Consider the following 288,358-nt stretch of genomic DNA (forward strand, 5'->3'; position numbering starts at 1 on the left):
TCCATCTGACTTGCATTCTTCACACAGATTAACTGAAAAGTATTCATCACAGTCTCTCATTTCATTCACCAGTATATTAATTTGTCTCTAGGTGATGACTGTTTCCCCTTTTAAATCAACACAACTTAGGAAATCAACCAGAACTACTTCCAGCCAAAATCCATTTAGTGGTAGTTTTTCTCTAGTTATCTTATATAAAATTTCATATTAGAACAACAGCAGCAGCAGCAAAAAAAAAAAAAAGATTCTGAAATATTAAAAAGCTACAATTGTCTCTAGTGCATATTTCTTCTTATATCTTTTCCCTTTCTGTGTATTTTTTCTTTTGAAAAAGCAGTGTGAGTGCAGTGCCCTGGTTGTGCTTAACATTTTTTAGCACTTGCTCTAAACCTGCAGATCAAGCTCTTTTTGCCACTGTGTTTCCAACACAGGAGAAACAGGTAAAAAGCCTCTGCCACAGTTCTTATACGATACGGACTTGTGCTTGAGTGAACGCCAGAGGGCAGTACAGGCAAGCAAGTAAGAAATTATTGTTAGTCACACAGCGATAAGTAGGCACAAACTTCCTACCTTCCAAGACAAGGTTGGGGAACCTGGAACAGAACTCCTAAGATGTCTAAAGGAAGCATGTTCCAAAGAAAGAAAGAACGTTTGCAAAAGTTGTGCAGCAGAAAGATGCCAGCCGTTCATGAAAGGCTGTAGGCTGTTTCAGTTGGGTTCACAGAGGGGAGACTTTTGGAAATGAGATCTGGAAGGAGATTATGCAGGACGGTGCAAGCCATTATAAGGACTATGGATAAGAAAGCCACTGGGAGTTTTTCATGGAGGAGCTGATTTATAAAGAGGCAGCAGCCGGGAGACCAGTGAGGCTGGGATTGTAATTTTCGAGGATGGTTAATGTAATCCGTCTTGGGAAGTTGCTTAGTTCATGACTTTTATTTCAGGGAAGTTCATCAACAACTGTTTTGCAGTTCTTATTAATCCTATCAGCCTTCTTTAAGAATAAGATATGTTCCTAAATAATAATTACATAGTAATATAAAGAACATGACAAGTCCAGTAACAGAAGTGTCCAGAGAGGGTAAAAGTTAGGGACTGCAGCTAACTTGGCATAAGAGTCGGGACAAGCTTTTTTTTTTTTTTTACAACTGTTGTAAATGAGAGTAAACTTTAAAATTATATTTAAATTTTTGTTTTAAACACTTAAAAGTATTCGAAGGCAAAGTCTTATTTTTCTCACAAACAATTACGTACCTGTGTTAACTCAGCTGTCTGTTACTGTAACAAATACCTGAGATAATTGACTTCTGAAGAGAAAAGGTTTGTTTTCCAGAAGCTTTATTTAGTCTATCACTGGTTAGTTTCATTGCTTTGGAGTCTCTGGTGAAGTGACACACTGTTACTCAAGCAGTAACAATGGCTGGGGAAAGGTGACTCTGATCCTTGATGTTTCCAGTTGCCTGCGTGTCATGTCATTCAGGGAGCCATAGGGACACGATTTTCACTAGTGTTCACCCGTGTTCCTATAAACGATCTTTCAACCATACTCTGTAAGTAACACCTATATACTCTGTGTTTCACTAAGCTAGACTTCAGCAGAATTGTTTCTTTGGTTTGTCTCAACATCTTTTAAATTTCATAATAAAGATATAATTATCTACCAGCAAAGTAGCTTTCTACTGTTTTGAGACAGACAGTATACTTTACCAGTGAGTTTTACAATTGCTATATTTTCATGCAACTGTTGATGTCTCCTTCCCACGTAGGAATAGTGGTGGTAAATTCCCTTGGCATTTGTTTTTCTTAGCAGTCTCTTGATGTTCCATTGTTTTGAAAAACAGAAATTCTAATCATAGTATTGTGATTTGCTTTTCTCTTTCAAGATTTTGAATATATCTTTTCACTCCCTTCTGTTTTGTTAGATTGATACTAAATAAAATTATCTCATTGGCATGGCAATATGGAAATCCCTTGTATGCAACATTTTGTGTTTCTCCCTTTGCCTTTAAGCCTCTCTCTTTAATTGTGACAGTTTACATGTGATGTGTGTCAGTGTGGGTTTCTTCTGTCCTTTGAGCTTTCTAGATCTGGAGTTGCAGTCCCTTTCCCATTCTTGAGAGGTTTTCTGCCACTGTATTTTTTAATGTGCTTCCTGTCCCCATCAGAAGGGAGAAAAGAGGACCCTTCTGATACACTAATGACTCATATGCTACTCTTCCTGATGTTGTTTTGCATTGTCTCTAGCTTTTCCATTATTCTTTCTTTTTATTAATCATACTGGGTACTTTCCAAAGACCTACCTTATAGTTCAGTAATTCCTCTGTTTGATCTAGTCTAAAACTTACACCTTCTGTCAAAGTTTTCAGTTCAGTTACAATATTTCTCAGTTTTATGATTTCTATGTTTCCTTTTTAGCTAATTACCAACCTATAAAGCCATCTTCCTTGTCCATATCTGGTAATTTTTTTTACTGGAAACAAAGTATTGTAATTTCGACTCTTTTGGATGATATGTATCCTTTTCCTATAACTATCATCCAGCTTTGGTGATTAAGTTATTTGGGGGAAATGCCCTGCTTTTGCAATCCCTTAAATGACAGAGAAATTCCCAAGTTAAAGGTAATGAACCCTTTATAGTGACATAAGGGATTTTTAGTGCAGCTGGTGGGAATGGACAATGTTTCTGACCTTATAAAAGTGTTGAATACTGTTTTCCCAAATCTTCTGAGTTGTCATTCCTTTGGTCTTAAGGCTGTTTGCAGATTATGGGCACAGTTGCTTACTACAGTGCAAAATTCGTTAGGGGCTGTCTCTCTGCTCCCTTGTGATGTCCTCGTTTTGTGTAGGTCTTGTGTCTTTTGTAAATTACAGCTTAGTTTTCTATATTTCCCACAATGCCTTTTTAACTCTTGTATTTTGTTAATGTTTGTTAATGTTTCATATAAGCATGTAAATCTAATGCATATATGGATACATATGTCCTTGACAGCACATTAAGTTGCTAACAATATTACTTTGATTTTAATGCTAAAATGTATTATATAGTTGCATACTTTTATAACTTTCCTTCAATTTTTATAGAAAATGAAGCACAAACTTGTTTTACCCCAACTCATAATTATGAAATTCTTATCCAATTTTAGTCTGAGGCCTTTTTTTGTTTAATTGTATTTTTAATTATAAGGCATCATGAGTCATATTGGAATATCTAATGCTTTTCTCATGGCTTTGAAAAGATCATTAGTTCTTCTCTTTCTTACTCGATTACTTTAAACTTTTCAAGAATGACTATATACATTTTGGGAATAAAACATCTCCAATTTCTAGTCATATTTATACGACTAAAATTTGATTATCAGGTTTTAAAAAAACCTGTTTCTTCTCATGTGCTTTGAAGCTCTCCATTTGCCATTATAACAATTCTTCAATAGAATTGTTGCATGAGCATAGTCCTATGTGCACACTAGCCATTTATATTCACTGTCTACAGAAGACTTTTATAAACGTCTTCCACTACCATTTCCCAAGAGATTACGAAGATGGCTTCTTTAGATTTACCCACAGAATCATATCCTATGGGTGAATAAAACCTTGCCACTTATGTAGACTTAACATTGAAAGGTAGGTTAAAGGGATGATTTTGAAGAGGAAATAAAACATATTGAAATTAAACAATTTATATCTGAAGGGGGTACAGAATGGCCCTACTAATGATCAAAACGATGCTTCTGACAGGTGTCTTGACTTCAGCAGCAATACTCTTCAAGTTTCCCTAAAAAAGACTCTTTATGGGATTAAATTTCATTTAAGGTGAAACTCGAGAGTGTTGAGCTTTAAAGCATATTTTCTTGTCCTTTGGAAAGCAGTCTGAGGCTCTTCCTTTTCTAGTAAAAATGCCACATCATACATCACCAGACACCATATAAAATTTGTTGATACAAACAAGAAGTTAGTCAGGGCAAATCCTGTGAAACAAAACAGGTAGTATTTCTACTAGATTAGGAATGTACATTTAATAGTAAGTGTGCTTAAGTGTTTACTTCAGGATATTAAACTTTTATAGATCCACATTGGACAATCAGGGGAATGATTGGATTGGCACAGACTCTTTGAACCACAAAGTGTGCACCTTATTTATTATTTATATGGAAACTGTTCTAGTACAGCTCTGGTCTACAGTGCTATAAGAAATTCTAGAAGCATAAGAAGTCTGAACAGCCAGTATTTAACAAGCATCCCCCTAGGAAACATAGCGTTTAGGGATATCCTTTCAAGACAAAGAAAAGTATATCTAATTGGGGAGAGGTGATGGGAAGACACCTCTTGACAAGATCTTCTTTTATATTGCGTATTATCCATCTTTGAAAAGTTATTTGTGGGGTTTATGTTTCTTTTAATTTAATGGCAACATGACTAATGGACTGAACTCTTATTTATAGGCATTGGCACTTTGCATAGCTACTCTCAGATAATTCTCACAAAATATTCAGAAAATAAAATTAACTTTCATTTCAAAGACATGGAAGGAAAGCTTGGTCTCAGAGCCCTGGGCAACAGCAGTCACAGTCTCTTGAATCAAAACGTTTTTCTAAGCGTCTCAGCTGCTGTTACAACGTGAAGCTGATCTTTGACTTTATTTCCTTCATTTGTAAATAATCTGAGTGATTTCTGTCTTGTACCTATACTGATCCAATAGTACATTTGAAAATTTATATTAAAATCACATCGCATTGTTTAGAAAAATACTCTAAAAGATAATTCTAGGAGATGTAACACATTTTTTGGAGTAGAATTCTGTCTTGGGAATTAAAGTGCCACTGGATTGGCAGGCAAAAGTGGCTACACTTTTAGGGATTCCACTTTAATCTTTTTTCATGCTCAGTTTACTCTTTAATTAACCTACTGCTGTGAAAATTGGTGGACAAGATTCTGTGGGAAAAGAAGTGGGGAGTGATCTATAGATTTCCTTCCACAGTGTATGTAGCCCTACATCTAGCATAGACAGAAAACATTCATTCTCCTCAGGTGTAGACAGAAAGCATTCCCCAAGAGGACTTATTTTAATTTATAGATAAAATGCAATGATTGTCTTGCTTTGGTACAGCGAGCGGGACTGTACCATGTCTTTTCATCTGTAATACATTCATAGCAATAAAAAGATGAATCCTATTGGAGAAAATTCCTTACCAGAAAAATATCCAGTGCAATTACATGACACCAAGAAAGTAACTTTCCCTTCTTAGGTATGTGTTTTCTTATTCAAATGCCTGGAAGACTAAATGAGAGGATCTGCAAGATTCTGCAATGCATACATCAAGGTTTAGGTATACAGTAAGTCTATGTATTCTGACCCCATAATATCAGGCTTAATCATAGGACTTGCTTTAAACAATGATGGCCAGTGCCACTTGTAAGACCACACTGAAGAGTCTGGAACTGAAACTGAAGGATTATAAATTCTAACATACATTGTGATACACTTAGTATATTGTATTCTTTCCCTTCTAGAAACAGTTTCTTCATTTCCAGCAACATTATCTCCAGACCAGAATTTATTTTTTTAAAAAATGAATGTATTTGTTATAATGTACAAGCAGCTTTATATAATAAAATCAAACTGTAAATATTTACAAGATCATCATGCCATAAAAAAGTAATTTGTGAGTGAAATCCTATTAAAAGGATGAAACACAGGGCCCAACATTCAAGGAGTGAAATACCCAAGCCAGAGTAAACTCTCTTAATAACTTTCAAGTCTTATGACATTTTATACAATTTTCTGTGTGTGCGTGTGTGTGCGCACATGCATACCTGTGTGAATTTTACGTTTACTATGTGTGTACAGCTACTAGAGGAGGGCAGAAGACATCAGATCCCTTCGGCCTGGCGTTGCAAACATTTGTCAACTGCTTGATGTGTGTGCTAGGAACTAAACCCAGGTTTTGTGCAAGAGCAGTAAATGCTCTTAACTTCTGAGCCTTCTCTTCAGCCCCTCTTTTACTATGAACCTATATTTCCCTCAGGCCATGTCCTCACTGTGGAAGATTCCTTCCGTATCTCCTTATACTGTGAAGCTCGAGACACACTGATCTTTATAAATCTTGGTTTTCACTATGGGGAAAAAAAGAGATTTCTGGAGGTCCTGGTCCTACCTACTTCACATACCACTAAGAGATGACATAAAAAACAGAATGGCAGTGTAAAATATGGAGCAAAACTCCACTGAATTACTGAAAGTGCAGGCTGCATACATTTGTGTAAGCAAAAATCGGAAACTATTAACATGTGGTTTTACTTTTGTTCAGTGTAGGGAATGGGTTCCGTTTTCTTAATTTCTCTCTCTCAGGGCAATTAATCAATCCAGAATCTACATCTTGGGGCTGGAGAGATGGCTCAGTGGTTAAGAGCCCGGACTGCTCTTTCAGAGGTTCTGAGTTCAATTCCCAGCAACCGCATGTTTGATCACAAGCATCTGCAATGGGATCCGATGCCCTCTTCTGGTGTGTCTGAAGACAGCGACAGTGTACTCACATATGTAAAATAAATAATTCTTTAGAAAAATCTTCATCTTCAGAAACCTTCCTTAGTGAAAGAGGAATGACTTGCATAGTTCTTGTGAAAAAGTAGCTTAGTAAAACCAATAAACCAAGAGTGGCTTAAGATACTGCTTATATTATTGAGACATTAAAATTAACTTTAAGGAAGTCTTTTGGGAGTATTTTCAAAACTGTTTTCCTAAGACAGAAAGTAGATACAGCTATTAATTCTCCAGGATAACCCATTTGTGGAACCTTGTGATTCCAATTACTGGGAGCCTGTCCTGTGAATTTAGGATTTAGAGGAGAGAAGATTTCCTTCCCTTCCCAGGGAAACAGGAGTCTGAACCACTACAAGCCACTGCCCAGGGCTGAGACTTCTTTATCTGCAATTCCGTTTACCTTATTGAAGGACCATACCAAGATGAAGATAGTAAGGTGTCTGCCTCAAGGTGAAAACTTCAAGAGATTCTTAAAAATCTGGGTTAATAACGTTTTAATGCATTGTTGGCAAAGATTAAACTTAATGGAAAGAAGGCACAAGGGCCAGTGCTTAGGCATTAAACAAAACAAAAACCCTGTTAAAGACAGTCTTTGATTAGGACAACTCAGTCTCATCACCCTTGCCTACCAGCACCCTGACCCCTGAGCTTTCAGATAGTGTGTGTGAGCTTCCGTATGCATCCATCTATAGAGTGCTTTCTGGCCCATCATTTTTGAGATGAAACAGGGCAGAGTTTTCCCTAGATGCAACTCCCTGCAGTCGGTCACCAAGGTGATAACACCTGGCCTTTGCAAACAGCTGCCCTGGTATGGCAGTGGGGGGTCCACAAAATGAGTCAGGTGGTTCTCAAAGCCCAGAGCCTACACCCAGGTGAGAGAGGCAGCTGCATGTATGAGCTTGAGGAGAGCTACAAAGACTGTGGGCATAGGCTCCTATCTCCTCTCAGACTAGCATTTGATATCTGCCACCTTCGGGGTCTTAAGTTGGGAGAACCAGGGCTTAAACCTCTGGGACAGGAAGGGAGCCACATAGCCTGGAGCTGAGAGACTCTCGTCGCAAGGTGGCGTTCCCTACACACGCAGCGCGGGAACCGGAGTGTGTGTGTGTGCAGCTGGAGCAGAAGCTCTGGCTTCTGCGTGGCCAGAGGGGGGCTGGCAGCCCATGAGTTATGGGAGGAAAGCCGGCAAGCAGTGAGGACTGACAGAAGCCAGGCAGGACACTGGGGCCACCCAAGCGGCTGCTGCTCTCTTTAGATTTTCCGGGAGCCCAAAGTGATCATGGCCTGGGTCAAAGGAGCATTCCTGGATGTGTTGCTGCTTTTGCTGCTGCTGCTGTCTGCTCAGACCCTGCCCCTGGTAGCAGCGGGAGATTCACGTAAGTACAGCAAAATGCTTAAAACTTGCTCTAGGCTATCTGGAAAACTTCGCATTTAATTCCTGGTCTAATTTGGACCCAAATAGCAGAGCGTAGGTCTGGGGAAAATAAAGAACCTTTCAAATAAAACCCTATTCAGTTGCAACCTGAAAAACTAAAATTTATTTACAATAGACTTTCATCTTCTGTGAGGGTCTAAAATACATAATGTGTATTTGAATTTATTTATATCTCTGAATAACCATTAAGGGAGTGAATATTTCATAAAAACAGAAAGAACAGTGTTATTAGGAATTAATTGGCTAACACTATCATTTATTCCCTTTGAGGATTGAAACGATTTCCAGGAATTAAGTCCATGGGAGAAATGACTGGCAGGCATTACATCATCCTGCATCCGTTTATCTTCTACCAGTGTACAGTTTTGCAGACCATGGCAGCTTCAGGGTTAAGATGCTAATTAACTCTTAAACACTGCAGGGACAGAGCACCTATAGACCAGCCTAAATTTTATAGGCCAAATTTGGCACTCTGCTCAAATTGCTCAGGGAAAAAACCGTGTGGGTATTCCCTTCACAGAACAGTTTGTTTCTAATAGTAAAAATTATTGTTTAAAGACAAAACTTTGCTAGTCATTCTCTACATGCCAACATTTACATTTAAAAGTTTTGTCATTGAGTACTGTGTTTCTGGTTTGGCAAAAATCTAGTATGCTTTTATTTGTAGAATGGTCAGTATTCTAGTGGAATAATGATATTCCAGATATTCCAGAAAAAAACCCAATACTTTTACTTTTATCTTTCATGAAAATGTAAAAATATGCCTCAATTAAAATTCTACTGATTTAATTCAGCTATGAGTTTAGAATTTTAAAAATATATTCCTCCTTGAATTAAAAACAACTTTTTAAAAGTAAGTTTTTTTTTCTTTGACAGTCCCATGCATGCATTTAATGCACTGTGGCTCCTCTCCCCACAGAGACCTTACCTGATATCCTAACAATGACCCCACACCCCACCCACCCCTTTCCTATTGGCCCCTTTCCCAGATTCATCACTTTTGGTTTGTTTTTGCCACCCATTTAGTTTAACTAAGACCATCGCCACCTGATTGGAACTATTCATACTTTTCCTACTCTCAGAATTCACTCCTTTTAGACCAAATCTCATTGAATCAGCTAATAAAAACTAGTTGTCATATTTAAAAATACAGATCACTGAAGGGCAGGACCCCTTGGAGGCAGCCCTCAGGGTTCACCTCAACCTCCTTTTTGAAGTCTGCCATACTCCAGAGTTCATGCCCAGAATCCTCTAGCTGGGGTAATGCCCGCATATGATAGTACAGTCCCTGCATTAAACACCTATTCGCATGCCTTTCTCATTCAATGGTCTTATTAATTTACAAAATTTATCCCACCTTTGTATAAATTTCAAAAAAGTTAAAAGTTCAATTTTGTTTCATAGGAAGGCTTTGTTAATAAAACGCAATTAGAACCAAATTTTATGGGTTCTATGACACGACCTGTGAAGAAGAATGAAGTGTTCGTAAGGGGGAAAAGACCATAATAGTCAACTAGTAAAACACATAACGATAAAGTGCTAGACATCACTTCTACTATTTGATAAAGAGCTTCAAAAGCCTTGACTTGCTTGAGAAAAAGAGAACAGAGGCAAGGAGGCCCTAGCACCACCTTATCCGGTTTTGTTCCACAGTTGAGATTGCTTCTCACTTGCAGGGTTGGTCCTGCTGACAATACTTTGCTTAGAATCCACTGGAGGATTAATAAGTCAACAGAAGGGCTGGAGAGATGGCTCAGCGGTTAAGAGTACTGACTGCTCTTCCAGAGGTCCTGAGTTCAATTCCCAGCAACCACATGGTGGCTTACAACCATCTGTGATGAGATCCAATGCCTTTTTCTCATGTGTCTGAAGACAGCTATGGTGTACTCACATACATAGAAATAAATAAATCTTAGAAGGAGGAGGAAGAGGAGGAAGAGGAGGAGGAGGAGGAGGAGGAGGAGAGGAGGAGGAGAAGAAGAAGAAGAAGAAGAAGAAGAAGAAGAAGAAGAAGAAGAAGAAGAAGAAGAAGAAGAAGAAGAAGAAGAAGAAGAAGAAACCAACAGCTTCTGGGAAGGGTAGGAGGCATTTGAGATGGGCACTGGGTAAAACTGAAAACTTCAGTGCTAATGTGAGATTTTCCTTTTTGATTGACCAACTTTTAGTATTCCATATTCAATACGTATTTATCTATTCTAAATTATCTTTTAGACTGAATAATTCTTCCAGATTAAACTATATAATACACAAATGTGAGACCATCTTGAGTACCAGTAAAAGGGGGGAAAAAGCCAATAAAAGCATTTGTAAACCTTTTTCTGTGTAAACAGCATGACTTGTTCACACTGTATTCACCTAGCTTTCCAGAACCATCCACTAGGGCACTCCAGGGCTAACGACATGAAATGGAATCATGAGAAGAGTATGCAAACATTTCTCATTTTAAGGATTCTATGCACTTTATTTAAATGTTAGTTGAACTGACAATTAAGGGGAGGAAACTTAACTTTGGAAGATATTGCCTATAGAGAACTGGTCTTATCTTCAATCTGAAGAGTCCTTTTCTTTCTTTTCTTATTTGTTGTTGTTGTTGTTGTTGTTGTTGTTGTTGTTGTTTGATGCCTATTCTGAATTTTCTTGTGTCACACTCTATCTCTCTGAAGATGAAACACCTAGAGAAAACTTCATCCTTTGCACTTTATGAGAGTTCCCGATAAGAGAAAAATACTGTGTGAGTCACGCCCTTTTCTTCAGAAAGCAGATTTGTTTACGGAACTTGAAAGACAGGCTCTTAGTTAGAATTTTGTGTTTTATATGTGTGTTTCCCTTTATTCTTCATTCCTTCATTTGCTACTAGGGATTTGTAGTAAATCCTGGATCCATCTCTCCTTGCTGTGGCTATTTCTGTGCTGGTATCATTTCTCTCTTCATACCAGGACATCCTATTCAGTCGCTTCATACCTCAGAGTCAATGAAAGGTCACTTATTGCCCATAAATTATCTAAAGAACATAGAGAGAGAAATGAAAAGAATTCAGCTCTGCATGCCGAAGCTAAAATTGTATAACAAAACACTTGAGAGCACTGTACAGAGATGCTGAGTGGTAGAAAGTGTTGTAAGTCTTTTGAATGGTTTTGTGGCTTGAGACAGAGCAACTTTTCAGTGGTTTGGTTTAATCATTACTTAGCTAAACTAAATTGTTTCTTTTTTCCCCTAAATAGTTTTGTTTCTCAATATCATATGTCATTCTTGGAAAAGAAGGACAGACCAGCCACAGTACCCTGTTTAAAGAGAAACTCATTTATGACATGGTATGAGGATTCATGTCAGGAAAATTGCCCACTGTAGTATAGGAGTAATTATTTTAGTGGAGGCTTAAATTTTGACATTTTAATACTATCATTCTTAAAGTTATTTTGCTAATGACTAATAAACTTAGTTAATATTAAATGTTTGTCTTAGTTTTTTTCCTGCCATAGAAAAATGTTCAGACAAAATAAATTTAAGAGAGAAAGGGTGGGGTTTTTTTGCCTTCTAGTTCATGGATGTAATCTCTCTGTGATGGTTTGTATGTGCTTAGCCCAGGGAGTGACACTATTTGGAGGTATGGACTGATTGGAACAGGTGTGGCCTTGTTGGAATGGGTGTGTCACTGTTGGCATGGGCTTTAATACGCTAGTCCTAGCTGCCTTGAAATCAGTATTCTGCTAGCTGCCTTCAAATGAAGATGTAGAATTCTCAGCTCTGCCTGCACCATGCCTGCCTGGATGATGTCATGTTCCTGCCTTGGTGATAATTGACTGAACCTATGAACCTGTAATCCAGCCCCAATTGAATGTTGTCCTTATAAGAGTTGCCTTGGTCATGGTATCTGTTCTCAGCAGTAAAACCCTAAGACATCCTCATAGAGAAGAAATGAAGACAGCATGGTCCCAAAGCAGATGGTCCCATTATGACCACAATCAGGGAAAGAGAGCGATTAATGCTGGTGCTCAGTTCATTTTCTCCATTTTATACATTCCAAAATTCCTACTCAGGGAATGTTCCCACCTGCAGCAGTGATAGGAACATGAGGTGGTACCCCTGGTGGTGGCCTATGTAGTCAATTGTCAGAGGTAGAGTGAGGAAAGGCGTTCTGGACTGAAGGTGAAGAATGCATCAGAAAGGAGATGCTGGGCACGATGCCAGGTTAGAGACACTTCTTCTGTGAAGATGCTGTCAGGAGCTAACGAAACTGGAACTATAGCCAACGTGACTATGATGGTTGGTTGTGGTTCAGTATAATATCTTTGTTGTAGAACATGTTCACTGAAGTGTTCAGGAGTAATGGGTATATGGGAACAGTGTTTCTGCCTTCTGTGTGATTTGACATTGTTGAAAGTGTATGCTTCTTTGGTTAAAAACACGTAAGACTAAATGTAAAGGAATCATGATACAGCAGAATTACTTCAATATCATCAAATTCAACAAATCTGGTGCTAAAGAGATATCTCAGAGGTTATGAGGGTGTTCTGCTCTTATAAAGGACCTGAGTTTGGCACTCAGAATCCATATTGGGTGACCTAAAAACACTTTTAAATCCATCATTTCTAGCTTCCTTGTACGAGTGAGGCATGGTATTTGGAAACAGATTATAATATCATTGTCTTTCTGCCAAATTTGCTCTATCATTGTATAAAATGATTTCTTTTCCACTTGAAAAGTAAAGAAAGCATAAGATCATTTCTAAAATGATTTACTATATATGCTAACTATGATATGATAGCACACAAAAAGAATGTGTGAAAGACATTACTTATGACCATGGTCTAAACTGGATTTCAGTGGATGTACATTTCTAAAGAATGGAGGATTAACAGCTATAAAATTTCATGATAGAATGAATTTTCTGGTAATAAATGAGGAAGAATTTCCTAGAACAGGGCTAAAATGATTCTGTTTCTGTATTAATGTTCACCTTTATAATGACATGGAGAGTGATTGAATCTACCTAACAATTAACACTTTAAAATATTTTAATATGATAGGTATAGAATACAATATCACATGGAAAAGTAAACATTTATGTACTATTACAAAACTGTCTCTTTCCTGTGTGGATATGATTCTTGTGCTAATTTGAACTGTTTTGCACGTGGAAAATGTTTGCAGCTAATTAAGAGAGCCTTGGAGCTTCAGAAATTTTATAGCACAGCTTATTGCAAAGCCTAAGATTATTGCAAACACTGCTAAAACTTAGGAAAAGTTTTAGGTTTTCAACAGAAAAAGATGTTGTTTAGCTCTAAGAAAACTAACCAATTAACTTCCTTCTGTTCTCATTGTCTGTTAACAATTTTAGGAGCCTAAAATGATCTTGTAAAATTATGCTGAAACTATAAAAGCGCCACATAGATTTTCAGATAATACTAGCAACAATGTGATAGTGATTTGCTATTTTTTATGCATAAAAGTCAGCATAAGATACTAATTAATAAAACTCGGCCTCTTAAAATTTTATTTCAGTGTGATAATCAATATACTGAACAAACACCACTTTTTGTTTCCTACTGGAAATAAAATTTGTTAAAAAGACTGATTACGTGCATTGGTAAATCATTCTCTTGGGGTCTCTAAATGCTTTTTAAGTCTTTAAGGCACCATCTTTTCAAGGTGGTTTGCAGAACACACAGCAAAGGACATGTGGTACTTCTTGATGATTTAGAAAAACAAAAATTTTCCTCCGCTCAGGGCTCCTTTCTATCATTGCAACCCACTGTATGTAGCTGACATTAGCTACTTTGTGGGAGAGAAAACAAGAAAAGAGGGGAAAGGAAAAAGCTCCCTGAATAAAGTCAGGAATCTGAAAGGGGGTGACATTATCATCAGACTACTTACTGCTGATTAGGGTATTCGGGGCCTCAAGTTCCTTGGGGCAAGTTTGATCTTTACCGACAGGATGTCTAATTTTTTCTTGTTGTTTCTTCTTTGGGTGGGACTACTTTAACAGACCACCACTAAGTCACCTGAATGACACCAACCATCAACCATGCCTATCTGTACTCTAGCATTTATGTACCCTCTGAAAAGTTTCCAGAATTCCGAACATCTCATAATTGCAGAAACTACCCACAGCTGGCAAAACTACTCCTCTGATAGAGTATGAAGCAAATCACAGTCAACTGTGGACAAAAGCAGCCTCATATCCCCATACCGGGAATTAAAATGAAAACATATCCTTATAATGTTTCTGTATTTTTACAAAAGAATCCAGAATTCCCACCCTATCTGTGTGTACAGATGTCCATGCATGTCTATCTGCTATCCCCCGGGGATTTAGATGCAACAGAATTCATGTAGACAAACTGATGCCCATGGTGTTTGCTTTGCTGTGATAAATAAGGTCCTTTTCTTTTTGACCAGGAGTCCTTTACTGGTACTTAGAAAACTGACAGGCTAAGTGTTTAGCTTCTAATTAGGAAAAGTCAGCAGAGAATTTTTTTTTTACACACTTGACAACAGACTTGTCTGTGAAATGATCTGCTTTGTGGATATAATTATGACATGATATAGGAAATAGTGAGGAGCTATTGCCTATATAATATCAAACGATTTATGTAGTAAAGGACATTTGCTGTTTCAAGCATCACAGCTGATGCTATCCTGAGAAGAGGCAAGCAACTCTCCCATTCAATAGCAGGGCTGAGTCTACTGCCATACGTTTCATCCAATTTCCTTGCAGATAAAACCCTGCTATGAATTTTGCAGGTAAATGGGCGGAACTAAAAAAGATCATCCTGAGTGAAGTAACCCAGACCCAAAAGCACATGCGTGATTGAAGCCTAGCATAGCTGTCCTCTGAGAGGCTGTACCAGCAGTGGATTGAGACAGATGCAGATACTCACAACCAAGCATTGGCCTGAGGTCGGAGACCCCTATAGAGTTAGAGGAAGGATTTAAGGAACTGAGGGGGATGGCAACCAACAGCATCAACTAACCCAGACCCCTGGAAGCTCTCAGAGACTGAGCCACCAACCAAAGAGCATACCTGAGCTGGTCTGAAGCCCTGGCACATATGTAGCATAGAACTGTCTTGTTTGGTCTCAGTGGGAGAGGATGCATCTAATCCTGTAGGGACTTGATGCCCCAAAGAAGGGGGATGCCATGGGGTACCCTCTCAGAGGTGAAGGGGAGGAGGATGGGGGAAGAATTCTGTGAGGGGGAATCAGGAGGGGGGGCAACATTTTGGATGTAAATAAATAAAATAATTAATAAAAATGTTTAAGAAGGAAAATTAAAAAAAAAAACAAATCAGTCAATGTAATCCACCATATAAACGAACTGAAAGAAAGAAAACTAAAACACATAATTATCATGCCGGAAAAGCCTTTGACAAAATCCAACACTTCTTCATCACAAAACTTTTGTAAAGACCAGGGATTCAAGGGACATATCTAAACAAAATAAAGGCAATTTATAGTAAGCCCTTAGCTAACATCAAATTAAATTAAGAGAAACTCAAACCAGTTCTACCAAATCCAAAATAGTACAAAGCTATCCTTCATCCTTCTCTCTCTCTCTCTCTCTCTCTCTCTCTCTCTCTCTCTCTCTCTCTCTCTCTCTCCTCTGTCCCTAGTTAATATAGTACTTGAAGTTCTAGCTAGAGCAATAAGATGACTTAAGGAGATCAAGGAGATATAAATTGGAAGGGAAGAAGTCAAAGCATCACTATTTGCAGATGATATGTTAGTATACATATGCTTCAAGAATTCAAACACTGTTTGAAATGAAAGAGAGACAGACTGTAATTGCTGACACTCCCTTTTGTCTTCCCCAGAAATTTGTAGAATATCCACATTTTTCCACATGTCTTCTAAGCGTCTCAAACTTTCACATGTAAGTCCCAGGGATTTCCTGTTATGGTCTAGGGAATAAATCGCCATCATCTTTTTTCCTTACCTCAGAGCTACCAGTTACCACAGCAAGTTCCCTTCAGGAGGAACGTCATTTTTCATCTGTTCCTTCCCACCCGTTGCTTTATTGGCTCCCTGGGAATGAGAATGAGGTGTTTCTTCTATTTTTCAAGGCATCACTCATTTTGTGTGAAACATACTTCTACATTTTAGCGTGTGTACATGGATGAGTGTTGGGTCCTTAAATGTATTAAAGACTTTCTTGTCTCCAGTATTTAATTTGGAGGCTGTGGTGCCTGGCATTTACCATCACCAAAGTTTTCACTGAGACAGTGCCTACAGGTTCTTTGTTTTGGGAATCTGAAGACTAATTTTATAGACAGTGAAGGGTGAAGTTAAAAGAGGGCTTAAGTCAGGGAGAAAGCTTAAAGAAAGAGGATTACTGTAAAGAGAAATTAATTCTTCTTGGAAGGGTCTCAGGAGAGGGTTGTCATTTAGCTAAATGACTAGAATCTTTTTTTATGATTTATGGTAGAAAAAGTAGAAAGAACAAAAGAGTTTCTACTGACATTGATTAATTATTTGGGTATTTCATGGGCTAAGCCAGTGGGAATTCACATGCTTTTATGTGTATATCCTCCTGGTCCAAACAAGGAGCAGCCAGTGAGAGACTGGGGAGACTGGCCTTGTTTTCTTAGAGCCCTGTCCTTCCTCTTCTCTGGTTAGCTTGGCTATTTCATACTCAGCAGCTAGTCCTCTTACTTTTCTGTCTTAGTGTTCCTGACTTCATTTTAAGCCTAATGTACCTTTTAAACCTTGCATCTGTTTGCATCCTAATGGCTTCAGGGCAGAGCTGAATTTGAGCCCTAGAGTAACAAGTGTTGAGGAATAAAGAGCAGGGTGAACCCAGGCATTATAACATAATGTAGCCTTGATCCTTAACACACAGGCTCTTTGTTCCCTTAAATAGCAACTCTGAGACTTTTTATTTATTAATAATTGTGTGGCTATGAGCTTTGGCTTGTTCTCTGACTAGCTCATAACTCAATTACCCTTTTATTCTAACCTGAGTTCAGCTACATGGCTATTTTCTTCTCCTTGTCTTCTTATGTGTCTCCTCAGTATTCTGGGTGAATCTCCCTTATTGCTATTTCCCATAATTCTCTCTATTACTGTAGGATATCCCACCTCCTATATCCTGCCTTAGCTCATTGACCATTTTCCTGCCTTAGCTCATTGGTCATTAGCTTTTCATTGACAGGTGGAGCTTATAAGAGATTCTCTCTACAAGAATTGAGGAATAAATAGCATGGGTAGAAGCACTCTAACACAAGGTTTCAGTGACATTGGATGACTAGTGTTAATTGGCTTGGGCACTTGCATTCAGTAAATGGCAATTACGCCACTCTGATTAAAGAAGGGAGTTCATCTGGGAAATGCAGGATCCAACTGTAATGTAGTGGTGGCGAACAAGAACCAAACAGAGGAAGGAAATGAGGGCTGAGACATCACATTTAACCTTCAGAACACATTCAATAAAGGTTCATTTGAAATGTTTAAGACTCTTATTTGTGTGGTCTGTGCAATGCTGTATTTTAAAATGATTTCTACTATGGTGCTTTGTAAAGTGGTTTGGGGGAACGCTCAGTAATAAATAGAAGCTGTAAAAATTAGTTACCAAGGCTTAGGTAATCAAGAAAGAGGCAGCGCAAAGATAGTCAAGAGCCAGAGGTTGGGGAAGAAGGAGTGAAACACTATCTTCTGAACATGACAGGATTCCTGTACTCACAAACTCATAGCACCTGTGACTGCCTGTGTAAGACCTTCTTAAGAAAAAGTCAGCCAGTCAATCTTCCAACACAGAGAGATGGAGAAAGAGACTCAGGATCTCTATCCTTAGATGAAAAACTATTAGTAGTTGATGTCTATTGGGGGAGGGAAAGTAAGTATTCTTTAAGGGTTTGGTCCCTTGTCAATCAACTGCACTCCAGATGCATATAACAATTTTAACTCAGTGAGTTACAAAAAAATTAAAAGAGGACATAGGAGGGGGTGGAATGGACTTGGAAAGAATTACAGCAAAGAATGGGAATGAATATGGTCAAATTACATTATATACATCTGAGAAATTCTAAAGGAATTAATAAAATATTCTGTTAAAAATAATTAGTTACATAGTTAACCTAAAGACCTGGGTAGGATATTGGTGTAATCATGGTAAGACTACTGCTTATACAAGAGCAATAATTCTTGGTAATTCATGGGCTGAGGACAGAAAGCATGAGTTAAAGACGAAGGGCAGTGTATCCACTGGATGCCTTTCAAGTATTGGCAATGAACGCTTAGACAGGCTCGAAGAAGAAGGGGTGTCAAGCTCCTTGATTCACGAAAGCTGGAAGGCTATTAGATTATACCACCGGTATCTGGCTTTTTTCCTTTCACATTGGCTTCCTTCTCCAGTGACGCCAACACTAACTTCAGGCAGACTGCTTATTAGCTTAGAACCTGACTCTCTTCTTAGTTTTGTATTAACCAAAGTACAGATAGAAAACGTTTCCCACAGAGAAACAGTTCCAGCTCTTCTTCCAATTTGAAGCATGTAAACCTCACAAGCATGTCGGGGAGGGGGCTGAGGACCTACATAGATAGATATTTATAGATAAATATGATACATCTTAGATACCCTTTAACCAATTGTCTTACTTAGGGTTTTACTGCTGTGAGCAGAAACCATGGCCAAGGCAAGTCTTATAAAAGACAACATTTAATTGGTGCTGGCTTACAGGTTCAGAGGTTCAGTTCAGGATCATCATGGTAAGAACATAGCAGCATCCAGGCAGGCATGGTGCAGGAAGAGCCGAGAGTTCTACATCTTCATCTGAAGGCTGCTAGCAGAATACTCACTTCCAGGCAGCTAGGACAAGGGTATTAAAGCCGGAGCCCACGGTGACACACCTATTCCAACAAAGCCACACCTCCAAATAGTGCCATGCCTCGAGCCATGCATATACAGATCATCACACCAACAAAGCAATTTTTCCAAAAGCACAACATGAGCTAACGAAGATTATCTCAATACAAGAGTGATATGTAAGAGGTGCCTAGACTGAAAAGCAGGGCCACCCTAGGAAGATAGAGATACCAGACAAAAAGGAAAAACCTGTTAATCATAACAGCAAGTGTCCCCCAGAGACTGTACGTGTCCCTAGGTACTGCCTCTGCAGAGGTCTCCAGAGCAAGGCTTTCTAGCTTTCCACCAGACAGTGCCTTGGATGAGTCCTGGCCTGTGGATGGTGGGAAGTCTGATTTGAACACAGACTCTCTCATTTTGCTATAGGGTCACCCTATGCATACCTGAAAACCCCCACACATCACATTTAGTTTAAAGTAGTCTCATGTTACTGATATATTCATAAATCTTGTTGAGTCAGGAAGAACATGTAGACCATGAGGAAATTTTGATGCTAATGTATGGTGAATCTGATTTTTCTTTACATTAAGATAAAGATTAACTGTATACATTGGTTAAAGCTGACAGGGTTGTATCTGTTTTAAATAACAAATACTTCATTAGTAATTTCACTCTAAAGAATAATAGAACACAGATATTAAAAACTTAGAACACTGAAAGAGTGATGGTCACCCTGTTTACAAATGTGTGTTCACATGCATGAATGTGTGGTATATGTATGTGTTCATGTGTGTAGTGGGTTTTTTGGCAGCTATAACATCTTATTTTTTTGAGACAGGATTTCTCACTAACCTTGTAGCCCACAGATAGATCAGTACCCTTTTCCCATCAATCCACAGGTACAGTTCTGTTTCTGTTTCCTGAGCGCTGGGATTACAGGCATGTCTTGACACATCTGGCTTTTACATGGATGCTTAGGATATGAACTCGTGTCTTTCTCATACTTTTTCAGCAAGCCATTTACTGACTGAGCCATCTCTCCAGCGTGCACGCTACCTTTTAAAGCTATGATGCTCCTAAGCTGTAGCCTCTGGGTTAATAAAGTCTCGTGCTTTCCCCTGCAGACGATTGTGACGCTCCATTGGCTTCCTCTTTGCCCCAGTTATCCTTCAGCAGTTCCTCACAGCTGTCCAGCAGCCATGGCCCTGGCTTTGCGCGACTAAATCGAAGAGATGGTGAGTGTGATTCCTGCTTCATATTGATCCTTGGTGAATTCTTTTGGATTTCCATCTAATAAAATAAACATAATTAATTGACACTTCATAGAAGGAAATAAAATTCCAAATAAGCACATTTCTTCACACTAGAAAGTTTGAGGGTTAATTTGGCATGAGAAATTGATCCCTGTGGGTCCCCTGGTCTGGCTACTCCTCCTTTTGAAGAACCTCCATCCTGACTGCAAGCATTTGATCATTTTAATCTTTCAACACTTAAGTCTTTACTGAAGGTTTCAGCATCGCCAGTTCTTTTGCTTGTCTTAAGTTTGCTTTATTCTTTTTCTCCTACTTTAAATATACATTTCTTGTGTGTTTAACCTCCAGATTATTTAATTAATTTTATTTGAACAAGAAAGTTGGAATAGGAACTTTTAAAAACAAGTTATTATATTTTAACTACAATTGTCAGTTTCTCATCATGGATCGATTCGTTTCAGCCTACACCAAAAGGAATAAGCATATAATGTTTTATTCATACCCCATGGTAGACCTTGTAGTTGTATTTGTAAGCCCATCTCACAAGGAGTGTGTTTTCTTTTACATATGTTTAGATTCAAGTGTAGGAAATCAAATGTTAACTTGCTGTATGCTGTGGTCTGGATAAGTGTCCTCTAGGGACCCCTTTGTTAAAAAGGTTTATTACCAACCTATTGCACCATTGCATAAATTAAGGAGTAGGGCCTCACAGAAAAAAACGTTAAATAATGAAAGCATTGCTTAAATGTCTCTCACTACTTCCTGGCTACTATGAGATGAAGGATTTCCCCACCTGATAGTCTCATAATGAATTGTGTCTTTTCCATGACCAAAAAGCTAATTGGGCCAACCAACCATAGACTGAGATTTCTAAAGTGTGAGGTAACATAAGTTTTTTCTCTTCTTAAGTCAATTGTCTTATTATTGTGTTACAGTAGTAAAAGGATAACACACTGTATAAAAAGTGAACTTTGACATTGACAATGTACAATCCTGGCAAAAGTTAGTATGAAGATTATTTGAGTAAATCCCTTGAGCTCCCTATAGCCATAGCACTTCCTGATGTCAAATCAAATTTTGTATTAAAGTTCAGCTCAAGGCCGTGAGGATTCTCTATCACAGGGAATGTTTTTATTCTTATTCTTGTTCAAATTCTTGCTGCTTATACAACACTAAAGCATGATATCAATCTTAATAAAATTTACTTTCATGTAAATGAAGGAATAGGCCTACTTTACTACTTTTATTACTTTCGCTAGCCATCAACAAAGCTCATGACAGTTCATTGTTGTCATTTTTAATTGGTTTTGATATTGTTCCCTCTATTATGTTAACTTATCCTGTGATATTCAGCAAAAGATGTTCAATCTTGGAGTGATATATTGGAGGTTGTAGATTATCACTAGAGTTTAATTAACCATTATTAGATTTACAATGATCTTCAGAAGAATCACTGAACATTATTCTGATCATAAATAATAAAACCAATAAATAAATGTCCTTATGTCACAGTCGTGAAACCAGTTCTCCAGTGGAGCATACATATTGTAGAGTTTAGAATACCAGACTGAAAACATATAACCATCAGACTATGAGTTATATAGCCCCATATTCTGTCCCCATGTCGTGGAAGGTACCATGACAGCATCTGTGGCTGTTACTAAAACTCCAGGGTGAAGAATGAGAATGTTGACTTATGAATGAATTTTTGTTGGCACATTTTAAGGGACCAACATCTATACATTTTAAGTAACTTTCTTCATGCACCTTGGATACTAAGAAAGTAGTTTTTACTTTGTTAGATGAATACCATATAGGCCACACAAGTTAACATACCCATAAATTCATTTTACCTATTCTCTTTTTGTGCGGAAGACCCAATTTCTTCATCAAAAATTTCCTAAGTAATGAACAGAATTGAAAGCTGCTTTCTGTTAAGACCTGAATGTGAGCTATTCTCTACGTGTTCATGTGATTCAATATTTAGTCCCCGTCTGGTGACATTGTTTTGAGAAGTTGTAAAATTTCTGCATTCATAGCAGTTGTGTGTGAGGTGTTTATAGCCTAACTTTAGTACCTGCCAGGGCCATTACTTCATGCTCCATGGCAGAAAGGTGAGCAAAAAGTGCCTCTCACTCTCCAAGTGCCAACGTGGACAGAGCTACTCCATTGCCATGTCTTTTAAGCCATGAGTCTGTGGGGAAAAAGGTTTATCTTTCCTCCCTTAAGTTGTAGGTGTTTAATTGCCATGATTAGAAACACATCTGTTATACTTTCTACTTGTGAAAATGATCTTTGGATAGATTAGAAGGCAGTTATTTAAATGTCTTTTTCATGTTTTCATAGTTTAATATAACTTAAAATTTAATATTTTAGTAATAATAAGACACATGTCTTAGTTAAGATTTCTATTACTGCAACAAAACACCGTGACCAAAAAGCAAGTTGGGGGAAGAAGGGGTTTCTTTGGCTTACACTTCAGATCATAATCCATCATTGGAGGAAGTCAGGACGGGAATTAAAATAGGGCTGGAACTGAGAGGCAGGAACTGATGTAGAGACCATGGAGGGATGCTGCTTACTGGCTTGCTTTTCATGGTTTGTTTAGTCCACTTTTAAGTAGAATCCAGAACTACTAGCCGAGGGATGGCACATCCGCAGTATGCTGGGCCAGCCCCCACTGATCACTAATTGAAAAGATGCCTTACATCTGGATCTCATGGAGGAATTCCCTCAACTGATGCTCCTTCCTCTTTAATGACTCTGGCTTGTGTCAAGTTGACACGCAAAACCAGCTAGTATGTTGCATATCTTATTTCAAACCTTTATTGTTAGTATTGTCATTATCACGATCATGATCACCATTGTGTAATATGTGTGTGAGTATGGACACTTACATATAGTGACACTTACGTGGAGATCAGAGGACAACTTTGGGGTTTGTCTCTTTTTCCACCTTTTAATGAGTCCTAAGGATTGAGCATAGGTCAATGGGCTTATGAAATAAGCACCTTTACCATTTTGCCACCTAAAATGTGGATTATTTTAAAACAAATATTACACATACTTTCATTCTTTAAATTTACATTTAATTTATTTACATCTTTTTATTTTTTGAAACAGAGTCTTTCTATATAGTCCACACAAGCCAGGAACTTTTGATCCCCTTGTCTCTGTTTCCTTGGCGTTGGAATTACTGGCATGTAATACCATGACTAGCTTCATTTTCTTTTAAAAATGACACGTTTGGAAATCCTGATGGACTACATGACGATAATTCAATGCATGAATGTAAAACACACCATATGTAACAATTAAGCATTGTGCTTAGCATCTGTTTCCCTAAAATGATCGTTTGTTTATGTGGAGACCTTTCACACTTTTGGGATTCTTTTTGCTTTGTTGTTATCAAATATGTAATAATATTTTATAAACTGAAAGTGCACACTTAACACCAAAATAGGTGTCACTACTTTGAAAGAACCCAGAGTGACATTTATAGGAGAAGGTAAGATTTCAGGGCAGGAAACGATCATTCATGTGTGTAATTGGCAGACCCTTGAAGTGGCAGTCTGCTTTTTGAAGGTCTTTCTTCATGTGCAGGTGATGTTTGTGCCAAAAAAAAAAGAATTTTCTAGTCTAAAATTGTGTTCTTGAATTAAGAAAATTTGAAGACATTAATGAGAATGTTCAAAGTACAATAGCATCATATTACTTCCAGAGACACTAAATGCTTCTCAACCCCCTCCATTTCTCTCTCACACTCCATCGAAATAAAATTAAAAGATTCCAGTAAACTAAGAATAAACTAAGATACACAGAGTGGCAGATTAAAAACATTACATAGCATATATATATATATATATATGTATATATATGTATATATACACATATGTGTGTGTGTGTGTGTGTGTGTGTGTGTGTGTGTACCATGTACTAGGATCTGTTTTCTATCGCTAGAGTTGTAAAAGGAAAAAAAATCCCATTCTTAAACCTCAAGAGAAACCATTTTTAAAAATTATAGTGAAAGTTACTTTTGGTGGCTGTTTTATTATTGAAAACTGATCAAGTTCTCATTATGTTAGTATCTAACAATAATTTCAGATGTTCTCCAGGTAGCAGCACTATGCTCAAGGAAGGGCCAGGTCTTTGTAGAAAAGAAGATTAAGGGATTTTTCTTGATGATTGTTTTCTGTTGACCAAACTATTATATATAATTATTTAAAAGTTTGTCTTTAGATATTTGGTTATCTAATAGTTTTACTGAAAATTTTTTAGCTGTTTAAGAATTAAATTATTAATTCTTATGACAGTTATGTCAAAGTTGACATCAACTAACTACCAAAAGAAGATAAAGACAAATTCTTTGTGCTTAAAAGGAAATTTCAACATAGGATGCCAAACATTTGTTGAGCTCTGAAATCTTGCCCTGTTGGAAAGTACCAAGAAAGAACAGTGGGTGAGGTCTTGGTCCATGCCTAAGAATCAGTTCACGTTTCCCCGTTGACTTTCATGTAATCCCTTCCCTTTACAGACCTCCCCGATTTATTTTAATAGCTCTTCACAGGTATAATATTTTATTTGCTAAGATTGGATTACTTAATTCTACCTGTGGAGATATCAGCTGAAACTGAATAGGGAAGAATCCATTTATACACAGAAGCATGTGAAATTGCCGGTTACTCTGTCACAATGCTGTTATTTAATGTAACCAAGTAAGCATGCCATCTATCCAAGAAGTTGTACATTTATTAATTTTTTAAAAGGAGCTCTGGCAAAGTTTTATTAAAGGAGAACTTTCTTGTTTACCTCTCACCAGTCTGTTCTGGCGTGCTTCCAATAATGTCAGAATTACCTGGGTCACTGACAGCCAGTGTGCATACTCTAGTATTTTCCACACGCTGTGCCCAATTCAATGTTATTGCCACTGTAGTGATGGACACCAGTTTAAGCCAACAGGGCATAGTATTCTATTTCAGATTTCCTCAAAGCTGGGCAGTTGCTGGCGAGGATAACCTATTTCTCTTTGCCTTGTCTGATCATCTTCAGAGTCTGTTTGTACCCCAGCACGTACTTTCCATTTTTCTTTCATCTTTATTAACTTGAGTATTTCTTATTTACATTTCGATTGTTATTCCCCTTCCCGGTTTTCAGGCCAACATCCCCCTAGCCCCTCCCCCTCCCCTTCTCTCTGAGTGTTCCCCTCCCCATCCTCCCCCCATTACCACCCTCCCCCCAACAATCACGTTCACTGGGGGTTCAGTCTTGGCAGGACCCAGGGCTTCCCCTTCCACTGGTGCTCTTACTAGGATATTCATTGCTACCTATGAGGTTGGAGCCCAAGGTCAGTCCATGTATAGTCTTTGGGTAGTGGCTTAGTCCCAGGAAGCTCTGGTTGGTTGGCATTGTTGTTCATATGGGGTCTGGAACCCCTTCAAGCTCTTTCAGTCCTTTCTCTGATTCCTTCAACGGGGGTCCCGTTCTCAGTTCAGTGGTTTGCTGCTGGCATTCGCCTATGCATTTGCTGTATTCTGGGTGTGTCTCTCAGGAGATATCTACATCTGGTTCCTGTCAGCCTGCACTTCTTTGCTTCATCCATCTTATCTAATTGGGTGGCTGCTGGAGCCTAGAGTTGATCGACTCCAGGGACTTTTTCGTCTTCTTTGCAGCAACCACCTTCTTGCCTTAGGTGTGGGACAACCCCCAACCAAGATCAGACGCCAAGATGGCCGGGGCATATTTATTTATTTTATCTCTTGAAATTTAAGGACAGAATTGTGAATCAAGTTTGTGCCAAGTATAGAGGGTAGCAAGATACAATAAACCACCATTTACCTGGACAGGACGAGTGTCTCTCCCACCCATTTGCCTTTACCAGAAGTAATAAAGTGAAGTTCACATTTGAACATGATCTGATGATGGTTAGAAGCACAAAAGTAGTTAATAAATTATGACTAATACGAAGTAGTGATTTATTTTAGGAACCAGTTATCTAGATGTGGATAAGATAGTTTATGAGCAGTGCGTTTGAAAACGATTGTAGGTTTTAGTGGGTCCTAAATGACCTGCTGCCCAGCAAGTTAAAATCCATGTTTTACCTACCAAATCTCAACATAAAAACCCCAAATTTTCTATAGGGGGCATCTTAAACTATGGTCGCATATACGAGCTCCTGGAAACCCTGGATATCCTTACAGTGAAGGCCAGATCGGTGATAATTTATATCACCATATTTGAAAATCATTGTTATCCCTGTACATCTGAAATCAGGGCTACATCTTCTCATTTTTAGACATTCAAACTAGTAACTTTTAGATACTTTCTATGTTGCCTTCTTTGTATCTGTCTTTATCTGATAAAAACATAGTTAGCTCATCCTCCCTCTGGGGTCTCTGTGAGAAAACACAGCACTCAAAGAGCTATCCAGTAGTTATAATCTCCAGTCTCCTGGTCGTGTGCAGAGTATCCCCTAGGTATCCATGATGAAGGTGTACATGCCCTGTAGCAAATTGGTAGACAATGTAGGGACAACTAGGTAGGCTTTGGAAACTTTGTCAATTTATCTTACATCCATCCAACTATTCTGTCACAATAAAAAGCCCTGGATAGTTAAATACCAGCCCCCAAATGAAGTCTTGTTTGCAACTCAAGCATTGTAGAAGAAATAAAAGGACGGAAACTTGGGGCAGAAATTATTAATGCTAGAAAATATGAGTCATTTATACTTTTGTGAAATATTATTATTCACTGCATCAAACATAAGAGATAAAATCCTACCTTAGAATTTATAGCTGGTCAGCTCAGTAGCCTAGCCGTGTTGCAGGGAAATTTCATGGAAACACATTACAGTCTGAACCTTTAATATATCAGCACATTTGAAGAGAACTGGCCTGTCACAAATTTTAAGATGCTCAACACTGGTTTGCAATCACATACCTTTCATACTGCTGACTTGAAGGTAAAAGCAATTGTGTGGCCTATTTCTGCAAAACTAAAACCTAAAATAAATGAACAAAGCCTAAGGACAAGAAATAAGATTTTTATCAGGTTTGGAGAAAATGTGTTGATGGCTGGATAAAAGAATATAGGCATGCAAACCAAACAGTGAATTCTGACAACACCACATGCTCTGTTCCTTGTTTATATTTTTGTGTGTTGTATATATGTATGTCGTGTGTGTGTGTGTGTGTGTGTGTGTGTGTGTGTGTGTGTGTGTGCATGAACAGGTATACGGAGGCTAAAGTTTGCTATCTCTTGTCCTTTTTTTCTACGTGGAGAGGTTTAATGAGAGAGGAAGACAGAGGAGAGGAAAGCCCGGCCATGGGCACGTGGTAGGGAGGGGGAAGGGGGCAAGAACAGAGAACAATGAATAAAAGGGGATAAGAGGGGAGTAAGAGCACTATCTCTTGTCTTAATCTATCACTCTTCCCTCATTTTTGAAACTTAATCTTTTGCAGAACCTGGACTTTACTAGGAAGGCTACACTGGCTGGACACTGAGGCCCGGGGATCCTCCTGTGTCAGCTTCATCAGTACTGGGATTGCAGGCACAGACACAAACTACAATCCCTGATTTTTAAGTAAAGTGCTGGTGACTGAACTCCTATCTATATGCCTTCATGGCAAACATTTTATCTTACTGAGGCCCCTCCCTAACCTATATCCATTTTAAAGTAACTTTCATGGGACAATAAATGAGAAGTTTTGAAAATTAGCACATGGTTTGAAGCATATAATGTAGAAAAATTCAAATGATGTTCTAGCGTAAGGGTAATCTTTAATATTTTGAGTGACTGTATTCTATGCATTAGGAAAGTAACATCTTTATATGACAAATGCATGTAGCTCCAGGTCTAGTTTCTCCATCATCAGTAATTGACTTCCAGGACATAATTAATGGTGAAGTCATCATCACTGGTTTCATTATGATTGTTAATACGATGGTTCGTGTTTTGTTTAATTCTCAGATACACTCGGGTGAACTGGTTTCACCTTTTGTGTTAGCTCTGCCCTTGTGTGCTACAGTTATGTCTGTGTAACATCCATTTGTGAAAAACTTATGTCTTATTTTAGGCAGTTTCAACAGGAAGTAAACTTTATTTTGTGACTATGTTTAAGCTGGAATAGCCATTACGTGTATTGTTTTGTGTGCTGACTAGAGACATTATTTGTACTGTTCAGGCCCTCTCCTGGAGGTATTTTTTTTTTACCATATTCAGCTAAAGTTTACTTTACTATTATTCAGATTCCCTGCTTCTTATGCTGATTTTCATAAAGATAAGCCTTTTCAAGATAGGGAAAAGAAATTTCTTTGGGATAGTCTTTCAATCTCACCCTGCATTATTTTCTAACAATTGATAAGCTAGAGTAAACAGAAATTGATTTTAAGGGAAGAAAATATAAGATGCCTAAAAAATTTTCTCCCCTCACTTTTTCTATTTACTTTTATTTTGGAGACACTGTTTTTGGTGTGTCGTCGTCGTCGTCGTCGTCGTCGTCGTCGTCGTCGTCGTCGTCGTTGTTGTTGTTGTTGTTGTTGTTGTTGTTGCTGCTGCTGCTGCTGCTGCTGCTGCTGCTGCTGCTGTGTTTTAATGTCCTGAGAGCAGAAAGATGTTGCATCAACAGCCCTTCAGCTTCCGTCCTCAACTGTGCTTTTGGGTCCTCTTCAAATGAGGTTTTCTCTGGGCTGGAATTTCATTTTGTTTTAAATATTCAGTCTTATGGAAGGCACATCTTTACTCCTGTTAGAAGCTTGAAGTTAGAATACCTCTGACCCTGGACCTGCTGGGACATGCATTTTTTTATCTCACAGTGTCACTGTTTTAACATAAAGGAGCAGATGGCAATTTCTTAGAAACCACTAGTGGCCTTGGCTACCTATGACCAAGAAGGGTGTGTGCTTTTTGCCAATATAACAGAATATTGGAACTTGTAGAGAGAGGAGATTTACTTTGGCTCAGAATTCTAGAGCCATCCCTCCGTTCTCAATTGGCTCGCACCTGCTTCGGCGCTGTGGTGGCTTACCCGGATGGATCGCCTATTTGAGCAAAGCCACTCGCCTTATAACTAGGGAACACAATCAGGAAGGTGGAAGCCAGATCTCAGAATCCTTTTCCAGAAAACACCGGTGATGAGCTAATGAACTCCCATAATGCCTAGCTTCTCAGATGTCCCACCACCTTCCACTAGTACCACCCGAGGGACCAATTAAGATATACAGGCCTTTGCAGGACACTTACGAAAAACACAAGAAATGCATATTGGCCTAAAGAGAGAAAACACGTTGTCACTTGATCTTTTAAATCCTTTGAACATGCCACTTCAAACCCCACTAAGATCATGTATAAAGATCTTATCATGATACTTAAATGAGAAGCTTAAGAAGCCCACGTATATGAGTACATGTAGTGATGCATGCTTTTAATCTCAACTCTTAGCGGGCAGAGGCAGACAGATCTCTGAGTCTGAGGCTAGCCTGGCCTATACAGTGAATTCTAGGATAGTCAAGGCTATGCAGAGAAATGGTCTAAACAAACAAACAAACAAAATCCCATACCAAAATATAAGCAGAAATCTAAGAGTATCGAGAATATTATCTGGCATGAAACCTGTGTATGGATTAAAGGCCATACTTATCACGTAACACGGATTTTAATTGTGTGTGTGATTTAAATGTGTGATTTTAATTGTCACTGACTAGAAGAACATAGGAATCAGTTGAAGAATTTTAAAAAATACTTGCATAAAATGACTAGTATTGAAAATGAAGGATTAAAGCAGGAATTTTTTTTGTAAGATGAACTGCAGTACAAAAACGTCAGACTGCAGCAGTCATTCTGTGTGTCTCTGCAGACACGTCACATTGCCTTCCAGGAATGAAAGTGTACATTCCCTTAGCTGTACAAATAATTAACCCAGGAAAAAGGGAGCTGTGTTGGATCAACCCAACAACAAGGTGTAAATTTACACCTTTATTTAATAACGATAACAACATAATCAGTGGTTTTCCCACAACAAAAGAAAGCACATTTGGTGCTAATTTTGCACATACAAAACTGCATGTATTTTGGAGTCAGGCAGGGACCTCTTTGACATGACAAATCTGTATAGGACAGAATCCAGAGTCAGCAATGCAAATACTTTCTACTTCTTTGAAAATGAATGTATACAACACAGAAGAATTGCTCAGGGCTTAAACTTTTAAGCTCCAAGTATCAGACAACCGAGATGGCTCAGTGAGCAAAGGTGCCTGCTGCCAAGCCTTAAGTCCCAAGTTCTATCCCTGAGGCCTGGTGGAAGGAGAAAACTGACTTCTACAATTCATCTTTTGGCCTCCACATAAAGCCATGACCCGTGTGCTCTCACACACCCAGATACACACCACTCACACACACACACACACACACACACACACACACACACACACGCATAAATAAATGTAATTTAATTTTATAATCCAAGTATCGGTATGTTACAGTAGTACCTACACTCCATAGAGATTATAATATAATTTTTTCTGGAGGTGAAGTTTCTAATACATTCATACCTCTCTCCAGACATCTTAATCAGATGCCAAATTCTGAGTTTTCTTCTTTTCTTTTATTTTTATTGGACATTTTATTTATTTACATTTCTTTTTTTAATTTATTGGATATTTTCTTTATTTACATTTCAAATGTTATCCCTGGTCCTGGATCCCCCCCCCAAGAAACTCCCTATCCCATTCCCCTTCCCCATAATTCTATGAGGTTCTCACCCACCCATCAACCCACCTACACCCCCCCATATCCCCGCCCTGGCATTCTTCTACACTGGGGCATCAAGACTTCACAGGACCAAGGGCCTGTCCTCCCATTAATGCCCCAAAGCAATCCTTTGCTACATGTGCAGCTGGACCCATGGGTCCCCACATGTGTATTCTTGGTTGGTGGTTTAGGCCCTGGGAGCTCTGGGAGTTCGGGGTTATGATTGGTTGATATTGTTGTTCTTCGTATGTGGTTATAAACCCCTTCAGCTCCATCAGTCCTTTCTCTAATTCCTCCATTGGGGACCCTGCTCTCAGTCCAATGATTGGCTGAGAGCATCCACCTCTGTATTTGTCAGATTCTGGCAGAACCTCTCAGGAGACAGCTTGGTATCTGCAATAGTGTCTGGGTTTGGTGACTGTATATGGGATGGATCCCCAGGTGGGGTAGTCTCTGGAGGGCCTTTCCTCAGTCTCTGCACCACACTTTGTCTCTGTATTTCCTCCTGTGAGTATTTTGTTCCCCCTTTTAGAAGGGCTGAAGCATCCACATTTTGGTCTTCCTTCTTCTTGAGCTTCATGTGGTTTGAATTGTATCTTGGGTATTTCGAGCTTTTAGGCTAATATCCACTTATCAGTGAGTGCATACCCTGTGTGTTCTTTTGTGATTGGGTTACCTCACTCAGGATGATATTTTCTAGTTCCATCCATTTGCCTGCGAATTTCATGAAGTCATTGTTTTTGATAGCTGAGTAATATTCCATTGTGTGGATGTACCACATTTTCTGTATCCATTCCTCTGTTGAAGGACATCTGGGTTCTTTCCAGCTCCTGGCTATTATAAGTAAAGCTACTATGAACATAGTAGAGCATGTGTCTTTGTTGTATGTTGGAGCATCATTTGAGTATGTTCCCAGGAGAGGTATAGCTGGGTCCTCAGGTAGCACTATGTTCAATTTTCTGAGGAATCTCCAGACTGATTTCCAGAATGGTTGTACCAGTTTGCAATCCCACCAACAATGGAGGAGTGTCCCTCTTTCTCCACATTCTCGCCAGCATCTGTTGTCACCTGAAGTTTTCATCTTAGTCATTCTGACTGGTGTGAGGTAGAATCTCAGGGTTGTTTTGATTTGCATTTCCCTGATGACAAAGGAAGTCGAACATTTCTTTAGGTGCTTCTCAGCCATTCAGTATTCCTCAGTTGAGAATTCTTTGTTTAGCTCTGTACCCCATTTTTAATAGGGTTATTTGAGTCTCTGGAATCTACCTTCTCGGGTTCTTTGTATATATTGGAAATTAGCCCTCTATCAGATGTAGGATTGGTAAAGGTCTCTGCCCAATCTGTTGGTTGCCATTTTGTCCTATTGACAGTGTCCTATACTTTACAGAAGCTTTGCAATTTTATGAGGTCCCATTTGTTGATTGTTGATCTTAGAGTATAAGCCATTGGTGTCTTACCTTTCAAATAGCAGGTCACCACGTTACTTGACTGGGGTAATGTGGATACTAAGGCTCATGAAGTACATTATTTTTCTCAGCTACATGCCCCTTCCTAGAGGTTAAATACAGTGGGCCACTTGACTATGGGCTTAAACTCTCAGAATTGTGAGCCAAAACTTCTCTTTTTATATTATTAGTAATTATCTCATGTATTTTGTTATACTAGTGTGAAGAAGACTAAATGACCCAGAAACCAAGAAATCTCACCAGGGTTAGACTTTAGCACAAGTCTATGTCAGTTATAATTGTGACCAAATACATGGCCTGAAGCAACTTCAAGGAGAAAGGGCTTATTTTGTCTTAATGTTTGAAGGGATACAGTCTAATCATGGTGCTGAAGGTATGGTTGCAGGAGAGGAAAGCAGCTGGTCACCTTATAACCAAAATCAGGAAACAGAAACACCCATGAAGTTGGTCTAGGCTATAAAATATCCAGGCTTGCTTTTAGTGACTAACTTTCTTCAATGAAATTGCACACTTTAAGACTCCTCAACATTCCTAAGCACTAATATTGACTGAGAACCAAGTGTCCAAACACATGTGCCTATGGGGGACATTGAATATTTAAATAACAAGTTTCCTGAGAGCTCTGGTCTCATACTTGGTCTTCCCGTGTCATCGTATCTGAAACTTAAGCTCCACTTAAGTTCAGAAATGTAAGTGTCCATATGCAACTGTCTCTTACAGAGGAGGCAGCCTGCCCTTTGTCCATACCATATCCTGATGACTGTGTGGTTCACTGGAGCAGAATTGAACACAGTGAACAACTACAGGAAAGGATGACCACAAATATCCTGAGCTGGTCTGAGACCCTTTTTATGCCTGAGAGCTGAACCTCCCATTTAACAACTCCCTGGGTGATGAAAAATGAAATCATATATCCAACTCTGTGGTTGAAAATGTGAGATTCAAATTGATATCCTCAATAGTAGATATCCTTTGTCTTCAACAGTCTGCATGCTCACTTCTAAATCTTCTACTTTAGAATGTGTAGATGCTTCTGTTTTCTTAAAAACATGGAAATTCACTGCAAAATACTTGTGTCAAAAAGCTTCACATTAACAGTTAAGATGAGATTTCCCATTGTGTGAGATCCAAGGATGTCAGAGATATGGAACCAAACCCAGTTAGTTGGTCACATCCTCTTAAGATAAAATGCAACCAGATTTCAGATTTTATGTGTGGTATTTTGGTCAATTCAGTATTGATTGTCTGCTGAATGTAAAGCAACTGTGTGAGATTTTTGTAGCTCTCAAATATTTGGAATTACCTGGCAAAACTTCAATGCCCTCCTCAGGAGTCTTTGGTTATGACTTAGATTTTCCTCCTTTATTTTCTCCTTCATAGGTCTAAGGACTGATGTCCTTTGCTCTTTGTCACTGAATATGTTTGAGGAAATTTACACATACCAATTTCTCTATCATCACTGTGAGTTAATCATTGTCATCACTTACACATTTTATGATATATATGTATGCTGGTGCATATTCATATATGCATGTGTGCTTGCCCCCCTCCATGCGTGCCTGTGTGCGTGTGTGTGTGTGTGTGTGTGTGTGTGTGTGTGTGTGTGTTTGCACGTGTGCGTGTATGTTGAATCTAGAAGTCAACCTCTAGTGTTATTGTTCCTCAGTCAGGCTTCACCACCTGCTATTTTTTTGAGGGGGATGGCTAGGTTTCTCACTAGTCTGAGACTCTCCACGTGTCCAGACCGGCTGGACAGTTAGACCTTAAAAATCCACCTTTCTCCACTTTCACAGTGACCCAGTACTGGGATTACAAATATGTAGCCCCATGCCTGACTTTTTATGAGTTCTGGGAATCAGCTCAGATTCTTGTGCTTACAAGGCAAACACTTTATTGCATGAGCCATCTTCTTACCCTGGTTTACTTCTAAGATTAAAATTGTGACTATTCCCTCCAAATTTCTGAGATCCCTGACCTACACATATGCCAATCAGTCATGTTAGCAGTGACTATTAATCCTGTGCCTTTGTGTAATGATCTTCAACAACCAGGCTCTACCACTCTTGAACTATTTGAGTCCTTTGGGCCTTCATCAGTCTTTCTGCATCCACCTGATCTAGCATCATTAAACATTTTTAGAATCCTTCAGGAAGATTAACCCCCATTTTGTGGTCATAAAATCTTACATCATGTCCTTGATGAGACACATTCTATTTCCTAATAAACATTGTCAACAAAAATTTCACCATCTTTTAAAACAGGACCTAGAAAAATTCTGTTTTGAGACAGAAATATTTTTGGCTTGGAGGCTCATAAATTCTCATTTTTCTTATCTCTGTCTCTATACCCATCCTCAAACCTTGTAAGATTATTCTCAACTCTCTAATTATATAAAACCAGATCATAATCCATATTTGAGCTCCAAATTTGCAAGTCAACTAAAGATGACTACTTATCAATGTAAGCTAAACATGACAAACATTCCCCTCACCATCATACAAAAGAAAAAGAAAAAAACAAAACCCTTCTCTCATAGCACCACATGCCATCTAACTTACCTCATGATTTTGTAGTTTTTCCCCTTTGTCAAGTTCCAAATTTCTTGAAGGAAGGGAGTATTCTCACCACTAATGAGAAGGAATAAACTTAGAATCATAGGTCTCTACTTTTGTTTTATTTTGGTTTTTGTTTTGTTTTGTTTTGTTTTGTTTCAGTCTCTATTGGTTGTGTGACTTTGGATAAATTCCTCTATCTTCCCAAGACACTGATTCCACAAATATAAGATTTGTACCTTATATCTCTCAGGAGATAATTAAGCTGTGAGAAATAGGTTGTATGTGTATTAAATGAAGTAGTTCACTTAGCATATGGTGTGGTGCACACAAAACAGCAACATCTTTATTCACAAGAACCAAACAGACTGAAATGACCTAAATGTTTGTCTGTGGATAAATGGGTACACACGATGTGATCCATACATGGAGTAGCTGGAGGTTCTGACCATGCTAGAACCATGCTACAATGTAGAAGAACTTTAAAGGCATCATGCTTAGTAAGACAAACTAGATACAGAATAACACACTACTGGTGATTCCATTTATATGAAGTGTTCAGATTAGTCAGAGTCCAAGGACAGAGAATACATGAATAGTTGACAGCAGCTAGAATAGGTGGGGTTACTCATCAATGGGTACCAAGTTTGAGAAAACAAAAGAAACCCTAGAGATAAGTGGTAGTGATGGCTGAGCACTATGATGTGTTTAATGTAACTTAACTATGTCCTTAAATTTCTTATTTTGAGTGTATTTTAGAGCAATAAAACTCTGTGTGGTATGATCCTAAATAGCTAGTATTTAGCAAGTGCTTCAGAGACAAAAATAATTGAGAGTGCTAATATTGAGAGTAAAATCTACTAGATACATTACAAATCTGTTCCAGAACCTTACAACAGGGAAAGACTAACTAATATGCACTGGTGGGATTCAACCTAAGCCTTTGTTGTAGAAAACTCCAGCTTCAGCCATGAACCAATGCCTAACAATGTCAGGTGCTACCAAAGACATATTAAAGTCCTAAAGAAGCTTGACTATTAAGTTATGGCAACCAATGGTGTTCTTGTGATGTACAATTAGTTTTCATAACAGAATCCCCTTGTGGACTCATTTAAACTGACCATCACTCTGTTCGTACTGTGATACTGGTTGAAAAAAAAAAACCCAAAGGAAGAAACCCTAAGAATAACATGAACATGTTTCTCATATTATGTCTTATTGTGAAATTACTGTACTAGTGTCAAATTTTAGAAGTGAAATCGAATTTTTTGCATGTTAGTTAGTCTTGTAAGGCAAGTCAATAGGTTTTTATAATTGCTTCTGTAATTGCGAACCTAGAGAACTTGCTTAATTTGCTTCACTGAAAATTAAAGTATAATTTTACACCTAATACTTTTTAGAACATAACAGTTTGGATTGTTTCTTATAATGAATCTATGTTTTACATATATGCATACTTATCTTTTATGTGTATATACATATTTTATGTGTGTACATATTCATGCCTGTCTACACCTTTGGTGTGTATGTGTGTTTAAGGTGGGGTTGTACCCATATGTGAGCATAGGTATCAGAGGTAGATGTCTTACTTTATTGCTCTCCACCTTACATTTAGAGACCGGGATTCTAAATTAGTCTAGAATTTGCCTTTTGAGGTAGGCTAGATGGCCAGTGAGCCCTCAAGATTCTCCTTTCTGCACTACCACACTCAGCTTCTTACTTGGGTACTGGGAATCTTGACTAAGGTCTACATGCTTGTGCAACAGGGATTTTTACCACTGAGCTATCCCCTGTGTACATTTATATATATTAATATATTAATATATTATAGCTATTGTATAGGCTCAATTCCATTTGATGTCACATATACCATGGGAATTAAACTCCCTTCAGTTCAGATTGTGGAATATAAAATGGTGCTAATGGTAGTAGTGATCAGTATGGCAACTCTTTCCATATCATAGATTTTAGAAAATTTATTTTGATCTAGCATAAAAACTGCTCAAGTCAGAAACCTTTGATCATAGACATCACAAAGATGAAAATTAGAAAAATAATTTTTAAAGCTGTGCTCTATCTTATTATGAGATTTTTTTAAGAATTATTTTTTCTTCTCTTGTTTCTGGTGTATTTATATGTATATATGTTTGTCTGTGTGGATTTCTGTGCATGCATAAGCACATATGCTTACATGATGAGGCCAGAGGCCAGCACTGAGACTTTTCCTCAATTGTTTCCCACCTCATTTTGTTTTGTTTTTCAGACAGTATCTCACTATGTAGCCTTGGTTTGCCTGGCATTTGCTATGTAGATCAGGCTAATCTTGAACTCACAGAGATCCTCCTGCTTCTACCTCTCACACAAAGGGATTAAAGGAACTACACATAACACCTGGCACCACCTTTCCTTCCCCTCCACGGGGTTTCTCACTGTATTGGAGCTCACAGATTTAACTAAGATGAGTGGTCAACTAAGCCCCATCTCTGCCTCTCTACTGCTAAAATTACAAGTGTGCAGTTGGTGCCTGACTTTTTACATGTATGCTAGAGATATAAACTCAGTTTTTCTTGCTTATAGAATAAGCACTTTATTGACTGAGCCATCTCCCCAGCCCACTTCATATTATTCCTAAAATTATTTAGTTTTCACATTTGTATTTAGAATCAACAATGGTATGTACCAGAGTGTCCATAAAGAATTCCATGTGTCTCATCCATATTATAAAAAAGCTGTAGGCAGATATTCTATAATTAATTTAGATGAACTCATCTGTAATTTTTTTCTAAGGAAGAACAAGACATATATGGTTTAAGATATTATTACATATAAACATGAACTCATACATTGTTCAGACACTTAAAGAAATTAGGTAAGTTAATGTAAAATTCATTTTTTTCTTTTTCTTTTTTCGGAGCTGGGGACCGAACCCAGGGCCTTGTGCTTGTGTAAAATTCATTTTTAAAAAAGAGACTATAACAGGAAGAAAGCAAAGGTTGATGAGGTATGAGGAGAATAGATTAGATATGTAGAAGAGAGTCAAGGACAGCAGAGATGACCTGAAATCTAAGCATAAGGCCTATGAGACAGGGTTCCGGCCTCACTTCTGACCCACCTACTATTCTTCTAAGCCTTTTAGTCAGAGTCCTTCTGTTTTAGTCAGAGTCCTCCCTGAGCCTGATGAATGGTGAGCACTACAGAAACAGTAAGAATAGCACACAACAAAGTAAGAGGTTGTGGCTCTTGAAGGCCTTAGAAGTCAAACATATGACTTTGATACTCTCTTAATTTATGGGAACAACAGTTGAAATCTCAAGGTTCATGACTGGCACATGAGTATGTCAGTATTGCTGTTTTCTCTACTGATTCCATAAGCTTGTCTGCCTCTTCTTTCTGTAAAGAGCCACGAGGTTGAAAAGATAGTCCTAATGCTGCTTAATTTTGTCCATATGATTTTACAAAACTTATATAAAGTAATTGTACAGAAATAACTACATGTATGATGTATGTGTTGTCATCCAGTTGCAGAAAAAATGGCATGCTATGCATTCCTTGAAATTTGAGCTTCACCATTAAACCTACGTTTTTGATTATCAAGTTTACTTTGATAGTTCCTAGAAATGCAAATTACTAAGTGTTTTGAAAATCCAAAGGTTCTGAAGTCTGTGCTATATTCCAAAACATGAAAAGGAATAAAAATAGGAAGAAAGAGACATAGAGTGAGATGATAGATAGTAGATAGATGATAGATAGATAGATGATAGATAGATAGATAGATAGATAGATAGATAGATAGATAGATAGCGTTGGCTTTCACTTTTCATTCTTCTTGTCTCTTTAGGGAAACTATATGATTCATAGTTACTTAAATAAACACTTAAAAAGTGAAAATGAAGAATCTGGAACTAGTGAGGTGGCTCAGTTAGGGTAAAGACATTCTCTGCCAAGTTTGCCATCCTGAGTTTAGTTCCCAAGTGAGAGGAGAGAATACTGTGCAAGTAGAGGCCAGAGGACAACTGTCACATTTTGCCATGTATACACATGTGTTTGCATTCACACAGGACCCAAATTAAAAGGGTAAATATATAGTTTTAAAAAGTTAAAATGTTTAGGCACGGTGATGCAGCCCTTTAGTCCCAGCACTCAGGAGGCAGAGGCAAGCAGATCTCTATGAGTTTGATGGCAGTCTACATACTGTGTTCCAGGACTGCCAGGGCCACATACAGTTGAAATTATTTTATATTGTGTTAGTATTTAATAATTCTTTTATGAGCATTATTCTATCATACATTTGATTGTGAACATGTGTTGATTAGCTCAGTAGCATTTTACACAAGACTGCTTCCACTTCTGTTGTCACCTACTTTCCTCTGTCCCTGTGAAACAGAAGGACAGGAGTTGAGATGACATAGACACTCTTACCAGAAGCAATTTGACATTGGTTGGACTGATGCATGTATATATTTTGTACTCATTTTCTGTTTCCAGTAAGTGCTTCCATTATCTCTCATTTGTAGCCAGAAGTAATACTTTATTAATTACTCAGGAAAGCTCTGTATGCCAATAGCCATGAATTTCAAGAGGAAGAGTCTAGCCAGAGTCAGGTAGACAGATTAGAATGAAAGTCAGTATTGCTGTACAGGAATAAATTTCATCTATAAAAAAGGTAAGTCAGAAATGCATACATTACATTTCAAACACAAAGCAAGTGAAGACAAACTGGGTATTATTTCCTCCACATCCCAAACATCCAGGCACTTAACTTTGCTCCCTTAAAACTCTGACTAATTTTTTCTTTTTGACCAAGAAGCAGAAAAAAAAATACTGGCCTAATGCTATGGTAACTTAAAAACATTGTTCTGAATACTTATAATGGCTATTGGATATAAAAATTATTTCATGTTAGAAATTATAACTTCATGGCGGTAGAGAAAGCTCAGTGGCTAAGAGCACATACTACTTTGGTAGAGGACCCAAATTCAGTTTTCTGGCACTCATATCAGATAGCTTACAAAAGCCTGTAACTCCAGTTCCAGGGAGATCTGATGCCTTGAGACTCTCTAGACATCTGCACTCCAACGCACCTTCCCATATGCATACGTGTGTGTGTGTGTGTGTGTGGTGAGAGAGATAATGTTTAAAAAGAAATTATAACTCTTAGTAGAAACAGCATCATAGCTTGAAAACTGGAAAAATGATCCTTAAATGTTTTTTCTAGCATATGGTCATTCATTAACTATTAGAAATTGCTATCATTCTGCCCAGCCCAACATCCCCACATTCTCCTCATAGAAGACCTTCACTGCAATTTAACAAATGATAGTTTAATTATGTTATATACTTAAGAAAATGTAAATATTTTGAAGGAAGAGCAACTGAAGATTTTTAGTTGATTGAGCAGTTCATACATTCAAATGGTTAATTTAGGATCCAATGAAATTGTTATTTCTAAGTATTTCACCCCTGAGTTTCCTACTATATTGGGTGGCATTAAATAATAGAAGGGTAAAACTTATAAAATACAAACTTAACCAGTGGTATCAAAAAGCATAAAGTGGTTAATAAATTCCATAAACATGTCCTTGTATAGGGTAAGAAAATACAGAGGATCAGATTTTTGAGATAATATTTTGTAAATGTATGTAAATCAGTTATTTGCTTTCATTAATAAAATAGATATGATAAGGTCAAACTATTAGATGCTTTCAGTAGGGAAAGTAATGTGCATAAAAACATTTGTTAACATTCTTGGCAAATGATCTAAGATTTGTAGTTTCCATTTCCCTTCCTTCCCTTGCTTTAAATTGTGAAACACATGGAAGAATTCAATCATTTCCTTGGAGCTCTGAAGTTTAAAAGTAGAAAAAAATAGCAGGCAAAATATGACCATGTAGGGATAAAACAGTGGCAGAGCTTGGCATCCCCTTCACAGTCCCCAGCTCAGTCTTTAGTAAAATAAGAGCTCCTAAAAATTAACCTGTTCACCAAAAGACATAAAATGTGAGAGAAACCAATGGCTTCTCAATACAATCTCATTCAGAAATTGAAGTGTATATGAATGAAGGGGTATTATGAATCTTTTCTCTCTTTTTAATTTTAACTGTTTGCAGTGCTAGAAATCTAACTTACAGTTTCTCACAGGAAAAACCACCCATCCCATCCTCTTGGATGGTTCTATATGTCTGTTTGAATGAATGTATAATTACTTATGTTTATATCATGCTCAACACCATACTTCCTGATGCCACTTTTTCATCTCCTTTTTTGGCAAAAAAAGAAGATGCATATGGACCTGCATATGGACCACTGAACACACTGGTCCCCAGACATAACAGAAATGATTAATGAATCACCTATGTCGCATCAAGAACTTTTTACACTGTGGGAAGACCTGTACCACTGGGTGTTATATGTCACCTCGCCAACTGCAAAAACAACGCAGAACCCATTTATTTGCATGTAATTCTTCTGGCTATTGTTTTAATGAGAATCTATAAGTATCTTAAATTTAATATATATTTACATCTTATAGTTTGAATTCCTCTCCATATATATCTTCAGTCATTTCCTCATCTTATATTTCTTCTACTTTTTTTTGTTCCAAAAAGGAGCTGGTGGATGGACACCACTTGTGTCAAATAAGTATCAGTGGCTGCAGATTGACCTTGGAGAACGAATGGAGGTCACTGCTGTGGCTACCCAGGGGGGATACGGGAGTTCTGACTGGGTAACCAGCTACCTCCTGATGTTCAGTGATGGTGGAAGGAACTGGAAACAGTATCATCAAGAAGAAAGCATCTTGGTATGTTTGATAATAACCGTGATAATAATTTCTATATGTTGTTGCACACTGTCAATAAAGCAGTGTTTTCAGCTGATATGTAATCATTACACATATTCATGAAGAAAAGTGTGACATTTTGACCCATGTCTGAACTATGTAATAACTAAATTAGAATGTTGATCTAAAGATATTTGGGGGTAAGAGTTCAAAAGCACAAGTAACAAATGCAGAAGTAGACATACAAGATACTGTCAACCTAAAACAGTTCTGTTCAACATAGGAAACAAGGGACAGAGTGAAAAGATGACCCTTGGAATGAGGAAAGATACAAAGATACTTATAAACTATACATATGCCAAGAAACAAATTTTAAAAATTACTTTGAAAACATTTTCTAACTGAAATTAAGATTTTAAGAAAATGTTAAAAGTCAAGCAGTATTACAGAGCAATAGTGATAAAAACTGCATGGTATTGGTACAGAGACAGACAGATAGACCAATGGAATAGAATTGAAGACCCAGAAATGAACCCACACACCTATGGTCACTTGATTTTTGACAAAGGAGCCAAAACCATCCAATGGAAAAAAGATAGCATTTTCAGCAAATGGTGCTGGTTCAACTGGAGGGCAACATGTAGAAGAATGCAGATCGATCCATGCTTATCACCCTGTACAAAGCTTAAGTCCAAGTGGATCAAGGACCTCCACATCAAACCAGACACACTCAAACTAATAGAAGAAAAACTAGGGAAGCATCTGGAACACATGGGCACTGGAAAAAATTTCCTGAACAAAACACCAATGGCTTATGCTCTAAGATCAAGAATCGACAAATGGGATCTCATAAAACTGCAAAGCTTCTGTAAGGCAAAGGACACTGTGGTTAGGACAAAACGGCAACCAACAGATTGGGAAAAGATCTTTACCAATCCTATAACAGATAGAGGCCTTATATCCAAAATATACAAAGAACTCAAGAAGTTAGACCGCAGGGAAACAAATAACCCTATTAAAAAATGGGGTTCAGAGCTAAACAAAGAATTCACAGCTGAGGAATGCCGAATGGCTGAGAAACACCTAAAGAAATGTTCAACATCTTTAGTCATAAGGGAAATGCAAATCAAAACAACCCTGAGATTTCACCTCACACCAGTGAGAATGGCTAAGATCAAAAACTCAGGTGACAGCAGATGCTGGCGAGGATGTGGAGAAAGAGGAACACTCCTCCATTGTTGGTGGGATTGCAGACTGGTAAAACCATTCTGGAAATCAGTCTGGAGGTTCCTCAGAAAATTGGACATTGAACTGCCTGAGGATCCAGCCATACCTCTCTTGGGCATATACCCAAAAGATGCCTCAACATATAAAAGAGACACGTGCTCCACTTTGTTCATCGCAGCCTTATTTATAATAGCCAGAAACTGGAAAGAACCCAGATGCCCTTCAACAGAGGAATGGATACAGAAAATGTGGTACATCTACACAATGGAATATTACTCAGCTATCAAAAACAACGAGTTTATGAAATTCGTAGGCAAATGGTTGGAACTGGAAAATATCATCCTGAGTGAGCTAACCCACTCACAGAAAGACATACATGGTATGCACTCATTGATAAGTGGCTATTAGCCCAAATGCTTGAATTACCCTAGATCCCTAGAACAAACGAAACTCAAGACGGATGATCAAAATGTGAATGCTTCACTCCTTCTTTAAATGAGGAAAAAGAATACCCTTGGCAGGGAAGGGAGAGGCAAAGATTAAAACAGAGACTGAAGGAACACCCATTCAGAGCCTGCCCCACAGGTGGCCCATACATATACAGCCACCCAATTAGACAAGATGGATGAAGCAAAGAAGTGCAGACCGACAGGAGCCGGATGTAGATCGCTCCTGAGAGACACAGCCAGAATACAGCAAATACAGAGGCGAATGCCAGCAGCAAACCACTGAACTGAGAATAGGTCCCCCGTTGAAGGAATCAGAGAAAGAACTGGAAGAGCTTGAAGGGGCTCGAGACCCCAAAAGTACAACAATGTCAAGCAACCAGAGCTTCCAGGGACTAAGCCACTACCTAAAGACTATACATGGACTGACCCTGGACTGTGACCCCATAGGTAGCAATGAATATCCTAGTAAGAGCACCAGTGGAAGGGGAAGCCCTGGGTCCTGATAAGACTGAACCCCCAGTGAACTAGACTATGGGGGGAGGGCGGCAATGGGGGGAGGGTTGGGAGGGGAACACCCATAAGGAAGGGGAGGGGGGAGGGGGATGTTTGCCCGGAATCCGGGAAAGGGAATAACACTCGAAATGTATATAAGAAATACTCAAGTTAATAAAAAAAAAATCAAAAAAAAAATTGGGAGGGTGTAGGAAGAGAGGAGAAAGAAAGTACACCCAGAGCTACAGTTTAGTGGGAGGGTTTTTTATTGGGAAGATACACCATGATCACAGCAATGCTTATAAAGGAAAACGTTTAATTGGGGCTGGCTTACAGGTTCAGAGGTTCAGTCCATTATCATCATGGCAGGAAACATGGCTGCATGCAGGCAGACATGGTGTTGGAAAAGGAGCTGAGATCCTGATCTTGATCTGAAAGCAGTAAAAGGAGACCGACTTGAGCTCCTGAGACCTCAAAACCTGCCACCACAGTGACACACTTCCTTCAATAAGGACACACCTCCTAATAGTGCCACTCTCCCCGTGTCAATCAAAAACACATGAGTCTATGGGGATCATTCCTATTCAAACCACCACCACAGAGGGACCTCAGAGAATAGGGTCCAATCAAATTACTGATCTAGGGGCTTTTTAAAGTATCTATGGAAAAAAACTGGGTATTGTGGCTAGTTTTATGTCAACTTGACACAAGCTAAAGTCATCTAAGAGAAGGAAACCTCAACTGAGAATAGGCCTCCATAAGACTGGGTTCTAGGTAAGCCTGAAGGGCATTTTCTTAGTGATTGGGGCCACCCCTGGGCTAGTGGTCCTAGGTGCTATAAGAAAGGAGGCTGAGTAATCTGTGAGAAGCAAGCCAGTAAGCTGCACTCCTTCATGGCCTCTATATCAGCCCCCACCTCCAGGCTCCAGTCTTGTTTGGGTCTCTATCTTGATATCCTTCAATGATTAATTAAGTTGGAAGCACAAGGCAAATAAATAAATAAATCCTTCCCTCCCTAAAAAAAAAAAAAAAGAAAATGTTAAAAGGTCCTGATGATGTTATGCCCTTCAGTAGTATGGAAGTTTAACAATAATGTAAGCCACATATGGTTCCTTTACTTTTGTTAACAAAGCCATCATTGGCTCTGTGTTACTTTGCTTTAGTATACTAAATGCATTCTTTTCTAGATTATCTTTTAATCTCATTCTTCTAAAGGACACTTTAGGATTAAAGTGTTAGGATTGTTTATTAATGAACGATTTACGTGTGACAAGTTCAGGAAATGTGCTTTGGACTTGGAGGATGATGTGATCTTTACTAAGGGGCACATTGCATTGGAACTTTGTGGTCTACCATGATCTGTGATCTACTGATCTCAGCAAGATCAGTTAGAATATGCATAGTAGGGACATTAGTTCTGGTTTTGATCCTATGCTCAAGTCTCTTTAAATAATCACTTTTTGAAAGTTTGTGAATATTGTAAATGTGTTTAGTTTTTAACGATATATATATTAAATTGTGTTTGGAAATACTCAAAAGTGTTTTCAGTCTCACTTTACACTGATTGATGACATTGAGAATGTTGGGAACAATTTCCTTATAAGAGCGATGCTGCAAAAGATGGATCTTATAAACTCTGCACAGCATTGGTAACTTGAATTTTTTTCTTTCCTATCAAAGAAAGTATGAGTGATGGTGGAGTCATGAATGACTCTGTTGTCAGTTCCACAGTTCAATAGGAAGCCATCTGCCCTGCTGCCCAGTGACAACACCATTTGCTTTTATCCGTTGACTCTAGAAGGTTATATGCCTATGAGGAAATAATGAAAAGGGTAAGGTTCTTATTATTGAAGTGACAGGTATAACTCAGTCTCATCCCCTGTAAGAGTGTATCTCTCATCATTAGAATGATGACCTACATTTCTGATGCACCATCCTTGTGTGAGCACTTCTGGGTGGTTGGCAGTGTCTCTCGTCCATGCATCTTCACTCTGGGTCGAATAGCAGTCCTCGTAACCAGATGTATTGAATTCATAACTTTCAGTACATGGGATTTGTGACTTTTTATTGGGAAATTGGGGCTTTAAGTAGGTGATCAGTTAAAATGGGTCCAGTAGAGTTGGCCCTAATCCACCATTATTGGTGAGTACATTTGAACACACAGAAAGAAAATGACATAAAGATAGGTAAGGAGACTATCCTGTAAACAAGGAAATTGGGTATGAAGGAGCATCTGAGACATATCCTAGGATCATGATGAGAGTATTTAATAACATTCTACAAAACAAAGTACCAGGTTAGAAATATTGACGTGTCGACATGCCTCCCTCTCTTATGTTTATGTTTACTTGTTCTTCTATGAAAACTTTAAAATCCTATTAGGAAACAGATAACCCCTTCTTTCATTTTGAAATTTGCTACAGGCTGTAACTAGATATATTGGGGTAATTATCTAGTCCTGACACAGGTTCAAGTGGCTTCTCTGCATATTTACTCCACTTCTGTTTGGATGTTAATTAGACAAAACAATTAGCATATTAGTAGGTGATTTCATTCCACACCTTCACCATACCAAACCTGTCATTCCCAGGTTTCTTCCTCTCAGTAAATATCCCAGCATGCACCAGCCACTTGAGCTCAAACCCTTAGAATAGTCAATATCCATTCCTTTCTACTGACATTCTACCTGTCAGGATATCCACTCAACTTATCACCCTTCAGCAGATCCTGACGGACACATCTCCAAAGGCTATGTGGAATTTGACAGCCTTTTCATCAAATCTCCACCATAGCCCAGCAACCAACCCTTACCTAGAGTATTGCATGACTACAATAATTTGTATATAACACATAAAGATATAAGCTATAACAACAGAAACAAAAGGTAGAGGTGAGGGACTAGAAATGACAATGTTTATTTATTTATTTATTTATTTATTTATTTATTTGGTTCTTTTTTTCGGAGCTGGGGACCGAACCCGGGGCCTTGACAATGTTTATTATATGACTAAAATCAAGTCACTGTCAGTCTCAAAGTCCAGTTAAAACCGAAGAATGCTTCTATAAGTCTTTTAGTGGCCACAAAGTAGAACTGTACACTAGATATGCAAAGGATAAAAAGAAATAAATCAAAACTGAGTACTAGAGAAAAGATCCCCACCCCGAAGAGATCAGAAACAGAAGAGCAAAGGATCTAGAGAACAAACAGAAAGCCATTAAAATTACCACAGTAAATCCTTACCTATCAGTATTATCTCACATAAATTATGTAATCAAAAGACAACGAGTGGTTGAATAGATCTATAAAACTAAATACACGAATAACAACAACAAAACAACATGCTGCCTATAGGTGTTGTATAGCAATTTCCTAGAAGATTAAAACCTTCTATTTTGGAGAGAAGCTAAAGCTTAAGACACAGGTTATTAGAAAAGAGATGTTCTAAATGGGAGGTAAAAACATTCCATTCTTCAGAGAAGCTTTTAAACTCAGGAAGGAAACAACTAAAAGGTTTCAGTCAGTCCCTGAAACTGATCTGATATGGTAGAGCTCTCCCTCACCAAGCCTATATAAGCTGTAAAGACTGCCGAGCTGAAAACTTTAAAGGTGGGTTGGTGTCCCATCCCAAAGGGGATGGTAACCCCATAGGAAGACCAACAATGTCAACTAACCTGGACCCTTGGGAGCTCCCAGAGACTAAGCCACCAGCCAAAGAGCATACCCAGTCTGGTCCAAGGCCCGGGCACATATTTAGAGAGGACTGCTTTCTCTGGCCTCAGTGGGAAAGGATGCTCTTAGTCCTGTAGACTTGACACCTCAGGGAGAGGGCATACATGAGGGGGGAACCCTCTCAGAGAGGAAGTGGAGGGGGAATGAGGGGAAGAATTCTGCAAGGGGAGGTGGGGCAGGGGAACAATTGGCATGTGAATAAGTAAAATAATTAAAATTAATTAATTAATTTTTTAAAAGACTGCTCAGAGATGCTCTGAGGCAAGCTGAGCTGCCTAGACAAGGCGCAGATCAATTGAATTATCTGGAAAGGACTCTATAACCTGTTGAAGTATATTATGCAATGTTCTTCAGGTTTCTAGTTTCTGTGAACTGTCACTTCTCCTGGGGAAGGCTTTGGTGATATAGCTTTGGGTCATCTTGTTCCTCCCTGAGTAAACCAAATAAAAGTCATTGATTCAGTAAATTGGACTTGGAGTTTTCCTCACTTTGCTGTAGCTTAATTCCCTATCTGGAGTGAGTGCATGTTTGTTCACGTCTTCCGAGGAATAGTGTCACACAACACAACGAAGAGACTCACTTTGCCTTTAACTAAACAAATTGAAAGTGAAAACATAGGAGAACGATATTCCATGCAAATAGGAAACAACTGAGAGTAGGCTTAGCTGTATTTATATTGGAGAAAATGCTCTTGAAGTAAAACAACTGTTACAAGACAAAAAACAGCACCATTTTATGATGAAGAGACAATTCATCAAGAGCTTATAAAATATTATCAAAACATGAAGCCCTTAATACTAATAAACCAAAGGGAAGGGCAGTGAGACGCTAATGAATATTATGAGGCCCTTAACACCTCACTCTCAGCAGCAGAGATCTCATCCAGATAAATAAACAATGGAGGAAATCAAACATGAATCACATTTTCATTCCAGCGGATAGGGCTATTATAGAAAGAACATTTTGGGTAACAGCAGCAAAACATACAGTGTCACATAAACACAAAGAACACTCTCTAAAGTAGATTATATGTGTCACTGCGTAAAATAAGACAGTAAATTTAAGAAGTCTGAAATTCTGTCAAATATCTCTCTTGAAAGCAACCTACTTTAAAATTAATGCATGCCTTAACAACCAAGTGTCAAAGAAATATAGGGGAAATTTAAGTGTCTGAAAGATTAAAAAATGGCACACAGCATGCTTAAGTGTATGAATGGTATGCAGGTAAAGCAATTTTGAGAATTATGTTGAGAGAAAAACATATCTCAAAAGAGAGCCATTTCACACAACCTAACAGCACTCTTTGTGGATGCTTGCCATATCAATAAAAAGACCAGTGGAGGAGAAAAGCATATGCTGGTATACCAAGCACAAATGATCATATTTTAAAGAAAATAGTAAACGGAACTAGCCAATAAATAATATTGAGATAACTGGACAGCTGTCCAGGAAAAAAAAACAATGCTGGATGCTAATCTCATCCTATCAAAGTGCATTTCATATAGTTAAACATTCTAAAGTAAAATGTCCTCAGAAACAGCACTAGGTGATCTGCGAAGAATATTTATCAGATTGCACTGGGTAGGTAAATGTATGCAAAACACAAAACCCATATCACAGTGAGGTTGGTAATAAATTAGATTTGTTGAAACAAATGTCACCAGAAGGTAGCAGTCTAGGAAGAGGAATTCTTATATGTGTGACAGTTAATTTCCCAACCTATCATGCACCTTTTGTTCACTGAAAGACAATGATGAAAAACAGTGTGAAAAGGAGAAAATTTTCAGTGGATCCACATGAAGAAGGCTGCTTATAAGTGTATGAAATGCTATTCTATCCTGCTGACAAACTGAAGAAATGATATATTGCTCTACCAATCAAACTGGAACACACCAAAGCACTTCCAGATGGTCTGTTGCTAAGGACAGAACTTCAAGCTATACCAATATAAAATTACTTTCCCTGAGTCTTATAATTAGGTATTGTTTAAAGTATTTTACAAGAAAATAGAATATTCACTCACCTGTGATTCACCTATGATATCATGGGTACTATTACTTAGCACAGGGTTCGCGTTAAAATAAAACGGATTTAAGGAAAAGTTGCAAAATGTAACTGTGGAATCAACATGTCAAGAGTGCTTAGAGAAACCAGACAAGGTTCTTCTATGCTTTCTTTATATTTTTTTCCACTTAAATCCTCACAAAAATTGTATAAGACAGACACCGGTATTCTGCCCAGATAATTACAAGAAAGGTGAAAACAAACAAACAAACCAACCCACAACATAAAGCTTGGAAATGAACAAGTTTGTCTATTTCTCCCAGTTATAGAATGAGTTGGTGTCTGAGGGAATCTGGCATTACAGGTGATCGGGGTCTAAACCAGGTGTTTTCAAGTTCTTAGCATCCCACGCAGAAAATTGAAATAAGGGTTCACAGAGATTTGCAGAAGAAGAAAGCCGGTTTTATTTGAACTGAAGTACTGATTAGAGAGCAATACTCTGTCAATACTCAGCAGGCCTCAGTGGGAGAGGGTAGCCAAGAGGCTCTGGGTTACAGTCTGGGAAACACACATACTTTTTAAGACACAAGATCTCACTACTCATCCTTGGCTGTCCTAGAACTCATTACATAGACCAGGATAGGCTTGAATTCGCAGAGATCCATCTGCTCTGCATTAAAGGCATATATCACAGAACTGGCCTAAAACATTTTCTTTCTAGTATTAAAATATTGTTCCTTCTGGTGGTATGCACATGTAACCCTGGCATTCCAGAAAAGGAGGTAGAAAGCTTGAGGATTAGAGGCCAGAATGGGTACATGAGACCCTGTCCCAGAAAAAAAAATACATTTTATAAATGTCCTATGCAGTAAATGTTGGGCGCAGAAGGATAGCATCCTTTGGGAAACATTCTAGTGACAATCTATCACTTCTGGAGCTGTGGCATGAGAATAGAAGGTGGAACTCAGAGCATCACCACAGGCTTCAGAACTTCATCCATCAATCAAGAACAATGTAAAAAGAAATTAGTTTGGTCCTGCAATCTAAAACTGAAAATGTTTAGGATTTGAACTCTACCTCTTATTTTGTATTGTTTAATGTCTTTATTAGTTATTCAATTCGGACGGCTTGCCTTTCTTTCAGAGCCTGGAACTTTCTAAAACACCATGCCATTCTCTTTAAGAGAGAAAGAAAAAAAAAATCACTTAAGCAGTGGAAAGAGATCCCCGGGGAGCTATTGTATGCTACTCTGCAAAAGCTTCATTAGCCAAACTTGTGACTGAGAAGAAAGGTGAATTCACATTCAGGAAAGGCTTGTGCTTGTTTTGAAAGAAAGTTTTCGATGATTCCTGCAAAGTGTTCAAAAATTTAGCACAGAATTACTCTGGCCATATATTTCCTACACTTTCCTCCCAGAATAATAAAAACTAAAATGGTCAATAAATTTCCATCAACAGTGGTTTTCCACCCTTTATTCAGAATCACCTCCCTAATTAGTTACTTAAGGAAACCGATATGGAAAGAGCTTAGACGTCAGAGATGGCAGTTCCTGACTAAGCACCCTGCACTAGTACAATGAAATCTTATCATCACATTACCTTTCTGTATACAAATACTTGAATCCATATGCTGAATTTCTATATGGACTATTTCATACACACATTTCTTATATTTTTCAGTCAGAATCTTAGTCTCATGAGATTTTTCTCCATGTTAAATTATTCAAGATCTGAGACAAAATACATTATAAACTTTAGTTTTCTGGAAGGAAACTACTCGTGTGTGCTGTGGTCAGACTGGGGAAGTTCTAGGTACACCTGAATTTGTTCTCAGGAATCTAATCTGTTCTATTACTCACCCAGTCCTTTATGTGATACCTGCTGCAATCACGCTTGAAACTCTAGTTGCTAGGGTTACCATGGGGCCATATATTTTTTTTTTTGATTGCCTCTGAAAATCACATTCCGTTTTAATTGTGTACTTTAGTTCAGAAGTGGCAACAAACAAACAAACAAACAAATAAATAGAAAAATCTAATCAATTCCTTATTCATTGCTTTCTTCTTTCTACTCTGACTTTCAGACACAGAGAACATTCCCGAAATTTTTAGACAATCAACGCTTATCCCATGCTTAAGAGGAAATACTTATTTTCCCCCTCTGACTGTGGTTATTACAAACAGAGATTAACAGCTACTCTCTTTAGTGCTGTCAAGGTTGAGGTTCTACAGGCTATTAACATTCTCTTGTAAGAGGTCAGAAGCTCTTTTGACATTCCTGTCAAAAGGACTTTTAAACTCCTCTACCATGGGGCCATATTGTCAGTCAAGGAGTTCCTTCTTGCCTTACCTGCAGAGTTAGTGTGAGTATCACTCCTCTCCATTTTCTTCCCTTCTCTCACTCCATCTTGTTTCCTCCATTTTTGTCCTACTTCTTTCTCTCTGGTGCTGTTTACTTGCCAGAGTCTATGTGTTGTGGCACAGAAGTGTTTGAATCAGATATTCCAACTAATGAGTCAGAAGACAAAGGCCAGTGAGAAGCACCAATCTACCCACTACTGCTGCAGGCAAGCTATGTCCTTAATGGATTTCTGACGACTACTACTTCTCCTGTCAACTCAACACCCACTGGATGCTAGGAATGTCAAATCAAATAGGAAAGAGTTTTAGCCTCAATACACAGGTTAGTTAAATGAGAAGATACAGCAAGAATGGTGGCACGTGCCTTTAATCCCACTACTTGGGAAGCAGATCTCTGTGAGTTGAAGGCCAGCCTGGTCTACAAAGCAATTTCCAGGGCAGTCAGTACTACACAGAAAAACTCTGTCTTTCGGGGGGGGGGGGGGGGGGAGAGAGAGAGAGAGAGAGAGAGAGAGAGAGAGAGAGAGAGAGAGGTTGCATTTAGGTATGAATTCCATTGTCAGGTCAGCTGAGTTCAAACATTGGATCCAACTTGGTCTGGTTTTTTTACATCCTTAAATAGTGTAGATCTTACTAGACCACATAACTTTTAGGATCACTGTGAAAATGAAACAAAACGTATCTATAGACAGACTTGACATGTAAGTTATCGGTGATTTTGTTAGTTGATGACAGTAGACAGAGGCCTGATTATAATGGGTTTAGAAAAGAAAATGAGGTAATGAAAAAAACAAGGACACATTAAATAATGACACTTATTCTAGAAATCTTCAGGAATTATTTTTTTATTATTATTTTGACTCATAGCTCTGAAAGTTGGAGGGTCCAGTATCATGGCTCTGATATCTATCTATCTGTTCAGCTGCTGGTTGGGAACCACAAAACTCTTCTCATCAAAAATCAAGAGAACATATAGATGTGTAAAAAAAGAGGCAAGGAAAGAAAAACCACATGGCAACATTGTTTTATAACAGCCTACCCTGGGAGTAACTAATGAAATACCAGGATAGACATTTCTCTGTTAATGACCTTGTAAACTCTTTGACGCCTCATTTTTCAGTCCCACCACAATATCATTTAGATTTCAAAATTATTTCCAGGGGTGGGGTGTGAGGCAGCTTACAATTGAAGACAAGAAACAAGAAAGAGAATCATTATGTTCCTTTCTTCTGTCTTAGAGGCCCATGATGGTTGTGAGCGCTAATAAATTAGATAAAGAGTAAATGGGCTGAATTTGAAACATCTTGAACAATGGTGTCTGACACACGATGAATTTCTCAATTTTAATTGAGTATCAGGCACTCTGATGAAAATTTTAGGTGTATGATATTATTTACTCTTTTATAGTCTTACTTGGATAAAATTATTCAAGTCGTTCCACATAACTTGTCAGTAAGAGAATATGTACTAGAAATCTTGGCTGTCCAACTGGATGACTGTCACAGTCTCCATTTTCTTGACTACACTGGAGTATTCTTAGATAACATTGAGTCTCTTTTCTTTTTTTCTTTCTTTTCCCCTCTTCATTTATTCCCTCCCTCCCTTCCTTTCATTTTTCTTTTTTTCCTTATGAAAGAATGAGGGGCAGAGTATTTGGAAGAAATAATTGTAAGGGAGGAGGAAGATATGTTGCACAGGAGTGTAGAACACAAAAGCTGACAATAAAATCAGCAGACCTGTGGGATAAGGTTTTGCAGACTTGTCCAGGGCACGAGGAGACTGCCAGCCTCAGAGTTCTGAGGTGGTTTTGTTGCTATCTCAGCTCAGACCAAGTCCCTGTTCAGGGTTCCACATAGCAACACAGATCTCAGATCATCTGGTACCTCTGTGGAGTTTGTCTCCCTCAAGGAGAGAAAGCATAACTCGGGCAAGGTTATTCTCACCAACTCTGAAATTCATTAATCCATGTTGAGCAAAATGTGCCCCTGCTTCCTGTACAGATATGAATTTCACAATTAAGGATTAAAAAAAAAAAAACCTCCCTTTGGATGCCCTCCTATAAGAAGTGTGAGCCCAAGTGGCTGGTCCCAGATAAATACCCCCGAGTCTGAGAACTAAGAAGGAAAGGGAGAAAGAGTAGGGGGTTGTGGCAGGTGAGGACTGTGAGGGCGGAGTGGGACAGCCTTTCTTAAAAGATTGGAGAGAAGAGAGGGGCAAGCTGAAGTCTTCTACTTCACCATCTCTCACACTCAGTTTCCTCTACTTAGAATTTGTTTGACCATTTTAGAATTTTACTGTTTTTGGTTTGTTTTTCAACAGCATCTTGTTATGTAACCCAGGCTGGCCTGGAACACATGTTCCCTCTGCTTCAGCTTCCCAAATTCTAGGGTACAAATGTGAGCCGCCATACCCTAAATTTTTATTTTAAAGAAGTCTCCATTTTCAACTGTGTGTGAAGAAAAAAATTATTTTTTTCCAATAGAGTCACACTGAGTACACAAATCACACTTAAGGATGAGCTCCATTCCCATCAGTAGATGATCAACACAGAAAATTCAATAGCATTTTTTAGAAATTGTTTTGGTATCATATAGCCTTGTTTGGACATTTTTAACCTTACTCATCTTTTACTTGTATATTATGGTTTCCAATTTGGTATTTTTGTGGTGTGTGTGTGTGTGTGTGTGTGTGTGTGTGTGTGTGTGTTTCTCAAGATTTTACTTTGTTTTATTGTTGTTTGTTTTTTTTTATTTGCATCTCTATCTTCTAAAAAATATGGAAAGAAAAAAGACATGGAGTTGAATTGATGGGTAGGTGGAGAAGATGAAAGGAGGAGAAATGATGATCAGAATGTATTGTATGAAATACATTGATTTACAGTTGTTTTAAAAGTAAAACAAATGCCCCATTTAAACTGCTTTGGGGATTAAATTGCTCTGCTTTGCTTTCTGTCTTTACTCTTTATTTCAACTTTATTAATTCTGCTATGTTTCTCTTTTTTCATTTTCTTATTCTTGCTGGGTTTTGTTTGTTGTTTGTTTTCTTTTCATTTTGTTTTTGGTATGGGGAAGTTTCATCTTCTGCATTAACTCCAGTGATACAAGATGATATTGAGAAGCTTTGCTGTCCTTTACACATGTAGATACATTTTCGAAGTTAAAGTCACCTTCAAAGAAGTCCCACTCTGGATAGACCAAGAGAACCATTGTCTCAGGGGGGCTGCCTCTACACATTTAAGTAATCCTTTGACTGGCTCACTGTTGCATTAATGCTGACACCTCATAACTTGGATAAAATGTTACTCAGTATTTAAGGATATTGTAGAAACTTGCGTTTTTATTTTTTCAATCATCTGTTTCTCAACCCTCCCTCCCAAGTACTTATTACACAAATAACACAAGGAAGAGTAAATGAGTACATTGCTACCTCTTGTAACAAGCACTTTGAGAAACAGATAAAATGTTGGGAGAGGATTGCGATTAGATCTTAAAATGACTGTGACTATAAAAAGAAATGAACAGGAAACAAATGCTTGTTTGACCTGGGTAGGACAAAGAGACAACTTTTTTGAGCAAAAGGTGCCCAGTGATACAGGTACCCTAGCCACTTGGGAGGCTGAAATATGAGAAACACAAATTCAAGACTGGTGTGGGCTGCACAGCCAGTTCAAGGTTAGCCTGAACAAATCATTAGATTCCATATTAAAATATAAAGTAAAATGTAGCTAATGGTACACTTTAGTGATAGAGCGCCTGCTTCATGTATGCAAAAACTTGAGATTAACACTAGTTCTGTATAATGAAATAAAAGACAGGACAGAGTTATTCTAGAATATCAAGTGATTTACAACATAGTTGGAGTTGTGATATGTCCTGAACTCATTTAGATCTTCTGAACTACAACTCTTTTCCCTACAATGACCCCCAAACTGCCTTCTTCTGCTTTTAAGAGGATCACATATGGAGCATAATGAACCTTAAAGCTCAGCTTCTCAGGATAAGGGAAATCCCCAGCATCCATTGAAAGTTTATTCTAGACAAGTTCATGGACATTTTCAATGTATGTGCACATAGAGTGCTGCCTGGAGCTGAGGTTAGTGGATGATTAAAAAAAAAAAATGAAGGGCTGGAGGGATGGCTCAGTGGTTAAGAGCACTGACTGCTCTTCCAGAGGTCCTGAGTTCAAATCCCAGCAACCACATGGTGGCTCACAACCATCTGTAATGAGATCTGATGCCCTCTTCTGGTGTGTCTGAAAACAACTACAAGTGTACTTATATAATAAATAAATCTTTAAAAAAAAAAAATGAAACGTTTGCCAGTGCATTTAGTCGACTCCATGACTGCCTGGAAACCACAAAGTTTTAGAGTGGTTCTTCTGTTGAGTCTAACTTGGAAGTCAGGAATTGTAGCAAACAGATTACTGGGGCCCATGGGCTGCCATGGCACTGAGGATCTGAAAGACATAGCAACAGAAAAAGTCCAAGGCCACAAAGATAATGTTTAAAGACATTGCTCCCTAACCTGTGTTCAATTACGTTTTCAAATTATGAGATGAGGTGATAATGCCTTGTGAAAATTAAAATTCGTTAGATTGGTGCAGCCTGTGATTTAAAACCTTCTGTCATAGCTTCTTCACTTTTCATTTATGTTGATAGACATGAGTATCATTTCCTCACCCTGGCTGTTGTGAGCAATGCTGCTATAAACATGAGATGAAAAAAGACAGACCTTTAGAAACCAATTATTTTAGATATGTGTGAATACTCAAAGTGTGGGTTTGATTTTTGTTTTTTAATCACACAGTAGTTCTCTTTTTAATCTTCTAAGGAGCTGTTGTCTAGAACGTTACTGTCGTCATTTTCAAAATGGAGGCAAAGGGAACATCAACAGCACTGCTCAAGGAGAGGTATCAGTGTGCCTGTGGTAAAGACGTCTTCTCCAGAGCCTCTTATAATGAAGCCAGGTAGAAGGATGTCAGGAAAAGAATAAAAAAGAAAGACAATGTCTGTCTTTTTTTCTCTCAGATTTCATGCTAGCAAATTCTCTAAGGAGCTTCAGTGGAATTAAATACAGCAACTAGGTATTCCATTGCCAACTTCTAAGGAGTGACACCATTTCATAAGGCACATTTCACACCAATAAGGCACAGGGGTTTCCTTTCCTCCACTTCTTCGCCACACTTGACTTTTTAGGTATACAACTTCAGTTATACGAGATGAAAAAGCTCTAGAGAACTGCTGTACAACACTATGCTTATAGTTAACAATGTTGTATTGTGCACTTAAGATTTAAGTACTTAAGTTTATTTGTTAAGTATTCCAGTGACAATAAAAACAACCTGCTGCAAAACATACATATTTTCTTTTTTTTACTCTTGAAGGTTTTTATTTTTATTTATTTATTTATTTTTATTATTAACTTGAGTATTTCTTATATACATTTCGAGTGTTATTCCCTTTCCCGGTATCCAGGCAAACATCCACCTCCCCCCTCCCCTTCCTTATGGGCGTTTCCCTCCCCATCCTCCCCCCTTTGCTGCCCTCCCCCCAACAATCTAGTTCACTGGGGGTTCAGTCTTAGCAGGACCTAGGGCTCCCCCTTCCACTGGTACTCTTACTAGGATATTTATTGCTACATATGAGGTCAGAATCCAGGGTCAGTCCATGTTTAGTCTTTAGGTAGTGGCTTAGTCCCTGGAAGCTCTGGTTGCTTGGCATTGTTGTACCTATGGGGTCTCGAGCCCCTTCAAGCTCTTCCAGTTCTTTCTCTGATTCCTTCAACGGGGGTCCTATTCTCAATTCAGTGGTTTGCTGCTGGCATACGCCTCTGTGTTTGCTGTATTGTGGCTGTGTCTCTCGGGAGAGATCTATATCCAGCTCCTGTCTGCCTGCACTTCTTTGCTTCATCCATCTTGTCTAATTGGATGACTGTATATGCATGGGCCATATGTGGGGCAGGCTCTGAATGGGTGTTCCTTCTGTGTCTGTTTTAATCTTTGCCTCTCTATTCCCTGCCAAGGGTATTCTTATTCCCCTTTTAAAGAAGGAGTGAAGCATTCACATTTTGATCATCCGTCTTGAGTTTCATTTATTCTAGGCATCTAGGGTAATTCAAGCATTTGGGCTAATAACCACTAATCAATGAGTGCATACCATGTGTGTTTTTCTGTGATTGGGTTACCTCATTCAGGAGGATATTTTCCAGTTCCAACCATTTGCCTACGAATTTCATAAAGTCATTGTTTTTGATAGCTGAGTAATATTCCATTGTGTAGATGTACCACATTTTCTGTATCCATTCCTCTGTTGAAGGGCATCTGGGTTCTTTCCATTTTCTGGCTATTATAAATAAGGCTTCTATGAACATAGTGGAGCACGTGTCTTTTTTTATATGTTGGGGCATCTTTTGGGTATATGCTGAAGAGAGGTATAGCTGGATCCTCAGGCAGTTCAATGTCCAATTTTCTGAGGATCCTCCAGACTGATTTCCAGAATGGTTGTACCAGTCTACAATCCCACCAACAATGGAGGAGTGTTCCTCTTTCTCCACATCCTCGCCAGCATCTGCTGTCACCTGAGTTTTTGATCTTAGCCATTCTCACTGGTGTGAGGTGAAATCTCAGGGTTGTTTTGATTTGCATTTCCCTTATGACTAAAGAGGTTGAACATTTCTTTAGGTGTTTCTCAGCCATTCGGCCTTCCTCAGCTGTGAATTCTTTGTTTAGCTCTGAACCCCATTTTTTAATAGGGTTATTTGTCTCCCTGTGGTCTAACTTCTTGAGTTCTTTGTATATTTTGGATATAAGGCCTCTATCTGTTGTAGGATTGGTAAAGATCTTTTCCCAATCTGTTGGTTGCCGTTTTGTCCTAACCACAGTGTCCTTTGCCTTACAGAAGCTTTGCAGTTTTATGAGATCCCATTTGTCGATTCTTGATCTTAGAGCATAAGCCATTGGTGTTTTGTTCAGGAAATTTTTTCCAGTGCCCATGTGTTCCAGATGCCTCCCTAGTTTTTCTTCTATTAGTTTGAGTGTGTCTGATTTGATGTGGAGGTCCTTGATCCACTTGGACTTAAGCTTTGTACAGGGTGATAAGCATGGATCGATCTGCATTCTTCTGCATGTTGACCTCCAGTTGAACCAGCACCATTTGCTGAAAATGCTATCTTTTTTCCATTTCATGGTTTTGGCTCCTTTGTCAAAAATCAAGTGACCATAGGAGTGTGGGTTCATTTCTGGGTCTTCAATTCTGTTCCATTGGTCTATCTGTCTGTCTCTGTACCAATACCATGCAGTTTTTATCACTATTGCTCTGTAATACTGCTTGAGTTCAGGGATAGTGATTCCCCCTGAAGTCCTTTTATTGTTGAGGATAGCTTTAGCTATCCTGGGTTTTTTGTTATTCCAGATGAATTTGCAAATTGTTCTGTCTAACTCTTTGAAGAATTGGATTGGTATTTTGATGGGGATTGCATTGAATCTGTAGATCGCTTTTGGTAAAATGGCCATTATTACTATATTAATCCTGCCAATCCATGAGCATGGGAGATCTTTCCATCTTCTGAGGTCTTCTTCAATTTCTTTCTTCAGAGTCTTGAAGTTCTTCTTGTACAGATCTTTTACTTGCTTGGTTACAGTCACACCGAGGTACTTTATATTATTTGGGTCTATTATGAAGGGTGCCGTTTCCCTAATTTCTTTCTCGGCTTGCTTCTCTTTTGTGTAGAGGAAGGCTACTGATTTATTTGAGTTAATTTTATACCCAGCCACTTTGCTGTAGTTGAGAGATATTAAGGAATAGTGATTATTGCTTCCCGTTATATTCATATTTGGATGTGAGGTTATGTTTGTGTGCTTTCATTCTCTTTGTTTTGTTGCCAAGACGAATAGTTTCTTGCTTCTTCTAGGGTATAGCTTGCCTCCTTATGTTGGGCTTTACCATTTATTATCCTTTGTAGTGCTGGATTTGTAGAAAGATATTGTGTAAATTTGGTTTTGTCATGGAATATCTTGGTTTCTCCATCAATGTTAATTGAGAGTTTTGCAGGATACAGTAACCTGGGCTGGCATTTGTGTTCTCTTAGGGTCTGTATGACATCAGTCCAGGATCTTCTGGCCTTCATAATTTCTGGCGAGAAGTCTGGTGTGATTCTGATAGGTCTCCCTTTATATGTTACTTGACCTTTTTCCCTTACTGCTTTTAATATTCTTTCTTTATTTTGTGCGTTTGGTGTTTTGACTATTATGTGACGGGAGGTGTTTCTTTTCTGGTCCAATCTATTTGGAGTTCTGTAGGCTTCTTGTATGTCTATGGGTATCTCTTTTTTTAGGTTAGGGAAGTTTTCTTCTATGATTTTGTTGAAGATATTTACTGGTCCTTTGAGCTGGGAGTCTTCACTCTCTTCTATACCTATTATCCTTAGGTTTGATCTTCTCATTGAGTCCTGGATTTCCTGTATGTGTTGGACCAGTAGCTTTTTCCGCTTTACATTATCTTTGACAGTTGAGTCAATGATTTCTATGGAATCTTCTGCTCCTGAGATTCTCTCTTCCATCTCTTGTATTCTGTTGGTGAAGCTTGTATCTACAGCTCCTTGTCTCTTCTTATGGTTTTCTATATCCAGGGTTGTTTCCATGTGTTCTTTCTTGATTGCTTCTATTTCCATTTTTAATTCCTTCAACTGTTTGATTGTGTTTTCCTGGAATTCTTTCAGGGATTTTTGTGTCTCCTCTCTATGGGCTTCTACTTGTTTATTTATGTTTTCCTGGAATTCTTTCAGGGATTTTTGTGTCTCCTCTGTATGGGCTTCTACTTGTTTATTTATGTTTTCCTGGAATTCTTTCAGGCATTTTTGCGATTCTTTCAGGCATTTTTGCGATTCCTCTCTGTAGGCTTCTACTTGTTCTCTAAGGGAGTTCTTCACGTCTTTCTTGAAGTCCTCCAGCATCATGATCAAATATGATTTTGAAACTAGATCTTGCTTTTCTGGTGTGTTTGGATATTCCATGTTTGTTTTGATGGGAGAATTGGGCTCCGATGATGCCATGTAGTCTTGGTTTCTGTTGCTTGGGTTCCTGCGCTTGCCTCTCGCCATCAGATTATCTCTAGTGTTACTTTGTTCTGCTATTTCTGACAGTGGCTAGACTGTCCTATAAGCCTGTGTGTCAGGAGTGCTGTAGACCTGTTTTCCTCTCTTTCAGTCAGTTATGGGGACAGAGTGTTCTGCTTTCAGGCGTGTAGTTTTTCCTCTCTACAGGTCTTCAGCTGTTCCTGTGGGCCTGTGTCTTGAGTTCACCAGGCAGCTTTCTTGCAGCAGAGAAGTTGGTCTTACCTGTGTTCCCGAGGCTCAAGTTCGCTCATGGGGTGCTGCTCACGGGCTCTCTGCAGCGGCAGCAACCAGGAAGACCTGTGCTGCCCCTTCCAGGAGCTTCAGTGCACCAGGGTTCCAGATGGTCTTTGGCTTTTTCCTCTGGCGTCCGAGATGTGTGTGCAGAGAGCAGTCTCTTCTGCTTTCCCAGGCTTGACTGCCTCTCTGAAGGTTCAGCTCTCCCTCCCACGGGATTTGGGTGCAGAGAACTGTTTATCCGGTCTGTTTCCCTCAGGTTCCGGCGTTGTCTCAGGCAGGGGTCCTGCCGCTCCTGGGCCCTCCCCCATGGGAGCCCAGAGGCCTTATACAGTTTCCTCTTGGGCCAGGGATGTGGGCAGGGGTGAGCAGTGTTGGTGGTCTCTTCTGCTCTGCAGCCTCAGGAGTGCCCACCTGACCAGGCGGTTGGGTCTCTCTCTCACAGGGTCTGGGGGCAGAGAGCTGCTGCGGGCCAGGATCCGCGGGTGTGGGACTTCCGGTAAACACAGAACGTGCCCGGTCCTAGAGGAATTCTGCTTCCGTGTGTCCCAAGCTCACCAGGCAGCTTTCTTGCAGCAGAAAAGTTGGTCTTACCTGTGATCCCGAGGCTCAAGTTCGCTCGTGGGGTGCTGCCCACGGGCTCTCTGCAGCGGCAGCAACCAGGAAGACCTGTGCCGCCGTTTCCGGGAGCTTCAGTGCACCAGGGTTCCAGATGGTCTTTGGCTTTTTCCTCTGGCGTCCGAGATGTGTGTGCAGAGAGCAGTCTCTTCTGGTTTCCCAGGCTTGTCTGCCTCTCTGAAGGTTTAGCTCTCCCTCCCACGGGATTTGGGTGCAGAGAACTGTTTATCCGGTCTGTTTCCTTCAGGTTCAGGCGGTGTCTCAGGCAGGGGTCCTGCCGCTCCTGGGCCCTCCCCCACGGGAGCCCAGAGGCCTTATACAGTTTCCTCTTGGGGCAGGGATGTGGGCAGGGGTGAGCAGTGTTGGTGGTCTCTTCCCGCGTATCCAGTTTGTTAATCTATGTCTTTGTATTGGGGAGTTGAGGCCATTGATGTTGAGAGATATTAAGGAATAGTGATTATTGCTTCCTGTTATATTCATATTTGGATATGAGGTTATGTTTGTGTGCTTTTCTTCTCTTTGTTTTGTTGCCAAGACGATTAGTTTCTTGCTTCTTCTAGGGTATAGCTTGCCTCCTTATGTTGGGCTTTATCATTTATTATCCTTTGTAGTGCTGGATTTGTAGAAAGATATTGTGTAAATTTGGTTTTGTCATGGAATATCTTGGTTTCTCCATCTATGTTAGTTGAGAGTTTTGCAGGATACATTAACCTGGGCTGGCATTTGTGTTCTCTTAGGGTCTGTATGACATCTGTCCAGGATCTTCTGGCCTTCATATTTTCTGGCGAAAAGTCTGGTGTGATTCCGATAGGTCTGCCTTTATATGTTACTTGACCTTTTTCCCTTACTGCTTTTAATATTCTTTCTTTATTTTGTGCGTTTGGTGTTTTGACTATTATGTGACAGGAGGTGTTTCTTTTCTGGTCCAATCTATTTGGAGTTCTGTAGGCTTCTTGTATGCCTATGGGTATCTCTTTTTTTAGGTTAGGGAAGTTTTCTTCTATGATTTTGTTGAAGATCTTTACTGGTCCTTTGAGCTGGGAGTCTTCACTGTCTTCTATACCTATTATCCTTAGGTTTGATCTTCTCATTGAGTCCTGAATTTCCTGTATGTTTTGGACCAGTAGCTTTTTCTGCTTTACATTATCTTTGACAGTTGAGTCAATGATTTCTATGGAATCTTCTGCTCCTGAGATTCTCTCTTCCATCTCTTGTATTCTGTTGGTGAAGCTTGTATCTACAGCTCCTTGTCTCTTCTTTTGGTTTTCTATATCCAGGGTTGTTTCCATGTGTTCTTTCTTGATTGCTTCTATTTCCATTTTTAATTCCTTCAACTGTTTGATTGTTTTCCTGGAATTCTTTCAGGGATTTTTGCGATTCCTCTCTGTAGGCTTCTACTTGTTTATTAATGTTTTCCTGTGTTTCTCTAAGGGAGTTCTTCACATCTTTCTTGAAGTCCTCCAGCATCATGATCAAATATGATTTTGAAACTAGATCTTGCTTTTCTGGTGTGTTTGGATATTCCGTGTTTGTTTTGGTGGGAGAATTGGGCTCTGATGATGCCATGTAGTCCTGGTTACTGTTGCTTGGGTTCCTGTGCTTGCCTCTCGCCATCAGATTATCTCTAGTGTTACTTTGTTCTGCTATTTCTGACAGTGGCTAGACTGTCCTATAAGCCTGTGTGTCAGGAGTGCTGTAGACCTGTTTTCCTGTTTTCTTTCACCCAGTTATGGGGACAGAGTGTTCTGCTTTCAGGCGTGTAGTTTTTCCTCTCTACAGGTCTTCAGCTGTTCCTGTGGGCCTGTGTCTTGAGTTCACCAGGCAGGTCACTTGCAGCAGAAAAGTTGGTCTTACCTGTGGTCCCGAGGCTCAAGTTCGCTCATGGGGTGCTGCCTATGAGCTCTCTGCGGCGGCAGCAACCAGGAAGATCTGCGCCGCCGTTCCCGGGAGCTTCCGTGCACCAGGGTTCCAGATGGCGTTTGGTGTTTTCCTCTGGCGTCAGAGATGTGTGCAGAGTGCAGTCTCTTCTGGTTTCCCAGGCGTGTCTGCCTCTCTGAAGGTTTAGCTCTCTCTCCCATGGGATTTGGGTGCAGAGAACTGTTTATCCGGTAGATCCCTTCAGGTTCTGGCGGTGTCTCAGATGCAGTGGTCCTGCTGCTCTTGGGCCCTCCTCTATGGGCCATAATATTTTCTTAACTGATTAGAAAACTCAAAAATCTGCCTAAAGAAACCAAAAGGACAATTATGTATTTCACAACTTCATCTACATTTGCAGTGTTTATAGTTGAAGAAACTCATCATTGGTTTTACTGTTTTTATTTGGAGTCACTGCACAAGCAGCCATATAATTCTTAAGAAAAGCAGGCTCTTGCAGAAGTGTAGAGTAGACCAATTATATAAAACCACACATCACACTCCCAGTAGGCTCGACTTGTAAGGCATGGAACAGCAAGCACGACAGGAATGAAATTATAAATCAAAAGTGTCCTTTACATTACAGTGTGGTACATTTATTGTTTTAACTTGCCCAGGATTTTTTTTTTTGCTCAAGACTATTCTCTCAAACATATTTATAGGAAAGAATAATCTATTGAAAGCCTCACAGTTCTTAAAAACACTCCTCTCATGAAACGCTTGCCATTAATGTGCTTTCTGTTCCCACACTGAACTAGACCCCTACAAAAATGAGTCATTTAAAGTTTTCCTTGTCATTTACCTATTTATTTGTCTGCATATTTCTTCTATTTCACCTTGTTCAGTTGTTCTCAGGTGAAGAATAAACTTTATAAGGCCTCACCTGTTTACTAACTGTGTTCAAGTTAAATAATACCTTTCAGCATTCTGATTTTACAAATATTTTGATACAATTATTTAAAAAAAGACACTGATAACAATTCCTCCAAAGGTATATTTAAGCTTTAATAAGAGATACTATGAGCTTGGAAAGTCCTTCAGACTTCAGACTACAAGCATGATTATGGAGACATATGAAATACCAGATATGGGAAGGTGTATTTTTAAAGGTTATCATTTTAGCATACATCCAGTTATATTTTTTCATGTGTCGAATAGAAAGTTGATTTTGTTTTTTCTTATAGAACTTGGAAAAGCAGTTGTAAAATATGCTAGGCTAAAATGTATTCATTAGATACACCTTTTCTTTTTTTTTTTTTTTCCTTTTTTTTTTTATTAACTTGAGTATTTCTTATTTACATTTCGAGTGTTATTCCCTTTCCTGGTTTCCGGGCCAACATCCCCCTAATCCTTCCCCCTCCCCTTCGTTATGGGTGTTCCCCTCCCCATCCTCCCCCCATTACCACCCTCCCCCCAACAATCAGGTTCACTGGAGGTTCAATCTTAGCGGGACCCAGGGTTTCCCCTTACACTGGTGATCTTACTAGGATATTCAATCCTACCTATGAGGTCAGAGTCCAGGGTCAGTCCATGTATAGTCTTTAGGTAGTGGCTTAGTCCCTGGAAGCTCTGGTTGCTTGGCATGGTTGTTCATATGGGGTCTCGAGCCCCTTCAAGCTCTTCCAGTTCTTTCTCTGATTCCTTCAACGGGGGTCCCATTCTCAGTTCAGTGCTTTGCTGCTGGCATTCGCCTCCGATACATCTTTTCTGTTGTAAAGAATATCATAAAAATATATATACAGTGCTAAAATTCGTGTTACTATGCTTTGTGAAAAAATATGGGAAAATATCTCTGCTAAAATCATATAATTTTCTCCTGGAACCTCAAATCTCAAATCTATAAAATAATATAGAGGAGAAATAGTGAAATCCATCATTTTTATATAAGCTTCATAATCAATCTTGTGTTTCAATTGAATGCAGGTTGAGGTAGTCTTGGTTGTCATAACAACCTAAATGAGGGCCATATGTAAGCAAAAGCCTTAAGAAAGCTCCTGGAATGAACCCAAGGAACACAGTCTGTGCTGTTGCTACCACTAGGAGTGGTGATGATGGTGGTGATAGTGGTGGTAATGGAAGTAAATTAATTTAAATTCAGGAATATGCTCTATCTTCAAATCTCTCTAAACCTTGCAAAAATCCAGTTAGAGAAAAATATTACAATTATGAAAGCATTTTTAATTATCCCTTTATTATAGCAGCCTCTTGTTCTTCTGTGGACCTAAAGAAAAAACATATCGTATATTCTCATTGCTTGAATGAATGCTTAAAACATATCCCCATGTATAGGTAAGAAAAGTTACAGATTAGAAAATCTGTTATTAGGAACCAGAAACAGAGATAACCGAGTGTAGTCCTGTCCTTTATTTATCACGATGTTCATTTAAACCTCGTTTAGGAAACATCAAAACTGACAATTTGTTGGGAGCCTCCCAGCCTGGAGAGGTTTCCTGTGGGTTTAAAACCACAGGATGCTCTAGCTCTTTAACTATACGGAAATGCTAATGATAACTTCTAAAAAGTCCTTTAAAAACGTTCTTGCTCTTTCTGAAGGGAAAAAGCTGCTGGCTTAGGTGGTTGACACCTGTGGCCTAACAGTGGGGGGTTAAGTAATGTGGCCTGTGTTCTATTTCAGCGGGAACTGCTCTACTCTAACTTTTCAGCCTGCTAGTAGAAGTCACAAGAAGAAAAGGGGACACTTTGAAAAGTGACTTTAGAGTTTATTACTAAGTTGTAAAAGTTTCCTATGAAAGCTATCTAAGAAAAAAAAGGGGGGGGGGACAGAATGAATGAAAAGGAGAGATAAGGGAAAATTCTTCTGTTCTTTGTCTAGGAAACGTTCTGTCCAAAAAGTTCTCAGCTGAGTTCTGTCTTCACTCTTTGTCCTCAGCACTTACACATCTTTCAGAACACATGATCACATGGTAAAAAGTTCATCACAAGTGTACACAAATTCAAATCGTAAATCGAATAAAAGGTTTACAACAGTGAATGTTTACATGCATATCTATTAGAAGTAATTATCTGGATAAACATTCATCACCTGTAACAGCTCCACAGGTTCACTGAGAGTTAAAAATCATAACAAGTTACTAGTGAAGTTTTGTATAGATTAACTCAGTCAATATTTTATCTTCTGTTCTAGCACCTATAATAGTTAGTTCCCTTTTTATGACCTTTGGTTAATGGTTTTACAACCTCTTGGATTGTGTTCTGAATAGTTAGAAAGTCTGGTTACAATCTAGAAGCAATTAACTGGTACACATAGGAGATTGACAGAATTCTCATTGCAGTTGTGACTATCAGAAAAGACGTAATAACAGTCCCATTATAAGAGAGCTTAATAAATATCGATATAATTTTAGGAGTTCTTATAGGATCATTATTAAGAATTAAGTCATCCATTTGTCTATATAGCATCACTACAATACAGTACATCTTCATAGGTCTGCAGAGGTCTGCTTAAAAGGGGTGGGCTAAACCCTAATGATTGTCATATAAGTTTAATAATAACAGGAAATGCATATTAATAGCAGAAATCTTTTCCTAAAATGATTTCTTCCTGGGCCTTGCCTTCATCGTAGATATATAAATCTAAAGTAAAATCATTTCAGGAAGATTGCCTACTAGTTATTAGCTTGTTGGCTCCTGACATACTGCTCCCTTGGACTGAAAAGACAGCTTAGTCAGTAAAGTGCTTACCCTACAATTGTGAGACCTGAGTTTGATACTCAGAATAACGTGTTTAAAACATGTTTAAAAAACAAAAATCTTGAGCGTGTAGTGTACACTTGTAATACCAACGCAAGGGAAGTGGAGACAAGAAGACCCAGGAGCCAGATCATAGTGTGCTATGTGCATCATATTTATCATGCATGCACACGCAGACACACACACATCACATGCACACACACGTGTGTGTGCATATGCATACAGACACACGCATCTACACATATGTGCATACATACACACATGCACATGAATTGACAGCAGCCTGGTTTCTGGAAGCTTATAGAAGGAGGAAATCACACTGTGTACAACTAAAAGGACCTCAGTCAATCTTATCGTGAGGTGGTCAGGAATGTTTTCTGATGTTATACAGATCTGGGAGTGAACCTGATTTCTCATGGGCTGACAGTCGGGCTCTGAGTGGGCCAAACCGAAAGGGAGATTTTTGATTTGGAAACAAAGCCATAGAAGGAGCCCGCTCTGAGGAGTCCTTTTAAGCCTATTTGCTGATCTCCAAACTGAAAAGCACAGTAGCAGTTTCACAGGCTTACTGTGGTGTGAGGAACCAGCAGAAGACCTAAGGGAAGAAGTCATAAAATCCCTCAACTGGCCCCACTCCTAAAGTCTGGAATCTAAAGTCCCAGAATTCTGAATTTTATGCACTTTTTAAAGTACCAAAAACACACTCAAGAGTTTCATGTAAATGTTACCATCTAACTATTCTCAAACATAGGACAGAAACATTTTGAAGCAATCACATGACATAGCACAGGCACCTTCCATCATCTCAGGATTTTAAATATATGGTCGATGGCTATTCTCGGCTGTCAACTTCATTACATCTGGAATTAAATAAAACAAAAAAGGGCATATGTATGAAAGTTTTTGCTGAGTTTGAAGTGGGAAGATTGATTTCTAATCTGGATTTTGAAGGCAGGGAGTTACATCTTTCATCCAGTTCCTTTGAGCTGGGAAAAGCCAACTCTAGTCTGCTATTCCTGGTAGAAGCCAATACAGGTGGAAACTGTATTTCAGAATCCAACTGCAAAGACTGAAGTTACAGAACAGGAATTTAGTGTTGCAAAACTTACTAGAGAAATATTATGTATAATTCCATATAAAGATATGGAAGAAGGATGCTTTTGCTTTGTGCCTGCTTGTTCTCACCTTGCTAGCAAACACATGCCTTCATTGTTATTACAGCCTGTTTCTTTGGGATGCTGTCATATACTGAAGACTAGGTGAAGCATCCAGTCTCATAGACAGAACAACTGGATTCTTGGATAGGCGAACATTGTTGGACTAGCTGGACCATAGCCTGTGATCACTTCGTAAATACACTTTCTACATATACAGAGAAGTTAATTCCATAAGTTCTGTCACCAGAGAATACTGACTAATACAGGTGGAAACTATTCAGAAACAAACTGCAAAGGCTGAAATTACAGAAGCAGAATTCAGTGCTATGAAACTTAGCTTGAGAAAATATGATATATAATTCATGAGGTTCGTGTTTCTTAGTTTGCTATATGTTAATTATGAACAGAAAGTAGGTCACAAAGTAATTGAAATTGCTGTTTTGGTGTGGAGTATGGTATCACGTGGCTAAGAGTGTTTAATTTCCAGAAGGAGTACTGTTGTTAAATTGTTGAGGAAGCCAGGCCTTAACCTGTGGGCATTACAGGAATATTTAAGATATAGAATACGCAGAAGGTGTCCAAGGGTAGGAGAAAGACTTTGCAGTTCCACATGATTTGCTGTAAGAAGTGGGCAGATTTGTAATGTCTGTGTGGGTGGTGGGGAGAGGAAGGAAAGTGAGGAGGTAGAGAAAAGGGATAGTTTTTATTCATAGAGATAGATGACATAGATAACTGGTATAAATATGTAAGTAGGTAGATAGACTAGACTAATCACAGAGATAGATGTGCATGTGGGAGAGAAAAGAAGGAAGACATTAACTATGTATCATTTTTACACTTCTTTGCTTGTAGAGAACATGTCTATGTACGTTTGCATGTGTGTGTGTGTGTGTGTGTGTGTGTGAATGTATGTGAGTGCATGTGTACATGTGTGTACATTCATATAGGGGCCAGAACTTGATTCAGTCACTCTAAACTTTATTTATTGAGCAAGGGTCTCTTACTGAACCTTGAGCTCACTAATTGCTAGCCTAGCTTGCTAATGGGCTCCAGCGATATCTGTTCTTCAGTGCTGAAATTACAGACACATGCCACTGTAATTGTATCTTTCTTCCATTTTTGGGTGTGTTATAGCATGCAAGATTTTGTGCATACATGTTTGTATGTGTGTGGTCACACATGTATGTGTGTGCATGTAGAACCCCAAGGTTGGTGTTGTGAATTATTTAACACTCTTCCACATTATTCATTGAAGCAGGGTTCCTCAGTCAAAACCAAGGCTCACTGGTATGGCTAATCTTACAAGTCAGCTTCATCTAGAAATCCCCTGCCTTTACATTCCCAGACACACCAGGTGGACCACCACACTGCCCTGACACTTACATAGATTCTGAGTATGTGCACGCAGAAGAGAAAACATAACCCTCATATTTGCAAAGTTTTAACCCTCCGAACCATATCCCCACCCCTAATGTGTTTGTGTTAAAAGGGGTTGACTAATGACCTTATAAATAACACTTTCAGATTTGTCTTTCTCTATTCAAAATTAAACAATAAGAAGAAATGAGAAAATAAAGCTTCAGAATGCACATTTTTCATGCACCAAACAAAACAATAAAATATGACTCTCTACCCTCATAGAAGAAAATATCACATCAACATGATAGAAACTGGAGACCTCTGTTTAACATCCAGATCTTCTAGAGAGTCGACAGAATATCCTGGATGTTGTTGACTCCTTGGAGATGATGGTCAGTGCCCTGTAAGGTAGCTTGGTGGCGTTCGAATGAAGTGCTTACATGTGATGTCCCTCCTACAGACAAGGCTGCATGTCTGTTTTCACTTGGCTTCTTAGACATTTGCTTTTCTTTTCCCTCCACAGTATTGGATATTTTTGCATGCAGTAAGGATTCATTTAAGCTTTTATTGTTGATAATATGACTACTGTAATTTATATTATGGATTCATTTAAATGGCAAGAAAAGTATGTCTGTTTACCACTGAAACAGCTTCAAGACACAATTTTATGGAGACCAGTCATTTGATTTTCAGCGGATCACATATATTTCTAGGTAGATTGTACTTAGATTAATAGGTTTTTAAAGTGCAAAGTTGGCATTTTTGAGAAATACTAGGTACTATGTTAATGGCTAACAAACATCAGTGCCAATATTTCTCTTAGAAACTTAAGACTCATTAGGTCATTTTGATCTCTTCTACTAAAACGAAATAAATTAAAGCAATTTATTTAACTCATATTTATTTATTTGTTTATTTACTTATTCATTATTTGTTTGTTTATTTGTTCGTTTATAAAAGCTACATGGTCATGGAGAAAATTTCTGCTTTTTATTCTTTGCTTGTGACATTTGCCTTAGAACTGCAATTCTCACTAAACTTGAGATTTGAAAGAAACAAACAGAGACCCCGTGAGAGAGAGACCCAACCGCCTGGTCAGGTGGGCACTCCTGAGGCTGCAGAGCAGAAGAGACCACCAACACTGCCCACCCCTGCCCACATCCCTGGCCCAAGAGGAAACTGTATAAGGCCTCTGGGCTACCGTGGGGGAGGGCCCAGGAGCGGCAGGACCCCTGCCTGAGACACCGCCTGAACCTGAAGGAAACAGACCGGATAAACAGTTCTCTGCACCCAAATCCCGTGGGAGGGAGAGCTAAACCTTCAGAGAGGCAGACAAACCTGGGAAACCAGAAGAGACTGCTCTCTGCACACACATCTCGGATGCCAGAGGAAAACACCAAAGGCCATCTGGAACCCTGGTGCACTGAAGGGGCGGCGCATATCTTCCTGGTTGCTGCCACTGCAGAGACCCCGTGGGCAGCACCCCACGAGCGAACTTGAGCCTCGGGACCACAGGTAAGACCAACTTCTCTGCTGCAAGTGACCTGCCTGGTGAACTCAAGACACAGGCCCACAGGAACAGCTGAAGACCTGTAGAGAGGAAAAACTACACGCCTGAAAGCAGAACACTCTGTCCCCATAACTGACTGAAAGAGAGGAAAACAGGTCTACAGCACTCCTGACACACAGGCTTATAAGACAGTCTAGCCACTGTCAGAAATAGCAGAACAAAGTAACACTAGAGATAATCTGATGGCGAGAGGCAAGCGCAGGAACCCAAGCAACAGAAACCAAGACTACATGGCATCATCGGAGCCCAATTCTCCCACCAAAACAAACACGGAATATCCAAACACACCAGAAAAGCAAGATCTAGTTTCAAAATCATATTTGATCATGATGCTGGAGGACTTCAAGAAAGACGTGAAGAACTCCCTTAGGGAAACACAGGAAAACATTAATAAACAAGTAGAAGCCTACAGAGAGGAATCACAAAAATCCCTGAAAGAATTCCAGGAAAACAATCAAACAGTTGAAGGAATTAAAAATGGAAATAGAAGCAATCAAGAAAGAACACATGGAAACAACCCTGGATATAGAAAACCAAAAGAAGAGACAAGGAGCTGTAGATACAAGCTTCACCAACAGAATACAAAAGATGGAAGAGAGAATCTCAGGAGCAGAAGATTCCATAGAAATCATTGACTCAACTGTCAAAGATAATGTAAAGCGGAAAAAGCTACTGGTCCAACACATACAGGAAATCCAGGACTCAATGAGAAGATCAAACCTAAGGATAATAGGTATAGAAGAGAGTGAAGACTCCCAGCTCAAAGGACCAGTAAAGATCTTCAACAAAATCATAGAAGAAAACTTCCCTAACCTAAAAAAAGAGATACCCATACACATACAAGAAGCCTACAGAACTCCAAATAGATTGGACCAGAAAAGAAACACCTCCCGTCACATAATTGTCAAAACACCAAATGCACAAAATAAAGAAAGAATATTAAAAGCAGTAAGGGAAAAAGGTCAAGTAACATATAAAGGCAGACCTATCAGAATCACACCAGACTTCTTGCCAGAAACTATGAAGGCCAGAAGATCCTGGACAGATGTCATACAGACCCTAAGAGAACACAAATGCCAGCCCAGGTTACTGTATCCTGCAAAACTCTCAATTAACATTGATGGAGAAACCAAGATATTCCATGACAAAACCAAATTTACACAATATCTTTCTACAAATCCAGCACTACAAAGGATGATAAAGGGTAAAGCCCAACATAAGGAGGCAAGCTATACCCTAGAAGAAGCAAGAAACTAATCGTCTTGGCAACAAAACAAAGAGAATGAAAGCACACAAACATAACCTCACATCCAAATATGAATATAACGGGAAGCAATAATCACTATTCCTTAATATCTCTCAACATCAATGGCCTCAACTCCCCAATACAAAGACATAGATTAACAAACTGGATACGCAATGAGGACCCTGCATTCTGCTGCCTACAGGAAACACAACTCAGAGACAAAGACAGACAGTACCTCAGAGTGAAAGGCTGGAAAACAACTTTCCAAGCAAATGGTCAGAAGAAGCAAGCTGGAGTAGCCATTCTAATATCAAATAAAACCAATTTTCAACTAAAAGTCATCAAAAAAGATAAGGAAGGACGCTTCATATTCATCAAAGGAAAAATCCACCAAGATGAACTCTCAATCCTAAATATCTATGCCCCAAATACAAGGGCACCTACATACGTAAAAGAAACCTTACTAAAGCTCAAAACAAACATTGCACCTCACACAGTAATAGTGGGAGATTTCAACACCCCACTCTCATCAGTGGACAGATCATGGAAACAGAAATTAAACAGTGATGTCGACAGACTAAGAGAAGTCATGAGCCAAATGGACTTAACGGATATTTATAGAACATTCTATCCTAAAGCAAAAGGATATACCTTCTTCTCAGCTCCTCATGGTACTTTCTCCAAAATTGACCATATAATTGGTCAAAAAACGGGCCTCAACAGGTACAGAAAGATAGAAAAAATCCCATGCGTGCTATCGGACCACCATGGCCTAAAACTGGTCTTCAATAACAATAAGGGAAGAATGCCCACATATACGTGGAAATTGAACAATGCTCTACTCAATGATAACCTGGTCAAGGAAGAAATAAAGAAAGAAATTAAAGACTTGTTAGAATTTAATGAAAATGAAGGTACAACATACCCAAACTTATGGGACACAATGAAAGCTGTGCTAAGAGGAAAACTCATAGCGCTGAGTGCCTGCAGAAAGAAACAGGAAAGAACATATGTCAGCAGTTTGACAGCACACCCAAAAGCTCTAGAACAAAAAGAAGCAAATACACCAAGGAGGAGTAGAAGGCAGGAAATAATCAAACTCAGAGCTGAAATCAACCAAGTAGAAACAAAAAGGAACATAGAAAGAATCAACAGAACCAAAAGTTGGTTCTTTGAGAAAATCAACAAGATAGATAAACCCCTAGCCAGACTAACGAGAGGACACAGAGAGTGCGTCCAAATTAACAAAATCAGAAATGAAAAGGGAGACATAACTACAGATTCAGAGGAAATTCAAAAAATCATCAGATCTTACTATAAAAACCTATATTCAACAAAACTTGAAAATCTTCAGGAAATGGACAATTTCCTAGACAGATACCAGGTATCGAAGTTAAATCAGGAACAGATAAACCAGTTAAACAACCCCATAACTCCTAAGGAAATAGAAGCAGTCATTAAAGGTTTCCCAACCAAAAAGAGCCCAGGTTCAGATGGGTTTAGTGCAGAATTCTATCAAACCTTCATAGAAGACCTCATACCAATATTATCCAAACTATTCCACAAAATTGAAACAGATGGATCACTACCGAATACCTTCTAAGAAGCCACAATTACTCTTATACCTAAACCACACAAAGACCCAACAAAGAAAGAGAACTTCAGACCAATTTCCCTTATGAATATCGACGCAAAAATACTCAATAAAATTCTGGCAAACCAAATTCAAGAGCACATCAAAACAATCATCCACCATGATCAAGTAGGCTTCATCCCAGGCATGCAGGGATGGTTTAATATACGGAAAACCATCAACGTGATCCATTATATAAACAAACTGAAAGAACAAAACCACATGATCATTTCATTAGATGCTGAGAAAGCATTTGACAAAATTCAACACCCCTTCATGATAAAAGTCCTGGAAAGAATAGGAATTCAAGGCCCATACCTAAACATAGTAAAAGCCATATACAGCAAACCAGTTGCTAATATTAAACTAAATGGAGAGAAACTTGAAGCAATCCCACTAAAATCAGGGACTAGACAAGGCTGCCCACTCTCTCCCTACTTATTCAATATAGTTCTTGAAGTTCTATCCAGAGCAATCAGACAACAAAAGGAGATCAAGGGGATACAGATCGGAAAAGAAGAGGTCAAAATATCACTATTTGCAGATGATATGATAGTTTATTTAAGTGATCCCAAAAGTTCCACCAGAGAACTACTAAAGCTGATAAACAACTTCAGCAAAGTGGCTGGGTATAAAATTAACTCATAAATCAGTAGCCTTCCTCCATACAAAAGAGAAACCAGCCGAGAAAGAAATTAGGGAAACGACACCCTTCATAATAGACCCAAATAATATAAAGTACCTCGGTGTGACTTTAACCAAGCAAGTAAAAGATCTGTACAATAAGAACTACAAGACACTGAGGAAAGAAATTGAAGAAGACCTCAGAAGATGGAAAGATCTCCCATGCTCATGGATTGGCAGGATTAATATAGTAAAAATGGCCATTTTACCAAAAGCGATCTACAGATTCAATGCAATCCCCATCAAAATACCAATCCAATTCTTCAAAGAGTTAGACAGAACAATTTGCAAATTCATCTGGAATAACAAAAAACCCAGGATAGCTAAAGCTATCCTCAACAATAAAAGGACTTCAGGGGGAATCACTATCCCTGAACTCAAGCAGTATTACAGAGCAATAGTGATAAAAACTGCATGGTATTGGTACAGAGACAGACAGATAGACCAATGGAATAGAATTGAAGACCCAGAAATGAACCCACACACCTATGGTCACTTGATTTTTGACAAAGGAGCCAAAACCATGAAATGGAAAAAAGATAGCATTTTCAGCAAATGGTGCTGGTTCAACTGGAGGTCAACATGTAGAAGAATGCAGATCGATCCATGCTTATCACCCTGTACAAAGCTTAAGTCCAAGTGGATCAAGGACCTCCACATCAAATCAGACACACTCAAACTAATAGAAGAAAAACTAGGGAAGCATCTGGAACACATGGGCACTGAAAAAAATTTCCTGAACAAAACACCAATGGCTTACGCTCTAAGATCAAGAATCGACAAATGGGATCTCATAAAACGGCAAAGCTTCTGTAAGGCAAAGAACACTGTGGTTAGGACAAAACGGCAACCAACAGATTGGGAAAAGATCTTTACCAATCCTACAACAGATAGAGGCCTCATATCCAAAATAGACAAAGAACTCAAGAAGTTAGACCGCAGGGAAACAAATAACCCTATTAAAAAATGGGGTTCAGAGCTAAACAAAGAATTCACAGCTGAGGAATGCCGAATGGCTGAGAAACACCTAAAGAAATGTTCAACATCTTTAGTCATAAGGGAAATGCAAATCAAAACAACCCTGAGATTTCACCTCACACCAGTGAGAATGGCTAAGATCAAAAACTCAGGTGACAGCAGATGCTGGCGAGGATGTGGAGAAAGAGGAACACTCCTCCATTGTTGGTGGGATTGCAGACTGGTAAAACCATTCTGGAAATCAGTCTGGAGGTTCCTCAGAAAATTGGACATTGAACTGCCTGAGGATCCAGCTATACCTCTCTTGGGCATATACCCAAAAGATGCCTCAACATATAAAAGAGACACGTGCTCCACTATGTTCATCGCAGCCTTATTTATAATAGCCAGAAACTGGAAAGAACCCAGATGCCCTTCAACAGAGGAATGGATACAGAAAATGTGGTACATCTATACAATGGAATATTACTCAGCTATCAAAAACAACGAGTCTATGAAATTCGTAGGCAAATGGTTGGAACTGGAAAATATCATCCTGAGTGAGCTAACCCAATCACAGAAAGACATACATGGTATGCACTCATTGATAAGTGGCTATTAGCCCAAATGCTTGAATTACCCTAGATCCCTAGAACAAACGAAACTCAAGACGGATGATCAAAATGTGAATGCTTCACTCCTTCTTTAAATGAGGAAAAAGAATACCCTTGGCAGGGAAGGGAGAGGCAAAGATTAAAACAGAGACTGAAGGAACACCCATTCAACGCCTGCCCCACATGTGGTCCATACATATACAGCCACCCAATTAGACAAGATGGATGAAGCAAAGAAGTGCAGACCGACAGGAGCCAGATGTAGATATCTCCTGAGAGACACAGCCAGAATACAGCAAATACAGAGGCGAATGCCAGCAGCAAACCACTGAACTGAGAATAGGACCCCCGTTGAAGGAATCAGAGAAAGAACTGGAAGAGCTCGTAGGGGCTCGAGACCCCATATGTACAACAATGTCAAGCAACCAGAGCTTCCAGTGACTAAGCCACTACCTAAAGTCTATACATGGACTGACCCTGGACTCTGACCCCATAGGTAGCAATGAATATCCTAGTAAGAGCACCAGTGGAAGGGGAAGCCCTGGGTCCTGCTAAGACTGAACCCCCAGTGAACTAGACTATGGGGGGGAGGGCGGCAATGGGGGGAGGGTTGGGAGGGGAACACCCATAAGGAAGGGGAGGGGGGAGGGGGATGTTTGCCCGGAGACCGGGAAAGGGAATAACACTCGAAATGTATATAAGAAATACTCAAGTTAATAAAAAAAAAAAAACAAAAAACAAAAAACAAAAAAAAAAACAACAAAAAAAAAAAACAGTAACAGTAGCCCAGGTTTGGAAGTTCAAGGGCATGACTCTGTCCCAGTCCACTTCTGGAGGGGGCCTTCTTAACTGCATCCCATTGTAGAGGATAAGGGTGAGAGGGAGAGGCCACATCTGGAATAGGAAGTCATAGAAACTGAGGTCTTGTGGTCCCTCCCTTCCATGACCTACAGACATCCTACCATCACCCGCTGCTTAGAGGACTAAATTTCTCATATATGAACTTTTAGAGGGAAGGCTTAAACCACAATAAGGGCATGTGTAAAAGCTCTGATTTGAGAAGAAAAGCTTGAATAAATTAATTTTGATTTTTCTCTTATTAGGTTGTTTCTTAATATCAAAATGAACAACATTCATAAAAATTGGCTTAGGAAAGAATTATTATTTATTTAAGATTTAGTTGGTAAATGTATCTTCCTGATTAGGTTGCTACTGGATGCTCTGCAGTTGCTTATTTCAGCTAATTTAAAGTGATTTCACATAGATTATGGCTAAAACTGTTGCCGAGCAATGGATTACTTGCTCTAAGTGTTGTTCTTTTTAAACTATTTTTCCTTCTTCTCAAATATGATATCAGATCATAGGAATTTTAATGGTTAACAAAAATACTAGTATATTTTCATATGCACATATATTTTTATTTGCTTATTTTGTATATGTAGGTTAGGGTTCAAGCATGGTTAGGGTTCAAATGCCATGACATACATGTAGAGATCAAAGGACATCTGTTGGGTATTGAGTTTTTCTTTCAGCATTTATGTGGGACTTACAGATTGAACTTGGGTCATCAGACTTGATGGCAAACATCTTTATCTGCTGATCACCACATCAACTCCTTATTCCCATACTTTAAGCACATATCGTAAGTAAAATTGATAATCTCAAGCCCAAAATCATGCAGTTTAACTCTTAAAAGAGCTCTGTGTATGTGGGTGAGTGTGTGTGCGTGTGCCTGTGTGTGTGCCTCCTAGGAATGACATTAGAAAAATGTAAGCTGACTTATCAATAGTCTATCTCTAGTAACATGTTGATTGTAAGTCAAAAGTTAAATATACAGGAAACTCTCTTCCTTATTGCAGAGTCATATTTGGACTGGATGGAATAGATGCATATAATACTATAACAAAATCATATAGAACTTCATATTGCTTTTATTTCCATTAACTATATTTTATTGACCATTTGACTTTGGCTTTTTTCTTTCTTTTCTTAGTCCAAGACAGCTTATTTTTCCCCTATAATTACTTATCTTTCTTCTGTGTCATCAAAATGTGAAGTCTTGATGCTTAACTTTAATTTCATGGTCCATTTGATTTCCCCTAAAATGTCATAAGCATACGTTTATGTCTTTCAGAGTTGAGCCCTTTTCAAGTCTGAATAAATGAGTGCATACTCAAACACGTAATACTATAATAATTGATTAGATACATCCTAAATAATGTAGAGAATTAAGTAAACATTTAGAACTTTAAATTTTTAGGAAACAAAAAAAATTGTATGACTATTATTTTGGCTATCAGTCACTTCATTTTAGATAACCATGCCACTTTGCAGAGGTAAAATCTTTAACTTGGTTTTCACATAATCATTGCAAAATAAGTAAGTGAGCCTGTGAGGACCACAGGGGGGAATTTACCTGGTCCAGCCTTGCTGAGTGCTGTGTGACTCTGTTCCCAGTGAGGCAATAACAAAAGTCAACTCACTATAGACAGACATTGATGACAGACTAAGGCAAATGCATTACCAAAGTCCTTCTTGATAAACCAAGGGTTACTGACAGGAGGAGGAATGACTTGGAAACAGCTGAATCACCAAAAGACCACCCCTTGTGGGTGGGGGGTGCTAGAAACCCAGAGCTCACTGAACAACTTTCAGGCAGCTCACCAAGTTGTTCCGTGTCTATTCTCAGATAGTCTGAGAGAGTATCTCTTAGAAGTCCTTACAGTTTATATAAGTCAATTTTAGGTACTTACTGGTAATTCTGAGGGGTACACTTCTGAACCCTGAGGAGCCTTTCTTAGAATATGCTGAGTTTCAAAGACATTGCCTGCAGATGTAATACAGCAACTTGAAGGAAATTGCTATGCGGCAGGAACATGGGAAGATGAAACCAAGTACTAATTAATTGTTTGGGGCAGCCAGGAGTTCACATAGAAAATTTAGAAGAGCATAGCATCAGAACCATCCTAACAAAGAAATGTGCCAAGGAGGACTTTAGAGTAGGCACAATATAATAACTGACATCCATCTAATATCATCTACCTACATAATAAATCCAACATGTAATAACATTTAAGTAGAGCTGAATGTTCATTGACTACACACATACACACACATATATGTACATATATATATATATATGACACTTGTTTTGTGTAGTAATAAAATCAACTACTTCTGTACTTGAAGGTTTGTATGTTTTTGTAAGTATTGGTTTCTTTTTTCTATCAACAATTTGGTGATAAAAGTAGACATTCTTTTGTAGGATATTAATTTTTCATTGTATATAGTTATTATACATGTATATGCATACATATATGCATGTATATATGTATATATTCACATATAAATGTATATACATATAAATGTATATACATATAAATATTTAAATGTATATACATTTATACATGATTAGCTTAATTCACTTAATAGGATTTTCTCCAGGTGCAGAGGAAGGGAATTCTTTACTGAGTTCTTTTAAAGGATGAAATTGCTGTGTTGCTGCTGTTATGTGGGGGAGAGTGCATACATGTGAAAAAACATTAGAGAGAGAGAGAGAGAATGCAAGTCAGTGATGGACTGCTTCCCTAACATTCGTAATGCCCTGGATTTGATCCCCAGCACTGCATACAAAGCACACAAGAAAAAAGAGAATAATCCAAAATCTATGGCTACCATTTTTAGGTAAGAAGCCTAATTTGTTGACTAGATATCCCTTCATTTGTTTGGGGGTAGAAGTGTTGGATTTCCCAGGAAATTGTAAACCTCTCACTACAGATTTTGAGCTATAATTGAATAAAATATGTAATGTGGGCTCTAAGGACTCACTTTACTTTTTATTTGTGTGTGTGTGTGTGTGTGTGTGTGTGTGTGTGTGTTCTTGCATGTGCACATTGTATGCTGATGCACTTATTCATGTATGTGTACATGTGGAGGCCAGAAGTCAATGTTAAGTGCCTTCTGCAAATGGTTTTCCACCTTACTTTTTAAAACAGGGTTTCCTACTGAACCTGGAGATCAGCAACTGACTAGACAGACTGACCAGAAAATTCCAGATTCCTCCCATCTTCAACTCCTCAATGTTGGGGTTATAGATGCATGCTGCAATACCTGGGTTTAACATGAGTGCTAAGGATCCAAACTTAGCCTTTGTGCTTTCTTGGCAAGCACTTTACCCTCAAAGTCATTTCTCCAGCCCTTTCTATATTTTTTAGTGTTGACTGTATTAAGAAAATCTCAGATGTTGCCAGCAAACCTCTTAGAAGGACATTTTAACTCTGCCATGTTTGGAATGGGCATATCCATTTTGTATAGAGAAAGTTTCTTTTGAAGTACACAAATTGCTGTATGCATAGAGATTGTTAGATAAGATGGACCCAAAACACGGGGTTTATTTATATCACTAGGGTGAATGTTATTCAGGGAATAAACTGCCAAAGCAGATAAATTAAGTCAGTCTCTCTCCCTCTCTCTTTCCCGTCCCCTCCCTATTTCTTTTTTCTTTCTGTTCCCTCTACATATCTTTATCCCTGTTTGTTTCAATCCTGAGTCTACAAATAGGAAAGTAGTTGCCTCTTATCTAAATGATGCTCTATTGTAGAAAACCGTGTATGCTCTTTACTCTCCTAAGGATCATTGGACAACTGACAAACCACGGCATAAGCTATACAAATGTGTGAAACATATAGAGGCAACCCAATACAATTCAGAAAATTCCACATCTATTTTTCATGGGAATAGAGGAGAATGGGGCATATAATTTGTAAAGGTAGAATAAGTTTATGAAAATGTATTGAGCTTGGAGAAGCAGGAAACTGTTGAGGACAAAGTCCCTTGAGCCACAAAAGAGACGATGATAAATGATTCTCTCAAGTAAAATGAATATAAATGAAAGAAAGCACAGCTCTATATGATGAATGTCTGTCCTGATGTGTGAACAGGATTCCACCTCCTTTCCTATATCATGAGTTTAGTTAGTAAAAGATGAAGGAAAGACTAAAGAAATTATTTCTTGTTTTGTCTATGTAGACTTTAGACACATAAGGAAGCCACTTTTCCATGTACTTGAGGTTGTCAGTGGAAGAAGCAAGACAAAGGTAATGGATTCGTGTTCTGAGGCTGCTTTACATCCTTTTAATTTTCTTTAGATGAATTTGTTCAGCATGTCAAAATTTGCCAAATTTTGGGAATGCCACTTTCTGAGTTCCAGTACCTGGAAGTAAAATACCAACCTCATGAGACTCTTCTGATTCTGGGAGTGCCAGTCCTGAACAATTTCTATAGTCTTCTCCAAATGAAACACATAAGAACAAAGCTAAGGATCAAAATCAGCCTTTCTGAATTTAGTAAGAGATTATATGTAGATCAAGAGACTTTGTTGGATAATTATCCTAGTAACTTGGATGAGAGGTTCACAAAATAACACAGGGTTCTTTATTTTTTTCAATAGACAGTCATACATGGTGGCAGAAGGTGGGAAAGGCAATGACTGTTGAGTGGAATCTTTCCCCTTGGGTGATGTGCTCAGTTAATAAAATAGTATAAAAGGGGCCACATGATGACTTTGCTCACCAGAGAACATGGTGGTCTCAGGAAACCAGATATTAGCCTTCCCTGATAATGTAATGTGAGTCCAAGACAGAGTCCAATCGCTGGGAATTCTAACATATCAAGTCTGGTACTCGTTCCAAAGAAAACAAACAAAAGTTATGGAGAACAGAAAAGACAAGATTTTATTCAAATGCCCATTTGAGGAAGATGGGAATTAATCATTTCAACTTTGGGGTATGAATATGAGATTTGGGTGACTCGGGTTGTTTGTTTTTAAATATATAGAGAAACTCTTTATCTTAACATTTTTATTTTATGTAGATGAGCGCTTTCCTGGTATGTATGTCTCTGTACCATGTATGTGTCTGGTGCCCAGGGAAACCAGAAGAGAGTGTCAGGTCCCTGAGTTATGAAGAGTTTCAAGCTGTCATGTGAGTTCTGGGAAACAAGCCTAAATCTACTGGAACAGCAGCCAGTGCCCTTCACTACCATACCATGTCTACATCCTCAAGTGTTAGGTTTAACCAGGGGAGAAATGGAGGTGAAAGCAATCTTGATCAGTATGTTGTCTGGCTGAGTGTGATCACAGCTCCAACGCTTAAAGATCGTCCTGGATTAGCTCTGATCTTTCAAGGGTACTACTTAGCTCCTATTAAAGGATAGACCCTACTTGTGACTGATCTCATTGTGGAATAATCTATCCGTGAGGTCTAGCTCTTCTTAAGATCCAACACTAAAAGGTGTAGGACAATGACTGAGGACTTTCAGGTGAGTCTTCTGTCATTTGGAATAGAACGTTCTAAAAGCTGACAACAAATTACCATAGTTAGGTACTCTTATACCTAAAGTCTCGAAGAAGAAAAACATGTTTTCACCAGTATTTACACAATGGCTCTTGAGTACAGAATTAAACAAAGATCTTACTCAAGGAAAGCACATTTGGAAATGAAAGTTTAAAATGCCTGGCCTTTAATTTGCTTTTAGTTACTGACTCAGGGTTTTACTGCTGTGAACAGACACCATGATTAAGGCAGCTCTTATAAGGACAACATTTAACCTGGATACGGATAGCTGACAGGTTCAGAGGTTCAGTCCATTATCATCAAGGCAGGAACATGGCAGCAACCAAGCAGGCATAATACAAGAGGGGCTGAGAGTTCTGTATCTTTATCTGAAGGCTGTTAGCAGAATATTGGCTGCCAGGCAGCTATCATGAGGGTCTTAAAGCCCATACCCACAGTGACACACCTACTCCAACAGGGCCATACTTTCTAATAGTCCCACTCCCTGGGCTGAGCATATATAAACCATCACAGTTACCTTGTGAGGAGCCAGTGCTTTTCAGGAAAGCATTCCCTCAGTACCTGCTATAATGTTGAGTTATTTTCTGTGCATGGAAAAGCCAAGAGGGGCATCTGGTACAAATACTGAGATCTAGCTGCTTCTAGCAATGCTACCAGGTACGCTAAAGATCCTGTTGTTTTATATGTTATTCACTGAAGCATGTTTTAAATTTATTTCAGCCTAAGGGAAGACTAGAATATAGTTTTGGTTCCCTGCTGTTTTGTAGCGCTTTCTACTCTACTGCTGGGAATTTTGTTTTAGCTATTTTTCTCACTGACTTAATAAAATATATGACAAGAGAAACTTAGAGAAAGAAGTGTGTATTTTGGCTAGCACTTTGAGAGTGCAGCCCATCATGGTGGGAAAATTATGGTACAAGAGCTTGAGACAGCAATCATATTAAAACTATAGTCAGAAAGCAGACAGAGATGGAAATGGTTCTGTTCCATTTATTTTCTCCTTTTTGTTCAGCTGAAGACCTTGCCTCCACCTCAACTCAGCCCATGGAATGGTGCCACCCACAGTTATGGTGGGCCTTGTTACCTTGGGTCCTCTGTAGAGCAATATCACTCCAGCAGCCCTCTACTATCACCAGTAAACCTTGCATGTCAATTTCACAGGATCTGGTAGATAAATCTCTGGATGTATTTGTTAAGCAGTTCCCTATCCCTTACCCTCTTTCCCCCTCACTTATCTCCTTAAATCCCCCCCACACACAAAATATATCTTCAAAAAATGTTTGTTGTATTTTAGAAAAAGATAGAGAGAAGCCATGGATATGTTTGAGGGAGGCGCAGTAAGGTGTGGGGGAAGGGGGTGCCTCTATGGGCCCATGCTGAGGCATCCCTTCCTCTTGAGGTACAACAGTATAATATAGAGTAGAGTTTATTCAGAGCATGTAGAGGGGAGTTGAGAGAAAGGCAGAGAGAGAGAGAGAGAGAGAGAGAGAGAGAGAGAGAGAGAGAGAGGAGGCGAGTCATGAGCACATGGAGAGAGGAGGAGGAGGAGGAAAGAGGGTAAGGGATCAGGAACAAGAGAAGAGAACAAGAGCAAGAAAGTGAGGCAGGGGCAAGCAGCCCCTTTTATAGTGAGTCAGGCACACCTAACTGTTGCCAGGTAACTGTGGGGCAGAGACTAAATGCTAACAATTTTAGTACAAAATTTTTACCAGAAATTTTTAGTGGAAAAATTCTATGAAAAGGACAGTCTCTCAAGTCTTAATATCAGCACCCCAACTGGTAACATGTAACAACAATAAAAATCAAGAGCTACACATGAAGGGCACGTACTTTATTTGGAGGCAACAAAAAAGAAGAGAATTGTTTTCACAGAAAGTCAATATGCCACTATGCTACAGAACTAATATTTTTTGGGGGAAAAAAGAATGTCAGAAGATGCAAAGTGTGGTGTGGCTGAAACTTTATTACTACCTCCTCTAGGATTGTTTTTTTCTTCTCAGGAAATCATTGGCAAATGACAAAAACACCTAATGGGGATCCTCTGAGTTGGAAAGGGGAAACTCAGGAGACTGTTTCTTTCCTTGTCACAGTGTTTCCTGTCCCACTATTTTCTTTTTTGGTCAACCCAGTAGCTGTTATGTTTTGATTTCTTTCAGACCTTTGGGTTTTACAGTTGTACTTCTTAATAACCTTGCATTTGCCTGCTCTACATAATTCTTGACCAACCTTGCCTTTACCCATGAAGCAAGGCACTTGAGTTGGTAAATATGAGCCTTCTGGAAATAAAATGGGAAGAGGATGGTTTCAGGGTGTACATGCTCTCACTTTGATATAGTAAAGTTCTCATGATCTAACATTCTGGCCAGAAAGCCATTTTGCCCAGTGATCACTCATGTCAGCCCTGGGTTTTGCACTTGAAAGCATCTTCTCAAAAGTTAATAAAACAATAAATGAACAAAAAAGAAGAGGAAGATAACAAAATATTTAAGATGCAGAGTCACTCATGGGGGATCAAATAAACAATGCTAGTAAAAATATCAGCCCTATTGTTATAACTTACAAGAAAGAAAGTCTGTGGCTCCTTGCAAGCCAATATTTTTTTTCTGTAGCTTAAGTAAAAAGAATCTGTAATTTACAAAGGGGCTTGGTGGAATAAAGTATGATAAAGAAGGGACATACAGCATTTCATGTTTTCATATTACATATAAAAAGAAAGGAAAATTTAATGAGAAAGGAAGAGCTGCTTATAGACAGATGCAAGAACTTACAGAAATAAATGTGCTTAGTATTCTGTGGCAGCTGTAGTAGTCAGCTTTGCAGAAACTAGCTTTACAGTATGCCCTGTTTTCTTTCTTTAACTTTAAATGAAATATCAAGGGTTCTTTTTGCCTTTACCAGTGACAGCTTTTAGTTTAGTGGCAAGGATTCCAAGGGATTTAAAGATTCATCTCTTATATTCTCTAGATATTTATAAGAGAATACAAAGTAATTTTCCTCACCTTGAGGCTTCACACTAATTCAGTATGTAAATGATTTATTCATAGCTGCTGACACTTCAATGCTTATAAAGAAGAAAATTTAACTTACTAAAGTTTTCAGCTTCCCAAGGACATACAGCATCCCCAGATAATTTGGAATCTAATCAAACATAATTCAAATATTTGAAACATTTTTGATGGACCAATGAAAACAATTCCATCCTAGTCAGTTCTTCATAAATAAAATCCAACTACCATCAAAATCCAAGTTTATCAGTTAAAATGTGGCTTAAGATTTCGGTCGCTGTGTGATTGATAGATCTGTGTCTGTGTGTGCATGCATGCATGCGTGCATATGCACAGACAAGGAGTAGCGCATAATCATTATGTGCATGTGGAGGCTAGAAGAGAAAGGGCAAAGAGAGAGTGTAAAAGCCAGAGAGCTTGGAGGACACCAGAACAACTCCCTCCAACCTCCAAATCAACTGAGCAAAGATCGTATGAATTCACAGAGACTAAAATGGCAAGCACACTGTCTACATGGATCTGTACCAGGCACTTTGTGTATGTGTTATAGTTTTTTTATTAAACAATTTTTAAACTAATATTTATTTGTTTATATTCTAAATGCTGTGTTCAACTTATGTTTCCCAGGAGGTGTTCATCTTGTTTTATAAGACAGGAACTCTTAGTCTAAAAGTTGCCAAGTAGCCTAGGCTCACTGACTAGTAATCTCTCTAGTCTCCCCAGCTCTAAGAATACAAATATATGACAGCATTCCCTGCTTCTTTAAAAAATGAAATAAATTTAAGCTTAAACAACAATAACAACAACAACAGCAACAACAACAACAACAACAACAACAACAACAAACTCCACATTAAAGTTGAACAAGGCAAATCAACAAAAGGACAAAAGCCCAAAGAGAAGTCACAAGAATAAGACCCACTCATTCATACTCTCAGGATTCCCAATAAAAAGAAAAAGAAAAGACTAAACTAAAAGCTATTATACAACTTTAGAGAGAACCTCCACTAAAGTTGTTGGGGGACCCACACGTAGACTGAGCTGCACGTCTTCTATGTATGGGCCTCATTCCAGTCTGTGTATGTTTTTTGGTTGGTGGCACAGTCTATGAGAGCTTCCGTGGGTCCAGGTTAGTTGACTCTGTTGATTTTCCTGTGGGGTTTCCATCAGAGAGGGGAGGAGTTGGAATTCTGTGAGGCAGGTACCAGGATGGGGGACAGCGTTTGGGATGTAAATAAATAAATATTAATTTTAAAAGTATTTAATAAAAAGCTATAATACATACACAGAGTACCTGGTACAGACCCATGTAGACACTGTGCTTGCCATTTTAGTCCCTGTGAATTCATACGAACTTTGCTCAGTTGATTTGGAGGGTGGAGGGAGTTATTCTCCTGGTGTCCTCCATGCTCTCTGGCTTTTATACTCTCTCTTTGCCCTTTTTCTTCTGCAGTGTTCCCTGAGCACTGAAAGGATGGATTTTGGTGAATTTGATGGAGACATCCAATTTAGAGATGTGTGTTCCAAAGTATGCCCCCCTCTCTCTGTCTGAATCATGTCTACCTCTGAGTCGCTGTATTTATTCCCATTTGCTGCAGGAGGAAGATTCTCTGATGATGAATTAATAAGGCACTGACCTACGAGTATAGAAGAATATCATTAGGAGTCTATCATCTTGTTAGTTTTTATTGTAACAGTAATATTTGGTTTTACCCTAGGTCTCTGAGGTATCTAGTCTCTGGTTCTTGGTCACCCAAGCAGTGTTGGCTATAGATTCCATCTCTTGGAGTGAGTCTTAAGTCAAATCAGATATTGGTTGGTTACTTCCATAAGCTTTGTGCCACCATTGCCCTAACATATTTTGCAGATAGAACAGGTTATAGATCAGAGTTTTTGTGGCTGGCCTGGTGCTTACATTTCCTTTCTGGTCACATGCTTTCCCATGCCAAGAACACTAGACTACAGGGGTGAAGGCTCATGCAGGCATCAGTGTGACCCCTTCATGTTCATTATGTTATGTAGGTTGTCCTCAACAATGAGACCTCACTTTCATCTTGTAAAGAGTAACTGTTGGTATTTCCATGAGATCCCTTAATTGAATACAAACCTGTTCTTCTACTGGACACTTCATTTGATGATAAGAAGGTCAACTGAGACTCTGTTTCCCTCATAATTTGGAGACTTCATTAGAATCACCTTCATGTATTTTAGGAAGTTTTCACTGCAATAGGTTTCCATATCACTCCCCAAATGTCCTTCAATTCCAGCCATTTCTACCCACATTTCCTTCCTCACTTCTAACTCCTCCTCCCCACCCCAACTGATCCTCCCATTCTGTTTCTCCATGCAAGTCTTTTACTTGCTCAGTTAAAGTTATCCCAATGTGTTTTATATTATTTGAGGCTGTTGTGAAAGATGTTGTTTCCTTGATTTATCTCTTAGTACATTTGTCATTTGTATATAGGGGAGCTAATAACTTTTGTGAGTTAATTTTGTATACAACTTTGTTGAATGTGTTTATCAGCTATGGTAGAAGATTTAGGATCACTTATATATTCTATCTTATCATCTTCAAATAAAGATACTTTGACTTTTTCTTTTCTAATTTGTATCTCCATTGATCTCCTTCTGTTTTCTTATTGCTCTAGCTAAGATTTCAAGTACTATATTAAACAGTTATGGAGAGAGTGGAAAACCTTCCTTGTCTTCTTCCTGGTTTTTGTGGAATTGCTTTGAGTTTCTCTCCATTTAACTTGATGTTGTCCATGGACTTTCTGTAAATTGTCTTTATTATGTTTAGATGTGTCTTTTGTATACCTATATCTTTCCAGTACTTTTATCACAAAGAGTATTGGATTTTGCCAAAGGCATTTTCTATATCTTATGAGATGTGCATGTTTTTCCCTTTCATTTTGTTTATATGATGTGTTGCATCTATTGATTTTCATTTGTTGAAACATTCTGGCATCTTTGGAATGAAGCCTACTTCATCACAGTGGATGATCTTTTGGATGTGTGTTTTGGATTTCAAGTATTTTATTGAGTATTTTTGTATTTAAGTTCATAAGAGAAAATGGTCTGTAGTTCTCTTTCTTTGTTGGATCTTTATTTGGTTTGGGGATCAGGGTGACAGTCACATGCCCTCCTTCATGTTCATTTAAGGCTGGAACTCAAGCCCTCATGCTTGTGCAACAAGCACTTTCCTGACTGAGATATGTCTCCAACCCTTCACTAACTATTCCTAAAAGAATCTGCCTGGCTCAGATTCTTCAGAAAGTATAGGCAACATGTTTGCTTCAGTTAAAAAGAAACTGAAGGAGTCTTTCAAACCCTTCATGTCCTCTCAGCATTTCCTCATTTGTATTCAGAATTCCTAAATTGATAAATGACTCCTTTTTCTGTAGGAGGATAGAACAGCCACTAGTGATGGGCTTACTCAGAACTAATGCTTCTGTCATGGGCCTGTTGGTAACTTTTTGTGTTTTTGGGTTCCATTCTTCTGGAAAAGTCTTGCTGTTTATATGACATGACAGAGCTTCTGGCTAAAACACTCTGTTTTGGTTCCAAGACACTAAGGTTCCCATGCTAGTGCTGCTATCTCACAAAATCATAAGACACAAAATTTGCTAGTGCTCTATCTTACACTAACATGATTGAAGCTGGTGGAGACTTACGTGTCCAGATGATTTACAATCTATATTGTAATCACAGATGATGCTCAGATTTAGTCTGATTTACTTCATCTTCTTATTGCCAATGTTGACAGAATTGCTCACCAATACTGCTTACTTAAGAAGCAAACTTTTGCAGTCGATACTTTCCATAGAGATGGTGACCCTTTTCTTAGAACATCCTATGAATGACAATTATAAAAATGTGGGAGAATAAAATGCTTGTTCTCTTAGATTGTTTTAATGGTTCAATGAGAATGAAAAATATTGAGCAAGCATTTTTAAAATTACTGTAACAGTTGTTATCTCTATTCTAGACTCTCTGGGTCATAAACTGCCTTGCATAATAGCATACTAATCCTAATTATTTTAATGTACATATCTAATGTCCAGAGGAAAAAAATCGCATGGATCATCTACACACAGAAGTTTGTATGCAAAAGTATATGGATAAATTAAAGCTGATGGCCAATTACTGAGGAGTAAACACGCAACTACATTTTGCAATCAGAATAACAAAAATATCCAAAACACTGCTTGAATATAGACATCCCTAGTTAAATTCTTAATGTAGACAGCAACTTGAGATCATCAGGGATAAAAAATAAATTATTCCAGCTAAGTAAATTTGACAATGGCAAGTGGGAAATTACTGATAGACTAGATTGAAGTGAATTTATAGATGAAGTTGTAGTGAGTGGCTGTGACTCACCCAGCTAAAGAAAGCTAGATGCTGGCTCAAATGAGGACTGTGAGCTAAATGTAGTAGTTTAAAGACTGGCACTAATAATTGAACAAAGTATTTACCAGGCTTCCACTATCTGTTAAGTACTAATAAGCTCTATGAAATTTAAAACAAGGGGTTAACATAAGGGGTGTGAGTTTTGGTAATGTTGCCATAAATTTTAGCACAACAGACATTTACCACCCACAGACCACAAGGAGAATTGCAGACTCTGAAGTAATGCCTTCTCAGTGTCAGACCACATTGAAAGACCCAATGTGGCTTCGTTGTGACTTCTTGGACAGTCAAAATGCACAAAGAGTTATACTGATGACAATCATGTCTGACATCTAAGTCTATTGACCAGTTAGATAAATTATCTGCCTTTTAGATAAAACTCTGCCTTAACAGGGCTGCTTAAAGAATGAAAATGTAATTAAACTGAGTTGTATATGTATTTGTCATGGGTATATAGGGAAGACTAAATGCCTAGTTCTACTTTACTTGTTACTTTAATTATTTAGTTATTTGTTTTTAATTTTTGTGTATATATGGGTGTGTGTGGCATATACATATGTGTGTTTGCAGGCAATATATCTACCTGTGTCCTGTGAAGGCCAGAAGATGATGTCAGGCATCCTGCTCTACCACTCTCTGCCATAACCTTTCAGACATCAGACAATCTCTCACTGAACATGGAGGTAGACCTGTGGCAAACCTAGGTGATACCCAGGAGATGGATGATACCCATCTCCACCCTCAACTTTGCTGGTGGTACAGGCTTGAAGCTACATCCACTTTTATGTGGGTGTGATATCTAAACTCAGGTCCTTGTGCTTGTGCAGCATGTGCTCTTAACTCTTAAGCCATCTCCCCGAGACAACAGATTATTTCAAATGACATAGCCATATGCCTTGCTCACAGTAATAGAACCAGTGAGTTCTATTGGGATTTGCCTTGGATCCAAGTCTCTAACTTTGGAGCTTTAATGAATGAATGACAAGATACTGGAGACACCAATAACAAAAGGGGGGGGGGAACTTTTGACAATCTGGTTTTGTCCAACAAAATATTGTATTATAGGTAACTGGGTAACTGACAAACAATAAAAATGCATTTGACACAGTTCTAAATATTACAGAAGTTCTCAAGTATGATGTTGATATCTGACAAAGACCATTGTGGTACATCATGACAGTGTGGATAGGCAGATGAACAAGTGAAGCAGACAGAAAGCATGGCCAAACTCACTCTGACTATCAGAAACCCACTCTTGCATTAGCTAACCCATTCCGACCATAATAACACCCCTAATACTGTTATAATTGTAATTACATTTCAAGATGGATTCTGGAGAGGAGACACAATCCACAGCAGTCAGAACTCCATCCTGCTGAAAGTTATGGCCATATCTAAGCTGCGCCCTACACTATCTCATCATTTTCATCCCAGGCTCATCCCTGGAAAACAGAGGAGAGAATAGGGTTTGACATAATGTGGACAGCTTCTCAGAAAGATACCAGAAACCACATGCTGAGGTCAGTTTTTGTAGATTTGCTTGTTAATTTAGATAGATGTTGAGGGTGAACCACCTTCCTCTGTGGGTAATGGATAAGAAATGATGGCTCACATCTAGATAACATGCCCCTGTTATGGCTTTAGTGCTTGTTCATTCATTTATTTATTCATTCATTCCTTTCTATCTCTATAATTTCCAAATCCAATGCATTTTATTTATATGCATTTTAAAGGTAGTTATCTCTTTGCATTAATTTAAATTTGTCTACAGTGTTGATTTCATGTTTCATTAGATTTTTTATCTACAGTGTTGTCTTATATGTTTCATTAGTTTTCTATTGATTAACCTTTACATAAAAATAATTATTCCTACTAAGGTGATAAATATATTTATTTTTAATACCTGTAAAAACACCATTTAATTGCTTCATGACATATTCTTAGGGCATAATCAGAATAATTGCATTACTGGTGTACTATAGTTATCATCAATATACTTTTTTTCAAATAACACATATATTACAAAGTGTCTTAATCAAACAGTCTTGTTAATTCATCTTATGAGCAAAAACTTAATTAAATCTTTTATTTGTGTAGCTCCTTAGAATTTCAGAAACACCTTTCAGTGAGATAAAAATTGGGCAGAATGGTTTTTATAACCCTCATGTTACTCCTAAGGAAGCTAAAACTGCAGACACTAAAACCTATAACCAACATCTGCCTAACCCGGCAATATAAGAAAAGAGAATTATCATTGCAGACCACAGACTCTTCGTTACCCAGACGTTGTCCTGCCATGTAACCATGACAGTATACTGGAACACTAACAGTATATGGAAACAAGAGCCTCACTCACTATAATATTAAAGGGTTTGAAACTTATTAATAAAACTAAAGTTGTTGCAGAACTGAAATCTTTTGTACAAAAATTCTAACCTCCTCATGAGCACCAACTGAAATTCCTTAGTAAAGGAGTGGCACCTGACTTGATATTTGCACTAGAAAGCATCGAAATTTCTGTCACTAATTTACAGTAAAGATTTGATGGAAAATGTTGAAGTGATGGACACTGAGATGAGCATTGAGCATGCTCTTCCACAGCACCTTCCTAGCCTCTCTGTTGAAAAACTCATCAAGAAATGTTTCGGCATAAGCAACCTGTAAGAAGGTTCTTAACGTAACTTCTGATGAATATTCCACTCACAGAGCAAGTTTTTGTACTTAAAGATATGCCTGCCTATTCAACATAAAACAGTAAGAATATTGGTGAATTTATTTTTTCTATGAAATAGAGAGTCTACCCTGCCTGAGAGGTTAGATGCAATCAATGTGACCTTGAGAAACAAATTAAATTGAGAGTTTGGAAATTTCTCAAGAACTTCATTAATTTCTAAGTCATTTGGAAACATTTAGAGAGTGTGTGCGGACCCCAAGTCAAAAATTTCTGTAACTGCCACTTATACATTAGGAACAAGCTCTAGGCATGATGGTCATGTCATCTGAAAATGTTCGAATTCATACCTGGATAAAACTCAGTTGTGATGTCTTCAGCCACAAAACCCACATCAAATCTAGAGACATTTTTGTCCTTCAAAAAGAGGAGCATATATGCTCACATGTATATACACACAATGAATGAATTTTAAACATATATAGTAGATGTCTGATTTTGTGTTCAGATCTCTGAATTTTAAGCAATGGTTAATATGCTCCAGTCATATTAGTTTATGTCTTACATTCCTCAAATACTCTCTTAGTTTTGTTTTCCCGAAAGCAACTGAAGGGAGAATGGGTCTATTTCAGGTTTATTTGGCTCAATTCCAGGTTACAAGTCATCACTGTGGGGAAGTCAAGGCAGCAAAACTTTTACTCAGTCCATCATTTCCACAAAAAGGCAGAGGCCAGTGAACTAACGCATGAATGCCCACACTCAGTTTACTCTTTCCTTTTTATTCAGTCCAGGACCCAGCCCATGAAAACCTGCTGCCTGCATTCAAGTTGGGTATCTCACCTCAATTAAACCAACAAGGAAAATTTCTCACAGACATACCCACAGGTGAACCTGATCTAGATAATTTCTTCACTGAGAGCCCCTTCCCTGGTGATTCCAAACTGTGTCAAGGTGACAAAGCCAATTACAAATACTAATCAATTTATTTTAGTTCTATTAAAACTGAGAAACTAAATCCCTTTGCTCTGTGATATCATAATCAACAATCAGAAGTATATTTTCCTGTTTGTATTTTAAAATAAATATGAGAAAAATAATGTTTTGTGTATAAAGACAATAGAACAACTCTTTCTTATGCTTCCTTTTGTGCGTGTGTGGGGGGTACATGTTATGTGTATCAAAATTTTAGAAACTTGTCAGCCACTGACAATATTTATTTAAATGTTTAAATTCTAATGTTTGAGACAAAATGCCCATGACAGTCGCTGTTTCTGGCTTAGCTGGATGTCCTAGGTATTAGACTCAGGTGAAAATGTAAGTAGTGGAATTCAGATGCTACCCCATGAGTGAACCAACAACAGCAACCAGACGCGTTAGTCACCAAATATTTGAAAAAAAAAATAGTTCAAGGGAGGGAGGGTGTTTTCTGATTTGCATTTTCGGGGGATGATTCCATCATGGGTAGTTAGAGAGATGTAGGTGGGGTGAGAGAGACATGGCAACAGATGGGAGCAGGGGCAGGAGCAGGAGCAGGGGCAGGAGCAGGGGCAGGGGCAGGAGCAGGAGCAGGGGCAGGAGCAGGAGCAGGAGCAGGGGCAGGAGCAGGAGCAGGGGCAGGAGCAGGAGCAGGGGCAGGAGCAGGAGCAGGGGCAGGGGCAGGAGCAGGAGCAGGGGCAGGAGCAGGGGCAGGAGCAGGAGCAGGAGCAGGAGCAGGAGCAGGGGCAGGAGCAGGAGCAGGAGCAGGAGCAGGGGCAGGAGCAGGAGCAGGGGCAGGAGCAGGAGCAGGAGCAGGGGCAGGAGCAGGGGCAGGAGCAGGGGCAGGAGCAGGAGCAGGGGCAGGAGCAGGGACAGGAGCAGGGGCAGGAGCAGGAGCAGGAGCAGGAGCAGGGGCAGGAGCAGGAGCAGGAGCAGGAGCAGGGGCAGGAGCAGGAGCAGGAGCAGGAGCAGGGGCAGGGGCAGGGGCAGGAGCAGGAGCAGGAGCAGGAGCAGGAGCAGGGGCAGGAGCAGGAGCAGGGGCAGGAGCAGGAGCAGGGGCAGGAGCAGGAGCAGGGGCAGGGGCAGGAGCAGGAGCAGGGGCAGGAGCAGGGGCAGGAGCAGGAGCAGGAGCAGGAGCAGGAGCAGGGGCAGGAGCAGGAGCAGGAGCAGGAGCAGGAGCAGGGGCAGGAGCAGGAGCAGGGGCAGGAGCAGGAGCAGGAGCAGGGGCAGGAGCAGGGGCAGGAGCAGGAGCAGGAGCAGGAGCAGGGGCAGGAGCAGGAGCAGGAGCAGGAGCAGGGGTAGGAGCAGGGGCAGGAGCAGGGGCAGGAGCAGGGGCAGGGGCAGGGGCAGGAGCAGGGGCAGGAGCAGGAGCAGGGGCAGGAGCAGGGGCAGGAGCAGGGGCAGGAAAACACTTGGTAATATTTCATCTGCAGCCAAGAAGTAGGGGACACCAAACCTCAACATCTTTCTCTAGTGATCACTTCTTCCAGCAGGACTCCACCTCCTAAAGATCCCGCAACCTTCCCAAACAGCACAACTGGAGACCAAGTGTTCAAACGCATGAGCCTACTGAGTACATTTGATATTTAAACCACAGCACAGGATATTACCAACCTCTGCCTGAACCACAGCAGACACTTAGCCTGAACACTTTCAGCCAGGCAGGTGATAGGGCAGAATGATCAATATACCTATTAATATTCATTCCAACTTTTATAGTTAGATTTTACCAGACGAGTTTTATAAATTGAGGAGACAGGTATTGGATGGGGATCCCGGCCCGCAGCAGCTCTCTGCTCCCAGACCCCGTGAGAGAGAGAGACTTCACCGCCTGGTCAGGTGGGCACTCCTGAGGCTGCAGAGTGGAAGAGACCACCAACACTGCTCACCCCTGTCCACATCCCTGGCCCAAGAGGAAACTGTATAAGGCCTCTGGGCTCCCGTGGGGGAGGGCCCAGGAGCGGCAGGACCCCTGCCTGAGACACCGCCTGAACCTGAAGGAAACAGACCGGATAAACAGTTCTCTGCACCCAAATCCCGTGGGAGGGAGAGCTAAACCTTCAGAGAGGCAGACAAGCCTGGGAAACCAGAAGAGACTGCTCTCTGCACACACATCTCGGACGCCAGAGGAAAAAGCCAAAGACCATCTGGAACCCTGGTGCACTGAAGCTCCCGGAAACGGCGGCACAGGTCTTCCTGGTTGCTGCCGCTGTAGAGAGCCCGTGGGCAGCACCCCACGAGCGAACTTGAGCCTCGGGACCACAGGTAAGACCAAATTTTCTGCTGCAAGAAAGCTGCCTGGTGAACTCAAGACACAGGCCCACAGGAACAGCTGAATACCTGTAGAGGGGAAAAACTACACGCCCGAAAGCAGAACACTCTGTCCCCATAACTGACTGAAAGAAAGGAAAACAGGTCTACAGCACTCCTGACACACAGGCTTATAAGACAGTCTAGCCACTGTCAGAAATAGCAGAACAAAGTAACACTAGAGATAATCTGATGGCAAGAGGCAAGCGCAGGAACCCAAGCAACAGAAACCAAGACTACATGGCACCATCGGAGCCCAATTCTCCCACCAAAACAAACATGGAATATCCAAACACACCAGAAAAGCAAGATCTAGTTTCAAAATCATTTTTGATCATGATGCTGGAGGACTTCAAGAAAGACGTGAAGAACTCCCTTAGAGAAAAAGTAGAAGCCTACAGAGAGGAATCACAAAAATGCCTGAAAGAATTCCAGGAAAACATAAATAAACAAGCAGAAGCCCATAGAGAGGAGACACAAAAATCCCTGAAAGAATTCCAGGAAAATATAAATAAACAAGTAGAAGCCCATAGAGAGGAGACACAAAAATCCCTGAAAGAATTCCAGGAAAACATAAATAAACAAGTAGAAGCCCATAGAGAGGAGACACAAAAATCCCTGAAAGAATTCCAGGAAAACACAATCAAAGAGTTGAAGGAATTAAAAATGGAAATAGAAGCAATCAAGAAAGAACACATGGGTGCTCGCTTCGGCAGCACATATACTAAAATTGGAACGATACAGAGAAGATTAGCATGGCCCCTGCGCAAGGATGACACGCAAATTCGTGAAGCGTTCCATATTTTTCTAGTTTCAAAATCATATTTGATCATGATGCTGGAGGACTTCAAGAAAGACATGAACACACTTAGGGAAGCACAGGAAAACATTAATAAACAAGTAAAAGCCTACAGAGAGGAATCGCAAAAATCCCTGAAAGAATTCCAGGAAAACACAATCAAACAGTTGAAGGAATTAAAAATGGAAATAGAAGCAATCAAGAAAGAACACATGGAAACAACCCTGGATATAGAAAACCAAAAGAAGAGACAAGGAGCTGTAGATACAAGCTTCACCAACAGAATACAAGAGATGGAAGAGAGAATCTCAGGAGCAGAAGATTCCATAGAAATCATTGACTCAACTGTCAAAGATAATGTAAAGTGGAAAAAGCTACTGGTCCAAAACATACAGGAAATCCAGGACTCAATGAGAAGATCAAACCTAAGGATAATAGGTATAGAAGAGAGTGAAGACTCCCAGCTCAAAGGACCAGTAAATATCTTCAACAAAATCATAGAAGAAAACTTCCCTAACCTAAAAAAAGAGATACCCATAGGCATACAAGAAGCCTACAGAACTCCAAATAGATTGGACCAGAAAAGAAACACCTCCCGTCACATAATTGTCAAAACACCAAACGCACAAAATAAAGAAAGAATATTAAAAGCAGTAAGGGAAAAAGGTCAAGTAACATATAAAGGGAGACCTATCAGAATCACACCAGACTTCTCGCCAGAAACTATGAAGGCCAGAAGATCCTGGACGGATGTCATACAGACCCTAAGAGAACACAAATGCCAGCCCAGGTTACTGTATCCAGCAAAACTCTCAATTAACATTGATGGAGAAACCAAGATATTCCATGACAAAACCAAATTTACACAATATCTTTCTACAAATCCAGCACTACAAAGGATAATAAATGGTAAAGCCCAACATAAGGAGGCAAGCTATACCCTAGAAGAAGCAAGAAACTAATCGTCTTGGCAACAAAACAAAGAGAATGAAAGCACACAAACATAACCTCACATCCAAATATGAATATAACTGGAAGCAATAATCATTATTCCTTAATATCTCTCAATATCAATGGCCTCAACTCCCCAATAAAAAGACATAGATTAACAAACTGGATGCGCAACGAGGACCCTGCATTCTGCTGCCTACAAGAAACACACCTCAGAGACAAAGACAGACACTACCTCAGAGTGAAAGGCTGGAAAACAACTTTCCAAGCAAATGATCAGAAGAAGCAAGCTGGAGTAGCCATTCTAATATCAAATAAAATCAATTTCCAACTAAAAGTCATCAAAAAAGATAAGGAAGGACACTTCATATTCATCAAAGGAAAAATCAACCAAGATGAACTCTCAATCCTAAATATCTATGCCCCAAATACAAGGGCACCTACATACGTAAAAGAAACCTTACTAAAGCTCAAAACAAACATTGCACCTCACACAATAATAGTGGGAGATTTCAACACCCCACTCTCATCAATGGACAGATCATGGAAACAGAAATTAAACAGTGATGTAGACAGACTAAGAGAAGTCATGAGCCAAATGGACTTAACGGATATTTATAGAACATTCTATCCTAAAGCAAAAGGATATACCTTCTTCTCAGCTCCTCATGGTACTTTCTCCAAAATTGACCATATAATTGGTCAAAAAACGGGCCTCAACAGGTACAGAAAGATAGAAATAATCCCATGCGTGCTATCGGACCACCACGGCCTAAAACTGGTCTTCAATAACAATAAGGGAAGAATGCCCACATATACGTGGAAATTGAACAATGCTCTACTCAATTATAACCTGGTCAAGGAAGAAATAAAGAAAGAAATTAAAGACTTTTTAGAATTTAATGAAAATGAAGATACAACATACTCAAACTTATGGGACACAATGAAAGCTGTGCTAAGAGGAAAACTCATAGCGCTGAGTGCCTGCAGAAAGAAACAGGAAAGAGCATATGTCAGCAGCTTGACAGCACACCTAAAAGCTCTAGAACAAAAAGAAGCAAATACTCCCAGGAGGAGTAGAAGGCAGGAAATAATCAAACTCAGAGCTGAAATCAACCAAGTAGAAACAAAAAGGACCATAGAAAGAATCAACAGAACCAAAAGTTGGTTCTTTGAGAAAATCAACAAGATAGATAAACCCTTAGCCAGACTAACGAGAGGACACAGAGAGTGTGTCCAAATTAACAAAATCAGAAATGAAAAGGGAGACATAACTACAGATTCAGAGGAAATTCAAAAAATCATCAGATCTTACTATAAAAACCTATATTCAACAAAATTTGAAAATCTTCAGGAAATGGACAATTTCCTAGACAGATACCAGGTATCGAAGTTAAATCAGGAACAGATAAACCAGTTAAACAACCCCATAACTCCTAAGGAAATAGAAGCAGTCATTAAAGGTCTCCCAACCAAAAAGAGCCCAGGTCCAGACGGGTTTAGTGCAGAATTCTATCAAACCTTCATAGAAGACCTCATACCAATATTATCCAAACTATTCCACAAAATTGAAACAGATGGATCACTACCGAATACCTTCTACGAAGCCACAATTACTCTTATACCTAAACCACACAAAGACACAACAAAGAAAGAGAACTTCAGACCAATTTCCCTTATGAATATCGACGCAAAAATACTCAATAAAATTCTGGCAAACCGAATTCAAGAGCACATCAAAACAATCATCCACCATGATCAAGTAGGCTTCATCCCAGGCATGCAGGGATGGTTTAATATACGGAAAACCATCAACGTGATCCATTATATAAACAAACTGAAAGAACAGAACCACATGATCATTTCATTAGATGCTGAGAAAGCATTTGACAAAATTCAACACCCCTTCATGATAAAAGTCCTGGAAAGAATAGGAATTCAAGGCCCATACCTAAACATAGTAAAAGCCATATACAGAAAACCAGTGGCTAACATTAAACTAAATGGAGAGAAACTTGAAGCAATCCCACTAAAATCAGGGACTAGACAAGGCTGCCCACTCTCTCCCTACTTATTCAATATAGTTCTTGAAGTTCTAGCCAGAGCAATCAGACAACAAAAGGAGATCAAAGGGATACAGATCGGAAAAGAAGAGGTCAAAATATCACTATTTGCAGATGACATGATAGTATATTTAAGTGATCCCAAAAGTTCCACCAGAGAACTACTAAAGCTGATAAACAACTTCAGCAAAGTGGCTGGGTATAAAATTAACTCAAATAAATCAGTTGCCTTCCTCTATACAAAAGAGAAACAAGCCGAGAAAGAAATTAGGGAAACGACACCCTTCATAATAGACCCAAATAATATAAAGTACCTCGGTGTGACTTTAACCAAGCAAGTAAAAGATCTGTACAATAAGAACTCAAGACACTGAGGAAAGAAATTGAAGAAGACCTCAGAAGATGGAAAGATCTCCCATGCTCATGGATTGGCAGGATTAATATAGTAAAAATGGCCATTTTACCAAAAGCAATCTACAGATTCAATGCAATCCCCATCAAAATACCAATCCAATTCTTCAAAGAGTTAGACAGAACAATTTGCAAATTCATCTGGAATAACAAAAAACCCAGGATAGCTAAAGCTATCCTCAACAATAAAAGGACTTCAGGGGGAATCACTATCCCTGAACTCAAGCAGTATTACAGAGCAATAGTGATAAAAACTGCATGGTATTGGTACAGAGACAGACAGATAGACCAATGGAATAGAATTGAAGACCCAGAAATGAACCCACACACCTATGGTCACTTGATTTTTGACAAAGGAGCCAAATCCATGAAATGGAAAAAAGATAGCATTTTCAGCAAATGGTGCTGGTTCAACTGGAGGGCAACATGTAGAAGAATGCAGATCGATCCATGCTTATCACCCTGTACAAAGCTTAAGTCCAAGTGGATCAAGGACCTCCACATCAAACCAGACACACTCAAACTAATAGAAGAAAAACTAGGGAAGCATCTGGAACACATGGGCACTGGAAAAAATTTCCTGAACAAAACACCAATGGCTTACGCTCTAAGATCAAGAATCGACAAATGGGATCTCATAAAACTGCAAAGCTTCTGTAAGGCAAAGGACACTGTGGTTAGGACAAAACGGCAACCAACAGATTGGGAAAAGATCTTTACCAATCCTACAACAGATAGAGGCCTTATATCCAAAATATACAAAGAACTCAAGAAGTTAGACCGCAGGGAAACAAATAACCCTATTAAAAAATGGGGTTCAGAGCTAAACAAAGAATTCACAGCTGAGGAATGCCGAATGGCTGAGAAACACCTAAAGAAATGTTCAACATCTTTAGTCATAAGGGAAATGCAAATCAAAACAACCCTGAGATTTCACCTCACACCAGTGCGATTGGCTAAGATCAAAAACTCAGGTGACAGCAGATGCTGGCGAGGATGTGGAGAAAGAGGAACACTCCTCCATTGTTAGTGGGATTGCAGACTGGTAAAACCATTCTGGAAATCAGTCTGGAGGTTCCTCAGAAAATTGGACATTGAACTGCCTGAGGATCCAGCTATACCTCTCTTGGGCATATACCCAAAAGATGCCTCAACATATAAAAGAGACACGTGCTCCACTATGTTCATCGCAGCCTTATTTATAATAGCCAGAAACTGGAAAGAACCCAGATGCCCTACAACAGAGGAATGGATACAGAAAATGTGGTACATCTACACAATGGAATATTACTCAGCTATCAAAAACAACGAGTTTATGAAATTCGTAGGCAAATGTTTGGAACTGGAAAATATCATCCTGAGTGAGCTAACCCAATCACAGAAAGACATACATGGTATGCACTCATTGATAAGTGGCTATTAGCCCAAATGCTTGAATTACCCTAGATCCGTAGAACAAATGAAACTCAAGACGGATGGTGAAAATGTGAATGCTTCACTCTTTCTCTAAAAGGGGAACAAGAATACCCTTGGCAGGGAATAGAGAGGCAAAGATTAAAACAGAGACTGAAGGAACACCCATTCAGAGCCTGCCCCACATGTGGCCCACACATATACAGCCACCCAATTAGACAAGATGGATGAAGCAAAGAAGTGCAGACCGACAGGAGCCGGATATAGATCGCTCCTGAGAGACACAGCCAGAATACAGCAAATATAGAGGCGAATGCCAGCAGCAAACCACTGAACTGAGAATAGGTCCCCTATTGAAGGAATCAGAGAAAGAACTGGAAGAGCTTGAAGGGGCTCGAGACCCCAAAAGTACAACAATGCCAAGCAACCAGAGCTTCCAGGGACTAAGCCACTACCTAAAGACTATACATGGACTGACCCTGGACTCTGACCCCATAGGTAGCAATGAATATCCTAGTAAGAGCACCAGTGGAAGGGGAAGCCCTGGGTCCTGCTAAGACTGAACCCCCAGTGAACTAGTCTATGGGGGGAGGGCGGCAATGGGGGGAGGGTTGGGAGGGGAACACCCATAAGGAAGGGGAGGGGGGAGGGAGATGTTTGCCCGGAAACCGGGAAAGGGAATAACACTCGAAATGTATATAAGAAATACTCAAGTTAATAAAAAAAAAAAAAAAGAAAGAAAGAACACATGGAAACAACCCTGGATATAGAAAACCAAAAGAAGAGACAAGGAGCTGTAGATACAAGCTTCACCAACAGAATACAAGAGATGGAAGAGAGAATCTCAGGAGCAGAAGATTCCATAGAAATCATTGACTCAACTGTCAAAGATAATGTAAAGCGGAAAAAGCTACTGGTCCAAAACATACAGGAAATCCAGGACTCAATGAGAAGATCAAACCTAAGGATAATAGGTATAGAAGAGAGTGAAGACTCCCAGCTCAAAGGACCAGTAAATATCTTCAACAAAATCATAGAAGAAAACTTCCCTAACCTAAAAAAAGAGATACCCATAGGCATACAAGAAGCCTACAGAACTCCAAATAGATTGGACCAGAAAAGAAACACCTCCCGTCACATAATTGTCAAAACACCAAACGCACAAAATAAAGAAAGAATATTAAAAGCAGTAAGGGAAAAAGGTCAAGTAACATATAAAGGGAGACCTATCAGAATCACACCAGACTTCTCGCCAGAAACTATGAAGGCCAGAAGATCCTGGACTGATGTCATACAGACCCTAAGAGAACACAAATGCCAGCCCAGGTTACTGTATCCAGCAAAACTCTCAATTAACATTGATGGAGAAACCAAGATATTCCATGACAAAACCAAATTTACACAATATCTTTCTACAAATCCAGCACTACAAAGGATAATAAATGGTAAAGCCCAACATAAGGAGGCAAGCTATACCCTAGAAGAAGCAAGAAACTAATCGTCTTGGCAACAAAACAAAGAGAATGAAAGCACACAAACATAACCTCACATCCAAATATAAATATAACGGGAAGCAATAATCACTATTCCTTAATATCTCTCAATATCAATGGCCTCAACTCCCCAATAAAAAGACATAGATTAACAAACTGGATACGCAACGAGGACCCTGCATTCTGCTGCCTACAGGAAACACACCTCAGAGACAAAGACAGACACTACCTCAGAGTGAAAGGCTGGAAAACAACTTTCCAAGCAAATGGTCAGAAGAAGCAAGCTGGAGTAGCCATTCTAATATCAAATAAAATCAATTTTCAACTAAAACTCATCATAAAAGATAAGGAAGGACACTTCATATTCATCAAAGGAAAAATCAACCAAGATGAACTCTCAATCCTAAATATCTATGCCCCAAATACAAGGGCACCTACATACGTAAAAGAAACCTTACTAAAACTCAAAACAAACATTGCACCTCACACAATAATAGTGGGAGATTTCAACACCCCACTCTCATCAGTGGACAGATCACGAAAACAGAAATTAAACAGTGATGTAGACAGACTAAGAGAAGTCATGAGCCAAATGGACTTAACGGATATTTATAGAACATTCTATCCTAAAGCAAAAGGATATACCTTCTTCTCAGCTCCTCATGGTACTTTCTCCAAAATTGACCATATAATTGGTCAAAAAACGGGCCTCAACAGGTACAGAAAGATAGAAATAATCCCATGCGTGCTATCGGACCACCACGGCCTAAAACTGGTCTTCAAAAACAATAAGGGAAGAATGCCCACATATACGTGGAAATTGAACAATGCTCTACTCAATGATAAACTGGTCATGGAAGAAATAAAGTAAGAAATTAAAGACTTTTTAGAATTTAATGAAAATGAAGGTACAACATACCCAAACTTATGGGACACAATGAAAGCTGTGCTAAGAGGAAAACTCATAGCGCTGAGTGCCTGCAGAAAGAAACAGGAAAGAACATATGTCAGCAGCTTGACAGCACACCTAAAAGCTCTAGAACAAAAAGAAGCAAATACTCCCAGGAGGAGTAGAAGGCAGGAAATAATCAAACTCAGAGCTGAAATCAACCAAGTAGAAACAAAAAGGACCATAGAAAGAATCAACAGAACCAAAAGTTGGTTCTTTGAGAAAATCAACAAGATAGATAAACCCTTAGCCAGACTAACGAGAGGACACAGAGAGTGCGTCCAAATTAACAAAATCAGAAATGAAAAGGGAGACATAACTACAGATTCAGAGGAAATTCAAAAAAATACCAGATCTTACTATAAAAGCCTATATTCAACAAAACTTGAAAATCTTCAGGAAATGGACAATTTCCTAGACAGATACCAGGTATCGAAGTTAAATCAGGAACAGACAAACCAGTGAAACAACCCCATAACTCCTAAGGAAATAGAAGCAGTCATTAAAGGTCTCCCAACAAAAAGGAGCCCAGGTCCAGACGGGTTTAGTGCAGAATTCTATCAAACCTTCATAGAAGACCTCATACCAATATTATCCAAACTATTCCACAAAATTGAAACAGTTGGATCACTACCGAATACCTTCTACGAAGCCACTATTACTCTTATACCTAAACCACAGAAAGACACAACAAAGAAAGAGAACTTCAGACCAATTTCCCTTATGAATATCGACGCAAAAATACTCAATAAAATTCTGGCAAACCGAATTCAAGAGCACATCAAAACAATCATCCACCATGATCAAGTAGGCTTCATCCCAGGCATGCAGGGATGGTTTAATATACGGAAAACCATCAACGTGATCCATTATATAAACAAACTGAAAGAACAGAACCACATGATCATTTCATTAGATGCTGAGAAAGCATTTGACAAAATTCAACACCCCTTCATGATAAAAGTCCTGGAAAGAATAGGAATTCAAGGCCCATACCTAAACATAGTAAAAGCCATATACAGAAAACCAGTTGCTAACATTAAACTAAATGGAGAGAAACTTGAAGCAATCCCACTAAAATCAGGGACTAGACAAGGCTGCCCACTCTCTCCCTACTTATTCAATATAGTTCTTGAAGTTCTAGCCAGAGCAATCAGACAACAAAAGGAGATCAAAGGGATACAGATCGGAAAAGAAGAGGTCAAAATATCACTATTTGCAGATGACATGATAGTATATTTAAGTGATCCCAAAAGTTCCACCAGAGAACTACTAAAGCTGATAAACAACTTCAGCAAAGTGGCTGGGTATAAAATTAACTCAAATAAATCAGTTGCCTTCCTCTATACAAAAGAGAAACAAGCCGAGAAAGAAATTAGGGAAACGACACCCTTCATAATAGACCCAAATAATATAAAGTACCTCGGTGTGACTTTAACCAAGCAAGTAAAAGATCTGTACAATAAGAACTTCAAGACACTGAGGAAAGAAATTGAAGAAGACCTCAGAAGATGGAAAGATCTCCCATGCTCATGGATTGGCAGGATTAATATAGTAAAAATGGCCATTTTACCAAAAGCAATCTACAGATTCAATGCAATCCCCATCAAAATACCAATCCAATTCTTCAAAGAGTTAGACAGAACAATTTGCAAATTCATCTGGAATAACAAAAAACCCAGGATAGCTAAAGCTATCCTCAACAATAAAAGGACTTCAGGGGGAATCACTATCCCTGAACTCAAGCAGTATTACAGAGCAATAGTGATAAAAACTGCATGGTATTGGTACAGAGACAGACAGATAGACCAATGGAATAGAATTGAAGACCCAGAAATGAACCCACACACCTATGGTCACTTGATTTTTGACAAAGGAGCCAAAACCATGAAATGGAAAAAAGATAGCATTTTCAGCAAATGGTGCTGGTTCAACTGGAGGGCAACATGTAGAAGAATGCAGATCGATCCATGCTTATCACCCTGTACAAAGCTTAAGTCCAAGTGGATCAAGGACCTCCACATCAAACCAGACACACTCAAACTAATAGAAGAAAAACTAGGGAAGCATCTGGAACACATGGGCACTGGAAAAAATTTCCTGAACAAAACACCAATGGCTTATGCTCTAAGATCAAGAATCGACAAATGGGATCTCATAAAACTGCAAAGCTTCTGTAAGGCAAAGGACACTGTGGTTAGGACAAAACGGCAACCAACAGATTGGGAAAAGATCTTTACCAATCCTACAACAGATAGAGGCCTTATATCCAAAATATACAAAGAACTCAAGAAGTTAGACTGCAGGGAAACAAATAACCCTATTAAAAAATGGGGTTCAGAGCTAAACAAAGAATTCACAGCTGAGGAATGCCAAATGGCTGAGAAACACCTAAAGAAATGTTCAACATCTTTAGTCATAAGGGAAATGCAAATCAAAACAACCCTGAGATTTCACCTCACACCAGTGCGATTGGCTAAGATCAAAAACTCAGGTGACAGCAGATGCTGGCGAGGATGCGGAGAAAGAGGAACACTACTCCATTGTTGGTGGGATTGCAGACTGGTACAACCATTCTGGAAATCAGTCTGGAGGTTCCTCAGAAAATTGGACATTGAACTGCCTGAGGATCCAGCTATACCTCTCTTGGGCATATACCCAAAAGATGCCTCAACATATAAAAGAGACACGTGCTCCACTATGTTCATCGCAGCCTTATTTATAATAGCCAGAAGCTGGAAAGAACCCAGATGCCCTTCAACAGAGGAATGGATACAGAAAATGTGGTACATCTACACAATGGAATACTACTCAGCTATCAAAAACAACGAGTTTATGAAATTCGTAGGCAAATGGTTGGAACTGGAAAATATCATCCTGAGTGAACTAACCCAATCACAGAAAGACATACATGGTATGCACTCATTGATAAGTGGCTATTAGCCCAAATGCTTGAATTACCCTAGATCCGTAGAACAAATGAAACTCAAGACGGATGGTGAAAATGTGAATGCTTCACTCTTTCTCTAAAAGGGGAACAAGAATACCCTTGGCAGGGAATAGAGAGGCAAAGATTAAAACAGAGACTGAAGGAACACCCATTCAGAGCCTGCCCCACATGTGGCCCACACATATACAGCCACCCAATTAGACAAGATGGATGAAGCAAAGAAGTGCAGACCGACAGGAGCCGGATGTAGATTGCTCCTGAGAGACACAGCCAGAATACAGCAAATACAGAGGCGAATGCCAGCAGCAAACCACTGAACTGAGAATAGGACTCCCGTTGAAGGAATCAGAGAAAGAACTGGAAGAGCTTGAAGGGGCTGGAGACCCCATATGTACAACAATGCCAAGCAACCAGAGCTTCCAGGGACTAAGCCACTACCTAAAGACTATACATGGACTGACCCTGGACTCTGACCCCATAGGTAGCAATGAATATCCTAGTAAGAGCACCAGTGGAAGGGGAAGCCCTGGGTCCTGCTAAGACTGAACCCCCAGTGAACTAGACTATGGGGGGAGGGCGGCAATGGGGGGAGGGTTGGGAGGGGAACACCCATAAGGAAGGGGAGGGGGGAGGGGGATGTTTGCCCGGAAACAGGGAAAGGGAATAACACTTGAAATGTATATAAGGAATACTCAAGTTAATAAAAAAAAAAAGAAAAAGAAAAAAAATAAATTTAGGAGACAAAGGTTTGCAGTAGAAAGCAACAGAAAAAGCCACCAAGTTTGAAGACAGTGCTAGGGTACAACCATTTTACTCATGGAAGGGAAACTAGAATGCCCAGTTGAATAGTCTGGGTGGGATGTGTTCCTTTCTGTTTTGACTTATTTTTCTATTTATTATTGTGGTTGTTATTGGGGAGTAATGAATGCAGGCACATGTGTGTTGTGCTGCTTTTGTGGGGGTTAGAAGACAATCCTCGATAACTGGTTCTCCTAGGGATAGCAATCAAACATGACATAACATAGACTAAGACAAGCCACAAAGCCTCATATCACGGCTGGAGGAGGAAACACAGCAGGAGGAAAAGGGTCCCAAGAGCAAGCAAAACCCAATTTAAAAACGGGCTACAGAGCTAAACAGAGGCTTCTCAAACGAGGAGTCTTGAATGGCCATAAAGCACCTTAAGAAATGTTTAACACCCTTAATCATCAGGGAAATGCAAATCTAAGCAACCCTGAGATTCCATCTTATCCCAATCAGAATGGCTAGAACCAAAAACTCAGGTGACAGCACATGCTAACAAGGATGTGTAGAAAGAGGAATGCTCCTTCGTTGCTGGTGGGATTGCAAACTGGTACAACAACTCTGGAAATCAACCTGGCAGTCCCTCAAAAAAATTGGAAATAATTCTACCTGAAGGTCCAGCTATACCACTCCTGGACATATACCCCAAAGATTCTCCATCATACTACAAGGTCACATGCTCCACTATGTTCATAGCAGCATTATTTATAATAGCCAGAAACTGGAAGCAGCCCAGATATCCATCAACCAAAGAATGGATATAGAAAATGTGGTTCATTTACACAATGGAATACTATTAAGCTATTAAGGCAAATGGATAGAACTAGAAAATGTCCTGAGTGAGCTGACCCAGACTCAAAAGGACACACATGGCTTGATAAGTGGATATTAGCCCCCAAAGTACAGAATATCCAGGATACAACCCACAGACTGTAAGAAGTTTAACAAGGAGGAAGGCCCAAGTGAGGGTGCTTCAATCCCAATATAGAAGGGGAAACAAAATAATCGTGGGAAGCAGAGTGAGAGAGTGACCTGGATGGGTGTGGGGAGGGAAAGGGGAAGGGGAAAAGTGGGTGAGATCAGATATAGGGGAGACAGAAGAGAAGCCCAGAGGGCCAGGAGAATGAGTGGAAATATGCAGCTGCTGGGGGTGGGGGTTGGGGAAACCTCTAGAAAGTCTCAGAGACCTGGGATGTGAGAGACTCAATGGGGTGACCTTAGTCAAAATGCCCAACAGTGGGGAGATAGAACCTGAAGAGACTTCCTTCAGTAGAGGGATGATGTCACCAACCTACCTTCAAACTTTTTGACCCAGAATTGTCAAAAAGGGACAAAAAGCAGAGCAAAGACTGAAGCAAAGGTTGTCCAGTAACCAGCCCAATTTGGGATCCATCCCATGGGCGGGCACCAAAGCCGGACACTATTACCGATGCTATATTGTGCCTGAAGACAGGAGCCTAGCATGGCTGTCCTCTGAAAGACTCTACCAGCAGTTGACTGAGACAGATGCAGATATTCGCAGTCAACCATTGGACTGAGGTCAGGGACCCCTATGGAAGAGTTAAGGGAAGAATTAAAGGAGCTAAAGGGGATGGCAACCCCACAGGAAGGCCAACAGTGTCATCTAACCCAGACTCCTGGGAGCTCCAAGAAACTAGGCTACCAACCAAAGAGCATACATGGGATAGTCGAGGCCCTGCCTACACATATACAGACAAGGACTGCCTTGTCTGACATGACTGGGAGAGGATATGCCTAATCCTGTAGAGACTTGATGCCCTAGAGTAGAGGGAATCTGGGGGTGGGGGAAGAGCACCCTCTCAGAAGTGAAGGGAAGATGGGGTGACGAACTCTGGGAGGGGGACAGGGAGGGGCAACATTTGATATGTAAAAAATTAATTAATTAAAATAAAAACAGAAACACCCTAATCCCACAAGAACATCAAGCTACACAATCATAATGTTTGTGTAGAGGACCTAGCTCAGACCCATACAGTGTCTCTGTGAGACCCTGCGAGCCCTGCCTATTGATTCTGTAGATTGTGTTCTCCTGGTGTACTCAACCTCTCTGGCTCCTAGAATCCTTTCTCCACTTCTTCAGTGAGGTTCACCTGGCTCTGCCTAATGTCTGGCTGTAGGTCTCTATATCTGCTCCTATCAGGTGATAGATAATGCCTCTCTGATGACAACTGGGCTAGTTGCTGACGGTAAGTACGGCAGAATATCATTACAAATTATTTCATTTACTTTTTCCAGCCATATATTATACTACCTGGGTCTCTGGGCATTCCAGCCTCAGGTTCCTGGTTAACAAATGTCAGGCATTGGCTCCCTTTCAGTGGAGTGGGCCTCAAGCTGAACTAGGCATTGGTTGGCCACTCCCACAAATTCTGCACCACCATTACCCCAGCATACCTTGCAGGAAGGACAAATTATAGGTTGAAGGATTGTGTCTGGATTGATGTCCCATTTCTACTGCTGGGAGCCTTGTCTGGTTAAAGAAGATAGCTGGTTCAGGTTCCACATCTCCCATTACTAGGAATCTTCTCATAGACTTCAGGGAGTTCCCACTGTACTAGGTTCCCACATTGCCCCCAAATGCCCCGTCCAATTTCAGTCATTTCTTCCAGTACTCTCTCCTCAATCTCTTCCCCCAACCTGATTCTTCCTGTTCCCATGTTCTCCCACCTCCAGTCCACTTACATTTCCATTCACAGGAAAATCTGTGAGTCTCCCCTTGAGTCCTCCTTGTTATTTAGCCTCTCTGGGTCTATGCATTGTAACATGATTACCTTTATTTAATAACTAATGTCCATTGTAAGTGAGTAGTATATACTGTGTTTGTGGGTCTAGGTTATATCACTCAGGGTGATTTTTTTTTTAGTTCCATCCATTTGTCTGAAAATTTTATGATATCATTGTTTTAAACAGCTAGAAATATTCCATTATGTAACCGTACCACATTTTCTTTATCCATTATTCAGTTGAGGTTGTTTTTAGTTACTGGCTATTATGAGTAAATATGTTATGAATATGGTTGAGCAAGTGACCTTGTGGTAGGATGGAAAGTCCTTGAGGTAGATAAATTCCCAATTTTTTTTAAAGGAACCACCACACTGATTTCCACAGTGGCTCCTCAAGTTTGCTCTCCCACCAGCAATAGATGAGTGTTCTCCTTGCTTTACACCCTTACACCATGAACTGTTGTTTGTTTTTTATCTTAGCCATTCCAACAGGTGTAAAATGGAGTTTCAAAGTAGTTTGATCTGCATTTCCCTTATGACTACGGATGTTGATCATTTCTTTAAGTGTTTCTCAGCCATCCGAGTTTCCACTATTGAGGATTCTCTGTTTAGATCTGTACTCCATTTTTAAATTGGATTATTTAGTTTGTTGATGTGGAGTTCTTTATATAGTTGGATATTATCCCTCTGTCAGATGGTGAGTTGGTGGAAATGTTCCCCATTCTGTAGGCTCCTGCTTTGTCTCCATTGACAGTCCTTTGCCTTACAGAAGTTTTTCAATTTCATGAGGTACCATTTATTGATTGTTGGTCTTAGTAGCTGGGCTTAGCTGGGGATTCTGTTCAGGGAGAATTGTCTCTTGTGCAAATGGATTCAAGGCTATTCCCACTTCCTTTTCTAATAGGTACAGTGTATCTGGTTTTATGTTGGGGTCTTTAATCAACTTGTACTTGAGTTTTGTGCAAGGGGATAAATACTTTTTTGTTCCATCGGCATTTATGACTTCTTTATCAAAAATCAGTTATTTATAAATGCATGGATTTACATCTGGGTCTTTGATTTTACTCCATTAATCGACCTCACTGTTGTTATGCCAATATCATGCGGTTTTTTATTGCATTAGCTCTATAGTACAGCTTAATATCAGGGATTGTGATATCTCTGAATGTTTTTTTTCTACAGAATTATTTTAGCTATCTTGAGTTGTTTGTTTTTCCATATGAAGTTGAGAATTGCCTTTTTAATATCTGTGAAAATTTACGTTGGAATTGTGATAGGGATTGCACTAAATTTGTAGAATGATTTTGGTAGGAAGGTCATTTTACTATATTAATACTACTGTTCCATAAGCATGGGGGATATTTCCATCTTCTGATGATACCTTCTTCAATTTCTTTCTTTAAATACTAGGTATATTTTCCCTTATTTCTTCTCGATCATTTGTATATAGGAGAACTACTGATTTTCTTTAGTTAATCTTCTACCCAGCCATTTCAGGTGTTTATCAGCTGTAGGATTTTTCCCTTGTAGAGTTTTTGAGGCATATATATATGTGTGTGTTTGGATCCACTTGTTCTCCTTCAGTTGTCTTATTGCTCCAGCTAGACCTTCAATCACTGTATTCAAAAGAAATGGAGAGAGTAGACAGCCTTGTCTTATTCCAGATTTTAGTGGTTTTGCTTTGAGTTTCTTTCCATTTAATTTGATGTCAGCTATAGACTTGCTGTCAATTATCTTTATAGTGTTTAGATGTATCCCTTTTAACCCTAACCTCTCCAATACTTTTGTCATGAAGGGGTGTAAGATTTTGTCAGAGGCTTTTTCAGCGTCTAATGAAATGATCATATGGGTTTTTCTTAAGTTTGTTTATATGGTGGATTACATTGACTGATTTTCATGTGCTGAATCATCCCCTATCTCTAGGATAAAGTCTACTTGATAATGGTGGATGATCTTTTCTTAGTGTTCTTGGATTCAATTTTCAAGTATTTTCATGAGTATTTTGTTCATGAGGGATGTTGGACTTTGTTGAATCATTGTGTTGCTTGGGTTTCAGGGTGACTGTGACCTCATAAGATGAATTTTACAATGTTCTTTGTGTTTCTATTTTGTGGAATAATTTGATGTATATTGGCATTTGCTCTTCTTTGAATGTCTGGTAGAATTTTATGTTAAAACCATCTAGCTCTTGCTTTTTTTTTAGTTGAGAGAATTAAAATGACTCTGTCTATTCCCTTAGTTATAGGTATGTTGAAATTATTTATTTATTTGATCTTGATTGAGCTTTGGTAAGTGGTACCTATCAAGAAAATTATCTATATTTTTTTTAGAGTTTCCAATTTGTGGATTCAGGTTTTTAAAGTATGACCTTATGATTCTTTGGATTTTCTTGGTGTCTACTGTTATGTCCCTCTTTTTGTTTCTGATTTTGTTAATGAGGATATTTTCTCTGTGTCTTTTAGTTAGTCTGGATAAGGGTTTGTCTATCTTATTGATTTTCTCAAAGAACCAACTCTTTGTTTCCTTGATTCCTATTATTGTTCTTTTTGTTTCTTTTTTATTGATTTCAACCATCAGTTTGATTATTTTCAGCCATCTACTCATTTTCAGTGAGCTTTCTTTTATTTTGTTTCATTTTGGTTTTTTTGTTCTAGACCTTTTAGGTGTGCTGTTAAGTTGCTAGTGTAAAATCTCTCCAAAAACTTTTATGTAGGCATCTAGAGCTATAAACTTCTGTTTTAGCATAACTTTCATTGTATCCCATAAGTTTTGGCATGTTCTTCATTCATTTTCCTTGAATTCTTTATTTCTACCTTAACCCAGTAGTCATTCAGTAAAGAGTTGTCCAGTTTCCATAAATTTGTAGGCTTTCTGTTGTTTCTGTTGTTGTTGAAATCCAGCTTTAATCTGTAGTGGTTTATTTGATGGTTAATGCAGGGATTAATTTCAATTTTCTTGTATTTGTTGTTGGATTTTTTTCATGTGTAATTCATACATTCCTAAAAAGCTCAAGTAAATGGAATTTTGAAAGGAAACACAACAGAATATTTCTGTAAGAAAGAGGCTTAGGGTTTAGGGCTGATTTTTCTTTGTTTTTACTTTTCTTCAAATGCCCATGAGCAGAACTTTTACCAATTTACTGCACTAGTCATTGTGATTTAAAATAAATTTAAGTGTTAAGGATAAATGGCCTCTCCTTTCCTCCCACGTTATTAAATTTTTCTATATTAACATGTATTAATTGTACATATTAATGGGTTCAGTATGATGTTTCTACATATATATGATAGTATGCCATATCCAGATCCAAACTAACCAGATCCAAGCTCCATAGCTTTACACACACACACACACACACACACACACACACACACACACACACTTCAATATGAGGCAAAATATAAACAAGCTTCTTTCTTCTTAGTCTGGTCTTTCACAGTGCTCAGACAATAAGAATGGGCAAAAAGCACTCCTGGAGGACCTGGGTAGAGATAATGGTGGTGTATGTCCCGCAGAAGCTCACTGGACATTGGCCCACTGAAAGCTTCAGTAATCGTGTTAGCAATGTAGAAATCTTGCACTTGTATTTTATGTGAAGTGGATTCAGGATGATAACATGGAATCAATGCTGTGGTTATTAAAAAAAAGACCCTGAATGTAATCTAATCCTATCTGACCTATATGATACTATATTTTTTCTCCCAAAGACAGTAGCATCTCACCTGTAACTTAAGGAAGTAAGGCTAGAATAATGCCTTAGGTCTCTTTTAACTCTCTATTGTTACTCTCTAGGATTCTTGGTAAAAATCCTTGGACATTACTTACTGTGGTGTTTTATTTCCCTAATGATGTAGTTTTATAAGAACAGCCTTATTGCTTGGAGATGATGGCAGAGGGATGTGTGAAATGAAAACTTCAGAACAGCAAGTCTAATGGTAGTCATAAACCACCATCATTAAAATGTTTGTAAATGTTTTAATGGCGCTGATATTTAGAGTATCTTAAAACCAAAAGAATATTAGACAATAGTAGCTAACTGAGGAACCAAGGCAAAATTGCCTTATCTGTGTTAAACATGAGCAGAGTTATTCGAAAGATAGCCTTTTGGATATAAACAGAGTTAAAACGAGCCACCACTAATATGAGCAGAGGGGATATAAAGGTGATCTTGAAGATATATTGACCCTTCCTCTGTGTTTTTTCCAGGGATTTCCAGGAAACACAAATGCAGACAGTGTGGTGCAATATAGTCTCCAGCCTTCCTTCCACACCAGGTTCCTGCGCTTTCTCCCCTTAGCCTGGAACCCCAAGGGCAGGATTGGAATGCGGATAGAAGTATATGGGTGTTCATACAGTAAGTGATATTTATTCTTCGTGTGAAATAAATATCTGCATGAGATGCTGTAAAATCCAGTGTCAGTTAAAAATTACTTGCTCTAGCCTTTTTAATAGTTGTATAACTAAAACTGAGTTTTATAAAAAGACTTCTATTAACTCCTTATGACAATATAGGATTTAATTGTTTTTTCATAGTTAAATTTAAAGGTTACCTAGTGGGTAAAATGTTTGATATAAAATGAGGGCTTAAGTTTGGAGCCCCAGTATCACATAAAAAGGTAAGGTGTGCAGTGAATGTCTGTGAATCCAGTGCAGGAGACCAAGAACAGAGACAGGAAACTCACTGGAGCATACTGACCAGCCAATTTAGCCAACAGATGAATTACCAGGTCAGTGAAGAGAATCTATCTCAGTTAAATGAGGTGACAGACAATAAAGGAAGACACCTGGTATTGACCAGGATGCATAAAGCCACTCGCATGAACATCTAGATGAACACATAGATGTCCTCCCCCCCACACACACGGAATTTAGAGGTAGACTCAACCCAAAATTCATTTATCTTTAGATTCCAAGAGTTTAATAAAATACTTCTAGCATTGTAGACATTCAATAAAGCAGTTAAATTCTAACTAATAACAGATGACATTGACTTTCAGAGGCTTCTATGGGTCTATGGAAGCACTAGTGTTTGGGAACTAACTTCTAACATGCAGCACCTGAAACACCACATCATGGTACTAACTCAACTTTTCTCTATCAGTGTCACTGTGAAGTCTTTACTTCCTCTGATCTTCATTTACTGGGAAATTATATTTCTGCACCAGCTTCCTTTATCATCTATTAACTGTAATAAAAAATAAAAAAATAGTGTAGACATGAAGAATACCTGACCCTGAGCTCCAACTGCATAGGTAGCAATGAATGGCCTAGTAAGAGCACCAGTAGAAGGGGAAGCCCTTGGTCCTGCCAAGACTGAATCCCCAGTGAACGTGATTGTTGGGGGGAGGGCAGTACTGGGGGGAGGATAGGGAGGGGAACACCCATATAGAAGATGGGGTTAGGGGGATGTTGGCCTGGAAACTGGGAAAGGGAATAACAATTGAAATGTAAATAAGAAATAACCAAGTTAATAAAGATGGAGGAAAAAAATCAAGCAGCAGAACTGACATGAATCAAGATTTGTTTGTTACCTGATGATCTTGAACACAATTATAGTATTTCTTAACATCATAGGCATGTTTTAAATTATTGATAAATGAAACAAAATTTAAAACCATTGGATGATGTTAGTGCATCCAGAGGGAAAAAAGATATTTGTGCATCTTAACAAATCAGTATGTTAGAAAATGGTAAGGTTTGGGGGTAAAATCTGAGCAAACCCATAGGTTTTCCTGTCCACTATCTTTTTGGCAGAAGCCGATCATGCTGAAAGGTATTTCCATCTGCCAGCTAAGCATATCTGGAAGTATACTTGTATGCCACCATCTTTATGACACATCTGAGCAAGTCCAAAGTCTTCCTGTCATTTTCACAATGCCCGTTGAGCACATCCACAAGCTCTTGTTCCCCACTTTAACATTTAAACATGAATTATATAACCCGGAACTAAGCATGCCTAAGACTGCCAACTTTTCCTTCTTGAGATATGATGTAAACTGAGCATGCTGGTAATATGCCTAGTATTAATGTACTTTCCTATATGAATACGTACAGAATTCCCCAGGGAAATATCCAGGCTTCCTTTGTTCAAGGGGAGCATTGATTTGGAAACATCTCTCATCCATTCCTCACCCAATGCAAGTATTCTTTCTCCATGCTTTACTTCATTTTTTAATGGGCTGTGGATGTCACTTAATGGGCAGAGTGCTTGCCTAACATACCTGAGTCCTTGTGTTCTATCTCTAGTACAAGTCACAGTGTCACGTGCATGTAATCCCAGCACTTGGGAAGTGGAGGCAGGAAGATCAGAAATCAATGCCATTCTCAGTTACATAGTGAGTTTGAGGTTACCCTAAGCTACATAGGACCCTGCCTCAAAAATAAAAGATTAAATGAATTAAATGGTTTTGAAAAGTGAAATATGAACATGTAGAACTATAGAAGAAGCAAAGAATAGACTGACTGGGAGTGTCTTAGCCCATTTAGGGCGTACCAGGCTGTACCTAATTCTCACTCACAGGTGCTCACTCCCATTCTCTGCTGATTTCTGCTTCCATCATGTAAAGTGTTAATTTCTGAGGCATATTAATAAACTACCATTCACAAAGTATATTATATCTCTGTTTTATTATTAAACCTCTCCCTATACAATCCCATTAACTTCCTAATTCTGCACGTTTCTACTGTTAGTGTTTCTATGAAGTATTAATTGTAACGGTGGTGCCTTACCCACTTCCTTTCCCTCCTCCCATTGGTCGTTTTCTTTCACCAAGGCATTGTCTTGAATCTCTAACTGTGCCCGTTGTTGTGGTAGCTGTGATGTCTGATATTTACAATTTCTCTTTGATGCTATGAAATTATTTTGTCTTCCTATTACTCTGAAACAACTTCAGTTGTACTGACTTCAAAGCAGAGCATGCTCTTTGATGGGACTTTTCCTTCCTAAAAAGCCATTTCTCTCATTCCTTGGGCTCGAGATCGATACCAGAGGCATCAAAGCTGTGTACCTGGACCTGAGAAGGGCCCGTCCGTGGACTGTGTGAAGCTGTCATAGAATTTATAGGCACTGTTAACTTCTGCAATACAAGCTATAGGGTAAAAGTTGCTACTAGCAAAAATTTTAAATGCAGATAGTTCACAAATTACCACTAGTGAATATAATTTTACCAGTAACAGCTAACTCAAAGTACCTTCTGCAGAAAAAGTCACTAAATTATCCATTATTTACTTATAATCAAGATGCAATCCACAGGCCACAGGAAGCTCAAGAAGAAGGATGAACAAAATGCGGATGCTTCCACTCCTTCTTAAAATGGGGGAAAATATCCATAGGAGGAGATTTGGAAGCAAAGTTTAGAGCAGCAACGCAAGGAACAGCCATTTAGAGCCTGCCCTACATGTGACCCATATATATACAGCCACCAAAAGTAGATACGATGGATGAAGCTAAAAAATGCACGCCGAAAGGGACCGGATATAGATCTCTCCTGAGAGATACATCCAGAGCATGTCCAATACAGAGGCCAATGCTAGCAGCAAACCACTGAACTGAGAACAGGACCCCCTTGGGGGGGGAATTAGAGGAAGTATTGAAAGAGTTGAAGGAGCTTGCAACCCCATAAAAACAACACTGTCAACCAGCCAGAGCTTCCAGGGACTAAACCACTACCGAAAGACTATGCATGGATTGACCCAGGGATCCAGCTGCATATGTAGCAGAGATTAGCCTTGTTGGGGCACCAGGGTAAGGGGAAGCCCTTGGTCCTGCCAAGGTTGGACCTCCAGTGCAGGGGAATATGGGGGGAGGGCAGTAAGGGGGATACATGGGGAGAATACCTGTATGAGGGAGGGGGAGGGGAGGGGTTTGGGGCTTATGGACAGGAAATGGGAAAAGGGAATAACATTTGAAATGTAAGTAAAGAAATATATCTAATAAAAAATTAAAAAAATAAATAAAATGAAAAGGAGAAACAACTCAAGGAAGCAAATTGTTTCTACTTTGACTTTTCAGAGAGTTCATGTCTTGGAAGAGGCTGAGGGTTGTAGCTCTTTTTCTTATGCACTCTTAAACCAAATACCCATTTACACTAGTGTCACACCATCTAAATGCATATACGCCATTACATCATGCTGTACGTGCAGCAGGGTCATGTTTCAGTATCTCAGCCCTACTTTCTATAGTGAGTTTCCCAATCGATTGCCTTCAATGTTATGTTCCATTTCACTCAGCACATGGTGAGTGTCTGGTGACTGTTGCTTGAATGAAGATATAACAAGGATGTTGGTGAGGTTACTTCTGACACAGTTCTTCCTAAACACATGAAATCTGTCTGTGACAAAGTCCTTTGTCTTAGAGGAATGAATACTTAAAAACCTTTAAACATATATGCTATTAGCTTTTTTTTCCTGGTGTTCTTGGGAGAAGTACAGTGATATAATAATTGCACTAGTAATCTTCACATATCACCTCTAAACTCTCAGTCTTCTAACATGAGAAAATGAGATAGGCATTCTTCTGAATAAGATCTAGGTCAACAGGGATTGATTGGAGAAAGCCTGGGAAGAAGATGACCAGCATCTCACAAGAAGCCATGTAAGTACAGACACTTGTAAATCTCAGCCTCAGGTTAGTCAGGTATAACCATGGAAGTTGAAAATCGATGCTCTCTTACATAGCAAAAATTAAATTTATTATTATTGTTCTGTGTGTGTGTGTGTGTGTGTGTGTGTGTGTGTGTGTGTGTGTGTGTGTGTAAAAGAGAGAAATGGGGGGGAGAGACAAAACATAGGAAGACAGAGAGTGCATATGCATGTGTGTACCATTTAGAGGCCAGAGACTAACATCAAGGATAGACTTGGTAGCCAACAAACCTTAGGGATTCTCTCATCTGCCTTCCTAGTGATAGGATTGTTCGCATGTGTTGGGACACATGCATAGCCTTTTGCATAGGATCCGGGATCCAAACTCGGGTACTTTTGCTTGTATGTTCCTTACATTTACTGCACTGAGCCATCTCTTCAGCCCCATGTATCATCATCTTTTCAAAATCATTGATCTAATAGTGATGCACTATTATTTCTTAAATGTTTCTTGTGAAATACTTTAAGAAATACATTGCTGAATACTATTGTTTTAGTGCTTTAGTACAAAAATATGTTGTGGTGGATTACTTATGTATGTATGTATGTATGTATGTTTATAATTGATTATAGCCACAAACACTCTCCTTTGCACTTATAAGAGTTTTGAACTTTTACTGCTGTGAACATGACCAAGGCAACTCTTGTAAGGACAACATTTAATTGGGGCTGGCCTACAGGTTGAGAGGGTCAGTGCATTATCATCAAGGTGGGAACATAGCAGCATCCAAGCAAGCATGTTGCAGGCAGAGCTGAGAATTCTACATCTTCATCTGAAGCTAGGATTAGGATTAGCCCACACCACAGTAACACACCTACTCCAACAAGGCCACACCTTCTAATAGTGCCACTCTGGGCCAAGCATATACGAACCATCACAATGACTCTGGTGGATAAGTGAGGAAACAATCAACTCTTTGATTTCTTCTGATTCTTAGACTTCAAAGCTTGCTCCTTAGGTGGGATGATCACTTCTGAGAGATGTGAAAATGAATTGTTGCCAAGTTAATTCTTTCTCTATCCCAAACATGATTTTTGTTTGCTCTGCTACATGTTATCATGTGTTTACTTCACAGAATAGAGTATTATTTACTGTTAAGCTTGAGATTTTTATTTGTTAATTCATTTTCAGTAGCATACACATTATGAGCTAAGAATATGTCATTAAATTTTGAGATATAATAATTTTTGTTACTAAAAGAACAAGTTTCAAAGATGTTGCTCAAAGCATTTTTCCCTAAAAAAAAAGTCTTTTGGTTTTGTTTTGTCTATTATATTTTGTCTGAACAAAAGTATTCGCTGATATCCTTATCATTGTATCAATGTAATCTCCTTGGAAGAGATTACATTGTTGCAAAGGAACAGTAGTCATGGTGAGAATGAGACAAATTGCACAAAGCAACATCTTGAGATGACAAGGCATATTCAGGAATGAAACTTTTTGTTAGTAAAGTTAAAAGAAGTAAAATAAAACCTCTAACTCTTTCTGGAGACAAAGGAAAATAGAGATAATGATGTTGCTAAAATGTGAAAATCTTTGCTCAGTTGTTTTAGTGTTTCCTTTGGCTTATAACTGTCTTATAATCACAAATTATGCCATTTGAATTTGACAAGCATTCTGCATCTTAATCATGCATGTAAAATTAACTGCATAACAGAGTAATTGCTTAGTTTATATGTACAGTGAGATGTATTCATTATGTACTTGATATGCTAATTTCACAAAAGTATACTAATCCAATGTGAGAAATTTTGATTTCTAATTTTTTCAAATAATGGCTACATAAAATAAATTAATTGGATGATTAGTCACATTTATTTGGCATATTTTGGATGAAATTGATAACTATATATTACTGTTTTAAGTGATACATTAAAGAAATCAGTAGGATAAATGAATGTCATCTTGGCTTGAATATAGCTCTAAGTAGCTTTATATTTTATTGTGGTTTTTGTGCATCTTTATTTACTGAACAAATAGATTTTTTTCCAAAGACAATTCCTTCTTTTTCTCCTTTTTTAAATTTTGAAAACAGCATGTTTCTGTATTATTATTTGTCAATATCCTCTTTCCTAGAATCTGAAGTGGTTTATTTTGATGGACGAAGTTCTCTGCTCTACAAATTTGATAAAGGTGCCATAAGACCAATAAGAGAGATTATTTCTTTGAAATTTAAAGGCATGCAGAACAGTGGGATTATATTCCATGGAAAAGGACGACATGGGAATCACATTGCTTTGGAATTAATCAAGGGAAAGCTTGTTGTGTATCTTAGTTCAGGTAAAAAAAAACTTATAATTAAACAATCTGTTCAAATGGAAATACATCTGCTGGTACTTGACCTTTTCAGCTAGGTAAAGGAACCATATAGTTTATCATTAATCCAGAATGCCTTTGAGAGTTAAAGGAAGCATTGCTATAATTATTCTGGAATGACGAATACACAGTAAAAACATCACAGGCAAGAGTAAATGCACATTTTATGGAACTGCTAATAACTGCATATAGTATATATGTGTACATAAACCCTCAGATAGTCTTGATGATGAGGTTTCAGCAAAAAAAATCTGAATGCCATAATAATAAAATAATAAATAAATCATCAGGTTGGAGAGATGGGGGGTTTTTTTGTTTGTTTGTTTTGGTTTGGTTTATAGCTTGCAACTGCTTATAATTCCAGGAGATCCAACTTCCCCTTCTGTCCTCCAAGTCCATTCACACATATACATACACCCACACAGATGCAGACACATGCAAATAATTAAAGTTAAACAAGTCACAATGCATGTTAAGATTTTATGTCCAAAAGGAAGAGAAAATCAGATGGTCTTTGCTTAGGATGGAAGGATGGATATAAATTAAAGTGCTGATTTTTCAAAAGGGAAGTGTGATTTTTAAAGAACTAACTCAGTGTTTTGTTTTTCCTTTTTAAGGCAATGGAAACCTGCCCCCTGTTAATTCTATCATGAACTTCACCCTAGGCAGCCTTCTGGATGACTGGCACTGGCACTCTGTGCTCATTGAGATCCTCAATTACCATGTGAACTTCACCCTGGACAAATACACACATCATGTCCATGTGAACAAGGAATCCAATTACTTGGATCTTGATTTTGAGGTTGTTAGACATTGTGTAATTTAGCTAAAATTATAATCTGGAAATATGAATCTTATACAGAAATGCTACTTTGCAGTAATTCAGAGAGACAAATCCTTATACATAAACAATCTCTTAGCTTTTAAAAGTTTTTTTGTGCAATTTTCTCTAATAGGTATCTAAATCACACTGTTAAATAACGTGAATCTTTCCAGTTCTTTGAAAGGCAATGTTGGAAGAGTCGTAACACACCAGGAAAGCTGCAATATCTATCAGGGATAAATGGTTTGTCCCTATAAGACCTAGTCCTATACCCTATATGGACTTTGATTACCTCCACTTACTTGTCATGGCAAGAGAGTGCTCAGTGCAGTGACTGTATTTTATGGACGTCAGGCCAAGTCTTACATTTAAAAAATTACTGTTTCAAGCTAGGTTGGAGTGTTGCAATCTGTAATCCAAAGTCTTCGAAAGCAGAGGCTGTCATATCTCTGCAAGTTCAAAGCCAGCCAAATCTACACAGTGAACTCCCAAGAAACTGACCATTAAGTTCACCAAGCCCCAATTATTTCCTAGGTGCGAAAAGGTTACTTCTTTAAGTTTACATGCAAATTTAATCAGAAATTAGGATGTCAAAACACATCATGATAACAGGATACTTTATGTGAGATAAGCAAACAAGAAAATCTATGGTGAGACAAATAGATTCATAAGGACAACATCTGTTCATCAAAAGTGATTTAAAAGATCATCATAAAATCGCTAAACAATGTTATTTATTTCCTGTTTTTCTTTCTAAGATCAGCTTTGGAGAAATTCTGATGCCTGAAGGACATTTGCTGACATCCCCACATAAAAATTTTCATGGGTGTTTAGAAAATGTTTATTACAATGGAGTCAATATTATTAAATTGGCCAAGAAACATGAACCACAAATCCTAATTAAGGTAAGAGATTATAAAAAGGAAGAAGAGAAAAGGAATTGATACCCTTTTTTGCGCTTAAGAATTGTTCTTAGTTGGGGAGATTGCTCATTGGGTAAAGTCTGCTGTGCAAATGTTGAGGATCAGAGTTCAGACTCCTAGCACCCAGGCAAAAGTTGAGTGTGGTTGTTCATGCCTATAACTCTAGCATCGGGGTATGGAGACAAATTTATTCAGGGGCTCACAACCCAGGAGGCTAGTCAAAATGGCTATGTCCAGGTTCAGTCACAGACCCTGGCTCAAAAAGTAAGGTGGAAACGTGATTGAGGAAGAAATTGTAACACTGGCTTTTGGCATCCACATACATTCCTGATGACTGTACCTGTGCATATGTGTACATGAATGAGAGGGGGTAGGGAGGGAGAGAAGGGGAGACAGAGAGATAGAGGGAGAGAGGGAGAAGAGAAGGAGGAGGGAGAGGGAGAAAGGAGAGGGAGAAAGTTATAGTTAGGAATTCTGTTGCCTGTAATGAAACACCATGAACAAAGGTTTAGTTGGCTTCACTTCAGTATCACTGTTTATCATCAAAGGAAGTCAGGGTAGGAACCTAGAGGTAGAAGATGATGTTGATGGATGGGTGTTGAGTATTGGCTTGCTTGGCCTGATTTCTTATAGAATCCAGGACTACCAGCCCAAGGATGGCTGAGCTCTTCCTACATCAATCACTAGTTAAGAAAATGCTCTACACAGTTGGCTGCACCCCAATCTCACAGAGGCATTTTCTCAACTGAGGCTCCCTTCTCTTAGATGTCTCTACCTTGTTGACATAAAAGGAGCCAATACGGGGAAACTGATTCTTTTTATTTTTTAATTTTTATCCAGAGCTGAGGACCGAACCCAGGGCCTTGTGCTTGCCAGGCAAGCGCTCTACCACTGAGCTAAATCCCCAGCCAAGACTGATTCTTTTTAGGGCTTTGTTTAATACAATACTTTTAAAAATCAGCTCCTATCTTTCAAACAGCTGTCATGTAATATAACAATTTTTTTAATTATTTTAAATTTTATTACATGATGAATTTTGTATTGTACACTGTCTCACATTATTATACCCCTTATTTCAAATGTTGTTGAACAATTATATTTATAAAGCCAATTCTTTTTTTTTTAATTTATTTAATACTTAATAATAATTCTTTGGTTTCCGGGCAAACATCTCCCTCCCCCCTCCCCTTCCTTATGGGTGTTCCCCTCCCAACCCTCCCCCCCACTGCCGCCCTCCCCCCCACAGTCTAGTTCACTGGGGGTTCAGTCTTAGCAGGACCCAGGGCTTCCCCTTCCACTGGTGCTCTTACTAGGATATTCATTGCTACCTATGAGGTCAGAGTCCAGGGTCAGTCCATATATAGTCTTTAGGTAGTGGCTTAGTCCCTGGAAGCTCTGGTTGCTTGGCATTGTTGTACATATGGGGTCTCGAGCCCCTTCAAGCTCTTCCAGTTCTTTCTCTGATTCCTTCAACGGGGGTCCTATTCTCAGTTCAGTGGTTTGCTGCTGGCATTCGCCTCTGTATTTGCTGTATTCTGGCTGTGTCTCTCAGGAGCGATCTACATCAGGCTCCTGTCGGTCTGCACTTCTTTGCTTCATCCATCTTGTCTAATTGGGTGGCTCTATATGTATGGGCCACATGTGGGGCAGGCTCTGAATGGGTGTTCCTTCAGTCTCTGTTTTAATCTTTGCCTCTCTATTCCCTGCCAAGGGTATTCTTGTTCCCCTTTTAGAGAAAGAGTGAAGCATTCACATTTTCACCATCCGTCTTGAGTTTCATTTGTTCTAGGGATCTAGGGTAATTCAAGCATTTGGGCTAATAGCCACTTATCAATGAGTGCATACCATGTATGTCTTTCTGTGATTGGGTTAGCTCACTCAGGATGATATTTTCCAGTTCCAACCATTTGCCTACGAATTTCATAAACTCATTGTTTTTGATAGCTGAGTAATATTCCATTGTGTAGATGTACCACATTTTCTGTATCCATTCCTCTGTTGAAGGGCATCTGGGTTCTTTCCAGCTTCTGGCTATTATAAATAAGGCTGCGATGAACATAGTGGAGCACGTGTCTTTTTTATATGTTGGGGCATCTTTTGGGTATATGCCCAAGAGAGGTATAGCTGGATCCTCAGGCAGTTCAATGTCCAATTTTCTGAGGAACCTCCAGACTGATTTCCAGAATGGTTGTACCAGTCTGCAATCCCACCAACAATGGAGTAGTGTTCCTCTTTCTCCGCATCCTCGCCAGCATCTGCTGTCACCTGAGTTTTTGATCTTAGCCATTCTCACTGGTGTGAGGTGAAATCTCAGGGTTGTTTTGATTTGCATTTCCCTTATGACTAAAGATTTCTTTAGGTGTTTCTCAGCCATTCGGCATTCCTCAGCTGTGAATTCTTTGTTTAGCTCTGAACCCCATTTTTAATAGGGTTATTTGTCTCCCTGCAGTCTAACTTCTTGAGTTCTTTGTATATTTTGGATATAAGGCCTCTATCTGTTGTAGGATTGGTAAAGATCTTTTCCCCATCTGTTGGTTGCCGATTTGTCCTAACCACCGTGTCCTTTGCCTTACAGAAGCTTTGCAGTTTTATGAGATCCCATTTGTCGATTCTTGATCTTAGAGCATAAGCCATTGGTGTTTTGTTCAGGAAATTTTTTCCAGTGCCCATGTGTTCCAGATGCTTCCCTAGTTTTTCTTCTATTAGTTTGAGTGTGTCTGGTTTGATGTGGAGGTCCTTGATCCACTTGGACTTAGGCTTTGTACAGGGTGATAAGCATGGATCAATCTGCATTCTTCTACATGTTGACCTCCAGTTGAACCAGCACCATTTGCTGAAAATGCTATCTTTTTTCCATTGGATGGTTTTGGCTCCTTTGTCAAAAATCAAGTGACCATGGGTGTGTGGGTTCATTTCTGGGTCTTCAAATCTATTCCATTGGTCTATCTGTCTCTCTCTGTACCAATACCATGCAGTTTTTTATCACTATTGCTCTGTAATACTGCTTGAGTTCAGGGATAGTGATTCCCCCTGAAGTCCTTTTATTGTTGAGGATAGTTTTAGCTATCCTGGGTTTTTTGTTATTCCAGGTGAATTTGCAAATTGTTCTGTCTAACTCTTTGAAGAATTGGATTGGTATTTTGATGGGGATTGCATTGAATCTGTAGATCGCTTTTGGTAAAATGGCCATTTTTACTATATTAATCCTGCCAATCCATGAGCATGGGAGATCTTTCCATCTTCTGAGGTCTTCTTCAATTTCTTTCTTCAGTGTCTTGAGTTCTTATTGTACAGATCTTTTACTTGCTTGGTTAAAGTCACACCGAGGTACTTTATATTATTTGGGTCTATTATGAAGGGTGTCGTTTCCCTAATTTCTTTCTCGGCTTGTTTCTCTTTTGTGTAGAGGAAGGCTACTGATTTATGAGTTAATTTTATACCCAGCCACTTTGCTGAAGTTGTTTATCAGCTTTAGTAGTTCTCTGGTGGAACTTTTGGGATCACTTAAATAAACTATCATATCATCTGCAAATAGTGATATTTTGACTTCTTCTTTTCTGATCTGTATCCCCTTGACCTCCTTTTGTTGTCTGATTGCTCTGGCTAGAACTTCAAGAACTATATTGAATAAGTAAGGAGAGAGTGGGCAGCCTTGTCTAGTCCCTGATTTTAGTGGGATTGCTTCAAGTTTCTCTCCATTTAGTTTAATGTTAGCAACCGGTTTGCTGTATATGGCTTTTACTATGTTTAGGTATGGGCCTTGAATTCCTATTCTTTCCAGGACTTTTATCATGAAGGGGTGTTAAATTTTGTCAAATGCTTTCTCAGCATCTAATGAAATGATCATGTGGTTTTGTTCTTTCAGTTTGTTTATATAATGGATCACATTGATGGTTTTCCATATATTAAACCATCCCTGCATGCCTGGGATGAAACCTACTTGATCATGGTGGATGATTGTTTTGATGTGCTCTTGGATTCGGTTTGCCAGAATTTTATTGAGTATTTTTGCGTCGATATTCATAAGGGAAATTGGTCTGAAGTTCTCTTTCTTTGTTGGGTCTTTGTGTGTTTTAGGTATAAGAGTAATTGTGGCTTCATAGAAGGAATTCGGGAGTGATCCATCTGTTTCAATTTTGTGGAATAGTTTGGATAATATTGGTATGAGGTCTTCTATGAAGGTTTGATATAATTCTGCAATAAACCCATCTGGACCTGGGCTCTTTTTGGTTGGGAGACCTTTAATGACTGCTTCTATTTCCTTAGGACTTATGGGGTTGTTTAACTGGTTTATCTGATCCTGATTTAACTTTGGTAACTGGTATCTGTCTAGGAAATTTTCCATTTCCTGTAGATTTTCAAGTTTTGTTGAATATAGGCTTTTATAGTAAGATCTGATGATTTTTTGAATTTCCTCTGAATCTGTAGTTATGTCTCCCTTTTCATTTCTGATTTTGTTAATTTGGACACACTCTCTGGGTCCTCTTGTTAGTCTGGCTAAGGTTTTATCTATGTTGTTGATTTTCTCAAAGAACCAACTTTTGGTTCTGTTGATTCTTTCTATGTTCCTTTTTGTTTCTACTTGGTTGATTTCAGCTCTGAGTTTGATTATTTCCTGCCTTCTACTCCTCCTGGGTGTATTTGCTTCTTTTTGTTCTAGAGCTTTTGGGTGTGCTGTCAAGCTGCTGACATATGCTCTTTCCTGTTTCTTTCTGCAGGCACTCAGCGCTATGAGTTTTCCTCTTAGCACAGCTTTCATTGTGTCCCATAAGTTTGGGTATGTTGTACCTTCATTTTCATTAAATTCTAAAAAGTCTTTAATTTCTTTCTTTATTTCTTCCTTGACCAGGTTATCATTGAGTAGAGCATTGTTCAATTTCCACTTATATGTGGGCATTCTTCCCTTATTGTTATTGAAGACCAGTTTTAGGCCGTGGTGGTCCGATAGCACGCATGGGATTATTTCTATCTTTCTGTACCTGTTGAGGCCCGTTTTTTGACCAACTATATGGTCAATTTTGGAGAAAGTACCATGAGGAGCTGAGAAGAAGGTATATCCTTTTGCTTTAGGATAGAATGTTCTATAAATATCCATTAAGTCCATTTGGCTCATGACTTCTCTCAGTCTGTCTACGTCTCTGTTTAATTTCTGTTTCCATGATCTGTCCATTGATGAGAGTGGGGTGTTGAAATCTCCCACTATTATTGTGTGAGGTGCAATGTGTGTTTTGAGCTTTAGTAAGGTTTCTTTTACGTTTGTAGGTGCCCTTGTATTTGGGGCATAGATATTTAGGATTGAGAGTTCATCTTGGTGGATTATTCCTTTGATGAATATGAAGTGTCCTTCCTTATCTTTTTTGATGACTTTTAATTGAAAATTGATTTTATTTGATATTGGAATGGCTACTCCAGCTTGCTTCTTCTGACCATTTGCTTGGAAAGTTGTTTTCCAGCCTTTCATTTTGAGGTAGTGTCTGTCTTTGTGTCTGAGGTGTGTTTCCTGTAGGCAGCAGAATGCAGGATCCTCGTCGCGTATCCAGTTTGTTAATCTATGTCTTTTTATTGGGGAGTTGAGGCCATTGATGTGGAGAGATATTAAGGAATAGTGATTATTGCTTCCTGTTATATTCATTTTGGATGTGAGGTTATGTTTGTGTGCTTTTCTTCTCTTTGTTTTGTTGCCAAGACGATTAGTTTCTTGCTTCTTCTAGGGTATAGCTTGCCTCCTTATGTTGGGCTTTACCATTTATTATCCTTTGTAGTGCTGGATTTGTAGAAAGATATTGTGTAAATTTGGTTTTGTCATGGAATATCTTGGTTTCTCCATCTATGTTAATTGAGAGTTTTGCAGGATACAGTAACCTGGGCTGGCATTTGTGTTCTCTTAGGGTCTGTATGACATCTGTCCAGGATCTTCTGGCCTTCATAGTTTCTGGCGAAAAGTCTGGTGTGATTCTGATAGGTCTGCCTTTATATGTTACTTGACCTTTTTCCCTTACTGCTTTTAATTTTCTTTCTTTATTTTGTGCGTTTGGTGTTTTGACTATTATGTGACGGGAGGTGTTTCTTTTCTGGTCCAATCTATTTGGAGTTCTGTAGGCTTCTTGTATGCCTATGGGTATCTCTTTTTTCAGGTTAGGGAAGTTTTCTTCTATGATTTTGTTGAAGATATTTACTGGTCCTTTGAGCTGGGAGTCTTCACTCTCTTCTATACCTATTATCCTTAGGTTTGATCTTCTCATTGAGTCCCGGATTTCCTGTATGTTTTGGACCAGTAGCTTTTTCCGCTTTACATTATCTTTGACAGTTGAGTCAATGATTTCTATGGAATCTTCTGCTCCTGAGATTCTCTCTTCCATCTCTTGTATTCTGTTGGTGAAGCTTGTATCTACAGCTCCTTGTCTCTTCTTTTGGTTTTCTATATCCAGGGTTGTTTCCATGTGTTCTTTCTTGATTGCTTCTATTTCCATTTTTAATTCCTTCAACTGTTTGATTGTGTTTTCCTGGAATTCTTTCAGGGATTTTTGTGACTCCTCTCTATGGGCTTCTCCTTGTTTATTTATGGTTTCCTGGAATTCTTTCAGGGATTTTTGTGACTCCTCTCTATGGGCTTCTACTTGTTTAATTATGTTTTCCTGGAATTCTTTCAGGCATTTTTGTGATTCCTCTCTGTAGGCTTCTACTTGTTCTCTAAGGGAGTTCTTCACATCTTTCTTGAAGTCCTCCAGCATCATGATCAAATATGATTTTGAAACTAGATCTTGCTTTTCTGGTGTGTTTGGATATTCCATGTTTATTTTGGTGGGAGAATTGGGCTCCGATGATGCCATGTAGTCTTGGTTTCTGTTGCTTGGGTTCCTGCGCTTGCCTCTCGCCATCAGATTATCTCTAGTGTTACTTTGTTCTGCTATTTCTGACAGTGGCTAGACTGTCCTATAAGCCTGTGTGTCAGGAGTGCTGTAGACCAGTTTTCCTGTTTTCTTTCAACCAGTTATGGGGACCGAGTGTTCTGCTTTCAGGCGTGTAGTTTTTCCTCTCTACAGGTCTTCAGCTGTTCCTGTGGGCTTGTGTCTTGAGTTCACCAGGCAGGTCACTTGCAGCAGAAAAGTTGGTCTTACCTGTGGTCCCGAGGCTCAAGTTTGCTCACGGGGTGCTGCCCACGAGCTCTCTGCGGCGGCAGCAACCAGGAAGATCTGCGCCGCCCTTTCTGGGAGCTTCCATGCACTAGGGTTCCAGATGGCCTTTGGTGTTTTCCTCTGGCGTCCGAGATGTGTGTGCAGAGTGCAGTCTCTTCTTGTTTCCCAGGCGTGTCTGCCTCTCTGAAGGTTTAGCCCTCCCTCCCACGGGATTTGGGTGCAGAGAACTGTTTATCCGGTCTGTTTCCTTCAGGTTCCGGCGGTGTCTCAGGCGCAGGGGTCCTGCCGCTCCTGGGCCCTCCCCTACGGGAACCCAGAGGCCTTATACAGTTTCCTCTTGGGCCAGGGGTGTGGGCAGGGGTGGGCAGTGTTGGTGGTCTCCTCCGCTCTGCAGCCTCGGGAGTGCCCACCTGACCAGGCGGTGAGGTCTCTCTCCCACGGGGTTTGGGAGCAGAGAGCTGCCATAATATAACAATTTTAACATGTGTAAAATTTAGAAAGTGGCGCTGGAGAGATTTCTCAGTGGTTAATATCACATACAGCTCTTGCAGAAGACCCAAGCTTTGTTCCCAGCACCCATGTTGGATGGCTTAGAGCCAGGCACTTGTAACTCCAAGACCAAAGGATTAATGCTTCTTGCTTCCAAAGGCACCTATTCTCATGTGCACAAACATACATATAGGCACAAATATATACACATGAATAAATAAAATGAATCTTTTTACAGAAAGGAAAAATGAAAAATAATTAGGAGAATATTTGCTTCATGAAACTGAATTGTTCCATTTTAATATGAATTAAAATATACTATTTTTGCATGGAGACCAGAATTCGCTTGTCTTCTGTGTTTGGGGAATTTTTATTCTTAGGAGCCCAAAAAATCCCTAATGGCCTGTTCCCTAATCAACTGGAAATGCTTCCACATACCAAGTTAATAAGCTTCTTTACATGTTTTAAATTAAAAATTTTTCAAATTATAGGTAAGGCTCTTGCTTAGTATCAACAAATAGTAAAACTACACCGTACGTTTTAAGTACTTTATATCCTGTTACATGCCACTATGCATTGGTATATCTGAAGATATTTCTGGCTGTAGGTCAACAGGCCACAAGATAAATATATCACTTGGGAGAGTATATGATAAGAATTAGAAACTTCCAATGTGAATGGGGAAAATAAATAAAAAGATAAGCCTGAAACTTACTATGAATACCACTGGCAATGCACTGAAGTAACCCAAATGACAAACACCTTTGAGATGCATGAAAGGTTATATAGAGGGGAAAATGAATGAATAACAAAACAAGGAAAGATTGATAAGGCTCAACAGATGGTAGATACATGGGACAAGATTAAAAGTAACCAAAGGGCCAGCAAGATGGCTCAGTTGATAAAGACACTTGCTATACAAACATGAGTTTGATCTTGAAACCCGTATGATAAGAGTGAGCTAACTCCTTCAGGTTGTCCCCTGACTTCTACACACATGCCACCATGGCACATATTTGCCCAGATGTACACGCATGACTAAATAGTAAAATAAGTAAACAAAAATTATAAGTAAATAAAGAGGCTGGTAGATGTCTCAGTTAGTAGCAATATTTGCCACAGAGGTGTGAGAACCCAAATTTGATCAATACACATGTAAAAGTTGGGCACAGTACTGCTTATCTATAATCCCAGAGTTGGGAAGGTAGGGGTTTAATGACAAGACCAGTGTAAGCTTACTTGTGAGTCTTAGGTTCAGTTAAAGAACCATATCTTTAAAAAATTCAGTAGAGAACAATTAAGAAAGACAGTATTGGCCTTTGGCTTCTACATATGCAACAACACTATAAATATAATAGATGATAGATAGATAGATAGATAGATAGATAGATAGATAGATAGATAGATGATAGGTGGAGAAGGGAAGAGGTAAATGGATCTCTCATCTACCTAAAATTCCTGTCCAGGAAAAATTAAATATAAAGTTTTTCCTGAATGAAGGGAGAAAAAAAGACAACGAATTAGTGACGTTAGCTTCCCTGGAAATACTGTTCTCAGAAATTACCCACAATGAAATATTTGGCCAATGGGCATCCATGTCAAGATTCCTCATGTAACACTTGGTGAAACTAAGTCCATCTTTCATTTTCTAATCTGTGGTGAAATGAAAAGAACAATCTCTTTTATATCCTAACCTCTCTATCCTATCTTAAAATATTTTTGCCAAAGGAAATGAGCTGAAAAAAAGAAACAGGGAAAATAAGCACCATTTCTATAAAAATGTCTATTATTCTGAATTTCTGATGGATTTATTGATAGTATTATTGATTATAGGCAATCAGGAAAATTACAATTATCTTAATATTTCGTCAGTCCTGAATATCACTGAGAAAATAGTGAATTATTAAATATATTGTGTAGAGAGATATGAGTTTCACGAGAAAACAGACAAAAAGAAAGTTCTTTACAAGTTGCACAAGAGACTATAAATGTTAGATATAAGAATTCTGTTCTGAGAATTATACATTTCTCATGTATTCATTATGAAATAGAAAGGCAGTTACTTCAATATTTAAAAAGAAAAACACTTCACAATTTGGCAAAATTAGTTACTAGAATTTATTCAATGGGTTATCATTTATCCAATGATCATATTTGTTATAGAAGACAGCTAGCTATCCAGTTGAACAATGAGACTAACACACCCCAATTGTGTGTCCACCACAATTAGGATCCAGTGAATGTGAATCAAAACCATGGTTCTATGAAGTCAAAGAAAAATAAGTGGGCAGATCCTGGACTTGACAATTTATTGTGATACATATTTACAGAAACATGGTTATGGGCAGGGGTGAGACTCAAGTGAAACCTGAGTCAGAAAGAGAGGAACATACACTGGTTAGAACAGAGGGATCTTATCCCTGTCAGGATATACTTTATTAATCTTAATGTAATACCAAGGAAACAGGCACATTCTGAACATCAATGTTGTTCTGAACAGCTCTGTATACAGCAGTATGTACTACTGTAATAGCTTTGTGTATATATAGTTTGCTGGGAGTGATTCAGGGCTACTCAGGAAACATCATAACTGTTAAAATCAAGATGGCTGCAATCATTTCAAACTCAATTCATGCAGTCAAGATACCTGCAACTAATTTAAAATTTAAGAATCAAATGATTAAATTTATACCATGAAAAGTGCCTCTTTTAATCTTATCACATTTAATTCATCATAGCAAATATTTTCTAACAATAATTTTTTTGATAACAGAATTGTAAAGTATACTATATTTACTGTGTGTGTGTGAGTGTGTGTTTGTGTTTGTGTGTGTGTGTGTGTGTGTGTGTGTGTGTACAACTTGAAGGAATTGATTCTCTTCCCCATGTCCCAGAGATTGAACACAGATAACTGTGCTTGTTGATAAATGCCTTTAATCACTGAGTCATCTCACCATCCTACAGCAGGATTAAAAAACAAAAAAACTAAAAATGAATTTTCTCATAGTTATGCATATGAACAATTACAGTAATTATAACATACACTAGGCGATATTTTAAAATGAAAACTCATCCATTATTAGTCACATTAGGACAAGCTTTTTTATATGTAATTCTGTCTGTAAAAGGATTTTAAGTTTTGGATCTTGCCTTTAATTAATGAAACCACGTACCAAATATACTTCTGGATATTAGGATTTAATTGGTCTGGTCGAGAATTTTAGCTGTCTGCTAGCAACTCAACTGTTGGGCATGTTCAAACTACTATTCTAACCCTAGTTTATCTATCTTATATTAGTAACACTTTTTCTCTAAAGTCATATTTAGTCTATTGGTAGAAACAATTCAAAGATGACTCCACTAAGAATCAGAACTGTGGGAGTATTTTTTTAATTATGGAACTGAAATTCATAGTATGAGTAAATACCAAAGCAGTATCTTTTTTTTTCTACCTAAAATTAAAACCAAAAGCAAATATACAAGAAGAACAAAAATGTGGCCCATGCTAGCTAGATATTGCAAGATTCTAAAAAGCTACCGTGTCAGAATCAGCACATGGTTGGATAGGAACAGAGTAGAAAAAGCAGAGATCCCAGAAATATCCCGGTGCATGTGCAAATCATCAGAAAATTTCCAAACACTAAAAAAAAAGTAACAGAAATTTCCAATACACGTTGTTAAAGACTTAATGAGCCCTTTGGTTAGTGGCAGGACCAGTGAAGTTGTGGAGCTGGTAGAGGAGAGATTTGGAGGAATACACTTTAAAAAAGAACAAATGCTACTTAGAAGGATAACCTGAGTGAGATGTCCTGTTCCTTGTTAGACCCTAAAGCCTAGCAAAGAGACTGGGGAAAAAAATAACAACAGAACACACTCTTGCTGAATTAGCACATATCGAATGCCTTTGCAATCCTGACAACTAGAAAGTGAAGAATTTCTCCACCCCCACCCCAACAAGTGCTAAGAAAAGAATCTGTGTACATCTTTACCAACTCTATCTTTAATGGGCCAGAATCACTATGACAAGACTCTTCACCTTTGCTTTTGTTTTATTTGTAGGGAAATGTGTCCTTCACGTGTCCACAGCCACAGACAGTTCCAGTGACTTTTCAGAGTTCTGGGAGTTACCTGGCTTTGCCAGGCAGTTTAAGGGAAGATAAAATGTCCCTTGCTTTTCAGTTTCGAACGTGGAACAAGGCAGGACGAGTGTTTTTTAGCCAACCAGAGCATGGTTCAGGAAGTTTGGTCCTGTTTCTTACGAATGGAAAACTCAGACTGAGCCTCTCTGAGCCAGGTCAACCCTTGCAGAACATCACAACAGGTACTGTGCATCCCTAAACCTCACAGACAGCCAAGAGAACTTAGAGTCATTCTGTAGGATCAGTAAAGGATGAAGTAGATGTTTGATGTTTCTTTCTGAAGACATGGGTTTGTCCTCTCCTCTTCAGACTACTCAAGACTATTTACATGTGTGATATGCAGCCAATAGTAATCTTTTGACCCAAAATGTTCAGATACAAAAATAAAAAAATGCACATTTCTGCAGATAAAACCCCAATACACCTAAAGATGTATGTAATATCCTTAGGCTGTTTTCTGACTAACCCAACCTCCATCCAGAAGAAACACAGGGGAACTCCATTAACTAGGCAAAACATAAAGATATTCACTTTTCTTCTTGCTTCTTAACTTCTTCTCTTGTTTTGTGCATTTTTATTTTGGCGGGGAGATGTTCTGTAACACAGTAGATGATGGCTTTACCATCACTTTGTCTTGAAAGGTGCCAACAAAGTCCAAGAAGTTTTGTTCTTTTGCTGATTGGTATTTGATTCACTTCCCCAGTCAGCCTGTGTGTTACTCAGAGTTCTCTAGTGGAACAGAACCAATATATGCATGTATTATAAAAAGAAATTTATTGGAATGACTGAAATGATAGAAGGCTACATGATCCAGAAATGCCTTATATACCCTGGAGAAGCAGAAAGCAGGTACCTCTTCTGTCTAAGAAACTGAAAGTGTCCACAATCCCTGACATGAGAACACAGAAGCTTCCTGGAGGTTGCTGACACTGAGTCCATGTTGAAAGGTGAAATAATAAGTAGCCTGATGTGGAAGGGCGAGGGCAGCCCAGAAACAGAACCACTCGTTCAGCAAGAACGGATCTCAAACGTGTGGACTAGCTTCCTTGTTTTTCATCTTTCTCTGTTCACATTCAGCCCACTAACTGTGTCACCCACATTCACAGAAAGTCTCCCACCAGTGTCTTACATGTCAGTTCTCTGCAGAAATGACCCCAAAGACATAACATTAGGTTCACATCACCATTGCTGGGCATCTCTCAAGCTGGTCAAGCTGACAACTGTTTTAGGTTCTTGTATTTTTGATGCCAGGTAGCGCTGAGCGAGTATTTTTCTGCAGTTCTAATTTACACAGTAACTATAATTAAAACTAATAAAATATCTTAAATCAACTAACAGCTCATAGCTTTGTGAGGTTGATATTTTGCCTCTGAATGTAAAATGCTGTAGTTCTTGGCAAAAGATGGTATGAAAACACGTTTAAAATAGAGTCTATGCTATAAACCATATCTTAATTCACTTAATAATTTATAACTTAATGTTTATGAATTCTACTGAATCTGATTTTCTTTAGTATAAATTATAGGTGTGGACTGGAGAAATGGCTCAACTATAAAGAGCTCTTGCTATTTTCCAGCTGTCTGGAAGTTGTTTCTCAATACTCATGAGAAAGGGTTTACAATTGACTGTAACTCCAGCTTCTGGCCTCTACAACCCACACTGAGGGAGCACATACACACACACACACACACACACACACACACACACACACACACACACAAAGAAATGAAAGAATTAAAAAGATTTTTAAAGTAAATAAGTCAGACCTATTAATGTAATGTGTCCATTCAGACTTGAGCATACATTATTATTTAATACAGGAATAGGCCCTATTAATTAATGACTAACTGAGCAAGATGTCACAATCAGTTAAAAAGAGAACACAAGGTATCATGCATATTGAAAGATAAGTAATGCAAAAATGAATTTATGGACAGATATAAATCAGTTCCCAAACCAACTATATCTTATAGGTCTAATCATTTGCATTTGTATGGATAAAAAATTAAAATTTGCATAGCTGTCAGTTTCCTGTAATTGACAGCTATAAAATAGCTTGCACGGTGAAAGTCACAATGCTTGCCTGAATGCCACCTCCCTCATGGAAGCACAGTGATCTCTCTCATTCAAAGCCCGTCACAACTCCCCTTGGCTCAGTTTATAAATTCATTCCTCCAACTGTTTAAAATAATTTCTTTTTGATAGATTAAGTGAAACCAGTAAATTTTCCATTTGAGGACTATACTAAATTGCATTTTGAATTCCACTGGTAAGGATTTTTGACATGTATATTAGAATAATTAATTTTAAGGTGAGACTCTATGCACACGATCAGTATTTACTGCAGGGGATTCTTTAGAAGAGGCAACATTTTCATATGTTGTCATAATAAATGGATTCATTTCATTACAGAAAATGGCTAATTTGTTTCCCTCAGTAAGCTATCTGCACATAAATCATGCTCTTCTCTGACTTACTCATTGATCTGGATAAGTGGTTATACTTTTCAAAATTGAGATGTCTGTAACTAGTTATTTTTCTAGGAGCCGTACTGAACGATGGGCTGTGGCACTCAGTTTCCTTGACTGCTGAGGGTCGCTACCTAAGCCTTGTGGTAGATGGAGACTTCTCTGCTCAGGCCCTGATGTCTGTGGGGATTCACTTGGGCAACACTTACTATTTTGGAGGTAAGCAGAGGCAACTCAACTACATGGGCAGTGGGTCTGAATGATCTTCACTGCCTTTCACCACAGACTTGTTATCATATATATTTAAAATCAATCAATAATAAATAATTTCCTTTCTTTTCTCAAATAAACATATTTGTGTTTTCTAAGAACACAAAACATTGTATTTTCCCAAACAAGAATAACTAAAGAAAGTTTACTTTGCTATTTCAATACTTCTTCATTCCACTTAATATTTAAGGAAACTACACTGTAGCTCACATGGAATTTCTCAACATCAAGTGCTATAATATAATCCACACAGCAGATAATACTCCTCTAAAAGCTAGACATAAAGACAAATCATATTGTGTTGGGGGTTGGTCTGGTGCTCCTATGTATTCAAATGCTAAATTCTGTACCCCAAGATCTGGCTGCTCCAAGATGAGTAATTCTCACATATGCCAGCCTTTGTTGTGTAAACCTTGGTGCCTGATTTAAAACTATTGGTTAAATAAAACTGGCAACAGCCAATTACTGGGGAGAATAGAAGGCATGAGGGTTTGAATTACCAGGCTGCAGGGGGGGATTGCAGAGAGAAAGAGAAGAAAGAGTGGAGGAAGAAGATGGGGTACAGAGGGTCTCCATTAGATTTGATGGACCAGGAGCATGTGCCCTGAAGGTAGGCTGGTGGAGCAGAAATAACCTGGGGAGACACAACAGCAGGTACTTGGGTAATGCATGTGGGAAGTAGACAGTCTCGCGAATTAGAAAAATAGATTTAGGGATAATCCCCCAATAATTGTGCACAAGCTAAATAAATAAATCGTGGTCTGAGTCTCGTTCATTTGTAACCAAGGCAGAGATAGGTATAATTCAATTTATTTGACAATAAATTGTCATCTTACCTAGAAAAAGGCATTGTCTTATGATAGATACAATCATTATCACATCATAATTCTGCCTGTCTCCTAGCATGGAAAGTGTTTTTCCCTCTACCGCTGTTTTCTCTAATCTCTTTTCCCACTGTTTAAGTTTTTTATTGTAGGGGTCTTTCACATCCTTAATTAGATTTAAATGTATTTCTGTGTGTTTCTAATGCTGCTGCGAATGGGATTTATTATTGATATATGTATAAACTCACGTGGTTCTTAAATGCTGATTTGTATCTTGTTGCTTTCCTGAATGTGTTTATCACGTGAGTGTTTTCTGGCAGGGTCTTCAAAGTCTTTAATCATATAGTCTGCAATCTTACTTCCTCCTTTCCTAGTTGTATGTATCTCTTTTATGTCTTTTTATTATTTTATACCGTGCCCAAGACATCAAGCTCTATATTGAATAAGAGCAGAAAGAGTAGGAATCCTTATCTTGTTCCACATTTGAGAGAGAATGCTTTCAGTTTTTCCATGTTTATTGAAATATCGAGACCCTTGATTTAGATCAGTGCCTCTCAATCTGTGGGTTGTGAACCATTGGGAGTCAAATGCCCTTTCACTTGAGTCGCATACAAGATATCCTGCATATCAGATACCTGCATTGCAATTCATTGCAACTACAAAACTATAGTTATGCAGTGGTGACAAAAGTAATTTTATGGTTGGCAGTCACAACAACTGCAGCGTTAGGAAGGTTGAGAACCAGTGATTTAGATGGACATCTCATAGTACCCTGCAGTTGTCTTGGAAGTGAAAGCCACTTTAAAATAGTTAGTTTTGCTTTACCTAATGTAGCAGTCATTTTTGTCCTTTCACTTACTTGGCAGTATATGAATTAAAGTGCTACCATTAGTAGACTGTCACAACTCAGGCCACCAGATTTCTGTATTTTGAGATAAATATGATAATATTGCTTAATTTAAATCATTTATACCCGTGTGTGTATGTGTGTGTGTGTGTGTGTGTGTGTGTGTATGTGTGTGTGTGTGTGTTACAGTCCCAAACTTCTCTTTTATTAAACAGTTCCTCATAAAGTTGTCTATGCTGGCCTTGAACTCACTGCACATCTCAGGCAGAGCTTGAATTTGCTTGCAATTAAGCTCCTGAATAACTGGGATTATAGGCTTGTGAAACCAGATGCAACCTGATGTTCATGCTTCTTAAACAAGTATTGCACTTCCAAAAACCCACATAATAAAAGGACACTGTGTCACAAGCATTGGCATTTGTAACTCAGCTGGAAATAACTTGAAGGGAATGATAAGACTTCATATTTTACCTATAATATCAGAAATAGCCAAGTGTCTGTTTTATTCCATTATCTTCATGGAAGATTCTATACTACTAATTTGTATTTACCACCATGTATTTAATGTGGTGGCTCCTCATATTTTTGGCATTAAAGTAAAATATAGCCTTTGGTTAACACATGATTAAAGAACTTAATTTCTAAAATTATTAGAAAAATCAATGTAAATACTTCTATCAAGTCAGAACACAAAATATTTTAAAATAATCTCAAATACACATATATGATAACATCTAAAACATGAATTTAGTGAATATTTAACATGTCTTTAATAAATTAGAGTACCCAGCTGCATTTTGTAGCTAGTATGAATCAAGAACCCAACATCTATTTTTTTTATTTACCCCAAATAAATTTATTTATTTATTTATTTATTTATTTATTTATTTATTTATTTATTTATTTTCGGAGCTGGGGACCGAACCCAGGGCCTTGCGCTTGCTAGGCAAGCACTCTACCGCTGAGCTAAATCCCCAACCCCCCCCAAATTTATTTATTTATTTATTTATTTATTTATTTATTTATTTATTTATTTTTATTAACTTGAGTATTTCTCATTTACATTTCGAGTGTTATTCCCTTTCCCGGTTTCCAGGCCAACATCCCCCTAACCCCTCCCCCTCCCCTTCTATAGGGGTGTTCCCCTCCCCATCCTCCCCCAATTGCCGCCCTCCCACCAACAATCACGTTCACTGGGGGTTCAGTCTTGGCAGGACCAAGGGCTTCCCCTTACACTGGTGATCTTACTAGGATATTCAATGCTACCTATGAGGTCAGAGTCCAGGGTCAGTCCATGTATAGTCTTTAGGTGTTGGCTTAGTCCCTGGAAGCTCTGGTTGCTTGGCATTGTTGTTCATAAGGGGTCTCAAGCCCCTTCAAGCTCTTCCAGTTCTTTCTCTGATTCCTTCAACCGGGGTCCTGTTCTCAGTTCAGTGGTTTGCTGCTGGCATTCGCCTCTGTATTTGCTGTATTCTGGCTGTGTCTCTCAGGAGCGATCTACATCCGGCTCCTGTCGGTCTGCACTTCTTTGCTTCATCCATCTTGTCTAATTGGGTGGCTGTATATGTACGGGCCACATGGGGCAGGCTCTGAATGGGTGTTCCTTCTGTGTCTGTTTTAATCTTTGCCTCTCTATTCCCTGCCAAGGGTATTCTTGTTCCCCTTTTAAAGAAGGAGTGAAGCATTCACATTTTGATCATCCGTCTTGAGTTTCATGTGTTCTAGGCATCTAGGGTAATTAAGCATTTGGAACCCAACATCTATTAAACCGAGTATAGCCTCTGATTTAAACTATTTTGATATTACCTCTATTTTTACTTCTTTCGTGTATACAAAATGATGATAAAGTGTATTGATATTTTAAGATACTAAAAAAGAAGTTAAACTTCACTTGGTTGTTCAACAATGACAACTATGAAAATTGCTTATTTTATTTTTTTAATCTTAATTTTATTCCCTTTTTTAAAATTCTCAATTTACTATCTTACCTTTGATCTGTTCTAACTTGTGTTCTTAGATTAGCCCTTCTTCTGATGAGGGCTGTCACTGTGTCAGATAAGGTCAAAGTTCATTTCTCTAGGGCATCAACAAGCAGAAGCTTTCAGTCCTCATGGAACAAATGGTTGTCTTTTTTTAAAAAAATATGATTCATTTAATGTATATGAGTACACTGTAACTGTCTTCAGACACACCAAATAGGGTATCTGGTCCCATGACAGATGGCTATGAGCCACCACATGGTTGGTGGGAATTGAACTCAGAACCTTGGGAAGAGCACAATCAGAGCTCATAATGGCTGAGCCATCTCTCCAGCCCCAAACAGTTGTCTCAATACCTGATTTTCTCCTGTCTTTGTGCTTGTACTCAGGTTGTCCCAACAACAGCTCTAGCTCTGGATGTGAAAGTCCTTATGGAGGCTTCCAGGGCTGCCTGAGGCTCATCTCTATTGGTGACAAAGTGGTGGATCCTATTGCAGTACAGCAGGGAGTGCTGGGGAGCTTCAGTGACCTCCAGATAGACTCCTGTGGCATCATAGACCGGTAAGAGCATTGCTGGGTCATTTTAGCATGCCTCTTTTCAAAGTTTAAAGCTAGAAATACATAGTCACATTAATAGTGAAGATTAGAAAGACTCTCTTGTGTATCTCACTGTGTTAACAGTGTTTTCAAATGACTACTTTATCAGAAGACATATTTCATGGAGTTGTAATGATGGCTCAGCTTATGAGGTCATACTGGTCCTACAGAGAATCTGAGCTCAGTTCCCAGCATCCTTGTCTGGCAGCACACAAACACCTTTAACTACAGCTCCAGATGCAATTGTGTGGCATATACTCACCTAGATATATACAAATAAAATCTATCTTTAATATATTGGACTGGAGATGTACAGTAGTTAAGACCATTGGCTGCTCTTCCATAGGACCTGAATTCAACTCCCAGCACTCACATGGCAACTCACAACCATCTGTAACTCCAGTTTCAGTTCTGACACCCTCCCCTGGCTCCTGGGGGCATCAGGTATCACAGATACAAATGTAGCTAGAACACACATACACATAAAATGAAATATTTAAAAGAGTTTTCTTAAGGCAATGCACCCTTTTTTGAACTTTAAATCAAATAGCCACAGGTTCATAGTTACCAAACCTGGTCATTTTATCTCTGCACTGGCAACTCAAAATCTGATGAAGCAGAAGAATTGGAGAGGCTGCCCTGTTTCAATCCAGTACCAGATGAAATTGTCTTTTCTGCAGAATAAATGTAAAGTAAATTCTCTAGAAGTTTGAGCCCTAGAAGTGAATGAACCTCTGTTCATTGCAACAGACTTAGTGAAGAGTAAAGAAGACATGGAAAACATTTGAAGTTTTAAAAATTAGGGCTAGAAGATAGCTCCGGGGATAAAGCACTTGCCATTCAAATGTGAGGATCTGAGTTTAGATCCCCAGAACCTACATAAATTAAAAACTTAGAGTACACATTGTAACCCCAGTGTTCTTATGGCAAGATAGATGCAAGGCAAAAAACAAGATAATCTCTTGAAACTCATGGACCAGCTTGCCGGTCGTTTGCAGGGATGAACAAAAGATCCTGTCTCAAAGAAGATAGAAGATGAAGACAAACAGCTTATGTCCTCTGGCATCCACATGTACATAGCATGTGTACACACACGCACGCACACACACACACACGCACGCACGCACACACGCACACAAACGGTGGAGCAGAGACAGACAGACAGGCAGGCAGGGAGGATAGCAGACAAAGATAGTTTTTAAAAAATGTTTTGATCTCAATAGTCTATATCTGTAGTGATTTTAGCTGAAAATAATCATTTGCTCATACATGGAAGAACATTATTTTTCATAAATTCTGTGCTTTAGTCCCTTTCCCTTGATGTCCACTGCCAACAACAAGTAATACCACAGATAAAAATATCACATAATACCTCAATTATTGTTATATGTCAGCCAAAATAAACCAAAAATCAAGATTAACTTGATACTGTTTAAAAATGTAAAAGTTATAGCTACAAATAGGATTTATTACTTTCTACTCCATGGAGAAAAGTTAATTTTACTACTTTAAACATTAACTGTGCAGTCGCCAGCTAAGCAAGTTTTGGTTTATAATCATGTCTGGTGATGTATTAAAAGAACATATTCCCTACCAAATGAAAAATTCACTCACGGGAACTTAATTTGGCACAAAATATTTTCCCTGTGAATATTAGTTGTTTCATAGGAAAAAAAATAATTAATCGGAAGATGAAGGTGCACAGTACAAGAGGTTGGTCCAGTTGCTTTCCCAATTGCCTGTGAAATTAGAATTCTTGAAATGATCCCAAGACTGCACCCACTGGGAAACTCCAAACTCTGGTCCCAGTTCCCTGTGTGCTGAGAAGGCTCTGGTCCTGGCTAAGCCGTGCGCTTGCTTGACAGGCAATGTGAAGTCCAACCTGGCCCTCAGTGCAGCTCATAGGAGCCGTCTGACAGCCGTGAGTAAATGGTTGAGAGCTGTCAGCGAACAGAAATGTGTGTGTGGTTGTTATTCCACTTGTAAGCTACGTTTAGACAGCTTTCCAGTGATTCACAAGACACGGTTTGTTTACATCCAGAGGACTCCAGAGATATCAGGCACCTCTCACTTTGTTCTTTCTTTCTTTCTTTCTATTCTTTTTTTTTCTTTTTCCGGAGCTGAGGACCGAACCCAGGACCTTGCGCTTGCTAGGCAAGTGCTCTACCACTGAGCTAAATCCCCAACCCCCACTTTGTTCTTTCTTTTCCTGCTTGTGTGGCTATTCAGGGTTCTTAAAGGATTCTTGGAGATTTTAGGGTAGATTTTTCCCAAGTTTGTAAAACAGAAGACAAAAAGTCATTGAGGTTTTGAGAGAGGTTATACTGAGCGTACAGGCAGATCCGAGTAGGACTGACATCTTAGCAATTTTATCTCTTTAGAATCGATTGCTCACTCTGAAGGTAAAGAGCAGCACATGAGTTTTAAAGATTTATTCAATATTTCTCAAAGCACGTTGCCGTAATACAGAAAACTTCCCTGTCCTTTCTCTCCTCTCCTACAACTGCTTTCTTTAAAAATTTCCACAATTACTAAATTGAGATTTAGTGAATTTTACTTTATATATGAAATAAATTTTGCTAGACATATATTAGCATTTTGATATTGGGGATGAAAAATAGGGCATGTTTCCAATTAAGCTGTCATGTGCAACAAAATCCATTATCTAAAATTATTGTTATTAATAGAAGCCTTGAAGGCAGACTCAGCACTCACTGGTCATGTTGAATTTTCTGTATGTGCTACAAATCCATTTTTTAACTATTTTATTTGTCTCTCATATATTATAACCCAACTACAGTTTCCCCTTCCCCCTTTCCTCCCAGTGCCCTGCACACAACCCTATTGGCAAGGGGGGTAGGTAATTATGTTTGGTTTCTTATAGGTGTTTGCCCAACTACTGTGAACATGGGAGTGGATGTACCCAGTCATGGGACACCTTCTCCTGTGACTGTGACGGCACAGGCTACACTGGAACAACCTGCCATTCCTGTAAGCTTCACAACTCAATCCTTATGTCATTGTGACTTCCTCGTCTTTTTGTTATCTATTTTGTTAGTTTTGTTACACTGTTCATTAATTATGTTTATCTGAATATCTCCAAGCATGCAGACATATCAGCATAAGCATTGCAGCACCCAACTACTGTCTGGTTTACTTTATTTAATGTTTATTTGTGTTTTTGCTTATTTGATGCTACAGATTAAACCTAGGCTTTGTACATGATTGACAAATGCTATGCCACTGAGCTACAGCCTCAGCACTTAATATCATCTAATACTAGGGCAGCGGGAGAACACAAAGAAATATGTAATACTAAGTACAGCAAAAATGAACCTTGTCAGCAGTAGCAAAGTCAGTCTAGTAGAATAATATGTAGATTAGGGAGGTGACTTGGGTGGGAAAGTACTTGCTTTGCAAGCATGAATACGTGAGATTCCCAACCCCATATAAGAGGAGAGACGTGAAATGACAGTCCTAGGGAGACAGAGACAAGAGGATCCCTGGGGCTGCTGGCCAACCAATCTAATCAAATTGGAATCTCCAGGTTGAATGAGAAACCTCATCTCAAAAAATAGAGACTGGGTATGGCGGCGCATGCCTTTAATCCCAGCACTCTGGAGGCAGAGGCAGGTGGATCTCTTAATTTAATGCCAACCTGATCTACAAAGCAAGTCTCAGGGCAGCCAGGGCAACACAAAGAAATCCTGTCTCAAAAAACAAAATTAAATCAAAGTGGGGAGCTGTTAAAAAGGAAACTGAAGTCAACCTCTAGCCTACAGACATGTGAACACACACACACACACACACACACACACACACACAGAGACGTGAACATACATACACTCACATATGTACATAAAGGCAAATAAATTCACATACAAAAATAAAGGTTTAAAAGCTGTATAGTAGAGGGTGAAAATAGAATAAAGAACGCACGTTGTAACAACTTGTTCCTTTACTTGGATTTAATTCCTACAATTCTTTCAGTCAGAGAAACGTGGAAAAATAATCATTTGTCAAGCTTGAATGTAATAAAATTAAAAATTAAAAAAAAAACCCTGGATAGAAGTGCTACATGGTAGAGATTTAGAAAAGGCAATTAAAGTCTCTTAAATTGTGATTTTTTTCTTTGGTGGAGACGATAATGAATCATAAAGTGTGGACTTATTGAGTTCTTAAATATGTCTGTCCCTTTCTAGTGAGTTCCATAAATTAACTGATTAAACTCCGGAGAGATTCAAGAATAAAAGACTATTATTGCTTTCATCGTAATGGCTAGGAAAGAAGGAGACTACGAAGCTCCACATACAATTATTTGGTGACAGGGTGACGATTTGAACTAAGGAAGCTGTTTCCAGAACCTTCACTTTAGGCGAACCTTCACTTGAAAGGTGGTCCTTAAGCAGTAGTACCAGAAGCAACTGGAAACTTGTAACAAATATAAACTCTCAGGACTCACCCAAATCTACTGAACTGGAATCTCAGGATAAGTCTAAGTGGGAATGTGTTATGTCAGAAACATAGATGGACATGTTTGTATCTTTCCACCATAATAGAAATTATTGACTAATGGTAAATTCACCAGCTACATTGGTTGCTTTAACTGCGCTTTACCAAGAAGTTCTGGTTTTTCAAAATGGTTGGTTGTAGGCAAGCATGGGTTCTTTTAGTCCAGCCTTAAAGTACATATCAAACAGTAAATATTTCTACATATGTATTATAGGTCACAGAATGGTTACAGAGGGGTTAAAAGGTCATAGCAAAATTCAAGAAATTCAAAGTTACCTTACTAGAGGCAGGGGCAGAGATCTGGCAGAGATGCAGAGTATCACTGCAGTGGTTAGACAAGATGTTAGTGAACAACGACCACAACAGAGAACTATTGAAAGTCTTCCAAAGTCAGATCCAAGCTCTAGCCTAGCTTCAGATACAAGGCGCACCTTCTCTGAACAATGGAGGTAAAGTTCACATCCAGGTCTGGACGGACAAACAAATGAATCAATAGACAGACAGGTGATGACTCAAGTAAGAGCCACCAGTAGGTGGTACCAAGCTAAGCTGAAGCCCTGTCATCTCTATATTCATCCCTTGATCACTCCCAAGCAGTGCCACTCCCCCATGAGTAAGCATTTAAACATAGGAGCCTAGAGGGACCATTCTTATTCAAACTACCACAGACCTCAAGTCCTCAGCCCACCTGCCACTTTCTCAAATCGGGTGCCCACCAATATCTTTTCACAACTCCGTGAGATTTCCCTGATCTTTTTCAAGAACTACAGTGAGAAGTCAGAGTATAAATTGCTATAACTCCACTTAGGGATGCAAGTGAAGTTAAAGGAGACCCCTGGGTTCCCAACAGCAAAGTTCTACATGAGCCTGGCAAGGGAGTAGACAATCTACTCACAACACTCCTGCAGATTGACTCATCAAGCACATGTTGGGGTTAGAAAGACTTCTATTTCTACAGACGCTTTACTTTTTTGTATTGGGTTTGTCTAGAACCAAAGTATAAGTAACTCGGCAAAGTAACTGCCACAGGGATGAGACCTTCTACTTCCATAGAACTTCTATTCTCTAGCATAGTCTTGAACACTGAGTCTTGAGATCTTCCTTAACCCCTTTGTATGTTCTTCCATACCCAGCAACTTCCCTTACATGGTGTAGTGCATGAACTAGTTTTACTAATCATGCATGCCTATATCCTGTATTCAAATATAACTCCCCAAATACCAAAAGGTTGAAAGGGGAAGTATTTCCATTTTAAAAAATGATTTATTTATTCTTATTCTATGTGCATTGATGTTTTGCCTGCATGTATGTATGTCTGTGTCAAGATGTCAGATCCCCTGCAACTGGAGTTACAGAGTTGTGAGCCTCTGAAAAAACAACCAGTGCTCTTAACCACTGATCCATCTCAAAAAACCCTCAAATATTTAAATTTTAAAGTGATCCAATAGTGTCCTTGTAACTGTGGATTTCAGCAATTAAGGTTTTCAAATCGATGAACCATGTGAAGCAGGGTTTCAGCAAACCCTTAATCATGAGACTCATTCAAAGTGGCCATTGTTGTTTTGTACAGTAATGTATCTAATCTATGTATTCTTTGTCATTTAAAAAGTCAAGGGACTCAGAAAAACAAAAGTTTCGATTATTCTCCTTGATATGTGTTCTCTAGCTAAGCCTATTACAAAACTCTAACCATGAGTATAAATCCTGTTGGACATGTACAGGTACTTGCACAATTAAGTACACATAACAGTAATACATCTGACTTATCTTCCAACCTATGACATTCACTGAAAGAACACTGATGAGTTCATCAGTTTACTCTGGGGCTATTCTAGGATGACATTCACATTGTTTACCTTAAATTTGTTCAGACTTAAGATTTCTCTTGCACACTACAAACAAAAAATTTTGTTGGCTGAGGGGATGGCTCATTTAGCTTAGTGTTTGCCTTGTAAGCATGAAGACTAGACTTCAATTTCTAGTACCGAAGTAAAACTGAGCATGGTAGCCAGTGTTTGTAATTTCAGCACTGAAAGACAGAAAGAGGTGGATCCCTGAGGTTCACTGGCCAGCCAGTACAGACTATTTGGTAATCTCCAAGCCAACAAAAACCCGTCTCAAGAAAGGTAGAATGTGAGTGGTACCTAAGGAAGTACATCTGAGGTCCTTCTTATGATAATGCTATAAATGCACACCATTCCCTTTACAATATGTTCTTGACACATTTCACACATGCATACACAGACGTTCACACACATTTTTTTACAAAGTTTTCTAGATATTCCATTTTATGAAATGAGAGAAAAATAACACCCATATCTTACCTTCAATTTCTCTTTTTTTTTTGTGCTTGTTTTTTTAATTGGATATTTTATTTATTTACATTTCAAATGTTATCCCCTTTCCCGGTTTCCCCTCCAGAAATCCCCTGTCCCATCCTCCCTCCCCCAATTCTATGAAGGTGTTCCCCCACCCAACCACCCACTCCTGCTTCCCCGACCTGGCATTCCCCTACACGGGGGCATTTTCTTATTAAAAAATAAAGTCATTCGAGTCAAAATTAAGGAAAATTACATTTATATGGGGTCAATTTGGATTGCAATCCATAAAAGCAATCTTGAAAATATGTCCCAATGTTTTATTAAATGGCAATCATATATCCAGTCTTAAGCCAAAGAGGGTTGAAGTCGCAGAGGTCTCTGGGTAGGGTAGTTTGGGGTAAAGGTCTGTTGTTCAGAAGGTCAAAAAGTTTAATGATATTCCAAGGCCAGTATGTGAGAGAACATGGGAGTGGCTTTCCAGTAGCCTAGTTCAAACATAGATAAATATGAGGGAGATTAATGATGATCTCTTGAACTCATTTATTTTTTTGAACCAATATTACACAATTTTTGTTGTTTTCCTTGATGTTCCTTGAGTATTTGAAAAATATTTTGAATTAACATTTATGAAAATAAATGTAGAAAATTCAATATTCTTATAATAGTGATATAAATGCATCCCATTCCCTTTGAAATGTTTTTTGGCATAGTTCAAAGGCCAAAATGAACTTGCTGGTACAGCAAAATCCTGACCTTTGAGGGTCTAATGAAAGAAACTAACACAGTTGACATTCATCAAATCCCTTCTCCAAGAGGCCATATCACTCTTAGCTTTGTTGAATAGGTCTTTTCTGTAGGTCAAAATATTACCTTGCTGGTCTTTTTTTTTTTTAATTTAACCAAAAAGTTAGGAATCCAGTATCTTGGTAACACATTTATATGCACAAATGAAAATGTTCAATTATACCGAATAAATAAAACATTATATAAAAATGTTTTCATCAAAATATTTTCTCTCCTGTATTGAGTTTGAATTACCATGATTTGTCCTTTCCAAAATACTTAATAAAGTTTCTTTTCAACTTAATTATTTTTTAATAAGGAGGAGTTGCTCATACGTTCGTTGTATTCATGTCTTTAAGATGTTCATTTAAAGCAAAGGGTATAATTACTCAATTTTTTAAATATGTATTACAGTGTATTTGTTGGATAACATCATATTACCTGAGTAGGTTATAACTAATATTTGTTGAATGTTAAGTTTTTACGGTTAGAGTAAAATTTCCTTCTTTAATTTTGGCACTTAGTTCTCAAGGTTACTTGTCACAAGTTTGAATAGGATCGGGAATTAACAACATGTAGGATTGGGAGCTACAATTTCCCCCAGACTACCTTCTAACTCTTTCATAATGTGCTTCAAAATATCATCCTTAACTTAAAAGTGAGAGAAAACATGTACCCAGAGAGAGTATAATCCTCATATGTTTCCAAATAATTTCCTCTTAAAGACCGTATCCCATTCCCAGCATAACATCCATCTTGTGTATGTGATCTTATGTGTCAATGGATGCCCAGCCCACAGAGACCAGAGGAGGATGTTGGATGTCTACTTCTCTCCAATATATTTCCTAGAGACAGGGTCTCCCACTGAATCTAGGTTAGGCTGGTAGGCAGCAAGCTCCATTGAGCCTCCTCTTTCCACCCCATGTAACACTGGGGTTATAAGAATGCTCAGCCACACCTGGATTCTTAACCAGGTGCTGGGAATTTGAACTCTGCTGCGCATGCTTGTGTGGCAGATGCTCTGATGCATGGAAATCTTAATTTTTAGTGACTGACATACTATTTTCTTTCTACTAAAAATAGAAACATACACCAAATATTTACTAGTGCCTAATAATATTGAACACAAGCTTGTTGTAATTTGATAATCTCCTGCTACTAAATTTAATTTTAAACATTTGATGTTTCTTTTATCTAATCAGATGTAATGTCACATATATTAATAAAACTAGGTTGAATCATATATTCATGTATATATAATTTAGAAATGAAAACCTGTGGAAAATAATTGAAAATACTGTTTCTGGTAAATGGTATTCCCCTGCAGCCATCTATGAACAGTCTTGTGAAGCCCACAGGCACAGAGGGAGCCCTTCTGGACTTTACTACATTGATGTAGATGGAAGTGGACAGCTGGCGCCATTTCTTGTGTACTGCAATATGACAGGTACATTTATAGCCTTTAGATTTGCAAAACAGCTATACATAGAATTAGAATCAGAGTATATTCAAAAGTCTACTTAGTTGACAATATTGTATAAAAATAAAGTTTGATAATTATATAATGTTAAGTAGAAAACCCACATAAATATGTATTTAATATTTTGTAAATTTTATGTAGCAAAATCAAAAGCCATGCCCATCATCATTATTGCTCCTACATTTCTCACAATCACATATGTTTATAGCTATAACAATAAACATGATGCTTCGATTCTAAGATTTTCCTATTTTTACAGTTTAAAACAAAAATACTAATTGCTTAAAGTGCTAGGAAACAGCATATATATATATATATATATACATATATATATATATGGTAGAATTTATGTACAGCTTAGAAAATTTAGTGATGGAGATTTTTTTTGATATTATAAACCACCCTTGGTTTAGATATTATTACAGATAAACACTGCTTTAGTCTGGAAGATTACATGATAATTAATTTTTCAGAAATTTGCTTTCACTCATCATTTTCAACTCTCTAGAAGAGGAAACCTGAAATAAATAGTTCTCATTTAATATGACTTGAAATGTTCTAAAGTTTCATAAATTGGCCAGTAGCCAGATGGGTCATCAACAACTGAGGGGAAAAAAAAAACAGACAAATGAAAGTACAACGAAACTAAAAATGCTCTAGTAAAGGGTGTCAAAAATATTAAAGCAAGGGAGTGTTAAATGATTCAGAACCACCTGTGCAGCATTGTGCTGGAGATAATGAGACCTGAAGGTCCTGCTAAGAGAGACAAATTATCACCAGAACTCCCTGATCAGACAAACCAAATGGAGACAACGTGGTGAGCATTCATCCTGCAGCTTTTCTCAGGACTCGTTTGTACCCCATCGTCTTCAGGCATCCACATAAAGTGACCCCAGCAAAATCAAAGAACCCACAAAGCTCAAACCAAGAGGAATCTTGAGCATCAAAACAATTAAAGACGAGGAAGCTAGAGGCTACACTGCTTATAACCAATAAGAAAATGTTAAGACATACAAATAAAGCCATAGCAACTTTAAAAGGTCAATAGTCAAAATACTCTTCCAGAAACTTGAAAGTGGAGATAAGGTTAGAGCTTCCATAAACCAGTGTCAGGCATGCAAAGGAGCTGGGGAATGATGGCTATGTGTTACCCAGCAAAGGACTGAACAAAAATGAATCTTAGTAACTCTTCCAAGATCCATTAGAGAAATAAAATCACAGAGAACATTGACAATCAAATTGGAGAGATGAAAAAGCAGATACAGCCAGAAGCCTGGATGAACAGATACTGAAGAGCAGCAGCCTCCACGGAAACAAATGCCAGGGTAGAGATACCAGAGTGAAAGTGGAGGTACACTTTCAGGTACAGTGGGGACAAGCCTGAGAGTTAAAAGTTTGGGCAGACCCCATCATTGTGAGACTTTTCTGTTATGAGTTTGACCAGCTCCTGATAGTAAACACTAGAGAAAATTCTCTTCATGCTTCTAGAAGAAGAGGGTGCTAAGAACCATTTTAAATGCACCAGAATAGGCTGTACTTCCCTACAATAAAGATACTATTCATTGTCCTTCCTAGTTCTAAAATTCTTAATGTTATTAAAAGAAATTGCGGATCAATGGGGAATAGTAGTTGTTCCTATCCTACCTAATCTTCCTTACTATGGTAACAACAGCAGTCATGATGTAAGTGAAATTTTGTAAATAACAATGTATATCTCATAATGTCCCCAGATTACCATTTTATTCTTCAGAAAGACTAGATTTTCAAGCCTTCACCTTGGTGTTCCAAGGATGTTTTCTATTATTACATTTAAGCCCTGCATGATTTCAAACTTATTAAACTGATCAACACTTCAATGAATGCCTCAAGACCACTAAAACAAGACCGTGATAAACAAACAAACATGGAGATCCAGAAAGAAAGGAAGGAAGAAAGAAAGAAAGAAAGAAAGAAAGAAAGAAAGAAAGAAAGAAAGAAAGAAAGAAAATAAAGAAGGAAGGAAGAAAGAAAGACAAGAAGGAAGGAAGTAAAAAAGAAAGAAAGAAAAAAGAAAGAGGCTCATGAATGCCTTCAATGTCCAGTTTAGCTCTTTATGATTTATTTAATTAATAGGAAAACCCTGAAATATAATGTTGGGTAGGTAAATCACAAAACACCATCTTAAAAGTTAATATTAACATCCCTTCGGTCTGTGCTTTGTGAGTAGCCCTGCAGCCTGTCGATGTCTCTTTTCTGTCTGGTTTCTTCCCAGCAGACACAGCATGGACTGTTGTTCAGCACGGAGGGCCTGATGTCATGACAGTCAGAGGTGGCCCAGAAGGACATACGCGTTCTGCAACCTTCTCCTACGCTGCCACTGCAGCACAGCTGCGTGCTGTGGTGGATACTGCAGACCACTGTGAGCAGCAGGTGGACCTACAATGCAGGACCTCAGGGCCCTCAGACATAGGAGGTGAGGACCCAGCGTGCTGCAGAAAGGGCACGTAGGGCAAAAGTGCAGCTCTGCAGGCTATAGGATGCAATCCATTTCCATAGGGAAAGGCCAAGGTCATTTACTGGAAGTTTACCCAAAGCCTTTCCTAATTCCACCAGGCTCTGGACCACAAAACAGTAAAGAACACCCCTGACATATTAATGAACGTTCAGTACACATGCATACGACTACTGGCATGCATTTTTTAAATATAAGGAAACTTTGTATTGACAATAGCATTACCTTTCTGTTCACAATTAAGGGATCATGGTAAAAAGGGCGGGAATGGCCTAGTAATTCTCGGTGACTAGCTGCAATCCATAATGTCTTTTCCCTCCCCAAGGTGAGGTATGATTTTTCATTTTTTCTTTTATTGAAAATATTTTCTTTCCTCATACAATGTATCCTGATTGTAGGTCCCCGGGCTCTAGTTCCTCACCTCCAGATCCATACCCTTTCCGTCTCATTAGAAAGAAACGGGCTTCTAGGAGATGATGACCAAACATAGCAAAATAAAATATAATAAAATAAGGCAAAAGCCATCACATCAAAGATGGACAAAGCAACCCAACAGAAGGGGAAGAATCCTAAGAGCAGGCACAAGAATCAGAGACCCACTCATTCACACGTTCAGGAGACCCATAAAACACTAAGCTGAAAGCTATGTAATATAAGCAGAGGACCTGATGCAGACGCATTTAGGCCCTGAGCTTACTTCTTCAATCTCTGTGAGTTCATATGAGCTTTGCTCAATGAGTTCAGGAAGGAAGGAATTGTCACCCCAAGTTTACTAGATTTTTTTAAATGTATAACTGAGATTTCAAAATTAGGTATTTTTTTAGTCCATCACTTCAATTTTTATCAATGAGCTACTTACCACTAATTATATATAGTGGGACTATAGTATACTACACATTGGTTAGCCATCCGTGGAATAGACAGATGAAGGACAAAAGACAAGTTACATAGGTATGACCCTGTGAGCCAGCGAGCAAGCCCCACATACATGAGCTAAGTCCACTTCCTGGACACTCTTCAGCTCAGCAAGGAACCTGGCCTGCAAGGTTAGTATTCAATATGTTTGCTAGCTCTTGTTCTTTGGGCTTTACTCCTAGACATAAGGATTATTCAAGAAAGGAGCATTTTAAGTTTGGAGAATGGATGTGTGACAGTGAAGATATTATGAATACACAAGCATCCCTCACATGCATGTCTTATAGCAACAATGTAAAGCCAGGGGAGAATTTTAAATTTTAACTTAAATGTAGACAAGCATTTGGAATGGCCCTAATGTGTCCTGACATTCTTGATTCAGGCAGAGGTGAAATGGAAAGATAACGAGGTCTAAGTTTTCCTTATACTAGGTTTGATCTATTTTGTCTTATCAGCTGACACAGTTCATGAGGTGCTATTCTCGCTCGCTTCCCTCCCTATAAAGTACCATTGGATTATGAAGTTGTAGTGATACCTGAATCTGATAGCCAGAAAATCCAAGTCCATTGATCTGAGGGGAATCCTGGGCTTCAGAATCATTAGAGAAAAGCCTCAGGTGATCTTATGGAAATCCCTGTGCTAGGGCTTAAAGTCCCTAAAGAAATTTTCTTTTGAAAAAGAGAAGTGTTTCTCTCCTATGATTTTGATAGGATTATAAAATTTTTAACATTTAAATTTTTTTAGCTAAAACTAGTTTCATACATGTTTAAGAAACAAGTCTAGCCCCCCTTACCCTGCTCCCTCACAAAAGAATTACCTTACAAAACCATAGCATCACTACAGAATACCGACAGTGGTATAGTCAACCCACATATTCGATCACAAAGAATCATTCCTCTCACACCTGAACTGCCCCACTACCACTGCACCCAGCTAACCTTCATATAACCCCTAACTAGTTTGTTCTCTGTCTCAATGCTTCTTGTGACTGTTATTTTTTTTTTAACGATGAAGAGTGGAGTATTACATAGAGTAATAGAGAGTGTAGCCTACAGAGATTAGCTGCTTTTACCCAGAACATTCCTCTTTAAAGTTAGTTACTTTGATAATGTACTTCTTTATCATTCATTTGTTGTAATACACCTGCCTTCCTTCTTTACAGCTTAGATCTACTAAGATTATACACTCTTATATATGCTCATCAATTGTCTTTTCCCTACCAAAGTTTTATAATTTTGCATTCCACCATAGGTTTAACCACCAGTTTTGAATGAACTTGCTTAAAAGGTGTTAAATTTCTGGATTTACTTTCTTTTGCACATGGGTTCCTACTTGTCTTAAATGCAACTTGTGAGAAAGAGTGTGCCTTTCCACTGAGTTATTTTGAATCTTTTCCAAAGACCTATTGATTATACACGTGTTGCCTTATCTTAGCTGTCTAGTGTGTTCATTTGTTTGTTATTGGAACTAACGCCATGCTGTCCTGAATACTGTTCAATTCTTAAGTTACATAGTGTGAGCATCCCCCTTTGATTCTTCTCTAGTGTATCTGTTATTTAGAGTTCTTGCCTTTCTGTATAGTTTACAATGGGTCTGTCAATATCTACAACAATATTTTAGGATTTTAGTTGAGACTGTAATCAATCTAAAGACTAATTTGAGAAAAATTTAATAAGGTATTCAACTTTGTGGGCATGGACATATCTCCTTTTATTTCGGTATTTTGTTTTTTCCTCAGAAATTTATACATTCCTTCATAAATCTACAAGATTTATATCTACGTATTTTCAGTGTTAATGTGAAAGGTGTCATGTTTTAGTTTTGAATTCCAATTACATATTGTTGGTATAGAGAAGAAGTTGACCTAACCCACAATCTTGCTTTAATCGTCCTTAGTTGCAGAAATTTTCATCGTTGAGGTTTTCTATATAACCATGTTGTTCGGAAAATTAAATTTACCTTTCTTTTATAACCTATATGTTTTCTATTTCTTTGTTGGTTTTCCATATTATTTAATATTTTTAGGGCAAAGCAGTGCTGTGCAGAGACATTTTATAGACTGCACATCTCTGGAATCTTTGGCTTCTTTAAATTTATTAAGCTATATTTAATCTATTTAATGTGGTATAACTTAATAAAGTGTATATGTATTTCAGAAGAATGTGTGTCTGCAATTTGGGTATTAAGTATTTTGTATAGGTCAGTAAGATGCATTTGATGGCGATGTTCAGTTTCCACGTGTTCTTAGCTTTCTGCCCACTGGATCCATTGATTATTAGCATGGGGTGTTCAAGTCTCCGAGTATTAGAATGTATTTGTCTGCATGTTCTTGGAGTTCTACCAGCTTTTGACTCACGTGCTTTTATTCTCTGTTGTTGAAAGAATTCACATTAAAATTATTATGTATCATAGGAGAATTGGCCCCCTTTTCATTGTATCTCACTCCTCTTTATTCCTGATGATTTTCCTTCCTCTGAAATAGTCTTTGAAATTGATATAGATACTCTACCTTGTGTGTGTATTGGGACAGGGGGTGTGCATGTACACATTGAGATCAGAAGTTAACACTTGAGTGTCTTTCTTGATTGTTCTCCACTAATTTTTTGAGCAGAGTCTCACACCAAACCTAGGGTTCACCAATTGGCTAGGCTGGCAGGCCAGAGAATCCATGATTGCTGGGGTTACAGACAGTACCCAACCTTTACATGTGTTCTAGGGATCTGAACTTAGGTCCTGATGCTTGTGTGCTTGTGTAGTAAGTGCTTTACTCACTGAATCATCTCCATGACCTCCAGCTTTATTTTAATTGTGCTAGGGTAATATCTCTTTACTTCTAACACTGTTTACATTAAAAGGAATTTTGGTCCAGTGCACATCTTTTTTTTTTTTGTATTTGTTTTGTGAGTTTTTGTTGTTTGTTTGTTTTTGTCTACTCTGACACTCTGTTGTTTAATTGGCATATTAGACACTCATGTTTAAAGTGTTTATTGGTGCTTTGATTAATATTTTGGTATTATAGCTTTTATTGTTCTATCAGTCTATTTTCATCTCTATACAAAGGTGGTATACTCTAAGGTGGATAGCATAAGGAAAAGAGTTTTTATATAACTCATACTTCTAGAATCTCAAGGGTATGCCACCAGCATTCAGTCAGATCTGATGAGGTCTCTCTTGCTATATAACACCAAGACAGACCATGATATGATTGGAGTGTCTGTGGGTGAGGGCAAGGAACAAGAGATCACTTGACCAAACAAGAAGCCAGAGCAAAAGATTTAGATGTCAGCCTTTCTCTTAGAACAACTTGATTGCATGCGAATTAATGTAAGGTCCCTCAAGAACCACCTTAATCAATTCCAAAACTAACAACCCAAGGCCCTCCCTTTAGACCCCATTTCTTCAAGGCCACACTATGTGCTGAGGATGCAGCATCCCTAATAGGAATCTTAGCAGTTGTCCCTGGTTTGCTCCTGTTTGTTTCTTTTTGAAAGAACCTCAGGTGGTCAAAACTGCCCTTGAATGCCTGATACAGCTGACACTACCTCCTAAGTGTTAGGATCTCAAGCATATATCACTACACCTGGCTCAGTTAATTTTCTTTTCCTTTCTGTTTGATGTGAGCCTAACCATTAATGGCTGAGTAATTTCTCCAGCCACAACTTCTGGTTTGAAATCCTTCCCCCCTTTATCTTGTTTAAACTAAGCATATGATTTCATTCTTTTTCTCTTCTAACAAACATTTTTTGTTTTAATTTTGAATTGATTGACTTTGGACATGAATTACATTTCATAACTATTTATTTCTATTTTGAAATAGCCCTAATCTACCTATCTATTCTCCACTTTCCAGTCCCTCCTATTTTCTATACCAAACACTCCTGTCCTGACTTCACATCTCTTGTTTCCGTTAAAAATATGGCTCTCTTAGATCAGTTTGTGCTGTCCATATGTGTAAGAATATGATGCCATAGACTAGAACATGGAAACCCTACAGTAGTCACACCTTCAAAAGGATGATTCTCCCTCCCTCAGCAGCTACCCACTGCCAGTAGCCAGCTGCTCAGTAAGGGGTAGGACCTACAGAGAGTTTAACCATGGATACTGAAGGTTTTGCTGGTGTTCCTAAGTTCTCTGTAATACTTTAAAGCAGTGATTCTCGACCTTCCTAATGTTACAGCCCTTTAATATCCATCCTCATGTTATGGTGACCCCTCCCTAACCATAAAATTATTCCCATTGCTACTTTATAACTATAATTTTGCTACTGTTGTGAATCATAATGTAAATATCTTGTTTGGGTTTTTGTGATGGTCTTAGCTAATCCCCATAGGGATTTCGACCTGCAGATTAAGAACTGCTGCTTTAAAGCATTTGAACAATCCCAAATACATTAACTACATCTGAAAATGTACTCCTTTCTTAGATGCAAACTTATTCTTGTACATTTAGGATATAATAAGATTTTACTCTACATCCATGCAAGTGCAGTGGTGGATACCATTTTAAGAAGAAAATAGTATTTGGAGAAGAACATTACATTTTCTGAATAGTTATTACTCCCTAGTAATAAGTGTTTGATGTTCTAGGCATTTGTTTCTTTAAAAGCTAAACAGAACCATCTTTCCATGTCTTTCTTTTGAAGGATGCTTAGATGAAAGTAACAGTAATTACAGATATCCTATTGATGAATAAGTTGTAATTCAGTTGTAATAGAAGCTGAAAAAATTCCAGATCCTAACTCAAGGCCCAGTGATGACAACATATACATTTGAAAAACGGCACCAAGCAAAGCATAGTATGTTTTGAGGTTTGCCCTGCGTTAACCCAGTTCCTCAGTTCCTTTGCTTCTTGTGATCTCCTGTCTCGATGACTGCCATTTACCTCCCTCCTTGCCCATGCATGCTTCTGAGTGACTGTCCTTGCCACCTAGTTCTATAACTACTCTACCTGCACTGTAGAATGCACCCTTTTTATCTCCAGTATCATTTTCTGTTTTAGTAAATGGTTCTAAAGAACAAATACAGTGTCTGGATCTGTCATTTAGTTAGGTCCAGTGCTGAAAGATGACCTGAGCACCTCCTACCACTGACCGGATTAGGTGACAGAGCCCTTGGTTTCTGAGAATAATACTACCCAAGGCATAAAAAGACCCATTAGTGAAATTTCTTGACCCTCCAAATAAACAGACAGATACACAATTCAAGAAAAACTCATACATGTAAAAGCATATGTATAAAAAGTCCTCACAGGGAAATCATACTTTCCCAAATGCTTAATCTATGTGCATGTCCTCAAGAAAAAAAGACTTGGTAAGATTGATCTGAGCCTCTGTACAAACATTCATCTGTCTTGGTGAACATCTTATTTTTCAAACAGGATCGTTTCGTTTTGTAAATTAGTTTGGCTTTTGTTTAGATGGGTCTTTCAATGGCTTGAATTTACATTCCCTTCTAGAGAATGTACGGTCTCGTACACAAAAAAATGAAGAACCCATTTTATAATAAAACAAAAGTAAGTGGGAATAAATGACATTGTACATTGAAACATGGAGAGACGGAATTGAATGAGTATTCTTCAGAAAAAACTTTTCCTGTTGGAATAGAATTAAGACTTCCCTATCTATCTATCTATCTATCTATCTATCTATCTATCTATCTATCTACCTATATCTCTCATACACATGTATACACACACACATGCACATACACACACACACACACACACACACACACACACACACACACACACACACAGCAACCACACTTGTTAAGCCTGTAAAGGAACTATATTGGAATGGTGGTGACTGGGGCAATGAGGCAGCATAGATGTCATCTTTCTCATACTTGTTTTTTCAGATGGAACCTCACTGAGCTGGTGGGTTGGAAGAACCAATGAAACATACACTTACTGGGGAGGTTCTCTGCCTGATCCTCAAAAGTGTACTTGCGGATTGGAGGGGAACTGCATTGATTCTCAATACCACTGCAACTGTGATGCTGACAGGAACGAATGGTGATTTCTACATGATTTCCCTGCACCAAAAATAAACAAACAAACAAAAAAATAAATAGACATAGCAGTATTTTGTGCATAATTATCGTGTGAGGTGAAATAAAAAAAACTCTTGTTCAAACAAGTTAAAATATGTCTAAATGAAATGTGATCACACAGATAATTGTATATTTTCTAAAAGAATATTTTATTGCAGACCAAACACTCATTTGAAGTAGTCAAACTGAAAAACACATTATACAAAGAACATAAGCGTTTACAGAGTGGCATTCTTTCCTATTAAGGAGGGGAGGAGAGCCCAGGTCTGTACACTCATCTCCCTAACAGCTAACACTTCTATGCTAACAGCTACAGTTATATGCAATAGGCCTGGAACTACCATGAAAGGAAAATTTAGGACAGAAATGGAAAAGGCCGCATCTTATTTCAGAAAAGAAGATTTATCACAATCATTCTGAATTTTGCCCCAACCTTTGGAAAATATGTTTGCAAGTGAAGTTGTAAGAAGAGTGCTGGGGAGGTTTCAGAAGGGTTTCAGGTATTTTCAGATTTGAATCACTTACATACACTTAGTGATGTGTCTTAGAGATGTGACCCAAGTCTGAGCATGAATTTTATTTGTATACACCATACACACGTGGGCTGAAGGTAATTTTACTCGGTGTTTTAATGCACCTGTGCTTTAACTATCACAAGACATCCGGCGTGAAATTTTTCCACTTTATGCATTATACCAGAATTCAGGAATTTTCACATTTTAGAATACTTATAACTTGGATTTTCAAATTAGGCATGCTACATAAGTAATATATACTTCAGAAAAAATAGGGAATAAGTAAAAAAATAGGGGTGAGTGGAGAAATATTTCTATTGAAGAAGTTTTGAGATCTTATTTTTAATAAAGAAATAACCTTTCTTTACCATTAAATATTTTACACACTCCAGAATATTTAATTCATCTATCTTTTTAAATTTCAAACTATGGTTTCATGAGTGTTTAGTTTTGCATATCTGAAAGGATATGAGAGTTAAGAATTTTGATTTGGGGCTGGAAAGATGGCTCAGTGGTTAAGAACAAGTGTTACTATTACAGAGGTCCTGAGATTAAATTCCCAGCACTAAAATGGCAGCTAATAGCCATCATAACTCTAGTTCCAGGGATCCAACAACATCACAGGCACCAGGCACACACATTGTATACAAACAGATACAGGCAAAATACTCATATACATATTTTACCACACTATGTGTCCTTGATGCCTGGCACAGCACCTGGTCAACAGAAGGTGAGTTCTGTATATCCACTGAGTAGACTCGGCATGCCACAGAGAAATTTCACATGCACTGGTCTGTATGTTACCTGCTTAAGAGGGATTGCATTTATTTTGTTTTCTAATCTGTCAGTTTAGTTTTACAAATTAAAAAATTATCAGAGGAACATACAATCACCACAAAAGGACTCTAAAAAAAATGATAAAATAAGATCTTGTAATATGTTTAAGTTTAAAATATCAATTAACTGTAATTAACTCTCATTTAAATATTATTCTGAGACTAGTCTTGAAAGAGCAATAATTGCTTCATTATCTCAAGAAATAATAGTCTTAATATAATATAATATAATAATATCATAGGTAATTGTATCTTCATGTTAATTAGAATAATTTTAATAGTTGGATTGTTGTTTCTTAGGACCAGTGACACAATAGTCCTTTCCCATAAGGAGCACCTGCCGGTCACTGAGATGGTGGTGACAGACACAGGCCGTCCACACTCTGAAGCTGCTTATACGCTGGGGCCTTTGCTTTGCCAGGGAGACAGTAAGTACACAGTTCTATTTTTCTTTCTTTTCTTTTTTTCGGAGCTGGGGATCGAACCCAGGGCCTTGCGCTTGCTAGGCAAGCGCTCTACCTCTGAGCTAAATCCCCAACCCCTCACAGTTCTATTTTTACAATAACATGTTCTGGTTATTAGGTAGACAAGTATCCTTATTTTGGTCACAGAACTGGTACCAATCTTAGGGCCAGGGTAGAAAACCATAATTTGTCGTCTTTCTGTTGCTATGACCAAATAATTCACATAAATAGCTTTAAAAGAGAAAATGTTTCTCTCAGCATATGGTTCTGGAAGTTTCATCTGGTGGCCTTATTGATTTCGCTCCCATGGGGAGGAACATGTAGTACAGTTAAGCTGTTGAGACATTCTGGTGGCCAAGAAGCAAACAGAGAGGAAGGGGAGGAGCCCACAATCCCCTTCAAGGCTCCATCCCCAGTGACATAGCTTTATTTCACTGGCCACACCTCCTAAAGGTTGCAGTAGCACCAAAGGCTGGCAACCAAGCCTTTAACATTGGGGAGCATCTAAGATCTAACGCATACTAAACCGAGGTGTAAAAACTGTGTCAGCACTGAAGATCAGTACCCCACTTCACTATTGAGTACTCCCAAAATAAAATCTGGGGAATCTCTGTTTTCAGATCTGGGATCAGGATGTTTAGGACTTTAGGTTCTAGGGAAATAGCTCAGTTGGTAAAGTATTTACCTTGAAAACATGAAGACCTCAGATAATTTCCCAGAACCCACATAAAAAAATCATATATGGCAGTACGTAGTGCTTATATGCTCTATACTAGAGAGGCAGAAGCAGGAGTGATCACTGCACCTTGGTGACCAGATAGGCTAGACTACTTGAAAAATTCCAGGCCAGTGAGAGACCCTGTCTCCAAAACAGATGGCATCTAAGGAGTGACACCCATAGCTATCCTCTGGACTCCATATGCATGCACACATGTGTTCATATACACCCTTACTCATGAGTACAGCTGCCATACACATCAGCATGCACATGTACACATGCACATGCATATACTGTTTTGGGGGCCTTGGGGAATCCTATATTCTAGATTCTACATTAGGGATGCTCTGCCTGTATTATCTTATAATGAGTGAATTATCCTTATTTGACTCGATTATTTTGTTGGCAGTTTTATTGTTCGTTTATTGTTTTCTTCAAGGACAACCCTTCCGTGAATTATTTTCCAACTTTGTGACTGCTTAGGAACTTTTCATTTATTACACTCATACTCTGAGGACAGCTTGAATAATAGAAGATTATTGTAAGGTTAACCTTTATTTTTCTCAGGCCTCTGTAATACTACTTCACCATTATGTGACAGCGAGTGTTAGCATAGACTTTCATACCGTAGGAGATTTACCTATGGTTGCATTCCACAGCCAAGGTTTCCTTTATCTGCCTCTGATGCATTGTCATGATAGTCCTAGAGCTCCTTCAAATCTGGGGGTTCTATTCATTGCTTAGTATGTGAACTTTCACCAAAAAATTATTTTTGGAAAAATGTGTTTAAAATGTTTGTTATCCACTAGCATTATGCTACTTTGTAATGTAACTAAATTTATTTTTAATTACTTCTGTACTTCAAGATTTGGAAGATAGAAGAGAGAGACAGAGAGACAGAGACACACACAGAGACACACAGAGGCAGAGACAAAGAGAGACAGAGAGAGACACAGAGACAAAGAAGAGAGAAGAGAGTAATATGATCCCTGAGCACTGCTGCATATTCTTGCTAAGTGTGCCATATTGTGCAGCACATACACCCCCTAATATCCAGAGGTTTCCATAACTAGCTGAAGAGGCACCTGAGTGAGTCAAGACTGAATACAGTATCATGAACACTGACTATATACCTCCCAAAGAGGAGAAGACTGACCTGGGAGCTGCTTTCTACAAAATGTCTTGTGCATTCTCCCAGAGATCCTCATCTGAGATGTAAACCTAGTGTGTGTAAAAATGCACATAGATGTGATCATATACATAGGTCACATCACTGTGAGGCTTAGGGATTGAACAACCAGTGTTCATATCTGGATGCTTGTGTCACTTCCTGTGTTATAAATAACAATGTCTTTTAACACTATGGGCATCCATGAAACTGGAATGCTACTGTTGTGAGAATCTTCCCCCTGAGTCTGTAAACTTCTTATAAAGTCCCATAAAAACCAAAGTTTGATTCCACTAAAGTTGATCCTGGGAATGAGTTTATTGGCATATATCTACAAAGTACAAATGACCCTAAAAGCAACTGAACTAGCAGAGTCTACACCCAATGTAGATAATGAATTTCCCACAGCCCCATAGATTAAGATTCCCTTCAGATAACCTTCCCCAACTTATAAATATAATACCACAAGAGCCCCTGGATCCATGGGCAATTAGGGAAGAATGCATAAGATTGTTGGGAACAGTGGTTTGTATCTCATGTGCGAATCTAATGACCCTCCACATTTCCTTTTTCTAATGAAAGAATGTCAACAGTCCATAGACCAGACTGTGATGGACTCTTGTAAGTAGGTACAAATGATCTTGGGCAGTTAATGGCTGATTGGTGCTAAGGACTGAGTTCTGCAACACATAATAATATTTTGATTAAAAAAATTTCATACAGAATACATTATTCTATGTAAATTTTTCTTAAAACAAAAGTGATTTTTAAATTAAATGTTGTGATCATCTTTAAGAACAATGATTTCAGAATGCTTTTTCATACATTCTGTGTGTCACATGTTGGATTCTCTATATTTGAGACTTTATACTGCTATGTCTGTCTTCTTTACCCTCTAAACATTTCCTGTTTTCTCTCATAGCTTTAAGCCCTTAGCTCCTCTTCTCCACATTCAATGTTATTATCAAAGCTTTCTCTCAGTATCAGGGATTTGATATCAACCATGTTAATTCTATTCCTAGATGTTTACAATTTTTCTATTAGGGTAATCTCATTTGGATCTCTATTTTGCTTTTTCCTTTAGAATCTCTTTAACTTCTTTTTTAAATACCTTATTCTTGGTTGTTTTAGAAGCAGATGACTTTGATTGTTCTTGTAGTACGTAACTCTGGGATTTCACTTTTCTTGGATTGAATATTTTCAGAGAAGCATCTTGGAAGTTGATGTACTGTAGAACATTTCCATTTTTTTCTCTCACCCATTCTACCTTAGATATCCTTCTTTTTCCTCCCTCCTCCTTCCTTTTTCCTTCACAATGTGTACAAGAGGCATGCAGCATTACTCAGAAGTCCTGAGTTTCTTTTGAGAATCAAGACAAACTCTTAACTGTGAGCACCCATAATACAAAACCAAAGTCTTTTCATAAACTTTTTTATGTATTATTGGTGGTGGTGGTGGTGGTGGTGGTGGTGGTGGTGTGTGTGTGTGTGTGTGTGTGTGTGTGTGTGTGTGTGCATATGTGTGCATGTTTATGATGTTTTGGATGGCACAGAAGTATCATGTGCATGTATGGAGGTCAGAAGATAAGTTTGTGGAAGTGGTTCTATCTCAACCTTCTGAACCATGAGTTCTAGGGTTCAGATCATGAATTTTCTTAGGTAAATACTCTTCCCTCTAAACCATCTCCCTGTGAGCCATTCACACAGAGTCTTAATCCTCAGTACAGTCATTGTTTGGATGTTGGCATTATAACTCTGTGACATGAAGGTCCAGAACTCCAGCTAAAAGCTTGTTTCTAATTACTAATAGTAATTGCCCTAGCAATAAGCATGCTTAATGATTTTTTTTTCATTTTGTCTTTTTCTTTTGCTTTTAAACCAGAGTCATTTTGGAATTCAGCTTCCTTCAACACCGAGGCTTCGTACCTTCATTTCCCAACTTTCCATGGAGAGCTCACTGCTGATGTCCACTTCCTTTTTAAGACCACCATTTCTTCTGGTGTATTCATGGAGAATCTGGGAATCACTGATTTCATCAGAATAGAGTTGCGAGGTAAGCTCCTGACCTGAGTCTTGAGATACTTATTATTTAGCAATGAAAACTAACAGCAAAATTTCAAAGCCTTAGCATTCTTACCACGTTTGACCTCTAAATTGCATATTGAATTCTATGATTAATTCTGTGATTTTTTTCAGTTAATCATATCTTAAGAAAAAATCAAACTACAGAGCGTAAAGCATGTAATAAACCATAAAGCATGCAATAAACAAAAAATAAACCATAATGTTGTGCTTTACCTGATTATAGCTGAGTACATTTAGAGGTTCAAATCAAATTCATCAAGTTCCTTACTAAATTACAAAATATTTAACAGAATTTTTCATTCATCCAAAGTTTAACTTACGACTGCCAAATATTTTATTTAGTGTTTTAAAATTAAATGAGGCTTTGAAATATTTTAAGGTAAAACTAGGTACACATGGAAAACAAATTCTGTTTGTTATTCTAGTCATGGGCACATGCCTTTATTTAGGACTATGTAAGATCAAGTTAGGATTTAGCATGAGTGACTAACCAAGAGTGTTAGCATGAATAAACAGCAAGAAAAAAATAAGATGAAATTAGATTTATTTTGTGTTGTTTTGCACTGAGATACAAATTTGTTTTGCCCTCCCTCCAACTCAGAGTCAGATTATTTTTTCTGCATGGTGTCATTGCCTCCATTTATGATGAACATGTGTGTTATCATGTTTTATTTTTTAATGTCTGTTTTAGACCACAGTGTCTTCTCTGTGAATTAACTTGAAAAATATGGATATATAATATCTCTAGCTCCCACAGAAGTGACCTTTTCCTTTGATGTTGGGAATGGACCTTGTGAACTCACTGTACAGTCGCTGACTCCCTTTAATGACAACCGGTGGCATCATGTGAGGGCAGAAAGGAATGTTAAGGGAGCATCTCTTCAGGTAGACCAGCTCCCTCAGAAGACACAACCCAATCCTGCTGATGGACATGTTCGACTGCAACTCAACAGCCAGCTCTTCATTGGTGAGTGCTATGAAAGTGCTTTTATGTCACTGGTTGATCAATTGATGGATGTGTGTTATGTATGTATATGTTTATGCATTGTACAGGTATGTGTTGAGGCCAAAGGTCACGTGTCTTATTCAGTTTCTCCCTACTTCATTTTTTGAAACAGCGTATCCCACTGAACCTAGGCCTTACCAATTTGGCAAAGGTAGCAGGAAAATGGGATCCAGGGAACTGCCTGTCTCCATTCCCTAGTGTTTGAATTACAAATGCATACTGTCATGCTTAGCTTTCTTTTTATTGTGGGTGCTAGGAGTCCAAATTCGTGTCCTAAAGCTTGTGCAACACGCGCTTTACCGACTAAGCCATCTCTTCAGCCCCAAAGTGCTTCTAATAAAAACTAAGAGTAACTGCTATGGTTGGTACTCTTTGCTAGTGATGCAATAGGTTCCAGAAACATGTGCTATTGCTTCTTATTTGACATCACATTCTGTAGGTATTGTCAACTGCTTACAGATAAGATAGCAAACCTTCCAAAATGAGAATTTAGCCCCAAGCTGTTCAATATTCAAGTTTGAACATCTCATATACAGATGCTTGCACTGTGTCTGGTCCATTTATGAACATGCTCAATCGTAATAATTACCAATAATTAGTGTGCTAATTTACTCATTGTCCCCTTTAGTACAATTTGAAAACTTATCACAGTTGTACCAGAAGTCACCCAACTTAAAACATACACATAAAAAAATCATTCAATTAATAAATCAATTGAACAAGCAATTCTCAATGAAGAAATATTAATGGCTAAACAATATTTGAAGAAAGTGTTCATTATCTTTATCAATCAGGAATGTACAAACTGAAACTACCATGAGAATCCATCTTACTCCACTTAGAATGGCTATCATCAAGAAAACAAAACACAACAAATGCTGATGATGATGTGGGGCAAAGGATGATACTGTTTATGGAAATATGAACTTGGTCAGCTACTTCATCACAGTACAAAGTTTCCTCACAAAACCTAAAAATAGAATTGTGATAAAACCCATCTCTACACCAAGTCATATACTGCAAAAACACCTATGCATAAATGTTTATTGCTATACAGTACACAATACCCAGGCAAGGTGCCCATCAGTGGACTAATAAATAAAGAAATTGTGGTACAAATACACATGGAATTCTATTCCATTAAGAAGAATGAGATCATTTTACTTATAGAAAAATGGGTGGAACTAGAGGGTATCATGCTGATTAAGCCAGACTTGGACAACTGTGGTGATTTGAATAGTTATGGCCCCCATACACTCATGTGTTTGAATGCTTGGTCCATGGAGAGTCCATTGGGAGGTGTTGCCTTGTTGAAGGAAGTGTGTCACTGTGGGGGCAGGCTTTGAGGTCTCCTATGCTCAAGCTCTGCTCAGTGTGGAATCCAGTCTCCTTCGGCTGCCTGTGGAATCAAGATGTAGAACTCTCAGCCAAGTCTGCCTACATGCTGCCAAACTTCCCACCATGATGAAAACGGGCTAAACCTCTGAAACTGTAAGACAGCTCCAAATTAAATATTTTCCTTTGTAAGAGTTGCAAGTGGTCATATTGTCTCTTCACAGCAGTAAAACCCAAACTAAGATAGACGTTGGTACCAGAAACCGGTACATGCATAACCATGTGTTTTGCTCAAAGGAATGTGGATTTTAGAAGTTTGGAGTTGAAAGGAGTGGAATGCTTTAAATGGCATGAATGGGCCATCCTAGTAAGAACATGAAAGAAAGTGGTGCTGAGGGTAATTTGAACTGTGGGGACTTAGCTCAAGAAGTTTAAGAGGAAAAGAATTTTAGTATGTTAACTAGAGACTGTTCTTGTAAGATTTTGCTGAATAATGTGGCTGGTTTTGCCCTTGTACAGTCTGCCTGAGGCAAAGGTGAAAAGAATTAGATTAATTGTATTGGCAAAGGAAATCTGAAAACTGCCTTGTTTGTGATTCAGCCTCATAAAGAGTGGTGCGTTTTAATGAAACGTAGCAATCTAAAAAAGAAAAAATATACAAAATGTATGGTCCGATGATTAAAGGTGCACCAGGAAGTAGAATGAAGCTAAATCCTGTGTTCAAGGGGATTAAATAGAATTAAGGGAATGGTGACCTCAGGGCAATATCCCAGCTAGCTAAACTTCCATCTCATTAAAAAAAAAAAATAATTAAAGGAAAGCTTAGATCCAGGCATGGTAGTATACACCTTTAATCCCAGCACTCAGGAGACAGGCATCAAGATCTCTGAGTTCAAGGTCAGTCTACAGAGCAAGTTCCAAGACAGTCAAAATTAGATAGTAAAAGAAATAATCAAAAACAGAAAGCTGGTGAAGTTGTAGTTGAATAAGGGGGCCATGTTCCAGCCCCAGCAAGCAGCAGAACTAAGCAGCTTTGGCCGTATAGTTCTAGATTTAGAACCAAGGATGGAATTTCCCTCTACCACTAAGGAAAGATACTGAGGCTAGGTGTGTTGCTGGAGTGTCCCTGCATGAAGGCCCAGTGAGGTCATTTGTAAAACTGTGAAAGGCCATTGTGTGAAACTCTAAAAGTGAATCCTGGGTTGCCTTTGAGACCCCAAGAGGTTAGAGATGACAGAACCATGGGATACCTGCTGAGGAAAGCTGCTGACAGGAAGTGGAACCAGCCCATGAGAAAGAAGTGTGTTGCAGTCAATAAAGCTGAAAGGAGGAGTTAGAGATCTGAGGAGTGCTTTGATATCAGACATGGAAGTCGCAGAATTTGGACTTCACCCAGCTGGCTTTCTGTCTTGCTTTGGCCCAGTATTTCCTTACTATACTCCCTTCCCTATGTTTTGGAATAGTAATATATATCCTGTGCCATTATATGTTGGAAGTATGTTATCCAGTTTCTTATTACTATTATTTTGATTTTATAGGATTAAGAGATATATGTTAGGAGATTGCCTGAATCTCAGATAAGACTTTGAACTTTGGACTTTTAAACAAGTTTGAGACTGGTATAGACTATGGAGATTTTTTGAAGTTGGACTGAACACATTTTTCCATTATGTTATGAATACAAGCCTATAGGGCCCAGGAGTGAATATGGTGGTTTAAATAGGTATGCCTCCCATACACTCATGTGTCTGAATGCTTGTTCTATCGGGAGTGGTACTATTAGAAAGTGTGGCCTTGTTGGAGGAGGTATGTCACTGTGGGGGCAGGGCAGGCTTTGAGGTCTCCTATTTACAAGCTCTGTCCAGTGTGGAATCCAGTCTCCTTCTGCTGTCTGTGGATCCAGATACAGAACTCTTGGCTCCTCCAGCAGCAAGTCTGCCTGCACTCTGCCATGCTTCCTAAACCTCTGAAACTGTAAGCCAGCCCCAAATTAAATCTTTTATAACAATTGTTGTAGTCCTGTTGTCTCTTCACAGCAATAAAACCTAAACTAAGACAACTATCTCATGATTTCTTTCCTATGTGGAAGGTAGACACTGTGCAAACCTTTAAGGGTCCAGGTCTACTTTGTGGAAGCCTCTCAGGATCCTGGTTTTGCATTCCCTGTCATTGTTCACCATCATCAGGCTGCTACCTCTCGTGCTTATTATTTATAGCTGGGTCCTCTTCCTTTATTCTTGTAGTTCATTTGTTTAAAGATCAGAGTTGTGGGCGGCATAAGCTTTTCTTTAGTTTGCTTATTTATTACTTGTTATTTTTCTCATAACAAAACTATATTTTGCTTATTTATTACTTTAATGTTATTTTTCTCATAAGGGAAACTGTTTTGCTATGTTGCTTTTCAGACTACTCCAGTCTTAGAAACCAGGCAATAATCTCTCACTTATTTATGTATCTTACAGCAAATAAAGGCACAATCTAATTAGAAGTATGATTAAGTCATAAATAACTACACATCCTGCTTTACAGAAATTACATACAATATCTAGGTAGTAATTGCTAATGATGAATTCAAGCATTGGTGTATGTATATGTGTGTGTGCACTCATGTTCATGTCTACCTGTGTGCTTGTACTTACAAAGAAGGTTAATATACTATGAATCCATAAGACATAGATTTAAGCATTATGGGTTCCTAAGTTAAGGTGAGATTATCCTTATTCAAAGGACTTGAAACCATCAAACTACCTGATGGAAGAAAAATACCAACAAAGTACGTGTGTTAGCTCTCCATTACTGAAACAAATACGGTAGCTAATCACCTTATAAAGATAAGAGATTCAGGGTCAGCAGGATGGCTCAAAAGGTAAATGCACTTGACATCACACTTACTGATCTGATTTCTAGTCCAAGAGCACACATGGTAGGAGAGAACGGAGACCCACACGTTATTCTTTGAACTCCACATGTGCACCATAGCTCATGCCACCCCAACCTATACATACATACATACATACATACATACATACATACATACATACATACATATGTAAATAATAAAGTAGTAAACAAATTTTAAAAAGGAATTCCTTCTAGACTCAGAGCTTTGAATTTCAGCCCACAAATAGGCAGACCCATTGTGTTAAGGATTTTTAAGCCAGTAGGTTTTGCCCAGCATGGTAGAAGCAAAAGGACAAGGAAATTGCTTCAGAACATGAGTGTAGAAATAACCAAGGCTCCACATTCTCATTTGATGCCATGTCTACAGTAATTTATAAAGTTCCTACCAGGCCTCACTTCTTAAGGTTAATACTACCCCCCAGCTGTGGCAAGTTGAAGGCTGAGTGTCTGAGCACCTAGGCCTTTGTGGGATCTAACAGAGGAACTGCTGGCTTCATGATCCCTGCCATAAACCAGCTGTTTCAGAGTCTCTGTAAGGAAGCTCTGGCATCTGCATCTCACAGAATAATATAACACTATCATATTGCATAAAGTGGCATTTGCTCTGACAGTGTTGGAATCCTCTCTCAGTAGACTTTTAGTATTCAAGTTCGATGTGATAAACCATGTGTATATATAATATCTGGTTTATGTTTAGTGCTGTATCTTTGGAGACAGGTATGTGATGTGAGGGACATAAGTCAGTGCCATTTTCTCCAGCTTTCCTAGTTTTGCTTCTCAGTCTCTTCCTATGCTCTGACAGTTTACCCAAGTAAGAAATTAACAGGATGTATTTACATTATTGTGAAGATTTTGAAATGTCACATATAACCATAATAACGTGTATCACTCACTAGTCATAAACAATTAAAATGATGTGTATGAGGTTTGTGTTTTGTGAAACTAAAGGAAATTTTATAATGAATGGTCACAAATGTCAAGATTTTTTTCTATAAGCTGAATAATATTTCATTAGGTGGTGTCATATAAGGTTTCCTGACTTGCGATGAACACATATGTTTTCAATGCCAACAATGCTTCCGACAAATGTCAATTCTTTTTCTTGCCTAACTCCATCAGGTCTGAGTTCACATGGACAGAAAATCCTAAATAAAATACCAAGGAACACATTTGTATTTGCAGTGCTTCCCTTGTAGGGGGGACAGCCAGCAGGCAGAAGGGCTTCCTGGGATGTATCCGGTCCCTCCAGGTGAATGGAATAGCACTGGACCTGGAGGGAAGGGCCATAATGACACCAGGAGTGGAGCCAGGATGTCCAGGTCACTGCAGCAGCTATGGACACCTGTGTCGCAATGGAGGAAAGTGTCAAGAGAAACGCAGAGGGATTGCTTGTGACTGTGCCTTCTCTGCCTACGATGGGCCACTGTGCTCACATGGTATGTCCAAGAAATAAATCATGGAGATGTGGGACTCCTCTGGTATTGGGCCTTATAAAGACAGTATAAGGTGATGTAGTTGTCTGGCTTAGAATCCCATTAAATTCTTCATTAAATGTGGAAGGTTTATGAATATCTTTAGAAACCTAAGGCTGTTCCATAGATCAGTCTTCTCTGGGTTTATTATTTGGAGGCTCTTAGTTCTACTCCTGTCTTTTGCTTGGTGATGATGTTCTCAGAATCAACTAGTTTCTAGAATTCTGTCCCTCAAATTGCTCTGGTTTTCAGATCATCTAAGCGTCATTGTCATCTATCACTAAACTCAAAGTGATATAAAGGGATTTTTTAAATTACTGTTTTAATTATATGCCTAAGTTTGTGTCTGTACACATGAGTGCAGCACTTGTAAAGGCCAGAAGGTACATTTAATTAAATATGACACGACTTTAGTAAACTGAAACATTGGTTGTTAGGTGTTTAAATCTCCTTAAGAAGCAATTTGGGATGTGACATATTTCCTACTAATCCTGATTCATTCTAAATGGAGGGACTGGTTTGAGTCTAGAGTGCACACTTTACAAACTTCTTGGATATGCTTAAAATTATTAATATTTTAATGGAATTCCTAGAATATTTATTCATTAAAATCAAATACACTAATTGTTTTACACATTCTTGGTATATGTTTAACAGTATAAGAAACTTTATTTGCTATAAAAATTATGTTAAATTTCAGAGGAATTTTGAGAATTAATTATCTAGAAGTCATTGAAAAGTTTTGGAAAGCGCCTTAAAAAAACTTCCATTCATCTACTTGAATACATTACAGTATAAGATCTGTCTGTGATGGCCATTCTAATGTTACTTCATAACCTAAAATTACACTAGACATAGACATTGTGTTGTGGGTAAATAAGAAATGGCTCTCTGGTATATAAAGGGTATTTTATATCTAAGTTCCCCTTTTTTATATTTTTGTTTTATAAATGATAATAATTATGATTTTAGACATATTTTCTAACCCAGGCCAACCTCAAATTTCCTGTATAGCCAAGGACAGTCAGAGCTTTTCATCATTATGCCTCTACTTTCTAAGTTCTGGGGATTGAACAAAGGGCCTCACACATCCTAGTCAGTCACTCTATCAACTGAGCTATATTTTAACATTTTATTTTATTATACTTTATCTATTTTGTGATGCTATGGCTTTATGAACACCAACCAAGTACTCCACCACTGAGCTATATTCCAAGACCTTAAATTTCATGGTCTAAACTAATAATATGGATGTTTAATAAATTCTCTTGGTGTTTTATGGAAATAGGAAGACAAAAATTCATTGCAAAATAAAGACCATCTCTCAATATCTTCATTTTATTAAGTGTGTGTATGTGTGTTCATGCACATGCACATATGCATGTATATGTGGATATTTCTGTACTAAATATATTTTTGGAAGTAATATGACACAAAATTAGGGTGTCAGCCTCTGGTGGTTTGAAATAAGAATGACACCCATAGGTTTATGCATTGGAATACTTGGTCCACAGTTGGAGATGCTATATTGGACATGGAACATTTCTGGAAAAAGTTTGTCACTGAATGGGCTTTGAAAACCTATGTCGGTAGCCCACTTCCAGCCTCTCCCTTTTCCCTCTCCCTCTCCCCCTCCTCCTATCCTCTCCCCCCACCCAGGTATGGAAATGAGAAATGAGATGTCATTTCTGAGCTCCCTGCTTCTGTCATCATGGATTCTCTGCCATTATGGTCATCTAGCCCTCTGCAACCACAATCAAAAATAAAATCTTTTTTTTATCTTTATTAACTTGAGTATTTCTTATTTACATTTCGATTATTATTCCCCTTCCCGGTTTCTGGGCCAACATCCCCCTAACTCCTCCCCCTCCCCTTCTATATGGGCTTCCCATCCCCATCCTCCCCCCATTACTACCCTCCCCACAACAATCACGTTCACTGGGGGTTCAGTCTTGGCAGGACCAAGGGCTTCCCCTTCCACTGGTGCTCTTACTAGGATATTCATTGCTTCCTATGAGGTTGGAGCCCAAGGTCAGTCCATGTATAGTCTTTGGGTAGTGGCTTAGTCTCTGGAAGCTCTGGTTGCTTGGCATTGTTGCTCATATGAGGTCTTGAGCCCCTTCAAGTTCTTCCAGACCTTTCTCTGATTCCTTCAACAGGAGTCCCGTTCTCAGTTCAGTGGATTGCTGCTGGCATTCGCCTATGTATTTGCTGTATTCTGGCTGAATAAAATCTTTCTTAAGTTACCTTCAGTCATGGTATTTTATCACAGCAACAACAACAAAACAGTAGCGAACACATATCCTTTATAAAGTATTTTAGGAGAAACTGAGAATCACTTTGTCTTTTCTCTCAGTACAAATGCAGAGATCACCTGAGATAAAATTTTGTTTTCCAGTTAACACTGAATAGTAAGTTTGAGAAATCTTAGGCATAGAAAAAAATTTCCTAGGACTTAAGTTACAGTGATGGACCAGAAGTTTCCTTCCATGTGACCAGGTAAAGAGAAAGAGTCAAAGTAAGAAAAAAAATGAGCTCTATTCCAAAGAGGAAAGGAGAGGAATGATTTTGGAAATTTATAAAGGTGTCAGTAGGACAGTTGAAAGTGTGAAGGAAGGAAAAGTGACACTGTGTAAAGAAGCAGACCAAACACAACAGCAGCAGGGTTCCCTAGCATGGAGAGCAGCGCATGGAGGAAGCAGAAGCCTTATCCAAAGGTCAGTCAGGCAACCTGGAGGGAAGGGTCTAGCAGAGCTCTATCAGGAAAATCCCACGGCACCCCCAAGCCTCAAATACAAGGCTGATTTTGATGAGACCATAATCACTATGGTAGATGGTCAGCAGCAGAGTAGAATTTCTTTCTGTCACTCTACACGATTGTAAAGGCACCTTGGGAGCCAACTTGGGAGAGATGGGGGCCTGAAAACAAGGATCACAAGTCAGGGGTCTTTAACTCAACCTGCTTTACCCTAGATGAGATACAGGCCTGTTAAGCAGTGGTAGAGAACAGGAGGTCTGGACACTGACAATCTAAGTAGCACATGACAGGCGGACTGGCCCAGGTAATGAGGAAACAGCAAAAAGTGGGCTAGCTCCCAGTGGCAAAGCCAGTTCTATAACACTAGCATTTATTTACTTTGCTACCAAAATCAAATAGGAGCATTATAAAACAAGGTAGAACAATTTCCTTGATGAATATAAATGCAAAAGTTCCTAGTAAAATTCGTGCAAAACGAACCCAAGATCACATTCAGAATATCGTGAATGATAACACTAATAACACTGGCTTCATCCTGGGGTTGATTTATCAAATGTCCATTCTAGACTTTTGATATATCAAGAATTGTCACTTTTCAGACTTCACTTCCTTAACATTTGAAAAGTGAGAAAATCAAAACAGGAAAGCATCTTAGGGAGTTAAAAAAATAATTAAGGGAAAGTAGCCACTTTATCCATCAGGATATCTACAGATTGGAGGGTTAAATATATGTCACCTGATATTTGTGCTGTTCCCATTAACATAACAAATATTTGTGTTTCGTTGTAGAGATTTCTGCCTATTTTGAAATGGGCTCCTCAGTGACCTATAATTTTCAAGAACGTCCGCCCCTCGATGAAAACACCAGCTCTCTGGCTTCTTCATTACATGGGGATGTCATCCTGTCCAGAGAAACCATCACGTTGAGCTTCCGAACCACACAGACACCATGCTTATTGCTTTATGTGAGCTCTTTTGATGAGGAATACCTTTCAGTTATCCTGGCCAACAATGGTGAATATCTTTTGAGCACACTAAAATAAGAAAACAAGCAACAAAACCAAAGAAAACAGTAACAAACAATGAAAACACTAGTTTGAAAAATAGGGTTGCAAGCTCTACAAAGAAAAAGTTGCATAGCTTCCACATTAGTATTTTAGGGCTATCCCTAGTGGGTGTCATAAAAGCTAGTGTGACTGTGTACTGGGACTTGGGTCTGGTTCGTTTTCTTCAGGAAACCAATCATAGTCAAAGCAAGCAAATATATTCTAATGAGAGCAGAAGCAGAACACACAGCAAAGCATGCAAAGTTAGACTTTCCACAAATGAACAAAGGTCCCAGAAATTAGAAATCCAATTTCGTATGGCAAAGCTAAACTTATACATGTTTAAGAAGGGGATAAATTACCTTTTCCCTCAGAATTGAGTGTTTTTGGAGTATTACAGGAGATTGAATAATCCAGAAAAGAAAAGAAAGCTGATTGGATGAACCCCCTTGTGGGAGATTTAAAGATTTCACTAGACAGTTCCCCCCTCTCACCAAATCTTTCTGTTTGCAGAGGGAGAAAAGCAGGAAATGAGACATCTTAAATGCTTAAGTATAAAGCATTAATCTACCTAATATTTTCACTGTCTGTCTGCCAAGCTTCTTACTGCCATTTCAAAATCAAATTGAGATGCTTTTATAGTTGTAGAGATTAGATTTGGTATGAAGTACTTGTTTTGAAAAGATCTGTAATACCACGTGATGGTTTGAGTTAGCTTTGAAGTTCATTCTGAAAAGAATATTTTGGATGTTGGGCATTATCTTCAGCTTATTCTAGGTTAATTGAAGGGTCATTAATATAGGTGATAAAAATAAAACTATATAAAAGTTAATTCCTATTACAAAACCAACAATGACAATTGTTCTTTATCTCATTAGTGGTGGAGTAGCCAGTTAGAACAAATGACAGTCTTTCTACCAGTGGCAATTGGGGCAATCCAAGTTTTCACAGTTGGATGATAGACAAAGGTGTAAGTCTATTAGGTCTAAAATATTTGATTTCTTATAAAATCAAGGTCTTATGAAGCTGTAGGATGTAGGTAGTTAGGGTGAGCCTATGTACTATGGCCATATATGTCTTATAATAAAATCCTTTCTCTGTATTTTAGTCATTTAAAAGACCTTTAGAAAAAGTATGGTTCTTAGACGAATTTTAAATGGAATAAATTTTATTAAAGTCACTGTAATAATTACTGTGACTAAACATAAATATAGTATAGCACATATTTTTGTAATTTCCACAATCAAATATCATAGTCATGCTTTAGATTGAGTTCTGAATTTTCATATATGTTTTTTAAACCCTTTGTTTAAGAAATTTGGGGAAATTATTTATATCAGGGAGTTTGATTTTCACTTTAAAATGTGGTATATCTCACAGTTTGGCCATAGACAGCACTGAAGTAATCACTATGTCAGGAACAGTAACTCTTGGGTGCTTTCAAGTCAATGCTAAATACATCCAAGGTGAACTTGGTAAATAACCCTGAAAATGCTCTAGAATTTGCACCAAGGGATCTAAAGAATGGAATTATAATTAAAAAATGTCACTATTTCCCTCTTTAGGAAGTTTGCAGGTGAGGTACAAGCTGGACAGACATCGGAATGCAGATGCTTTCAACTTTGACCTTAGAAACTTAGCAGACGGTCACTTTCACCAGCTGATGATTAACAGAGAAGAAGCAGTAGTCTCTGTAGAGGTGAGGTGGCAATGCTGAAGTAAAAAATAACTGCTAGGAGGCTATAAGAATGATTAATAAAAGATCAAGAAATCAATAATGAACATTAATAGAAAGCAATCCATTTTACGTTCTCCATAAGTGAAAGCCAAATGTAGCCAAGATGTGGGGGCAGGGAAAGGGTGTTTATTTTGTCCTGTTTGCTTGTTTGCCAGTCACTGTCTCAAACTGACTACACTTTGGCCCTTTGAAATGTCAAACTGTTCTTAGTTGGTCCACTTTATCCAATACAGAAATGCCTAGTTTATCATGGTGAATACAGGTTGAATTTTTCACTACTGTTTCAATGGTAACATGTCCTGTGTGGCTGTAAAAGAACGTATACCAAAACAATTTAAACACAGGAAACTCACAAAAAAAAATGGGAATAAATGAGGAGTATAAATAAAACTAGAGTAAGCTAATTTTCTCTGGCATTTGAAGGAAAATATATTTTAAGTCTGTCTATTCATAAAACTCTGGCTTTTAACTGCATATGCCATGTTCTCCAGACAATGAGTTTTGAAGTTAGAAACAAACGGTTCTGTGGCTGGAGAGAGTGCTTATCGGTTAAAAGCACACACTGCTCCTGGAAAAAGACCCAAGTTTCACTCTCAGCACTTTTGCCAGAAAGCACAGACTGTCTGTAACTCCAGCTCCAAGGGATATGATGCTGTCTTCTGGTCTCCACGGGCACTGAACTCTATGGCATACACACACCCACACACACCTAAATAAAAATAAAATAAAGATAAAACAATTGATTCCATCATTTTTGGGATTCTGCCAGTTACAGACCCATTATGAAGAAAAAGTACGGTAAGGAAAGGACCAGAGTCTGGGAGGCTATGCCAGCTTTGTAAGATAGCCTTCCCCTCAATATCCTGTTAAAGGGGAATTTTTAAAGCTTCCTTACAGCACATTCAACTTTCTCTCTCTCTCTCTCTCTCTCTCTCTCTCTCTCTCTCTCTCTCTCTCTCTCTCTCTCTCTCTCTCTCTCCCCTCTCCCTCCTTCCCTCCCTCCTTCTTTCCCATCCTCCTTCCCTCTTCTATTCACTTCCTGTGGCATATTTCATAGGTTAACCAGAGTACAAAGAGACAAGTCATCTTGTCCTCAGGGACTGAATTCAATGCTGTCAAATCACTCACATTGGGAAAGGTTTTAGGTAAGTGGGAGAAAAAGCTTTTCCTGAAAAAACATCACATCGTAAGTGTCATGTCACAGAGTCTGGGTGCATTCATTATGCTGAAAGAGGCTCTTTGTCTTATTTTAATAATTATTTCACACTGAGTGGCAATCAAGATACAGACTGTACTCGTGTTGAATGCATGTACGATCATGGGTAAGTGCCTTCTGGCAGATGAGCAGAGTCATCCCTTGAAGATCCCCACTTAGCTGTCATGGTTATGCATAATGAGGCTGACACTTCCTGAAAAGTGAAAACACCAGAACAGACAGTTTCAGCATCAACTCCAGGGACCTCTGCTGAGATTTGGTCTTTTCGCTATACTAAATACTGGTTGCTCCCAGAGACAACACATATACCCAGGCTGTGTGACCTTGCCCCCAATTTACCCCTGATCGATGCATAAGGATGCCAACAGCCAATAACTGGGCAGAGGATACATAGGTGAGGTTTAGGGTTCCCAGGCTTGGGGTAGGAGGAGAACCACAAGGTGGAAAAAAAGAAAGTAGAGAGAGAAGTCGTCGTGGGGTAAGAATCTTAAAATAACAGCCATGTGGGTTGGCTAATTAGAGTTAAGAGCAGCCCAGACTAAACATGGCAAATTATATAATGGGGTTATTGGCTGGGAAGTAGACATAATAGCATAGAGGATAGATATGTGCTTAGCTCTTGTGCTGATTAAGGCTCATTATAAATATAAAGGTGTGTCTTTTATCTGGGAACTAAATGGTCAAAAGTGGGGTAAAAGCCCAAGACTGAGATTAAATATTTTCTACAAAAGGCCTCCATCAAGTAATAAAATTACCTGTAAACTGAAGTTGAGAAAGAAATAATCAATTTCCCCAACAAGCAAATACAGAATGGGCTCCACGCAAATCTGTTTGTTCAGATGTCTTTGATGACTTTAAATCACATGCACAACTGTCTATTATATGGAAGGAAGATATAGTAGTTGGTTATGGCACAGACATAGAAACATTTTAAACCCAGTTTAACTTTAAATTTGATATAATGATAGCCAAGGAATGGAATCCTTCTGTAAAGAAATACCCCTATTTCAAACTGGGCATAGCAGCACATATCTATAATCCCAGCACTACAATTCTGAGTTCAGTTCCCAGCACCCATATTCAGGTGATCACAGTTGCCCATAATTCCAGCTCTAGGACATGGAACATTTTCTGGCTTCTGGTTAATTTGTGTCAACTTGACACAAGTTACCTTGGAAGAGGAACCTCAGTGGAGAAGATGCTCCCATCGGATTACCTGCGGGCAAGTCTGTGGAGCATTTTCTAGATTGTTAGTTGATAAAGGAGGACCCAGCCCACTTGGGGCAATGCTACCCCTGGACAAGGGGTCCTGAGTGGTAAAAGAAAGCAAACTGAGCAACACTTGAGGAGCAAGCCAGTAAGCAGCACTCCTCCATGTCTTCTACTTCATTCAGTTCCTGCCTCCAGATTCCTAACTTGAATTTCTGTGCCAAGTCCTATAATGAGCTGTGATATAGACGTAGAAAATGAAATAAATCTTGGATTCCCCCAAGTTGTGTTTGGTCATGGTGTTTTATCAAAGCAGTAGAAACACTAACACACACACACACACACACACACACACACACACACAGTATATCTGAAAAAATTTGGGCCCAGGATTAATGGCATGTGCCTCAGTACTTGAAAAGTAGGTCAGGAGGCTAACAAGTTTGAGGCTATCCTACTGCTATAATGAAACCAAAACAGAAACCAAAAAAAATTTTTAAACAAAAATTAAGCAAGGAAGCATATACCTGATGGAAATGACTCCTCCTAAATTATGAATAGTTAGCTTTTCTAATTTGTTAATGCTTTGAAATAGAAATAATAATTAAAGAGCAATAAAGCAGATCATATTTTAGACAACTATTTTAGTATGAATTCTGTTCTATGTATTTTGCCACTTCTAAATCTCTTAATGAATATAGCAAGATTATACATTTTTAGGCTTATTTTTTTTCATGTTTCTTATTGGATATTTTTTATTTACACTTCAAATGTTATCCCCTTTCCTGGTTTCCCGACCATAAACGCCCTACCGCATCCCCCCTCCCTGTTCTTCCACGAGGGTGTTCCCCCATGCATCTACCAACCGCTTCCCACCTAGCCACCCTGATAGTCCCATACACTGGGGGGTCCAGGTTTGGCAGGACCAAGGGCTTCTCCTCCCATTGGTGCCCAACAAGACCATCCTCTGCTACATATGCAGCTGGAGCTGTGGGTCTGTCCATGTGTACTCTTTGGATCGTGGTTTAGTCCCTGGGATCTCTGGTTGGTTGGTATTGTTGTTCTTATGGGGTTGCAAACCCCTTCAGCTCCTTTAATCCTTTTTCTAAGTCCTCCAGTGGTGAACCTGTTCTCAGTTCAATGGTTTGCTGCTAGCATTCGCCTCTGTATTTGTTATGCTCTGACAGAGCCTCTCCGGAGACAGCTATATTAGGCTGTCAGCATGCACTTTGTGGCATCAGCAATATTGTCTGGGTTTGGTGACTGTATGTATATGGGCTGGATTCCCAGGTGGGACAGGCTCTGAATGGCCATTCCTTCCATCTCTGCTACAAACTTTGTTTCCATATCTCCTCCTATGAATATTTTTGTTCGCCCTTCTAAGGTCTGAAGCATCCACAGTTTGGTCTTCCTTCTTGAACTTCATGTGGTCTGTGGATTGTATCTTGGGTAGTCTGAGCTTTTGGACTAATATCCACTTATCAGTGAGTGCATGCCATGTGTGTTCTTTTGTGATTGGGTTACCTCGCTTGGGATGATATTTTCTAGTTCATTCCATTTGCCTAAGAATTTCATGAAGTCATTGTTTTTAATAGCTGAGTAGTATTCCATTGTGTAGATGTACCACATTTTCTGTATCCATTCCTCTGTTGAAGGGCATCTGGGTTCTTTCCAGCTTCTGGCTACTATAAATAAGGCTGCTATGAACATAGTGGAGCATCTTATGGGTATATTCCCAGGATGGGTATAGCTGGGTCCTCAGGTAGCACTATGTCCAATTTTCTGAGGAACCTCCAGACTGATTTCCAGAGTGGCTGTACCAGTTTGCAATCTCACCAACAATGGAGGAGTGTTCCTCTTTCTCCACATCCTCTCCAGCATCTGTTGTCACTTGAGTTTTTATCTTAGTCATTCTGACTGAAGTGAACTAGAATCTCAGGGTTGTTCTGATTTGCATTCGCTGATGACTAAGGATGTTGAACATTTCTTTAGGTACTTCTCAGCCATTCAATTTTCCTCAGCTGAGAATTCTTTGTTTAGCTCTGTACCCCATTTTTAATAGGGTTATTTGATTCTCTGCAGTTTAACTTCTTGATTTCTTTGTATATATTGAATATTAGTTCTCTATCGATGTAGGATTGGTAAAGATCTTTTCCAATCTATGGGTTGCCGTTTATCCTATTGACAGTGTCCTTTGCCTTGCAGAATCTTTGCAATTTTATGAGGTCCCTTTTGTCCATTTTTGATCTTAGAGCATAAGCCATTGTTGTTCTGTTCAGGAAATTTCCCCCAGTGCCCACATGTTTGAGGCTCTTCCCCACTTTTTCTTCTACTAGTTTGAGTGTATCTGGTTTGATGTGGAGGTCCTTGATCCACTTGGATTTGACCTTTGTACAGGCCATAAGAATGGATCAATTTGCATTCTTTTACATGCTGACCTCCAGTTGAACCAGCACCATTTGCTGAAAATACTATCCTTTTTCCACTGGATGGTTTTAGCTCCTTTGTGACTATAGGTGTGTGGGTTCATTTCTGGATCTTCAATTCTATTCCATTGGTCAGACTGCCTGCCTTTGTACCAATATCATACCATTTTGGGTTTTTATTGTTTTTTAATAACTATCGCTCTGTAATACAGCTTGAGGTCAATGATGGTGATTCTCCAGAAGTTATTTTATTGTTGAGGATAGTTTTCACTATCCTGTTTTTTTTTGTTATTCCAGATAAATTTGCAAATTGCTCCTTCTAACTCAATTCTAACTGAGTTGGAATTTTGATGGGCATTACATTGAATCTGTAGATTGCTTTTGGCAAGATGGTCATTTTTACAATATAAATCCTGCCAATCTGTGAGCATGGGACATCTTTCCATCTTCTGATATCTTCAATTTCTTTCTTCAGAGACTTGAAGTTCTTGTCATACAGATCTTTCACTTGCTTGGTTGGAGTCACACCAAGGTATTTTATATTATTTGGGACTATTGTGAAGGGTGTGGTTTCCCTAATTTCTTTCTCAGCCTGTTTATCCTTTGAGTAGAGGAAGGCTACTGATTTTATTTGAGTTAATTTTATACCCAGCCACTTTGCTGAAGTTGCTTATCAGGTTTAGTGGTTCTCTGGTAGAACTTTTGGGGTCACATAAGTATATTATCATATCATCTGCAAATAGTAATGTTTTGACTTCTTCCTTTCCAGTTTGTATTCCTTGGACCTCCTTTTGCTGTCTGATTGCTCTCAATAGGGCTTCGAGTACTATAGGTAGGGAGAGAGTGGGCAGCCTTGTTTAGTCCCTGATTTTAGTGGGATTGCTTCAAGTTTCTCTCCATTTAGTTTGATGTTGGCTACTGGTTTGCTGTATATCGCTTTTACTATGTTTAGGTATGGGCCTTGAATTCCTGATCTTTCCAAGACTTTTAACATGAAAGTGTGTTGAATTTTGTCAAATGCTTTCTTAGTATCTAATGAGATGATCATGTGTTTTTTTCTTTGAGTTTGTTTCTATAGTGGATTACGTTGATGGATTTCTGTATATTGAACCATCCCTGCATCCCTGGGATGAAGCCTACTTAATCATGATGGATGATCATTTTGATGTGTTCTTGGATTTGGTTTGGGAGAGTTTTATTGAGTATTTTTGTGTTGATATTTATAAGGGAAATTGGTCTGAAATTCTTTTTTTGTTGTTGTTGTTGGGTCTTTGTTTGGTTTAGGTATAAGCATAATTGTGGCTTTACAGAAGGAATTGAGTAGTGTTCCTTCTGTTTCTATTTTGTTGATTTGGATACTCTCTCTGTCCCCTATATTTTTACATTAAAACTTATAGTTCAAAGTGTTTTTGTTCCTTTAACTTACAATAAGATAGACCAATAACTTGATAAACTGCTATCCAGTCTTGTATTTCTTGGTTTACTACATATAAACTTTCAGAGACCTCTATCATCTTTATAAGATTGGATTCAAGGTCATTTTTTCTTGCATTTTGGTTGTGTTAGGATATCCAGGGCTTGCTGTAGTGGAGTAGCTATGCTTCAAAGGTGTCAGTATTGCCCTGACTCTTGTTGACTGTGTCCCTTTGAGGACCTTTAGCCATCTGGATGGTTTTGCTCCCTGAATGTTCTTGTTGTAGTAGGTATTGGGAGGGAGGTGGGAGAACCTTAATGGTCCTGGTGTTGCAGGCCTCTGCTGGGTAACTTTGCACTGCATGGTTCAGGACCTGCAGTTTTATATGGTTCAGGAGCCTCAGGTCTGACGAACATGGGTGGGCAGATGGCAATAGAATGTACATTCCCCTGTGATGGCTTGATACTTGATAAAAACTTGCAGAGACACTAGAAAACAGTCTGTCATTCCTATGTCACAGGCAAAACCACATAAGAAATTTTTAGAATTCAGTGAGATATGAGATTTTACATTTTTAAGGGAAGATAACGGGTTAAATATATGAGTTAGCCTTTCTTTATCTTACCTTAAAGTAAGTCACCTAGACTAAATTATTTGTAGACATGCCTTTAACAGAAAACTGAGACGTTCTTAAAGTAACCCACTACCTGGGAGCCAGTGAGGATCATTTGTGGTGTGATATCTTTACATGCTGGAAACTTTCTGTGATGAGAAATGTGTCCTGCCTCTTTCTTGCCCTGTGACATCTTCTTTGGATACATCTGCTTTTTATAGGGATTGAATTTTTTTTATTTCACTTAATTTCACTTGATTTGATTCACAATGGCTCCAGGTGTCCAACTTATTGCACCATGTGTGAGATTTTCCATTTTCTTACTTCTCTAGTTATTTATTTTAATTCAATTATGTGGTACCTTGTCAGGACCTATTATACATGACAGTGCTCTGGGAAGACAGCCCTACCTAAATTACATTTTATCTATTTTCTCAAACGCTGATCTTTCAAATTCAATGATTAGAGATCGATTTCTCTGGCACAAAGTCTCTACTTACCCTAAGAATATTAACAGAAAACATAATAAAATATCTATGCAAAGGTAAAAGTATTCAAGGGCATGTTTCAAAGCAGAAGGGGAGTACTGGAAGGGATCTAGATGCAGGACCATAAACTGAGTGAGTAGAGTAGAGAAGCCAAGAGTAGTTATAGTTACTACACTAGATGTGAATGGATTAAATTGTCATAACAGAGTTTAAAAATAGTCACCTAGATTAAATTAATTTGTACAAACACCTTTAACAGAAAACTGAGACTTTCCTAAAGCAACCCACTACCTGGGAGCCAGTGAGTATCATTTAAACGTTCTTGCAATATTGAGAAAGAAGTGCTATGTCAAAAACTAACAAGTAAAAGCTACGAAATGCTGTTAGACAAGATAGCTTAATATTAGACCAACTTAATAAGTCAAGACAGTTAGTGGTTGAAGAAAGGGCTCAACAGTTAAGGGCATGCACTGCTTTTGCAGAAGACTTGAGTTCAGTTTCTTGCACCTTTTTCTGTGGCTCACAACTACCTGTAACTACAGATCTAGTGCATCTGATGCCCTCTTCTAGCCTCCGTATGCCCTTTTGGGTACACACACACACACACACACACACACACACATTAACACACACATACCCACACAAACTTTTTTGCCTCTTTAAAAAATATAATTAATTAAGAAAATATAAATGTCATGACTCTGTATATATCATTCCAAATAGCAATTAATTAGCTGGTTGCGGTAGTGTGTGCCTTTAATACCAGCATTTGGGAAACAGAAGCAGGTAGGTCTCTATGAGTTCAAGAACCATAAAGGCTATTACGTAGTAAGACCTTACCTCCAACAAACAAACAACAAATAACAACAACAAGAAGAAACAACTAAATAATATGAGCTAAACAATGAACTAGTATTTCCAGAACAGAGTCCTCATTTCCTGGAGTCAATTTATAGTAAATAGTCAAATCATTGGCCATGAGTTCCATTAAAAGTGCATTTGAACAGAGTATGACAACCTCAGCTCCATTACCAAGCTCCATATAATGGAAGAAGAGAACTGATTTCTGAAAGCTGTCTTCTGACTTCCACATCATGCACTTGCCACAAAAATGAATAAATAAATGTAATTAAAAAATAGCTGTGTTTTAATGAGCTGGTTTAGAAATTAAATGAACTAAGGTGATTAATTTCAAGCTTGGTGTGGTAGTACACAGTTATAATCCAATGCAGTTGATAGCAAAGTTCAAGGTCATCACTCTATGGAGCTCATTGCAAAGCCAGCTTTACCTCTGGAAGCCACCATGTTTAAAAAGCTGCCTCTGGTGAGCATGATCAAACAAAAGAAGGCTGAACTTTCCAGGAGCTGGTGGCCAAGAGGATGCTTGCTCCAGTTCTGCCCCTGATCCTGACCGTGTCCTCCTCTCCTGCCTACAGAACCCCTGGATGTTGACCCTGAAACACAGCAGGCAGCTGCTCAGGGCTTCACAGGCTGCCTCTCTTCTGTGCAATTTGGCTTGGAAGTCCCACTGAAGGCTGCACTGAATCAGGACCTGACCAGAGTCACTATTCAAGGTGGTGTGACTGCTGCAGCTCATTGTGCAGAGGGTCCTGGCTCTGCAGTGTGGAAACTGTCTCCAGGGCCCTCTATGGGTGCAGGTATGTGTAGTCCCTTATGTCTCCAGCCTTCCTATACACACACACACACACACACACACACACACACACACACACACACACACTGCAATCTACTCCTCCTGGCAGTGTTTACAAGTCCTCTGCTTCTCTCCCCATTTCTTCTGCAGGTCACTCTGGATCTGTAGAAGATAGACAGCCCCTTCCTAACACAGACAGGAGTGACCCTGGGGTCATTGGAGGTAAAAAAGACTTAAGCCAATCTGATCTTTGACAGCGAGTTAAGTAGTGCAATAGAAAATGAATCAACATTCCATAGTGAGGTCAACAAGCTATGTTTGAACATGTGGGTTTTTCTGGAGTTACTGTTTATGAATTACCTTCTCTACTCTTGTCTACTCTTATGAATTACCTTGTCTACTCTTGGTGTAATATTGGTAATTCTAAAAGAACAGTTACAAAATAAAGCTCCTAACATTAAAGTAACTGTGCTGGCAGAGCTACAATAAATTAAGCCATGGCTTGTGGTTTAGTGTACTACCTGTGGATTATAACCGAAAATTAATGCAGGTAATCCTGAGGTCTCCCACTCAGTTACCCTGATTTCCTGCTGGTTCCGTGTATAGCTAGGTCTGAGAGCCACTGCTATTCCTGGGATTTCAGGGTTTTGGAACATTTATACCTGACTGTCAAATATCCACATAAACGTAATAAATGTCCCTATAATAGTTTTTGGTAATAAAGGTTGTCTATTGTTATACTACCATCTCAAAAGTGTAGTATCATAGAAGGTATTTAAAACTATTTCATAGATTGGTGAAAGGTCTTAGTAGATAAAGCATTTACTATGTAAGCATGAGGATCTGAGTTCCCCTTTCCAGAACCTACCTAAAAGACAGACTCAGTAGCGTGTGTCCATAATCCTTACACTCCTAAAAGAAGCTGAGACAGAAGAATACAAGGGCCAGCTAGCCTGACATATACAGCAATGTGCAATGAGAAACCCCGTTTTGGAAAAAGTAGAAGATGAGGAATGACACTCAAGATTGTCCTTTTAAACTGTACACTGTGGTACAAACACATTTGCACAATACACACACACACACACACACACACACACAGCCACATGCACACGCACATCAGTAAAATGCACCTATTTAATTAGACTAACTAACATTTATTCTACTTTAGTGTTAAGCACTAGATACTTTTAAATTAAAACTTCCCTCCAGTTTACTGAGGAACTTAAAACTTGAGTGTGTTTCTTCTTTTAGATCGAAGAGCATTTGCTCAAATATAATCATACTTAGGGAAGAAGTCCAACAAGTCTGTCTCAAAGTAGTAATACCTAAGAATGGCATCAGATTGTTATAGAGGTATATGCCCTTAAATTCCTGGGGTTTGGAGCTCCAATATTTGGCACATTGTTGATTCTGTTCAACCTCACCTACTGATCAATTCTGTCAGCCACACCTCTACTCAGGGCTCAGTATTCTAATTTGTGTTTTTCCTTTTCTCTCTCTCCAGGAATAACAGCAGTTGTGATATTTATTTTGCTCTGTGCATCCGCCATAGCCATACGGGTTCATCAACAGAGAAGATTACACCAAAAAAATGAGTCAACAGTCTCAAAAACTGAAGAGTGCTAGAACTGCTCTCAAAAGTGAAATATGAGTTCAAACAGAAGCAGTCTTCTTAGGTGACTATGGCTGGCCTGCCTCTTGGCAATCCCATTCTTCCTGTGCCAGAGAGTGCCCAGGGCCTGCTTACAGAGGACTAACACTCTCAGTCTCCAGGAGGCTGGCTACTTTCCTCAGCCAAACTCTCCCTCCTAGCAATTCACTAGCAAGGGAATGGGGTCATTAATCATGGTGGAGTAGTTTCCCCAGGTGGAATGCTCTTTTCTAAATAGGGCCTTGATTTGTGTAACAGTTATGGATTTTAGCTGAGAAAATAAGTAGACATCAAGCTATTGTCCTGCTTAGAAAATGGGACAGAACTTTCATTCAGATAAAGTTAAACAGTTGTTTGGTTGGTTTTGGTTATTGTTGTTGTTGTTGTTGTTGTTGTTGTTGTTGTTATTGTTGTTACTTGAAAGCTTATCTGGGATCTCTTTGTTGCTCTTCTGCCAACATGTATAAATTAGAGCTATTTAGCTTGCATCTCCATGGTCCTGGAATGCAGGGTCAAGTGCCCTGTAAAAAAAAAAAAAAGAACAACCAACTTTCCTGTTTGCTGGCCAATACAAAGAGAGGCCTGAAAATATTTTTTGTGCATTGCTTTTTTCTAGTTGACCGTTTCTAATCATTTTGATAAATTTCAAAGTTGAAACTGGTCTTGAATGTTATGAAATTTTAATGTTGGTTTTTGTAACGGACAGAAAATTAATAGGTAACAAGATGGATGCATAGTGAATAGTCACTAAGAAAGGATGCTGTTTTCTTTGTAATTTGTAATTACAGGTTTTTATAAATTATGATCATGTTTTAAACTAAATTTATAGCCATATGTACTATTTCTTACTCAACAACACCCAAGTCAAATATAACCTTTAACTTATTTATTCCCAATTATTGAAAGAATCTGTCAGCTTTTCTTTGTTATCCTGTATTCTATTTTTCTAAAAATTGTTACCAGTATGCTTTGAATTTCTATGACTATGCTGAATAGGTAGAGAACATCTTTTCAATTTATTAGCTCTTCTCCAGCCGAAGAGCCCCTATTCCTTTTCCAAAGTTGGAATTGCTTTGTGCATAAATACTGCATATTATCCCTTCTCTCCAGTTTGACAGTGTAAACTGAAAGGTGCTAACTCCAAGGAAAGACAGCACTTACCTGATCTGCATTAAACATACCACTGTAGTCGTAAGTTATGATCACAGGAACAAATTTCCATAGATTCTCACAAATCGAGTGTGCACTAAAAACTGAAGTATGTCTCACTAGGGTTTCTACACACACTAAAAACAGAGGACGGGATTAATTTCCTGGAGACAGTTGCAGGAACTAATAACGAGGCAGTGTTACCTGGTAATTAAATGAACTAGTTTGTACCAGTTACAGTAAAGTCAATGATGCTACATTCACCAGGATCCTGATACTGATTGCCTGCCAAGGACTAAGGGGGGTGAACAGCTCATCCATACCTGGGAACGTTTGGAATACCCCACTTCAACATCAACACTTCATACAGAATTTCTATCTCATTTGTGTTATTTTTGAAAGAGGGAACATAGATCTCCTGTATCTTATATCTGCTCCTAGAATCCTCATTTTCATTGATGTTTATGTGGTGGGCAGTTTTCTATTTATATTGTTTTATTGTGTATATGTGTGCTTATATATATGGTAATATGTGGGAGACACAACCTCATAAATACTATGTGCTCTGTGGATTTTCTTCTCAAGAGCCTTCTTAGAATGAGGACATTGTCTACAAAAATATAGTTACATTTTATTAGCCAATATAAACACCATGTAGTCACTATAACTTTTACAGATACATCTCTAATTTCACAGAAGACTTTAGAAGCTGGGATTTCACAGGGTTCTAGAAGATAAATTATCCCAGCCCACTGTTTCCTACTTTAGGCAAGATAGCGAAACTAAATCATCAAATCGCCCTGATATGTCATGTACTAACACTCTTCCCGGGTGACTTTCGGATTTTATCTTTTCATTTGAAAATAAATTCATTTCTGAGATATGATAGGGAAACTATTTTAAGGGAAGTTGTATAAAAATAAATTCGTTTTTGAAATAAAATAATTATTTTAAGGAAAGTTGTGTAAAACAAATTAGAATGTGATTTTCCCTAATTTGCACAAATGTATGCAGGTAAGTTCATTCTGCACTGGTTTAACATAACGTGAATGGAAATAAATCTTTACTAATTGCTAGATTAAAACTATATGAATGCACACGTTTAAAGATTTGTCAGAAAACAAACGTCTAAGACTAAGTCAACTAAAGTCTGTTTTCAGTACTTCTGCTGATATGATGAAAACAATCCTAAGTATTCTTTGGTAGAGGTTAGTTGCGAGTCACACTCTTCTAGGATAGAAAACTAAAAGTAGTTTCCCCAAAATTTTGTTCTCAAAGAAGAAAATAAGCTCTACCTATTGTTATGGTCTCAATATGCCTTCCCAGTGAGGAGTTACTCCACCCACTTAGAGATTAATAAAGAAAAAACCTTCAATGTAACACATCTCTGACTCTAGCTAATGCCCCAAAAGAAACTAGCAGCAAATAGAAGATTTTACTTCTTATATACACCTTATTCATGCTGTCATCCTTAAATATCTTTTAGGTCCCAGCTCCAGGTTACACTTTGAACAATATAAACAGAGACAGGAAACCTCAAGTCTGCCCACTTGAGCAGATGGGTGGGAGACTTACACAGCAAAGATACTGTCAGGACTTTTTTTTTTTTCTTTCCGGAGCTGGGGACCGAACTCAGAGCCTTGAGCTTGCTATGCAAGTACTCTACCGCTGAGCTAAATCCCCAACCCCCTTAGGACTATTTCTTAAGTGTTGCTCTTTCCCAACACCTGTTACCCAGGTTAATCTTGCCCACCTGACAGAATTTTGCTTCTCTTGCAGTGGACTTAATGGCAGGCTAGGAGATAGTGGTTTTAACCATGTGCTGCTGCTTCTTAAAAACCTGTTCTTTTGGGGGGAGAAAGGGGGTGATTAATTAATGGCTGATTATAAATCAGGGTTATCTTCTTTTGTTATGGAAATGGAGCCTTAGAGGAGGTCAATCTTGATGAATAAACATTAGCAAAAAGTTCTCAGCAATCCTAATCTTTATAGTACAAAGCTTTCTTTCCTACAGTTTCAAGGAAGTCTAGTAAGTACACCATTTAGAGTAGTGTCATATGAAGGCAGTGTTTCTTTAGATAACTTCTTTGTATAATTTAATATTTCCTAATCAAGTTTATCAGTAAGTCCTTATAGACCAGTTTTTACTTACTTCGAATTTCTCCTGAATCAGAATGACACAAACATCCCACTTAGAAACCTTCAGCACTGAGAACTTTGCTAAATGGCATTTTCCCACTGGGGAGATGATTTAAAAAAAAAAAAATTTAAGGTGTGACTTATTGAAAATGATCAAGTGAATTTGATCACAAGGAACAAAGAGAATTCATTTGGAAAGACAATAGGTCCTCTGCTCACAAATGCATTTTTAGGAGCAAATGCATTTTAGAGGAGCTTAATAATATATCTGCTTTCTCTTCCACTTTTATGAATAATTTAGAACCTTGGGTCACGGAGAGTTTTTGTAATTGACTGTGATACTCCTGGCGAGTATTTAGCCCCAAAAAACAGAAAATGGGGCTTTCCAAAGCAGTGACACTACAGGTTTTGCTTGGAGCCTTGGGGTTTTGTTTGTTTTTCTTTACTTTACATCCGGATCACTGCCCCCCTGCCTGGTCTCCCACTTCCACAGTCCCTCCTCCCACTTCCCCTCCCCTTCTCCTCTAAGAGAGTGGAATTAATATTTTTTAAAGGAAAAACATCAAATGGAGAAGGTTCTAAAACTATGCTTTTGGAGCTTCACCCCATATTTTCTAGGTATGTTTTAGTTCCACAGAGAGTTCTGCAACTATTGCCACATTCCTGCCTCAAGAGTTTGCTTCTGTCGCTTGTTCGAGGGAGCTTTCCTCAGAAGACTATCTTGACACATTCGATCTCTGTCGTGAATGGGGTGAAGGGTGATACCTCTGGAGGCAATACCCAACCATGATAGATGGAAGCCAGTAGATGGGAAGATGGGGAGGGAGGGTTCTGCAAAATTCTGAGAGGGTTCCTCATGGAATGGACTCTTCACATAATGAATTGCCATTGCATGTTGTGGACCTACCATCATGCTCTGGGGAAGGAGCTGGGTTTGCAGAACCCTACAGTTGTTACCTGTGGCCAGAAAAGTCTCCAGAAGAGTGGCCCTGATAGACTCATGTGTTTGAAGGCTTGGCTCATTAAGAGGTGTGGCCTTGTTGAAAGAAGTGTGTTACTGTGGGAGGGACAAGGGGAGGTTTTGAGGTCACAGAATCTCAAGTCAGTCGCTTTCACTTCTGCTGCCTATGGATCAAGATGTAGAACCCTCAGCTCTTTCTCCAGCACCATGTCTGCCTGCATGCCAACATGTTTCCCACCATGATCATATGGACTAAACTCTGGAGCTCTAAGCTAGCTATTAAATGTTTTCCTTTATAAGAGTTAGTGTAGTCGTGTTATCTCTTCACAGTAATAAAACTCAAACTAAGACACCTGTCTTGTTTCTCATCGCAGCAGTAATGTTGAGATTTTGTCCTAGCAAGTCTGAATCAATCTGAAACTATTTGACAAAACTGGGGTTTTTCAGGCACTTAAATTTTATTAAAAAGAGCCCATGAAGTTGGTAAGAAATGCAAACTTTTGAAATATTGATTTGTGAACTGTTTCATTAAAATAGTTATGAAAAGAACCAGAAATGATGTTAAGATATAGGCAGTACTAAATTTCATTTATGATTTAGTCTCTCAGCTGTAAGCGCCATTTTGTCTTTGCCTTTTAATGATTTTGTATGGGAATTATCCCCAGGACTGTCTGAAACCACATCCTGCACCTTAAAATTCTGTTCAACCTTCCAGTATGTTTCTGACAGCAGAAACTCTTCACATCACAAAGACCTGCTTCTAACATGTCTCTCAAGAGGAATGGGTACCCTTGATAATGAACATATATTTTTTAACTTGAAAACCCTGTACTTTATTCAATTGATACGTTATCAACAAATGCATGGGCACATTATTTTAAATACTAATATAACTAATTACTAATATTACTAATATATGCTAAGAACTCACATTGAAAACTTTAAATTGAACAACTCTTTGAGTGTTCATGTTTATTATGTACATAAACATAGTTAATAACATGAATAAAATAAGTTCACAAATGTGAACACGTAATATTTAAGATTTATGCTTAGGACACAATCTTGAACTATTTACAGCAAAACTTTTTCACTCCTAAAACATCTTCTTGTTATGTCTACATCCAAAACAAATATGTAATTGTCAGTTTTCTCTGCAACTGGCTGTTATTTTTTCTTCAAACTCAAATTCTAAGTGAATGGTACTGTTCAAACATCATTTACACTTAGGATTGCCTCAGCTGGCTTTTATATCAACTCGACACACGCTAGAGTCATCAGAGAGGAAGAAACCTCAATTGAGGGAAAAGCCTCTGTAAGATCAGTCTATAGGCAAGACTGTAGGAGTTTGTCTTAATGATTGATATGAGAGGGCCCAGCTCATTGTAGGTGGTGATATCCCTGGTCTGGTGGTTTTGAGTGCTGCAAGTGTGATAGGGCAAGACAATACAGATATCACTCCATCTTGTATCCTGGCTGAGACCACTTATTTTACTTTTAACTAGAATTTGACCTCCTTAAAGGAGAATCCCATGGAAAATTACCCAGCTCTGCTCTAGGAACTCAAAGTCAAGATGCCATAGCTAGCTTATCTTATTTTGTGCCAACTTCCCCCTTTAGCTAGCCAATTATCTTAGTGTCTTGTACAGAACCTCATCCAGTTAATCGCTTATCTTATGGTCTGCTAAATGCTTACTTACTCAAAGACACCCACTCCTCTACCCCTGCAGAGATACCAGGATGTGGTTTTGTCTTTAAAAAACCCTTTGATCTAAATTTCTGGGGCCACATTTAGGGCTCAAATACCAAAGTGTATTTGGAAAAAAGATGAAATTAAGACTTTTGATTGGCTATAAACCGTGCCTGAGTGGTCCCCTTTGCTGGTGTCCTCCTTGTAATAGAAGAAAGCAGACCGAGCAAGCTATGAGGAGCGAGTCATTAAGCAACACTCCTCCATGGTATCTGCATCAATTCCTGCCTTCAGGTTCCTGCCCTGCTTGAGTTCCTGCCCTAATTGCTTTCAGTGATGAAATGTGAGTGAAATATACCTTTTCCTCCACAAATTGCTTTCAGTCATAGTGTTTCATCACAGTAATAGGAACCCCCAAGGCGGGTTGCTTTTTGGACTTCTCAGCAGTGTCCCATCCTGAGTCAAATAAGTGTGAAGATCTATTGCTTTTCTGGGCAGACAACACAGAAACTCCAAAATTAAGACGTTTCTTATTAAATTATAAACTTTTGAGATAGTATTAAAGATAATGTTGTATCTTACTGTTTATATTCAAAACTAGGAGCTCATGATAAACTTGTTAGCCGTTGGCCTTGTGCCGGAAGTTTTTCTGCTTTGTGTAGGTATCACAGTGACGCAGCTGAAGAAGTCTCCACTCATTCTGTACGAAAGGCCGCAGAGTAGCTCTATCTAGCTACCATTCTGCATTTGTCCTAAGCAATGCATAATGTCCAATGCATAATGCAGAGGAAACTCACTAGCTTCACATGTCTGTCCCGCTCCACCTACCTGTGCACATGCAACTTGGCAACTAATTGTTTTGATGTCTCTGCAGCTTTTCCTTTTGGGAGTCTCCTAGTCAGAATCACAGTGTGTTTGGTCTTTTCATTGAACAATCTGTATTTACAGTCTTTGCCATGTGTTTTAATGCTAATATTCCAGTATGGAAGTGCTAAGTTTGTCCCCCTTTTCATCTTTGGAAGAACAACTTAGTTGTTTACAATTTGGGACGACTCTATGTATAAAGGTACAATACAACTTCATATTCAGGTTTTTAGGTGGACATGCCTGCAACTCATTTAGGTAAATTCCCAGGGACGGCATTGTTAGATGACATGGTGAAAATAAATTTTACTGGGTAAAACAATGTCAAACTGTCTTTCAAAATGATGACACAAGATAGTGATCTTTTGTCTACAGAAATGTTTTCCCTTCAAACCAGTGCAATACTGGGCTAATGGTATAAGTTGATAAAAGACCCATAGTCATACCTAGTGAGGGAGGCTAAAGTCTTTGAGGCCCCTGACCTAGTCATAGACATTAAAAAACCTCCCAAAGTGTTCCAGAGGTGGTGAAATTACTAAGACAGTTCCTTGGATGTTCTATACTATTTTTACTATTGAAACAATTGGAAAAACTACATTTTAAAGAACAATGTATGAAGCCGAGTGTGTTAAAAGACCAGTAATCTTGACAATCAGGAGGCTAAGGCAGGAGGATTGTGAATCTAGGGATAGCCTGTGATAATTGACAAGACTCTGCCTAAAATAAAAGCAAAGCAAAAGCCAACTCATGTGACATTTGAGCATAGGGTATATTAATGGACAAATGTAATGTCACTCTGAGGTATTCATTATTGTGCTAAATACTATTTTCTGTAGATTCAATTAGCAGGAAGCCATAATCTGAAAGAATATAGTAGAAGATTGATTTATTCTTACTTTTCAACAGTGAGTAGATTAGTGAAATCACTTGATTTGGATTTGGATTTTAAAATAACATAAAGTTTTATCTGCTGTAGGAGCCTGCAGAGAGTCAGGAAAACAAATGGATGGAGGGACAGAAAGGGCATGGATTGCTTTTCCAGCAGGCCAGAAGCATCGCATGAATCCACCTCCCCCTAGTAATGAAGGCAGAGAGAATGACTGGCATTTGCAACAGTCACAAGTAGCACATTCACTAAGATTTATTCTATAGTGACCAATAGTTTTTTTAAAGTAGTACCTCATGCCTTACCAGAACATTCTGATAAAGCAAGTTTGAGCTGGTAATATTGGGTTGATGGTCAGTGGATATCTTCTAAGGAAATGTTTGATCAAGGGTCTTTTAATGAAAAGATTTGGGAATGCTCAGCTATCTGCCACTAAGTATTCTGGCATTTGTTACCCTGTAGGATTCATGTCATGGTATTAGATCATTACTAAACATTCAAGAGACTGTCATAAATATGGTCTGTAAGAATGTCATCTGTCAGATTCATTGTGATGATTAAGTTTATCTAATATGCTGAGGGACCCTTCAGATTATGGATCAGATGTCTTCACAGGGTAAGCACTCTAGACATGTTGTTATCAAAAGCATATTAACTGATACTTTACAGTAAGTGAGTACTAAATATCTTAACATGCCCATCAAGGAAGAAAACCAATCAAATACCTGGCCATTATGATTCAGAGTTGAATAAAGTTGAATAAAGAGTTTCATCTTTCTATTACAACTAAAACCTCCTTTTAGTTTTTTTTGAAATGTAATTGAAACTTATTTAAGAACAGGTATTTTCATAAAATATTCCCTGAGACAATATATTGTAGGAAAAAATGTTCACTGTAGCTTAGCTGTCATTCCTACTTAACATATGTGAATGCAAATCTCAGTAACCAAGCTCAAGCATGAAGCTAATTTATTTATAGCAATGAGTAGTAAATGCCAGAAAACCTGCTATATCTGGCTTAAAATATTCCCTAGAATGCAATATTTCACATCTATAGCATTTGTAGAAACACAAAAGTACACACCTTTTGGTATTTATAACATCATCAAATCCTTTAGTTATGACATCCTGGCAGGGAAAAAGCTGAAAGTTGCAGCCTTTAAATAAATGACTCTTAAGCACTGTGTTGTATAGTTGAAACTCTAGCATTGAACTGAGTGAGTTTGTATCTGCTCACACGTCCATGCCTTACTGGTTTGTTAGCTTCATTCTTGTTAAGGCAAGAAAAGGTCCAACAATGAAAACTCGCATTGTAATCCCTGGGTATTCCCTGGCACATGAGTTTATCATGCCTGGATTTTTTTTTTTTTGTGGGTCTTGGCTATCCAAACTCAGGTCCTCACACTTGCATGGCAAGCATGTTACTAAGTAAGCCATTTCCCCAGGGCCCAACCTGTACGTATTCCATTCTTATAAGGACACTGGTCAGACCTTCCTCCCAGCCCACCTCCGTCCCCTTGGAACTTAGCCTTTTGGTATAGACCAGGGATCCCCTAGTTGTTCATGACTTCCCCTTTCAGCCTTTCCTTCTAGACTTCTCCATTTCTTTTTGACTCTCCTCAGATCCACAGAACCAGGGACCCACTACTACTACACTTGGCTAGGTGCTCTGTTCAGCCCTTATATTTTGAGCCACATCCATCTGTAACTCCACTTCCATGAATCCAAGGTCTTCTTCTGGCTTCAGAGGGCACCAGGCACATACATGGTGCACAGACATACCAGCAAAATATCTGTACACATAAAGTTTAATTTTACTTTATTTAAAATTATTTTTTAAAGAAGCAAAACATGCCATTTAAAAAGTCCAGTAAATTATGCATGAACTCGTTTCTAAACACTTGGTGCCCAGATGGTGGCATTGCTTTGGAAGAACTGTGAAATCTGTAGAAAGTGGAATCCTCTGGAGAAAGTAAATCACTGAAGGCAGTCCTTGGGGTTTTATAGTCTGGCCACATTTCCAGTTCCTTTTGTCTCCAGGCTGACAATGCCTTGGGCTCCTACCATCATGCCTCCCTGCTGTCATCACAGAACTGTAAGTCAAAATAAACCAAGTAAAGCTAAGGCCCAGCCCCTGAATAATCCCATGGCTGTGACCTACCAAAGTACTTTAAGATGGCTGGCCCACCATTCTTGGTTTCAAACATCAGAATCCACAAATAGAATATGGAGGAAAATACATCAAGTCACAGAATGGGTGAAAAGAACACGCTAAGCTTGGTGTAACAAGAAAATAGTAATAATGGTCTAGGATATAAGGACTCAATAAAAGAAGTAGTTGGTGATAGGGTCTCAGGACAGGTTGATTTATGAAGGGTATACCCCCAGGTGTATTATTTGCTACCTCTAGAAATTAGGTAGCCCTGAAGAGAGATAGTTAATCCAGGGTCAGAAAAGAACCAAGGTGCTAAAGGATTAAAATATAATCAATACAAATGTCCATGCCACTATCAGTGAACAAATTACTAACAGTCCCACTGTTAATAATTAAAATTTTAAACACCCCAGGTATTCATCAACTGAATAAGCAAATAATCATGGTTTGTCCATCCAGTGGAAAATCATCAGGATTGAAATGGAATGGCATGAAACAATGGGATTTCCCAAATAATCCCACTAAATTTAAAAAGATAAAAAAGTATAGTATAGTGATTGTCCCATAATAGTGAGGACTGGATCACAGGTCCCAGCACATGTGGTACAAGCCAAGTGACCCCATAAGTACCTGTAACTCCAGCTCTTATTTTAGGCAGAGAGAGAAGGATTGCTAAAGAGCTAGCTGGCTTCCAGCTTAGCCTAGATATAAGCCTTAACTTCAAGAAGAGATACTGACTCAGAGGAATAGTTAGAGCGTGATGTAAGAGGACCCCTGACACCCCCTTCTGGCACACAGACAGGGGTTAAACACTCACATAAGCACATACACATAGATAGATGATAGTTAGACAGATGATTGATAAATAGATGATGATGATGATAGATAGATAGATAGATAGATAGATAGATAGATAGATAGATAGATAATAGTGAGAAATAGAAAGATAGATATAGATGATAGATTATAAAAGAAATTCCCAAAGAGCTGCCTTGTCTGCCCTCAGTGGGAGAGGATACACCTAAACTGGCAGATACTTGAGGCACCAGGGTCTGGGGATACCCAGGGAGGACCCCACCCTCTCAGAGGAGGAGAGGAGAAACAGAGGGAGAAACCCTGGGAGGGGAAGACAGGGAAGGGTCAGCATTTGGGATATAAATTTAAAAATAAATATTAATAAAAATAAAATAAGTAAAAAAAAGAAATTCAAAATATATAGAAAACACGCTATGGGTCAATGATATGAGTGTGTAAAGACAGGAAAAAGTACAAGGGGAAGTATGAGCTGTCCATGGTTGTAGCTAAGTCCATGTCTTAACTGTAATGAGGATTTCATATGTGTACACATGGTCCAAAGCTGCATAGTGGGGGCACTTTGTAGAAGGAGACAGAAAAGTCAGGAGTTCAAGGTTATTCACAGCCACATAACAAGTTTGAGGCTAGCTAGCCTACACCTTATGAGACTCTGTCTCAAATGACAAAACATATTATATATTTTCAATATGTAAAGTTCATTTGATATAAGAGCTAGCTCAGTAAAACTATCACTTGAATATTTAAATAACTATTAAGGAGATAATTTTTCAACCTGCAACTCTGAACATTTTCTTGCTGTCTTCCTTACTAAAAAGGTAATAAATAGATCTTGCTTTAGTATCCTCTGGCCTCTCACTGTGAACATATGAAAGTCTGATCTGAGAATGGCAGGGTAAGTCTGGTGATGTGCAGCTAAATGGACTTTCTGAAAGAAATGTGAAGCAACCCCCTCACTTGGAAAATTTTAATTCTAAGATGTGAATTCTTTGATTAACACCTGATTGGGAAAATTCTGAGGAACAGTAATAGGCAGCATAATGTTAGCCAGCTCCAATACACCAAGGAAGATTTTTGTCAAACATGAAAAGAAGACATTCTAAAAGTAAGTTGGACAGTGAAACTTTACAGCCCTCTGTGATGTATTAAGGACAGTAGCTTTGATTTTGTATTAGAGGGTGGATCATGGGAATAGTTTAAAAATCATTGACCTCAGTAGGCAAAGCATTCTTTCAGATTTAAATTCTAGGCTAAGAATCCAGAGCTTTGTCATTCATGCTAGTCTAAGTTTTCCAGAGGCAGCATTCAAAGAGATAACACAGCATTGCCTACATGTTATTAGAGGGAAACCTTGCCGAAAAGCAGAAGACTGTGGGAATTTTCACCATTGTTTACTGAAATATATAGTGCCGAGGTTTTTGGCAAAGACTGTTTAATTTGGGGGGGATGGGGCAGGTAAAGGGTTTCTCTATGTAGCCCTGGCTATCCTGAAACTCGCCCTATAGAGTTGGCTGGCCTCAAACTTGGAGGTACACCTGCTTCTGCCTCCCCAGTGCTACAATTAAAGGCACGTGGCACTACACCCTGCCTGTTTGACTCATTTTTAATAACATGATATATACTGGAATGGAAAAAGATCTGCTTACCACCAGAAAGAGATTCCTTCAAGACCCTCCCTCCATTGACCTGCCTTCCTCCCACTGGGTCCTCCTTCAAGGCTACACCATCTCCTCCCAGGTATCATCGTCAGTGCCTGGCTTTGGGAGCACTTTTCATACCCAAACCACAGCCGTAAGCATCCACACTACTAGAGTTGTGGAAATCCATCAGCACTGCTACAGTAGAATGGCATGACCAGCTTTCCACTTCCAAGGTAACTCTGCAGACATTAAAATAACCACTAAAAGGCGACCAGCAAAGCACACACTGCCATTGGTTAACAGTGGTTACCGCATGCATACAGATTAAATTCTCAAGCAGCCTAAAAATCACTTTTTGGTTATATCAGCATATGTGGGAGAGGGGTCAGGAACATCTAGATGGTTTCACCGTCAAGACGGAAGACGTATCTGACTCTGAACTGGGAGTGGTTTGGTGTGGGGTGAGAGAAGGGTGACTGTGTTTCCCCTTGTTCCTTGAGTTTTCAGTCTACACTACTGTTCCTGGGGAATCTGACTGGGCGTGGTGGAAAAGTGCTTGGTAAAACGCTCTCAGGCTGGAAGAAGAGGTATTCAAGAGGACATTTTCCAAACAGCATAGCCAGGGCTAGTTCTGAAAAACGATTCTTTTAAATGTCCCCTTTAAGCTTGATTTTCCCTTTGTTATACTGAGAAATAGTGACTTATTCATGCTCATCTACATGACTGAGTGGCTGGATTTCTAGCTCAAGATGATGTTTAAAATAATATTTCTCTTCAAGAGATTTAATCTTCAACACATGGAACAGGTTCTTGCTCCTCTGAAGATAGCTCTCTAAAATAGAAGCTTATTCTCCTTTAAATTGTATTGCCACAGTTATAATGAGGAAATCTTTCCTATTCCAGTTGAGAAATAAATGCCAGACTTTAAAATATGAATAAGCACAAGAAGATAAATAGTAAAGCAGCTTTACATTTAAATCCTGGCAGAGGTAACCTGCGTAACTTTGAATAAGTAAGAGTGACTAGGTTTGTCTATAAAATATTTAGTTAAACATTTATTTTTTAAACAGCTAAATCGAATACTGAGAATTTTAACTTAATGATAAACAAAAGAACTGAATAGCAAACATTTCCATCTTTTATATAGATGGTTTTTGTGCTAGGAAGATCACAGCTATCTGATGTCCCTATTTTAAGTCAAATGATACACTGTTTGCCTTTTGGGTCATATGGGGGGGGAAAAGGTTCACTCCAAAAGGATGTGCCTAAATATGAATTATTTCTTAAAAGAATATAGAACCTGTTAATTTCCAATTAGCAAAAACATAAGCTATTATTAAGTACCCCTCACCCATTCAGACAGTAGAACCAAACCAAACCAAACTAAACCAAACCAAAAACAAAAAACAAATACCCAAAAAACTCCTTGGAAGGCAGATGTGGAAAATGAGCTTTTTGCAGCTCAATCATTTGGTGTCTCCACGGTGATGATGCTCCATGTCTGAGATGTGTGGAGCAGTGGGAACTGGAGCCAGCATCTCTAAGGAACTATCACAGAACATGGCTACTTAATTAGAGTCTGTACAAATTAACACATGGTATCCACACTGTATGTAAACCTTAAGTCCATAAAGAACCCTAAAAAGACCTCAAAAGGGATCTGTATAGTAGTCACTTTTTTGTATGAAAATTATTTCCAATGAATTATCATTAAATATTTCTGATTTAAAATTTTTTAAATTAATTAATCAACATTATTGGGAACACCACATATGCTCTGATGTGTGTGTAAAGGTCAGAGGACACCTCTGGAGTGAGTTCACTCCTCTGACCTTCATATGGCCTCCACAGATTGAACTCAAGTTGTCAGGCTTGCCAAGGCAGCCCATCATACCTGCTAAGTCATCTTCTGTGGCCCATTACTCCATTTTAGTGGACCATGTTTGAGTAATTTTAGAGGCAGAAGGAACACCCATTCAGAGCCTGCCCCCCATGTGGCCCATACATATACAGCCACCCAATTAGATAAGATGGATGAAGCAAAGAAGTGCAGGCCGACAGGAACCGGATGTAGCTCTCTCCTGAGAGACACAGCCAGAATACAGCAAATACAGAGGCGAATGCCAGCAGCAATCCACTGAACTGAGAACGGGACCCCCATTGAAGGAATCAGAGAAAGGACTGGAAGAGCTTGAAGGGGCTTGTGACCCCATATGAACAACAATGCCAAGGAACCAGAGCTTCCAGGGACTAAGCCACTACCCAAAGACTATACATGGACTGACCCTGGTCTCCAACCTCATAGGCAGCAATGAATAGCCTAGTAAGAGCACCAGTGGAAGGGGAAGCCCTGGGTCCTGCCAAGACTGAACCCCCAGTGAACGTGATTGTTGGGGGGAGGGTGGTAATGGGGGGAGGATGGGGAGGTGAAGCCCATATAGAAGGGGAGGGGGACGGGTTAGGGGAATGTTGGCCGGGAAACCCGGAAGGGGAATAACAATTGAAATGTAAATAAGAAATACTCAAGTTAATAAAGATTAAAAAAAAATTGGTTTCTTAAACTTTGTATCTCAAGTTGTGTTTCACTCAGGAGTTAAGAATATAAGTTAACAATAATCTATACATATACAATACCTCTTAAAACATAAGTATTTCTTCATATCTTCACATTTCTTCACGCTCCCAAACATACCTGGAACCTGGAGAAATGAATGTTCGATATTTTAGTTTTGTAACAAAATTGCTCTAAACTTTAGCCAAGGAGATGACCCAAGCCAAGTGACTTGGGTCTGCCCCCTGGACCCACGTGAAGAGTTACAGGCAGTGGTACACATCCATAGTCCTGGCACACGCACAGTGAGATGGGAGGCAGAGACAGGCTAAAATCCTATGACTTAGCTACTCTGGAGCACAGAGACTGTGACTCCAAGGTTGAAGGAAAGAGCTAACATTATCACCACATCTAAGGAAGCCAGCAGATCCTTCACCACAGCTGACTCCATGTTGTCTACTCTTTCATCATAGCAAACTCTGTGCTAAACGGACCTCCCTTCTTTACCAACCAGCCATCCTCGGATGCTTTGTGAGAGCCACAAAAAATGGATTTACAGGAATCGCAAAGCCTCACAAAAAATTAAAACAACAAAAATTTAAAGAGAGAAAATGTTTGGAAACCTGATTTAGAAATCAAATGACCCTTTCACAGGGGTCAAATATCAGATAACCTACATAACAGATGTTTACATTATGATTCATAACAGCAGCAAAAGTTACAGTTATAAAGCAGCAATGAAAATAATTTTATGGTGAGGGTCACCACAACATTAGTAACCATAATTAAGGGGTTGCAATTAGCAAGGTTTAGAACCACTGCTCTAGATGGGCATTTTCTCTGGAGGTGGTAGGTGGTGTGAATGGACAGGTAAGTGCCAGGGACATCAACTGTAAGTAGCAGAAAACAAAATGTCTTTTTTTTTTCAGGAAAACACACATTTGCAAGGCTCCTGAAATGCCCCTGAAATGGGAATAATACCAGCAGTATTAACCCACATTGACAATGATGAGTTCAATAGGCAGTTTGTCTGAGTCTCAATTTTAACTGTTCTTGTACATCAAGAAATGCTGAATATCAATCCCACGTTGTAAAGATTCTGAGAAATGCAGGTGTTACAGAGATGTAAAGCTACTTCCAGATCAGGGTCTAGGAAGCAGGCCTGACGGAGATGTTGGGCTAGTGAGCAGCCAGGCAGACGAGTCTTGTGTCACCGAGGGTTTCTTATTTAGAGAACCTCCAGTGCGGATGCCCCAGGTGGTCCAGATTTTACACAGACACAAAGGGATGAAGCAAGGGTCTTCATCCTCGTTGCCACTGCTTCTTCATCGTGGAGACTTGAAATCACAGTCTGTGCTTAGTTTTAATCTCCTTTTCCTCTGCGTTATCCACAGGAGCAGAACCAACATTATAAAAACATATTACATATTGAGTTGCATATGGGCTGTGTCGTAGGTCCTTATCCCGTTGCTAAGATAAAATAGTTCACGAAAGCAACTTAAAGGAGAAACAGCTCACTTGGTTCACAGTTCAAGGTACAGTCCAGCAGGCCAGAAAAGGCAAAGCAACAGGAGCTTGAAGAAAAAGTCAGAAGAAGAAATCCACGGATGTATGCGTTCGTCTAACTTTCTTCATTTTATTCAGTCAAGGTTTGCAGCCATAAAGGGGTACTATCAACAATGGGAGGGTCTTCCCAACTCAGTTAATGCACTCAAGACGATACGCCACAAGCATGCCCAGAGTGCCATCTCCCAGGTGGTTCTACATTCCGTAGAGTTGACGATACTAACCATCACAGACCGTATAGCCTAGAAATCGCTATGAATGCTACAGAACCAGAACGCTGGGAACCCGGTAGTTACTGATCTGTTGGTTGGATGCTTCAGCAGTCCCAGTCCGATGCTGAAGGCCTGGAGGATTTCAGGAAAGGCATGGAGTTTCCGTATACATTCAGCGCTGAAGCTGGTTTGTGATATTAGTGAAGAACAGCATCCGTGAGGCAGCAACAGAGTAGGTGCACTCAGAAATGAAGAACGAAACAAAGCAGGCAAAAGCAGATCTGCTCTTCTCTCAGACCTCTTAGTATCTGTGCCACGACTAGAAGGTTCTATCTACTCGGGAATAGCACTTTCCAGGAAATACTCTTACAGACTAGACCAAAGGCGTGTCTTTTAATTGGCATCATATCCTATTAAAATGATGATCAAGTTTAACCATCATACCCTCTGAGAATGAAAACATTTTACTGCTCTTCTTTGATGGTTTACACAAATTAAGGCATAAATTTTACTGAAGTCCTCATGGTTTCTCTACCCTTTCTGAGTTTTAGTTTGCATCAGTTAATTTGATTGTGGGATCTTTTGAGAAAATTTGGGCATGTCAAGATTCTATGAGTTCTAGTCTCATGGAATATGGCTTCCGGGACAGCGTGTGTGAATCAGCTGTACTCACTGGAAGTTTCCTTGAGCCCAGCTTCTGCTCCAGCCTCCGGAGAGGATGCTGGAGGTCTTGGCCTAAGGTCTAGCTAGCTCTTTTACTAAGGGACCTCACACCCTTCAAAGAAGACATGACACCCCTCCCCCTACTTTCAAAAACTTGCCCCCAGCTTGGATAAGATCCTGGGTCTGGCTTTCTGCTAAGCTTTATGAAACAGCACTAATCTCTAATATTTCTTGGGCTCTTTTTGTTAAATGAAGGTCTTGATTTCATGATGAGCGGAATTATTTCAAGCTCTAGAATTTTCTTTCTGTGATAGAAAAGAAGTCTGTGATTAAATTTCACAGTATAATAATCATCGTGGGAGTTCGGAGCATGATGGGACTAAAGAAGAAGTTGTATCAGCCACCCACAGGGGTGTTACTTTTTGTTCCATTTTGCAATGCTGAGGATGAACCCAGGATCTCATGCATACTCATCAATAGCCAAACCACAGGGCTCACCCCTAGCCAGATAAACGGCTTTTATCTTTTCCTTTACAAGAGAAGACAACAGTTACAAAACTAAGCAAGCTTCGGAGAGGGTATTTATTGTTATAATTTTCTAAAAACATCTCTTTTCTCCCTCAAACTCCCAAAGGGTAGATATATCATTAGAGGGTATTTAAAGCATCATTTTTTTCCTCTCCAAAAGTCAAATTTCTAACTTTGTTTTGTTACTATTAGTGAGCCCATCCACAGTTCAGGTCCCACCACTACCATTTAAGTGGTAAAATCAGCCCGTTGTCTGAGCCCCACAGAGGGAAGAAATTCTAAGGATTTCTTTGTTTGCTTTGCCTGGCCTAAGGAGAATTTGAATTCTTGTTGTAATTTTATTAACAGTAGGAGATGAGTCGATCTGTTCCAAGCTTTCCCCTCTACCACTGCTGCTCCAGTTACAGATTCAATATCAAAATGAAAAGAGCATTTTCCATTGTGTGGGGCTATGGATTTGTAAAAATTGTTTCTTTTGTGAAGTAGTCAGGCACAAAGCAGTGCCTGCCTCGGGTGATGTTCACAGAAGATATGACTATTTTCTGGACTGTTCTCTACCAGAGCACAGAACTGTTCCTATAATTGAAGACATAAGGCATTAAATTTATTCAATAGTCTTGCTTTTGTAATTCCTTTGTGAAGAATCTAGGATGATGGGAACCATAACATAAATTAGAAATTCCCATGGAGGAGGCAAACCACATACGATCATGCTGGGGGACATTTCTGATCATTTTCTGGGAATTTGGACAGGGCTTAAAAATCAATATCACCAGACATACCTAAACACATTTTGCCAAGAGTCTTTGGTTCTTCCCACTAAAATTTAAAATATTAACATGCAACTATGGCATGCCCACTTGTCAGCGTATACATTACATAGAACATTAGACCCTTCATTGCTACTAGAAAGAGTTCATCATGGAATAAACACTTCTGAAAACATTATAAAAATAGTTATTTAAATGGCATATGTTGTGTGGCACTGCTCCTGAGTTGGATAGACATGCACAAATGTCTACAATATTATGATATCATAAAATCTAATTTAGTGAATCAGTGAGTTTATTGGGGTTACTTACAAGAGTATAGATGAGGAGCTACTTACAGTAGCAAGAATCACTCAAAGGCAGCTGCATGACCAAAGCTCACCCCTTCATGAGTGACAGCTCAGGAAAGCTGGAAACCTAGAGCTCTTTTCATGACTTCCAGGTACCTTGGCAACCTGGAGAGCCTCTTCTTAGCTGTCCTTACTGCTGATAAAACCTTGGGGAGGGTGGGATCTTATGAACCTGGCGAGTTTCCAGGACTTCCTGAGACTTTTGAATTGTTTGTTTTTTGAGTCTTAATGAACCTCCCTTTAGAAGTTCCCGAGTCTTAACAAACTTGTCTCTAAGAGGGAACATTTCAATTTTGAGAAAATTGCTACACCCACCTGATAGAGGTACAGGAAACAAGGGTTAATATATGAATATAACATCTGAAAAGCTACTGCATGTCTGTGATGACAGCTTTCAGGAGGATGCTGGAGTTTGCAAATCTTTTATTTTCTTAAAGACATATTTGGGCTGGAGAGATGGCTCAGTGGTTAAGAGCACTGACTGCTCTTATCTTCCAGAGGTCCTGAGTTCAATTCCCAGCAACCACATGGGGGCTCACAACCATCTGTAATGGGGCCTGGTGCCCTCTTCTGGTGTGTCTGAAGACAGCTACAGTGTACTCATCCTATATATAAAATAAATAAATAAATAAATAAATAAATAAGTAAGTAAATAAATAAAATGTTTTTAAAAAGATTTCTTTCAAAAAAAGGACGTATTTATTTTTAATATGCATCTCTGTGGGGTCATGTCCATGTGAGTGCAGATGCCCACAAAAGCCGTAGAAAGCTGGAGCTAGATATGGGAGCAGGGAACCACGTTTACGTCCTCTGGAAGAAAGGTATGTACTCTGAACCACTTCCTCAGACCCTTTTGCAAGTATTTTACATTCTACTTTCCTCACAGCAAGACATGTAATCTGCACTCCGAGAGTTTTAAGAAATAGTTCTACTTTAATTCCACAAATTTAGTTTTTACACGTCCAGTTACTAAAAACCCAAAAGAATCAGTATTTCTGTGGGCCAGCAAACATATATTAGTATTGTGTCATATGGTAAAGAAAAAGTTGTTGAGGGGTTGGGGATTTAGCTCAGTGGTAGAGCGCTTGCCTAGCAGGCGCAAGGCCCTGGGTTTGGTCCCCAGCTCTGAAAAAAAGAAAAGAAAAAAGAAAAAAAAGAAAAAGTTGTTGAGCTGAGATCATTGTCTAAGTGCCATCACTTAAGGCTATATCATAATAATTAGAATGTGTAGAGTATAACTTTAGGTCAGACCATCTAGTTCCTAATGAGGAACCAGCATGAGTCTGGCAAATCTATAAATTCCTCTATAAAGTGGATTTCAGATGTGTACACATGTCACCCATGGGACATAACAACCACCCACTAAGTGCATATATGTGTGACTCCTGTAATCACTTTGACTGTTATCTAAATAAACATATAACAACAACAACAATGATAAATAAGAGCTGTAAGGTCTCCTCCACATCAGGTTCCTATAACTGAATTCTGTACAAGGTTTTATTGTAACCTCCAACGGGAAGTTCATAGAACTGAGTCTTAGGAAGTTTTGCCAGCTCAACAACATATTGTGAGACACCAAGACCAGAACCCATCCTTTCAACTGTATGTAGACCACACCATAGGAAACAGACAAGACATCTTATGCCAGCATCTAGCAGGATAAATGTACCACTCAGTCCTCCACAAGGAAGCTTTTTTTGTGACAGATAAGATACTGCTGCAGAAAGCCACAATCAATCAAAGTGCAGAGAACAAGTGATTCTATGACAGCCCACCCCAACCGATAGCCCTGTAACACAACCCCTGTGCCTAAGTCTTCAAGAAGACCAGGTAAAACGTTGTAAAAGTCAGAGGAACAAGAAGTCTAACACAAGATTGTATCTCTTATAGACATGAGGGAAACTGCATCCAGGAAGTCTCAACAGCATGGCTGTCTGAGCACGACCTGAACAGAATGGTGTCAATAGATAACAGCAATATGGAAAGGGAAGGCTCACAAAGCAGAAGTGGTCTTCCTCAGGCAAGAGCCCTCTGAATGGCTATCCAGTGCCAAGCAGTCAGCCCTGAAAATATATGCATACAAGTAACATTAAACACAATGAACAGGTTGGATATTTAGGAGTGTGAGTGTGAGTGAGTGTGAGTGAGTGTGTGTGTGTGTGTGTGTGTGTGTGTGTGTAAAAACAAATGAAAAATAAAAAATTAATTAAAATAAATAAAAAAAACAGTGAAACCAACATCCTCGCCCTGTACATTAGAGAGGATCCTGAATACACTGTTAAACAGAATCTCAGTAAGTACTTTCAAGGCATTTCACTTCCTTAAAGGAAAAATTGAAATGTTCTTTTGTGGCTGATGATATATTTATTGAAACCACTAGGGTAAAGGGAAAATAAAACACAAACATACTTGATGACATTCCAGGACATTTAGGTCATTGTCATATAAGTTTTAAATTTTAAATTCAAAATGAATGTTTAGCTGTTCATCAACTAAAATCAAAAGGTTCAGTCTGGTATTTTCTTTCTAACTCAGGTCTGTGATGGTTAATTTTGCATTGATTAATACTAGACGGCTGCTATTTTGCATGAGCTTCAACTATCTATTGGAAAAGTTTCACTTTAACTGAAATGTAATTTATGAAATTATACTTTCCAACATATTATAAAAGAGATGAACCCTGAAAAATTACATATTATAGTTATCTTTTTAATTAACTTGAATGATTCTTAGTATACTCATAAAGTTGTGCAACAATAGGCCCAGTCAACTGTAGGATATCTCTTTATCCCTCCATAATATCATAACTATCACCTTCCATTTTCTCGCATTGTCTCCAACCCTATACAGCCAAAATATACTACCTGTCTCTATGGAGTTCCTATTGTGAGCATTCCAAACTGATGAATCACAGAGTTTAATAATAATAATAATAATAATTTTAATGTCATAAGGCAAAACACTAAATTAGTATTTATCTTAAAGATTTAACATGGTAAAGAGAAAAGAAGAGTTTTAAAAAATAATACTTTGGGGGGATCTAGCCCATATGCATACAGTCACCAAACCCATACAATAATGCTGATGCCAAGAAGTGCATGCTGACACAGGAGCCCGATATAGCTGTCTCCTGAGAGGCTCAGCCACAGCATGACAAATACAGAGGCAAATGCTAACAGCAAACCATTGAACTGAGAACAGGGTCCACATTGGAGGAATTAGAAAAAGGATTGAAGGGGCTGAAGGGTTTGCAACCCCCATAAGAACAACAATACCAACCAACCAGAGCTCCCAGGGACTAAACCACTACCCAAAGACTACACATGGACAGATCCATGGCTCCAGCTGCATATGTAGCAGAGGATGGCCTTGTTGGGCACCAATGGGAGGAGAAGTTCTTGGTCCTGCCAAGGCTGGACCACCTAGTGTAGGGGAATGTTATGGTGGGGAGGCAGGAAGGGGTGGGTGTTTGGGGATGGAAACACCCTTTTTGAAGAAGGGGGCTGGGGAATGGGATAGGGGGTTTATGGATGGGAATCTGGGAAAGAGAATAGCATTTGAAGTATAAATAAAAATATCCAATAAAAATAATACTTTTAAATTCTAGCCTAGAATTTACTACATCTCAGATGGAGATAGCTCAGTGATTAAGACATTGGCTGCTCTTGCAGCCCAGATTTGTTTCCCAGCATGCACATGGTGGCTTACAGTTGTCTGTAACTCAATCCAGGGAGCCTAACACCCTGGGCAACACAAGATATACACACAGGAAAACATTCGTGCACATAAAAATAAATAAATTAAAAATAATACATTCTGTTCTAACTTCTTTGTGGCATAACTTTGAAGGTTTTCTGTGAAGATTAAATATTCTTTTTAGTGTCTGTCACCAGGTTAATATGCAAAAGCTGTTTGCTACTGTCCCTTCTTACCATTGAGGGTAATAGAGATGATAACAATTCTTTAAATATCTCAAGAGAGATTACATTGAGCTACAAATGTAGATTTATACCAGCTGTATAGAAATGAGATAGCCTTTCCCCCACAAGATAAAAACTATTGTAAAATTAGGCATGAAAAGCAGCAATTGGAGCATGGTGGAATCCTAGAACTTGGGGTGCTGAGACTAGAAATTTGAGGCCTCCTGAGCTTTGCAGTAAGACTCTGTATCATAAACAAATCAGAACAGCAAACACTAAATACATGATATTCCACTAAAGTGTGTCCTCAGGATAGTTGCAAGGGAGGGATGGACTTTGGCTAAAAGAATCCACATTCACTACCCTTGGCAGGGAATAGAGAGGCAAAGATTAAAACAGAGACAGAAGGAACACCCATTCAGAGCCTGCCCCACATGTGGCCCATGCATATACAGCCATCCAATTAGACAAGATGGATGAAGCTAAGAAGTGCAGGCCGACAGGAGCCGGATGTAGATCTCTCCTGAGAGACACAGCCAGAATACAGCAAATACAGAGGCGAATGCCAGCAGCAAACCACTGAACTGAGAACGGGACTCCCGTTGAAGGAATCAGAGAAAGAACTGGAAGAGCTTGAAGGGGCTCGAGACCCCAAGCAACCAGAGCTTCCAGGGACTAAGCCACTACCCAAAGACTATACATGGACTGACCCTGGTCTCCAACCTCATAGGCAGCAATGAATAGCCTAGTAAGAGCACCAGTGGAAGGGGAAGCCCTTGGTCCTGCCAAGACTGAACCCCCAGTGAACGTGATTGTTGGGGGGAGGGTGGTAATGGGGGGAGGATGGGGAGGTGAAGCCCATATAGAAGGGGAGGGGACGGGTTAGGGGGATGTTGGCCGGGAAACCCGGAAGGGGAATAACAATCGAAATGTAAATAAGAAATACTCAAGTTAATAATAATAATAATAAATCCACATTCACTTAGGAAACTCAATGAAATACAAGAAATACCCATTAAGGGGTAGTAAAACACCTTGAAAATGTCTATGCAGTTGCCCAAACCAATCTAAAGCATTTTAACACAGGAAAAACAGGTAAAACCTCTATTTTGACATTAATATTTTTTGACATTAGATTTTTTTTTGGTTCTTTTTTTTTCGGAGCTGGGGATCGAACCCAGGGCCTTGCGCTTCCTAGGCAAGCACTCTACCACTGAGCTAAATCCCCAACCCCGACATTAGATTTTTATAATGAGATATTATATTGAAACATAAAGTTATATAAAATGTCAAAATTAATGTTTAGTGATATGGTTAAAATCTGCTATTCTTACTAAACCCTTGTCAGTAATTTATAAAAATTTATAAGAGATTAAAGAACCAGTGTTTTTATAATGAACCAATATGGTTAATTTCTAAAATAGATTAATTTTGTTACTCATGATTACTGGTGGACAGTATTTCATGGGTCCTAAAATTCTTGTTTTAAACATTTTTTTATTATAATGACAGAAAACAATGCCAGGTGGTGAATATTGTTTCCACGGGTAGTTATGTAACTAAATATAACACCAAAAAACCTCATCGGAGGGTTAGGTGTGCATTACTTGCTGTAGAGCCTTAAATCTAGCTTAAGCTAAAATGATCCTTACTATCCACATTACCCCAGTCAAGGAAGGCAGTGATCTGCTATTTGGAAGGTAAGACATTGTATTTTCACAGAACTAAGGAGGTGGCTCAGTCAGTAAAGTGCCCCAGTATTCACATAAAGCCAGGCCCAGTGAGGGGGGGGAGGGAAGGGAGAGGAGGGAAAGGAAGGGAAGGGAAGGGAAGGGAAGGGAAGGGAAGGGAAGGGAAGGGAAGGGAAGGGAAGGGAAGGGAAGGGAGGGAAAGGGAAAGGGAAAGGGAAGGGAAAGGGAAGGGAAGGGAAAGGGAAAGGGAAGGGAAGGGAAGGGAAGGGAAAGGGAAAGGGAAAGGGAAGGGAAAGGGAAGGGAAAGGGAAAGGGAAGGGAAGGGAAGGGAAGGAAAGGAAAGGAAAGGGGAAAGGAAAGGAAAGGAAAGGAAAGGAAAGGAAAGGAAAGGAAAGGAAAGGAAAGGAGAGCAATAGAAGACAATACCAATCTTTGGACCCTCTCACATACGCACACACAAAGTCTACACATCAACACATACATAGCACACACACACACACACACACACACATATGCACCCACTTTAAAAGCTTGTCAAATCTATCAGTGTCAGAATTTTTTTTAACATAAATAAATGAAGGAATAAGGCAGATAGAATAGTCAATTTTGCAGTTTCACAGTCCCAGGCTGTTCCCTTTACTATAGAATAGCAACTAAGTCTCCACCTGAATGATGGAGTCTTCTAGCAAGGCTTGAAGAGATACAATGTCTAACTCAAGAGAAAGAGACAGTTTTTAAGTAGCACATCCTGGGGCTCCAACCCAGCTCATGAGAATTGCTTACATAAGGAGGTTTGAATATGGAATTAAAACAATATGCTTCGCTCTTTGTTTTTCTATAAACTCCTCTTTTACCCAATACTTCTTAATGACAAAATAGAAAAAGGAAAAGTGCAGATTTTGATTTCCATAAATAACTTTCCTGAACTCTTGGCAAGATAATGGACTGGAAGGAGGATGTTCACTAAGAAGGGAGGACTAAATTCCTGATGTTGTCTTTTCATCCTGACATCCATGTCAAGGTGACTGAGATCAGAGAGTGTTTCTGCTAGCTATGATGTAGAGCAGAGGAGGCAGATGGAGATAGAGGCATTCTCCCCACAGAGCCACGGAAGGAAAGAGTCAGAGGTTATTTGGCTCGGTTTGGCACCTCCCTAGAACTTGAGAAAGAGCCAGTGGTTCAATGCTATAGACCTCATGCTCAGTTCAGCTTCCTTTTTTTATACAATTCAGAATCCCAGCCCAAGGAATGGAGTCGCCCACAACAGGCAAATCTTTCCATCCCAGTTTACCTAATGGAGATAATTCCCCACAAAAATGCCCAGAGGCTCATTTCCCAGGTGATTCCAGATGTCCTCAAATTGACAAATATGATCACCATGCCCTCCTACTCTGGTTGATTCCCTTCCTCTTCCCACATAGTTTCTCCTCTACTTTCATATCTTGTTTTCACACAACATGCTTAGTTAATCAGGATTACTCATACTAGTTTGAATAAGGGTTTGTTTACATGGCAAAGGGTAGCTTACCAATGACTGTACGACTGAAAAAGAAATTGTCCCTTTTCCCATGAAGCATTAAAGGTCCCTGTTATAAATCTTCATGAAGAGAGACATAAAGTGAATCAAACTTAACATTGAGACTTGGAGAGAAGAGTATTTCTAATAGTTCCCTTCTGGACTTTATTTATGTTGAGAAAAATTAAAAGTCAGTGATGGAGAAAGATAATGCCTGTCAGTGGCAGGCAGTATATTTTGCAATTAATTACCTCACATCTTGTTTGTTTGTTTGTAAAGGAACCTTTATGGCCAGTGTAAACTTAATGAGAATTATAAATACTTGTGGCTTCACTAAAAGAGTAAAGATCACAATTCAGTTTCATTAAGTATTTCCATGGAACAGAGATTGTTGGTTTTTTTGGTTTGGGTTTTTAAGTCATAACCATTAAAAAACAGACAACTTCATTTTTAAAGATACAAGTTGTTGTGTAGCATAATTTTACTGGGAAGATATGAGAGACAGAGAGAGACAGAGAGACAGAGATAGAGACAGAAAGAGACAGAGAACATACCCTATTTACCCACCCAGCTCAGGTAATAACTCCAGATAGCTATAACCTGGGAGTTTTCTCTCCCAGCTTGCAGGCAGCTCCATGGGTGTAAGAATTTCTTTCTCTGCAGTTCATAGCTCAGTCTCCTCCACTCCACAGTTGTTTACAGCTTCTATAAAGCTGGAGAACCCTGCAAGTTTCTGCTTTCCCAAACATGGGAGGCTTATTTCACTTCTGAGCTTTCCCAGACCTGGAGGTAATGTTTCAACTCAGAAGAAACTGCTATACAAAACAAGTTAATTAAATATAATTACCATATTTTTTCAAGAAACTAGTAAGACCTCACATCAGAAGTCCAGAAGAAAGATGTGCCCATTTTAGGCATAAAAACAACCCCTGGGAGTTGTAAAGAAGGATTGGGCTTTCAACCACACACGTGTGAGGACTGGAGTTTGGATCCCCAGCACCCTCATAAAAACCAGGTGTTCCTGGAAGTCTACCCATAATACCAGTGCTTGGGAGACAAATAAAGGGGATTTGGGGACAAACAGGCTAAATAGTCTAGACAAATTTGCACCACTCTGGGTTCAAAAGACAGACTTTGTCTCAGTAGATAACTTAGAAATCAAGAAAGACTGCAGATACAAACCTCTGACTTCCAAGTTCATGTGTACACCTACCTATACACATTGTCCTACATACATGTAGACATGCTAAACATGTGTCATATACATACAAATACCAAAAACACTACCCCATACTCTATTTCTCAATATAAGTTGTTTAACTTTTTAAAACATTGTAACCCTCAGAAAAATGCAAGAAATAATACATTCCATTCCCAAGTGAATAATTTAAAACTAGGCTCATCTCTGACACATACTTTAGAATTTTTCTAAGGGAATTAAATATAACTACAATTAATATGATTCAGACCCTAATGGAAAATCTAGCACAATCTAATACAAAATCAGGTGAGTACTTTCAGCAGGGATTTAGAAACAAAACTATGAATAAAATAGAAAAGTGAGAAATAAAATAAAATACACAGTAACTGTGACAAAGAAAGTCTTTGACAGGCTCATCAAAAGGCCTTATGTAGCTATGGGGAAAAAATAATAGCCTAAGGAGAGAGCAATAGAAATTACCTAAATGTAAATACAGATTTCTTTAATGAAAAACATAAGACAGAGCACACAAGAGCTATAGCACATTTATTTCATTTTATCAAATAATCTGATGTTTATGTAATTGGACTCTGTATGAGGTGGAGAGCAGAAGAAATATTTTAAGAAGAAATGATCCAGAAATAACATTACCAACAGACTGCAAACCTCAGATAAAGTCACTTAGAGCACATTCAACAGACTACAAGCAAGCAGCCCGAAACCTATTATACCATTTCCAAACTATTAAAATCCATATGTCATATTTATATGTTATGCAATGTTTTTAAAAATTTATCTTTACTCATATGTGTGTGTGGTGTGCATACATGCATGCATGTGTGTCTCTGTATCTGACTGTGTCTGTGTCTGTACATGTGCCAGTGTGTGCACATGGCCTTGGAGGCCACAAAAGAGTGGTGGATCCACTGAGTCTAGAGTTACAAAGGACTGTGAGTTACTCGATGTGGGTGCTGAGAACTGAGCTGTGGTCCTCTAGAAAATCAGGAAGCACCCTTAACAGCTGAGCATCTCTCCAGCCCCTATATATTATACTTTTTGATTATTTTTTCATTTTTGTGTACATGCATGATTTGTGTACACATGTGAAAGAATAAAGATTTTAAACTATCCCCCACCAAACCTGCTGTGAGGACAAGTACACCTCACAAAAGAATAACATAACATGTTTTGGGGATGTAGCCTGGCTATAGCCACCACAAACCATCTGGCCTCGATAAGGCCTGACACGACAGTCCTGAGAAAAGCAAGAACTAGGGTCAGCTTGCCCCAGAAGCAGGGTGGCCTAGAGTTGAACTGAGCCCAAGTTAGATCATGTGTGCCAATGTAAACCAACCAATGAAATTGCTTTGTGTGGCTGTTGCCAACTACTTATGTAATTTTCCCTATAAATACCTTCCCCTAATTGGGCTTGGGTCGACTCCTCTGTCTCCTGTGTGAGATACCTGTGGTCCCCAGAGCTCTGGTTCCTCAAATACACCTCTTGTTTATTACATCAAGACCGGTCTCTCATGAGTTCTTGGGGGTTACATTGTCTCAAGATTTGAGTGGGGGGTCTTCCCCACCCCGGTGGTCTTTCACATGTACTGTGGTGCAAGTGTGGACAGAGGACAACTTGCAGGAATCAGTTCTCTCTTTCCACCACATGAGTCTAAGGGACTAAACTCAGGCTGTCAGCCTTCATAACAAGTGTCTTTACCTGATGAACTGTCTCACCCATTTTTAAGGTAATAAAAACAAAACAAAACAAAAACCAAATAAATTCTTCTAGGAACCCACAAAAGCAATGACTTTCTGTTCATAGGGATAGAAACCCAACTGAAATGTGAAAGAAACTTGATTGGTTTATCTCATAGAGCCAAGATAAAATTGCTTATTCATAATATGTTCAAAATCAGGAATCAAACAGTGGCATCATAATTCACCTACTACCTTTCTCTCTACGCCTAATGGACCATTGTGCTGAAATATTCAACGAAGTGTCAAAGCTCTAAAATACAATGCAAAGTAGAAAAATAAATTGGCTTAGTTTATGCCAAAGATCCTCTGCTTTGATCATTAAAGTCTTGAGATTCCTTGAAAGTAGCTGTTCTTTACTAGAAGTGTTCCTTGTGATCTCACAGGAGACCATTCCTAGAACACAGATTCCCAGGCTAAATCGATACCAGGATGGCAGGAGTCAAAGGTGCACATTTTGGGGATCAAGGAGATGGTACTTCAACTAAAAACATCTAAAGGGCAAAATGATGACCAGAGTTCAATCTCTGGATTCCACATAAAAAGAAACCCAAATGTGATGGCACACATCTGCAATTCCAGCACCCCTAAATAGGAGACTGAGACAAGAGAATCAGCTAGATACCTGCACAGAGAGGCAGCATAGAGGCAGAAACAACAAAAGAGATCTTCCTCCAAAACAAGGTAGAAAGGGAGAACAGGCTCCGAAAAGGTTGCCCTTCTGCTGTTATAACTGTGCTATGATGCTAAGTATTCTTCCCTCTCCAAAATTCTGTATACCCTTGATTGACTGTCCAATCAGTAGAGCGCAAGAGGAAGATCTTTTTAATAGTGCTTACTTGCTTAATTATAGACTATAATGTAAATAATGTCTAGACATTAACAGGTACTTATTTCAAAATTAAACAAGTACTCTTTTGTTAAGCTAAACAGAACTGATAACCTCTATACCTTTCCAGATACAACTCCTACCAAAAGCAGTAAAACAGATGAGTCTAGAAACTGTGTTCTCCACTGAGATGGAATTTTTGATACACTGTCAGTAAAGCCTGTTATAGGTATAAAAGATCATCACATAGTAAGTCTTCACATAATCACATGTATGTGTGGAAGGGAAGAAACTGATCCTCAGAGATCCAAGATGTTGAGTAGGTGTGTTAATTAAAAGGATCAGATCCCATAAAGTTGGGAGAACCCCATAGGGAAATAATATAGTAAGTTAGTCACCAGGTCTAGGAATGAAATTACTCAGATTAAAAGGCAATTAAATATATCCTTCCAAACTCAAAATCAAATACGCAAAAATGGAAAATATCTGGGTATAAGAAGATGATTCAGTGAGTAAAAGTACTTGCCACACAAGCCTGAAACCCTGAGTTTAGTCCCTGGAATCCAGGCAAAGAAAAAAAAAAGAGAATGACTCCATAGATTTGGTCTCTACCTTCAACATGTGTGTCACAGCAATGTATACACACATACACACCACCACCACCACCACCACACCACACCACAATAATAAATCATTTTTAATTGAAAAGAATAATAATAAGGGCTGGTAAATCATCCCATAGTTAAACAAGTTACTCAGCAGCCAAGATTCAGGACCAGAGTTTGAGTCCTCAGAACAAAAGTAAGTGCTGGGTGAGTGTGGAAGTCCGCCTGTGAGTCTAATCACAGAAGGCTAAGACAGGAGATCCCCCAGAGCAATGTGGCTAGCAAGACAATGAGCTCTTGGTTTGATTGACAATGAATAAAATGGAAGACTAAAAGAGAATGACTCCCAACATCAATCATGGCTTGCACATGCACATGGGCTTCTTACATGTATGTGTACACACACATACAAACATATATACACACACCATATGTGCACACCACACACACACACTCATGAAAGCAGAAAAAGAAGAAAAATTATAAAATTAAAAATAAGGGGTTGGGGATTTAGCTCAGCGGTAGAGCCCTTGCCTAGCAAGCGCATGGCCCTGGGTTCAGTCCCCAACTCCGAAAAAGAAAGAAAGAAAGAAAGAAAGAAAGAAAGAAAGAAAGAAAGAAAGAAAGAAAGAAAGAAAGAAGGAAGGAAGGAAAGAGAGAGAGAGAAAGAAAGAAAGAAAGAAAGAAAGAAAGAAAGAAAGAAAGAAAGAGTATTTATGTAGATTCATGACAATGGAATAGTGGGCATGTCCCCAGAAGGAAACTAGAAAGGATGTGGAAGATTTTTTTTTAGTTTATTTAATACTTAATAATAATTCTTTGGTTTCCGGGCAAACATCCCCCTCCCCCCTCCCCTTCCTTATGGGTGTTCTCCTCCCAACCCTCCCCCCATTGCCGCCCTCCCCCCAACAGTCTAGTTCACTGGGGGTTCAGTCTTAGCAGGACCCAGGGCTTCCCCTTCCACTGGTGCTCTTACTAGGATATTCATTGCTACCTATGGGGTCAGAGTCCAGGGTCAGTCCATGTATAGTCTTTAGGTAGTGGCTTAGTCCCTGGAAGCTCTGGTTGCTTGGCATTGTTGTACATATGGGGTCTCGAGCCCCTTCAAGCTCTTCCAGTTCTTTCTCTGATTCCTTCAACGGGGGTCCTATTCTCAGTTCAGTGGTTTGCTGCTGGCATTCGCCTCTGTATTTGCTGTATTCTGGCTGTGTCTCTCAGGAGCGATCTACATCCGGCTCCTGTCGGTCTGCACTTCTTTGCTTCATCCATCTTGTCTAATTGGGTGGCTGTATATGTATGGGCCACATGTGGGGCCGGCTCTGAATGGGAGTTCCTTCAGTCTCTGTTTTAATCTTTGCCTCTCTCTTCCCTGCCAAGGGTATTCTTGTTCCCCTTTTAGAGAAGGAGTGAAGCATTCACATTTTGATCATCCGTCTTGAGTTTCATTTGTTCTAGGCATCTAGGATAATTCAAGCATTTGGGCTAATAGCCACTTATCAATGAGTGCATACCATGTATGTCTTTCTGTGATTGGGTTACCTCACTCAGGATGATATTTTCCAGTTCCAACCATTTGCCTACGAATTTCATAAACTCGTTGTTTTTGATAGCTGAGTAATATTCCATTGTGTAGATGTACCACATTTTCTGTATCCATTCCTCTGTTGAAGGGCATCTGGGTTCTTTCCAGCTTCTGGCTATTATAAATAAGGCTGCGATGAACATAGTGGAGCACGTGTCTTTTTTATATGTTGGGGCATCTTTTGGGTATATACCCAAGAGAGGTATAGCTGGATCCTCAGGCAGTTCAATGTCCAATTTTCTGAGGAACCTCCAGACTGATTTCCAGAATGGTTGTACCAGTCTGCAATCCCACCAACAATGGAGGAGTGTTCCTCTTTCTCCGCATCCTCGCCAGCATCTGCTGTCACCTGAGTTTTTGATCTTAGCCATTCTCACTGGTGTGAGGTGAAATCTCAGGGTTGTTTTGATTTGCATTTCCCTTTTGACTAAAGATGTTGAACATTTCTTTAGGTGTTTCTCAGCCATTCGGCATTCCTCAGCTGTGAATTCTTTGTTTAGCTCTGAACCCCATTTTTTAATAGGGTTATTTGTCTCCCTGCAGTCTAACTTCTTGAGTTCTTTGTATATTTTGGATATAAGGCCTCTATCTGTTGTAGGATTGGTAAAGATCTTTTCCCAATCTGTTGGTTGCCAATTTGTCCTAACCACAGTGTCCTTTGCCTTACAGAAGCTTTGCAGTTTTATGAGATCCCATTTGTCGATTCTTGATCTTAGAGCATAAGCCATTGGTGTTTTGTTCAGGAAATTTTTTCCAGTGCCCATGTGTTCCAGATGCTTCCCTAGTTTTTCTTCTATTAGTTTGAGTGTGTCTGGTTTGATGTGGAGGTCCTTGATCCATTTGGACTTAAGCTTTGTACAGGGTGATAAGCATGGATCAATCTGCATTCTTCTACATGTTGACCTCCAGTTGAACCAGCACCATTTGCTGAAAATGCTATCTTTTTTCCATTGGATGGTTTTGGCTCCTTTGTCAAAAATCAAGTGATCATAGGTGTGTGGGTAATTTCTGCGTCTTCAATTCTATTCCATTGGTCTATCTGTCTGTCTCTGTACCAATACCATGCAGTTTTTATCACTATTGCTCTGTAATACTGCTTGAGTTCAGGGATAGTGATTCCCCCTGAAGTCCTTTTATTGTTGAGGATAGTTTTAGCTATCCTGGGTTTTTTGTTGTGGAAGATCTTTTATAGCAGTTGAAATGATGATATTTGGTCTTTTTCATATGGGACTCCTGTGTAACCCAAGAGAACCAGTAAATCTCTTGTTTTCCTTTTGTAAGCGGCAACTTACAACATAAGCTGCTTTCCTTAAGAGTGGTCATTTATGTAGGGCACTGTGTGTTATTAAGGGTTAGACTCCAGATATGTATATACAACATTGACTCACTAGGAGTCAGGCTCCAAATGTGAACTGCCTATCAAAGTGTAGGAACTTTATTTTTATTTTTGGCCTTTTGTCTCTTCGATTTCCTCCTAACATCCTGAGTTTTCTGCTCACTACCCACAGGCCCATCTTCTCCTGCTTCAGAAGTTCTTCGAATTACTTCACAGCACCTCTTTAAGCCTTGAATTCATATCATCATCCCAAGCTTTTTCTGCCTCTATTCTTGCTTCTCTCTAACATTTCCTTGACAGTGAGATTTTAAAATGCAAATCTAATCCTGACATACTTACTTAAAACTCCCCTAAGAAGGGCTTCTTAATTCAGTGCAGAAGTTTAGTGGATTGAATGTTGAGTGAATAGTGTGTAGGGTTATCCAAAATAATATATGGGCACCTTAAACAGTTTTCTACCGCTGTGAAGAGACACCATGACCATGGCAACTCTTAATAAGGAAAGCGTTTAGTTTGACCTTTCTTACAATTTCAGGGGTTTATCCCACTATCAGCAATGCACATCACAATGCATCATGCAAGTTTCTCTTGTAAATAAAAATCATGTGAAAGACTTTTAAAGCTTTTCCTAAATGAGAAGTATTATAACAATCTAGGATCATTTATAAATAAGTCAAAATCATCTCAAAGATATCAGTATGTTTATTTTTTATCATATTTAATAAGGAGGTAGGAGTGAAGTGCATTCTTAATTTTTCATCAGATGTGTTAAAATTCAGAGATGAAAGCAGATACTTCAATACTTTTAAAGTAACTTTGAAATTCAGTTTCTGAACTACTTTTGGGTGATGGAGAAGATGCATTTATTAATCCTGTAACTACTCTACCCAGGAAGCCTTTACCTGAGCAAAAGTAAAGAATAAGTAATGAGCAGCAAACACTTATAGGCTTGTATTTTTTCAGAACTTACTTTTTTTTTAACAATGTACTTTATTTTTTATTTTATTTTATTTTATTTATTTTTTCGGAGCTGGGGACCAAACCCAGGGCCTTGCACTTGCTAGGCAAGCGCTCTACCACTGAGCTAAATCCCCAACCCCCAGAACCTACTTTAATAAGGGTTCTTAAACACTTTAATCTCCCTTCTAGCCAACCGCCTACAGAGGTAGTGGAAAGGGAAGGTTAATAGGGCAAAGGAAGATGTGGACCTGTTTAGAAATAGTTCGGGGAGATTCCAATCTGCATTGTCAGATATTGCATCAATATCACACAAATTAGCAGCAGTAACTTGATTCAGAAGAACCATGAGGTTCTGCTTATCAGCCCAAGTCCTCAGAAGTGGTAAGAAGGTGCTGGAATACCATCAGAAGTTCCTTGTTGTGCTTCTCTCTACAGTCATGACAAAGGATGACCAGTGCAGAAAGCAAGGCAAACCAATGCCACACAGCACAGCATCATCCACTGTCTGTTGGGTTATATTTACACCCTTTGCAAATATCACATGTTCTCTCAAGGGTCCACTCTAGCAAAATATCACACACTGTTTTCCAGGCAGTTTCCAGAAAAACACCATGTGTCTGTTCTCAGCAAAACATCCTCTCATATGACAGTTTCAGAGAAACATCACATGACACAACTGAGTCTCCAAAGGAACCAGAAAGCCCCACTTCAGACACTAAACAATGATGTTCTTATCTCAAGGCACAAACAGTTTCAATTATCGTCCTCAGTGGGAATGCTCAGGAAATAAGCAAGTTTTAGGCCACTAGGTTTTAATTATTTTTAAGTGAAATCAAGTTGTTCTTAAAAAAGAGAAATATAGTCAGACATTGTATATAAAATTGCAGATTGAAAATCAAGCATGAGTGTTGGAACAACAAAGTTCTATACACCCCCAAACCCACTGGAAAAGTTGCCTATACTCCTGCACTAGGAGGCATCCATTTTCTTCTGCTGGGTATTACATATTTAATGAACACAGAGGGTTCTGTGATTGTTAATCTTGGCTGTCAACTTGACTGGATCTATAATCAACTAGAAGATAAGACGATGAGCACACAAGGGACATTGTCTTGATCAGATAATTTGAACTGGGAAGACCCACCCTAAAAGTGATCAGCAATTTTTGAGTTCCTCTTTTTCTTTTCTTTTTTTTTTTTTTTACATTCAAAAAAATGACATTGTTTTATTTTCCCTGTCAGGCGTGGGCTGCATGTGTCGTAGGTGTGGTGGGCTCAGTGCAGGTATGGATGGGGGAAGGAGTGGAGGAGGTGATGGCTTGGTGGCTGGAAGGGAATGGAGAGGGTTAGATACGCTTCTGGGAAGTCTGGAGGAAGGACTCATGGCATGCTATAGCTAAGCCGCCAATAAGGTTGAGAAACTCTTGGAAATCTAGCTGCCCATCGCTGTTGAGGTCCAGCTTCTTCATCATGCGGTCAAGGACACCGGGGTCCTTCTGGTTCTTCGTGAAGGCGGCCAGCTCCGTGTTCATGAAGGAAAGGAGCTCAGTTTTGTAGAATTGACAGCTATTTCCGTCCTTCCCAGTGTACTTCTGGAAAACAGCAATCAGGGACTCCATGCATCTCTCAGTCTCTAGGCATTTTTGCCAAATTGAGGAGCGAGGTCCGGCTGTGACAGAGACTAACGGTGGCTGGGACAGGAGTGGCCGAGTTCCTCTTTTTTAACATGAAACCTCTGTCCCGACGTCCAGTCGGAGAAGAATGAACCGAAGAAACCCAGACCAGGAAGAACTGATACACTGAAGGCTCTGTTCCTGACTGAGCCATAGATGGAGTGATTGCGAGGTGCCTGAGTTAGTACCTGAGGAGCATACCAGGATTAAAGCACTTTTTAGGCTCCACTATGATTGGGACCTATGCAAATTAGTAATTAGAAAAGCCCTCACTAAACCACTACCGAAAGACTATACATGGACTGAACCAGGGCTCCAACTGCATATGTAGCAGAGAATAGACTTGTTGGGGCACCAGTAGAAGGGGAAGCCCTTGGTCCTGCCAAGGTTGGACCTCCAATGCAGGGGAATATGGGGAGGGGGCAATAAGGGGGATTTATAAGGGGAATACCCATATGGGGAAGGGGGAGGGAAGGGAATGGGAGCTTATGGACAGGAAACCAGAAAGGGGAATAACATTTGAAATGTAAGTAAAGAAATATATCTAATAAATTTTTTTAAAAAAGAAAAGAAAAGCCCTCTTGCTGACCCTTAAAAGAAGGATGCAGAAAATTGAGGAGACACTGAGAGAGTGTGAAATAAAAAGAGAAAGCATGATGAAAACACTGTCAAAAGAAATAGTGATGCAGCCTGGTGCACTGAAGCTCCCGGAAGGGGCGGCACAGGTCTTCCTGGTTGCTGCCGCTGCAGAGAGCCCCTGGGCAGCACCCCACGAGCAAACCTGAGCCTCGGGACCACAGGAAGTCCCACACCCGCGGATCCCGGCCCGCAGCAGCTCTCTGCTCCCAGACCCGGTGAGAGAGAGACCCAACCGCCTGGTCAGGTGGGCACTCCTGAGGCTGCAGAGTGGAAGAGACCACCAACACTGCTCACCCCTGCCCACATCCCTGGCCCAAGAGGAAACTGTCTAAGGCCTCTGGGCTCCCGTGGGGGAGGGCCCAGGAGCTGCAGGACACCGGCCTGAGACACCGTTGGAACCTGAAAGAAACAGACCGGATAAACAGTTCTCTGCACCCAAATCCCGTGGGAGGGAGAGCTAAACCTTCAGAGAGGCAGACAAGCCTGTGAAACCAGAAGAGACTGCTCTCTGCACACACATCTCGGACGCCAGAGGAAAAAGCCAAAGACCATCTGGAACCCTGGTGCACTGAAGCTCCCGGAAGGGGCAGCACAGGTCTTCCTGGTTGCTGCCGCAGCAGAGAGCTCCTGGGCAGCACCCCACGAGCAAACCTGAGCCTCGGGACCACAGGTAAGACCAAATTTTCTGCTGCAAGAAAGCTGCCTGGTGAACTCAAGACACAGGCCCACAGGAACAGCTGAAGACCTGTAGAGAGGAAAAACTACACACCCGAAAGCAGAACACTCTGTCCCCATAACTGACTGAAAGAGAGGAAAACAGGTCTACAGCACTCCTGACACACAGGCTTATAGGACAGTCTAGCCACTGTCAGAAATAGCAGAACAAAGTAACACTAGAGATAATCTGATGGCGAGAGGCAAGCACAGGAACCCAAGCAACAGAAACCAAGACTACATGCCATCATCGGAGCCCAATTCTCCCACCAAAACAAACATGGAATATCCAAACACACCAGAAAAGCAAGATCTAGTTTCAAAACCATATTTGATCATGATGCTGGAGGACTTCAAGAAAGACATGAACACACTTAGGGAAGCACAGGAAAACATTAATAAACAAGTAAAAGCCTACAGAGAGGAATCGCAAAAATCCCTGAAAGAATTCCAGGAAAACACAATCAAACAGTTGAAGGAATTAAAAATGGAAATAGAAGCAATCAAGAAAGAACACATGGAAACAACCCTGGATATAGAAAACCAAAAGAAGAGACAAGGAGCTGTAGATACAAGCTTCACCAACAGAATACAAGAGATGGAAGAGAGAATCTCAGGAGCAGAAGATTCCATAGAAATCATTGACTCAACTGTCAAAGATAATGTAAAGCGGAAAAAGCTACTGGTCCAAAACATACAGGAAATCCAGGACTCAATGAGAAGATCAAACCTAAGGATAATAGGTATAGAAGAGAGTGAAGACTCCCAGCTCAAAGGACCAGTAAATATCTTCAACAAAATCATAGAAGAAAACTTCCCTAACCTAAAAAAAGAGATACCCATAGACATACAAGAAGCCTACAGAACTCCAAATAGATTGGACCAGAAAAGAAACACCTCCCGTCACATAATTGTCAAAACACCAAACGCACAAAATAAAGAAAGAATATTAAAAGCAGTAAGGGAAAAAGGTCAAGTAACATATAAAGGGAGACCTATCAGAATCACACCAGACTTCTCGCCAGAAACTATGAAGGCCAGAAGATCCTGGACTGATGTCATACAGACCCTAAGAGAACACAAATGCCAGCCCAGGTTACTGTATCCAGCAAAACTCTCAATTAACATTGATGAAGAAACCAAGATATTCCATGACAAAACCAAATTTACACAATATCTTTCTACAAATCCAGCACTACAAAGGATAATAAATGGTAAAGCCCAACATAAGGAGGCAAGCTATACCCTAGAAGAAGCAAGAAACTAATCGTCTTGGCAACAAAACAAAGAGAATGAAAGCACACAAACATAACCTCACATCCAAATATGAATATAACGGGAAGCAATAATCACTATTCCTTAATATCTCTCAATATCAATGGCCTCAACTCCCCAGTAAAAAGACATAGATTAACAAACTGGATACGCAACGAGGACCCTGCATTCTGTTGCCTACAGGAAACACACCTCAGAGACAAAGACAGACACTACCTCAGAGTGAAAGGCTGGAAAACAACTTTCCAAGCAAATGGTCAGAAGAAGCAAGCTGGAGTAGCCATTCTAATATCAAATAAAATCAATTTCCAACTAAAAGTCATCAAAAAAGATAAGGAAGGACACTTCATATTCATCAAAGGAAAAATCAACCAAGATGAACTCTCAATCCTAAATATCTATGCCCCAAATACAAGGGCACCTACATACGTAAAAGAAACCTTACTAAAGCTCAAAACACACATTGCACCTCACACAATAATAGTGGGAGATTTCAACACCCCACTCTCATCAATGGACAGATCATGGAAACAGAAATTAAACAGTGATGTAGACAGACTAAGAGAAGTCATGAGCCAAATGGACTTAACGGATATTTATAGAACATTCTATCCTAAAGCAAAAGGATATACCTTCTTCTCAGCTCCTCATGGTACTTTCTCCAAAATTGACCATATAATTGGTCAAAAAACGGGCCTCAACAGGTACAGAAAGATAGAAATAATCCCATGCGTGCTATCGGACCACCACGGCCTAAAACTGGTCTTCAATAACAATAAGGGAAGAATGCCCACATATACGTGGAAATTGAACAATGCTCTACTCAATGATAACCTGGTCAAGGAAGAAATAAAGAAAGAAATTAAAAACTTTTTAGAATTTAATGAAAATGAAGATACAACATACTCAAACTTATGGGACACAATGAAAGCTGTGCTAAGAGGAAAACTCATAGCGCTGAGTGCCTGCAGGAAGAAACAGGAAAGAGCATATGTCAGCAGCTTGACAGCACACCTAAAAGCTCTAGAACAAAAAGAAGCAAATACACCCAGGAGGAGTAGAAGGCAGGAAATAATCAAACTCAGAGCTGAAATCAACCAAGTAGAAACAAAAAGGACCATAGAAAGAATCAACAGAACCAAAAGTTGGTTCTTTGAGAAAATCAACAAGATAGATAAACCCTTAGCCAGACTAACGAGAGGACACAGAGAGTGTGTCCAAATTAACAAAATCAGAAATGAAAAGGGAGACATAACTACAGATTCGGAGGAAATTCAAAAAATCATCAGATCTTACTATAAAAGCCTATATTCAACAAAATTTGAAAATCTTCAGGAAATGGACAATTTCCTAGACAGATACCAGGTATCGAAGTTAAATCAGGAACAGATAAACCAGTTAAACAACCCCATAACTCCTAAGGAAATAGAAGCAGTCATTAAAGGTCTCCCAACCAAAAAGAGCCCAGGTCCAGACGGGTTTAGTGCAGAATTCTATCAAACCTTCATAGAAGACCTCATACCAATATTATCCAAACTATTCCACAAAATTGAAACAGATGGAGCCCTACCGAATTCCTTCTACGAAGCCACAATTACTCTTATACCTAAACCACACAAAGACACAACAAAGAAAGAGAACTTCAGATCAATTTCCCTTATGAATATCGATGCAAAAATACTCAATAAAATTCTGGCAAACCGAATTCAAGAGCACATCAAAACAATCATCCACCATGATCAAGTAGGCTTCATCCCAGGCATGCAGGGATGGTTTAATATACGGAAAACCATCAACGTGATCCATTATATAAACAAACTGAAAGAACAGAACCACATGATCATTTCATTAGATGCTGAGAAAGCATTTGACAAAATTCAACACCCCTTCATGATAAAAGTCCTGGAAAGAATAGGAATTCAAGGCCCATACCTAAACATAGTAAAAGCCATATACAGCAAACCAGTTGCTAACATTAAACTAAATGGAGAGAAACTTGAAGCAATCCCACTAAAATCAGGGACTAGACAAGGCTGCCCACTCTCTCCCTACTTATTCAATATAGTTCTTGAAGTTCTAGCCAGAGCAATCAGACAACAAAAGGAGATCAAAGGGATACAGATCGGAAAAGAAGAGGTCAAAATATCACTATTTGCAGATGATATGATAGTATATTTAAGTGATCCCAAAAGTTCCACCAGAGAACTACTAAAGCTGATAAACAACTTCAGCAAAGTGGCTGGGTATAAAATTAACTCAAATATATCAGTTGCCTTCCTCTATACAAAAGAGAAACAAGCCGAGAAAGAAATTAGGGAAACGACACCCTTCATAATAGACCCAAATAATATAAAGTACCTCGGTGTGACTTTAACCAAGCAAGTAAAAGATCTGTACAATAAGAACTTCAAGACATTGAGGAAAGAAATTGAAGAAGACCTCAGAAGATGGAAAGATCTCCCATGCTCATGGATTGGCAGGATTAATATAGTAAAAATGGCCATTTTACCAAAAGCAATCTACAGATTCAATGCAATCCCCATCAAAATACCAATCCAATTCTTCAAAGAGTTAGACAGAACAATTTGCAAATTCATCTGGAATAACAAAAAACCCAGGATAGCTAAAGCTATCCTCAACAATAAAAGGACTTCAGGGGGAATCACTATCCCTGAACTCAAGCAGTATTACAGAGCAATAGTGATAAAAACTGCATGGTATTGGTACAGAGACAGACAGATAGACCAATGGAATAGAATTGAAGACCCAGAAATGAACCCACACACCTATGGTCACTTGATTTTTGACAAAGGAGCCAAAACCATCCAATGGAAAAAAGATAGCATTTTCAGCAAATGGTGCTGGTTCAACTGGAGGGCAACATGTAGAAGAATGCAGATCGATCCATGCTTATCACCCTGTACAAAGCTTAAGTCCAAGTGGATCAAAGACCTCCACATCAAACCAGACACACTCAAACTAATAGAAGAAAAACTAGGGAAGCATCTGGAACACATGGGCACTGGAAAAAATTTCCTGAACAAAACACCAATGGCTTATGCTCTAAGATCAGGAATCGACAAATGGGATCTCATAAAACTGCAAAGCTTCTGTAAGGCAAAGGACACTGTGGTTAGGACAAAACGGCAACCAACAGATTGGGAAAAGATCTTTACCAATCCTACAACAGATAGAGGCCTTATATCCAAAATATACAAAGAACTCAAGAAGTTAGACCGCAGGGAAACAAATAACCCTATTAAAAAATGGGGTTCAGAGCTAAACAAAGAATTCACAGCTGAGGAATGCTGAATGGCCGAGAAACACCTAAAGAAATGTTCAACATCTTTAGTCATAAGGGAAATGCAAATCAAAACAACCCTGAGATTTCACCTCACACCAGTGAGAATGGCTAAGATCAAAAACTCAGGTGACAGCAGATGCTGGCGAGGATGTGGAGAAAGAGGAACACTCCTCCATTGTTGGTGGGATTGCAGACTGGTAAAACCATTCTGGAAATCAGTCTGGAGGTTCCTCAGAAAATTGGACATTGAACTGCCTGAGGATCCAGCTATACCTCTCTTGGGCATATACCCAAAAGATGCCTCAACATATAAAAGAGACACATGCTCCACTATGTTCATCGCAGCCTTATTTATAATAGCCAGAAGCTGGAAAGAACCCAGATGCCCTTCAACAGAGGAATGGATACAGAAAATGTGGTACATCTACACAATGGAATATTACTCAGCTATCAAAAACAACGAGTTTATGAAATTCGTAGGCAAATGGTTGGAACTGGAAAATATCATCCTGAGTGAGCTAACCCAATCACAGAAAGACATACATGGTATGCACTCATTGATAAGTGGCTATTAGCCCAAATGCTTGAATTACCCTAGATCCCTAGAACAAACGAAACTCAAGACGGATGATCAAAATGTGAATGCTTCACTCCTTCTTTAAATGAGGAAAAAGAATACCCTTGGCAGGGAAGGGAGAGGCAAAGATTAAAACAGAGACTGAAGTAACACCCATTCAGAGCCTGCCCCACATGTGGCCCATACATATACAGCCACCCAATTAGACAAGATGGATGAAGCAAAGAAGTGCAGACCGACAGGAGCCGGATGTAGATCGCTCCTGAGAGACACAGCCAGAATACAGCAAATACAGAGGCGAATGCCAGCAGCAAACCACTGAACTGAGAATAGGTCCCCTATTGAAGGAATCAGAGAAAGAACTGGAAGAGCTTGAAGGGGCTCGAGACCCCAAAAGTACAACAATGCCAAGCAACCAGAGCTTCCAGGTACTAAGCCACTACCTAAAGACTATACATGGACTGACCCTGGACTCTGACCCCATAGGTAGCAATGAATATCCTAGTAAGAGCACCAGTGGAAGGGGAAGCCCTGGGTCCTGCTAAGACTGAACCCCCAGTGAACTAGTCTATGGGGGGAGGGCGGCAATGGGGGGAGGGTTGGGAGGGGAACACCCATAAGGAAGGGGAGGGGGGAGGGGGATGTTTGCCCGGAAACCGGGAAAGGGAATAACACTCGAAATGTATATAAGAAATACTCAAGTTAATAAAAAAAAAAAAAAAGAGTTCCTCTCTCCCAGGAAGACAAGCAATGAAGTCTGTCCCATTGTAAATCCAAGGTATATTCTTTCATCCACATTACCATTTCTACTGTTTAGGCATTTGCCTCATATTCAAATGAAAAACATAGATTTTCTCAAGGATAGAGATATTTGTGTTCTTTAAAAAAATTCTTTCTGGCAAATCGCTTTGCCAATAATGATGCCAGTTTCCTTTTAGCAGATCGCAAAGTCTGGCACAGAAGCTTGAGTGTGTTTGCCAATGACTAACATGCAGCGTCACACACAATTACGTCTAACATAAGGTTCATAGCAAGCACTTACCATGTCCAGACAGCGTGTTAAAAGAAAAATTTAATTATCTTTTAGCATAGAACAATACTATTTATAATGTCATTTTACATGCCAGGTGAATGAGCCAAATTTTAAGTATTTACTAATATGTCCCCCCATAAACTCTACACTTAGTTGTTCTCAGATATTAGATGTATCTTGGATTGTGTAGGTTGACCAATGCATGTGACTCAATGCTACCAGAGTTGACATCAGAGCCTAGGCATGGCAGCCCTGATAAGCTAGACTCAGTCACCTACCCTCCATAAGCCAACTAAAAACACAAACTAATAATGAAAAGTAAAAAAAAAGGAGATTCATTCAATGTGATCTCTACTACAAGAAGAACAAATGGGACCCATGGTTCCCACCATGTCCATCTTTTGGGAGCCTAATATGAGCTTTAGTTATAAATAAAGTATAAGAGGTATGACTAAGCAAAACTGGTCAAAGTCTTGTCCAGTCATCATTATACCTCCATCCTAGTCTCTCTCAAAAAATGGTCTGACAAGTTGTCAGCATCACTGTGTAAAATCTTGAAGTGCATTGCCTAACAGTCTGATAGCTGGAAGAGTGGGGGGAACCAAAAATGTCTCCTTAGAGTATCTTCATTCCTGCCTAATAGTACATCAAGAACACAGTTCCCCAAATATGGCACCAGAAATTTGGGAACCCACAGAGGCACCTGACTTTTTGGGTAAACTATGGTCCTGAAGAAATTCCCTGATAGGTAGAAATTGAGAGAATATGTGAATAAACCTGGCCAGCTGTACTTGCTTTTATCAATGTTGTATATGCTATTGCCTAGGAATAAAAACATTCCTTCACTAAGAAAGGAGGGAAACTCACTAAGACTTTATAATAAGCAAACAATAAAAGCACCAGGAAGTTCCTGAGACTTACAAGATTGCAAGATCACACACACACACACACACACACACACACACACACACACACATACACACACACACACCCCTAAGGTTATACAAACAGTGACAATTGCTGTGAAGATGAGACTCTCAGAAGACAAGTTGTCTGCATGTTTTACAGAGAGTATGCCAGGGATTCAGATTTCATGAGTCATCACCATGATGAGGTGGGCTTTTCAGTGGTACATCCACCTTTGAGTCATCCACACTCCTGTAAGTAACCCCAGTAAAGTGACTGGCTTACTAAAGTAGAATTGGCTTGGATTGTTTCTTTGATCTGTTATCGATACTATACTAGAGTGGACAAATGTTTATCTGCCCCAAGAAAAGTCAGAAGAGAATTACCAATCCCAGAGACTATCTAACTAAGCAATGTACTATTAACTTTGCTGCAGACAATCATGAGACAAGGGTCAGATGGCAACTGTGGCGGTTATCTTGAATGGTTGGAAGCATCTAAATACTAATAAAGCACACCTCTGAGTATGTCTCTGATGGAACTTCCAGAGACATATCAACATGATGCTGACTAACTCATTGTCTTATTCACTAGCAGTTTCAATTTTCAAGTAGACTATTTTTTTTTTTGGTTCTTTTTTTCGGAGCTGGGGACCGAACCCAGGGCCTTGCGCTTCCTAGGTAAGCGCTCTACCACTGAGCTAAATCCCCAGCCCCTCAAGTAGACTATTATAAGGTGGTGGAACTCTGGAACTGGGGCCTAGGTGGTGGGAGTGGATGTCATGGGGTATGTGACTTAAAAAGTACATCTTGCCCTTTCTTCTTCCTGATTTATCTCTGTTTCCTGGCTGCCAGAGGTAAGAAATTTTCTGCCACCATGTTCTTCCACCAAGATGTGTCTACCTTCCTATAGTTCTAAAAGCAACAGAGCCAGCTAATCATAAACCAAAATCTCTGAGGCTGTGAGCCAAAATAAGGTTTTCTTTCTAGATAATGTCTCTAAGGTACTCATTATAGTAATAAGGCCTCTGGCAAATAACAAAATAACAATGGCTGAGTTGTTGTCTGGAACGTGAAAGTGTGTCAGACCAGTTGAAACCATTTGATGTAAAAGCCAAATCCCTTCATGGCAAACCACAGCTGTGAACTTAGACACCAGTAAAAAAGAGATCTACACTTTCAACTGCTAACAACAGAAAGTCTCACTTTTGACAAATGGACATCAAAGTCTCCCTACAGGAGGCATCAGGGCCTTAATTTTATTTCTTTTTATTTAGCATTGACTTCTGCCCTATATAATTTCATCTTTTTTGTTACTTCTCTGGTCCCTGGACTCATTACCTTTACAATGGTTTTATCTATCTGCTCCTTTCAGTTGAGTTTTCAGAAACATTCTTATCCATCTTGTGATCAATAGTTATCAATTTGTATGTATACAAATCTATATTCTGAACCCCAAGATCTGGTTGCAGACAAGTATATTCTTATGTACACTAAGCTTTGGTGTATAAACCTTGCTCAGTAATATAAATTTGATTGGTTAATAAAAGGCTAGAGCCTGTGATTGGGCAGTAAAGAGAGGAAGGTGAGACTTAAGAATTGAGTGAGTATCTCAGGAAAGACCAGGCGGATAAGGAAACAGAAGACAGGGAGATCATGAGCACATGATGAGGAGAAGTGGACCCTGTAGACAGGCAGGAAGCAGGAGCAGAAGCAGCATGGACAAGACTCAAACAGCTAGCAACAAGGGGTATATTGTTTGCATGTAGGTGAGAATAGCATAGAACCTGTCCAGTCTAGGATTACAGCTAGTAACAAAATACCAGGCTTTTTGTGTCTTTTATACAGGCTTGCTAGAACAAATAATTCATTTACAATCAATCATCCCAAAATTCTCACAAAAATTCTTTGCCTGTCACTAAGCTCTGAGTCTTGCTATATTTTGATAGGTTCTGATTATGTTATTTTCTTACATGGTTATGAAAAAGGGACCTGATTTCAAAATAATGAGAAATGTCAAACCGAAGCAAATGAAAACATGAATCTATGCAGATGCTTTCTAAAGCAACACAATTATGTTCACAATCTCATTGTTTGATAACAAAAAATATTGAAGATTTGGGCCAGGTTTGTGAAGAGAGCTGCTTTGATTATCCAAGTCACATTAAAAAGCTCTCCTTGAAAAAGTGAAGATCTTAGACAAGCACCTTGTAATGTCGAATCTTTAAGAATAATGTAAGCTGAGATGAGAAACAAAAAACCAGCTAATACTTGACCTTGAGGGGTAGCAAATGCTACTGGTCCACTTCAAGAACAGCATCTTGGAACAGTTCTATGACCTTTGCCCTAGCAATCACCCTAGATACACAGAAGTCAAACTTGAGAAGGAATATCTAAGAATCTCACCTAAGTGTATCTCTTTTGTAGTTTACAATTTTTACCTGTAGAATGAAATTTAAAATTATTTCTTCTACATAACATATCTTTGTTAGAAGCAGTTATGGGAGAAGAAAGGATTAATCCTATGAACTAGCGATCGTTCCTGAGCAAACAGCTATATTTGAAATCTCTGGCATCTTCCTTGGGAGGCTAAAAGTAAGTTTAATACATAATTTAAGGTAAAGTTTATTTTGAAACCATTTTTTGTTTATTAAACATAAATTGAATCTTACAAAGGAGAAGAAGTATTTAACACTAAAAGAAAAATATGTGTAGTGAAAAGAACATTCAGTTATTCAGTAACATCCTCTGTAAACATTCTCACAGAGAATGTTTTATAAATCCAGCAGGTATCTCATCTATGCTAAGAATATAAAACCAAATACAATACAAAGAGCTACTATGAACTTCCAACTTTTAAAAATGGATTTGATCCATGGGAAGAACTAAACCACTTTTAACAACTCTGGTGATAACTGAGTCAACAGGCTGAAAAATAATGGTTTCAATCACAGAAAAACAAGCACCTATGTTAAGATAATCAATAAAAGGCTAGGAGATACTTAGTAGTCAAGTGCTTGGCCCACAGCATGAGGATCTTGAGGTCCATTTCTAGAGCCAAGTATGGTAGTAGATGTCCATAGTCCCAGAGCTGAGAAGGCAGAGATGGGCAGATGCCTGTGGCTTGCTGGCCATCTGTGCTAGCCTAGTCAGCAAGCCTAGGGTCCCACCTTGTCTCAGAAAACAGTATGAGGGCTAGACAGATAGCTCAGCAGTTGAGGGCAATAGCTATTCTTCCATTGACTCAAATTACCCATGTTAGATGGCTCATAATTGTCAGTAACTCCAGTTCTAGGGGATCCAATGCCATCAGTCATGTGTATGTATGCAAAGACACAAACATATACATATAATTTAAAATAAAAATAAATCTTTAGGAGACTAAAGAGATGGCTCAATAGTTAAGAGCACTGTCTGCCTCTTCTGGAGGACATAAAATTGGTTCCTAGTACCCACATGGCATCTGACAGCCATTTTGTCCTTCATGGGACCTGTGCATGTGGTGCACAGACATACATGCCAGCAAGTATTCATACACATGAAACAAATACATAAAAATTTAAAGGATAAACAAATAAATAAAATCTTTCTAAAAGTCCTGTTTTACCCTTTCATTTCTCTCACAAAGTACACGAACTAATAAAATGATGCTTAAAATAGTATTTCCTTTTTAATTTTCATTTTAATATATAACTTTCAGCACTTCCCCAAATGTAACATGACATGTTAAAATTTACATTGACTATTGATTTTGCGTGTGTGTGTGTGTGTGTGTGTGTGTATGTGCACTGTATCTATCACAACACATAAAATGGAAATCAGAAGACAACTTTCAGAAGTCAATTCTTTCCTTCTTTGTGAAAGCCACCAACCTTGGTAGCAAGTATCTTTATCCACTCAGACAACTGGTCAGCCTAAATTTTATACTTTAGGTAATTTTTTAAAAGCTTAAGTGTTAAGATATATGAGTAGAATCAAAATAGTAATATAAAATTCCCATTTAAGTATAACTGTCTTGTGAATACTAAGTGTTCAGTGCTATTTGTGGGCTGGCTGGCAACCTGGCACAGGTGTAAATATCAATTAATTTCCAATAATAGAGCTGATCACAAGAAAAGGCAGCAGTGCCCATCTGGACACCAGCAGAATCTCTGTGGACCCCTTTTCTTGCACTTCAATTACATTTTGGGAAAGGGAAACACTTAAAATAGCCTTTCTGATGTGAGCTAAAGCAATGTGAGGCCCTTACTATGTCATGTTTTCAATTTCCTAGCTCTAGAACCATGAGCCAATAGTCTGCTGCTTAAGAATTACCCAGTCTTAGACATTTTATTGTAATAATAAAAAACAGATTAAGGCAACTTTGAGAAAGTCTTTCAATTTTCCAACTAAAACACCCTAAAACAAAGATACCCTAAAAAGAAACATGTGCCACTCCCTTTACCTAATAAGACTATTGGGTCAATGTACCCCAGGAAATCAGAATTTCCTGAGGAGTCTCATATTGGGAAAAGGAAAGACTGAGGACTTAGAGATAAAAGATTTGCAACTTGTCAGACAACCTTGCACGAGACACTGGCACCACCAACACGGTATGAAGGGAGAGAGTACACTACGATTTACGCTTTCCTCTGAGCCTCTCTCTTGGTCACTCTTCTCTTCTCCTTGCTATGAATGGAAGTGTTCATAGGGAGACACAGCTTAACCTGGATGCTGTAGGACAATTAAAATCACTCCACTAATGTTTGATTTGTATCCAACCCCAGGAAATCTTTATAGGGTCGATAAATCTAGCTCGAGGAAGTGGCCCTTTGGTTTCTGTGCTTACAAAAGATGCAATATGGAAGTTTAGCAGAGGTGAGAACTTGCAGCAGGCCCAACAAAGAATGGTGTGGTCCTCTCTGCTGTAATTAAAACCCAATAAATGTTTTCAGGAACTCTTGTTTCCTCAACCAAGGCAATGAGAGCCCAATGCTAGACAAACCCTAGCTTTGATAGGTTAAACTTTGAAGTAAAAGTAGAATAACTCAAGGCCAAGATGGGAGTGACAAGAGTGATTTCTGGAACACAAAATTTAAGAAACTATTTACTTTTGTGGTTGTGCAAATAAACTGTTTACTGAAATGTTGTCCATATTACCCTGTATCTAGGACACTTCTACATTTCCAACCAGACATAATACAAATGGTGCCACTGGTAAAAATCTAAGGTAGAAGATAAAAAGTCATGGGGTTAAGGTGAAGACTTAGTCAATAAAGTGCTTGCTGTGCAAGCATGAGGACCTGAGTTTGGATCTCCAGCACCCATGACTTGGCACGTATACATCTGTAATTCCATTGCTAAAGAGATAGAAATGGGAGGATACCTGAAGCTTACTGACTCAACAATCTAGGCAATCTGTGTGCTCTAGGTTCAGTGGGAAACCCCGTCTCAAAGACAGATAGACAGACAGAGAGAGAGGAGAGAGAGAGAGAGAGAGAGAGAGAGAGAGAGAGAGAGAGAGAGAGAGAGAGCGCAACTGTGGGAAATATTTGATGCCAACCTCTGGCCTGCGTATATACACACATACATGCAGACACACACACAAGTGACCCAGCATACACACACACACAGAGGTGTACCCCTGCACATACACAAAAATGTGGGTGAATCAGGAAGGGGCAGCTCTGTGTTGGTAAAACAGTGTGCTGCAATCTATGGCAGTATTCAGAGGAGATGGTAGGGCACAGAGCTCGGAGATTGTCACTCAATGTTTCTAACTTGCTAGTCAGAAATATCATGAAATTTCCCTTTTGGATTCATCCCACTTTGACCTTCTCCTGTGTTTTTAAAACATTAAGGGTTTGAAGATACACACTACTAAAGTCGAGTTTTCCTGTGTTTCTGTCACCTGACAATAACAACACTCTGATGCCGTGACTCCTCCTGGAACTTCTTGTGTTTGTTGTTACTTTGTCTTTCTTGTTGCTTTTCTCTAACAACGGTTTTTTTTTTCAGACGTTGTGAGATATGTTTATAAAATTCTATCAAATGACTCCTAAATGTGGTCGTCAGGAAGCTTCATGCTCTTCATCTCTATTCAGGAGTTTTGCATCATGCGCATTCATGTTCTTACCATCCTTTACTCCTTTGAATCTTATTATGGTCTGTGCCAGACGGAGACTTAGCTTCAGAGGACTAATGAAAGCATCATAAGCCCCAGGGTTTTTGACAAGGTTGACCATTTCCACCTTGGCTATGCTTCATCTTCTTGATGTCTTCCTCTTGTTATTTAATTTTTTGCCCATTCCCTTTTGTTGAGAGCCCAGCTTTATTCTTTAATGTTATCTCCAAACAAGCATAGAACAACATTTTAAAAATTCAATTTTAAAAGCATGCTTGATAAAATTGGAGATTTTCTCCCACTAAGCATGTGCTTCTAGTACTTCAGTCATGACTTAGCAGGTCAATCTATAGCATCCATATTCTGAACAACTCCATATTTATTTGCTTTGCTCTCCCTTGAGGACTGCCTTAGTAGGACCCTCCATTAAATATACAGAGTTCTGGAGTTGGACTATAATCAATTCCTAGGCTGGAGACACAGCCAGAATATGGCAAATACATAGGCGAATGCCAGCAGCAAACCACTGAACTGAGAACGGGATCCCCGTTGAAGGAATCTGAGAAAGGACTGGAAGAGCTTGAAGGGGCTCCAGACCCCATATGAACAACAATGCCAACCAACCAGAGCTTCCAGGGACTAAGCCACTACCCAAAGACTATACATGGACTGACCCTGGACTCCAACCTCATAGGTAGCAATGAATATCCTAGTAAGAGCACCAGTGGAAGGGGAAGCCCTTGGTTCTGCCAAGACTGAACCCCCAGTGAACGTGATTATTGGGGGGAGGGCGGTAATGGGGGGAGGATGGGGAGGGGAACACCCGTATAGAAGGGGAGGGGAAGGGGCTAGGGGGATGTTGGCCTGGAAACCAGGAAAGGTAATAACAATTGAAATGTAAATAAGAAACACCCAAGTTAATAAAGATGGAGGGGAAAAAAGCTGTAAGAAAGCTTATATGTTATTTGTCAGATGCATCACTTTGTAGAGATGGAGACCAAGGTGTAACCATCCTCATCCAAGTGTGACACCTGGATGTGTATGTGTGACAGCAGATGCCAGAGGTCAGGTCTTCTGACACCTATTCTAGCAAGTAAATTCTGAGAGGATAATAACAAATCAAGACCCCCTCATTCACCCCTCCCCCAAACACCTGAAGTCAATGTACATAGTCCCTGATCCTGTTTACATTTTTAAACACATGAAAAGACAAGCTGAAGCTCAAGTATAGTGTGATCATGGAAGAGAGCTCTTAAAACACGTTAACGGCAGGATGGTGGTGGCAGAATTATTTAGTTCATGAAGAGGAAGGACTTCTCAAAGAATTTTTTCATTTGGTTTTGTTTTAAGACAGGAAGCCGTGTATCCAAGGATGAGCTTGAATTTCTGATCTTCCTGCTTGCTCTTCCTGTCTCTGCCCCCTGAACATTGAGGTTATAGGTATACACCACCATGCCTGTGTTTATACGGTGCTTGGGATTGAACCCAGAGCTTTGTGCACGCTGAGCAAGGTGCACTATTAACTGAGCTACACTCAGAGCCCTCAAAGAATTTTCTCAAAAGTCAAGTTCTTAGAACATTTAAACATGTTCCAAAAACATTTTATAAAGTCATATCAAGATATGACATAACAAAAACAGATGTTGTTAACCACGTTTAACACACTGAGCTAATTTCTAGATGCTGTAGAATAAACCAGAAAGAAATGTTTATACTACTGCTGATAATACTTTACTATTACTTAAAAATATCTTTAATTAGAAGAATGGATAGTACCTTACTGTTTTATTGTTTTAACATCTGTGTGTGTCTGTTCGTCTGTCTGCCTGCCTGTCACACATCATCATGCATATGTCAAAGGACATCACTAAAACTGGTTCTCTTCTCCCACGTGGGTTCCAGGAATTGAGCTCAGGTTGTTAAACTTGCTGGCTTTATCTGCTGAACCATTTTTGAGCCCTTATTTATTTTTAATTGTAATGGACAATTACACAATAGTCCTTGGCAGTGCAGACAAGACGAAATGACCATGATGCACATAGGTGAGAATGAAGAGAGTACAGAAATGAAGAATTCAGAACAAATGGAAAGAAATAATGAGGGAGCTCAGGAGATGGAGGTAAGCGAGAAGTGAACCCCATCTGCCTCTGTGTGTGTGTGTGTGTGTGTGTGTGTGTGTGTGAAGAGTCAGAAGAGGACATTGGATGTCCTTTTCTATCACTTTCTGCCTATTTTTTTATATAGAGTCTCACTAAATCTAGAGCTAAATTGGAGGCCAGAAAGACATAGAGATCCTCCTATCTCCATCCCTACGGTTTGTGATTACAGATATAATTGCTACCAACATAGACTCTTTACATAGATTTCTAGGTAGGTACTAAGGATTTCAATTTAGGTCCTGGTGCTTGTGTAGTAAAAATTCTTACTTTCTGAGATCTCTTAACAGTCTTCTTTATTCTGGCATAGAATCAACCCTGCCAATGAAAATGGATTAAGACTTCACTAAAATTAAGCTACAGGATGAAAAAAGCATAAATATGGTGATACAGTAACAAAATAGGGGAAAGTGAGTAACAAAATAGGGGAAAGTGAGTACCTCTCTTCAACCCTAGAGACAATGTGTAATGGGAAATTGTTAAAAATAAACATTCTTGATCCACTTGGGACACGAACCATGTTGTCAATTTGTGGTTCATTGTACATAGAAAAATGATTAGTACTTGGTGTTAGGTGTTCATTTGCTTCCAGTATTATACTACAGGTTTGGAATACTCTCTTTTGCCTCACAATATCTAAGAAATAAAACCAAAATTATACTGGAGGCTATAATTTATTGACTACTGAAAGTATATGAAATCTCTGTTATTTGTATTTTTTGTAGATTGTCTAGTTTATTTTTCCAAAGAGAGATGAAACAGTTGCAAACCTGAAACTCCTAGAAAGTATCTCTTTGTCAGAGTGAAATGCCCACCCATACTTAACATGAATTTTAATCTCTGGGGATCAGACTAAAACACCATTTAATCCTTTATATGAGTCCAGGGTATTTTCTGAATATACTGGGATTGTGATGAGAACCATGCAAGCATTTGGCAGCCCATAGCTTGCCCTAAGTCTCTCCCTTTGAAGGAGAGAGCAGTTTGATCTTGTTAAATTCTCTTTGAAAAATAGCCCTACAGCATGAACAAAACTAACTTTAAATTGTTAAACTACTAGAATGTCTTCTAACTATATGTTCTAAGAAACTGGGGCATTCATAACTATAATAGAGTTATGGAGGACCTAATAAAGCATCTAATCTCTGTCTGGTTTTGAACTCATGAATTTTGAAGTTTTTTTTCCTATGATGTGGACTTCAGACTCGAAAATTTGTACTCATCATCCATGCATGACTCATACAACACCCGCAGATTGTAGTCATCATTGAACCCACATCAGAATTTTGAAGTTTTAAGGCTTTTTATTGTTTATTTATCTTTCAACAAGCCAGTTACAGGGTTTCAGATCAACATAATTAGTGGGCACAGATTTCTTCAATACAGAATAGTTGACTTTTAAAATCTAAGCTCGATCATTTTGCCATTTATCCTATCACTAGCCCACTAGCCCCAGAAGTCTTTCCTCTCAAAACTTTTTGTATTTCATTTTTATGCCAATATTATCTGGGGGGAATCACATTTTTCTGTTAAGACTTGTGTTGATACAAAACTATGAGGGTATAAATGCTGAATAATTCAGGGTCTAAGCTTGTGTCTGCCATGATGAAAGAGAAGATCTAAAGGGAGATGCTGTGCCCTACCCTTGCTACAGACTACTACTGAAGCAGTAAACCCCACAGAATTAAGATTTCCTCAGGAATCCCATGAAGCCCTTCAGCCTTTTCTCCCAGGAAGAGATTTCACACAGTTCTGACAAATTAACTCACACATTTCTCCTGGCTTTTTTTTTTCTTCTACTTTTCCTATAAAACTGTAACCCTGCCACAGAAAAAGCAAAGGACACTAGGAAGTCTAACTGATTCGACCAAACTGTAGATAAATCCATTTCCCCTTATTGGCTCACTTCTCCTGTCTCTAAGAGGCACCCTCACAGTGTCACTTCTGTAAGGTGAAATCAGATTGATCAAAAGATTATTATGTGTAGCAGGATTCACAGACATGAAATTCAGTCACCTCTCAATGCTGGTGGTTTTCCCAGTCAGACAGAGAATTGTTTCTGGGTTAAAATGAATTATTTCATTATCCTAGACTAAAAATAATGAAGTCTCTCAACAATTGCTGGTTCATTTCAAAAGCTCTAAAGTGCTTAAAAATTGGAGGCAACGTGAAAGTGCCCAGCATGGCATGTACCTAGAAAGATAATGTTCAGTCTTGATTTTTAATACACTGTCAGAGTTCAGCATTTGTTTTTCAAAGAAAACTACACTAGGTATTATAAAAATTCTCATGCTTTTCCCAGAGTTTCTGACTACCCGATACTATCTTTCCTGACTTGTCTTAGCAAGCAGAATGTCCAAGTCTCCATGAATATGACTGCTTCTAAGATTGTGTGCCCCTTTCAACATATAAATAAGGACACTTCATTTATTGGCAGAGCTGTTGGCAGGTGCAGTGAATGTACCCTTGTTGGAAAACAGAGCTACTGGAATAAAAGCCACTATAGCTACTGAAAAGATGGACTCCACATGCCAACATCTCCTCAATTGGGAGTTAATCTTGTTCACCTGGTCAAAGGCATGCATGTCCTAAGCTATGCTAAATCTGTAGGAGGAATAAGTTTTTACTTGATGGACTTTTCTATCCCCCAAATTTCTACCCTCGAGCACCATGAAGTACTGTTAGGTCTGCTCACCTTCCTAACTCAGAAAGGTCTGACTTTCCATTTTTGTATATCTCTTTCTTCTGCATGCTAGTCAGATACTGAGTCTGCCTTCTCGGGTCTTTGGGGTTTCCTGACTCTCTTTCTAAGTCCTTCTTCATCACTACCTGTCTGCCTCTCTGCCGTGTAGCAGAACTCCATGCTGACTCAACTGAAATGGTATGGTTTCCTGGCTTCCTCTTATCCATCTCCCTCCTCTAGGCAGCTGCCTAGATTTACAGCCTGTCTGATCTGCCTTTCTTAAAAAAAAAAAAAAAAACTCAAATTTTCCTCCAACTTCTTTTTTAGTTTGTTCTTAAATTACTTTATTAATGAGAATATGGGAAATATGTTTCCAACAAAAACAGTTTTTAAAAATCAAAGACCTAGAACAACTCTTTCTTCTTTCTTCCATCACAAGATCTAATGGTGGAGTCCTTTTTTAAAAAAAAAAAGATTCATTTATTGCGCGCACGCACACGCAGGTGACCACAGAGTACAGAAGAAGGCTTTCTGAAGACATAGCTCCAGGAATACTGAGAAATTATTGGGAGAAATAGGAGGGAGAAGAAGGAGATGGACTTATCTGAATTTACCTTTTTTATTCCTGCAGCTAGAGTTGCAAGTAGTTTCAAGTCACCTGACCTGGGTGCTGGGAACTGATCTCTGGTCCTCTAGAAGAGAATCAAGTGTTCTTAAATTCTGAGCCATTTCTCCAACCCCCTCATGATAGAATCCGTATGCATAAGACTATGATTTTTCCAACAAAAATATTCATATGACCTCCAACAACTCTATGTACATAAAATACTCTATATTTTTACAAATAGAACATTAAAACTAATTAGATGTTTATTAATGTGTGCATGCACGTACATATGTGCACATGTGTGTGCATATGAAGGCAAATGAGACAAAACAGTAGAAACCTTATACAAACAATATTCAGAGAGCTTCATGTGGCAAATTTGTAAATTAACTTTCTCTACATTAAACTTCTTGATGATTGTACTTTAACTTTTTTCATCTCCTACTGTCTTGTTATTAAATATACATTTGATCTCTATGACCAATAAATACCCAAAACACTTTGCCATGCAGTATGACTTCACCTCATCTTATCAACCCTTTTTTTCTGGGAAGCAATACTCCTCAATCCTGGCTTTAATAAGTGTCTTAATTACTATTCTATTGCTGTGAAGAGACATCATGACCAAGGAAATTTTTGTGAAAGCATTAATTGGGCAGGAATTCAAGCAGCTAGACATATTACATCCACAATCAAAGGCAGTAAGAAATTAAGGCATGCAAGCCTATTTGCTTATTTGTTTTCCTGCTGTGAACTAGCATTCTCCTCTCTTATACTGTACTCTGAGCATTCCCTAGGGAATGGTGTTGCCCACAGTGGACTGGGTCTTCTGACACTATCAACTAAGACCATCTTCTACACACATGCCCACAAGCAAAACTGATCTAGATATCTCTTCATGAAGACATTCTTTCCAAGTGATTATGGGTTTCTACAAGTTAACAGTTAAAATTAACGAACACAATAAACCATATGACACAAATTTATATCTTGTTCGATGCTTAAAATGCTCCTACAATGCAGACGATACATAGAAACACAATAAAAGCTATATGAGACCACCCTAAATAATCTTCAATTAAAATTCTAGTTTCCCAAGTACTTATATTTTTAATAATTATCTAATTCCCCCTATTTTGTGAACAAAGACAGGAGATATCTAATTCAAAACAAGAGGAGGCAAATTTTAAAGGACATGGTAAAATGTAGAACTGAGAAAACCATGTCCACTCCTGACATATCCTCTGAAATAGCTTTATTCTCTCTTCCCTCCCTCATTTGCATCTTTATGAGAACAAAATTATTCATGCAGCTGTCCACTGAGATCCAAGAATTTTAAGTTGAATGTAAATTAGTATGCAAAGTTTGAATTCCACAAGCCACTGGAATAAGCCTCAGTGACATTACCCTCCCTCCTTGTGATTACATGTGATTCATCAGTACAGGAATAGCCTGATACTTTCAAAACTATCTTGACACAAGTTCCTTTAAGACGTTAAAATAGTTGTTTCAAAATGTTAAACATTAAAAATAAATAAAAGGTAAATCTGGAGAGATGGTTCTGTGGTTAAAACACTTACTGCTCTAGGAGAGAACCTAGTTTAGTGCCTAACACTCACACAGTGGCCCAGAGCCACCCATAATTCTAGTTCCAGGGGATCTGATGTCCTCTTTTAACCTCCTAAAGCATTTGGCACATGTGTGGTGCACATACATAGATGGAGCCAAAACATTCATGTGTAAAATAAATAAATAGAAGATACCGATAGATAGATAGATAGATAGATAGATAGATAGATAGATAGATAGATAGATAGGCAGGCAGACAGATAGATAGATAATAAATTCAATAGGAAGAAAGGAGGAAGGGAGAAAGGTTAGAAGGAAGGAAGGAAGGAAGGAAGGAAGGAAGGAAGGAAGGAAGGAAGGAACAAAGCAACTTATAGAAGAGTTTACTTTTTAGTCCATGGTGGCAGGCAACAGGAGCAATAAATGACTGATCATATTTTATCCATACATAGTAAGCAGACAATGGGGTGAGGCTATAAGTTCTCAAAGCCTGGCACAGGTGATGGACTTCTTCCAGCCAGGTTGTACCTTCTAAAGGTACAAATGGCACCGCCAATTGAAGAAGAAATAACATATGAGCCTATGGGGGACATTTTATCATTCAAACCACAACAGGAGTGGTACATAAATGAGTTATATGTCAGAGATAGACAATGAGAGTTGAAAATTGAGAGCAAAGTTTTTGTGTGAAGATTATTAATGTCTGAAAGTCAAGTACACAGTCTGGCTCTAGAGTTAAATGAGCTGTATTGAGATTCTGTACTGCTGTGTACTGGCTAAGTTCCCATTTTTATCAATATGTAGTAAAGCCCAGAGGGCTCCTGCTAAGATCTTAGGTTCTTGTGTCCTGGAACAATAAAACAGATACACAGACAGTGTTGGAATCAGAGAGAATTTGTTGAGAGAGAGAGAGAGAGAGAGAGAGAGAGAGAGAGGAGTTTCTAAGGAAGGAGGTGGCCAGAGCTGTGAGGAAGTTATTAGTTCAGTGGTAAATGCTTTACAAAAAAATTCGAGGTGTTAGCAACACAGTATGTGAGCTTTTGTATCACTCTTCATGCAGGTTATATAGCTTGAACTTTGATCATCAGGCTTTGAAGCCAGCATCTTTACCTGATGAATCAACTCAAGCCCCAGCCTGCCTCATTCTTACCAATGATAGAGATACAAGGATGCAAATGAGAACAAGAAGAAAATAGATCTTCTGTTTTACTTAGTACCAGAAAATCCTTATAGAGATATGTAAGATCTAAAGTTAAAGGTAAAATCCCTCCAGAGAGCAGGGATGTTCTCTCAGGTAGGCACCTGTCACCTCCTAGAAAGGTGACATCTTCCACAGAGGCAGTGTGGGACTGTCAGGCAACTATCTGATTTTGTTTCATTTTTAGAGTCAGATGATTCCCTAAAGGACCCTATAGCTCATCATAATGGACTCCATTCTGGACCTGCAGTCACTGTTAAGCTTGTTTTGATCTTTTCCAAATAAGATCTTGCCCACTTGTCTTTTTACTCTAAAGTCAGAAAGTCAAAGTCCTTAACATGTAGCATTCGAGTCTCTAAGATAGCTCCTATGTTTTGGAAATGAATCAGTTGTACTAAGGTAGCATCAGACCTGGTAAGGAAGACCCTACACAGAGCAGAGGCTCTCTGGAAACCCACTGAGCATGAACATTCGTGTCTGCAGATAAACGTTTTCTTTGAAGCATCTTTGAATGTTCAGGGATCTGATTAGTGTTTCATGGCTTCTTTCTAAAAGAATCTAGAAGATGGCTTCATTAGTCACTGGTGCCACATGAACTTGGGAAAGTCATTACAAAGCAGGAGCCAAGAGCACTGAAGAGGAGGCAGATATGGTCCTCCCAGTGTGCAGAGATGAATTTGTAGCATCTACCTGGAATGAAGTTCAGACTTTGCAGGCTCCGTGTGGGCCAATCGTTGGCACATATCAGCTCTAGTCCCACATGCCAAAGTGGGGACATTTTCTTATTGAAAACAGGATACAACAGCCAATAAGCCATCCTGGTTCTTATCTACATTTTTCTGCATTATCTGATGGCATTACAGCTGCACTAGGAGGGGCACTACACTCTCTAGGGGATTGAAATTCTGTTCCTAGCACTTCTGGGAAGCATCTGTCAGGAGTTTCTCAGTCAGTGTTTATACAAAGTGCCTGAATCTGAAACAGCAATGGCCAAATTGTTTTATAATAAAAACAATTTTTATTTTATTTTTTATGAATGTTTATTTCCCCATCCAAATCAGTTACACAGTGGATGTTTCAACAGTGAACATACAGGAAATGCATGAAATCTAATTATTATCACTTCAATTTGCAATAATTTAATACTAATGTTGAAAGACTTTCTTGGAAATACTAATTTTTGTCAACATTTCCACTCTAGAGAATTTCTCTTTTTCTGCTAACAATTTTTCTAATTCAATTTTCTCTCTAGTATTTCTTTAGCAACTGCATGCTATGTAATCCAGGCATTTTTGCCACCAAGCCAACTGCCTGACATCCTATAGACCAAGGTGGACAGCAGTGTTCATAGAACAAATGAGAGGAAGGATCTTTGCAATAATGACGCAGAGAAGGAAGCTTGGAATCTAAGTCTGATTTAGGTGGTCCCTTGGCTCAGGCAGAAGAGTGACATAAGTAGAGACCACTGTTCCCAACAGTGTTGACACAAAGACCATTTTCAACCTCAGTCCCATGAGTTAGTTACCCTGTAAATTGATGCCCTATCCTGGATGCATAGGTCAGTGGGTAAAGTGCTTGCTGAGTAACTATGAGGACCTAAGATCTCTAACACCCATGTAAAAAGCCAGAAGTGATGGCACACACCAGGCACTGGAAGGCAGAAAGAGAAAGATCCCAGGTACTCTCTGATCAGTCAGTCCAGTCAATGAACTCTGGGTTCCATAACATACCCTGTCTCAATAAAGGTGGATGAGGCTGGAGATACATTTCAGTCGTTTAAGAACCCTGACTGATCTTCCAGAGAACCTTAGTTCACTTCCTAGAATCCATATAGTGGCTCACAACCTCCTACAACCTGCGTTCTAGAAGAGCTGATACCCTCTGCTGGCCTCCATAGGTATCTGCACATAAATATTACACAAACTCATGCACATACACATGAATGAATGAATGAATGAATGAATGAATGAATGAATGAATTTTTAATTAGGTGATTAGTGACAGAAAACAATACCTGGACACCTGACACACTTGACTTCAACCTCTGGCGTTCACATGTAAATGTGTGTGTGTATACATGCATGTACCACACATACAAAATTTAAAAAGAAATCACCTGACCCTGAATCAGATGCCTGAGAAAAGAAAGTAGAGGTCTAAAGATGGGTTCCTGGTTAAAAGCTCATTCCATTCTGTGGAAATGGACTTCTTGAACTCAATAGACATCACAGATCCTGTAGCTCACAGCCTATATCAGAGCCTGGCTCTGTCAAATGAATTTTGGAGTGTTATTGAATCTGTCTAGGTTTACTTTCTTCATCTTGAATTAGACATACTAGGTGTACCTGCTTTGCATGTCTGTTATGCAAATCCAGTGCACATCTCTTATAGCAGCACCTTGTCCCTAGGACCTAGTGAAATGAATTTGAAGAAGCTATGAGTCCATATCCCTTACCATATGTCTTAGTTAAGGTTTTCCTGCTGTGAACAGACACGATGACCAAGGCAACTCTTGTAAGGACAACATTTAATTGGGGCTGGCTTACAGGTTCAGAGATTCAGTCCAGTATCATCAATTTGGGAACATGGCAGCATCCAGGCAGGCATGGTGCAGGAGGAGCTGAGAGTTCTACATCTTCATCTGAAGGCTGCTAGCAGAATACTAGCTCCCAGGAAGCTAGGACAAGGGTATTAAAGCCAACACCCACAAGGCCACACCTACTCCAACAAGGTCACACCTCCTAATAGTGCCACTCCCGGGACTAAGCATGTACAAACCATCACACCATACGTGACCCAAAACAGAACTGCACCTGAGAACTGGAATGATGGTAAGAAGAAGGAATGATGAATGGCGGTTTCTCTGACCTGTGGAACCTAGTTTTTAGGGTATCCTGAGTAATGAAGAGTGAGATCAAAGAAACTCATTATTCCAGGTTTGTATGTTAACAAATATTGATTCGGGATATGAAGTTCTAAAATAGTCACCCAGGTCAAGGAATAGCCACTGTTTCATGCAACGTAGAGCAAGTGGTGCATGTCTGTGATCTCTGGGAAGCCTGAAGTACGAGGGTGACAGGTTCAAGGACAGCCTAAGATATACAGAAAGTCTGCAACAAAGCCAGACAAAAAAGTACTAGCTTTTATCCCAAAAACTTTGCATATGTTTATTCAATGTCTTTGAAACTCATGAGAAGCAGAAACACTATTGGCAAAGCAAAATATATCCTCATCTCAGAGAAAGTAAAAGACAGTTCACTCTTGAGCCAGATGAGTTAGCATAGCCAGCAATTTGGATTCATACTACTCCAAATAGCATGTAGAAAATGTTTAGTAAAGGGTTTCCTATTATAGTTTTCATTACACTTGCTTTTAACAATTTCATACATAAAAATACTGTACTATGGGTACTCTCACCCCTCACCCTTTCCCATTTTCTCCCACCCCTAACGACCATTCCTTTCTCCTTCTTAAATTTGTTCTGTTTGTTTGTTTGTTTTATGACCCACTTATTTTATTTTTTTCAAAACCCACTGATTTTAAACAAGGCTGTCTGTATGGCCATGGGTTTCGATTGCCTTTCCCCCTATCATAAAGTTTTTACAGTTACAGAACAAAAGAAATTCATAAGTTCAGGTGCTCTTCAAACACATTAGTGGATATATCTTGTAAGTGTGTTTCAGTAAGTGGAAAAATATTTATGGCAGGTCTCAGATGCTACATGATGACCTTTTAGCTTTTGTATTGGTACAAGCTCATGGTCTTTTGAAAATAAATTCCACTTGGGGAAAGGGTGATTGTAACCCTGTGACGAGCTGAGTTCAATTCCCAGAGCCTACACAATGAGCAAATGGACCCCACAAACTGTCCTTTGACTTTCACAGCACAATAACACACCCATGCTTCCTTTGTTTCCATATACACTAAATAAATGTAATAAATGTTAAAACAAACAAGCAAGCAAAGATTTTTATCTGGGAATCACAAGAACATTAGGTCAACACAGAGGTGGACAATTGGTAACTATTAAGGATAGCAAAGTAATTGACTCGGAGTCTGAAACATTCTAACTCCACAGTCATGGCATTCTAGTCAATCAACACTGTGACTGTGGCTTTTTTTCTGGGAATTTTATATAGTTCATACTATTATATAAGGACAATGTGGAATAAAATGTAAGTGATGAATCCTGGTGTTAGGGTTTTTGAAATAGTCATACATTTCTAAATCCATGAGGGAAAAAAAAAACATTGTAAGGAAGTATGTGTTGCTCTGACATAAAAAACTTGGCTCTGTGTCTTAGAGTGAAAAAATGAATATTAAAAATATCAATAAATCAATGAAAATAACAATCAGTAAAAATATAAGAATTGAAAAAAATAATCTCTTTTTTTCTAGAATTGTGCTTTGAGAGGATGAACATTTGTGTGGAAATTTGTCTGTGGCCGGCTTTGAGTTGCATGAAAAGTAGGTTGAGGGCTGTGCCTTGACCTAAGTAAAGGAATGTTCTACAGATCAGTGTTTGACCCCACTGTCAGTGTAAGCACAAAGGCAGGATGACTCTGCCTCTCATTATGCATCCGTATCATCACCTGTCTAGTGCCACACCAACCATGAGACAGATTAATAAGTAGCTTATTCTTACAAATAAAAAGCTACCAACTATAGACTTGTTGAAGTACATTGGGAACACTTGAGCACATGTATGTAAGACCAAGCGAAAGAACATGTCAAGCACACCAGAACCAGGGGATATACCCTTGGATTTCATGAAAGGAAGGAGACCTAACACTACAATGGCAGTAGGTCCACCAACCTGTTGTTAAATGAATAGTGTGTGTGTGTGTGTGTGTGTGTGTGTGTGTGTGTGTGTGTGTGTGTGAATTTTAGAACTCAGCCCTTAGGAGTCAGAAAATTGTGTTAACAAAGAGGTAGTCATAGGTCAAAAAATACAACAGGAGTCTCAATATTCCTTTAGAAATATTTTTGAAGCAGCTCTAGCATCCTAACTGTCACACATCATTCCATGAGAACCTTACTTAAATACCTGGGTCATACCTCATTAATCAGACAGCTTGAACTTGGCAAATTTAGGGTGATGGTTTTCACTGTAATATCTCTTCCAACCGTCTGTGAGTCACATTACTGTGATGTGCAATGGATCAACCCAGCAGTGTCTAAAATGCTTTTAAAAACTGATCAGAAACCTAGATAGGGTATTGCATATGCCTGCAGTCTCAGGGATTCTATGTAGATGTGGGAGGTAGAAACAGGAGAATCCCCAAAGGCTCCTGAACCAACCAGCCAGGCACACACAGCAAGATGAGACCCTTTCTCAAACAAGGTGGAAGGCAAGAACGAAGTGGCCCTCTGACCTCCTTGTATACACTATGGCATACACATGCCTGGATTCACAAAATAAAAGTTAGAAAGTGTGATAGATTGTATATATTGAGAAATTACCAGACTGAAGAAAAAAATATGTACTATTCCCAAGCCTTCCCTTAAAGTAATTCATATAAAATAGGAAAACAAGGAAAAAACTGATTATTTTTAGATAATTACAAATCAAAGTGTACATAAGAGATATAAAATCAATGGCCTGGAATCAGAGAATCAGTTTTGGTCTATTTCCGTGAGTTTCGCTTCATATGCTAATCAAAACCTAAAAAGAAAAATATTATTTGTCCTAATTAGTCAAGAATGTTTATTAACAATGCATTGATACAACTAGAATTTGGTACAAATTACAGAATTTAACTTTTTTCATTACTTTTACATAATGACATATGAAATACCTTCATACTAAAAATAAAATTACATGAATTTACAGAATAATCTGGAGCAGAAGGTAGTAATTCATGTGACTTTTCATCTTGGCAGATGGATTAGCACTTTAAGTCACATTTTTTCTCTAGAATTTCAATATTAAATGTGAGCTTTCCATAAATGAACATGAGTGACGTTCACTTTGCCTTTGGCTCTTTATAATGTGGCATTATGTTTTTAAATGTACATGAATGTGCTCTCTGTGGCCCCAAAGCCACTGCCTCTCAGCCCTGAGTCTCGGCTTCCCTACCTGAAAAGGCTGGTAAGACAGATATGAAAAGTCTTGTGTGGGAAGCACTCAGAATGTCTTAGATAATTCTCTCTCTGCCAGCCTCCTCTGGAGGGTTTCCACCTGATGCATTTCAGGGTCCCTTATCTCTTTGGGAAATCCCCAGACAAGCCCATGGATAAGGTGCATTTGCCGATGGCACATCAATCTGAGAGAAGGAAACAGAAGAGCTTCTGGTGGGTTCTAGTCCTAATGTTACCATACTTGTCCTCACAGCAGGCTCTGGAGGTCTGTGTGGCTGCTGTCTCACAGTGTACATTGCTCCTCAGATGCTTCATACACACAGATTCTTCTTTACTAGGGAAGCCCGTGCCTTCCCAACACACCCGCAAATGCCTAGGATACAGCGCCACCCAAAACAGTGTTTGTCTCTGCTTCAGAACATGGGATAATTTCAAGTCCCATTTAGAGTCCTCGTGTACTCAGAATAAGCTAAGCAGCCTTGTACATCGCAATACTGGTGAACAATTCCAAGTCCTTTCCCTTGTTGAGTAGCAGACGTGCTTGTCAGAGCAGGAATGGCTTCTCCCCTGCCCTTCCAGCCGCTTCTATCGCTTTGCCAGGCAAGCTACAGTAGGCCTACAGGGCTTATCCTCTTCATATGGCAGCATGAATCCCAGTAATCCATTCGCTAAGTCCTGAGATTCGATCTCTAATGTCTCCAGTGAAATCGTTGTGTGTATTTTATTCAGCACTGTTGTGACAGGCAGCATGAGTTAGAACCCAGAAGTTTCAGCTCGTCTTCTGCCTTTGACTGCCCACAACGCTCCTCACACTCACTGTTCACCCTTCTACTGAACCATCTGCATGAAGCCTCCATTCTCAGATCTCCAAGCATACCATTGAAGGGACTTGTTAGTTCTGTGGACTCATCTAGCCCAGGCTGCCCTCAAACTCACTATGCAACTGAGAGTAGTCTTGTATTCACAATCCTCCCGCCTCCACCTCTCCAGTGTTAGGATTGCAGGCATACGCAGCAATACAAAAGATAACTGTTCATCTTGAATAAAATCTTACCTCAGTTTCTCCTTTTGGTTGTGAGCCTAGCCTTTAACGGCTGAGCCATCCCTCCAGCCCTCAGTTTCTCCTTTTATAAAATAATTGATGATATTCTCTATGTTACTCAACACAGGCTCAGCTGTTATTTAAAAAAAAAAACCATAGCTTAAATAAAATATAAATTATTTTCTCTACCAGGTAGCTGAGAAAGTTAAGGGATGCAGAGCTGACAGGGAAACCACAACAATGGGGGCCCAGGTTCCTTCTGCCTTCTGCTCCTCTAATGTACTCCTAGCATCTATTTAACTTCCATGTTTCTAGGTCTGTATTCCAGGCTGTGCGGAATGAAGTAAAGGTTTCACCTGTTCTCTTTAAAAGTAAGGCTTTCAGATTTTAGTTACCCAGCTGTAGGAATCCAGACTGGGAGGCTGTGTGACTGGCTGAACTTAGAGGTTCCAACCAGGAAATTGAATATTTGTCTGTAATGCACAGTTACTTTTACACTTCATATGGGCCTACGGAGATATTATTCATGACTCTGTGGACTCTGGAAACTTTCTAGTTCCTGTATTGGGACACTAGATGGAATTAACTCCCCTGGAATTCTTCTGCTATTTAACTTTGAGGTCTCCCAAAGAGCCCCACATCTGTGAAGTCCGCCTCAAAATGGGTTCATGAGACAACAGTGAGTCTGCAGTACAGAGAATCACTTAATGGGACATGCCAATGAGTTCTTGGTTTCATTAATGTCTTGTGGCTTTGTCATCTCCGATGTTTGTCACTTCAGGACACGAGTTTTTATCCAGGTTATAATCCTATTTGTCCTTCTCAGTTTTTCATTCAAGCAAAAAAATAAGAAAACAGCAGAAACACTGACTGTTTAGGAACAGAAAGTTAGCCTGTGCTGTCAATCAGACTTAGATCCCATTTCTCTGGCCAAGAGCCAAGGCATAACAATTATAGTTTATTTTCCAAAACCATCTTTATAAGACAGTTTCTGCCCACAATATACTGTTATAAGCCCCTCGTAAATCTTCTAAAGAACCAGGCAGCACGCTCACAGGTTTCTTTTCTCAGATGAGGTGAAGCCAGCTGCTTTCAGAGAGATCTATTTGTGACCCTGGGAGTTTGGAAGGCAATCATCCTTAGATGGAAAAAAAAATACAAAAAGCCAAATTGTAAGAAAGCCACTGTGCCCTAATGTAACCACCTGCCTATTTCCACAACTTGACACCAATACCTTCTATCCAGAAGGCAGCTGTATGTATGCCATCCACAACATCCATGCTGGCCTCTTGACCCTTCCTAACCAGAAAATAGCCCTAGTTTTAAGGTCAACACTAAATTGGTGAAGTATTTTTCCAAAAGATTAAAAATAGGTGCTTCCCAGTGGAAGGGGAAGCCATGGGTCCTGCTAAGACTGAACCCCCAGTGAACTAGACTGTTGGGGGGAGGGCGGCAATGGGGGGAGGGTGGGGAGGGGAACACCCATAAGGAAGGGGAAGGGGGAGGGGAATGTTTGCCCGGAAACCGGGAAAGGGAATAACACTCGAAATGTATATAAGAAATACTCAAGTTAATAAAAAAAATAAATAAATAAAATAAAATAAAATATCACAGTGTGTTAGGGAAAAAAAAATAGGTGCTTCATTCTGTGAACTAAGAGATAAGATCCAGAAAGTGACTGGCTCGGGGCTGTTTTGGTAAATGGAGAGTTTCTGAGACCCTTTGCTCCTAAGAAAGACTTCACTGTCAAAGACACCCCAAGATTCATTATCAATCATGTTCTATCTTTACTTGACAGTACGTAGAAGTAAATGGCACTACAGAAGTTTGGCAACTCTATAGAAAATACAGAAAGGAAACTCTGAAGGAATTACGGACAGGAACTGTTCCTCTGTTGCCATTCCCAGAAAGCAGGGAAATGACACACAAAGACACTCACTCACAGGCAACCTACATAGGACCAGTGGAAGCTGAAAGGCAGTGACAGACGTCTCCTGTTTCTGCTGATAGGAATCTTTTTGACTTAGGCAGTAAATTATCTCCCATTAAAGTAGCAAATATTCGAGGCTGATAGTTGTTTGATTTTTCTTTGGTTTTTAGTTAAAATATATAAAAACAATAGCAAATAATTCCACAGGGTATAGACAATGTTGTAGTTTGAATGTAAAATGTCCCTATGGGCTTGTGCATTGGAGCATCTGTCCCCTCTCCCCTCTGATGCCCCAGCTGGCAATTTCTACAATTTTTCTAGTTCATGGAACCTTCAGGAAATGAAGCTTTGCTAGACAAAGTGGGTCAACTGGGGCATGGCTTGAGACTTTACAGCTTGGCCCCACTTATCTGTGGTCTGCTTTCTGATTTCCTCCTGTTCTTGCTACCATGCCTTGCCTGCCACGCTGGACTATATACCTTCTTAAATCATAAGCCAGAATAAGTCTCTTTCTTTAGTTGCTTCCTGTCAGATTTTGTCACAGCAACAAGAAAATACAGAGTGAAAACAACCAAACACTACTAAAGTCTGGGCTTATCTCAGATGCTAGGGCACAAGCTGAAGCAATGCTGCAAAAGACTGATGACACTATAAAAAAAAAATTATCTCCAGTGTGACTTTGAAGAAGCTCTCAAGACTGGATGAATTTTCCTCGCTGAAAAGCCTCCAAAGCAGTCTCCGAATTGAAATATATAAGAATATATTAAAATAGCTGGCTGTGAATGTCACGCCAGCAATAAAGGCAGATCTCCCCCTACTCTGGAAAAGAAATGACATTCATAAAAACAAATGTTAATGTAAAAAAGTAAAAAAATATATGATTATCACTTTTGGACCAAGACAGCTCAGCTAACTGGAAAAGGTTGGTTCCAATACAAAGAATTCATACAGGCTTTGTAGCCATTTTGCCATTATCTCTGCCCCTTAGTGATTTTTACTTGGGTTTAGTTTTGAAAATGAAAATTTATCCCCCTTCTGCTCAGTATGTTTTTGCCTACAATGCAAGAAGTGGCATGACCCAGATTTCCTTGTCTACTCTTCCTCCCTGCACCCCAATAGCATTGAGTGTCAACAAGACAGAATTGCTACGTTTAGAAGCAAACCTCACCATTCTTCCTCCTCCCTCAGGCTCTCAGTGCCTCCTGTGTTGCCTGTGTCCTTAATTCTGAAGTAGTGACAATTCTACAGCTTTTATTTATTTGTTCTGTTCTATTTTGTTTTTCTCTGGGAGTCAAGGGGAATTGAAGCCAAATCCTTGTGCATGCTAGGCTAGGTAAATGCTCTACCACTGAGAAACATCTCAGGTTTTTGCTTTGCTTGTTTTTGTTTTGTTTTGTTTTGCTTGGAAGAGGGTCTTTCCTTTTCCTCTTCTTTCTTTTTTGATGCAATGTCTTGCTATGTAACCCAAGCAAGTCTCAAAATCATGATTCTTCTGCCTTAGACTCCTGAATGGTGGTTTTCTGCTATGTTCTTACCTAAACAGTCCCTGTAGCAGAGTTTCCACGATCACAGCTTGATACTGGCTGCAAACTTGCCTTGACACACCACCATCCATTTCTGCCTGATTTGTCTACATTTTCACCCTGTCAAAAATCTGTTACAGTCTCCACTCCTGTGAATCACAAAATGAGCAAGAGAACATTCATATTGATAAATTCAAATTGATAAATAATTCCAACTGTTAAAAAACACTCATGAAGCTAATACCCATTAAAGATGCATTAGCCAAATGTTCTTTACCTAAGAAAACCACTTCAAAGGCTTTGAGTAACTGAAGACATAAACCTTAAAACATAATGCAGAATGGAGAGCCACTACTTTTCTATTTTAAACCTATGATATTTTTATCTATTAAACTTGTATTACCTAAAGTATGTTTAAAACCCAGAACTAGGTCACCTAATCTGAAAACTTTTGAGCGCTTCAGCTCACATTTGCTGTTTTAAATAAGAAAGTATGGAGATCTTTTTGACCCAAGTAACTAAATCAAAATATTTTTCAACAAATACAAGAAATTGAAGTAACCCCCTGCATCTTATCAGACACCATGGATTAAAGCATGTATTTCATCAACAAAACAACCTTCAAACTCATGGGAACAGAACGATTCTCTCCTGAATAACTGATGGGTCAAGGCAGAAGAAAAGTAAAAATTAAAGACTTTCTAGAATTCAATGAAAATACACATTATACCAACACTTATGGGACACAATGAAAGCAGTGCTAAGAAAGTTCATAGCATTAAGTACCTACATACAGCACTCCTAAAGCCCTAGCAAAAAAAGATACAAGTACCCAAGAGAAGTGGATGACAAAAATATATAAAATCAAACTCAGAGCTGAAATCAATAAATAAGAAAAAAAAGAACAATACAAAGAATCAATGAAACAAAGAGTTGTTTGAGAAAATCGGTAAGATAGACAAACCTCATCCAAACTAAAAGACAGAGAGAGAATATCCAAATTAACAAAATCAGAGACAAAAATGGGGATGTAACAACAGACACCAAGAAAATTCAAAGAATTATTAGGTCATACTTTGAAAACCTGTACTCCACAAAATTGGAAAAATCTTGTAAAAGTTTGGTCGTTCTTCCTCCCAGCCCCATGCTCCCAGAAATGAGACTCAGAATCAAAATATATTTACAAATACCTTGGCCATATAGCTAGGCTCTTCTCTGACTAGACCATTACTTAAAATAACCCACTTATTCTAATCTACATTCTGCCACGTGGCTGGTTACTTGTGCTCAAGTACCTTGTTTGTCTCATCAATCTTCCCAGGTGAATCTCCTATGCCTGGGACTGTCCCAGAATCCCTTCTGCCTCCAACATATTCCACCTACTATTTCCTGCCTAATCCATAGGCCATCAGATTTATTATTGACAGGTGCCACATTCGTATAGACAAGATTCTCTTCTCTACAAAATCTCAAAGGAATGGATAATTCTCTTGGTAGATACCACTTACTGAAATTAAATCACGATCAGATAAACAATTTAAATAGACCTACGAACCCTAAGAAAATAGAAGCCGTTATTAAGTCTCCCAACTCCCCCCCAAAAAAGACCAGAGCTAGACATATTTAGTACAGAATTCTACCAGACTTTCAAAGAAGAGCTAATGCCAATACACCTCGAATTATTTCACAAAATAGAAACAGAAGGGACATTTTTTTTATTTTATGAGGCCACAGTCACCCTGATATCCAAACCTCACAAAATTTAACAAAGGCTACAGATTAATTTTCCCCATGAACATAGATGTAAAAATACTCAATAAAATACTTGCAAACTAAATCCAAGAGCACATTTTAAAAAATCTGATCTTGTAGTACAGTGTAACTTTTTAATTCTTTTTTGTTCTTTAAGAATTTTATACATGCATGCAATGTATCTTGATCATATCCACCATTGCCTTAGTGTCTCTAACTCTCTCTAGATCCTCCCTACCACATCCCCCTGCCATTTTTATATCATCTTGTGTTTTTTTTATGAGCCGCTGTATCCAATTAGTGATGACAATGGCACATAAATTAGTTAGGCCTTAGATGGGCCCCCTCCCATCCATGCTAGAATTCTGACTGACTTGATCTTGGGCAGATTACATGCAGGTAATCTCAGACATTGAGAGTTCATGAGTACAATTAGTCCTGCCATGTCTACAAGACCACATTTTATGGCACTTCTCCCCATCCTCCAGATCTCATATTCTTTCAATCCTCTCTTCCATGATGGTTCTTGGGCCTAGGGAGTGGATACCGATGTCACATTTAGAAATGAGCACTTACAGTCACTCATTGTCAGCAATTTGAACGGTTCTGAGGCTCTGCATTCAGTGCTACCCACTGCAGAGAAAAGCTTCTCTAAGCAAGATTGGGAGCAGCACAGAACTGTGGAGTGGGTTGCTGGCACAGCTGTGCCAAGTGAAAAGGTGAAGCTCTCGGATCCTTCTGGCTGAAGCAGGTTCCTCTTGATGACATGACGGAAGAGCAGAGAGTGGGAGCCTTGGTTTTTGCAGCTTCGGTGCTCTTAGGTTTGGCATATGAGAAATTGTGAGAATGTCCTTTCTGGTTATTCCCTGGGACCCAGGAGGTTGGTGGGGATAAGAGAGGGCTTCCAGCTGGGCTCTGACTCTCAGTTTTCCTGCTTGCTTCTCTAAGGAGTATCTTTAAAGTTTTGTTATTATTTTATACTTTGGGGTTTTTAGCTACATGTCTTTGTTTTAAGATGGATTTGTTAAAGAAATTTTATTTGATTCTTGCCTTTCTGTAAAATTAATTATTTTAAGAGAAATAATAGCATAAACTAATATGGCAGCTGTATTTCTTTACCTTTGCTAGTCCCCAATACCCACACAGCCTCCCTCTCTCTCCTCTGCCCTATTTTCCTTCAGCCCAGCCTTTGGATGATCAGTATTTATTGACAAGGCAGAGAATAAATGGTAAGAATCGGTTACACAACTTGAGTCAGAATATTCTAGAAACAAGTATTCTAGAAGCATTACAATGCCATGTCCAGATTAAAACAAGATGTGAGGTCAGAGACATCAGCATTTGAATAACACAAAGATAACCTTTACACAGTGCACAAAAACATTATGCCTACACCCTTTCATCCAATTGTATGCTCTCTGCTTTTTCTTTGGTGGAACTAGGTCTTAACATAATGAAGCTGCTGAAAATACTGGTTTTTAATTTACTATCTTGATTTATGTTTACCTCTTGCTTGTTATTTTTCTACTACTTTAAAATTTAGTTCTTTTATCACAGTTTTTTTTCTGTCCTATTAGTTTGTAATAACTTTTTAAAATATTGTGTCTACTCTTGTATGAGTTATGACTCAATCCAAAAAGAAAAAAAAAGAAAGAAAGAAATTTGATATTTGTGAGTATGTCACATATTTTTTAATTATTCGTTTGGTTTTATGAGGTCCAAGCTGGTCTCAAAGTCGGTCAATATAGAGACAAGATTGGTCTTGAGTTCCTGATCTCCCTACCTCTGGAGCACCTTCCAAGTGTTCTGACAACCAGCGTGGACCACCACGTATAATTTTATTATTCTTGGTATAGGAAGTCCACAGGACAGACAGTGAAGAAGGAGATATGACATAAAGGAAAAGAAGAAAAAAAAGACAAGCTATATCTTATAGGCATAATCTGAAATCTCTGAGGATACAGTCTGTATTGGTTTTTACTGCTATAATCTTAAGGTTGGTCTGCTGCAGGCAAAATCTGGGGTCTTTTCACATATGCCTGGCCTAAAAATCAGAAAGTCCTAAGAAAATCTAGGGAAGGTGAAACTTGCAGCCATTGCTCTTAGCCAGTGAGATGTGTGACAGCAACAGCACATATAACCTATAGTGCCATGAACAAAAGAGTGGCATGTGACAGCAGGCAGGATGACTCTCAAGCCCTGTATACAAGAGATCTAACTACATATCTATCCACTATTTATTTAAATCAAAGCCCTCATTCCACAGCTTTACACCTCGGGACTCTCTGGAGCATAATAGACTCTCTGGATGTAGCTGTGGTGTCCTGTTTTGAATACTGATGAACCAGGGAAGACTCTGTGACACGAATATTGTAAAATACAAAAGCATGTGTTCAACAAGAGTAGTTTTCCACATGCCATCTCCTTTATATGGTAGCCAGTGAAGGTCAATTTTTGTCCATTTTAGAAGAGAAGGAATAGTCAGAGCAGCTCTGTACTGGGTTCAGGACCATGGAGGGAAGAAAGAACAAGGCCAGAGGGGCAGAATTCACACCACTGGTTGCTAGGCATCAACAAAACCTCAAGCCCTAAGTGAAGAAAATTAACTGTAAAGCCACTAACAAAATCAAAACCTTCATTCCATAGCCTTACCCCAGAAGTCTGAGTTAGACTCTCTGGAGGCGGAGGTAGGTCTCTGGAATGTGTAAGTTTTATATTATTGTGAAGTTCACCAAAGTTGAGGAAAACCAGGCAGGACTATCATGAAGAATTATAAGGACAGCCAAACAGTAAAGGTTTTGGTGACCGAGGTGGTGAATCTCATTGGCATGTGAGAACCAACTGGAACCGGGACCTTCCCATTCAGGTTTCATGTATGACCCACAAATCGCTCTTCTCTCTCTCTCTCTCTCTCTCTCTCTCTCTCTCTCTCTCTCTCTGTCTCCCCGTGTGCGCGCGTGCGCGTGTCTGTCTGTCTGTCTGTCTGTCTGTGTACATGCGTACTCCCGTGCACATATGTGCCTCATATCAAACTTAACACAGCTCCAAGAAACATTTATTCCTTACGCCAGAGGGGATTGCCAAAGAATTTTTTTGGCAGCCCTTTGCCTCATTGTAACATCCTAATTCTCCAAATATCTAAGCATTTATCTCAAAATTTCTAGGCAGATTACTGCTCTCTTAATCCTTATTTGTTTAGCCACCAGCTAGGTACAGGCTTTTTTAGTTCCTCATTAAGGATATAATCTAATAATATGGTTTCTTCTTTGAATGCATCTTTATCTCCCAGTAGAAAAACATCACACTCTTTTTTTTTTCTATTTTCAATGCTTTGCTTAAAGCAAATTCAATAATAGTCTTGATAGCATTTCAGAGAGCACCTTAGAGGTCTGAATATGTGTGCATTTTGATGAGTTCTGAAGGTTTTTTTTTTCTTTCTCTCCACAAAGAAATTGGGTTTTTTTCTGTTTTTTCTTAACGCTCTCATGAGAGAACATACCTGCTTTCTCGAGTTTATATCCTAAAATTCCTGAGGAATTAATAAAATAGAATCCTGTAAAATAGCCTATGAGCCCCCCAGTGAGATACACAATCCAGGTGTACCTGCCTTCAGCACACAAAAGGCTTTAGTAAGAGCCCCCTTCTTGATAGGATGCTCTTGTCACCAAGGTGGGGGAGATGACACAGTTCGCTCAGTAGGAACCTGATCAGGCTGAAGTGGGGGAGCTGACAAGATGTTCTTGGTGAGAACATGATTAGACTGGCACATAAGTCTGCTGTGATGAGACAGACAGACAAAATGACAGTAATAACAGGTTTTAGCTCCCGTGTTTCTAAGAAAGAAGACAGACTAATGACTCTGCCAAACCATGGCTGTGTTGTCTAAGTTACCATTGATAGTAGGGAGAATTGCATTTCAAATTTTAATTGCAATGCAGTTGTATGATATAATGAAAGTTATGAATCACCAAGTGAATGTTTCCATTATGACCAAAGGCCCCCCTGTGGTAGTGTCTCCTTTTCAGGGGGCTCTTTCTCTCTCTGTACAGGATCTTTGATAACAATGTGGAACCCAGAGAGAAAAAAAGGGAGTTTGTACACCACAGTTTTCCCAAGCACAGTCACTGAAAAAATTACTTTCTAATTGCATTCATTAGGAGATAATTCATAGAATTTGGCAAAATTAAATTCTCACCAAGAAGAGCAGTATGTCCATCATCACACAAGTTTTCTGTGATGCCTTTGAACCCTTCCTCAACATGATAACAGTGTTTAGCTTGTAATTTATGTACCCAGCATGACCCCCAGACCTCTTTTGTGTTAGTCACTATTCTATTGCTGGGAAGAGTCATCACGACCAAAGTATATTATAAGAGAAAGCATTTAATTTAGAGCTGGCTTAGTTTCAGAGGTTTAGTCTATTATCATCATGGCAGGAAGCATGGTAGCATGAAAGCAAACACTGGAGCAGTAGCTGAGAGAGACTCTGGGCTTAGCATGGGCTTTTGAAACCTCAAAGTGACCAAGTCAGCTCAGTCAGTCAACAGGTTCTCCAGGGAAGGAGGAAGGATTGAAAAGAAAAAGACAATTAGACAACATTTTGACCCCGGCCAGTTCTAAGGCTGAGAAGGGTTTACTTTTTTTGTCTGCTTTTATACCACTTTAATTAAATTCAAGTAATAAGGTCAATTCTAGGTTAAGGAACAAGCAAGACAATAACACAAATAATCAAGGGACAAGCAAGGCAATAACCAAAGTCCGGTGATCACTGTTTCTAAGGGCTTAGATCAGACAAAGATATCTGAGCCTACTTCCCTGTTCTACCCCAAAGTCATTCTTGCCTGATGCCTACTTCTTTGTTCTAGCCCCAAATCAGATTCCTACCTGAGCTTACTTCCCTGTCCTGGCCCATTATCAGACTCCTGCCTGAAGCCTACTCCCTTGTCCTGGCCCAATGTCAAATTTTTGCCAAGTTGCCTCCAAAGCCCTCCACATCAAGCCCACACCGAGTGACACACTTCCTCCAATAAGGCCAAACCTCTTAATTCTTCTAATCTTTTCAAATACTGCCATTCCCTGGTGACTAAGTGTTCAAATATATGTGCCTGCAAGAGTCATTTTTTTTTCAAACTTCCTTCCCCGTGTTTGTCCCGTTTGCTCCCTGTGACAATTTTTCTTTCATTTTATATATGCATGCATGGCTTTATGTAACTATATAAAATTTAAGAACCACAAATAAGAGAAAATATATGATATGTGTCTTTACAAAATTGGCTTCATTCAATTAATATACTTATCTCTGACTATATCCATTTTCCTACAAATGACAACACATCATCAAATAGTATTTGAAAAGTCATTAGATTTAATTCATGAGATTAAAATATTATAATGAGATCAAATTTGGGGAGATTATAAGAAAATTAAAGAGGCTGTGTAATTATTTAATCCTCACTTAAAATGTTCTTTGTGGAATATTTGTACTTATACAGTTATAGACTTGGGTGTTGAAGGAAGAATATATAATTTATTAACATCGAATAACCTCATCCCATAGTACCTTAATGATCCCACAATTCCAGAGGTCAGAAGTTCCAAATCGTAGTATTTAGCAGAGTAGTTTCCTTTTGACAATTCAGGCGAGAGTTCATTCTATGTCCCTTCCTAGCCTCTGGTAGCCTGAGCATTCCTGAGCAAATAGCTGATTCTTCTTATTTCTTTCTCTCTTTTAAGCTACTCGTGCTGGGTAGTTTTATGTCACCTTGACACAGACTACAGTTATTTGAGAGGAGGAAACCTTATTTAAAAAAAAGTCTCCAGAAGTTTACACTGCAGGCAGGCCCATGGGGCATTTTCTTAATTAGTGACTGATGGTGAAAGGCCCAGCCCATTATGGCTGGCACCACCCCTGGTCTGGTGGTCCTTAATTACAGCACTCAAGAGGCAGAATCAGGTGGATCTCTGTGAGTTAGAAGCTAGCCTGGTCTACAGAGCTAGTTCCAGGACAGCCAAGGATACACAAAGAAACCCTGTTTCCAAACTGGCCCCCAGAAGAAGAAGGGAAGAGGGGGGAAGAAGAGGAGGAGGAAGAGGAGGAAGTGGAAAGGGGAGGAGAAAGAGGAAGGGGAAGGGGAAGAGGAGGGGGAAGAGGAGGGGAAAGGGAGAAAGAAGAGGAGGAGAAGAGAAAAAAGAAATCATGCTGAGCAAGCCACCAGAAACAAGTCAATAAGCAGCACCTCTCCATGGCCTCTGCAGCAGCTCTTGCCTATAGGTTCCCGCCCTGCTTGAGTTCCTGTCTAACTTCTTTTAATCATGAACAGTGATATGGACACATAAGCCAAATAAACTCTTTCCTTCCCCAGTTGCTTTGGTCATTGTGTTTCATCACAGCAATAGTAATCCTCACTAGAACACTATTTCTGTGTCTATGTATGTATTTCTCATTTATGTGTGTGTGGGTGCCCTCAGAGCTCAGATGCAAGAACCTCTAGGGTAGAATCAGAGACAGCTGTGCATCATCTGATTTGAGCGCTGGGAACTGAACCCAAGTCCTCTGCAAGAGCAGCAAGTGCTCATTTAACTGCTAAGAAATCTCTCCAGCCCCCCCCCCTTTTTTGGTTCTTTTTTTCGGAGCTGGGGACCGAACCCAGGGCCTTGCGCTTCCTAGGCAAGCGCTCTACCACTGAGCTAAATCCCCAACCCCTCCAGCCCCCTTTTTGTCTGTTTAGACTGTCTTCCCTCTACATGTTTCTGTGTCTGGACCCAAGAATCCTCTTTACAGGAGCCTGGCCATGTTTGATGACATCCACACTAGTGACCTCACCTTAGCTGAACTTACAGTTTCTATTTTTAAATAAGATTGTATGTGCAGGTAATGAGAGTTAGGCATTCTGCATCTATGAGGGAGGAATGGAAGCCAATGCGCACACACACACACACACACACACACACACACACACACACACACACACACACACATATATCATGATAAAGAGCATCCTATTTAGACATGATTCTGAAACTTTCTGATTTTGTTTTAAGATTTATCACTTGTGTGTGTGTGTGTGTGTGTGTGTGTGTGTGTGTGAGAGAGAGAGAGAGAGAGAGAGAGAGAGAGAGAGAGAGAGAGAGAGAAGTGTCAAGAGGTTTTGTGCCAAGCAGGTTTATTAAAAGTACATCTTGCAAAGAGTGCTACTTACAAGGGGAAGAAGAAGAAGAAGCTATCAATGGGGGAACAGTCAGCATGAAGCTAATCAATTTATGTTGTACAAAGGAAATGCATATTCAAGACCAAGCACATGGCAGCCTTGGGACTGCTAACCATAGCCCTTTAGACAGGAAGAGTTCAGTTCCCAAGATCCAAAGTCACAGCTCCCCCAAGGTTCTGGCCTTAAGCCATTACTCTCTTAGCCAACCATGTTCATGGTTTTAACAAAGAACTACTTTTCTTCTCCATATATCAGGGCCCCTGGGAAAAGCCTTGGATCAGCCTGGTTCCCAACATGTGGTGGAAAGAGACTTCAGTTCCTTTGGAAGAGTAACAAGCCATCTTAACTACTAAACTATCTCTTCAGTTTCCTCTCTTTGGCTTTTTTAATCATAAAAACACATATAATGCACCATCCAAATTAGTTTTAAATGTTCATGGCATTGCTGTTGATACACATCAAAATAAACACTACTCTAGAAATTTTAATCTTGTAAAACTGAAACTCTGAAATTATGAAAGAACAAATCCCATTTCCCTTATTCTGATTTTCTAAGCATTTGACTCAGTTCCCTCTTATGGTGGAATTATGTAATAATTGCCTTTTTGGTGAGCTTATTCAGAGTTTGGCCATCTTATAGCATGGGACATGATTTCATGTCATTTAAAGACTAAATAATATTGCATTCTATGTACATACCACATTTTCTCTCCATCCATCTATTCATCCATGGACATTTAAGTTGTTTCCACCTCTTGGACACCTTGAGTAAGACTACAGTGAAATGAATACGGAAATATCTTTCCAGATCCTATTTTGGGTGCACACATACAAGTGGATGATTTGGTCATAATGGTATCTATGTTTTGTATGTGTGTGTAACATATATGTATATGTGTTCAAAAGTGTGTATGTGTGCATATTGTGCCAGAGGTTAATGTCATGGAATATCTTTCTAAATTACTCTCCACTTTATTGAGGTAGCTTCTCTCACTGAACATGGAGTTCCAGTTCAGATAGTCTAGCTACCCAGCCTACCAGGAGGATTTCCCCATCTTTTACCCCTTAGTACAGAGTACAAGTGGGTTACAATACTTGCCCCAACTCCAATGTTCACACTTATGGGCAAGTATTTTATCCACTGAGCCATCCCCAGTCTGCCTGTAACTTTTAAAGGAACTCAAAGTATGCTGGTTCCATCAGTGCTCCAACACAGGCCAGGCAGATGCCTATGCCTTGACAACCTCCTTTAAAAGGCAGAATGCCAGCTACATGTTCCACTTTTCTCCCACAAGCTGTCACTCCTGTGAGGTCCTTTGGAGGTACATCGAGCACTGAGCTCTGTTTTCTTCCCTGCTGCACTATGTCATCCAGTGCTCATGTGTCAGGCTGCAAACAGAGAAGAGAAAAAACATCGTCCTTTTAGTATCTTGGAAAAAAAGAATATGAAAAGATATCCTTTCTGCCCTTCCCCTCCTAGAGTCAAAGCTGTGTGTTAGGTTTTTCCACCCAGGTTTTCTGTTCTATGCCAGGTTGAAGAAGAATCTATTATGATTGAAATGGCATGGCTTTTTATGGTTCTAGGTTTGCCTAGGGTACAGGGACTTCTTGGTTTTGAAATTCTCATAAAAGCTTAGTATTGTTAAGTTGGTTTCTCTGGTCAGAGAATGAAGCCTGGGCTTCCTAGTTCAATGCCTTGTTGATATCACTCTCTATTTTCTATTTCTTAACAAATCCATTAATGTTTCCTTTGACCCCAAAGCACAGCCCACTTAATTCTGTTACTTAACACATTATAAGAAGGAAAACACAGAGGCTGCATTCTGAAGACAACTGCTGATTTTGTTTCCATTCCAAGTGTAATAAGTTTATAGCTGGGGATAGAATGGGATGTCTTCTTAGGGGATCAGAAAATGAAAAGGCATGGAGAGCAAAGGTTTTATGCTAATTATGTTGTTTCCAGTAACTACACAAAAAACAGCATTCAGTTTAGAACCCAACAACCAGCAAGCCAGTCATCCCAGCCTAGTGACTCAGTGTGAAATCCTGGGCCACTGAGTTCCATGAATTTTGTGGGGTTTTTTTCCCCAGTAAATAATTTTACCTCTTTCATTAAGTGAGTGTGAGTATTCAGTGATGTGTGCTGTTTCTGGCAGGCCAAATAAGATGACCAAATTTAATCTGATAAAAACTACTGTAAGTAGTTTGAGCTGATAAAAACTACTGTAAGAGGGTCTAAGCCATATAAAAAACAGTTCAAAATATACCATATGCATACATAAAAAATATGCAACCTAAAGCAAAATTTATATGTTCTTAAGTGTTTTCATATCTAATATTTACTATATATGTCTATAAAAGCAACTAATTGACTCATGAAATTTTAGGTTTTTGCTAGCTAAATGTCATGTTGATTTGGTAAGTCTTATATCTTTATTTTCTATCAAGAAAATTATTTTAACATATGAAGGCTGGAAAACACGTCAGGTGTTTAACTGACTTGGCCATATCTGAAAGGCTAGAGAGATGACGGCAACTACAGACCAGAGAGGTATTAAATATGTGGCAATCAAGGTGAAAAAAAAATCTGACATTTTGATGTCACAATCAGCTTTACTACAGTAAGTCATAGTAGTAACACAAAACTACTGGCCCGTCTCAATGACAAAATAATCTGGTGTTATAACAACCTATAATGTACACTGAGTCGACTGGCTAGTGATTTTGTTTTAAAAAAAAATCTCAAATGATATTGTAATTTAAATAATTAATAAAATTTATCCTTGAGATCCTGGCATGCATTTTTGGTGTGTGTGTGTGTGTGTGTGTGTGTGTGTGTGTGTGTGTGTGTGTGTGTGTGTGTATTTATAGAGGCTAGAGGACAACCCTGAGTATTACCTCAAGAGCCATCCATATGCCTTTTAAGTTAGTCTTTCAGTGGCCTAGAATTCAATAAGTAGGTGAGGTTCACTAGACAGTGATCCCCGAGGATCCACGTGTCTCTGCCTTCCCAGTACTAGGACTGATTATAAATATATGACACGTGCGTGGTTTTAAAAACTAGCAGGGGGTTTTAAGATTGACCTTCATGTGTGCCATGTAAGGATTACCCACCCAGGTTTCTCCTTACCTATCTACATGCTCCTCCCTATGGGAAAAAACAAACCAGTTTCAATATAAAAGATTTTTAAGAGCTTATGTTGAAACAAATCTTCTTACTAAGACTCCAGATTCATCACAGTCACATGGGTGCTGAGACCATAAAGGGATTGCTCATTAGGAAACTCTACAATTAGCTTTCCTTACTAAGAACCTGCCCATTCTGGAATGTTGCAGGTTTTGTGCAGGCAACCACAATTGTCATGAGTTCATCAGTGCTATGGTCCTGTGTAGTCCCTGCTTTCACTCAGGTCCTCCCCAACCTCTGACTCATAATCTTTCTGCCCCTCTCCCCACTTTGATCCATGGGGGAAGAGAAATACAGTTGTCTCATTTGTGGCTGAGCACTCCACTGGTACTTATTTTTTGTACTTTGACAAGTCCTAAGAACCTATTTTAAAGTGGTACGTAGATATAATTTTTAAGTCCCACATTTCACTAAGCAAGTACAAAGAAAAGCTAATGTTTCTGTTTCAATGATTACCTCAAACTATTAAACCTAGAAGAAAAGTCTTCTCAGTTGAATCTTTGATTAAGTGACCATTCGTCCTTTCCTGTGGCTGCTTAACAAGCACAAAATTTAATTTATTCTTTGGGGAGGTCAAAAGTAAAATTACAATAAAAATAAGATAAAGGACAGATTATATTTAACCCAATTGTTCATTGCTCTTTACCTCTCAATATATATATATATATATATATATATATATATGTATATTCATTAAAACATCAAATTGTATCTCATTAATATATACAGTTTTGGTTTTATAATTTGGGTATTTATAAATTGATGCTATTAATTTAAATTTTAAAAATAATATTATAATTTTTAAGCATGAGAAATAAGACAGAACTCTTCTAAAATCCACAGTGATAATAGCCCAATTACAAATATCCTTTCTGATTCTGAGCAGGCTCATTAATGTTTTAGAAGTTGCTTTGGGGACTCAAGCAAAAATCTTTTGAAATGTAATGTTTTATATACTTACAAAAACGTAATCAGTTGCAAGTTGTTATTAATGTTTCTTCTGTGGCCTTCATTTATAGAAAATATAGCAACATGAAAAAAATAAGAAAAGCACAAATAAAAAAATCCTCCCTCGGAGAAAAAAAATTAAGAGTCCTTGCCTCATGAAAGACAAGTAGTTTCTGATGAGGTTTGATTGGCACTATGAAGTCTGTACACCTGGACTGATGTTCTTATCGTTTTTAATTAGAATATGAATTAGTGCTGACAACCCTGTAAATGCATCAGCTCTTTAAATGCAGCAAAATTTTCAGTCCTGCAAACAAACTTAATTTCAATATACAATAAAATTATAGATCAGATCCCAGTTACAAGGTTGCAAACTCTAGTCTGGTAGGTAGCAAAAGATCCCAGCCACCTCCCTGTAAATGTTTGTATCCGCTTCATCAAAGAACAAAGGCGGAACAGAACATGTGAACCTTAAACACTGCTGCAAATGTGATAGGCATTTATGCTCCCAACCCCACCCCCTGGTCAAAGACAAGTGTCCTCATATTGCCGAAACTCATATTATGGAAACTTGGTCGGGGCTTCATACCTCATCAAGGTAGTAAATGAACAAACCAAATATTGTTTGTTCTAGGAAGGTAAGATCTGTGTTTTATTAGAGAAATTCTTAAAAAAAAAAAACAGTTTGAACAGTTTGGTCTTTCAAAATTCGCATAGGATTTGATTTTTTTAATATTTTATTTTTAATCTGTATACGTGTGCATCTCTGTAAATCTGTGCATGCAAGTGCAGTACTGCAGAGGTCAGATGAAGGGGGTCATATGCAGAACACCCCTCCCCACAATGAATAAAGATTTCTAGGGACCAATCACTGATCGAGAAGGATGTAGGACTTTCAAGTTGGAGAGAGGAAGAGGGGAAGCAGGAAAAGGAGCTTCCTTTTGAACAGGAGATGGAGGCAAAATGTAGGTAGTGGAGGTCCCCAGGTTCAGATGGCAGATCCTCTACCGGAGGATTTTAACTTAGAACTTAGAGAGCGCTTTCGGAGCTCTGAGTCAGCGAGTCCGCCAGGCTGAGAACGAGCCAGTCTTGTCTGCCAGTGCCTTGCGCGTGATAGCATTGCCTTTTTTTTTTTTTTTTCCATGCAACAGGGTCAGACCCTTTGGAGCTAGAGTGCCAGATGACTGTGAACTGCCTGATGTGAAACTGAACTCAGGTGCCTTCCACAAGCAGTATACACTCTCAGCTGAACCATCTTTCCACCCTCAGACTTGTTAAATGCTTCATCGGTATTCCTAAATTATACCACAGAAAGTCTTTGCAAATGTATATTTTAAAAGATGCATATTCCCACTTTAGACAATTCATTAGCAATAGATTCTTGTTAAATCTATGAAAACAGTATTTTCATCACTGTTAGAATTTTGCAAAGGGTGCTGGAGCCACACAACGCTGGTCGTTTGTACAGCCATTGCCATTTTCGTAAGTTCAAAAGCTAATTACATTCTAAATAATCAGACACTTGCAAAGCCCCACACACACATACACTCACACACACAGAGGCAGGCAAGTGCTCGCACACACATACACGCACACACATTGTAGTCAGAACATTAATGATGCATTCCTCTAAGGAAATCGTAGAACTGTGCAAAATACCTTTGGGTTTAGCTTCATGGCCGTATCATTCTAACAAATAATCTTACCCACCAGACTGTGATAGTAGACCAAGGCTAGGAATAATAAAAGTATTATGTATTTGTTTGTTCGTTTGCGCGCGTGCGTGCGTGCGTGCGTGGTTTCATTGTCAATTGGCAGAATCTCAAATCACCTGGGAAAGGAGTCTAAATGAGGGATTGTCTAAATTAGCCTGGTTGTGAACACATTTGTGAGGGATTATCCTGATTAGTGGGAAGACCTGTGCACCATGGGTGGTACCATTTCCTAGACAGGAGGTTCAGGATTATAAAAGTCAAACCCCAGCGCTGAGGAGGCAGAGAAGCTTCTGGTCCAGCCAATCAGTGATCACCCTGTCTCAAACAACAAACCAAAGAGTAATGGAGGAAGACATTCCATATGATACTGACCTGGGCTTCCTACACAGGCACAGGCATTGAACACATACACAAAGGGGGACAGGGAGGGAAAGAGAAAAGAGAGAGGAGGAGGGAGGGAAGGGGAAGGGGAAAGAGAGGGAGAGAGAGGGGAGAAGACTATAGAACTGACTTTGCAAAGATAATAATAAGATGTCAGAGGCCAATGCAAAATGGAGAATGGAGGTTGGGTTTTTTGGCGTCCCTGCGTATATAACATCGCTTCCTTCACTGGGGATGCCACCTTCATTTCACTCCTGCTTAGATTCTTACCCTCTGGACTAGGGTCAGCACCGCTAGTCCTTTTGCTTTCATAGCTTAGAGAATTATTTGGTCCTGAGCTGATGGCTGATGTATTTTGGAAGGTTGTAGGAGTCACTGGGAAGGAGCCTTGAGGTTTTGTAGCCCCACCAGCCCTACTTCCTATCTATTCTCTGTTTATTGGCTATGGAAATAAGTAGTCATGACTTCTCTGCCATCATGGACCATATCCTCTTACCCCCTGTAAGTTGCTTCCTGACATGTATTCAGTCATTGCGACAAGAAAAGGAACTGTATACATTTTCAACTTAAACCTTCCCAAACCTCACTCACAGGTGCCTTTGGTCTCTGCTGATCACTACTCAGTGATTTAAAACAACAGAAAGTGGTGTTCTCACATTTCTGCAGGCCAAAATGCCGAAACCAAGACGTCAGCAAGACTGCACTTCCTGCGAGACTCCAGAGAGACTTGGTGCCCTACCTCTTGCTGCTTCTGTGACTTGAGATTGTACCTCCCAGTCTTAGCCTCTATGGTCACATTGATTTTTCCTCCTCTGTCTCTGAACACTTGTGATAGTAATTAAGATTAGCCTGGCTAAACCAAAGAAACCTCCTCCTGTCAAAACCCTTAATTAGGAACTGAGAAGATGGTTCAGTGGGTAGGGGCACTGGCTACATAAGCATGAGGATTTGAGTTTGGGTCTCAGCACCCATGTAAAAAGCTGGGCATGTCTGTGTGCACACCTGAAACTGACCTGGGGGGGGGGGGTGAGACCCTGTCTCAAGGGAATAAGGAGAGAATGATAGGACACCCAGCTTCCTCCCCTCACCTCCACATGCATCATAGGGGTGTGCACCCTGCACACCCATGTGTACATGCACACACACACTCTCACAATGTCCCGTGGTCACATCTGCAAAGAACTTGCTCCAAATCCATGAGATCAGAACTTGATATCTTTGGTGTCTGTCATGCAACCCATTCCAGTCATTTTTGAATAAAACAAAGTTTAGCCAGTGCAGGTATTTTGGAGACACTCTCTTGGTTGCAGGGAAGGAGGGAGATCTAATGTAGGCAGAGATGAGCCTTATATGGCACTACACTTCCTAACTGGGTACACATGGACTGTCAACTGCACCATGGTGTATGCTGAATATCAGCACTTATTCTGCATCGATGATCATCTGTGTTTGTTTGGTTCCTGCTCTAACTCCTTGCCCTGACCTACATGGCTCAGTTCTGACATATAGCAAGACAATATCCCCCACTGTTTTCTGTAGCATGACATGAACAAATATTTCTGATTTCTCTTTTCACAAATTACTCCCTCACTCCTTTCAAAATTTCATCCAATAGACCTTCTTATGGTGAAATGAAGAATAGCTTGCTTTGATGGCATAATAAAATGGGGATCCTATCATTTTCAGCGAAAGAAAGCAAAGCAGATGTTTAAAGCAACCTTTGCACCAGAACCCAAATGAGGTTAGTTGGAAAACTCTTTCCCAACTTAAAATTTTTAGAAAAAAAAATGAGACAAGACCAAAGTCTACTTTTTTCACTTTATGCATAAGTTCTATTAATGTTTTTCTATAAATCTTCTCAATCTAGCCACTGCTATGTCATTCATCTGAAATCCTCAAATTAATTTGGCCAATTAAAACAAGGATTTTGGTTTTCAGAGGCTAATTTAGTTCTTCAAAAATTGGTTCCACAGAATCCAAGTTAACAGCTGTCAAAACATATGTTTGATTTTAAATAGGTGGCAGCTCGTTTGTTTTTTTTTTTTTATAAGAATAGTTTCAGGCTGGGCACGGAGGCAGATACCGGCGATCTCAGCACTTGGGAAGCTAAAACCAGCCTGCACTATGTGGTAAGACTGTCTCAAAGACAAAATGAAATAAAACATAACAAAAACACAACAGAAGTTTAGTTATTTGGTCACTTGTTTCTGACTTGCTTTTTATAAAGGAGTTTCCATTGTCGTTCAACACTCCTCTCAGAGGAATTTGAAAGTTCTACAAACAAGGTTGAAATCAGAGGAAAATCTTTGGGGATTCAAAGAGCAAAATGACTTACTAAACCGTAAATGGGATGACATACACAATTAGAATATAGTAAAATTTTGCACTTCACTCAAGCTGTCACACCATGTGGACCCTGTCACTTCACCACCCCCTTCTTTATTTTTGGTGTGATATTTTCAAATATCACTGCAAACCACATCCTTGGCCACCTATATGCATTATAAATTCTATTCACCTGCACAAATCCTGCATATTGCCCATGAAGTACTAAGTTGCTCAGTGCCCGCTACTATAAGAATAATAGTAGAAATATAAAAATATATAAATTATGCCGTGAAGACTATACAATAACAAAAGGTTAGTGCTAATGAAAAGAGCTGGCTCAGAAGCAGTACTGTAGATGGTACTGCATGGTTTAAGAAGTACAAAAGAGAATGAGACACCTTCACAGGTCTGGAAAAAGGAAAAGATAGTTAATAATGTCTGATTGACAAGATGTAGAATCACCGTGGAGATATGCTTCTGGAGGATAACCATGCCTGTGAGGGACTTTCTAGATTAAGTTAATAGAGGTAGGAGGACCAATCTGTGTTTTTAATTCTCAACTTGACAATCTAAAATCATCGGGAAGGGAGTCTAAATGGGATTGTCTAGATTCAATTGTCCTGTGATATATCTGTGGTGATTGTCTTAATTATGTTAATTATGATGCCTGCCCACTATGAGTGAAACCATTCCCTGGACAGTGAACCCTGAACCATATAAGAGTAGAGAAAGAGGCAAAGTAGCATGCACAAACTGATTTGTTTTCTCCACTTCGTGACTATGGATACAATATAGCTAGCTGCTTCCAGCTCCTATCACTGTGACCTCCCAACATTGATGGAATGTATATAACTGTTAGCTAAAATAAACACTTTCCTCCATAAGTTCTGTTAGGATATTTTATGTCAGCTCCAGAAATAAAGGGAGGGCACAACCTTCACTGTGAGTATTATTATTCTATGAGCTGCAGTACTGAACTGAATTAAAGGAAGAATGAGAGCTAAGCACAAGCTTTCGTGTAGTTCTGATTCCTTGCTGTCCATAAAACGTAACCAGTTTTTCCTGCTGTCATGATTTCCCCACAATGATGAACTGCTCCATCAAACTGTAAGCCAAAATAAATAAACCCTGCCTTCCTCAAGTTGCTTTTGCCAAGTATTTTATAACAAGAAGAAAAGGAGCTAAGGCAGGGGACCTCGTGGAATAAGTGGGGTTTCTAGGTCATAAGAGATAATGAAGCTTTAAGTAGACAGAGAAAACAATAAAAATATTTCACTTTATAATATTAACCTCAGGTTTCAATCAAACAGCTCTGGGCCAATGTGATCAAGGAAAGTAAGACAAGAGAAAGAAATCGGTCATTTTCGTGTGCTTCCTCTGTGTTTGACAATCCAGGGCTTGCTGTAGTAGTATAGCTGGGCTCTGGTGGTGCCACGTTGCCCTGGCTCTTGTTGTCTGTGTTCTTATGCTGTCCCCTAGTCATCTGGTTGTCCCTGGTGCTGGCATGCCTCATAATGCAGGCAGAATTGTGGGCCAGAAAATGGAGTGCAGGGGACATGGTGCATCCCACAGCTGCTGAGCTTGCCCCCAGGAGGACCTGATAGCCAGGGATTTTGGAAAAGAGTGGTCTTGCTTGGTTGTTCCTGGCTTAGGCAGGACTCTAAGAATACTGGCAGAGTTGTGGACCCAAAAAATGGGGGATGCGCGGAGGGGGTCTAAACCTTGATCTTAACCAGCACTGCTTCATTTCTCTTCACAAACCGCTACTGTGATTACTCTCATCAGTTAGTGATTAGTCTGAATGCTGGTACAGACAGGCCATGTGGATATCTTCTAATCACCTTACAAGTAGATTGCAGAAAAGGTATTTCCTGACCTACTTCAAATTATTTGCAATGCAAGGCCAAACACTGACTATGAAGATGACAAGATAAAACTGTTTGTATCAGAAGCAAAATGTATACACTGTCATTGTTCAGTCTTTGGCTTAGGTGGAATAAAGGCACCTCTGAAACAGACATTCTTCAGAGTCAGAAGAGAGTGACCATCTATAATGACACATCACAAATACAAAGAATGAGCAGTGGAAATACCAATATTTATCCTTACTTTCCCAGAGAAGCCAAGAAGCAATGCCCCCCCAGGATCTCTGCTTCAGTTCATGTCCTGATTTCCATCCATGTATGACCTGGAAGTGTAAGTCAAAATAAACCCTTTCTTCTCCCAGATTTATCACAGCAACAGTAAGGAAATTATAGGATTTTTCTTCAAGAAAAAAAGCCACCAAACCAAATTAATAAACTGAAACATTTCCTCTGAACTAGAATTACTATGACTTCATCTAAGTATGAACTCAAGATTCCACACAAATAATTTAGTTCTGATGCAACTTCTATTGGGGACCCAGCCTAAACACTGGCAATTGTTTGTAAAATGCAAAATCAAAATTAGCTTGCATAATCTCACTATATTCTCTACCCTGTGTCCTTCCACATGAGTCAACAGATGGCACTGTGGCTGAAGAAAATGCAGTGCAACAGTCCTGAACACCTTGTCCAACTAAGCAAGTCTTAGGAAATTCCCCCATCCTATCCTGGGTTTTTTAATGACCTCATGGTATGTCCACACTCATTCTCTAGAGCAATTTTATAATCAGTAAAATTGGCATGTTTAATTATAATGAGTATTTATGGGCAAGTCTTTCTACTTCAATAATAAATGTATATTTTTTTAACAAACAAGATATTCTGCCCCCCCCAATGATACATATAACTACACTGTAGGCATAAATTTTTCTCAACCTACTTTAATAAAGGCTCAACCTTCCCTCTACCAGAAATAGTGGGAAAGAAAAGTTATTAGGACATGAGGGAAGTGGACCTGTTTAGAAATAGTTGTTTGGGGCATTTCCAATCTTCGTTATTCTCTAGTCCACTCAGCAGACACCACATGTAAATCAGCAAGAGCATTTCAATCCAGAAGAAACTGAAAGGCTCTCCAATTGGTCAGAGTCCATGGAAGCAGCAAGAAGCCTTAGCAGAGATTTTGAGCTGCATGTCCCTTCTTTTGCAGCCACATAGACTACCCTTACAGCATCCCAGATATTTGGAGGCCATAATAACTTCAGGAAGATGCACTGCGGTCATTACTGCTGTCTGTTGAACCACAATTTTGACGCCAGAACAGATTATTGAAGCCTCAATGGTCTCACAAGCTTATTCTAAATCTGTATGCTATCACAATCCTTGATAAACTCTAGCAGTCATTTTTTGTGCAAAGGAGAGGTAGGGTATATCCTCTGGTGTCCCAGAAGAACACCTTGATTGATACTAACAGAATCCTTCATTTGGATGGAGGGATGTGCCAGGATTAGTATAGGTACCCTTCCCACACCTTGTTTCTGACTAGATAAGATAGTTTGGTTCACTTTTTTTTTGTCATCCAGAAAACATCTATATGGTTGTATCACTGGACCAATTAAGAGGCTTCTTTCAGGTGGCCTTTCTTGCCTATCTATGCTCCTTTTCATTGGTGGGGCTGATGGACTTGGTAGCATTGACAGGAATGGCAGAAGAAACCGTGGAGAGGTAGATGTGCTAAACGTAGCCAGCAGTGGCAGCATCATGGTGAAAGAGGAAGCTGAAGCATTGAGAAAGACGCTAAGGCATACGCACGGTAGATCAGAGACAGTGGAGACAGTAAAGAACCAGAGATAGAAACTTAGGTCTCAGCCATTCCAGTGTGATGTCAGCGTGTTCTCCAGAGCTATGCCTGCCTGCTATCATGCTTTCCACCATAGTGGTCATGGGATAACCTTTTGGAATCATGAACCCCAAATTCAGTGATTTCTTTTGTAAGTTGCTGTAGCGTTGAGTTGTAATCTGCTTTGAGCTCCCTCCTGGCAGGTGATCGAGCCTCCAGCCACCCACCAGAGCTCTCTGGATTTGTGAATGAAATACACACACACACACACACACACACACACACACACACACACACACACACACACGTCAGCTTAATTTTTAAAATGCCTAACTAGTTCAATGGCTATGTACTTCTAAACCTTCCCAAGGCTAGGACACACTCCCCTGCAGTATTCCTGGTTAACATTTTCTAAATCTACCTTTTACCTTTAGTTCCCTGGACCCAGGACTAGGGTGGGGGGATTGGACCTAGAGCCGCTTCCTCAGATTCTTAGGTATCGTTGGGGCCTTTAATAATTCAGTCTGTTACAAGTCTCACCTCTGTCTCCCTGCACAGTCATTGGCTGCATGGCTATTCTTTATTACCAATCAAAACTAGCTCAGGACAGGGACCCCAAAATCACACACACACACACACACACACACACACACACACACACACACACACACATACACACACACACAAGTAACTCAGCAAAGCAATTTTCGCTTTGCAAATTACAAAGTGATTGTGAGCCAGGCAGGCTAACATACATGTACATAGGGGCGGGAAGTCCACCTAACTTTTGATCCAGCCCAGGGGTTCAGCGGGTCTTTTTCCCATTGGCTTGTGTGCGACACCACAGCCTTTCACAGTTCCTGGTTTTAAAAGAATGTATGTAGAGGAAATGAAGAAAAGAGGGAACGATGTCAGCTGGTCTAGCTACCAAGCTCTGGGATGTAGCAGGGTCTTTGTGCAAACAAAAGTTTCACCATGTTGGGGAGATTAAAATATTTGCAGAAATGTTTTCTAAAGTGGAGAATTATGAAACATTGACCTTTGGCAGACTATCTACCCTTTTTCTCTTACGTGGCCATTTATCTTATTATACAAAGTTCATTTAACCCAACTTCAGAAGTCACCATAACCTTTAACCAGTCTAAGTACTGCCCAAAAAGCCCAAAGTATGCTCTGAGACTCAAGACAGTCGTGAGGTCTCCTTCAGTGGCATCCTGAGTTCAGGCTCCTTTCAGATGAATTTGCATTTTTATAAGTCTGAGTCTTTGATGGATGTGACCTTGCCCTTTAGGTACCTTTCCTATCATCCCACTGCAGAATCTATTTCTTCTTAATTGCACTAATCTGTTTAACAGTTATAGCTGTGTCCTCTATATCCTCCCTGTCTGCAACTTTAGACTAATTCAGACTCCTTCACCAAAATGTACATTTTTCATGTCTAGTGTTAACACTTGCTGCTGCAAGGTGAGCGGTAACCAAGACACAATCTCTGCTGTCTTAAAACTTTATCTTCCAAACAAATTACTCTTTAAATCAGTCTCAATTTTTCAAGATGCAGGCAGAATGCAATGACCCTATGATAACACAGAGTATAACACAAATGGCTCCTATCCAAGATTTCAGTAGAGTCATTGTTTCCCTCTACAATCCCATGACTAGAACTCTACTGCATGCATTTCTCCTGACACTCAGGTCTTCTGATCTCTGACCGAACAGCTACTAATCACTGGTGTCATTGTTCTGTCCCTCTTCAACTAGAAGCTTTTTTCCCCATGTTCCTTGGTGAACTAGTTCTGAAGTCCTGCAAGCCATATGGTCAGATTTATCACAGTTATAACCAAACTTTTCAGGACCACTGTTCTGTATTAGTTGCTTTTCTCATTTCTGTGAGAGAATACCTGACAAAATCAACTTAAGAAAGGAAGGGTTTATTTTGCATCATTGTTTGAGGGGGGAAAGTCCATGAGATATGGCCATGAAAGTAGGAGAGGCTTGGCCACATTGAGTCTGTATCCAAGAGACAAAGAGAAAGGCTGCTTCCTTTTTATTCAGTCCAAGACCCCTGTATACAAGATGATGTCACCCGAATTCAGAATGAGTCTTTTCTCCTCAATCAAATCTCTCAGGAGACCCTCTCACACCCTCACAGAAACACATCTAGAGGTGTGCCTTCTTGCTGATTCTAAAATCCAGTCCGTGTAACAACAAAAATTGATTATTTCAGATACCAAGCGCTAGAACTTCTGGTAATTAAAACCCAGAGTGATATTGAATCTCCAATCTAAGTATCTAAAGTCATGTCTCCTTAAGCTGGAAACACTAAGCCTCTAGTCCCAGAACTTATGAACCACAGGTCTGCCAGCCTAGAACCTACACCAAAGACTGTCAACACCTTACCAGCTCATAATCTTCATCCAAAAAGAGAACAAGGACCCTAGTTAGTTGACTGACAGCACTATGAGGATTGGGTACAGAGCCATAAACCCTAGTGATTCATCTGAACAAGCAGGGAGCAACCATAGCTCTTACCTGGGTTTGAGAGGGAGGATTTTTGGTTTTTGTCTTTGGTTTTTTGTTAGTTGTTTGGTTGAATTTTTTGCATACTGGTAGTTTGACAGAAATACATTTTCTCTGTCATCAAAAAACCTAAAACTCCAGCTTCTTGAGCCTAGTGAGGAAAATGATCAGAATGCATAAAGTCATTATATCCAAGATGGGAACCTGAATAAAGAGACAATCCCAATGTCATCACATTGCTGAACTAGGAAGACAGATTTTACTAGATCCCCCGGACAGTGTTATTGTTAATTTAGTGTTTGTCAACTGCTACTAAGAACTTTTGACTAAAATAGACATTGCTATCCTAAAGGGAAGTGTTGCAATCAGTTTCTTGGAGTTGTCATCAAATAACATCATAAACTAGATAGGTAGCATAATACATGAAACAGCTTCTCAGAGCTCTGGAGAACTAGAGTCTGAAGTCAGAAGGTCCTCAAGGCCCTGTTCCCCTGAAGGCTCTAGGTAGGAACTCTCCTATTCCTTTCTAGTTACTGGTGCTGACTGGCAATTTTTGGGTCAGAGGTACCCTACTTCAAATTTTGGCCTCCCTGACCACATGCCTTTTTCCCCACTTGCCTGTATTTATGGGTCTCTAAATCATCATCCCTTCATAAAAATAACTCCTTTTGTTCGGTACATATAATAATGCAATATAAACCTCATCTTAACACTATTATATTTGTAAAGACATTATTTGCCAATAAAATCACAGTGCTAATTGACACAAACTGAAATTTGGGTGAGTGAAGATATTGTAGAGAATTCTGATTGGACTTGAGGATGCGAAACTTCTGTGGTGCTTTGTAGCAAGGCATTGCAGTAAGTTATTACTGGCTTTCTCTCAAAAGTCAACCTAAGAATGTCCAGAGGTGGAAAATTCAAGGAACTTTGTAGAAAAGTCATAATAATCAATTTTATTAAATGTTTTCTAAAAAATTCATTAAGGTTCAATAAATGGAGGTAGCTTCAATCCAAGTTAACCCAGCCATACACACAAGTGGAACAGAAATGCAAATGTATAGAAAGAACCATCCTCCTCATGTTCAAATGTCATATCAGAAACATTCAACCTCATTGAACTACCTGAGGACCCAGCTATACCTCTCTTGGGCATATTCCCAAAAGATGCCCCAACATATAATAAAGACACATGCTCCACTATGTTCATAGCAGCCTTATTTATAATAGCCAGCAGCTGGAAAGAACCCAGATGCCCTTCAACAGAGGAATGGATACAGAAAATGTGGTACATCTACACAATGGAATATTACTCAGCTATCAAAAACAATGACTTTATGAAATTCATAGGCAAATGGATGGAACTGGAAAATATCATCCTGAATGAGGTAACCCAATCACAGAAAAACACACATGGTATGCACTCATTGATAAGTGGCTATTAGCCCAAATGCTCGAATTACCCCAGATCCACAGAACACATGAAACTCAAAAAGGATGACCAAAATGTGAATGCCTCACTCCTTCTTTAAAAGGGGAACAAGAATACCCTTGGGAGGAAATAGGGGGGCAAAGTTTAGAACAGAGGCAGAAGGAACACCCATTCAGAGCCTGCCCCACATGTGGCCCATACATATACAGCCACCAAACTAGATAAGATGGATGAAGCAAAGAAGTGCATGTCGACAGGAACCAGATGTAGATCTCTCCTGAGAGACACAGCCAGAATACAGCAAATACATAGGCGAATGCCAGCAGCAAACCACTGAACTGAGAACAGGACCCAGTTGAAGGAATCAGAAAAAGGACTGAAAGAGATTGAAGGGGCTTGAGACCCTATATGAACAACAATGCCAACCAACCAGAGCTTCCAGGAACTAAGCTACTACCCAAAGATTACATGGACTGACCCTGGGCTCCAACCTCATAGGTAGCAATGAATAGCCTAGTAAGAGCACCAGTGGTCCTGCTAAGACTGAACCCCCAGTGAACATGATTGTTGGGGGGAGGGCAGTAATGAGGGGAGGATGGGGCGTGGAACATCCATATAGAAGGGGAAGGGGAGGGGTTGGGGGATGTTGGCCCAAAAACCGGGAAAGGGAATAACAATTGAAATGTAAATAAGAAACACCCAAGTTAATAAAGATGAAAAAAAAAAAGAAAGAAAGAAAGAAACATCCAACCTATGACTCACAGTCCTCATGCCTTCCAGGATAGGATGATGAAGATATCCCAACTCAAAAATCATGTATTTACTGAAAACATGAGTGGTGTGTGTGTGTGTGTGTGTGTGTGTGTGTGTGTGTGTGTGTGTTTCCTTTTTAGTAAGTCATTTGTGAAGTTCTCAAGTATGAGCTTTGTAGGTGATCATATATTTCAATGTTGAAAGTTAAAGTTGAAAGATAATGGTATGCATGAGAGACCATCTGAGGACAATAATTTGATGAATGAGAAGGAGACAAATGAAAAGAGGATAAGCAGAGTTCGCTCCCCAGAACAATTTCCAAGTAGCAGAAAAATCCAGTTCAAATCCAGACTCAAATGTGGTACTTAGTGATTCCCTATCCCTGGGACATCACAGTACCATTCTCTCTCATCTCCAGATCTCTGTACTTCTATCCTTCTGATGGGAAGATACAACTTGCTTTGGCCAATGGGAATTAGCAGGCCATACCCAAGTTGTGGCTTGAAATATGTTTGATTTTGGTTTTGTGCTTCTATCATTTCCTGGAAAGCAGCATGTGCCAGGAAGTTGCCTTACAAGAGTGAACCCTAAGAAGCAGATTTGAAACCTAGCACCCTGGAACCAATCCCAACCCTATCTCAGTGAGCTGAGCACAAACTAAAGATCTATGTGCATAAGAGGGCAATAAATTGTGTTCAATGCTAGTTGCAAGAAATTGTGTTTTAAAGTGGCTTGTTATATGGTATAATTGTGATCACAGCTCACTGATACATTAGGCAATAAAGCTCTAGTCACCAAATAAAAATAAAATTGGCAAACAACAAATTAAGAAATTGGAGATTATATTTTCCTTTCAAATTTGGAAAACAAAAATTCAGCATCCCTTAAAATCAAAACTCTCCCATAAAAGTCAGTTTAGAAATGAATAACTTTAACTATTCGTGTCTCAAAGCAAAATATAAAGGCTGAACTAAGATATTTCATCTTCGTTTTGGAAATAAGAACTTTCTCTGCACCATTTTGCTCTGTTGTTTTATTGCAGAAGTGCTGTGGTACCTAAATTGTACAAATTGCCTAAAAAGTGACAAGAAGGGGAGGGGGAGGGGTTAGGGGGATGTTTGCCCGGAAACCGGGAAAGGGAATAACATTCGAAATGTAAATAAGAAATACTCAAGTTAATAAAAAAAAAAAAAAGAAAGGGGGATGGATGGGGGGAATACCTGTATGGGGGAAGGGGAGGAGATGGGAGCTTATGGACAGGAAACCGGGAAAGGGAAATAACATTTGAAATGTAAGTAAAGAAATATATAGCTAATAAAATAAAAAAAGGGGGGGGACAAGAGCCCACATAGCCATTGGTCTAAAACTGATACAAAGGACAAATACTTCTGGGTGTACAGTTATACAGGGACTGTGGTACTTTGGTTTGACTTCTCTGAGTCTCCTCACCCTGCCTGCAGAATATGAGGTGTGCTCTTCAAGGTTTGCCTATTTGCCTAGCTGCACCCCAACAGGGCTATCAGCTGGCTTGTCCAAGCCCTATTTCTCTCCCTCCTAGCCACTGCTTAAGACAACCCAGTAGACTCCCTCCTCAGCTAAGGACCGCAGCTATGTCATCCTTAATGAAGCCTGATGTCCTCTTTCAGGAGTGAAAATCCTTTTCCACTCTCTGTTATTACTGCTGTTCCTTGGTTACTTACTCAGAGTCCAAATATTTTTTTTCAGAGGTCTTATACTTTTATTGCTAACCCCCCTTAATATTTTGACTAATTCAATTGTAGAAAATGATGTGAAACCATAAGTAACCATTAATTTTATTAGTGAAAATCTGTGTCCCCTGGGAACCTAAATGACTTATTCCATGTTATTAAAATGTTTTATTTAATATTGAAGCTAGCCAATTTCAAGCTTGTTGATTTTTATTATGTTTTATTTCAAATATACACATTCAATAGCCTTTTTCATTTTATTTCTTTTTTTAATTCCAATATTTGAAATTGAACCAAAGGTCTTGCACATGCCAGACACAGCATGACTACTTAAGGCCAGATTCCACAGGCTTTTGTACACATATATCTGTCTCTGAAAAGGCTAAACTAGAAAATGAGGAAAGCAGAATCTACCCAGAATGTTGATCTGACAGAGGAGAGAAAACAAAAATTTACAATTTTATTGGCTTCTGTATTACTATTCTGTATTTCTTTCTAATTCTCACAACAAGTCTACATGATAAAACCAGTAGTTGAGAACATCTACAAAATAATTTATTCAGAATATTATAGGACTCTGGGGTTTTTTGTTTGTTTGGTTGGTTTTAGTGATTTGTTTGTGCCTATCATTTAGTGATATACATGAGGTCTGTGAGCTCATCTATAATTTCACATAAATATTTCACATTTGAACAGTGGTCAGGGATATAGGAACAGAATATTATTAAGATGGTGCCTTAATCATGACAGATTCTCAAACACCAGTTGAAAAATGTAAGAACAGAAGAATGCAGAGTGATTGCTAGAAATGGTCAAGTAGTGCTAGGGAGATGGTTTAATGGATAAATCTCTTGCCTTTCAAATGTGAGGGAAAGATCATGCATCCCTAGCTTCCATATAAGATCCAGGGAAGCATGGAGGCTGCTGTAACTCCAGCATTTGGGAGATGAAGATGAGGAAGCCCCATAGTACACTAGCTAGAAAACCTAGTCAAATCAATGAGTTTCAAATTTAACAAGGGATCGTGCCTCAGAGAAGAAAGTATAGATTGATCAAGGAAGACACTGGATACCAACCTCTGGCCTTCACATTCTTGGGCGTTTACATATATGTGAGCACATACGAGGGGTGGGGGCGCAAGGTCCACAGAGGACAAGTGATGCTTGAAGACACTGTAAATAGGGCTAAACGGCGACCACACATGCTAGCTTTGCAATGCTTCGTTGAACTTGCATCTTTGCTGATCTTTGCTTGGTTGAGAGAAAGCATGACAGAGAACAGTTACAATGAGTGTTTGCTACCCTGACACTACTGAACCGGACTGCTAGTATCCTGACAAATCGCCTCAAAGAACTACTTCTAAACAGGTCAACACCCCCTTGTCTTACTTAACTTCTTTTCTCCCCTACCTTTGGATAGTGGGCCAGAAGGGGAGGGGGGGTCAAAGTATTTGAAAACCCTTTTTTTTTTTTTTTTGGTTCTTTTTTTCGGAGCTGGGGACCGAACCCAGGGCCTTGCGCTTCCTAGGTAAGCGCTCTACCACTGAGCTAAATCCCCAGCCCTTGAAAACCCTTATTAAAAGTAGGTATTTAAACATCTAAGCCTACACAGTAGAGTCAGACTATAGTAAAAAGTAAAAAGTAAAAAAAAAAAAAAAAAAATGGCCGCCAATGATGAAACACTTGCATGTGCCAACATTTTTAAATCATCATGATATTCCA

At 39.1% G+C, this 288,358-nt stretch overlaps 1 protein-coding gene, 1 non-coding gene and 3 pseudogenes across 4 annotated transcripts; 2 read left to right on the plus strand and 3 right to left on the minus strand.

Moving 5' to 3' along the window:
• Window positions 1-7,675: 7,675 nt before the first annotated feature.
• On the plus strand, window positions 7,676-192,011 carry Cntnap3 (contactin associated protein family member 3). 2 transcript variants are annotated; one of them, XM_087589929.1, is made up of 24 exons: window positions 7,676-7,913; window positions 19,897-20,007; window positions 41,393-41,586; window positions 115,144-115,291; window positions 121,655-121,858; window positions 122,512-122,696; window positions 123,476-123,622; window positions 135,325-135,586; window positions 137,948-138,091; window positions 142,182-142,353; window positions 145,274-145,380; window positions 151,333-151,452; window positions 153,737-153,937; window positions 160,747-160,903; window positions 162,596-162,723; window positions 166,527-166,697; window positions 167,478-167,696; window positions 173,168-173,407; window positions 176,991-177,215; window positions 178,813-178,946; window positions 180,043-180,130; window positions 187,788-188,009; window positions 188,156-188,227; window positions 189,513-191,897. In XM_087589929.1, exons 1-24 carry the CDS (start codon window positions 7,817-7,819, stop codon window positions 189,632-189,634), a joined length of 3,870 nt encoding a protein of 1,289 aa, XP_087446055.1. In that variant the 5' UTR covers window positions 7,676-7,816; the 3' UTR covers window positions 189,635-191,897.
• LOC147999918 (large ribosomal subunit protein eL30 pseudogene) lies at window positions 24,831-26,968 on the minus strand (annotated as a pseudogene).
• Window positions 97,061-97,167, plus strand: LOC120098036 (U6 spliceosomal RNA). The gene has a single exon (XR_015642096.1). It is a non-coding gene; the product is annotated as a U6 spliceosomal RNA (small nuclear RNA).
• Window positions 192,012-225,170: 33,159 nt separating the features above from the next.
• Window positions 225,171-240,337, minus strand: S100a11l1 (S100 calcium binding protein A11 like 1; annotated as a pseudogene). The gene is made up of 2 exons (XR_015641353.1): window positions 240,229-240,337; window positions 225,171-225,626 (listed from the first exon to the last, which is right to left on the minus strand). The product of XR_015641353.1 is annotated as a S100 calcium binding protein A11 like 1 (transcript).
• Window positions 240,338-243,564: 3,227 nt separating this feature from the next.
• On the minus strand, window positions 243,565-243,648 carry LOC120097972 (small nucleolar RNA SNORD113/SNORD114 family; annotated as a pseudogene).
• Between the last annotated feature and the right edge of the window lie 44,710 nt (window positions 243,649-288,358).

The sequence above is a fragment of the Rattus norvegicus genome, chromosome 17 (assembly GCF_021556685.1).
Source record: "Rattus norvegicus strain SHRSP/BbbUtx chromosome 17, alternate assembly SHRSP_T2T, whole genome shotgun sequence".
Lineage (NCBI taxonomy): Eukaryota > Metazoa > Chordata > Mammalia > Rodentia > Muridae > Rattus > Rattus norvegicus.

Coding starts and splice junctions, on each gene's coding strand:
- Cntnap3 (XM_087589929.1), top strand. CDS start 7,817: ATGGCCTGGGTCAAAGGAGCATTCCTGGATGTGTTGCTGCTTTTGCTG. Junction 173,408..176,990: donor TGGGCCACTGTGCTCACATG/GTATGTCCAAGA, acceptor GTTTCGTTGTAG/AGATTTCTGCCTATTTTGAA. Junction 180,131..187,787: donor CACATTGGGAAAGGTTTTAG/GTAAGTGGGAGA, acceptor TCCTGCCTACAG/AACCCCTGGATGTTGACCCT.